Genomic DNA, 288,358 nt, shown 5'->3' with positions numbered 1-288,358 from the left:
TCCTCCATTGCCAGAGTGAGCAACACCGGAAACTGGAGGAGCAGCACCTCATATTCCGCCTGGGCAGTCTGTACCCTAGTGGCATAAACAGTGACTTCTCCAATTTCCGATAGCCCTTGCTGTCTCCTCCCCTTCTCAGCTCTCCCTCAGCCCTCTGGCTCCTCCTCTTCCTTTCTTCTTCCCCCCCCCACACCCTGCATCAGTCTGAAGAAGGGTTTTGGCCCGAAACGTTGCCTATTTCCTTCACTCCATAGATGCTGCCGCACCCGCTGAGTTTCTCCAGCATTTTTGTCTACTTTCGATTTTCCAGCATCTGCAGTTCCTTCTTGAACACTTCTTGAGATAAAAGGTCAGCATCCGAGTCAGACTACAGCTCCATAAGAGGCCAGTAACGTGAGCAGAACCCCACACCAACATGTCTTCAGAACTTGAAACAAATGATTCCAGCGCATGTTTCCATTTTGCAGTAGTCTCATGATCATCCTGTGGCACCGTTTAATGACGAAAAGTGTACATTCCTTTTCAATATTCACTCTATTTACCTTTGCCTCAAAGTGAGCCTCTTACCTGTCTGCTGTCCACTATATTGAGAAGGCCGGAGACGACCACACAGCAGATGGTGTTGGCCAGCATGAAGGTCATCACCTGCTGCCAGCGCCACACTGGGATCTTCACGTCACTGCGTGTCAAACCCAAAGTGTTAGTAACAAGGAACTGAGCAATGGAAAGACAGTTTCTCCAATCCGCCTTTGGTTCATTTGGCTAAATAAGCACGTGCGCAGGAGACTTCAATCAGACATCAGGGTGAGTGGACATCATGTTAAAATGTTCATCTGCTGTTGAGAAAAATCTGGTCAGGAATTCAACAAAACACTTTTCCCTGCCAGCCCATGGTCGAAACAAAGAACTGCAAGTGCTGGTTTACAAAAAAAGACACAAAGTGATGGAATAACTCGGCAGGTCAAGCAGCATCCCCAGAGAAGATAGATAGGCGATGTTTCTGAAGCAGGGTCCCGACCAGAATCGTCACCCTGTCTGTCCATAGTATTTGTTTATCCTTTTACAAAAGAAAATCACCCTCCACAGTTGTCCAGCACAGACCAAGCTGCTCCTCCTGCACCTGTAATCCAGTTTTATGCTGAACAACCACATAACTGCAAGTTGCACAGAAATCTAGTGCCCCAAACAGCATTTCCCACTGACCTGTGAGATGCATGGCATCATCAAATAAATATCGGCATTAGTTCATCGAGATCACATGATCGTCTGTTTAATTCTCTATCCTCCTCAATATTCTCCAGCCTTCACCTTTCCCCAACGCAATGTGTCCTTTTCTTGGCACATTAGTTTCCAATTACATAGATACATAGATACATAGAAAATAGGTGCAGGAGTAGGCCATTCGGGCCCTTCGAGCCTGCACCGCCATTCAATATGATCATGACTGATCATCCAACTCAGTATCCTGTACCTGCCTTCTCTCCATACCCCCTGATCCCTCTAGCCACAAAGGCCACATCTAACTCCCTCTTAAATATAGCAAATTAACTTGCCTCAACTACCCTCTGTGGCAGAGAGTTTCAGAGATTTACCACTCTCTGTGTGAAAAATGTTTTTCACATCCCCTATTACATGACCTATTACATGACCTATTTACATGACTTATTTTACTGCACTGATGCTGTCTGCCATACATTGGAAAAACCTAAAGCAGCTTGGGGGTGACCCTGAGCCAGTTGCCCGTCTGTTTAATTCTCTATCCTACTCCCACTGACCTATCTGTGGCCTCCTACACTATTGTAACAAAGCTCAACCTTATAGTTTCAGGAACTGGAAAACCACATTCATCATTTTCAGACGATTGAGCAGTTCTGCTGCAAAGTTATCCAATTGCAATATTATTTCAGTGGTGAAAACAGTTAATACGACAGAGCCGAGGATCCAAGAGTGGTGCAGCTGGTAGAGCCACTGCCTCACAGTGCCAGAGACTCAAGGGCCTGTCCCACTTGGGCGTCATTTGAGTGTCATTTACGCAACATCATTTACGCGTCACAATGCGCGATGCGTGCATGGTGACGTAGGCAGTGACGCGCCCCTTGGGATTTTGGGATGTACAAAATCTTTGCACGCCATCTGCGTGACGCGCAAATGACGCCCGTGGGACAGGCTCTTTAGGTTCGATCCTGACCTCGGGTGCTGTCTGTATGGAATCTGCAGGTTTCCCCTGTGACCACGTGGGTTTCCCTCGGGTGCCCCGATTTCCTCCCACATCCCAAAGATGTGCAAGTTTGTAGGTTAATTGACCTCTGTAAAAAACATGCACTTAGTGTGTAGGGAGTGAATGAGAAAGTGTGAGTGTGAACAATGATTGATGGACAGCACGGACTTTGTCTGCCAAAGGTCACATTACTATATTGAATCTTTCAATTCAATCTAACCCGAAGATGATTCAAACAAGGGAATGGTTTAAAAAAAAAACTTGCTAAGGACTCCCATTTCATCCGAAACATTAACTCAGTATTTTCTCCTCATCGGTGCATCATGACCTGCTAAGTATTTCCAGCATTTCTGTTTTTTATTTTAGACGTCCAGCATCAGCAGTATTTGGCCTAGAAATGTTTTTGAATAACAAAATATTTTAAAAATGTAAAGAAATTATTTTTGCAGCCTTCTTTGCTCTCTGCAAAAGTCCATCAATATTCTCTATCCTTCACCTTTCCCCAATGCAATGTGTCCTTTTCTTGCAACATTAGTTCCCTGACTCCCACATTAGATCCCTCCATTTTCACCCCCCCCCCCCCCCCTCCCCCCCCCTCCCCGCCCCCCCCCCCCCACATGGATATTCTGTCTTTCCACCCATAGCCTCCCAGACAGCCAATCCTGGGGTCTCACTCAGCAGAGACCTCTATTCAGTTGACAGTCTATAAATCCTGGAAAACCTTGATGGAGTTTGACCATGTAAAAGGGGTTGCACAGATTAGGCAATTACACTGCCACAATTTGCCAAATAGACCTAAAATGCTCTTCTCACACCTCCACAACTCAGTATAACGAAGGGTCCCGATCCAAATTAAACACCTAGATGGTCCTCAAGAGCTGCTGCCTGACCTGTTGAGTTACTCCAACACTTTGAGTCATTTTTTTTCAAAACTAGCACCTGCAGTTCCCTGGTTCTCCTCTACTGAACCAGATTGACACAGGGAGCACATCGAAAGGTTAGTAGCATGATCATAGATCTGCAGATCAAATGATCCAACCCTCGATTCTGCTTTAAAATAAAAGTGTTCTAATCCTGAGGAGCAATCCACAGGGAAGCATATTGATCAGGGAGAAATCAGTGCATTTTATTTCAGTGAACATCTTGGAGATGGCCATGCTGTTAAAAAAATATTTGCAAGGTGTATGTTGAGATGTCGGGGAAATATTCTGTCATCACCACAGGCTCTTGAAATATATGAAGTAAATGTTGCAGGAAAGTGGAAGATACTCAAATTAGTTTGTCAAAACATTGCTATAGCAATGAAGCCAAAGCAGGAAATAGAAGTAGACTGACTATTAATTCTTCTTACTGTAATAGGTGTGGAGGTTTGTGAACTTTATTCCAATTGGGCTAAAGAAGCGAGTGGATACAAGTGCCGTCAATGGTTCAAAAGCATTTCCTACAAAAGGCATACATTTGACAAGATAAGGCAGGAGACTGGGGACTCATAAGGTCATAAGTGATAGGAGCAGAATTAGACCATTAGGCTCATCAAATCTGCTCTGCCATTCAATCGTGGCTGATCTATCACTCCTTCCTAATCCCATTCTCCTGCCTTCTCCTCATAACCCCCGACACCCACACTAATCAAGAATCTATCTATCTCTGCCTTAAAAATATCGATTGACATGGCCTCCACAGCATTCTGTGGCAAAGAATTACACAGAATGTCATGTTATCAACAAAGAAATGGAGAATGAAAAGTTGCCCAAGTGTATGAATTTTTTATAAATATGCTAGAAGACAGACCTGTATGGAATAGAAGATACAAACATGCTATAAAGATGGCTTTAAAAATCTAATCTGACCTTGGAGACAACATGAGATTCCTCACATGACAGAGAGCATGCTGTTTAGACTTAGTTATTTTTTGGGGACGATGAGAGATGTCTTTCATTTAGAGTCGGACAATTGCCTGAGATGTGAAATCAACATAGGAGCCAAACATAAGGACATTTTCTTTACACTAAACACAACAAAACTTGCATGTTTTTAACGTTTTAAACTTGGAACTACTTAAACTTTTAAAGCTGATGGCGGAACTACTTCAGGTAATTTATTTCTTGCCAAAACACTACTAAAACGTTCCCGTAGGAGATTCCAAAACGAATTGGTGACTTAAATATTCGCAGGCCATATTCCATATGGTCATAATCTAATGGACTTTTCAAGTACATTCAAAGACTTCTTGTTTCAATTTTTAAAAGTATTCTCCACGTGCAAATTTTGGAGCATTAATGCTTAACAATAATGCTTGAACATTAATGCTAATGCTTAGCATTAATTCTTAACTAGTTAATGCTTAACTAGCGAGGCCAGCATTTATTGCCTATCCCTAACTGCCTTTGAGCAGGTCATTGCACGACAACATTGGGTGTTAACATTCCATGTTGTCATTTGAAATTGTCAACACAATTTTAAATCTAGTTTAACTGATGTTCATTGTGGACCATGTGATTTCAATCAATACACTTTTGTCTTTGTAAAGTTATGGTATATCATCATGGTTCATCATTCAATTGATTTTAAGTTATGCTTTGTGTCACATAAGTACATCAAGATGTATCAAGCAACCTGGACATGTCTTCAATGCACAGCATTTTTATTGTCACCAGGCCATATATAAACTGCTTTCACCAGATCAGGTTCTCAATCTGCAGTTGGTAGATCATACAAGACAAGACAACAGATATAATACAACTATCAAAATAAAATAAAATAAAAGCACTCAATTCACATTACAATACCTTTCTCTCCAGTGGCTACTACTAAGCAAAAAACCTCACCTGATTTTGCTTCCAAGGATCTGTCCAACTATCAGGTTGCAAACACCAACACCAATCATTTGCACTGAGGTTGCGACTCCTGAAGCGGTTCCAAGATTTGCCAGAGGAACGACCAAGATGATTGATGGCCACAAACTTGCCTGAGGAAATAAGCAGAATATACATATAAAGACAATGATAAAGTACCTAATTCAGAAAATGATTCCCAAGATTTGTCACAATATGCCCTTGCTGGGTTCAGCACAGGTTCACTACACAAAATGCCAGAATACTTTGAAAATGTTTTTTTTTTTTAATGGTTCTCAGCACATATACATTCATGCCAGTTCTACATATGTGGGTAATGAAAGAATTAAGTTACTTATCAGCTGAGAGAAAATAAAGCAAACACCTTACCGCAGCAAATGAGTAGGTGACTCCCAGCCATATCATAGAAACCAGTGGTGGTACAAAGGTAAACGCCAAGAGTGCAAAAACCGGGACTGTCAACACAGCACACGTTGTGACAAATACTCCTCTCAATCCTACATGATCCTGAAAAAAGATCAAAAGAACATTTCATGATTTCATTTGGATATGCGTATGTACATTATCAAAGCGGTTGAGGTCAGTGCTGGGTGTTGGGTGTGTCCTGGTTCAGGCACCCGGACAAACCACCCAACTCCTTCCTTTTAATTCTCCTTTCTATTTGGCTTTAGGCTGCGGAGTTGTTCTTTGAAAAGATGCTTCGGATCCTGAATGGATTTTTAGTATTTACCATCCTCCCATTTTATATTTTGTTAGCATTTTAGTTTAATTTAGAGGTACAGCATGGAAACCGGTCCTTCAGCCCACCGAGTCCACTCTGACCACCGATCACCCTTTTACACCAATTCTATAGCATCCCACTTTCTCATCCACTCCCTACAATTTACAGAGGCCAATTAACCTACAAATCAGCTGGTTTTTGGGATGCGAGAGGAAAAACCAGAGCAACCAGAGGAAACCTACGGGAGAAGAAGCAAGCTCCATACAAACGGCACCCAAGGTCAGAATCTAACCAGGGTCTCCGTCGCAGTGAGGCAGCAGCTCTAGCAGCTGTGTCACTGTGCAGTTTGTTTCTTCTTGCTTTTCTGTGAAGTGCATGAATCATTAGGTCATCCCTTGCTACACAGCCAGAACTGAATAATGTCACCAGCTGCAGGGCAGAATTATTTGTGGTGACGATGCAGGTTGGGGAAGGTCATACCAGACGGAACAATACAGAAGGGACAAAGACCTTGGTGGAAGAGTTGTTGAAGACCAGTTCATTAGCTGTAGAGGGACTGTGGAAAATGGAAGACCAAAGTAACTGTACACGGTTAAACGCGGGTCGTGCACAACCTGGGGGAGATGTTTTATCAATAGAATAAGAGACGACCGGAATGGAAAGGTAGTCTCAGATGTGGACAATAGTGGAGAAAAGCACATGATCGGAGATAGCTTTGTTGGTGATCAGGACCATGAGAGCAGTGATCATGAACTTGGTGGGGATGGCAGTAGGGAGTTGTGTACAATAGCATGCATGGAGGTTATACGGAGAAAAGAGAAATCAATAAACATGGGAAGTAGCTGAGATGGAATTATCCTGAGAAGGATAATGCCAAGAAAGGACATTTCCCAACAGAAACTTGGATTGAGAAGAATGCTTGAAAATGTGGATTAACATAATGAATGTGTCATTGACATCATGAACCAAAGTTCATCTGCTAAAAAGTAAACATGTCACCTGCTAAACAATCCCTCCCAAGCCTCAGAACTTTACTGATACAAAATATTCTTCTTTAAGGGGAGAAGAGACCTTTATTTATTTAAGAAGGAACTGCAGATGCTGGAAAATCGAAGGTAGTCAAAAATGCTGGAGAAACTCAGCGGGTGCAGCAGGATCTATGGAGCGAAGGAAATAGGCAAGGTTTCGGGCTGAAACCCTTCTTCAGACCTTTATTATTGTTGGAATGCAATTCAGATCATTCTGCTATCTGCTGGCTTATAGGGAGGATCAAACAAGGTTCACACTTCACTGCAGCCCACCTTTTAATGTTCAGTCTGAGCTCAATATAGTTAATATCCACAACAAGGATGTTCCCAGTCTTGCAGTTAGCACAAACCAAACTACTCACAATGAGGATTCCAGCTATGGGTAACAGAATCAACGAGGTATCGAACACAGCACCAGTGATGTACGAGGCTTCTTGCTGACTGTAGCCCGGATACTTATCCTGTATAAACTTGCTGAAAAATAAATGGCAAGATGTAAACGATACAATGTCAAAGATCACTGGTGTGTGGTTTTCTCATTTTGTAATTTTATTCATATTCCTGGAGATGGTGTCAAATACAGTAAACCCTCATTTTAACGGACCCTTTTAAAACAGATTTTGGTTATAGCGGATGCCACCCTGGCTCACACCACCTTCCTGGTCTCTTACAGCTCCGCCTGCCGGTGTCACCAAGGTGTACCAACCAGCAAGCCCTACTTCACCCACTGCACGGTCCAGTTGACACGGTTGCTTTTAGGGCCCACGTTGCAGTTCCTGGGGACAGCGCTATCTTCAGGGCGCCGCCACCAACAGGACGCGCTCTGTCATCATGGGGCTCTCCCCCCACTCACCAGCTTCTTCCTGTCGGCCGTCACTTTGTCTGCTCCCTCCTCCTGCTCCTGCTCCTTTTCCTCTCACTTTTTCCACTTGGCCTCCCTTCCCATCTCACACCTCTGCCCCTCCCATATAACCATATAACAATTACAGCACGGAAACAGGACATCTCGACCCTTCTAGTCCGTGCTGAACACATAATCTCCCCTCCTCCTTCTCCCCGGAGTCACTGACATATTCCACCTCGGAGTCGGCGACTCTAGGGGGGGGAGGAGGTGGCAATTGAGGAGGGAGCAGAGGAGTGGACAAAGTGGCGGGCGAAAGAAGCTACGGCGGTGGAGCGGACAAAACAATGGCCGACAGGAAGAAGCTGGTGAGGAGGGAGAGAGCCCCATGATGACCAAGCGTGTCCCATCGGTGGTAACAGCCTGAGAAATCGCTGTCGGGAGGGGCAACAATGCTAACCCCAACAACAGCCGTGGCTGTTGGGAGTGGGACAAGGTTTCCTTATCCCGCCACGCCAACCCCCAGACCTCCCATTTTGCTCTTAATCTCTGACTGTGAGAATCAGCAAGAGGGGCAGCAGTTATTGCCGTTCCCCAGCTCTTCTGGTCAAGGTGGTGCCGGGCAGCCTTCTTGTGCTGCAGCCCCCCGTGTGGTGAGGGAGGTCCAACTGCACCCTCAGTGATGGGGCTCCAGGATTCTGACACGGAGCCCAGGCCCCTGCCTCGTTCCATTATAACGAACAATCGGCACAATGGACACCATTCTCCCTCCCCCTATGATTCATGTTCATTAGTTCTAGGAACAGAATAAAGCCCATAAAGTCTACTCTGCCATTCAATCATGGATGATCTATCTTTTTTTCTCAACCCCTTTCTTCCTGTCTTTGCCTCATAACCCCCAACACCCTTACTATTCAACCGGTCTGTTACAGTGAGAGTTTATCGTATATTTATTGCATGCGACAGAGGACAAAAATTGGCAGAGAAATTGACTGTTGCCTCATTACAGAACGGTTATACATTAAAGATAAGGACAGCGGGAAGTGTAATAAAAAAATGGAGCGTTTCACAACGGTTGTAATAAACATAACCTGTAATGCAGAAACTTTAGGACTGTGGTAGAGGCACTTTAGATAATGACAAACTCTACTAACCTGGCATCTGCAATAAATGGGGACATTCCATTATAGAAGAACATGACGGTGAGAACCAGTAGCCAGTAGCGGAGAGACAAGTGGCGAATATCCTGTAGCTTCTATGAGAACAAAAACAATAAAGTCAGACAAGAGGTTGGGGGGGGGGGGGGGGGGGGGGGGGGGGGTCGGGAGTGGAAGACGGAGTAAGTCCCATTTAGCCAAAGTATTGTAAGCTGAACTTATGTATCCCAACTTCCAGAGATCTACATCAAAGACCAAGGATTACTCTCTACAATGACTGGCTATAACAGATAATCAATTCTGAATCCAGAAGCAATAGTTTATGGAAGATTAAATCCAATGTCCATGAATCTACCTACCACTTTCTTGGATTCCTGCTGAAGGACTTCATCTAGTCCCAACTGTTTTGCTCCATTCCCATCCAGGATGCCAACGATGATGGCCGACACAAAGCTAAGAACACACAGCAAAGTTCCTGAAGAAATGAACCACAGGAGAGCCTACATGACTGGCAAAGAATACGCTGCAACAAACAGGGATAATGAGATGGTCCCACCAGTGACAGTCAGAACTTCATCAGCCAAGTGCAGCCTCTTGCATTTATATCACAGATTCACCCTTGGAAAGAACATTAAATAAAATTGAAGATAGACACAAAAAGCTGGAGTAACTCAGCGACGCTGTTTCGGCTTCATACAGAGAGTAACGTGACAGGTCAGAGCTTTGCTGCACAGGAGAGGAGGGGAGGAATGAAGAAGGCAAGGCAAAACCAGATGCAGTAATGATCCGAGCACATTCTTCCACATATTGCAGTGGAACGCCAACGTAAAGATTAACAAATCAGGCTAAATATTTGACAATTTATTTATGAGATCTGGACATCACTGGCAAGATCAGTAATTTTTGCCTATTTCATACCACCCTTTATGATTCTAGTACACATGATATTTATTTGTGGTTTGGTACAATAAATTGTTTTGTTACTCCATTTCAGAGGGCATGGTAGGGTTCAACTACATTGCAGAATGGTCTGAGGTCACAGACAGACAGACCAGCGTTGCCTAAAAATCTTGAAGGATATTAGTGACCCTGGTGGATTCGCTAAACAATCTGACAGCTTCATTTTAATTCTGGTATTTAATTCCAAATATCTTTAATTAAATTAAGTTAAACCTGTTGTGATGAGATTTGAATACAATTCTATGCAGTAGGAGGCCAGAAGGTAAAGGCTTAAAGCACCACAAGTAACTGAGCCCCTTAAGATTCTGATGCACATTTCAATTTATTTGTTCTATGTCCAGTGATGCCAAAACAGAATTTGCATGAATATCTAAACCAGTTAATTTAATTATCTATCAGTGAAACGCAGCTCTACAAATGTCTGTTCGGGTTTGTCTTTTTGAGTTAATTGATGGAAGAATTTTCCTTAAAGTACAATCTGGTTAAAATTAATTACAAGACCAATATCTTAGACAAATTTAGCATCTTTAATCAGAGTATAATATTCCCATAGACTCCAATTATGATACAATAATCAGCACAGGACTGGTTTCACTTTCCTCACACAAATATTTTTCAAATACACGGCCTTCAACAAAAATTCTTCATATCCATGCTTACCTCCCCAAAGAGTCCACTGAATCCCAAAACGTGCCTCTAAAGACTGGGTTAATAAGAAATTGAGGACACTGCCAAAACGAGAGAAGGCCATTATCAGCCCAAAAGCCAAAGCCAGCTCCTTGCGTTTGAACCAGAAAGCAACGATTCGATCTTGTGCAACTGAGAGTTTGGAGAGAGAGAAGGAACAGAAAGTGAATGAATGGATTCACACACATCACAAAAGAACACACACACACACACAAACTGGGAAAAGGCACTATTTAACATACTTGATTGATAGATACTTCATTAACACGTGACATGTCACAGTGAAATTCTCTCTTTTGTGTATATACCATTCCATATACCATGCAAATAGTCGCAAAGTAGAGGGGCCAACAAAGTTACAAAGTATTCATCACGGTCCTCACAAGTCGCTCTTTGTTCTCAGTTGCTCCCCGCGCCGGGTCCCTCTTGCATACAACAGATAAATGCCAAATCTACAATACAATACAGCGACAGGTTTCATGGGTTTCAAGGTCAGTTTATTGTCATGTGACCTATTAAGAAGGTACAGTGAAATACGAATTACCATACAGACATACTTAAAAAAAAAGACACACAACAACATAAAAGTTAACATAAACATCCACCACAGCAGATTCCCCACATTCCTCACTGTGATGGAAGGCAATGGTCCAATCTTCTTCCTCTTTTATTCTCCCAGGTTCGGGGCAGTCGAACCATCTACAATCAGGCGATCGAAGATCCCGCAGCCGGCGGTCAAAGCCCCCCCCGTTACGGCGATCGAAGCTCCCACGTCTTGTCGTTCCCATAAGTCGGTCTCTAACAAGCTCCGCGATGTTAAAGGCAGCAGGCAACCGCTAACAGCTCTCGAAGTCGGTCTCCAGCAAAGGCCGCCTACTCCTTGATGTTGGGCCACAGTGTAGACAGAGATACGATAGGGAAAAAAATCGCATCTCTGTCGAGGTAAGAGATAAGAAAAAGATCCCCCAACTTCCCCCCACATAAAACAAGCTAAAAAAACACTAAAAAATACATTTAACACATCCAAAGAAACAATAAAGAAGGGACAAACAGACTGTTGGTTCGGGTGAAGTTGAGAAATTTGGTATTCACACTAACTAATAAGCTCTTGATTAGTTTAAGCTTGCACCTTACAGAATTAACAGAGAATCCAAGCTTAAGTGAGTCAAGAAACAGAATGACCTCCAGCCCCTATCTGCTGAATGACAGAGTGATGATGGACAGGTTTGCTGCTCATACACTGTCCTTTCCTCCCACATCACTCACATTGACAGACTGGGGAGATTTGTTTCATCTGTCACAATGCCAGATTGCCAGCCCTTTCTGTATTCACCAGAAAGAAACTGAGGAACTGTCCTGACCTGAAATGTCTCCTGTGCATTCCCTCCCCAGATGCTGCCTGACCAGTTGGAGTTTCTCCAGGACTTTGTACACTTGCACTTCAAGAAGATTCACCATCATCTTCTGGAGGACAGTGGTACATATAATTGCTGTCCTCACCAGCAATGCCAGTATCCTAAAGACCTCTATCAATTGTGAAAACAAAACTCCAACGTTTTCATTTCACAAAGATCGAAGACTGAAATGCATATTCATTCAATCCTTGAGGAAGAAAGGGAATAATTCAACATGGAATATTAACTAAAATGCACATTGTCCTGGATGGTGAACAACAAGGAAATTCATGAGGCAAATTTAAAGGTGATTTATGAGGAAAGTTTCCCCCCCCCCCCTCACATGCAAGGTGGTAGGTGTCTTGTATGTGCTACCAGGGGAAGTGGTGAAAAAGCAACAGTGGCTGTTAAATAATAGCAACATTTAAGAGGCATTCAGATATGCACATGATTAAATAGACAGGGAATGGAGAGAGATGGACTACGCGCAAGCAGATGGGATTGGTTTCAATTCACATCATAGTCGTACAGATATCATGGGCTGAAGGGCATGTTCCTGTGCTGTAATGAGCAACATTAAATGAATGAATGATTGAACAGTTCAGACAATGTTCTAAGCCCTGGCCTTTTCCTTTCAGTCTGGTGCCAAGAAATTGAACTAATACTTACTCATGAGTGACCCGTTGCTTGAGCCAAAAATAAGTCGGCCGATGAGCATCAGAGGCAATAGGTAATGGGTCCCCTTGAAATGAGATCCCAAAGCAAAGGTGGCCGAGCCCAGCACAATAAGAAAGGAGAACACGAGGACACCAACTGTAGGGGAAAATACATCAAACGGTTTTAACCAGAGAAGATTTACCTTATGATTAAAATTAGAACATTTAATATATCAACATATATACCCCAAGATGCCAATTTGTTTTTAAATGTTCCAAATATTTTTTTCCTGGGAGATTATCCCATTGATCAATTAACCTTTTCAATAACCCATTTTTAAAATGACTGTAGTTCCCTTCTTTCAACCTCTTTGGGTTTACTTGAAAAATTATTTCAGGTTTTTTTTATCTCAGACTAAACATGTACACAACTGTTTTGGTAGACACTGGAGTAGAACCTTTAGTCATCTTTTGTCCTAGTGTATCCCATCAATATTTTACTTTTTTCCCCCATCTTTCGTTAGCATACTGATGCTGTTGGTACACAAATTGAACACAAATGAATTAACTCCCAGTAATGGGAGAGTCTAGGACCAGAGGTCAAAGCCTCAGAATTAAAGGATGTTCCTTTAGGAAGGAGATGAGGAGGAATTTCTTTAGTCAGAGGATGGTGAATCTGTGGAATTCTTTGCCTCAGAAGGTTGTGTAGTAGTAAAGGCAGAGATGGATACAATATTCAACAATCAGGCGTCACATTGTGTGTATAGATAGCATTGATAAAGAACACACAAAAACAATACACAAATTTACACAAACATCAGTTTCACTGTGGTGGAAGGCACAAAATCACATCCTCCATTTCCCCCCGTGGTCGGGACCTGTGATTAGTACAGTGAAATACTGGTGAACCAGATTTGAATCAGTGGCATAGATATAGCGGTACAATGAGTTCCAGTTATAAAATGACGCTTTCCCAACACAGGCAGAAAACAAACATTTTGCCTTTGGACAGCATGCTCAACCTCAGGTTATTACTAGAAACATAGAAATTAGGTGCAGAGTAGGCCATTCGGCCCTTCGAGCCTGCAAATAATGGATGAACCAGATTTCTCTCCATACCCCCTGAATCAGCGGGCACATCTAGATTATAGAATGAACTTCCTGAAGAGAGTTCCAGAGATTCACCACTCTCTGCGTGAGAAAAGTTCTTCTCAGTTTATAGGAAAACATGGCAATCTTCTTCTAGCCCAAATGTAAGTTTCTTAGGCCCCTTCAATCTTCTAAATTCTAGAAGTGTCTATCCACCTAAAGACAACATCCCAGGAATCATGCAGCTGTCTTCGCAGACACACCCAAACTAACATCAGCATGCTCAACACTCAGGTTATTGTGACAACATGTGCCTGCTGAATTATTTCTGATTTATTATAAGCTGAAGAACCTGTTGTGCTGTGGATAAGAGGAACTCCCTATGGAATTCACGCACCACGCAGATGGCTTATTTATTGGCCTCCTTGCGAACGTTCATACAGTTCTTCAGACTCACCGCGGTTTTTTATTTTCCCAGCTTGTCTATGAGGAAACCTGCCAGTATCACCACCAGAGCATTTCTACAGGAGAGAAAATACAAATGCAATTAGAGATTACAATTAAAACGTCACACCCAAGAATTTGTGTCTATCAAAGGGTGGCACGGTAATGCAGTGATAGAGTTGATACCCGGGTTCGATCATGACTACAGGTGATGTCTGTACGGAGTTTGTACGTTCTCCCTGTGACCACGTAGGTTTTCTCCGGGTACTCCAGTTTCCTTCCATATGCCAAGGACATACAGGTTTTGTAGGTTAATTGACTTTGGTAGGAATTGGAAATTGTCCCTATTGTGTAGGATAGTGTTAGTGTGCAGGAATGGGTGGTCGGCACAGACTCGGTGGGCCGAAGGGCCTGTTTCCGCGCTGTATCTCTAAACTACACAAAGCCTTAATGTCAGAATAAACTCCTCTTCAGTCTCCTCTCTCTTCACCTTAACTCCCGGCTCAACTGCTCAAAACTATTCTCATTCCTGCCATCTTTGTAGAATCTCACAATTCACATTCAAAAGTTTATTGTCTTTATGCCAGTCGAACACTGGATGCTAATTGGTATGTAATTGTTGGTATGCAATTGGAATCACTCAAAACCAGAGCAACATTGAAAGCAGTGTTTAAGAGGGAACTGCAGATGCTGGAGAATCGAAGGTTACACAAAAAAGCTGGAGAAACTCAGCGGGTGCAGCAGCATCTATGGAGCGAAGGAAATAGGCAACGTTTCGGGCCGAAACCCTTGAGGGTTTCGGCCCGAAACGTTGCCTATTTCCTTCGCTCCATAGATGCTGCTGCACCCGCTGAGTTTCTCCAGCTTTTTTGTGTAACCATTGAAAGCAGTGCCTTGGGCAAAGTTGAACAAAGTAATGTTTTCACAAAACAGGTTCTTCATCAATCCAGAAAACTCGCTCAGTTGGTAAAGCAAACGGTAATGGAACCTTTGAGAGCAGAGAATCCCAGATTATCAACAAAGAAAGTGGCATTAAGGGAAACAGCACCAGTCAGGAAGTGGTCATGCAGCTTTATAGGACTTTGGTTAGGCTGTATGTGGAGAATTGTGCACAGCGCTGGTTGCCCCATTACCGGCAGGAAGTGGCGGCATTGGAGGATGCAGACGAGCAATCCAGCATCTGCAGTTCCTTCCTACACATTTTGTCTGTTCCACTGTGAAATCTTCTCAATCACCTACTTTGAAGAAGTTCTCCTCCTCTCTCCGTCGAGAGTTCTGCGAAATTCTCTCCCGCTGCTCCCCCTCTGTGATTCCTCCTGCTCTCCGACCACGTTTTAACCCAAACTCGATCAAACATCCCCTTTGAAGTCTCATTTTCACACCTTACCCTTCCTTAACTCTGTCTTCCTCTCACCTGGCTCTCTGCCTGAAGAAGGGTCTCGACCCGAAACGTCACCCATTCCTTCTAAGCAGAGATGCTGCATGGTTACTCCAGCATTGTGTGTCTATCCAGAACATTGCCTGGCCTATAGGGAATTAGCTGTAGGGTAGTACGAGCTATGTATGAAAGGCACAGATAGACAACCAGAACCTCTCCCCCCACACCCAAGGTGGAGATGGCAAAGACTAGAGGAGATAGCTTTAAGGTGAGAGGGACAAAGTTTAAAGGAGATATGAAGGGCAGTTTTTTTCCAGACACACACAGAGTGATGGATGTTTAGAATGTGCTGCCAGGGGTGGAGGTGGAGACAAATATGATCGGTATTTAAAAGGTCTTAGATAGGCATGTGGGGATGCAGGGAATGGAGGACACGCAAGCAGAGAGATTAGTTTAACAGCATCATGATCGGCAGGGACATTGTGCGCTGAAAGACCTGTACTGCTTCATGTTCTTTTACAGTGTGCTTAAGGAGGAAAAAGTAAAAACAAAACTGGGCTTGTTTCTGTTCTAAGTGCCAACAAATAACTATCTCTCTTATTACAAATGCATAGGAGATTGTGCAAGTTCAGCGAAAATGAACACACGGTGAGGCACATGTACTTGAAGAGCCTGTTTAAACTTGCTACCTCACCCTGCTCATCAGTAACAGACACGTGTCATGTGTTCACATGTGGTGATAAATGGTGAGATTTACTGATGTTCTGTAAAATGGTTGGATGGAAATGGACCACTGTACTGAAATTTATTACCTAGCTTGAGTGCTGGAAAAAATTTTAAAAAAAGCTCTTGAGGACAATGTGAAAGTATTTATTTCATTACGTAGGATACTTACGTCCACGCATAGATAACATAGAGAAGGTTGTACTGCTGTGGGGTCATTCCCAGTCCCTCCACACAATCTGTTGTCCCATTGGTGTCATTAGCATTAAGACAAGTGAGATTCTGGAATGGAACGGGCCACAACACTGTCAGAGAGAGGCAATAGAGGACAGACTTAAAACAAAATTCATCTGTTAATCCCAATTCTTTTTTTCACACTCATACTTGTAATCCAGTCCAGATCTGTGACCATCCTCAACAAAACATTAGTTTATAGACAATAGACAATAGGTGCAGGAGTAGGCCATTTGGCCCTTTGAGCCAGCACCGCCACTCAATGTGATCATGGCTGATCATCCCCAATCAGTACCCCCCGTTCCTGCCTTCTCCCTATATCCCCTATCTCCGCTATCCCCAGTGGGATCATCTTCATTAACATGACATTGTTGTAAATTTCCCAGCATCAAACAAAACAAATAACTAACATTTTGCAAAAGCTAATAAAGCTCCAGAAGATAAACTCTCCTTAAATGACAAGGGATGGGGGGAAGCAAAAGATATGTAGATATTTTCTTCACCTAACTTTTTGTGTTTATGCAGGCTTATTAAACTACCATGCAAGTCAGTGCATCTTCAGGCCTGACAAATAGATAAATGACTGAAGAGTGACACAAAAAGCTGGAGTAACTCAACGGGTCAGGCAGCATTGCTGGAGAAAAAGAGTAGGTGACGTTTGGGGTCAAAACCCTTCTTTAGACTGAGAGTCAGGGGAAAGGGAAATGAGAGATATAGACAGTGATATAGAACAAATGAATGGAAGATATGCAAAAAATGATCAAGGAAAGAGCCCACAATGGTCCATTGTTTGCTGTAGCTAGGTGATAATGAGTTCACTTTTCCTTGATCATCGTACTTATTTTGCATATATTCCATTCATTTCTTGTCTATCTCTCTATATCTCTGACTCAGTCCAAAGAAGGATCTCGACCCGAAACTTTAGCGATTCATTTTCTCCTGAGATGCTGCCTGACCCGCTGAGTTACTCTAGCATTTTGTGTCTACCTTCGCTGTAAACCAGCATCTGCCATTCCCTCCTGCACAATGACTGAAGATCCAGATACAGGACAATCCAGTACTCACCCCCTGGAACTGATCCTGAAGCACACTGGGAATGTCAAAGCAGAAATAGGAACCAAAAGTCATCAGGCAGTTGAAAAATAGTAGCAGGAACCTGTAATAGGCTAAAAGGAGAGAGGGGTAAGGTGTAAAAAGCATACAGAATGAATGGATGTAACATTAATTTTGTCAAACTGCAATATTGTCAATTATAGAAAAACTTAACACATTACTTGGAAATCAATAAAACAGCAGGTGCTGGAATCTGAATATAAACAGAAAATTCTGAAAAAAAAAACATAGAAACATAGAAAAAAATAGGTGCAGGAGTAGATCAGTGCACTACCATTCAATTTTGATTCCTTTATTGTCATTCAGACCTTTCGGAAATTACGTTGCCTGCAGTCATACACAGTAACAATAAATAACAAAACATACAATAAACACAAATTAACATCCCCCACAGTGAGTTCACCAAGCACATCCTCACTGTGATGGAGGCAAAAGTCTTAGTCTCTGTCTCTTCCCTCCTTGTTCTCCCTCTGCGCTGAGGCGATCGATCCAGGCCGAAGATGCCGCTCTCCAGTCCAGTGGACCTCCGTGGTGATGTCGCCGCTGCTGAAAGCCGGAACACCGTCTCCGCTCCGGTCCGAGTCGGCCCGCCACAGCCTCAGCTCCGAGTCCCGCTGCATCAGCTCCGAGTCCCGCTGCAACAGCTCCGAGTCCCACTGCATCAGCTCCGGGTCCCGCAGCCCCAGCCCCGGGCCGCTGCCGAAAGCTGGAACACCGCGTCAGTGAGTCGGGCCACCGCTGTCTTGGCCCCGAAGACGGCCAGCCTTGCGTTGGTAAGTCCTGGCTGGCTCTGCCTCCGGAGCCTCGAGGTCGGTCGCAGGTTGGAGACCGCCAGCTCCGCCATTAGGCCTCAGCGCAGACGGAGGCAGAGAAGGGGGATACGACTATAAAAAGTCGCATTCCCCCGAAGGAAGAGACAAAAAAACATGTTTCACCCCCCCCCCCACCCCATAACACAACCCAACAAACTAAAACTTAGCCAAAACAAGACAAAAAAAACAACAACAAAAAGTAAAGACAGACGGACTGCAGGCGAGCCGCAGCTGAGCCGCCACTTCCGGAACGGAATGATCATGGCTGATCATCCTAATTCAGTACTCCGTTCCTGCTTTCTCCGCATATCCCTTGATTCCGTTAGCCCTAAGATCTATACTCTCCCTTGAAACCATCCAGTGAATTGGCCTCCACTGCCTTCTGTGGCAGAGAATTCCACAGATTCACAACTCTGGGTGAAAAAGTTTGTCCTCTTCTCAGTCCTAAATGGCCTACCCCTTATTCTTAAACTATGACCCCTGGTCCTGGACTCCCCCAACATCGGGAACATTTTTCCTGCATCTAGCCTGTCCAATCCAAAGAGCCCAACCAGGTCTGATCTGCAGCCTGGGCACTTTGCTCCCTTCGAGACTTAACATTGAATGGTCCAACTTCAGGTGAAGTGCTCTCTCAATGTTTCCCATTATCATTCTTGTGTTCCTTTCCAAACTCGTTCGTATAAAAAGCCTTGTTAATGGTCAGTACCCATGCTCCTTAACACCTGAAGAAGGGTTTCGGCCCGAAACGTTGCCTATTTCCTTCGCTCCATAGATGCTGCTGCACCCGCTGAGTTTCTCCAGCATTTTTGTGTACCTCCTTAACACCTTATTTGCCTTAACCAATTTAATTTACAAACTAAAATTTTACAAACTAATTCCATTGTAAAATATCCTGCGAATCTTCCATTTAGTTACTGGAGATTTGAGAGAACTTTTAATTACGTTGCAAGTTCTTGCTTATCAATCTATATTAAAATAATTAATTTTATGACCATAAGACTATAATCTCCTTAATAGAAATTTAAGGAATTTAGAAGCGTTCATTAATGATGTAGCAATTTCTACTTTGAGATTAACGTCATGGTGCAATGTTAATTTAGTAATGTCTTCTCGTTCCATATCTGTGACTATCCATTGTTATGACTGCTGCTGAATGCCGGTGATGTGAAACTGGCCAGAAGGAGATGCCAATAAAGGGGAAGTTTTCACTGCAGTGAATGCAAAATATATACGTGGGGATTTTTATTTCTTAGGTTAGAAAGGAGTGCTGTTGCATTACCATTGATTGCAGATGCCAAACCATTGTGGCAGATTGAGGGGTAGACTCCCACGTAGGGTGGGGGGGGGGGGGGGGGGTTTGTTGCTCCACTGAGCTACGCTGAGATTGTTTGTTGTTCCAATGTAAATAGTGTTGATTTTACAAATGGAGACACCAGGAACTGCAGTTCAGTTCGGTTTAGTTTATTGTCACGTGTACCGAGGTACAGTGAAAAGCTTTTGTTGCGTGCTAAGCAGTTAGCGCAAGGACAATACATGATTACAATCGAGCCATTATAGATACATGAAAAGGGAATAACGTTTAGTGCAAAGTAAAGCCAATAAATTCCGATCAAAGATAGTCCAAAATGCTGGTTTATTTAAAAGGACCAGGTGCACAAGCAAACATGGTTAGGCGACGTTTCGGGTCGGGACTCTTCTTCACCCAAAGGAAGGTTCAGATCTGAAACATCACCTATCCATTTTCACCAGAGATGCTGCCTGTCCCGCTGAGTTACACCAACACAGGCCCCATAGCAGAAGCGTCCAGGTCACGGGGCTGGAAACTGGAAGTATCCTGAGCTCAATGTCTCACAGCAACAGAGCCGTAAAATAGTCTTTCCACATAAAGCCTTTGTGTTGGTGACATCAAGCTTCAACGCATCTCTTAGCATGTACTCCTGCAGCTTGGAAAATGCCACTCGTGGACATCTTGTGGTATTGGCAGACCAATAAATATTGGGCAGATCCAAGTGCGCCTTTCACTAAGTCTACGATCTTCCAGCAGCATTTGATGTCTGGCTTGCTGTGACCCCCGAGAACAGTCTGGCGGTTCCAGCAATGAAACATTCAGCCAAATAGTTTTGACTAAACTCAGTGGGACCCATTGGGTCCCAGTCACCACGGTGGGTGTGTGGTGGGTGGGGGGGGGGGGGGGGGGGGGGGGGGGGGGGTGGAAGGAGTTGTAATCCTACATCTAGTCATGCAAATTAAACTTTACATCTTTTCGCTGATTAGATAGCATGCAACTTAAAAGCTTTTCACTGTATCTTAGAACGTGTGATCATAATATACTAAACTGAACACTGCCCAGAGGCTCTGACCTCTCCACCATAGGAGGGATTTATCAAAATCGCTGCCTCAAAAAGGCAGCCAGCATCATCAGAGACCCACACCATCCTGGCCATAGCTTCTTCCCCACAGCCATCAGGTTATTAAACGCTGATAAGCTCTGAACTACAATAGACTATGATTATTATAATTATTGCATTACTCTTGTTTGTTTTTTGAGTATGTGTATATATGTGTGTGTACTTGTATGTGTATTTATACACACTGAACTTTTTTCTTTTTTTGCTCTCTTTTATCAGATTGTTTACAGTGTATACAATATATATTCTGTTGTGCTGCAGCAAGTAAGAATTTCATTGTTCTAACTGGGACACATGACAATAAAACACGTGACTCTTGGTGTTTAGGATGTCTTCTACAGAGTCTTCTTAAAATAAAAGTGCAAATTAATATACAAGAAGTAAAACAGCAGCATAAAGTCCACAGAGATGATGCTGCTTGCTAATTAGGTGACCAATGGTAAAGATAATTATTTCTGTGTTCCTTACTTTTGTTTACAAAAAAAACACAAATCTTGGGACGGCTGCCATTATCTACTGTTCTGTAAATGTTATCTGCTGTGTTATAAAGTTAGCTGCAATTCTAACTGAACGTTGGTTTTCCATTGGAAGTGCGGTTTGACTGGACTTTGTTCAGGACTGCGTGTTTGCAGATTAAATGAATCCATCCTTATTCTTAAATACTGTCACCCCATATATAGAGAATTAAAAAAAACGTAAAGTTGAAAGCAGGCGCTCGCACATCTGCAAGGAATTTAAATAATATTCATCGTGTCGCACATTAACACTTGAAGACGGGTCCCGAAGCAAAACGACACACATCCACCTTCTCCAGAGATGCTGCTGGCCCCGCTGAGTTACTCCAGCACTGTGTCTTTTTTTTTGTTGCAATACCAGCATCTGCAGTTCCTTGTGTCATTTCAGCAATACTCTTCAATCGCGCATGCATTCCTGATATACCTTTTTGTTAAGAGTTAACAGCACAGAAATTCATTCCGACCAACCAGACGTATATAGACATTCTAATTAATGCTGACCTCTTTCTGCTGGCTGGCTCATGTCGGAGAATTAGCGTCTTCCCTACAGATGGACTTGATTCAGCAGCAACTGGGTTTGGTGTCACCGTCTGATACACTGGAGCCTATAAGATCTTTGCTGGAGCCCGCGGCTGACAGACTTGCAACATGTGATTTCACCGCCTGTAACTTCACAACCCCGGAAGTAACAGCGGTTCGCAGCTCAGAACCAAACTTACCCAATGTTGTTAACAGGTCCTCGACTGAAACAAGAGACACGTGTTTCACCACACCTGGTAATGCCGGTGGAAGCTTTACATCTCAATGTTTAAAATGTATCCTGCATTGAGTCGGCTTAAAATAAAGAGCAAAGTCACGTACAAGTAAAACAGCAACATAAATAAGTACACAGGGATGCAAATTATAGTCATAACCCCCCCCCCACCGCTCCAGATTCCAGCATCTGCAGTATGTTTTGTTCTGTTTTTGGTTTATTATCATGTATGCTGAGTGACAGTGAAAAGCTTTTGTTTGCATGCTATCCAGTCAAAAAAAAAGACTACACATGATTACAGTCAAACAGGCCATCGTTTGCAGATAAAGGGAAAAGGGTACATTTAGTGCAAGATAAAGTCCAAATAAAGCAGTTCAAAGATCCTTCTGCAGTTGTACAGAGCCCTAGTGAGACAACACTTAGCGTATTGCGTGCAGTTTTGGTCCCCTAATTTGAGGAAGGACATTCTTGCTGTTGAGGGAGTGTAGCGTAGGTTTACAAGGTTAATTCCCGGGGTGGCGGGACTGTCATATGCTGAGAGAATGGAACAGCTGGGCTTGTACACTCTGGAGCTTAGAAGGATGAGAGGATATCTCATTGAAACATATAAGATTGTTAAGCGTTTGAACACGCTAGAGACAGGAAACATGTCCCCGATGTTGGGGGAGTCCAGAACCAGGGGCTACAGTTTAAGAATAAGGAGTAAGCCATTTAGAATGGAGACGAGGAAACACTTTATCTCACAGAGAATGATGAGTCTGTGGAATTCGCTGCCTCAGAGGGCGGTGGAGGCAGGTTCTCTGGATGCTTTCAAGAGAGAGCTAGATAGGGCTCTTAAAAATAGCGGAGTCAGGGGATATGGGGAGAAGGCAGGAACGGGGTACTGATTGGGGATGATCAGCCATGATCACATTGAATGGTGGTGCTGGCTCGAAGGGCCATCGGGGGAGAAGGGCCTTGGTCAGGGCGGTGAGCAAGAACTCAATGTTCACTCTGACAGAGCTCCAGAGTTCCTCTGTGAAGATGGGAGAACCTTCCAGAAGAACAACTATATCTGCAGCACTCCACCAATCAGGCCGGGAGCCACTCCTCGGTAAAAGGCAAATGACAGCCCGCTTGGAGTTTGCCATAAGGCACGAGAAACAAGATTCTCTGGTCTGATGAAACCAAGATTGAATTCTTTGGCCTGAATGCCAAGTGTCACGTTTGGAGAAAAACAGGCACCGCTCATCACCTGGCCAAAACCATACCGACGGTGAAGCATGGTGGTGGCAGCATCATGCTGTGGGATGTTTTTCAGTGGCAGGAACTGGGAGACTAGTCAGGATCAAGGGAAAGATGAACGGAGCAAAGTACAGAGAGATCCTTGATGAAAACCTGCTCCAGAGCGTTCTGGACCTCAGACTGGGCTGGAGGTTCACCTTCCAACAGGGCAATGACCCTATGCACACAGCCAAGACAATGCAGGAGTGGCTTTGTGACAAGTCTGTGAATGTCCTTGAGTGCCCAGCCAGAGCCCGGAGTTGAACCTGATCGAATATCTCTGGACCTAAAAATAGTTGTGCATCGACGCTCCCATCCAACCTGACAGAGCTTGAGAAGATCTACAGAGAAGAATGGGAGAAATTACCCAAATACAGCTGTGCCAAGCTTGTAGCGTCATACTCAAGAAGACTTGAGGCTGTAATCGCTGCCAAAGGTGCCCCAACAAAGTACGAAGTAAAGGGTCTGAATACTTGTGTAATGTGATATTTCAGTTATTTATCTTTAATTACTTTGCAAATATTTCTAAAAGCCTGTTTTTGCTTTTTTATTATGATGTATTGTGTGTAGATAGATGATTAAAAAAAATGAATTTAATCCATTTTAGAATAAGCTTGGGGCGTAACACAATGTGGAAAAAGTGAAGGGGTCTAAATACTTTCTGAATGCACTACATCAATGATTTAGATGAAGGGATTCAAAGTAACATTAGCAAATTTGCAGATGACACAAAGCTGGGTGGCAGTGTGAACTGTGAGGAGGATGCTATGAGAATGCAGGATGACTTGGACAGGTTGGGGGAGTGGGCAGATGTATGGCAAATTGTAATTGTAATTGTAATTGTAATTGTAAATCTTTATTATCATTTCCTGAGTATTCGCATACTCAGAGGAAACAAAAAAACGTTTCTCGACCAGTGTCCATTCAGTTTTCGTTACAAAATAAATAGCAATTAAAGTTAAAATACATGTCATGAACAATTTAACCCTCTAATAACATTCAATAACATTCAACAGCCGTTCCGACCGGCAGCGGGGTGTTTGTGCGCGATACTTGGCAGGGGGGAAAGTTCATTTAACAGTCTTATAGCCTGTGGGAAGAAGCTGAGGAGCATCCTGCTGGTTTTGCAGCTGATGCTCCTGTACCTCTTCCCAGATGGGAGGATGGTGAAAAAGTCATGCGATGGGTGGTAAGGGTCTTTGATGATGGAGATGGCTCTGTTGATGCATCTCTTCTTGTATATGTCCAGCAGGAAGGGGAGTGGAGCACCAATAATCCTGCTTGCGGTCTTCACTATCCTGTCCAGTTGGTGCCGTTCGTACGCCTTGCAGCTCCCGAACCAGGAAGTGATGCCGTATGTCAGTGTGCTCTCAACAGTCCCCCTGTAAAAAGTCCGTAGGTGTGTGGTGGGGAGGCCTGCTTTCCGTAGTCTTCGGAGGGGGTGAAGTCGCTGCTGGGCTCTCTTGACCAGAGCTGTGGTGTTGGCCGTGGACGTCAGGTCATCAGACAGGTGTAGTCCTAGGAACTTCATGCTGCTGACCCTTTCCACATCAGCTCCGTCGATGTGCAGAGGTGTATGGTGTTGTTTCCCCGCCCTCCTGAAGTCAACCACCATCTCCTTAGTTTTTCCCATGTTAAGAATGAGGTTGTGGGATTTGCACCAACCTGTGAGCAGCTCCACCTCCATCCTGTACGCCGATTCATCGTTGTCACTGATGAGACCCACTACTGTTGTGTCATCAGCGAACTTGCTGATGAAGTTGTTATTGAGTCTGGCAGTTCAATGTGGAAAAATGTGAGGTTATCCACTTTGGTAGCAAAAAAGGAAGGCAGATTGCTATCTAAATGGTGTCAAGTTGGGGAAAAGGGAAAGTACAATGAGATCTGTTCATCAATCAATGAAAGTAAGCCTGCGGGCACAGCAGGCAGTGAAGAAAGCGAATGGCATGTTGGCCTATATAACGAGAGGAGATGAATATAGGAGCAAAGAGGTCCTTGTGCAGTCGTATAGGGCCTAAGTGAAACCACACCTGGAGTATTGTGTGCAGTTTTGGTCCCCTATTTTGAGGAAGGACATTCTTGCTATTGAGGCAGTACAGCATAGGTTTACAAGGTAATTCCCGGGATGGCGGATCTGTCATATACTGAGAGACTGGGGCGGCTGGGCTTGTATACTATGGAGTTTAGAAGGATGAGAGAGGATCTTATTGAAACATATAAGATTATTAAGGGTTTGGACACGCTAGAGGTAGGAAACGTGTTCCTGATGTTGGGGGAGTCCTGAACCAGGGGCCAGTTTAAGAATACGGGGTAAGCCATTTAGAACGGAGACGAGGAAACATTTTTTCTCACAGAGAATTATGAGTCTGTGGAATTCTCTGCCTCAGAGGGTGGTGAAGGTTGGTTCTCTGGATACTTTCGAGAGAGAGCTAGATAGGGCTCTTAAAGATAGCGGAGTCGAGGGATATGTGGAGAAGGCAGGAACTGGCGTACTGATTGGGGATGATCAGCCATGATCACATTGAATGGCGGTGCTGGCTCGAAGGGCCGAATGGCCTACTCCTGCACCTATTGTCTATTGTTTGTCATCTTGTTTGCCTTGACATGAAATTGTGGACAGATAATAGTGCAATAAGCCACCAGCAAGTTTGCCTGTACATTTTGCCTACCTGTTGCATTTTGTATATTTTGGCGTTATTTTTGTTCTGTCTATTTTTTTTCATATGTGGTAACATGTACAGTCTGTTAAAATTTCAAGTTTTCAGCAGCAGCTCTTCCATTCCCTTGCAGGCAGGCAATTCACACTGGCCTTTTTAAATTAAAAAAAAAAAAAAACAATTGTTTTACAAATGACCAACTCTGTGGTACAAAAGCCAGAGAACAAGATATGGCAAGCTGTCTCAGAGTGGAAACAAGTCAGGGTCTGGTGGCAAAAACTTTACCCCGAGGCAGCAGTGGATCATCGACGAATGGGACTTTATCAAATCACATATAGTACGTGTGGAGCACCAAAAAGATAATTATTATAAAATAGTTATTGTGAAATTGATCATTTGATTGCCATCTTGCTTGCCATGTCCTGAAAGTTTGCAAAACACATTTATTTTCTTCCAAAGTAGACAAAAAGCTGGTGAAATTCAGTGGGTGAGGCAGCATCTATGGAGCGAAGGAATAGGCTACGTTTCGGGTTGAGATCCATTTTCCTCCGTTTGACAAGAAGCCATTGCACAGTATGTCCAGTGAAAAGGAGTTTGATCCACCCCCTCCACCAGTCAGCAGCACAGCAAGAGGAGTAGGAGCACTGCCAGCTCCACTGCAGGCTCCATCCCCACAGCAACAGAGGTAGAGGGGAGAGAGGCAAGGCAGCAAGTACTTTTGGGGAAATTTTCCTTCCATCCATCTTTTTTTCCATTGCAGCTCATGCAACAGAGGCCAGGGAGGCCATAACACAGCCCCATTTACCACATGAGAGGGCTGTTGAGACCTTCCTGGGATTCTTAAAGACTGAGCTGCCCAAGATACCAGTGAACGTGTGGTTCAACTACACCATGGCTGCCATGACGATGGCCCATAACTTCTCCCAGCCGGTAAATATTTTAAGTAATTACTGTGGAATTTTGGGAACATTTGACCTTAATATTACTGTTATTGTATGAAATATTCACAATGAATTCATGTGTGTTCTGCAGGTTCTGCAGCTGTAGGGACACATGGGACAGCAACAGATGGGACCACCACATCAGCAGGCTCACCAGGTATCTAATTTTATAATAATTTTTGTGAATTGGACTTGAAATTCTTTGTCACTCACAGCTTGCGAAAAGTTGTAATTTATTTGCCTTCCACTTAATATTGATATGTTTCTGTGTTGCAATTATTGGAAACCCTACCCTACAACCACTTTTATAGGAAAACTGGGGGATTCCATTGTTTTTGAGGCCAAAATGATGTGAATTGTCTTCAGTTGTCACCGACGGGGTCGTAACTTGTCGTAGGTGAACGTCCTAAGTCGCGACGATTGGGTCGCTGGTTGCCGGTAGCTTGCCGTCGACTAGGTGGTAGGTTGTTGTAGCTTGTCGTAGACATTGTCATGGGGGGTCCAGTTGCTGTTTTTTCCGCGACCTGCTACGACTATGACAGTCACCGGCAGTCGCCTAAAAAAAATCGTCAACTCCAGCGTCTATCTCAAGTCTATCTACTGTTCTTATTGTTGTTTTCACTCTTTTCATTTCTGACCAATGCCCAGTCCATCATCAGCTCTGACCTCCCCACCAGCGACGGGATCTATCGCAGTCGCTGCCTCAAAGACAGCCAACATCATCAAGGACCTACCTACATCATCTTGGCCACGCACATCTCTCATCTACCATCGGCCAGAAGGTACAGGAGCCTGAAATCTGTTACATCCAGGTTCAGGAACAACTTCTTCCCCACAGCCATCAGGCTATTAAACTCACCAACAAACAGACTGAACTGTAACAGCCTATTGCACTGTATCTGCTTATTTATGTGTATATTGAACTGAACTGTTCTGTATTTTTGTTTACAATATTCTGTTGTGCTGCAGCCAGCAAGAATGTCATTGTCCTATCTGGGACACATGACCATAAACTCTCTTCACGACTTGATTCTTTTTATCAGTATCTTTGCTTTCTATCATGAAAATGTGACTGCTCGCTCTCGCCCCCTGCAGATCTTCAGTCATCACGTAGCTTGGACGCCGGTGAACTGATCACCCCGTAACCCAGAAAACGTGGGGCTGGTGCTGGGGGTGGGCCCAACGCCAGCGGGGCGTCGGCCATGTGACCTCGGCAGCGGCATCCGTCTGTGCGTGTGCGTGCGCGGGCTGGGCTGGCGGACACGAGGAGGCGGGAGTGACGAGGCCTAGCGGCAGGGAGGTGACTCCTGCGACTCCTGAGGGAGGCCACCGTGCAGTCTGCAGTGCAGAGCGCCATCAGCAGCCGTGAGATGGCGGAGGATAAAGCCAAGGGGGTGAGGCCTGTTGTGGTGGAGAGGAGAGTAGTCGGTGACGATGGGTGAAGGGAGATGCGGGGAGGAGGAGGGTGCCATAGGCCCGGGTGCTGTGCAACGTAGCAATGTTACAACATTTTGAGATTTAAAAAAATCAAGTCTGCAATTTATCCCATCAGATGAAGCATAAAAAGAAGTTTAATTTGAAACATAATTCACTTTCATATCTTCAGTATTAAAAAAAGTTATGGCCATTTTCATACTTGGAAATTAGCATCTTGTTCCCTATTGCTTTTCCATTGCTTTAACTCAAAAGCTGTGATCGAGGACAGTCAAAAGCCCATAGCTTTCTTAAAAATCAAGAGAACTGAATACAATTTTCAGTTATTATAGATTGAAGCATTCTGTTGTGGCGATCAGTGAAACGTGGTTGCAGGAGGGCTGTGATTGGAAACTAAATATTCCAGGTTTTTGTTGCTTCAGGTGTGATAGAATTGGAGGGGCAAGAGGTGGAGGTGTTGCATTGCTAGTCAGGGAAGATATTACAGCAGTGCTTTGGCAGGATAGATTGGAGGGCTCATCTAGGGAGGCTATTTGGGTGGAATTGAGAAGTGGGAAAGGTGTAGCAACACTTATAGGGGTGTATTATAGATCGCCAAACGGGGAACGAGAACTGGAAGAGCAAATATGTAAGGAGATAGCAGAGATTAGTAGTAAGCACAAGGTAGTGATTGTGGGAGATTTCAACTTTCCACACATAGACTGGGAAACACATTCTGTAAATGGGCTGGATGGGTTGGAGTTTGTAAAATGTGTGCAGGATAGTTTTTTGCAGCAATACATAGAGGTACCTACTAGAGGAGGGGCAGTGCTGGACCTCCTGTTAGGAAATGAGACTGGACAGGTGGCGGAGGTATGCGTTGGGGAGCACTTCGGGTCCAGTGATCACAATACCATTAGTTTCAATATAACTATGGAGAGGGTCAGAACTGGACCTAGGGTTGAGATTTTTGATTGGAGAAAGGCTAACTTTGATGCGATGCGAGATGATTTAAAAGGAGTGAACTGGGACATTTTGTTTTATGGGAAAGATGTAGAAGAAAAATGGAGGACATTTAAAGGGGAAATTTTAAGAGTACAGAATCTTTATGTTCCTGTTCGGTTGAAAGGAAACAGTAAAAATTGGAAAGAGCCCTGGTTTTCAAGGGAAATTGGACATCTTGTTCGGGAAAAGAGGGAGATCTACAATAATTATAAGCAGCATGAAGTAAATGAGGTGCTTGAGGAGTATAAGGAATGTAAAAAGAATCTTAAGAAAGAAATTAGAAAAGCTAAAAGAAGATATGAGGTTGCTTTGGCAAGTAAGGTGAAAGTCAATCCAAAGGGTTTCTACAGCTATATTAATAGCAAAAGGATAAGGAGGGATAAAATTGGTCCATTGGAGAGACAGAGTGGACAGCTATCTGCAGAGCCAAAAGAGATGGGGGAGATATTGAACAATTTTTTTTCTTCGGTATTCACCAAGGAGAAGGATATTGAATTATGTGAGGTAAGGGAAACTAGTAGAGTAGCTATGGATACTATGAGGTTCAAAGTAAAAGAAGTACTGACACTTTTGAAAAAATATAAAAGTGGATAAGTCTCCAGGTCCTGACAGGATATTCCCTAGGACATTGAGGGAAGTTAGTGTAGAAATAGCCGGGGCTATGACAGAAATATTTCAAATGTCATTAGAAACGGGAATAGTCCCCGAGGATTGGCGTACTGCGCATGTTGTTCCATTGTTTAAAAAGGGTTCTAAGAGTAAACCTAGCAATTATAGACCTGTTAGTTTGACTTCAGTGGTGGGCAAATTAATGGAAAAGATACTTAGAGACAATATATATAAGCATCTAGATAAACAGGGTCTGATTAGGAACAGTCAACATGGATTTGTGCCTGGAAGGTCATGTTTGACTAATCTTCTTGAATTTTTTGAAGAGGTTACTAGGGAAATTGACGAGGGTAAAGCAGTGGATGTTGTCTATATGGACTTTAGTAAGGCCTTTGACAAGGTTCCTCATGGAAGGTTGGTTAAGAAGGTTCAACTGTTGGGTATAAATGCAGGAATAGCAAGATGGATTCAACAGTGGCTGAATGGGAGAAGCCAGAGGGTAATGGTGGATGGCTGTTTATCGGGTTGGAGGCAGGTGACTAGTGGGGTGCCTCAGGGATCTGTGTTGGGTCCTTTGTTGTTTGTCATGTACATCAATGATCTGGATGAAGGTGTGGTAAATTGGATTAGTAAGTATGCAGATGATACCAAGATAGGGGGTGTTGTGGATAATGAAGAGGATTTCCAAAGTCTACAGAGTGATTTAGGCCATTTGGAAAAATGGGCTGAAAGATGGCAGATGGAGTTTAATGCTGATAAATGTGAGGTGCTACACCTTGGCAGGACAAATCAAAATAGGACGTACATGGTAAATGGTAGGGAATTGAAGAATACAGTTGAACAGAGGGATCTGGGTATAACCGTGCATAGTTCCTTGAAGGTGGAATCTCATATAGATAGGGTGGTAAAGAAAGCTTTTGGTATGCTAGCCTTTATAAATCAGAGCATTGAGTATAGAAGCTGGGATGTAATGTTAAAATTGTACAAGGCATTGGTGAGGCCAAATCTGGAGTATGGTGTACAATTTTGGTCGCCAAATTATAGGAAGGATGTCATCAAAATAGAGAGAGTACAGAGGAGATTTACTAGAATGTTGCCTGGGTTTCAGCAACTAAGTTACAGAGAAAGGTTGAACAAGTTAGGGCTTTATTCTATGGAGCGCAGAAGGTTAAGGGGGGACCTGATAGAGGTCTTTAAAATGATGAGAGGGATAGACAGAGTTGATGTGGACAAGCTTTTCCCTTTGAGAATAGGGAAGATTCAAACAAGAGGACATAACTTCAGAATTAAGGGACAGAAGTTTAGGGGTAATATGAGGGGGAACTTCTTTACGCAGAGAGTGGTGGCGGTGTGGAATGAGCTCCCAGTGGAAGTGGTGGAGGCAGGTTCATTGGTATCATTTAAAAATAAATTGGATAGGCATATGGATGAGAAGGGAATGGAGGGTTATGGTACGAGTGCAGGCAGGTGGGACTAAGGGGAAAAAAATTTGTTCGGCATGGACTTGTAGGGCCGAGATGGCCTGTTTCCGTGCTGTAATTGTTATATGGTTATATGGTTATATGTTATATGGAAACAAATATGAAACATCTTACTTGGATGACCTGAAATTAAAGCATATAATAGTTAATTACCTAATTGTAACTAATTACAAAATTGACCGTTGTGACGGAAATAGAAAAAAACACCCAGACTGCCTTGAAAATTCAAAAATGTGATATTCTCAAGATCAGAACTTTAATATTATTGTATTATATGCTGTAAGTCTGTAACAGATAGGTAAAGAAATTACAATTTCTGGCAAAAGACCTAGTCTTTATGGAGATGATCAGCTGCTAGGTGCTACATTGGCATATCATAATCAATAGCATCATCATACTCCTCAGATTGCAACTCTGTACACCTTGTTTTTCCTCAACTTTTCAATTTTGGCACTGTAAACTACAAGTGTTTGCTCTTCAAACCATGCATGACATTCCATTCTGCCCACTACTTTCCCATTAAGAATGTCCTGTAGATCATCACATTTGGAGTAGTCCAAATTCGGATAATCTCTGCGAATGCTGTTTAAATCGGTCACTTTCAATTTTTTCCCCACTAGTTTTTAACCTCTCTTTCGTGTCCCGAGCATGCTCCTTGTTTTTCTGTCACTTGATGATTTCTGCGTTCAATTCCTTTTTCTTCCGTCTGTTCCTCTGTCCTCTCCCCCATGTCACTGCCTTACAGAGCACCTCCTCCCTACGTTGCTCCTCGAGATTATCAAAGTAATTGACTGTTCTATTCTTGCAAGCCCGCATCCTACATGACAAATAACACATGGTGGCATTGGGAGATTTCTGTTTCGATGAACTAAACAACCCCATTATCTCCTCCGCATCAATGTTGTGTGATCTTGCTGATGCAATCTCCTCCTTCAGTTTCTCAGTTACAATACATCAAGTTCAAAGTATGTACTATACTGCCTCTCCAACACCATGATGACAGCTTGAAGACAGCTCCTCATCTTTGAACTGAACTGTGGATGTAATGGTAGCTCCTGAAGTTTGTCAATGTGGAATCAAGATGCACCTCCTCACCGAAGAAATCTTCCCTTGCCAATATCAAGATGTCTGGATTTTCTGTGGTTTCCTTTAGAGCAGCAATCACCCCTTTAAAGTAAAGTGAAGTATCCTTTATTGTAATTCAGACAATTCAGTCTGAACAAAATTGTATACCTTGCAGTCATAACATAGAATAAAATAACAAAACACACACTTAACACAGTTTAACATCCACCACAGTGAGTCTACCAGACACCTCCTCATTGTGATGGAAGGCAATAGGCTTAAAGTCCTTGTATCCTCCTCGTCTCCCTCTGCGTTGAGGTGATTCAGCTTTCGATGTAGGGACCCCGCTGGGTGATGGTAAGTCCAGCGGCCACATCCGAGCTCCACAAACGGGCTGGTTCAAACTCCGTGGCCCGGGGCAGTCGAAGCTGCAGCCCTCCATTCCAGCGGACGAAGCTGTCGTTGTTGGAGCTCCAGAAAACCGGTCACAAACCTGGGACCCGCGAGCTCCTGACATTGTCGTCCACTGTGCCCAAGCCTCTGAAGTCGGGTCGCCGCCGCAACGCCACAGCCCCGAAATCGGCCATTTATCTCGGAGCCTCGAGGTCGGTCCCAGTTGGAGGCCGCCAGCTCCGCGATAGGCCTCAGCGCAGACGGAGACCCGGGGGATAATACACTTTCTTCCACCCCCCCACACATACACAACTAAAATAAACTAAACAACGGGACAAAAAGAAAACAAAATAAAGAAAAGACGGACAGACTGCAGGTGAGCCGCAGCTGTTTGGGCAGTGCCGCTACGTCCGGAAGTGGCTTTGATACCATCAACTTTGATGCCGTCAACATGGTTGATCTGATTCTGGCTTGAAGTGTAGAAGTGCTTCATCCAAGGCGCAGTCAGATATTTGCCAATTAAGCCCAATATCTGAAGTTCTACTTTTGCTTCAGCCTGGGTGATGTCATAGAGGATGGCGCTTCTTCTGCGGGCCTAACATCGTGGAGCCGGCGTCGGCCTCCAACCGGAACCAAACTGAGGGTTCCTGTCGTGGAGCCTGTAGACTCGCCATCGCGGAGCTGGCCGACTTCGGAGCGGGGAGACCTGTGGTGGCGCGCGGCTGCAACCCGACTGTGGAGCTTCGGAGGCTCCGGCCGCAGACCCGGTGGACAGGAACATCAGGAGCTAGCAAGTCCCTGGTGCGAGACCGCTTTTTGGAGCTCCCGCAACAGCAACTTCTCCCACCAGAATCGCGGGGTTTAAATGACTCGGAGTGAGGCCCAACATCGCCCGGCACGGCTTAAACGGCCGCGGGACTTACCATCGCCTGCCAGGGGCTTTAACAACGAGAGCCCCAGTCGCCTCGACGCTGCCGTTGGACTGCTGGACCGTGGGAGAAGAACAAAGAGAAGATATAAGACTTTTGCCTTACATCACAGTGAGGAGATGTTGGAGAGTCACTGTGATGGATGTTTGTGTAAATTGTGTTAAGTGTGTGTCTTGGTTTTTTTGTAATGTCATGACTGCAGGAATGAAATTTCGTTCAAATCTTGTCTGTTTGAATGACAATAAAAGGCATTCTATTCTATTCTAACTCAGCAATAGCTCCCAATTCTCGGGCCATAACTTCAACTGCACTGAGTCGAGGAACATGATCCAGATTAAGTCCACTCCGCTTGTAGAACTGGCTTATCAGGATTGGAATGTTTGCTGTGGGAGTTATGTTTATAATACAGTCAAACACATGCATCCTTGTTGTTGAGGAGTAAGTCTTCTGGTCCACATTTGACTTGACAATACTGGCAGCCTGCAGATTTTCGATTGTTTCTTTGAGGATAAGATTGTCAAATTCGAGGCATCTCACATCCTCTTCCCTGTCCTTTAATTTTTCATGAGCTTTTCTGTACTGGTGAATTAAAACAGCTTTCCTCTTTTTCTTACTGCCACGAAACTTCAGCAATTGTCTGTTTGCTTTTTTAAGTCTGAAAATCCCTGCCTTGGTTTCAGCAAGCTCTCGTGCAAAAGTTTCCCCACGTAATTTGGTTTTGAGTTCTTGAATCTTTCTGTCCGTTAAATCTATTTGGTTTTGCTTTCTCTTTAAGGCTTGATTAACTACACGTTTGGGAATTTTCAACTGTGCCCTAAGTTCACTGATCTTTGTGCGATACTTTAGTGTAAGCGCAGCCTTGGATGCGGACAGAAAGTTTAGTCTTTTCTTCAATTTCTGTTTCCTTGGTGAAAGACTTAGAAATTCTCTGCTACATTTTGTTGAAACACTAGATGTCGATGGCATTGGTTCAGGCGAGGCAGCAGCTGTCGTTGGCGTTGCTAGATTCAGTGGAGGTTGCAGACTATGACTGTCATTGCCCATGTCCTCAGTGTCTTGAAATATGGGCACTTGGCTTTTGGCTGATGTCAAGGATTCAGGATCTTGAGCACAAGGTGGTGGAATGTCATCTAAAGAAGGCAGTTTAAAAGTTTCATCACAAATTTTCATAAATGCTCCAAGTTCCTTGGGATTGGTGAGTTTTTTAAACTTAAGCCAAGTCCGGTTAACGAGAGTCCTCACTTTTGAGTTAACAGCAGCAAATGAATAGCCTTCTGCACCCAACAAGGAGAAATGTGAACTCAGCGATTTCTCTGTTTCAGGCAGACTTTTTCCAAACGAGGTATACAAGTACAAGATGTGCCCATTTTTAAGATCCCTCTTAGACTTGGGCATGACAGAGCAATTCACTTCAAGGTGAACTCTAGTTATGCCTGGCTGAGCTTTTCGATTGACAATTTTGCATTTCTTCTTCGGAGACATCTGTTTATAATGTAAATAAAAAAACACTGAACAGCATTAACAGAAACAAGTTATTATTTGCAGTTTTAGAAAAAAAACTTAAAATTATAACGTTAAACACTAAAACAAATAGTAAATACCAAACAAAAAATTCATATTTATCAGTTTCATCAAATCAATTTAAATCATCTAAATTCAATGACTAGATCTAAACATCTATCCGTTTCTTAAGAAAAGGTTAACATTTTAAAATAGCCTAAGTGTCCAAATAACATTCACACAAGAATTTACAATATGACATGATTTTTAAATCTCACTGTCATGAATGTATAGGCCAAATGGAAGGAATTTAATGTTTAATTCCCATGAATTAATCCAGAAACATCCACTCAAAATATAATCAAAATTATTAATTTTTGCACAACACATGTGACTCAATCTGTTGAGAGTATTTAATTAAAAAATAATGATCATGGAGAGAGAATAACACAAAATATAGATGATTTAGACGGCTAATGACATGATTGTCCAAAAAAATCGAGGATTTAAATCATCTTGCTAGTGGGTGTATCTGGAATTCGATCGATTGGAACGTTGCCGTTGCCTTTGCCGTGAATTTTAACCCCATATCAGCAGGAAAGACACTGCCGATCCGTATGGGGCCCAAATAACATTTTCGCAACGTAAAATTAGACTAAAACCACCCCAAGAAGCAAGATTATATGTAAAATAAACAACTCGCCCTTTGTTTTGTCCTGCTTTTGCGATCCGTCACGTTGTAGGCGGTGAGGGCGTTAGAAGTCGCGTTTTACTTTAATCCAGCGATTAAATTGTCCAGCAGTTTTTTATAAAAATGAACCGGGAACGGAAGTCCGATCGATTTTCTTTCATTAGTTAGCAGCAAGAGAAAATCCTTCTCCGACAAGCGATACAATCCTGCATTTTAATCCCGCTCCCCCTCAAAGGCACCAGAGTCGCACGCACACGGCCAGTGACAGTAATGGAGCAAAGATCCTATAGCAGAGCAAGATGGCCTACTCTCACGCAAACGCGTTGTACGGTCATGGGCAGATTCATGGGTGATTATATGACCCATTTTAGCAACCAGCCTCCGCCATCTTGTTCCGCCATCTTGCTCCGCCATCTTGACTGATTCCTGGGATGTCAGGACTTTCATATGAAGAAAGACTGGATAGACTCGGTTTGTACTCGCTAGAATTTAGAAGATTGAGGGGGGGATCTTATAGAAACTTTAAAAATTCTTAAGAGGTTGGACAGGCTAGATGCAGGAAGATTGTTCCCGATGTTGGGGAAGTCCAGAAGAAGGGGTCACAGTTTAAGGATAACAGAGAGTGGTGAATCTCTGGAATTCTCTGCCTCAGAAGGTAGTTGAGGCCAGTTCATTGGCTATATTTAAGAGGGAGTTAGATGTGGCCCTTGTGGCTAAAGGGATCAGGGGGAATGGAGAGAAGGCAGGTACAGGATACTGAGTTGGATGATCAGCCATGATCATATTGAATGGCGGTGCAGGCTCGAAGGGCCGAATGGCCTACTCCTGCACCTATTTTCTATGTTTCTATCTTGCTTCCGGCCAAAGATCGGATCTTTGCTCTGCCTCCGCTCCCGTATCTTCGCTTTGGTCTTTGACCTGGGCGGGGAGAGTGCGGGGGTGCGCAGCCCGGGGCAGCGGGGAGAGGGGGTGTGCGACCCTGGGCAGCGGGGTGAGGGAGGTGCGCGGCCCAGGGCAGCGGGGAGAGGGAGGTGTGCAGCTTGGGGCAGCTGGGAGAGGGGCATAGGAGGGGGGGAGACATTGTAGTGTGGGGGGAGGCGAGGAAGTGTCGGGGGGGGGGGTTGGGGGGGGAAGAGTGGAGGGGTGGGGATAGGGCCTTGTGTGTGTGAAGTTGCGGGGAGGTTTACAATGTTTATTATTTAATGTCCCTTGTCTAGTCTGAAATAAAGTTCATCATTGGATATAAAAATCAGAAGAAATATAATTGTGTGTGTTATATGATTATATACATCTATATCACATTCATGTATGTGTGTTCTTTCCAGCACAATCTAGTCAGTTGTATGCTCATGGAATAAAACCATGCTTAAGTTATACATAGTTCAACAAAGAAACTGACAAGTTACTAAAGAACCTTGTAAATCTTGCTCAAAACAAAGTTAATTTTGTGAAATTCTTCAATTAGGACAAATCAAAATAGGACGTACATGGTAAATGGTAGGGAATTGAAGAATACAGTTGAACAGAGGGATCTGGGAATAACCGTGCATAGTTCCTTGAAGGTGGAATCTCATATAGATAGGGTGGTAAAGAAAGCTTTTGGTATGCTAGCCTTTATAAATCAGAGCATTGAGTATAGAGTATTTTACTCAGATGCAAGCTAAGGAATGGGATAATTGTCAGCTGTCAGTTGGACAAAATTAAGACATTTTATTATTTTCCAAAATATATTTCTCAATGTTTCTTGTTTAAATCATCTAACAACAGACAAGCCTGCAGCATGGAATGTATTCGATGATAAAGAAATAAATAAATAAGTAGTTTGGGTGAATGTGCATGTGCAGGCTTTAAACAAGAAACATTGAGAAATATATTTTGGAAAATAATAAAATGTCCTAATTTTGTCCAACTGACTGCTGACAATTATCCCATTCCTTAGCTTGCATCTGAGTAAAATTTATTTCAAAATGCATTGATAGTTTACCATTATTTAAATGGTAAATGTAGCTTCAGAAGCGTTTTCATTTTGCATATTAAAACCCACCTGAGAACCATGGGTGATTTTGCAATTTTACTGAGGGATTTTTCACTTTTAAAACTTCTCATATAACAAATGAATAAAGATTAAAAAAGTCAATAATGCCCTACTTTTGATGAAATTCAGCGAGCAAACGCGATAATTCCCGATATTTTGGACCTTTAAATCTCCACGGCAAATGTCCGCTGTTCACTTCCGCTGGATTGGCACCTTCAGCTCCCTCTTGAATTTACCTTAGTTTCTATCTTTTTTTTGGGCTGTAAATTTAGGTAACTGTGCCTCACGGTCAGCCCGACTGGCACAATAAATTGCAGCTCAAAAACTGGCCGTTTTCAATGTTTTTACCGGGTGTGAAAGTGCGTGTTTTCCCATTCACTAACGTGCCGGAAGTGTAGCATGTCCTCCACTTCAAATTTTCGATCAAGTGGGTGCGGATCTACGCTCCAGTGACCTTTCGTGAAATCACCCTATACAAAATCAACTCAAATACAGCATATGAGCCATTTAAAAAGAAATGATTTTAAAAACATTAAAAAAGAAAATTACCAGAGGCAAAATTTATGAACATTTTATTCTTTAACAAGAATTAACAGAATTATGAACTAACAGAATTATGAATCTAACCCTATATCACACACAAAAACTGTTCCCCCGCAACGTTGATTACCCTGCGAGTCGGGTCGCGTCGGGTAGGTTCCGGTTAATACAAAATCAACTCAAACACAGTCTATGAACCATTTAAAAAGAAATGATTTAAAAAAAAATTAAAAAAGACAATTACCAGAGTCAAATTTTATTCTTGACAAGAATTAACAGAAATGTGAACTAACAGAATTACACCAAAGATCCTATAGCTCTGCTATAAGATTACACTTGCGAGTCGGGTCGGGTAGGTTCCGGTTACTAAAATGGGCGGGGAACAATGCCCAGGATCCCCTCCGTAGCGTACTACACGTCAGCCCATTGCATGTCGCAGGAGTAGCCCATCTTGCTCCGCTATAGGATCTTTGGTCTGGAGCGCCGTTGAAGGTGAGTTTTGTGACTGCTCGCTCTCGCCCCCTGCAGGTCTTCAGTCACCACGTCGCTCGGACGCCGGTGACCCGGAACACTCCGTAACCCAGAAAACTGGGGGCGGGGCTGGTGCTGGGGGGGGGGGGGCTGGTGCAGTGGGCGGGGCTTGTGCTGGGGGGGGCGGGCCCGACGCCAGGGGGTGTCGGCCACGTGACCCCGGCGGGCGTCCGTCCGTCTGTGCGTGCGCGGGCTGGGCTGGGCTGGGCGGGGCTGGGCTGGGGGGCGGGGCTGGTGCTGGGGGGCGGGGCTGGTGCTGGGGGCGGGGCTAGTGCTGGGGGGCGGGGCAGGTGCTGGGGGCGGGGGGCAGGTGGGGGGGGGCTGGTGCTGGGGGGGCGGGGGTGGGGTGCTGGGGGGGGGGTCGGGCCCGACGCCAGCGGGGTGTCGGCCACGTGACCCCGGCAGCGGCGTCGGTCTGTGCGTGCGCGGGCTGGGCGGGGCTGGGCTTGCGGTCACGAGGTGGCGGGAGCGACGGGGAGGTGACGCCTGCGACGCGAGGGAGGCCACCGTGCGGTCTGCAGACTTTGCTGCAGAGCGCCATCAGCAGCCGTGAGATGGCGGAGGATAAAGCCAAGGGGGTGAGACCTGTTATGTTGGAATGGCGAGGAGTCGGTGACGATGGGTGAAGGGAGATGCGGGGAGGAGGAGGGAGTGAGCGACCGGAGGAGGGTGCCGTAGGCCCGGGTGCTGTGTAATGTCGGTGTGTTGATGGCCCTCGGCCCTCGTCCACCGCTGTGGGCGGCAGGGCTGGGACTAGCCGGGTGGGTGGGGGGGGGGCTCCATTGATCCAGGCCTGCGGCATCAAGCCGAGGTGTGCAGTGGCGACAGTGCATTGTGAGTGGATCCTTATACAGGGGACGGGAGCCCATCCGCAGCCGTGTCAGGATAACCCGTGTGTTTAGTTTAGTTGAAATGCAGCTACGCGAAAACCAAGGCTGTGCGGTTGTCTCCGCGGCCTGGGCCTGCACTCGCTTCCGGCTGCCACAGTCGCTGCTGCAGACACTTATTCAGCCTCTAGTTTTCCTGAATCCATTGGATTTGGTGCAGGCTGAGGCCACATGAGGAAGGTATCCGCTGTTGTGTGGAATCGTCGGGTGGAGGGTTCCTGCGATCGCATTTCTATTTCCCCCAAGTTGATATCACTTAAATACATCAATTCATGAAACGAAAGTAGTCTGTTTGAAAGGTCCGCCTCGCCCATAATCATATCTCGGTTTTCGGATCAAACATGACTAGGTAATGTGTGTAATCTCTGGTCTTTCAGTATCCAACAGCTAACAACCTAGTTTTAGTAACTGACAACTTATTCGTGAACGTTCACAATTGATGACAATTTTGTGTGAAGTTACTTTCTAGATTCAATAGACAATAGGTGCAGGAGTAGGCCATTCGGCCCTTCGAGCCAGCACCGCCATTCAATGTGATCATGGCTGATCATCCTCAATCAGGACCCGTTCCTGCCTTCTCCCCATATCCCCTGACTCTGCTATCTTTAAGAGCCCTATCTAGCTCTCTCTTGAAAGTATCCAGAGAACCGGCCTCCACCACCCTCTGAGGCAGAGAATTCCACAGACTCGCAACTCTCGATCTCAATTATAATTATTTTGTGGTTGTCTATTGCATTTTGAAATACCTGTACGTGGGGTTTTGCTGTGTCAGTTAATTTATTTTTTGGTGGATATACTGTGTCGAGGAAGATATCGTCTTTTCAATTAGAACTCTACCTCCTGGACAAAATGACCTTCATAGAACTTGAAAGATATTCAAAATCTTTACATTTTTCAAAACAAATATTGAAAACGAGTGTACATTTTGCAAATGTATCCCAGTTACTTTAAATTAATAGATAATGTGAAATTAATATTAAATGTGAAGCAACATTACCTTTTGATTTGATCTTTATTAATTCTGTTTGATTTTGATATTTCCAACACTTTAAGTTAAGAAGAACAAGAAGGCAGATTATTCAGTCACTGAAAGTAAGCATACAGCAGGCAGTGAAGAAAGCGAATGGCATGTTGGCCTTCATAGCGAGAGGATTTAAGTATACATTTGCAAGGGGGTCCTACTGCAGTTGTCTAGGGGGGCTGTTGAGATCTCACCTGGAGTATTGTGAGCAGTTTTGGTCTCCTAAATTTGAGGAAGGACATTCTTGCTATTGAGGGAGTGCAGCATATGTTCACCAGGTTAATTTGCAGGATGGCGGGACTGACATACGATGAAAGAATGGGTTGACTGGGCTTATATTCATTCACTGGAATTTAGAAGGACGAGAGGGTATCTTATAGAAACATATAAAATTCTTAAGGGATTGGACAGGCTAGATGCAGGAAAAATGTTCCCCATGTTGGGGGAGTCCAGAAATTCATGTAGGAATAGGGAGTAGGCCATTTGGGCCTGAGATAAGGAAAAACTTTAACCCAGAGGTGTGAATTTGTGGAATTCTCTGCCACAAAAGGCAGTGGAGACCAATTCACTTGATGTTTTCAAGAGAGAGTTATAGTACATTCGGAAAGTATTCAGACCCCTTTACCTTTCCACACTTTGTTATGTTACAACCTTATTCTAAAATGGATTGAATTAATTTGTTTATCATCAATCTACACACAACACCCCATAATAAAAAAGCCAAAACACGTGTTTAGAAATGTTTCTAAAGTAAATAAAAAGAAATAACAGAAATATCACATTTACATAAGTATTCAGACCCTTTACTCAGTACTTTGTTGCGGCACCTTTGGCAGCTATTACAGCCTCAAGTCATCTTGCGTATGACCTACAAGCACACCTGTATTTGGGTAATTTCTCACATTCTTCTCTGCAGATCCTCTCAAGCTCTGTCAGATTGGATGGGGAGCGTCGATGCACAGCTATTTTCAGGTCCCTTCGGAGATGTTAGATCGGGTTCAAGTCAGGGCTCTGGCTGGGCCACTCAAGGACATTCACAGACTTGTCATGAAGCCACTCCTGCGTTGTCTTGGCTGTGTGCTTAGGGTCGTTGTCCTGTTGGAAGGTGAACCTCTGCCCCAGTCTGAGGTCCAGAATACTCTGGAGCAGGTTTTCATCAAGGATCTCTCCTGACTAGTCTCCCAGTTCCTGCCGCTGAAAAACATCTCCACAGCATGATGCTGCCACCACCATGCTTCACCGTAGGTACGGTATTGGCCAGGTGTGAGCGATGCCTGGTTTTCTCCAGGCATGACGCTTGGCATTCAGGCCAAAGAGTTCAATCTTGGTTTCATTAGACCAGAGCACCAGAAAAAAACAACCCTTTTGGCAGGCTCCAAGCGGGCTGTCGTGTGCCTTTTACTGAGGAGTGCCTTCCATTCAGCCTCTTGACCTTAAAGGCCTGATTAGTGGAGTGCTGCAGATATAGTTGTCCTTCCGGAAGGTTCTCTCATCTCCACAGAGGAACTATGGAGCTCTGTCAGAGTGACCATCGGGTTCTTGCTCACCTCCCTGACCAAGGCCCTTCTCCCCCGATTGCTCAGTTTGGCTGGGCGGCCAGGTCTATGAAAAGTCCTGGTGGTTCCAAAGTTCTTCCATTTAAGAATAACGGAGGCCACTGTGCACTTCGGGACCGGCATTGCTGCAAAAATTGTTTTATACCCTGCCCCAGATGTGTGTCTCGACACAATCCTGTCTGAGGTCTACGGACAATTCCTTCGTCTTCATGTCTTGGTTTTTGCTCTGACATGCACGGTCAACTGTGGGGCCTTATATAGATGGGTGTGTGCCTTTCATAGCAAAGGGTCTGAATACTTATGTAAATGTGATATTTCAATTATTTATTTTTAATTACTTTGCAAAAATTTCTAAACACCTGTTTTCGCTTCTTCATTCTGGGGTATTCTGTGGAGATTGATGATAAAAATAATTTAACCCATTTAAAAATAACGCTGTAATGTAACAAAATGTGGAAAAAGTGAAGGTGTCTGAATACTTTCTGAATAAACTGTTGATACAGCTCTTAGGGCTAACAGAATCCAGGGATATGGGGAGAAAGCGGGAACGGGGTACTGATTTTAGATGATCAGCCATGATCATATTGAATGGCGGCTCAAAGGGCCGAATGGCCTAGTCCTGCACCTATTTTCTATCTTTCTAAGATTGCCAGCATCTACTGTGTTTTGTGTTTATTTTAAGAAATCAACAGAAGGGTTCCAACCCAAAACATCGCCTGTCCATATTCTCCAGAGATGTTGCCTGAGCTACTGAGTTACCCCAGCACTTTGATTTAAAAAAATATAAATCAACATCTACAGTTCCATGTATCTCCTATCAGCAGAACTTTCCAGGTTCAATGCAGAATTAAGAATTTACTCATTGAGGAAATTAAGCAGTCTGAAGAAGGGTCTCGACTCAAAACTTCATCTATACCTTTCTCCAGAGATGCTGCCTGACCCACTGAGTTACTCCAGCAATTTGAGTCTATCCTAAGTGTTTTTAAAGTTGCTTTCAGAAATGTGATCAGGAAAGTTGATTGTATCAACAAGTAATGTCATTCTGAGAGGAAATTATGTATGTGCACGTCCTGACGTCCACGGCCAACACCACAGCTCTGGTCAAGAGAGCCCAGCAGCGACTTCACCCCCTCCGAAGACTACGGAAAGCAGGCCTCCCCACCACACACCTACGGACTTTTTACAGGGGGACTGTTGAGAGCACACTGACATACGGCATCACTTCCTGGTTCGGGAGCTGCAAGGCGTACGAACGTCACCAACTGGACAGGATAGTGAAGACCGCAAGCAGGATTATTGGTGCTCCACTCCCCTTCCTGCTGGACATATACAAGAAGAGATGCATCAACAGAGCCATCTCCATCATCAAAGACCCTTACCACCCATCGCATGACTTTTTCACCATCCTCCCATCTGGGAAGAGGTACAGGAGCATCAGCTGCAAAACCAGCAGGATGCTCCTCAGCTTCTTCCCACAGGCTATAAGACTGTTAAATGAACTTTCCCCCCTGCCAAGTATCGCGCACAAACACCCCGCTGCCAGTCGGAACGGCTGTTGAATGTTATTGAGTGTTATTAGAGGGTTAAATTGTTCATGACATGTATTTTAACTTTAATTGCTATTTATTTTGTAACGAAAACTGAATGGACACTGGTCGAGAAACGTTTTTTTTGTTTCCTCCGAGTATGCGAATACTCAGGAAATGACAATAAAGATTTACAATTACAATTACAATTATGTGGCAATCAAGGTTTCTTTTTGCAGAGCCTGTAGTTTCAGCAGCACTGTTGATCTTGCAGTCTCAAAAGTGGTTCCTCTTATACTTCACTAATATTGTCCAGTATGTGAGGACTCAGTGATGGAGAAACTCAGCGGGCCAGGCAGCATCCCTGAAGAACATGGCATAATAGCCATATGTGCGTTATTAATGGTATTCTTGTGTATAACCATAATTATACCCATAAAGAATCTGTATTTAAAACATCTTTTTGGTGATTGGATTATTCCACATTGCAGGCATTATATAAATTATATTGTTTTTTACACGATTTGGAATATTGGTTTCAAAAAATGATTCTCTGGTAGCAATTATGTCAAGTGCATACAAAAGTTAAATCGTAACTTTAAACTGCCAGCAAGCCTAAGTTTGGAATCAAGACAAAAATGAGTGCCTTTTCCCCCAGTTGCCTGAATAATAGTAACAGCTTGGTCTACCATGTTATGGACCTTTCTTGGCACCACCTATCATAACCAAACTCGCCATATCCATTTCCTCGTAATTGTTAATACTATTTGCACGATATCCAGACTGGATAAATAAACATTTCCTTCAACTAAATGTGTACAAAATGGCTTTGTCTTTGGACCCTGCCTCAAACTCTGCTCGAGGCACTGACTCCTTATCATTCTTGCAGAATGAGGCTAAGACAAATGATACACATCTTTTTAATTGAATGAAGGTGAGTTGGACTCATACACATTATGCCTGACTTCCTCCTAGCAGTGAAAATCCTAATTTATGGTGACATTCATTGTTGGAATTAACTTTTTTCAGCAGTCTAGAAGAGCCTCCCATCTTCCAACTTCTACATTTAAGTTTAGTTTGGAAATACTTTGTGGAAACAGGCCCTTTGGCCCACTGAGTCTATGCCAACCATTGATCACCAGTACACTAGTTCTATGTTATCCTACACATTAGGGGAAATTTACAGAAGCCAATTAACCTACAAACCTGCATGTCTGTGGAATGTGGGAAGAAACTGGAACACCCAGGGAAAACCCACATGTTCACAACACTGCACAGACAGCACCCATTGTTGGGATTGAAGCTGGGTCTCTTGTGCTGTGAGGCAGCATCTCTACCCCTGCACTGCCCTCGACCAAAAATCTGTTGTTTGTATCCTGGTGTATTGTTCTATTCACTCATGCCTCCTGAAATTTCTGAATCCCTTACTCGCAATTTCTCTGTATCCACCACATTCTGCTTACAAAATGAGGCTCTCCACTCTAGGACATCCAAAATGTCCTCTTTCTCCTGCAATTGTGTTTCACCCTTGCTGTAGTGGATGGATCCCTCACTCAATGTTTCATTTGTGTTCCGCAGTTTGGCTCTCGCAACCCCTCACCCCCCAGATGGAATAAGAATTGAGTTTCCTTGGTCCTCACCTTTCCACTCACTAACATTCGCATCCAACACATTCTCTAATATTTCCTCCACCTTCAAAGTGAGCATCTTCCTGTTTCCATGCCTTTCTGCTTTCTGGAGAGACCATTGTCTGCACAACTGCTTGGTTTGCTAATCTGGTACCACCCAACTCAACCCTTCTCCAGGTGCTTTCCCCTTGCAACTGCAGATGGTGTAGAACCTGTCCCTATATTTCTCTAACTTCCATCCAGGTCAGACAGAGTGCACCTCCTTTGACCTTGCCTATTGCGTTTAGTGCTCCCAATGTCAGCAAGATCAAGTGTAGGCTAGGCAACCATTTCATTGAACATTTGCGCTCTGTCTGCCAAAGTTTGCTGGAGCTTCTTGTTTCTAACCATTTTAACTCCCCTTCTCATTCCCATATCAACTTTTCTGGATTGGTTTCTCCAATTTCAAGCAATACATCCCCTACCTGCCCTATCTATCCATTTTCTCCAGAGATGCTGCTTGACCCACTGAGTTAGCATTGGGATATATCTTGGAATGTATCCAATCCAGTGCATTGATAGTCAATAGTCCAGTGATTTCTTTTATTGAAATCTAGTCTCCCCATGACCTAATGCAGTTGATACATTTGATCATTGTATTTATTTTTCTGGGGCATATATTAAATTAGATGTTTTTAATCATGGCTTTAGGAAAATGTGAAAAGCGAAGGAAATGACCAGAGGAATGATCATATTAACCTGAAAGTGGCTGGACAAGATGGGTCAGTTGTACAGTTCAAGATAAAGAAGCAAACACCATTGAGTAAGCTGATGAAAGCATACTGTGAGCGACAGGTTAGTCTTAATATGTTGGAGTGTTTTGATATATTTGCTTATTCTTTGAATTTCATATTAGCTGTTGTAAAATAGACTCGGGCCAATGTGTTTCTCCTTTTTTCTCTTAAATCCACCTGGGGCTGCATCTTTGGTTTTCAGTTTTTCTCTTTCAGAGCTAGCAGAGAGGACATTACAAAGCATGTTTACACTAAAAAGTGTAATAATTAACATACTCCCAGTACATGTTAAATTTGTCAGTGACCAGCTTACTGTTGGCAACATCGGCATTCATACATAATTAGGGAGGGGAACATCTCAGTTTGTTTCCTTTTTGGACTCCAGGGTGAATTATTTTTTCCATTTATAATATGGAAAGACGTAGCTTTAAAACACAGACATAGCTGTGTTAAAAGTTTGGTTCTAAAGCTTATTTTGGTTGCAACAGAAAGAACTTTACTTTTTTTCTGTGTTTCTTTATTCTGTGGATTGTTTGATTCGTCTAATCCCTCCAGAATATTTTCACTTACCTAAACATTTAAATACAGTTACATTTTGACAAAATAACACACTGCTCATCTGTGACTAAGGCTTTAATTGCCAAACCCAAATGGTAGAAAATGTAAATGCAGTAACAATTATACACTAGTTAAGCAACTTGGCTACTTCTCAGCACTTCAAAGATTGTTACTACCGTGATGAATAGTGAAAAGCCCTGCTTCCAACTAGAGCTTCACTCTGCTTTTGAGGCCACAGCATGTGATGGATTTGCCCGGTGAGATAACGAGAAGCTTCACCAAATGTCCTTGTTTTTTTGAGAGGCTCTTCTTTTTGTCAGTCTGATAAAGATCTTCCATGATATTGAGTCCTGGCTAGCAATGAAATCAGTAGTTTGTTGGCATGTAAACTGAATGGTCGTACAGATTGTGGTTAAATTATTACATTTAATGTTGAGTGGTTCAACACAAGACTTCTCCCAGAAAGTGATCCTTATGGCTTTGACTGGCTTTACCAATATCTACACCTTCCGAGTCATTTTTGCAGTTCGAAAATCATTGTGGGCTCTCTTAAACGAAATGAGATCTAAAAATGCAATTATTTTGCCTGCCAACGTAAATGAATCCTGATCTTACTTAAGGAATGCATTCTATAAATTATGGATGCTTGTCCTGAGAAAACAAAATTTAAACCATGTGCAAATGTTTAAACTGAATAAGTTAATTGAAGCAGTACCCTTTTGCACTAAGCAGAAATGTTAGTAATTTATATGTGATGATCATAGCATTTTAATGCTCAAAATTCCATAAAGATTAGTGTATATTCTCCTAAATGATGGGTTCAATGATGCCCATTGAACAAGCATACTGTTAATTCTAGCATGTGTAAATAAATGCAGTAGCATTTATACAGCTTGGTTCACTTTGGGGCTAATTTCAAATAACAGGGTCCAACTTACAAAAGCAATTTCCAAAATTGAACTTTTGAACTTACAAAAGCCAAATAAACTCTGAGGGGGCTAAAGGTGGACAGGTGCCCAGGACCCAATGGACTACACGCTAGGATTTTGAAGGAAGTGGCTGCACAGATTATGGACCCCATACATTGATGTTATTGATAATTCGCTGAACTCTGGGAAGAGACCAGAAGAATGGAAATTAGCCAATGTGACTCAGTTGTCCAAAAATAAAGCAAGAGGCAAGCCAGTTTAGCAGCATTGTCAAAATACTTGAGTCAATAATCAGGAAATACCATAGCTAATCAGTTAGGAAAGCAGAGTATAATTAAACCTAGTCAGCATCGTTTTAAGAGTCGTATGCACCGGATCTGAAATGAAACAATAAAATTGTTTCTTGCAAGGAACATTTGATGTAACATAACAAATATGAAAGGTAAATATATTTGACAGATTTGCTTGAATTCTTTGAAGATGTAACAAGAAGAGTTAATCGAGGGAACTTGCACTTCAGTGCATTTAGATTTCCAAAAGGAAAGTGACATGGTACCAGATAGGCGGCTGCTGCATAAATTAAAAGCATGTGGTATCAGGGAGTATGATGGAATGTAGAAAGCCATCTTGTGGAAAGGAGTTAGAATAAATGAGTGATTTTCAGACTAGAAGAAAGTAATAGAGTACCACAGGAATCAGTTCTTGATCAGACCACAGTTGCTCATTATTTGCATGGAGGAAGGAACAGTGTGTAAGGATTCTACATTTGCTTATGATGTGAAAATAGGTGGATGGGCATGTCGCAGTAAGGATACTGTGATTCTGTAAAGAGGCATTAATTGATTGAGTGAGTGGGCAAAAGACTGGCAAATTAAGTTTAACGTGTTAAATGGAAGTATGAGATCATGTACTTCAGTAAGATAAATCAAAAGAGATTATTATTGAAATAGTGAGACTGCACACATGTGATTTGGGGGATCTAGGTGTTCTAGACCACAAATCACAAAGCTAGCATGCAAGACCAATGTGCATTATGGCCTTCATTGCAATGGGTTAGAGTTTAAAAATAGAGGGGTTTTGTTTCAATTGGGTGGTGTTTGTGAGGGCCCCACCGCAAATATGTACAGCTTTGTTCCTGTTATCTAAAAATAATATAATAACATTGGTGGCAGGAACAGGAAATTCACCAGGCTAATTCCTGACATGAGAATGTTGTGCTACCAAGAGAGACTGAGCAGTTTGGGTCTGTGTTCCTTGGAGTTAAGAAGAATGAGTGGAGACCTTCAAATATATAAGATCTTAAGGGGTGGATAGGTAGATGTGGGGATGTTTTCAATGGTGGGATAGTCTCAAACAAGGAGACATTGATTCAATGTAATGAGACCTAAAATTAAGATAGATAAAAAAAATCGTATTCCATATTAATCATAAAACATAGCTCATTGCGCTTTTAAAATGTTTCATAGAAACAGAAAAATAGGTGGAGGAGTATGCCATTTGGCCCTTCGAGCCACTCAATATGATCATGGCTGATCATTTAAAATCAATACCCCGTTCCTGCTTTTTCCCCATATTCCTTGATTCCTTTCGACCCAAGAGGGGAAAAAATGGAACTGAGTATCTTCTAGCCCCACTGGTCTGTATTAATCTTTGCACACATTTCATAGCATGCCTGGTCATGGTGGAATTTGCTTTCTTTTTTTATGCACACATTCAGTACAAAAACATCAAATAAATTACTTTAAGAAAAGCAGCTGAAATCTCTATGTAAAAAAGCATGTTTGAAATTTTGAAATAGATGATGGTTTTGAAATTGTAAAATTGGGACGGTAGGTTGAAAGGATAAAGTTAAATGAAATATTAGAAACTTTTTCTTAAAATAGTCTACAGTGACAGATATGGACCTGGGAAAAATACAAAATGATATGAGAGGCTGTGTGGAAAACCATGTTTACTTTGTAACGTCAAATAGTCATGTTGAGAGCCACGACCACCAGAGCAAATATTTTAATGGCCAAGATCTTGAAAGCCATCAGCCGAGGTGTATTGAGACTGGCTGTTCAAACGAAAAGGTAGCGTGCAAAATTTAGAGCCCAATTAAAATATGGAATGGCGAGTGCCAAACTTCTGCAAGTTCTCATTTGTATGCCGACTATGTTCTGTTTGCAGGGCTTGCAGATCAGACAGATCAGGTTTCGATTTGATGGGCAGCCGATAAATGAAACTGATACACCGGCTATGGTAAGTAATCTATCTTAGATTGAAAGTAGCAGTGTACTGGGTTGAGCATCTATGAAACAATTATACTAAACTTAATGCTTGCTTTTTAAAGATCTCTACCATGTTATCAAAAGGAACATGATACAATAAAAGCACCACTAGGTCCTGCGGAATCAGAGGAAATCCCTCCCCCCCCCTCTATTCCAACCATACCATTTATCCTGCCCCCTCCCATTCCCCACCCCTCCTGATGTTGAACTCTTCTCTAGTCACCTCCACTTCCAGGCCATTTCTCTGGTAAGGAGTCCTCGCCTCCCAGTGACATCCCCTTCTGTCTCCAACATTCCTCCTCCTCCTCATGGACTATCCCTGCTGGCCTGCTACCCAGTCTGGACCCTTTCATTTACAACTGCTGGTGCAATATCAAGCATCTTAATTTCTCCTCTCCAATCTCACCCCCTCTAAACCCACAGCCCTCTGCTCACTCAGCAACAATCCCAACATCGTTATTAAACTCACTGATAAGGGAGGTGCCATTGCTACATCTCTGCTACATCGATGACTGCATTTGCAGAACTTGTTCATTTCATTAACTTTACCATTAACTTCCTCCCTGCCCTCTTCACTTGGATTATCTCTGAAGCTTTTCTCCCCTTTCTTGATTGCTCTGTCTCCATCACAGGGGACAGACTATTGACTGATGACTACTACAAATCTACTGACTCCCATAATTATCTGGACTACACCTTCTCCCACCCTATCTCTTGCAAAGACTCTATCCCCTACTCTCAATTTGTCTGTCTTTGCTGCATCTGCTCCCAAGATGAGACTTTCCAAGATGTTCCCATTCTTTAGTATATGTGATTTCCCCCACTGCCTTCCTAGATGGATTCCTAACCCATGCTCCTCAGTGTCTCGATATTCTGCTCTCACTCCCCCTCCCTCCCTGATGGAGCAAGGCTAGATGCACATCTTTCAGCCCACTAGCCTCTGCATCCAACACATCATCCTCTAACATTTCCGTCACCCCAAATGTGATCCCATTACCAGTCAAGACCTACCGGATCTCCCAGTTGCTTACTACTTTAACTCCTCTTCCCATTCCCATTCTGACCTTTCTGCCCTGAGCCGCCTCCATTGCCAGAGTGAGGTCGTATGCAAACTGAAGGACCAATATCTCCTATTCTGCTTGGGTAGCTTACAACACAATGGTATGAACATTGAATTCTCAATATTTTGATAACTACAAAACCCTCCCTCCCCTTCCCCCTAAATCCCTCTCCACTGTGCCCCACCTGAATCCGCAACCAATTCCCCCCCTCCTCCTCCACTTCCATCTACATTCCTTCCTCTAGCTTCACAATTCACAAATCTTCAACCCTTTTGTCTCACACCTTCTGTCTTTTCATCTCTGGCCTTTTCCACCATCTGCCTATCAAACCCCAACTCCTCCCCCCCGCCTCACTTGTATCATCCTATTACCTATCAGGCCTTGCCCTGTACTTCCTTTCTTCCAGCTTTATTTCCCTTCTTCACTCCCCTTCCATTCTGCCTACAATCCTTCTGAAGAAGTGTCCGGACCTGAAACTTCATTTATCGATACGCTCCAGAGATGCTGCCCGAGTCACTGAATTACTCTGTCACTTTTTTGTAAACGAGCATCTGCAGTTCCTTGTATCCACATGATTAATAGGCTGCATTTGCTGATGCGGAATTCCATTTTCTAGTTGCAGTGTGTAGGAGAGAACTGTAGGTGCTGCTTTAAATCGAAGGTAGACACAAAATGCTGGAGTAACTCGGCGGGACAGGCAGCATCTCTGGAGAGAAGGAATGTGTGACGTTTTGGGTCGAGACCCTTCTTCTGACTTGGTATTGGTCCTGGTCCAGAAAATGCTTATCTTCTATGTTGCTTACTACTTTCCTGCAATCTAATTAGAACACAGAACTGTGCAGCCAATAAAAAGGCCCTAAGGTCATATTGTCTGTGCCAAACATAATGCCATGTTAATGCCTGCACGTGCTTCAAATCTCTACCTGCATATCCATGTGCCTGTCTAAAAGCCTCTATAGCATATTCTTCCATTACTACCACTGCCAACATGTTCTAGACAACTACCACTTGATGCAGAAACAAAATCTTCATTAAACCCCTTTTCCCTCCCCTTACAACTATGCAGTAGTATTTGATATTTCTACCCTGATGAATGGGGTGGGGGTAAACAGATTCTGGATGTCTACCCAATCTGTGCCTCGCATAATTTTATAAACTTCTATCAGGTTTCTTCTCAGCCTCAGACTCTCCAGAGACAATTTGTTTATCCTATCTCGGAGCTAATACCCTTTAATCCAGGCAGCATCTTGGTAAACCTCTTCTGCACATTGTCCAAAGTCTCCACATCCACCTTGTAATGGAGTAACCAGTACTGTACACGATACTCCAAATGCTATTCACCGCTCCCCCCAATATCTGAAACTGGTCTATATCCTGCTGTATCTTTTGACAAACTTTCTTCATGCCTGCAATTCCACCATTTTTTGTAATCTGCAAACTTACAAAACTTGATCAAGTTTGCAGGTTGTGAAATACTCCATGCCCCAGAAAAAGGCTAATTAGCTTATTGCTTCTAAATGTGAGCAAATCCATTCCAATAATTGCTGCAATAATTATTACTGTAAAGTCCAGTACATCCGTCACAGATCAGGAACATTATTCTACAGAAAGGATAGAACTGTAATTGGCTCAGTTATAAAAATCATTGTTATGATTAACGGACAAATTAGAAATGAGAATTGCTGTCCTGGAAATCCAAATAATAGCTGTTTGGTGAATCTGTATTTGGAAGTAGGTAAGGCAAAATTTCAATTAATGATTTTCTTTGGAGCCTTTGGCTTAGTGATTTGTTGGAGCTTGCTGTGTACATTTCCATGCTTCCCTTCATTGACATATTCTGAGTTATGATAAATGAAAGAAATGGAGAAACACGTCTCTCATCCTCTATACTCTTGTTACTATGTTACTTTGAAAACACCAAAAAAAGGTTAAGGAGAGGTGAGGAAAGATCAACTCCAAAAGGGTTATTTTGTTTGTTCAGCTGGTTTCTGAGTTTTTCAGCTTTTTAGAGTTGTTTTCATGTTTAGTCACCTTATTTAAGTTTGCAACAAAATTATTAGCATAATCTACATTGACTGCTTTCTGCAGGTTTTTGGGGACACTGATTACAGGAATAGTGTTGTACTTAGAGGGAAATATATGGACACTGAATGTTGTAATTGAAACTTTTGTGTTAAGGTGAATGTTTTATCTTGGTATGATCAGCTGCACTTCAGACAGTTCATGAACCTGGAGTCTGCCCTCATTTTTAATGGCTGAGCATCTTTATGGACTATTGAAGAAATCCTAAACAGCTCTTTCATAGAAAAAATAAATGTGGATTTTTAATTAGATATCGTTCCACCGTTGATTTTTTTGGCACCAGTGGTTCCGGAGCCTTTCTGGATTTTCCATTTTGCTGGACCAACGGAGGTAATGGCCTCTGAGAGGAATCCAATGGTGTCGGAACGATCCGCCGAGAAACCGAGATATCAGCCTGCAAAATCGGCTAAGGGGGCGGATCTGCCGGTTCCAGCTGGGCCAGAGTTCTAGAAGGGGCAAATTTGACCCACTGATTGCCAAAAAAGTCCTGATGAGGTTGAGATTGGCTGCCTAACCTGGCCTAGGTGCCACATTTTCTGAGGGACTTCCAGGGGGGGGGGGGGGGGGGGGGGGGGGGGGGGGGGGGGGGGTTCAAACGCGCTCTCATAGTTTTGTTTGGGTTAAAGGAGGTGCCAGACCACCAGTTGCCGGTTAAATCAGTGGTCGACCTGTATGAGGAAGAAACAATAATGAGACTCAAAGAACTAATGGCGTTGCCTCAGCCTATTCGGGTAATTCACCTAATTGCTATAAATATGACGGAAGCACTTTAAATTGGGTTTGGGAGCATCCAGCATACATGATTGTCACCCATGAATGTTTTGATAGGAGTTGGGTGTTGAGGGGGTGAAATTGGTAGACGTTGATATGAAATATTGTTCTTTATTTTTCTAAATGGATGGCAATGTTTTTTCTTGGCAGTTGGAAATGGAAGATGAAGACACTATTGACGTATTCCAACAGCAGACGGGAGGAATCTGCTAACCTCAGTAATTTAATGTAAATAATGTTCCACACAATGTACATGTTCTTTCAATGGGCTGTATTTTACTCTATTCTGAACAATCTGCAATATTTGGGATGTTAAGGTGTTAGAGGAAGGGGTTGTTTAAAGAGCTGTGTGCCATCTTTGCAATATATTTGCTTTTTTTTTGCATTGTTTTACTTTCTGGAAACAGTTTTTGTTTTCTTTGTATTTTGGATTAATCCCAATAAAGTTGATCTTGTATGTACAATGTTTGTTTTGCATGGATGTTTGACCTCTCTTTACAAATACCTTTTTTTTCAGGGACTTGATGGTACTTAATATTGATCTCCCAGTATTATACCACAAATCTCTGTCGTGTTTGATACTGCGGGAACAACATTAATATACTAACCTGTTTCCCAGCATTACTAATACCAGTGGAGCTGAGAATTTCTGTGATCATAACCTCCAGAGGTATTAGCTGCTCAATTGTGAACAGAATGTCACTCTATGCTTCCATCATTGCAGTAATATAATGCCATCTGATTTTGGTTTGCTGGTCTGCAGTATGTGACCAGTGAGGTCATGTTGTTAAGAAATACTTTTCCAAGCTTCTGTGCCCGCACAATTCACCAAACTAATAGGAAATAAGAAATATACCAAGATGTTAGCTAGAGGGATGGGAAGCTTTGCTTTTCAGTGTGAAATAGAAAACATTATTCAAATGTTTCCTCCCTGCCTAAAACAAATACTCTTTTTATCCTTGCTGTATCCCCTGTTGGGAAAACTCTACAATAGTCTAACAGGGACGATAGTTGTAGAAATTGGATTTCTGTTGGAAATGGACTTAGTTGAAAGGAAAGGTGACGAATGCTTTGTGTAATATGGGTCTTTGATGTAGGGGACTTGAGAGGAAAGCAAGGCAGTTGCAGAAAATACATTGAGTTTGGAGTCTTCCCTGTGCCCCACTGGGCTGCGTGCCCATTTCTCCCCTTCCCCCTCACCCTCACCCTCACCGTCCTCTTCCCCCTATCTTTCTTCCCCTGGCTTCACAATTCACACCCCTCCATCCATGTCTCTGTATCTTTTCACCTCTGATGGTCCAGCCATCTGCCAATCAACCGCCTACCACTGCATACATCCACCTGTTACTTGCCAGGCTTTGTCCTGTCCCCAGTTCTCTACCAACTTTCTCCACCACCCCTTCCCTGAATCAAAACATCACCTATTCATGTTCTTTGGAGATGCTGCCAGACTCGCTGAGTTACTTGAGCATTGTGTATATTTTGTTGGTCAGGACAAAAGTATTTTAACTACCCAGAGGATCAATAAAATCCACCATAAAATTAATGGTAAGGTGTTGGCCTCAAGTCAACATTTATGGGCTATTCCTGGATGTAAGGTTAGTAAGAGTGTGATTATTGGGAAGATCAGCAAAAAGATGGGTCTATTTGGATTACTGCCATGATGGAGTCACTAAGGTGGTGATCAACATATGCAACAAAATAGCAATGTATTTTTAAGTTGTATCCAGGAATGAGATATTTCAACTTATCATTGACCTTGCAAATCATACTGCACATTTTTGGTTCGCTGTTTTACCATTTTAACCTCTGCCTCATTCAATCCATGGGATGGGTCTGACTGGCCTTTGAGCACCTGTCCCCATAAGTCTGAGGTCCATTTCTGACCATACCAGCTGCCCCAAATGTTGGCTTGTTACAAGTTCCTGGGACCCCCAACTCCCTAAAGGGAGTGAGTCATGTCATCTGGTAGAAACATAGTGGGAGAAATGTTATGGAGGCAGTGGTTACAGATGGATAACTATTCACCAACCTACCCATGGGGGAAGAAAAGTGCAAACAAGTAGCTTTTTCATAAGTGTATAAGCTACCTGTGATTGGGTTGATGCAGTGGCACAGCAGTAGAATTGCTGCCTTACATTGCTGGAGACCAGACTTCGATCCTGACTACAGTTGCTGATTGTTCAGAGTTTGCACGTTGTTCCTGTGACTGCATGGGTGCTCTGGTTTCCTCCCACATTCCAAAGATGTGCAGGTTTGTCGGTTAATTGGCTTCTGTAATTGTATTTAATGTGTAGGATCGAGCTAGTGTATGAGTGGTCGTTGGTCGGCGTGGACTCGATGGGCAGAAGGGCCTGTTTCTACAAAATCTCTAAAACCAAAATAACTTTTTTTTTTAATTGCTTGACTGCAATAAAATAAGTTGTAAGTGGTTTTGACAATAAACCTAACCTTCCCTGAAATAAAATTATGTGCCATTACATTTTAGTGAAGTATTTGTCTCTGGTTGCTATTGCTCTCCCAGCTCTCTAGGGAGAAGAGATATTACTCTCCTACCTGCTGCTCTCCGTGATATATCACTAAATATTCAGACATATTTCCTCTGGCAATGTCATCTGAGGTTATCTAAATGAATGTAGATATATCTAGGGAATAGATGGATTAAGTGAATAGGTGTTTTCCTGGAATGTTGTATCGATATTGCTAGATTTGTCTGCAATGACAAATCTACTCAGCCTGCCGGCACTTGTTCTTGCTCTAAACAATTTCCCTTGATTCCTCACACTTCTTACAAATTAAGTACAGCACAGGAACATGCACCATCCTCACCATACTTACTGCAGAGACCATTCTCTCTGCAACTCCTTGGCTAACTCATCCATCCAGCTTTCTCTACCTCCCCCCCCCCCCCCCCCAACTCAATCTTTCTGAAGAATGGTTCTGACCAGAAACATCATCTGTCCATTACCCTCCTCAGATGCTGCCTGACCTGCCAGCATTGTTTTTTTTGTACAGGAATAGACCCTTTGGTCAATTATGTATGTGTTGAACATGATGGCAAAGTAAACTAGTCTCTTCTGCCTGTATGTTGTCCATATATCTGTCCATTCCCTGTATAATTGCATGCCTATCGCAAGCCACTTAAAATGGTCTCTATTTCCAGTACCACCCCTTGCAGCATATTCCTGGCACCTACATTTCTCTCAATGGGGAAAAAATACCAAGGCTTGCACATCTCCTTTAAACGTTTCCCTCTGACTGTAAAATTATGCTTTCTCGTATTTCGACATACCCTGGGGAAAAGATTCTGACTGTCTACCCTGTCTATACCTCTCATTTTGTGAACTTCAATTAGTTCATCCTTCAATCTCCGTTGCTTCAGAGAAACGATCCAAGTTTGTCCAACCTCTCATAGCTAATACCATCTCCATAGCCTCCACATCCTTCCTGTAATGGGGCAACCAGAACTGCGCAATACTCCAACATGGCCTAACAAACGTTTTATGCAGCTGGAGCATGACTTCTTGACTCTTGAACTCAGTCGTCAAGGTGCAGCCATGGGCCTGTCTATGCCTGCCTCTTCATTGGCTACATGGACAGTCTTTGTCCCAAGCTGACTGAGGCAGTATTCACAAGTCCTTGGTTACTGCAAGGAGTGCATTCAGACTGAAGAAGGGTCTTGACCCGAAACGTCACCCATTCCTTCTCTCCAGAGATGCTGCCTGTCCCGCTGAGTTACTCCAGCATTATGTGTCTATGGTGTAAATTAACATCTGCAGTTCCTTCCTAAACAGCACCTCGTACTCTCTCCGTTTGTCGACAACCAACATAATGATTGGCATGGATGAGTTGGGCCAAAGAGTTTGTTTCCCAACTCTATGACTTTCCCATGGAAAGGTAGCTGATTGTGGGGCTCCAACAAGAGTCGGTCAGAATTTATGTCTTGATGATTGTAGCTGGGACTGATTTTAGGCATAATCTTGTGCAATGGTGCAGCAGCCCCCTGGGTCGAATGGCCTATTCGTACAATTTAATAAGTTGCAACAATATTTGTTATAATCTTCATTTTGTATCAAGCCTCAATTAGCTTTCAAGCTAAATTTATATTATCCCTACACTAAATGAGTTAAAGTTAATACGCGAGTTCAGTATTTCAACTGCGCATGCCCAGGTCGTAGGTCACTCGAGATAAACATTCTCGGCAGCTGAGCTGCTGCCTGTGTAACTATATAACAATTACAGCACGGAAACAGGCCATCTCGCCCCTTCAAGTCCGTGCCGAACACTTTTTCTCCCCTAGTCCCATCTACCTGCACTCAGACCATAACCCTCCATTCCTTTCCCGTCCATCTATATTACTAAAAGTATGTTCTTGACCGGATTTCCGAGAGAACGCCGCCACCTACGGCCGTCATTTCTGGCCACCTTGCTCAGAGCCCCCCTCCGCTGCATGTGTGCCGAGGATTTTTCCCGTCGATTAAAAATGACAGAGATATTAATGTTTTTACAAAATTCCCCATTCACTCTGCTGCCCCCGCTGGCAGTGGGGGGAGGGACTATAAAACCAGGAAGTGGTGTGCCACACAGTCTCTTCAAGATGGAGGAAGGTAGAGGGTCACGTTTCTCTGAGCTGTGAATAACACTGAACTCATGTTTACTCAAATGTAAGTGCCCTTAGTGGTTCTAAAATGTTTGCAGAATGTGTCTATTGGTTCTAAAGCTTTCAAAAAATGTCTATTGGTTCTAAAGCTTGCAAAAAGTGTCTATTGGTTCTAAAGCTTGCAAAAAGTGTCTATTGGTTCTAAATCTTGCAAAAAAAATGTCTATTGGTTCTAAAGCTTGCAAAAAAATGTCTATTGGTTCTAAAGCTTGCGAAAATATGTCTATTGGTTCTAAAGCTTGCAAAAATATGTCTATTGGTTCTAAAGCTTGCAAAAAATGTCTATATTGGTTCTAAAGCTTGCAAAAATATGTCTATTGGTTCTAAAGCTCGCAAAAATATGTCTATTGGTTCTAAAGCTGGCAAAAAAATGTCTATTGGTTCTAAAGCTTGCAAAAAAATGTCTATTGGTTCTAAAGCTTGCAAAAATATGTCTATTGGTTCTAAAGCTTGCAAAAAAAATGTCTATTGGTTCTAAAGCTTGCAAAAAAAAGTCTATTGGTTCTAAAGGTTGCAAAAAAAATGTCTATTGGTTCTAAAGCTTGCTAAAACAAAATGACTATTGGTTCTAAAGCTTGCAAAAAAAAGTCTATTGGTTCTAAAATGGTTCATACTAGCGCTTCAGAAAGCCCCCACCCCGCAAATGGTGGCATGAAGTTGAAAGGCACTGCTTACTACAAATGGTGGCTTGGGTGTGGCTTGAAGTTGAAAGGCACTACTTACTGCAAATGGGGGGGGGGGGCGTGGGTGCATTGGCTTGAAGTTGAAAGGCACTACTTACTGTAAATGGAGGCTTGGTTGCTTTGGCTTGAAGTTGAAAGGCACTACTTACTGCAAATAGTAGCTTGGGTGTGGCTTGAAGTTGAAAGACACCACTTACTGCAAATGATGGCTCGGGTGTGGCTTGAAATTGAAAGACACCACACTGCAAATGGTGGCATGAAGTTGAAAGGCACTACTTACTGCAAATGGTGGCTTGGGAGTTTTGACTTGAAGTTGAAAGGCACTACTTACTGCAAATGGAGGCTTTGGAGCTTTGGCTTGAAGTTGAAAGGCACTATTACTGCGAATGGTGGCTTGGTTGCTTTGATGAAGTTGAAAGGCACTACTTACTGCAAATGGTGGCTTGAAGTTGAAAGGCACTACTTACTGCAAATGGTGGCTTGGGAGCTTTGACTTGAAGTTGAAAGGCACCTCTTACTGCAAATGATGGCTTGGGTGTGGTTTGAAGTTGAAAGGCACTACTTACTGCAGATGGTGGCTTGGGTGCATTGGCTTGAAGTTGAAAGGCACCACTTACTGCAAATGGTGGCATGAAGTTGAAATGCACTACTTACTGCAAATGGTGGCGTGGGTGCATTGGCTTGAAGAGCACTACTGTAAATGCACTACCTGTTTCCACTGTATATTGATTTTAGATAAAACGCTACCACTTACAGGTGTGATTTTTGGCCATCTTACTCAGACCCCCCTTCGCTGAGCAGGTACAGAGAATTCTTCCCATCAATGAAAAATAAAAGTGTTATTAGTTTTTTTTTAAATGTTGAAAATATCCTGTCAATCACTCCATGAAAGCCACACCTTTTCCGGTGGGGGGAGGAGGAGGAGGGGTTATAAAAACCGGAAATGTGGGTGTGGCTCAGTCTCTGCAAGATGGAGGAGGGAGAGGTCACGACTCGCTGTCTTTAGTGGCCATTCACCTCTATTCCCTGCCTGTTTATGTTTCTGTGTAAGTGCTTCTTGCAAGTTGCTATCATATCTGCTTCCATTACTGCCTCTGACCAGGTTCCGGCCAGTTACTGCCCTGTGCATTAAAAATAAAACACTTCATAAATTTCCTCTTCTCGTCTTAAAACTACCATTTCACATTTCCGTTCTGGGAAATTGACTCCAATCGTGTCCCTCACCCTCCTATGCTCAATGGAAATAATTCAAGTTCATCCAATTTTTGTCTGCAGCAAATACTCTCCAATTCAGGTAGACCTTTTCTGTTCCTCCTCTGAAGTCTCCACATCCTTCCTGTTTTGCAGGGACCAGAACTGTGCACAAAGCTTGAAATGTGGCCCAATCAGTGTGCTATGCAGTTGCAACATGACGGGCCCCCTTTTATACTCAATGGCCCAACTGATGAAGGAAAGTACGCTGTACTCTGCTGTTATTATCCTGTCCACTTGAGGTGCCTCTTACAGGGAGTTATGGATGTGCACGCCTAGATCCCTCTGTACATCAGTGCTCCTCAGAGTCCTACACTGAAAGCAGATACAAAAACAAAACCTCGTTCAAGTGGCTCCTTAAAACCTTCAAATGCCACCAAGTTATATAATTAATGTTAATAATGCATTGAGAAGTCTACTGTACAACTCAGTTTGCACGTTGAAAAATAAAAAAACATTAAACAATAGTGAGCAGAGGAACATCATCTGAAAACAGTAACTTGCCAATACATCCTAAACAGCAAAACAGCAATGACTCCACTTGAGTTGCCACTTACAGGAAATTGTGGCATGCACCCCAAGGTCCCTCTGTACATCGGTGCTCCGCAGAGTCCTGCACTGAAAGTGACTTCAAAAACCAAACCATCTTTATCGTGCACTAATGCAGTTTATAACATTAGTTTGTGCTGGGCTGACTTGCTGGCCAGCATGTCCCATGACGATTGTCCCGTGCATCACCTGCTAAATGAAGAATGTAAGTAGATACTAGGGACTGTAAATGCTGATTTACAAAAAAAGCCATCAAGTGCTGGAGTAACTCAGCAGCATCTCTGGAGGACAATGATAGGCGACGTTTTGGGTAGAGACCTTTCTTCAGACTGACTGAAGAGGGGTGAGGGAGAAAGCTGGAAGTGTGTTGGTGGCAGGATAAAGCCTGGCAAGTAATAGGTGGATACAGGTAAGTGGTTTGATTGGCAGATGGACAAATTCCAGAGATAAAAAAGACCAGAGATAAATAAGCAGAAAAGGAGAAAAGAGACATGAAATGTGAAGCCGGAGGAAGGATACGTGGAATGAGAGGAGGAGACAGGAAAAAGGTTGTGCATCCAGGTGGCCACAGGGAAGAGATTGTGAAGTGGGGTGGGGGTGAGGGAATGTACAGTGCCCTCCATCATGTTTGGGACAAAGACCCATCATTTATTTATTTGCCTCTGTACTCCACAATTTTAGATTTGTAATAGAAAAAAAATCACAGGTGGTTAAAGTGCACATTGTCAAATTTTAATAAAAGCAATTTTTATACATTTTGGCTTCACCATGTAGAAATTACAGCAGTGTTTATACATAGTCCCCCCATTACAGGGAACCATAATGTTTGGGGACACGGCAATGTCATGAAAATGAAAGTAGTCATGTTTGGTATTTTATTGCATATCCTTTGCATGCAATGACTGCTTGAAGTCTGTGATTCATGGACATCACCAGTGTTTTATAATCATTCCATTACAAAGTATCAGGTGAATCACAAGGCTTTTATTAAAACGTATGCAGAGAGAATAAAACATACCACTGCACTGGTATCATCTTACAGACTGCCGAGCTAGGGACAAGCAGGGTTGTTATCAGTAACTGCACTCCTTACTCAAGTCCCGGACTGGATTGCATAGCATGGCGGAATGTGTATCATATAGAATATATGTGATGAAGGTTATATTGGCAGAGATTAATATGGTTAATCTACAGTACATCCTTCCTCTTAAAGAAGCAAACTAGCATTAAACAAGTGTATAGTGTAGTATATAGAAAAAACTCCAATATGAGGGGAGTGCACTTTACTTTATGTACTGTGCGCTGCGAGCAGGAAGTGAGAAGACAGTGCAGGTGGTGGAAGCAGGTAGGGAGACTGACAAAAACTTCCGGGAACCGCACGGAAACCTTGGGTGGGGCGCAAAGTCTCCAGAGGTTTCAGTTCAGGTTTCCTAAGTGGGACAGGGGCATAAGAGTGTCAAACGCCCTCTGCTGGTGGTCTTGCCAGGACCCGTCTGTGTTTTTGTGAGTCAGTTGCCCTAAGGGTCTGTCCCACTTTCCCGAGTCCTCTGCTGAGTTGAAAGGACCTTAAAAAAAAAAGCAAGATTTTTGTGATCAACGAACTCCTCCTCACGACTATCTTTTTACTCGTGGACTTTTTTGACATGCTGGAAAAAACGTCCTGACTTACCTGATGCCCTGAGTACCTACAGCTGGCATAACGAGCCGCTACGATATATCCACGGATTCCTACGGACTCGCTACGGACTAAAGGACATTCTCCGAGTTTGAATCAAGGGGAAAACTCGGGAGAATTTGTGAAAGTGGGACCGAGAATGAACTTTACCAAGTAGTTTACCATGCCAAGAAACCATTGTAATGTAATCACGTCCGCGGGCACTGGCAGCTCGTTGATAGCGATGGTTTTCGAGGGGTCTGGTTTTAGACCGGCGCTGGGAATACATGGGCCTCGTGGGAAAGTGTGGGTTGAAGGATATGGAGATATTGTTTTGTCCCAACTTTGTTCCCACGAGTGTGGCAGCAACGATTAAAGTGTTTTTTTCTTTTACAATAATAGCACATTTTCCTGAAAGCAGGGCACATTTCAGGGACCCCTGTATGTAAGCCATCGCATTTGGCGCAGTTGTTAAACATTTTGGTGATAGCTTTACTTGACGCAGCCGGTGGCTGGCACGGAAATCTGTAGAACGTGTTGACACTGCGGAGTGAGGTCCGGGTCCTAGAGACTGGGTATGGGTGTCGGTTACCTCAGCAACCTGACAGGCACGCTCTCGGCTTTAACTAGAGTGAGCTTCTCATCCCGGAGTAACTCGTCTCTCACCTTGTTAAGCAGGATGCCGTACACGGGTCCGTCACGGATGAGGTTGTCGTGCAGATCACCGAATTGGCGTCTGCCAGCGATGTTCTTCAGGGCACTGATATAGGATTCGACTGGTTCGTCTTCCGTCTGATTACGTGAAAAGAATCTGTGGTGCTCCATAACCAAGTTAGTTCGCAGCTGGCATAGCTGTCGGAACTTTCTAAGGAGGCACTCTGGGTCTCGGATAGATTCCGCAGGTGTCGCAATGTTACCCGCATCATTAGGCTCAGCTGGTGCGTAGTTGAAACACTGTGCCCGTAGTGTGGCTTCTGTGCCCGCCTCGTTGAGGAGAATGGAAGCTTGTACATCAGCGGGTGCATCACGGTGAGCCGTGTGGATGAACACTCCATATTCTACTTCAACGATGCGCGATGGTGATCTTGCTGATTCAACAAGGTCACCATCAATCACTAGCAGGTCAGGTTTATGAAAGGCTCCAGCCATGGCAAGAAGATGGTATATTAAAAAAAAACTGAAATAAATTCAGGCAAATGAAATGGAGAAGTGGTCCAAATCTTCTGTTTTGTAATCACTCAATTAGGTGAACCACAAGGCTTTTATTAAAACGTAAGCAGAGAGAATAATACATACCACTGCATTGGTCTCATCTGACAGACTGCCAAGCTAGGGACAAGCAGAGTTGTTATCAGTAACTGCATTCCTTACTCAAGTCCCAGGCTGGACTGCAGAGCACGGCGGAATGTGTATCATGTATAACATAGTGATGAAGGTTATATTGGCAGAGATTAATGGTTAATCACCAACCAGTGGCTGGGTGTCTTCTCTGGTGATGCTCTGCCAGGCCTGCATTGCAGCCATCTTTAGCTTATGCTTGTTTTGGGGGCTAGTCCCGTTCAGTTTTCCCTTCAGCATATAAAAGGCATGCTCAATTGGGTTCAGATCGGGTGATTGACTTGGCCACTAAAGAATTGACCATTTCTTAGCTTTGAAAAACTCCTTTGTTGCTTTAGCAATATGTTTGAGATCATTGTCTTGCTGCAGAATGAACCGCCGGCCAATGAGTTTTGAGGCATTTGTTTGAACTTGAGCAGATAGGATGTGTCTATACATTTCAGAATTAATTATGCTACTCCCATAAGCAGTTGTATCATCAATGAAGATAAGTGAGCCAGTACATTCAGCAGCCATACATGCCCAGGCCATAACACCCCCACCACCGTGTTTCACAGATGAGGTGGTATGCTTTAGATCTTGGGCAGTTCCTTTCTCTCCTCCATACTTTGCTCTTGCCATCATTCTGATATGTTAATCTTTGTCTCATCTGTGCACAAGACCTTTTTCCAGAACTGTGGTTGCTCTTTTAAGTACTTCTTGGCAAACTGTAACCTGGCCATCCTATTTTTGCGGCTAACCAGTGGTTTGCATCTTGCAGTGTAGCCTCTGTATTTCTGATCATGAAGTCTTCTGTGGACAGTGTTCATTGACAAATCCACACCTGAAGTGTGTTTCTGATCTGTCGGACAGGTGTTTGGGGATTTTTCTTTATTATAGAGAGAATTCTTCAGTCATCAGCTGTGGAGGACTTCCTTGGCCTGCCAGTCCCTTTGCGATTAGTAAGCTCACCAGTGCTCTCTTTCTTCTTAATGATGTTCCAAACAGTTGATTTTGGTAATCCTTTGGTTTAGCGCATGTATCTGACAATTTTATTCTTGTTTCTCAGTCTCATAATGACTTCTTTGACTTTCATTGGCACAACTTTGGTCCTTATGTTGATAAATAGCAATATAAGTTTCCAAAGGTGATGGAAAGACTGGAGGAAAGACTAGGTGCTGAGAGCTCTCTTATACCTGCATTAAGGAGGCAGTGTACTTGTACTTCCGGTGGCGCTGGTGCCAGCAGCCTCCACCTACAGCCCGGTATCTTTTTGTTTTTTTGTTTATTTAGTTATGTTAAAAGTGTATTTTTTTGTGTTTTTTTTGTGTTTTTATGTGGGGGAAGAGGGCACGGTGCGGGGGATACCGTCCTTCAGCCGCTTCCTGGTGAGGACGCGACTATTTTTCGAGTCGCGTCCTCGCCCCCCCCCCCCCCCCCCACAGCGGCCTACCTCCCTGGTTTGGCGCGGCCTTTCCTGCCGGGATCGACCAGCGCCCCCGCAGCGGTGGGACAGCGCTGGAACATCGCGGGGCTGGCGATGCCTTACCGGGGGTCGCCGTCTGGAGCCCGGAGTGCTGGACCTGCTTCACCACCATCCTGGAGCGGCGGTTTGCGGAGCTCCGAACGCGGGCGGCGCCGATGGACAGGCCGGGGTCCTGCGACTCTGCCCGGCTCGGCCTGTGGACTCAGGAGCTGCAGACTCCGGCAGCGGGAGGCGGCTGATCAGGATGTCCGGGCCGCTGAGGAGGAGGATGCTCACCGTCGGGGTTCGGCGTCGGCGTTCCACCAGCCCGGCGTGAGGGCCTGAACATCGGGCCACCCGGGGCGGCGACTGCGGGTGCTCGGAAGGCCCCGACCACGGATGGACACGGAGGGGAGGCTGGCTGGACTATGGTGCCTTCCTCACCTGGGTGCCAATCTGTGTATGTTGTGGACTTTTTGTGTTTGTGCTTTTTTAATTTTTTGGCAATTCAATTTGGCAATTTTATTTTTAATATGTTTTATTTGCATTAGCCTATTTATTATTTATTTTTGGTCATTATTTTTCTGATCTTGTGATTTTTTTTTATTATAACGATACTGCCTGTACGGGAAATTTATTTCGTTGTCTCAAAGTGAGGCAATGACAATAAAATTTGAATACAATACAAGAATACAAAAACACACCTGAGCAATTACAAACACCTATGAAGCCATGTGTCCCAAACATTATGGTGCTAAATGCTAGAAATGGGGGGTCTAGGTATAAACACAGCCGTAATTTCTACATGGTGAGACCAAAATGTATAAAAATGACCTTTAATAAAATCTGACATGTGCACTTTAACCACGTGTGATTTTTTTTCTATTACAAATCTCAAATTGTGGATCAGATAATGTTTGTGAATCCTAAACATTATGGAGGGCATTGTATGTTGGTTTATCACCTAAATTTGGAGAAGTCAATGTTCATTCCGTTGGGTTGTAATCTACCCAAGCACGATATGAGGTGCCATACCTCCGGTTTGCATGTGGCCTCACTTTGGCATTGTTTAGTTTAGTTTAGAGATACATCGTGGAAAGAGGTTCTTTGGCCCTCCGACTAACGGTCACCCCGTACACTAGTTCCATCCTGCACTCTGGGGACATTTTCCAGAAGCCATGGAATGTAGGAGGAAATTGGGGCACTTGGAGAAAACCCACACGGTCACAGGGAGAACGTGCAAATTCCACACAGACAGCGCCCGCAGTCAGGATCAAACCTGGGTCTCTGCCGTTGTCTGGCAGTCACTCTACTACTGTAGCACTGAGCCGCCCAATGGAGGAGGCCCAGGTTAAATGGAAGTTATTGAAGGCCAAGAAGTGTACCAATCACATTCCAACAAGTGAAAACATTATCTGCAAGAAAAAAATTATTCAACTAAAAGAAATATTGGTGATTTATTTGTTTTTAGGTAATGGACATTTATTTTGTTGTTAAGTTAATCCTCGAAAGGCTGGAGAGTTGTGTTCAGGTTTCCAGAACCTATTCAAGAACAGGTTGTACCCAACAATCTTAAACGTCACATAACACTAACCTCAGCAACTATGTTCTTATATGGACTGTGTCTTTGGTTGCACTACAGACTTCAGTTTTTGCACAATATAAAATATTAATTTATTTTATTTTCAATTGTTATATATTACCTGTGTGTTATTTTGTTTATGGGCCTGTTAAACATTCCATCCCAGGTATGATGGGAGATTGAAGGCAATGGGCCTGTATTTGCTGGAGTTTAGAAGGACGAAGGGTGGCCACGTTGAAACCTACCGAATAGTGATGGGCCTGGATAGAGTGGATGTGGAGAGGATGTTTCCACTAGTAGGAGAAGCTAAGACCAGAGGGCACAACCTCAGAATAAAAGGAAGTACCTTTAGAAAGAGATGAGAAGGAATTTATTTAGTCAGTGTGGTGAATCTGTTGGATTCATTGCTACAGACAGTTGTGGAGGCCAAATCAGTGGATTTGTTTAAGTCGGAGATTGACAGATTCTTCATTAGTAAGGCTGTCAGGGGTTACGGGGAGAAGGCAGGAGAATGGGGTTGAGAGGAAAAGATAGGTCATCCATGATTGAATGGCGAAGTAGACTTGATAGTCCCAATGGCCCTATACTGCTCCTAGAATATGAATTTATGAACTAAACTGCACATGTAAGGATTTAATTGTTCTGTGGTCAGTACATATGACGATTCGACACTTGATTATAATGCCCCTGGATTGACCTGTACAAATTGCCCATGTCGCCATCCCAGATTGGGCGACAAGAAGGTACTTATGAATCACCCCATCCCCCAGAGGATGTAAATTAGATAATGTGTGTAGATGGTGATGGTGAAAGTTGAATGATCTGCTCTCTGTCCATTGAAAATCAAATGGTTTGGCACCTGGTTCACCAGATGCATTTTGCGCTACTTTCTAACTTTTCCACGGTCTCATTCAACTCACCAGGATTCAGATTCCTGCATTCTCTTTCAACTGATCAGTGTCCTGTTTCTGGTTCATCGGGAAATCCATTATAACACGGGAAACATCTTAAAAAGGTGAATTGAAATGTGTCAACGGAGTAATGCAAATAGTTTCCAGTGGTTTGAAAAAACTGCTAATCTGGCACAAGCACGTTAGATTAGAGATGTTTTACTGTATTCCGTGAGTCATCATTATGATAAAGCTTGAGATAACTAAAGCAAGTGTTGGAGGAGCTAATATTAAAATATGATACAGAAGTGTCCACGTCGCAGGGCTGTAAACTTGAAGTATCCTGAGCTAATTCTGCTACCGCCGTCATCTATTGCGCTGTGAAGGCTTTCCTTGATTGTCGCCGGAAGCTTGCATCCTTTTCAGGACGGACGATGACAGCGAGGTCAGCATTTGAAACAAGATGGACACGAAAAGAAGATCATACGGACAAAAATGATAACTTTGTGTCGATCCCAATTCATTGAGTTGGATGATCAGCCATGATCATATTGAATGGCGGTGTGCAGGCTCGAAGGGCTGAATGGTCTACTCCTGCACCTAATTTCTATGTTTCTATGTTTCTTCAACCCAGTCTGAAGTTCGATGAGTACAGTTGTGATCAACACTTTTAGATCCCTGGATGTTTCCCTTTAACATTTTAAATCCCCAAAACATCTCACCAATTGGCTTCTTTGTCTTTCACTTTCATCGAGTATCGGGTCCTTATACGTCAAATAGCAGAATAATTTTATATTAGAAGTATAAGGGCAACAATAATTTACATTTAACTAGCACCTTTAATGAGGAAAAACTGATCAAGATACTTCACAGCATTTTTATTGTCTATTCCAGTTATTCTGGTTCCTAACATTGAAAAATTGACCTGTAATTAAAAACAAACTGTTTTCAATTCACATAAAATGAATAATGAATATCAACGTGGTTCTAAAATTCGAATTATTGATATTCATAAAATTGTAAAAGGCAGTCGGCACCTCGTGGGTTTATCATGGTTACGTTATTGTGCTAATTAATTGGCCAATGTTTGCAAATTAATTAATTCACTTCTCTTTGAATTGTGCACAAGGAACTTTGCAACTGTCACAGATTCCAAGGTTCTCCTTATTTAACGTTTAGGTTAACTGTGGTATAAATGGTAGCAGATAACCAAAGGGTATTACTCATACATAAAATGAAGAAGAAAAAAAACGATAGCTTTATGGTGCAGCTGTAGAGTTGCTGCCTTGCAGCGCCAGAGACTCGAGTTTGATCCTGACTACAGATGCTGTCTAGTCTAACGTCGGTAGTGGGGAAACTGCTAGAGACAGTTATTAAAGATGAGATAGCAACACATTTGGAAAGTGGTGAAATCATTGGACAAAGTCAGCATGGATTTATGAAAGGTAAATCATTTCTGATGAATCTTATTGAATTTTTCGAGGATGTAACTAGTAGAGTGGATAAGGGAGAACCAGTGGATGTGTTATATCTGGACTTTCAGAAGACTTTCGACAAGGTCCCACATAAGAGATTAGTATACAAACCTAAAGCACACGGTATTGGGGGTTCAGTATTGATGCGGATAGAGAACTGGATGGCAGACAGGAAGCAAAGAGTAGGAGTAAACGGGACCTTTTCAGAATGGTAGGCAGTGACTAGTGGGGTACCGCAAGGCTCAGTGCTGGGACCCCAGCTATTTACAATATATATTAATGATCTGGATGAGGGAATTGAATGTAACATCTCCAAGTTTGCGGATGACACGAAGTTTGGGGGCAATGTTAGCTGGGAGGAGGATGCTAGGAGGCTGCAAGGTGATTTGGATAGGTTGGGTGAGTGGGCAAATGTATGGCAGATGCAGTATAATGTGGATAAATGTGAGGTTATCCACTTTAGTGGCAAAAACAGGAAAGTAGACTATTATCTGAATGGTGGCCGATTAGGAAAAGGGGAGATGCAACGAGACCTGGGTGTCATGGTACACCAGTCATTGAAAGTAGGCATGCAGGTGCAGCAGGCAGTGAAGAAAGCGAATGGTATGTTAGCATTCATAGCAAAAGGATTTAAGTATAGGAGCAGGGAGGTTCTACTGCAATTGTACAGGGTCTTGGTGAGACCACACCTGGAGTATTGCGTACAGTTTTGGTTTCCTAATCTGAGGAAATACATTCTTGCCATAGAAGGAGTACAGAGAAGGTTCACCAGACTGATTCCTGGGATGGCAGGACTTTCATATGAAGAAAGACTGGATAGACTCGGCTTGTACTCGCTAGAATTTAGAAGATTGAGGGGGATCTTATAGAAACGTACAAAATTCTTAAGGTGTTGGACAGGCTAGATGCAGGAAGATTGTTCCCTGATGTTGGGGAAGTCCAGAACAAGGGGTCACAGTTTAAGGATAAGGGGGAAGTATTTTAGGACCGAGATGAGAAAAATATTTTTCACACAGAGAGCGGTGAATCTGTGGAATTCTCTGCCACAGAAGTTAGTTGAGGCCAGTTAGATGTGGCCCTTGTGGCTAAAGGGATCAGGGGGTATGGAGAGAAGGCAGGGATGGGATACTGAGTTGGATGATCAGCCATGATCATATTGAATGGCGGTGCAGGCTCGAATGGCCTACTCCTGCACCTATTTTCTATGTTTCTATGTCTGTATGGAGTTTGTATGTTCACCTCGTGACCACGTGGGTTTTTACCGAGATCTTCAGTTTCCTTCCACACTCCAAATACATCCAGGTTTGTAGGTTAATTGGCTTGCTATAAGTGTAAATTGTCCCTGGTGTGTGTAGTGTGTAGTGCTAATGTGCGGGGATTGTTGGTCGGTGCGGAATCGGTGGGCTGAAGGGCATGTTTCTGCTCTGTATCTCTAAACTAAACTAAACTAAACTAAACTAAATTAATTGGGCTCATTGAGAAGTAACTCTTTTATGTGTTGCATCCTTGATTGGAAACATTGAGCTGAATTGAATGTGGGTGCTTGCTCTTTTATTTGTAGTCGTTAATCCTATTTAAGATGGCAATTGAACTGTCTCATGTGGCCAGAGATAAAATAAAAGGACCTCAGCAAAAATCTAATTGAAAATCAGATTAAAAGAGAAATTTGTTTCAGTCCGCATCTACCAATTTAATTTTTACTCTACTTATTTCTCTCAGTATTGTTATAAAATAACATGTTTAGGTTCAGGCCTCAACAAAGTTTTGTAAAGTTGTGCCATAACCTCCCTGTTCTTAAATTCTATGTCATTGTTAATGAAGGCAAGTTAAAGAAGCCCATTCATGTCATTTTACCTTTGACGATCTGTTTTTATTTTGCTGCTCTGTGGTTAGAGTCGTAAGGAAAATCTAATTAGTGTTAATTAGGATATTGTCTGATTGTAGATATGGTGGATGCCCTTATATTGGAGACAGTGCTGGAAAGGAACAATTCTTCTTCCTGGGGTGAGCTATTTACATTATCAGGAAGAGTGTTGAGTACATTATTAATGGAATAATAAAGTTCCAATTGGTACAGTGTGATTTGTGTCACCATACAGCACTACAAATAAAAAAGAACACAACACACGATAGAATTTCACATGAACATCCCCACACTGCGGAATTAACGTTTCCCACTGTGGGGGAAGGCAATAAAGATTCAGTCATCTGCCTCTATGTTCACCCATGGTCGAGGCCTATTGAGGCCTCTGCAGTTGCCGCAACGGCGACCCGATGTTTCAGGCCCTCTCGCCGGGTGATGGAACTCCAGAGTCGGAAGAACACTCTCAGCGGCTTGGAATTCCGAATCGGCCGCTTCCTACCGAAGACCGCAGCTTCCAAAGTCCACAGGCCGAGCTGGGCGGAGTTCCACACGGCAATCCTTGGCGAAGGATCCCAGGGCCCCGCATTGTTAACGTCAGCGCCGCCCGCGGCTGGAAGCTCCGCAGACCACAGCTCCACGGTGTTGAAGTCTCCAGTCCCAGCACGCCGGAGCTCCAACACGGCGACCCCTGTAAGGCATCGCCCAGCTCCGCGATGGTACTTCAGTGCTGCGCCGCTGCTGAAGCTGAAGCTCTGGCCGGTCTCCGGCAGGAAAGGCCGCGCCAGTCCAGATGGTAGGCCGCGAGGAGGGAGCGAATATGCGGCTCGGAGAACAGACGCATTCCTCGACCAAGTAGTGACTAAGAAAACAGTATCCCCCCCCCCCCCCCCCCCACCCCACATAAAAATACTAAAAGACCTCCAAAACAAAACTTTAAAAATAAAAAATGATGAAAGGACAAACAGCTGCAGGCGGGGCAGCCATACTCAACGGCACCACCCACTGACCTAACTAAAATAGAAAACATAATCCAGAGAGGGGAATGACCATGGTTTTATGAAAGGGAAGTTCTTTGGGAATACAACTAGCAAGACAGATTAATGGATGTAGTGTTTTGAGAATTCCAAAAGACATTTAACAAGGTGCCAAATAAAAGGTAATCCACAAACCTGGAACAAAGGCCAATATGGTGAGAAGTTTATTTCTATCTCCTCTAGCTATGCCCTTCATAATTATTTATATTTCAATACCTGGCGGTATAATTTTGTTTACCCTCTGGTAGGCGGCGCGACTCTGGTCAGCAGCGGCCTCTGCAGCCTGTCCGCTTTTTTATTATTTTTTGTCTATGTTTATATGTAGTTTTTGTTATTTTATGTTGGGGTGTGTGTGTGGGGGGGGGGGGGGGGAGGGAGGGGGAAACTTTTAAATCTCTCCCTGCACTGGAGACCCGACCTTTTCTCGTCGGGTCTCAGTTGTCGTTGGGGCTGCAACGAGGAGCGGCCTCCAACAGAAGAAGCCGGGGACTCAGGTGCCGACTCACCTCACCGTCGCGGAGCTGGCCGAGACCGGAGCGGGTGGAGCGGTGGAGGAGCGCTGCCGCTGCTGCTGCTGCTGCTGCTGCTGCTGCCGCTGCTGCTGCTGATGCGGAGGCTGCTACTGCGGGTCTGTGGACGGCGGCACCGGGAGCCCGCGGGTCCCTGGAGGGATACCGCTTTTCAGGGCTCCTGCAACGGCGACTTCTCCCGCCCGAGTTGCGGGGTTGAAGAGCTCCTGGAGCGGGGCCTACATCACTGCCCCGCGCGGCTTGGAATGGCCGCGGGACTCTGCGAGCGCACGCCGGGGGCTCTAACACCAAGACCCGGTGTGCGACCTCGCACCACCCGGCGTAGCTTTAATGGCCGCGGGACAATCGCCATCGCCAGCCGGGGGCTTTGACTGTGACTCTGACATCGGGGGGGGGGAGAATGCAGTGGAGAGATAAGTTTTTTTTGGCCTTCCATCACAGCTATGTGATGGATGTTTATGTAAAATGTAAATTATGTTGTGTCTGGGGTCTATTTGTGTGTAATGTATGGCTGCAGAAACGGCATTTCATTTGGACCTCCAGGGGTCCAAATGACAATTAAATAGACTATTGATTGACTATTGACATCCGCTTCAAGTAATACAAACCTAGCCTATCGAGTCTATCCCCTCCATCGCATCCTAATGAAACTTACCTGTACCCCCTTCAATGCACTCGTGCCCTTGCGATAGTGTGGTCACCAGAACTGTACACTGTACACCAGCAAAGTTTTGTAAGTTTTTACCATAACTTCCCTGTTCTTAAATTCTATGCCTTTCTTAATGAAAGCAAGTACCCTTTCTTAATTACACGCAACATTATATGCTGAAACCTGATACTCACCAGAGGCATGTAAGTGTAATTGAGGTTTTGATCAACCATATCTCATTGCAACAAGCTCAAATGAGTAGAATGCACCACCTTTGTTCCCCACGAAGATTTTGTCAAAAGCAAGCTAGAAATTCTTCTGCTCTGAAGTCAGGGCGTCAATCAGAGCAGTGTTTAGTGCTAATGTTGATTTAAAAAATCATTATAGCATTGCAGCCTTTCTGGATTAGGGTCTCGACCCGAAACATCTCCCATTCCTTCTCTCCAGAGATGCTACTGTCCCGCTGAGTTACTCCACCTTTTTGTGTCTATTTCCTGGAATGGGGGTCTGATTATGAACTAGTTTGACTGTGATTCTGACCCTGAAAGGCAGTACAATCCATGCATGCATGTAAGCTTGGCATGTGACTGTCTCCGAGTACATTTTTATCTCTGTTTGCTTTGTTGTTACCTTCTCCCAGCTAACAATGATCTATTCTACATTTCCCTTGATCTCCATCCCCTTTGTCCTGGTTTCACGCCTTAGTTATGTATCTCCCTCTCCCCTGACATCAGTCTGAAGAAGGGAGTCGACCCGAAACGTCACCCATTCCTTCTCCCCAGAGATGCTGCCTGTCCTGCTGAGTTACTCCAGCATTTGGTTAAACCAGCATCTGCAGATCCTTCCTGCAAGTTCACTAGTTATAGGAGTAGAATTAGGCCATTCGGCCCATTGGTTCTACTCCGCCATTCAATCATGGCTGGTGACAGATGTAAGCTTGGAACTCAGGCTGCAGAAAATGACTGAACTCTGTGATCATTGCTTGCAAACTTTATCTCCCGAAGTCAGCACTCCTCCGACAGGTTGCAGCAGGAGCATGGACTTCAACAGCCTCCCCCCCCCTCCCCCCACCCAAACCTTTAGGGATAAGATATTTTGTGGAAAGCCATCATATGCTGCCGTCTTTGGGCTCCCATTCATGTCCAAGGCCTCAAAAGTCTGGGGCTGTCTCTTCAGCAGAGCTGTGGGTGCCATCATGCAATTTGCCCATTGTAAGAGGTTTGCAGACAGCAGTGAAGGTCAGTAGAAATCGTTGCGGTGAGCAGAGTTCAGAATAAGCAGCCATTCGCTGTTGTGTTGAGGAACAGGGAGCAAATGTTAGCGAACAATTTATTTTACATTGTGCATCCACCGAGTAAATATTTTATTGATAAACCTTGTCAGTTTAAGAATTACCAATGACAGGAGAGAGCTTTTGAAGAATATCACTGAAGTTTACCTGGTGACACAGACAGCTGTGTGTTTAACTTCAGAAATGTACACCTCATCATGTCAGAGGACATTACTGCGAGAAACGCCTTATCAACAGTCTCGTAAAATAACCTGGAAATGATCATTGCTTGCAAAAATCTGAATATCACAATCAAGTTTTGAGGACATTGATTTCACAATCCTGCATGTGGTACAGTTAAACCATTGGAAGATGTGGATTTGAGAATATTTGAGAATTTGTTACATTCTAAATGGTGTGCTCGCCCGTAATTATTTAATTTATTTAACATCGGACAGAGATTTTAAAGATACATATTGAACCTGGTCTTGAGGAGAATGCATAAAGCCCTTGTCCCACTTTCACGACCTAATTGGCAACCTCTGCCGAGTTTGCCCTTGACTCGTACTCGCAGCATGGTCGTCACGAGGTCGTAGGAGGTCTTCGTAACTCTTCCTCATGCTCGTGAGTGGTCTCCTCGCACTCGTGGCCTCAAGTAGGTCGCGGCATTTTTTTCTAGCCTGATAAAAAATGTCCACAAGTAAAAAAAAAAGGTCGGCATGGAAAAAATGGATACTTTTTACTCGTAGGTAGGTCGTAGGTTGGTCGTAGGTAGGTCGTGATGGTAGTCGTAGGTAGTCGTAGGTTGGTAACTGAGAGAAAATAATTGCAAACATGACATCATTTTATCATGTGATCATTTTCCACTCGTAGCTGGTCGTAGTTGGTCTTAGGTGAGGAAGACTGAGGTTGAGGGGGGTCGTAGGAGGTCGTAGACATAGTTGTAGGAGGTCGTAGACATAGTTGTAGGAGGTCTTTTACTTTGGCGAGTCAACACGACCTTGACATTTTTTTCAACTCGTCTAGGGTCTTCTAAATTCGTGGATTAGGTTGTCCAAGTGGGACAGCCCCTTTAGTCTTCAACATCTACATATCATAGAATGGGTACAGCAGCATCAACTCTCTACCTGAGCAATATTTTCACATTCTGGCCCTATCTCCATGTTATTCTGGACCATAATTGTATCCAATTCTCTCTTTAAGGCAACATGGAAACCTATCTTCAACACATCTGCTGCTAATTCATTTCAGATTAAATCCAGGTGCTACATTAAAAGATTGTTCCCAATGTTACTCTTCTCACTATCCTCTTCTCATTGTCACAGCCTCTCACTATCTATTCTGTTCAGTGACCTCATTACTCTATGTCTCCATCAAATCTTCCATCATCCTTCTCTTCTCGAAAGGAAACCGTCTCAACCTCTGAAGATAGACACAAAATGCTGGTGTAACTCAGCGGGATTGGCAGCATCTCTGGAGAAAAGGGGGGGTGATGTTTTGGGTCCAGACCCTTCTTTTTTCTCAGCCTCTGAGTACGACTTGTATCCCAGAGAGTTATCAGATTTTACGTTTACTTGGAAAAACTTGAGTATTTGTCTTTTTGCCACTATCTACACTGAAAATGTCATTTGCTTGGTTTAAGGACTGAAATAATCGAAAATTTTCCACCGTTCACTGGGAGGAAAATCTTTTTTGCTTTAAAACTGATTGGTGAGTCATATCAAGACCAGACTGAGGCCTGTCATGCCCTCGGCTAACTATTTCAAGTGAATGTGATGTACAAATTGATAAGATATTACAACATGTCATTCAGGTGGTAATTTTCAATACACTGTTCATGCCGGAGAGAATCAAGTGACCACTATGGCAACAACCGCTCAAAGGAAGGGAATTTGCTGTCTTTTTCGGTAGCAAGTGCTTGGTCCACAATCCCAGTTTTACACTCCAATTGAAATTGAATAAATTGAAACTTAACCTTCAATGTTATTGGGATAGATTGTAACTTGGTCAGCCTGTATAAATGTGGCGAGCAAAGCCCAAGAACAACTTATCACTTAGTGCAAAGGCCTGTTGGAAAATCTTCAGCCAGACACCATTATTAATACTTCTTTCATATGAAGAAAGACTGGAAAGACTCGGTTTGTACTCGCTAGAATTTAGAAGATTGAGGGGGGATCTTAAAGAAACTTACAAAATTCTTAAGGGGTTGGACAGGCTAGATGCAGGAAGATTGTTCCTGATGTTGGGGAAGTCCAGAACAAGGGGTCACAGTTTAAGGATAAGGGGGAAATCTTTTTAGGACTGAGATGGGGAAAACATTTTTCACACAGAGAGTGGTGAATCCCTGGAATTCTCTGCCACAGAAGGTAGTTGAGGCCAGTTCATTGGCTATATTTAAGAGGGAGTTAGATGTGGCCCTTGTGGCTAAAGGGATCAGGGGGTATGGAGAGAAAAGGCAGGTACAGGATACTGAGTTGGATGATCAGCCATGATCATATTGAATGGCGGTGCAGGCTCGAAGGGCCGAATGGCCTACTCCTGCACCTATTTTCTATATTTCTATGTTAAGGTAAGTACTTTGGCAAGTTACTGCCTCTGCCAATTCATGCACTTTTTGTTGATGTCACACTGCAGAGTCGAACAAATTACTGGACGATGATAGCGCATAGTAATATCCAGGCAACTGTAGAACTGAGTATTACAGTAAACCTTGCAATAAGTGACCACGGTGGTGGGAGGATAGTTGATGATCTGCTATAACTGAGCGAGGGAAGTAAAGATCAACCCAAGGCTTGGAGGGAAGAAACGCGGTGTTTGGAGGGGAGGGGGGGGATTAAACGTGCGGGAATTCACAGGTTGGGAAGCCACCGAGCCCCCGGCCCCACACGAGGTTTGTCAGGGACGGGCCCGGTACTCACGCCACCTTCATGCTGATCCCTCTCTCCGCTCCCGCAACCAGAAGCACATCACGTGGCGCCAGCTCACTGGGTAACGGGTGGAAGTAGAGGGGGGGGAGAGGTGCAACACGAGCCTCAGTCCGCTATAATTGAACTCCGCTATATAGAGGTCCGTTAGTGCGAGAATTTACGGTATATTATAATATATGAGGGCCAATGAAACATAACACTATTACAGTCATTCAACCTTGAGATTAATATATAGATTTAAAAGAGCTACGTGTTATATTTGCACTGAATCACTAACACATTGAAAAGGGAAATTTGATGACTGAATTATTATTAAAGCACAAAAGTACTTGTGCTGTAACACCAGGACAAGCGTTCAACCAGGAATACCAAGACCAAAGCCAAAGTACTATCTAAACTGTTTATACCAACTTATGCTAAGGACAATAACTAACTATGAATGCAATAATAAGGTACCTACATGTTAACAAGCACATAAAAAACGATTGTGTAGATACAAATATATCAGTGGGCACCTCCCTTCACTGGCATTTCGTTGAGTTAGGCCCACGACATCTCAGGAAGGCTCAACTGATTTAAATTGTAACTGTTCATTTATTTTCTAACCAATGTTAGTTTAGGTCTGTTCAGTGAAGAGCAGTACTTCTACCAAACATTAAGTAATCACAGGGGTTTATGAATGTGATGGTAAGTTCAATGAGGGCTTTTTGGCATTGTGTACCTGATTTTTCTTTGGACATTAAAATATTCAACTGATGACTGAATGGTTTTAAAGTTTTTCTTCTTATGCCCCTGTCCCACTTAGGAAACCTGAACGGACACCTCTGGAGACTTTGTGCCCCACCCAAGGTTCCCGGAGGTTCCCGGAGGTTTTTTGTCAGTCTCCCTACCTGCTTCCACTACCTGCAACCTCCGGCAACCGCCTGCAACCTCCGGGAACCGCACGGAAACCTTGGACGGGGCGCAAAGCCTCCAGAGGTTTCCGTTCAGGTTTCCTAAGTGGGACAAGGGCATTATTGTTCAGTCAGAAAACTAGTCACCAGTGTCAGCATGAGAGAGTTAACCTAACCTTGGATTTGTATTAATGTCAACGTTCCTTTTTTTTAACCGTTGGTCTAACTTGAAATAGTGCCCAGGTTAATCTTATCAAAACCACAAACTGTGTAGCCTCAGTTCCTCTTATCTCCCATTTATATCCTTTCACATATCTGCACTGTATCTTTTCTTTATAATGTTTAGAACCAGAGTGTTAATCCTTCTCCATAGCAACGATTTGGCCTTTCTCACTTGGTCATTAGAGACCACAACACTGTACGTGAGGCAAGACCAATGCACTGTCGAGCTTCAGCAAAATGGCATCAGCATTAGCATTCTTGCACACAAAGCGCTGGAGCAACTCAACATGATGAGTTACTCCATTGATAGACACAAAAAACTGGAATATCTCAGCGGGCCAGGCATCGTTATTGGAGAGAAGGAATCAGATCAAAATCAGAATCGGAATCAGAATAGTTTATTGTCATTTGAACATAAGTTCAAACTAAATTTCATTTCTGCAGTCATCATCAAACAAAAAAAAAACCACACAATTAACAATTCCACACAAAACATCCATCACAGTGAATCCCCAAATACCTCCTCACTATGATGGAAGGCAAAAGTTTTATCTCTTCCCTGTTCTCTGTGCCCATTCCTCTCCCGCAGTCAAGCAGCCAAACTGTGGCATCGAGCTGATCGAGGCTCCTGATGTTAGAGCCCCCCCCATCCCGGCGGGCGATGGTAAGTCCCGCGGCCATTTAAGCCGCGCCGGGCGATGTAAGACCCCGCTCCGGGTTGATTTAAATCCCTCGATTCGGGCAGGCGAAGTTTGCCGTTGCGGGAGCTCCAAAAAGCGATCTCCCACCAGGGACCCGCGAGCTCCCGATGTCACCATCCACAGGGCCTGCAGCCGAAACCTCCAAACTCCGAAGTCGGGCTGCAGCCATCCGCCACCACAGCGCTCCGCACTCTGAAGTCGGCCAGCTCCTCGATGGTGAGTCCACAGGCTCCGCGACTGGGTGATGTTTCAGTCTGAAGAAGGATCTCGGCCCGAAACAACACCCATTCCTTCTCTCTAGAGATGCTGCCCGTCCCGCTGAGTTACTCCAGCATTTTGTGTCTATCTTCGGTTTAAACCATCATCTGCAGTTCCTTCCTACGCATGTTCTCCAGAGATGCTACCTGACCCACTGAGTTACTCCAGCATTTAGTGTCCCTTTGTGTAAACCAGCATCGACAGTTCCTTGTTACTACATTTTGACTAGCATTTTTCTTGGTTTGTTCACTGGCAGGAGATGGTGACATTGGTCCTTTGCTTTAGTTCTAACAGAAGAGAAGATGCCACTGCTACTAATTACTATTTGCCTGCAGAATTATAATGAATTCCTCAGCACGATGGCGTAGAAGTAGAGTTGATGCCTTATAGCGCTAGAGACCTGGGTTCAATCCTGGCTATGGGTGCAGTCTGAACGGAATTTGTACATTCTCCCCGTGACCGCATGGGTTTTCTCCAAGAACTTTGGTTTCCTCCCACACGCCAAACGTTTGTAGGTTAATTGTCTTGCTATATATGTAACAATTGCCCTTAGTGTAGGATAGTGTTAATGTGCAGGGGTTTCCGCCCTGTATCTCTAAACTAAAAATAAAATAATCTTAATGTTGGCCTTCCAAACCCATCCTTTTGTGCGGCATTATTTCAAATGCATTTTGAAAATCTGACCCATAACATTGCCTGGGGTGTGTTTTTCACCCGTTGTAGGACCAGATTTACAATTCCTGGTGATTGAAGTGAACGTTACTCTGGGTGTATATATGCCCCAGCACTTACTTGATCTGTTTTCAACTGAGTACCATATCTACTCATGACAAGAGGAATATAGACTCAAGCAATGACCTGGGTGTCTGGCGCTACCTTCGTGCAATAATCACAAAATAAAAGTTGGCTATCATCTATCATAGATTGGTCTCTTTAGTGTTTGGACGTCAACGATGACATAGGCAGTGCACATATAGCAAAATTACACATGCGTGTCTGCAAGCAGATAGCATGGCTAATAATGAACGGGTAAATCTTCTAATTGACACTGGAACCAATAAGCCAAATAAGGCAACAGAACATGATATGCAGAGGAGAAAAAAACCAGCACTGAACTCTTCTTATGCATGTTCAAGACATCTTTAAGAAAATTGAAGCAATAAAGCACAGACATTCATTGGCAATTTCCTGAACATCAATCCTGATTATTTTCCATGAGAGTTTCTTCAAAATTGAACTGTTTATGAAGACATCCTCACAGGTTCAATGGGTGATTACCACTTTTTTTCTTTCCCTGCAGTGTTTGGTAATCTAGACATTTGGTAGAGGGTAGGACTCCCTTTTTTGTAGAAGATACATGCTATGTCTTGGTATTCCCTGCATTGAGAGCTCACAGTTTCTACTATGGTCCAGTTAGTAACACCCTCACCTTTGAGTTACAAGTTTGTCAGAAGAAACCTCGACTCCTGAGAATTGAGCATGCAATTAAATGTAATAGTAAGGGGTTCCTGCATTGTCAGAGGTATCATCTTCAAACCAAAGGCCCTGCTTAAAGATTCCATGTTACTATTTCTCCATGATATCCTGGGTAATATTTATTCCTATCAACTTTATTAAAACAAGAATGAATGAATTATTTTACAAGAATTTTACCCAGGAATGACTGGGTGAACATATGATGAGCGTTTGACAGCACTGGGCTTGTATGCGCTGGAATTTAGAAGAATGAGGGGGGGCTCATTGAAACATACCGAATAGTGAAATAGTGGATAGAGTGGAAGGCAAGGCAAGGCAACTTTATTTATATAGCACATTTCATACACGAGGCAGACTCAAAGTGCTTCACATAAAAACATGTCATACAATAAAATGAAATAATAAAATGAAATAAAATAGAAGAATTAAAAGAAAATAAAGCAAAATTAAAAATGCATTATAAAAAGTGCAAAAGTTAAAAGTGCAATGTAGTTAAGATTTAGCTGAAAGCTAAAGTAAACATAAAAGTTTTCAGTCTTGTTTTAAAAGTGGTCAAAGTTGAGGCAAGTCTTAAATCTTCAGGAAGTTTATTCCAGCTATTTGTTGCATAGTAACTAAATCCTGCTTTCCCATGTTTTGTATTTACTCTGGGAATCACTAACAGATTGGTCTCTTAGCGGTCTAGAAGGCTTATATAGTGGAAGCATGTCAGTGATATACTTTGGCCCTAAACCATGTACAGGTGCACAACCTTTTATCCGGTGTTCCAGAAACCGAAAAGCTCCGAAAACCGGCCATTTTTTCCAGATGTCGTCTGCGCACCAAAGCTCGCGTTTGGCGCCAAACTTGACCCAAAACGACCCACGGTCAACCCAGGTCTGTACTACTGTAGCGGCTGCCTCCTCCCTGGAGACCGGGAGACGCTTAAACATCTGTAAATCATTGCTTAAATGTTAGTCAGTTAGTTTGGAGGGCTTTTATGTGAAGGGGGGTGAAGGGGTAAACTTTAATTCTTAGTCCCCTACCTGGTCGGAGAGGCGGGGAGCGGTCAATGCCTTACCGGGTCGCCGTGCAGTAAGCTCCGCAGCGCTGTGGCCGTTGGGGCTGCGGGCGGCGCCAGTTGTAGCTCCGACCCCGGCAACTCTACCCCTGGCTGCGAGGCGCTCCAAATCCAGCGCGGCCCGCGGCCGGACGCCCCAGCTCCGCAAATGTCGGGAGTCGGCAGCGTCGCAGCGCTGGGAAACCAGCGGGGAGCGGGCAATGCCTTACCGGGTCGCCGTGCGGCAAGCTCCGGAGCGCTGTGGCCGCCGACACACAACATCGCGGAGCGTCGCTGGAATTGGAGCCGCGCAGCCAGGGGTAGAGTTGCCGGGGTTGGAGCTCCAACCGGCACCGCCCGCGGCCGGACGGAGCCCCCAACTCCGCGGCTCCAAATCCAGCGACGCTCCGCGATGTTGTGTGTCGGCGGCCACAGCGTTCCTGGAGCTTGCCGCACGGCGACCCGGTAAGGCATTGCCCGCTCCCCGCTGGTATCCCAGCGCTGCGACGCTGCCGACTCCCGACATTCCCGGAGCTGGGACGTCCGACCGCGGGCGGCGCTGGATTTGGAGCGCCTCGCAGCCAGGGGTAGAGTTGCCGGGGTCGGAGCTCCAACCGGCGCCGCCCGCGGCCGGACGGAGCCCCCAGCTCCGCGAGGTTGGGAGTCGCCGACCAGGTAGGGGACTAAGAATTAAAGTTTCCCCCTTCACCCCGACTCCACCACCACCACATAAAATCCCTCCAAACTAACTGACTAACATTTATGCAATGAGTCTCCCGGTCACCCGGGAGGAGGCAGCAGCTCCAGACTTTTCAAGCCGCCCGCGCTACCTACCTAATCTACGCTAAAAATCTTCCATTCTGAAATCCGAAAATGTCCGAAATCCGACAAGTGTCTGGTCCCAAGGCTTTCGGATAAAAGGTTGTGCACCTGTAGTGATTTATAGGTGAGCAGCAGGATTTTGAAATCAATTCTCTGACATACAGGGAGCCAATGTAAGGATTTAAGAATTGGTGTAATATGTTCACATTTTTTGGTCTTTGTTTGAACTCTAGCAACAGCGTTCTGAACAAGCTGTAGCTGCCTGACAGTTTTTTTCGGAAGACCTGCAAGGAGACCGTTACAATAATCTAGCCTACTATTAATAAAGGCAAGTACAAGTTTTTCTAAGTCTTGAGCTGATATGAGTCCTCTTAATCTTGCGACGTTTTTGAGGTGATAGTTGGCCGATTTTGTTACTGATTTGATGTGATTGTCGAAATGTAAATCTGAATCCATAATAACCCCAAGATTTCTGGCTTTGTTTGAAGTTTTCAGGGACAGAGAGTGTAGGTGTTGGGTTACTTTAAGCCTTTCTTTTTTAGCACCAAAAACAATGATCTCGTTTTGTCCTTATTTAGTTGGAGGAAATTTTGGCACATCCAGTCTTTGACTTGCTCAATGCACTGGCACATCAGATCTATGGGGCGATAGTCATTTGGTGATAGCGCTACATAGATTTCAGTGTCATTGGCATAGCAGTGGTGGTCAATATTATTATTTCGCATGATTTGCCCTAGTGGGAGCATGTAGATGTTGAATAAAGAGGGCCCTAAGATCGAACCTTGTGGGACTCCACACGTCACGTTGGTTGGTTCCGATACAAAGTCGCCAATGGAAACAAAATAGTTCCTATCTTGTAGATATGACCTGAACCAACTTAAGACTGTGCCTGAAAGCCCCACCCATTTTTCCAACCTGTCCAAAAGTATTGAGTGATCAACAGTGTCGAATGCAGCACTGAGGTCTAATAGCATTAATATTGAAACTTTGCCAGAGTCTGTGATAAGACGGATGTCGTTTACAACTTTAATAAGGGCGGTCTCGGTGCTATGAAGAGGTCGAAATCCTGACTGGAAGTTGTCGTAGCAGCCAGTTGAGGCCAGGAAGTGGAGAGGATGTTTCCCCAAGTGGGTGAATCTAGGACAAGAGGTCATAGCTTCAGAATTAAAGGACTTTCCTTTAGGAAGGAGATGAGGAGGAATTTCTTCAGTCAGAGGGTGGTGAAACTGTGGAATTATTTGCCACAGAAGGCTGTGGAGGCCAAGGGAATGGATATTTAAAAGGCAGAGATAGATAGATTCTTGATTAGTGCGGGTGTCAGGGTTTATGGGGAGAAGACATGAGAATGGGGTTAGGAAGGAGACAGATCGGCAATGATTGAATGGCGGAGTAGACTTGATGGGCCGAATGGCTTAATTATGTTCCTATCCCTTTTGACCTTATGACCTAAATTAAATACCTGGTCATTAACCTTTTGTTCTATAAGGTTACCCTGCACCAATTGGCCATTTAATTTCAAATATTACAACAGTAATGCCCCTGTCCCACTTAGGAAACCTGAATGGAAACCTCTGGAGAATTTGCGCCCCACCCAAGGTTTCCATGCGGTTCCCGGAGGTTACAGGTGGTTGCCAGAGGTTGCAGGTAGTGGAAGCAGGTATGGAGACTGACAAAAACCTCTGGGAACCTCCGGGAACCGCACGGAAACCTTGGGTGGGACGCAAAGTCTCCAGAGGTTTCCGTTCAGGTTTCCTAAGCAGGACAGGGGCTTAACTCATCTTCAAAAGTAGTTCTTGGCTATAAAACCATCTGGGATCTCGAGGTTTTGAAAATTTTCCATAAAAATATACGTTTTTTTCCTTCTTTTATTTATTTGATAAACAATATTTCCTTTATCATTCAAGCTCCATATTATTATTTTTTAAACTTCTATATTATGATGATGTGTGATTTTGCTGTGGTGCTCCAAAGAATCACTGCGGAGTATCGATCAAAGGGATAATTCACAAGCTTTGAAACTCAACCATGAGATCTTCACAGGAATTAACCCACACAAAATTGCGTTTTCAGGACTGGGCTATGACCTTGGAAAGAAAATGAGAAATCTATTATAAACTTATTTTGATATGATAATGGCAGAGGAGACTATGTCACAGCTGCTGCATAAATACTTTCCTTTCATCCTCACAGTAAGACATTAAAGGTTGAGGGAAGACTAACGATTAGTAAGGTAGCGGAATTATCAACGATTAGTATAATTAGGAAAGTTGCAGTGAATAAACGGTAGTGACTGATGGCAAGGTTTCAGATGGTTTCAAACGCGAGGGTATTAAAATAAATAAGTAAGGAAACCAGTGAAAGATTAATTATAATTTATAAAACCTCACTGGATCTGAGGACATTAATAGAGGGCTGGAAGAGAGCAAGTCTAAATGTGAAGAAGAGATGAGTCAGTTAATTACAGGTTAGTCAGTTTAACACCAGTAGTGGGAATGTCATAAAATCTTTTTTTAAGAATAATTAAAGAACTTAGAAAGTAAACAATCGTGTTCTGGCCCAGTGAGAACATCCTCCCTTGTCACCCTTTTCTAGCTAACAATGATCTATTCTACATATTCCTACATTTTCATCCCCTTTGATGTGTAATTTTTACACCTTACACTTCCTTATCTCTGAGTCTCCCTCTCCCCTGACTCTCAGTCTGAAGAAGGGGCTCGACCTGAAACATCACCCATTCCTTCTATCCAGGTGAGAGATGCTGCCTGCCCTGCTGAGTTACTCTGCCATTTTGTGTCTTGGGTGTGAACCAGCATCTGCTGTTCCTTCCGACACAAAACATTCTTACCTCTGAGTCTAAAGGTTGTGAATTCGAGCAAAACACAAAGTGCTGGAGTAACTCAGCAGGTCAGGCAGCATCTGTGGAGGGAATGGACAGGTGACATTTTGGGTCTGGACCCTTCTTCAGACTGATAAAGTAGGGGAAGAAAGCTGGAAATGATAGGTGCGGCCAGCACAAAGCTTGACAAGTGATAGGTGGACCCAGGTGAGGAGGTCTGTTAGGCAGATGGGTGAAGTAAGTAATGACAGCTAGAGGTCAAATGGAGACAAAAAGGATGGTAGATAAGGAGAAAGGAAAGTGAACTATAAGGCCAAATGTAAAGATATAGATGGAAGGAGCCGGGGAGAAGGGGGATAAAATAAAGGTTATTTGAGGGAAGACAAAAGTGCTGGAGAAACTCAGCGGGTGCAGCAGCATCTATGGAGCAAAGGAAATAATCAACGTTTCGGGCCAAAACCCTTCTTCAGACTTGGTCTTGGGGATGGGAGATCAGTGTGTGAAAGAGGAGAAAGAAGTAGGGAGACGAGGGGGTGGGGGGGCGCAAGTAAACAGAGGAGGATATTACTTGACATGTAGGAAGGAACTGTAGATACTAGTTTAAACAAAAGAAAGGCACAAAAGACTGAAAAGGGGTCTCGTCCCGAAACGTCACCTATTCCTTTTCTCCAGAGATACTGTCTGACCCCCCCAGCATTCTGTGCCTATCTTCAGGATATGACTTGAAATTGGAGAATTGTGGACTCCAGTTCTTCTCCACAGATTTGAGTTCATAATCCAGGACAACACTTTAGTGTAGTACCCAGGGGATGCTACACTGTTGGTAGTGTTCCCACAAACATCCACTCTCTTTGGTGTTTTTAAAAGATCCCCAGATAATATGATAAGAAGAGTGAAAGTTAGTTATCAATCAATCAATCAATCAATCAATTAATCAACCTTAGGTACACAAAATTGCTGGAGAAACTCAGCGGGTGCAGCAGCATCTATGGAGCGAAGGAAATAGGCAACGTTTCGGGCCGAAACCCTTCTTCGGCCCGAACGTTGCCTATTTCCTTCGCTCCATAGATGCTGCTGCACCCGCTGAGTTTCTGCAGCAATTTTGTGTACCTTCGATTTTCCAGCATCTGCAGTTCCTTCTTGAACAATTAATCAACCTTTATTGTCATCTTGCAAGCAACAGTTGTACAGTGCAAAATGAAAAGACGTTTCCCAGGGAATACCGGAGCATTGCACCTGAAATGTAAAACATTTCACACATAATAACACTAAAAACAATGCAGTCCCTGATGGAACAGTATAAATAGTTAAAAGCAGGTAAAACAACAACGTTAAAATACAGTAAAACCAATCATAAAAATGTCCGGGGCAGCTGATTTGAGTGGCCAGTGCCAATTATTAAAGTGGCCAGTGCCAGTTATTAAAGTGGCCGTGCCAAGCCGCAGAATCAGGTGACTGTGAGTACAGAGTGACTGTTTAGCAGCCTCACAGTCTGTGGCAGGAAGCTGTTTAGCAGTCTTGTAGTCCGGGCTTTGATGCTGCGATATCTCTTGCCTGATGGCAGGAGATCCAGGTGTATGTGGAGGGGGTGCAGTTTGTCCTTAGTAATTCTCTGAGCTTTTTTCAGACAGCGGCTCTGGAACGGTTCTTGTACCGAGGGTAGGGAGACGCCAATGATCCTCTCTGCTCCCCTCACTACCCTCTGCAGAGCCTTCCTGTCCGAGCAGTTGCAGGTGGAGTACCACGTATTTATGCAGTACCTGAGTACAGACTCCACCGTGCCCCTGTAGAAAGTATTAATTGATTGTTGTCATATTTAACCTTTCCTGTTGTAAAAGGCCAATTGTAATGCATGATGGGATATGTACAACTCCCATCGTGACAAGGGTTTTTTTTTAACTTAAGTTGAATAGTTCACAGCTCTCTTGCAAGGTTTTTTATGTAAGTAGAAGAGTTTAGTCAGATAAGAAGGGGCCCAGAGGATGCCATTGTGGTAACTGGCTTTTGGCAAAGAGTGAAAAACAACTCCATATTTGGAGGTGGCTGATGGTTTTTGTACATTACATCATGCAATTGGTTTTATATCTGTACGTATATAAACCCGCGTTTTCTGGTATGTCTGTGTGTGTGCTGCTGGAGATTCAGATGTGAAACTGTTGCCTCTGGGTCTCTAAGTCCCACACCCGTCAGATGTTAAATTAATGCTTTGTATGGTCTTAAGAATTTGTTTTTAAATAATTTGCCATTCTCTCTGCTGCCCCTGCTGGAGGGAGGGGGAGAGACTATAAAACCAGGAAGTGGTGTGCCTCACTCAGTCTCTGCAAGATGGAGGAAGCTGTCATGTCTCTCTGAGCTCTGAATAACACTGAACACATGCCTACTCAACTGTGAGTGCCCTTAATGTGGTTTGAAAATGAAAATATGGTTGGTTTGAAGTAAAAATGCACTGCTAATGAAGTAAAAATGTACCGCTAATTAAGTAAAAATGCATTGCTCATGAAGTAAAAATGCACTGCTAATGGTTGTTAGTGTTTAAAAAATGTTGAGAATCTCTCTCCTGTCAATCACACCATGAAGGCCACACCTTTTCCAGTGGAAGGGGGAGGAATTATAAAACCCGGAAGTGTTGGTGTGGCTCAGTCTCTGTATGATGGGGCAGGGAGAGGTCACAACTCTGAGCTGTGAATCAACTGAACACCCTGAATGTCTACTGAACTGTGTGTAGTGGTTTTATGGTGGTTTCACCTTGCTTGAAATGGTATGAAACTGCATTTGAATATGGTGGCCTTGCACCCTGCTTGAAATGGTATGAAACTGCACTTGAATTTGGTGGCCTTGCACTCTGCTTGAAATGGAATTTCAAGGAATAGCCGTGAGTCAACTGCCAGCCCACCAGCTGTGAGTGAGCTGCCAGCACATCAGGCTAGAGGGACTGAGTTGCCACCCCAAGAATCCATTTGGCCCACAATGTCCATACTAGCCCTCTGGAGACCAGTAGTCCCTGCAGCCAAAAACACCCATACCAGCTCTCCAGAACCCCCCCCCCTCCCCCACTGGCCACCATATTGGAATTGGTGGAGAGGTGGAATATTGCGTTGGGGACCAGCCCTCCCATGTGAACATGGGACGCACTTAGTCTAGTAACTAATAAAATTTGGATATCCCGAGAACATGGATTGTAAAAAGAACAGTAAAACAGTCAAAACAGTTCAACAGATTAAAGTGCAGATGTGTCTGTGCTACGTGACCATCCGAGGGAGACAGTCCATGGGGGTGGGGGGCACTCAGCAGGGCCGGTTCAGAGCCGCTATAGCTCTGGGAATGAAGCTGTTCCTGAGTCTGGAGGTTCGGGCGTAGAAGGCCTTGTAACGTCTGCCGGAGGGAAGTAGTTCGAACAGTCCATTACAAGGGTGTGAGGAGTCTTTATGGATGCTGACGGCCTTCCTGAGGCACCGTGTGTGGTAGATGCCCTCCAAGGCTGGTAGCTGTGTCCCAATAATCCTCTGCGCTCTGTGGACGACGCGCTGAAGAGCTCTCCTCTCCGCCTCTGTGCAGCTGAGATACCACACAGAGATGCCATACGTTAATATGCTCTCTGTGGTGCAGCGGTAGAAGGTTGTCAGCACCTGTTGGGGCAGACCAGTCTTTTTTAATGTCCTCAGGAAGAACAGTCGTTGCTGCGCCTTCTTGACCAGCGCAGCGGTGTTGGTGGACCATGTGAGGTCCTCTGAAATGTGAGTGCCCAGAAACTTAAAGCTGGACACTCTCTCCACACTTTCCCCGTAGATGGAGATTGGGGCGTATTCTCCATTATGGGACCTCCTGAAGTCAATAATCAGCTCCTTGGTCTTGGAGGTGTTTAGTGACAAGTTGTTACCAGGTTCTGCACCTCCGCCCTGTATTTTGTTTCATCACCGTTGGTGATCAGCCCAATCACTGTTGTGTCATCTGCAAACTTCACGATGGTGTTGGTGTCGAATGCAGGAACACAGTCGTGAGTGAAGAGGGAGTAGAGCATGGGGCTTAGTACACAGCCCTGTGGTGTGCCGGTGCTCAGGGTGATAGTGGAGGACAGGTGCGGGCCCAGTCTCACTGCCTGCGGTCGCTCCGTCAGAAAGTTCAGGATCCAATCGCATATCGGCGAGCTGAGGCCTAGCTGGTGGAGTTTGGTGGTGAGCTTGGTGGGGATGACCGTATTGAAGGCAGAGCTATAGTCAATGAAGAGCATCCTCACGTACGTGCCCTGTCTATCCAGGTGAGTCAGGACAGTGTGAAGAGCCAGAGAGATGGCATCCTCTGTTGATCTATTTGCCCTGTATGCAAATTGATGAGAGTCCAGTGAGGCAGGGATGCTGGATTTGATGTGGGAGAGGACCAGCCTTTCGAAGCACTTCATTGGTATTGGAGTTGGGGCAACCGGGCGGTAGTTATTCAGGTTGGTGACTTTAGACTTTTTCGGACAATGCAGTATGGGATACTGACATTGTGTTAACACTATTTCACAAGGGGGCTCCAGTTACATCCTTGTGTTTGGCCGGCCCTCATAAGGTAGTTATCCTACTGGCGCTGGTTTAGCGCAACAGGTTCAGTCGCTACATATTGCGAAGGTACAGGATAATTACATCTGTAAATAAAATATAATATTTTATCTTTATAATTACTTAAGCACAGCAGAAGGGGTGTCAGGTGTCAGAATAAGTTCAAGGCATACCCAGGGATCTTTGGCTGTGTGAGGGCACACATGTACAACTATATGTCAAGGTCAAGCTTTTTCAAGGCTCTGAACTTGCAATGCTTGTTAGTACACAAAAAGCGTTATAAAATGTATCCGGTCAGACGATTTCCATGGATAAAAAACGGGGTTGATCTATGCAGGAGTAGATACTGTTTCCAGATCTCACTGCACCAGGGCTGCTGCAACATCGGCAGCAGGGGTTGTTGACGTTCCGTTGGATCACATCCTAACAGCTGCAGCATGGTAAACAATGAATGGGTTTTCCAAACATTTTATAATAACCCAATGCCAGACCAAGGGTATTTGTCAACTCTATTTACGTTTTATTTATTTATAGTTCCACCCGGGAGGTGTTACTATTATTATTACTTCATTAACAGCATCAGCATGTTTTAAATCGATGTCATGACTGTATGCATTATGAATGTTTTTCCCTCATTTGTCAATGAAGCAGTTGTGGTTGTGTAGACTCGTTTCTCACGGCATGAAATCACAGAGCTTTGAAATCTTCACGTAGTCACTCACGTGACTCCGAAGTAAAATAGTAAGTGTAGATTGATGATACATGTGAACCAATCACACATAAGCCAGCATCACTAACTCCACCCCACTATAACACTTATACTAACACTCATTTCCCAGCACCGCAGTTCGAGCAGCTAGGCTGCACTGATAACCTGTCGTCCTCAGCGCTGCTAGTTTCAAGTGCTCATTGAAGATGTGTTTAAATCATACACTGTCTCTGGCTCTTGTTTACAGTAAGATTAAACGAGAACTTACCAGTTTGAAGTTTGATCTGTATTTTATGAGGAGTTACGATGAGGGACTACGTGCCCTCCGCTCCCATCCCTCATAAAGGTCATCTGGTAGTTCTAGTCTTCTATCATCTTACTATTATACTTCAGTCACTATTATCTGTGATTTCACAACGCTGCTTTGAAGATTGACGCACATGCGAGCGGGGTTCTTCACGTAGTCCCTCATCGTAACTCCTCAACTCCTCATAAAATAAAGATTAAACTTCAAACTGGTAAGTTCTCATTTAATCTTATTATTATAGACCAGTTAGCCTGACATCGGTGGTGGGGAAGATGCTGGAGTCAATTATAAAAGATGAAATAGCGGCACATTTGGATAGCAGTAGCAGGATCGGTCCGAGTCAGCATGGATTTACGAAGTGGACATCATGCTTGACTAATCTTCAGGAATTCTTGAGGATGTAACTGGGAAAATGGACAAGGGAGAGCCAGTGGATGTGGTGTACCTGGACTTTCAGAAAGCATTTGATAAGGTCCCACATAGGAGACTAGTGGGCAAAATTAGAGCACATGGTATTGGGGGTCCGGTACTGACATGGATAGAAAATTGGTTGGCAGACAGGAAACAAAGAGTAGGGATAAACGGGTCCCTTTCAGAATGGCAGGCAGTGACTAGTGGTGTACAGCAAGGCTTGGTGCTGGGACTGCCGCTATTTACAATATACATTAATGATTTAGATGAAGCGATTCAAATTTGCAGATGACACAAAGCTGGGAGGAGGATGCTATGAGGATGCAGGGTGACTTGGACAGGTTGGGTGAGTGGGTAGATGCATGGCAGATGCAGTTTAATGTGGATAAATGTGAGGTTATTCACTTTGGTGGCAAAAACAGGAAGGCAGATTATTATTTGAATGGTGTCAACTTGGAAAAAGGGGAAGTACAGCGAGACCTGGGGGTCCTTGTTCATCAGTCACTGAAAGTAAGCATGCAGGTACAGCAGTTAGTGAAGAAAGCGAATGGCATGTTGGCCTTCATAACAAGAGGAGTTGAGTATAGGAACAAAGAGGTCCTTCTGCAGTTGTACAGGACCCTAGTGAGACCACACCTGGTGTATTGTGTGCAGTTTTAGTTCCAAATTTGAGGAAGGACATTCTTGCGATTGAGGGAGTGCAGCGTAGGTTCACGAGGTTAATTCCTGGGATGGCGGGACTGTCATATATTTTTCTCATCTCGGTCCTAAAAGACTTCCCTCTTATCCTTAAACTGTGACCCCTTGTTCTGGACTTCTCCAACATCGGGAACAATCTTCCTGCATCTAGCCTGTCCAACCCCTTAAGAATTTTGTAAGTTACTAGAAGATCCCCCCTCAATCTTCTAAATTCTAGAAACATATAAGAGTATTAAGAGTTTGGACACGCTCGAGGCAGGAAACATGTTCCCGATCTTGGGAGAATCCAGAACCAGGGACCACAGTTTAAGAATAAGGGGTATGCCATTTAGAACGGAGATGAGGAAAAACTTTTTCACACAGTTGTGAATCTGTGGAATTCTCTGCCTCAGAAGGCAGTGGAGGTCAATTCTCTGGAGGCTTTCAAGAGAGAGTTAGATAGAGCTCTTAAAGATAGCAGAGTCAAGGGATATGGGGAGAAGGCAGGAGCGGGGTACTGATTGTGGATGATCAGCTATGATCACAGTGAATGGCGGTGCTGGCTTGAAGGGCCGAATGGCCTACTCCTGCACCTATTGTCTATCGTCTATTGTCTATTGTCTATAGGATGTACACACATCATAAAAACAGAAAAAAACCCAATCAAAACAGGATACAGAGTTTCATTGCATAGATAAAGAATATAAAAACAAAGACAAAATATGGATTTTGTGCACTACGCTAACAATTGTATTTTGCTTCCTCTCCTCAGGGGGAGAGAGTGGGCCAAAAACTCACCAGAATAATCACTAAATGACAACAGAGTACATTTTAAGAAATATGCAAAGAAGCTGTGTAAAGCATATACATTGGTTAAATGCTTGAGCAGGGAGATGTGGGATCAAACTCAATTTGGTGCATTGGAAAGTTGTCCACTTTAGGAAGCATTGAGAATCAGAATATTAATGATTAATAAATGTTGCCATCCACATCCGAGGTCTCCTGTGTATGAATCACAGAATGTTAATATAATTGCAGTAAATATCTTGGAAGGTAAATAGTGTGCTATGTTATTTATATACATTTGGAGTATGAGGATAAGCAAGCTTTGTGGCAGAGAGATTACATCTGTAGTAGTCCACAGTTTCAGTTTCCTAACTTGAGGAAAGATACACTTGCCCGAGAGTAAGTGCAATAAAGATTCACCGGATAGATTCCACGGATCAGAGTTCAGTTCTGTGAGAAGAGGCGTATGTTCCCTGTTTTTTTAGGCATTCATTGAAACATTTCAAATTATTAGTGAGCTTGATTGGGTTCCTGGTGAGAGGCTGTTTGCCTAGATGCTGAATGGAGAACTGGATATCATAATCAAAAGGGCCGATATCAAAAGGGCTGAATGGCCTACTCTTGCACCTATTGTCTATTGTCCATAGAGCACAAAGTGCTGGAATAACTCAACGGATTAGGCAGCATCTCTGGAGGACATGGATATGCAACGATTTGGGTCGGGCAAGGACATGAAATCAATTCAACATTTTTAGACAAGCAAACATATCAGTTTTTATGAAAATTGGCTAGATCTGATGAAAGATCATCATTATCAAGAGAGAGCTAGATGGGGCTCTTAAAGATAGCGGAGTCAGGGGATATGGGAAGAAGGCAGGAACAGGGTACTGATTAGGGATGATCAGCCATGATCCCATTGAATGGCGGTGCTGGCTCGAAGGACTGAATGGCCTACTCCTGCACCTATTGCCTATTGTCCATAATCTTCAGTTTAGTTTATTGCCATGTGTGCCGAGGTACCGTGAAGAGCTTTTGTTGTGTGCTATCCAGTCGGCAGAAAGACAAAACATGTTTACAGTCGAGGGTAAGGAGTCAACTAATTTAGAACAGGGGTGAAAAATATCTGTGATACATGAAATATTATGAGCATTTGGAATTCTACAGGCTCAGAGAGTTATGCATCTGTTCAAGTGTTATAGATTTTTTTTGGACTTTAATGGAATTGGGAATTTGAGTTATAAATTTAGCCACGACCTTATGGAGCAACTGAGCATTAGCAATAAGCTATGAACATTTAAATTTCTGCAATCTATTGACATTTACTTTATATAACTTTATATAAATGCATATATTTATATATTGATAGGCCCTTTTAAAAAAGACCTCCAGAAACCTAGCATTAAGCTGCCATGAATCGGTTTTCAAATCTTGTTATTGACTTTCTTTTTGGAGAGCATTTAAAATGTTTGCTTTGTTGGTGATGTAACTTGAGACATTGTATTCTGCTGCTGCTGCGATGTGGTAATGTTGAACACATTTTACATGGACCTTAGAGCGCAGAAACGGACCAATGCAATGTCTCTCCTCCTTTTTGATTCAGGACCCACTCTGGAAATTTGGGAACAAAATGCTTGGCTAAATACCTGAGATGCCAAACCTTCCAAGGAGACATTAAACTGAGGGCCCCCAACTACCCCACGTGGACTAATGCACATTTTACACTATTTTCCCTGAGTTGGACTTATTGTATTCATTTCAGCCACTCCATGTGGCAATGCCCTTCATATTCTGTATAACATCAATATCCAGTGATGAATAGTAATTGACAACTAAACAATTGTACATGGGGAGGAATTGGCATGAAGATCCCTTCTCGTTGATGGACACAAAAAGCTGGGGTAACTCAGCATCTCTGGAGAAAAGGAAAAGGTGACGTTTCGGATCGAGACCCTTCTTCAGTGACGGATGAACCCCAGGCTATGAGTGCAAAAGACTAAAGCATTTGCATAAATCTTTAGCACAAATTATTGGCCATAAATGGTCCATCTCAGACTCATCCTAGGGATGCATCATAGGGAGCTAATCTACAGCCAAATTAATTTACTTCACATGAAAATGAGGCAGAAAGCATCAAATAGTCAACAGGAGTCAAGAGTGTTTTATTGTCATATGTCCCAGATAGAACAATGAAATTCTTACTTGCTGCAGCACAACAGAATATGTAAACATAGTACACTGGAAACAATATGATAAATGAGAGAAAAAAGTAAAGAAAACAGTAAAGCCGACAGCTATTGGCAACATCGTGATTGTACAGATGAAGGATTGTGCTCCTGAATTAGTCATGAATTGGCCGAGCTGGTCTAGTGGGGCTGCAAAACTGGTTCCTACCCGAACAAAGCGTCAAATTGCCAGTATGTCTTCCAATGCAATCATCATGGCAGCTCACACTCAATTCTCAACAGTGATCGAAGGAATTGTGAATAATGTTGTTGAATAAATATCACTCAATGTGCACAATGGATTTCAGCAGGATTATCCAAGTCTGGACCTTGTCGTGACCTTGGTTCAAACATGAACAAAAAGCAGACATGCAGAGGTAGTACCATACAGCGCAGAAACAGGCCCTTCAGCCCAACTCGCCCATACAGCCCGAGATGCTCATCTAAGCTAGTCACGTTTGGCCCATATCCCTCTGAACCTTTCCTATCCATGTACCTTTCCAAATGTCTTTTAAATGTTGTTATGGCAACTTCCTCAACTACCTCTTTGAGCAGCTCATTCCATATACCCACCACACACTGTGTGAAACAATTGCCCCTCCAGTTCCTATTAAATCTATCCTCTTATGCCCTCTAGTTCTTGATTGCACTACCCTGGACCTGTGCATTCACCCTATCTATTCCCCTCAGCCGCAAGTACTCCAAGGAATAAAGTCTAATCTACCCAACCTCTCCCTACAACTCAGGCTCTCAAGTCCTGGCAACGTCCTCGTAAATCTTCTCTGAACTCTTTCCTGCTTAACGGCATCAAGCCTGTTGCAGGGTGACTAACACTGAGCACGATACTCCAACTGTGGCCTCACCAATGTCTTGCACACCTGTAACGTGATAGCTCAACAGTGACAGTTGTTGCCATTCAGACACCATTAACTAGAAACTGAAAGGACACAAAGTGCTGGAGCAACTCGGCAGGTCAGGCAGCATCTCTGGAGGACATGTAGAGTACCTTTACGAGCTGGGCATTCAAGGGTGGGTAATAAATGGTAGCCTTGCTAGAAACTGCATATTCCGTGAATGAACTCAACAATCTCCTAATTCCCTACTGTAATAATTATTATTCATAATTTCTTACTAAAGGTCCATATTTTTCTGCTTCCATATCAAATCTGTCCAGAATTTTAAAGGCCACTTCAGCGCCTTCCAAACAAAAAATTCCCATCCTCTTCAGTGCCCGTTGAAAGGTGGTAAACTCAGTTCCTATATGATGTTTATCAATCAATCATTTCATGCATCAGGGAGGGAGAGAGGGGTAGAACTGCTGCCACCTGAGATAATAATGGGCCAGCGGCGGGGAGCAAGGAGCTTGCAGGCGGGTTGCTGTGGCTGCAAGGGAGGGAGAGGGAGGAGGAGTGGGAGATGGGAGAAGGATGGAGGGAGGGAGATCGAGGAGGGAGAGAGACAACAGGAGAGAGAGATGGGAGAGAGATGAGGAGGGAGAGGGATGGAGGGAGAGAGAAAGAGGAGACATAGGGAAAAGGGAGAGTGGGAGGGGTAGAAGGAGGAGGGAGGGAGAGAGAGAGAGGAGGAGAGTGAGGATGGAGAGGGGGGGAGGAGGGGGGAGTGGGGGAGCGGTAGAAGGATGGAGGTAGGGAGATGAGGAGGGAGAGTGAGTAGAGGAGGAGGAGAGAGAGAGGGGGGGACAGAGGAGGGAGAGAGAGAGGAGAGGAGGAAATGGGGAAGAGAGGAGGAGGGTGGGAGGGGGGGGAAGGAGAGGAGGGAGGGAGGAGGAAGGAGGAATATGGAGGGGGAGGAGGGGGGGGGGGGGGGTTCGATCGCGTTTCCCATAAGGCAGAGGAGAGAGGCCCAGAGGGGAGGTCAGAGGGAGGTTCACAGCCAGCTGATAATGCGGAGACGGCTGAGGCTCCTGACGTCAGATGGGACTGGGGCTGACTGCGCGGTGACGGCACTGTGGCTGTGGCTGTGTGTGTGGCTGGGACTGGGACTGGGGCTGGCACTGTGACTGTGGCTGGGGCTGGACCTGTGGATGTGACCAAAGATTATAGAGGAGCTCCTCTATAATCTTTGGATGTGACTGTGTGAGAGCGGGGCACACTCACACACACACACACACACAGAGGCGCAGGGACTGAGCGCTATTGTCTGTAGCCCGGGAGGGCGGCTGGTGCTCGGCACAGCGAGGGGGCACACGGGGACTGGGCCGGCGGACAAGGACTGGGCGTTGCATTAAGATGCACTGAGACTGCAGAGGAGGACCTGTGACTGCTCCTTTCTCTCTCTCCCCTCCTCCCCCCCTCCCTCCCTCCCTCCCTCCCTCTCCCCGGCCGGGAGCGCAGATTTACCCCCCTGTCTGTTTCCCTCTCTCCACCACCGCCAGCACCGCCAGCAGCAGCCGGGAAGATGATGGAGCTGGATGACGGGGTGGTTTACCAGGATGACTGCTCGGTGTCGGTCATGTCCGAGCGGGTGTCGGGCCTGGCCAACAGCATCTACCGCGAGTTCGAGCACCTGATCCACAAGTACGATGAGGAGGTGGTGAAGGAGCTGATGCCGCTGGTCGTCAATGTGCTGGAGAACCTCGACTCTGTCTTCACCGAAAACCAGGAGCACGAAGTGGAACTGGAGCTGATCCGGGAGGACAACGAGCAGTTGCTCACCCAGTACGAGAGGGAGAAGTCGCTCAGGAAACAAGCCGAGGAGGTGAGGTCCTGATCAATGTATTCATCTGATGAAGGGTCGACTCGAAAAGTCACCCGTTCCTTCTCTTCAGAGATGCTGTCTGACCCGCTGAGTTACTCCAGCATTTTGTGTTTATTCTTCAACGTAAACCAGCACCTGCATTTCACATATTAATCATACATCTTTCAACTCCCCATCATCGAACTATCAACCCCTGTGTGTTAATTTATTTTTTTCTAGACTGCTGACAGCTTTGTTTACATGTTAACACTATAGTTGAAATCTTTCACCCCCCCCCCCCCCCCCCCTTGCTATCTTTTTCTCTGCCTAAACCTTGCTGGTGTAACGGGCTTCACTGCACCATCTCGGGCCTGTCTGAATTAAGTGTTTTGATCATTGATTGGTATCAGTAGAATGAGTGTTTGGATTTTGTTACAGCCATTATATAAGAATGTGTTCAGAAATCAATTGCCTGCGTTTATGTCACCCTGAAACCTCCTTTCTACGATTATTCGTTAAATCAAAAATAAATGTTGCCATTTTAGATTGGGATTAGGAATCTGTTCCTCTGTAGAATTCTCTGTAGGACTATGTTAGTTCCTCTGTAGGATTATGTTAGTTAAAATAACATGTGAGATTGTTGTACGTGTGTATGCAGCTTTACATGTGTATTATATGTGTGGGCAATTGCTTACATTTGTTTATGTATCTGACTGGAGATTTCTCTGCGATTTGAGCTCAATGCAGTGGTAGGATTGCGACCAAACGCACCGGGCAGCCTGCAGTAGCAGCAGGAATATTTCAATAATTTTCGCTTTGCAGGTTCCTGCATCGATGTTGGCACCTAATCAGCGATGCTTGATGTGGTATTAGTCTTTTGAGGGCGGGTTTACCAAAATGGGGGGAATGGGGAGAGATGTGGAGCCTGATGGTGCAATCTAAACCTTTCAGTGTCTAGACGGACATGGGCCTTCGCTGAGGGATCCCCGTTGAATAGACTCACCCTGTTGGGAAATGTAAGGAAGACTTAGGTAAAGTAGAAACAATTGCTGAGGCTGGGGGATGAGGGGACAGAGATAAAGGGAGGAGACAAAGGCATCATGGATGTATTTAATTAAAATACAGGGGTTTTAATATAGGGCCAAATAGTAATAGTTTAAATTATTAATAGTTTTAATATAAGCCTAAATATAGAGCTAATGGAATCAAGGGATATGGGGGAAAAGCAGGAACGGGGCACTGATTTTGGATGATCAGCCATGATCATATTCAATGGTAGTGCCAGCTCGAAGGGCCGAATGGCCTACTCCTACTCCTGCATCTATTTTCTATGTTTCTAAAAAGACAGCGTAGGGGAATGCTGACAGTTGTACTGTTAGTCACTTATGTTTTTTGGCCCTTTGGAGTCCCAAAATATCATCAAAATAGCAAAAGTCCAAATAATTATGTTATTGAATATATTCAGTCTGATGTTCAAGAAGGAACTGCAGATGCTGGTAAATCGAAGGTAGACAAAAGTGCTGGAGAAACTCAGCGGGTGCGGCATCATCTATGGAGCGAAGGAAATAGGCAACGTTTCGGCCGATACCCTTCTTCAGACTGATGTGGGGGGGGGGGGGGGGGGGGGGAAGGGAAAAGGACGAGGAGGGAGCCAGAGGGCTGAGGGAGAGCTGAGAAGGGGAGGAGACAGCTAGGGCTACCGGAAATTGGAGAAGTCAATGTTCAAGCCGCTGGGATGCAGACTGCCCAAGCGGAATATGAGGTGCTACTCCTCCAATTTCCGGTGGTGCTCACTCTGGGCATGGAGGAGGCCCAGGACAGAAAGGTCGGATTCGGAATGGGAGGGGAAGTTGATGTGCTGAGTCACAGGGAGCTCAGGTTGGTTGATGCGGACCGAGCGGAGGTGTTCGGCGAAACGATCACCAAGCCTACGCTTGGTCTCACTGATGTAGATCTGCTGACATCTAGAGCAGTGGATGCAATAGATGAGGTTGGAGGAGATGCGGGTGAACTTCTGTCGCTCCTGGAACGATTGCTTGGGTCCTTGAATGGAGTCGAGGGGGGAGGTTAAGCGACAAGTGTAGCATCTCCTGCAGTTTCAAGGGAAAGTGCCCGGGGAAGGGGTGGTGCGGGTGAGAAGAGAAGAATTGACCAGGGAGTTATGGAGGGAGCGGCTCAGCACTTCAACTCCCCCTCCCATTCCGAATCCGACCTTTCTGTCCTGGGCCTCCTCCATGGCCAGAGTGAGCACCACCGGAAATTGGAGGTGAGCACCTTGGGAGTCTGCACCCCAGCGGCTTGTACATTGACTTCTCCAATTTCCGGTAGCCCTTGCTGTCTCCTCTCGTTCTCAGCTCTCCCTCAGCCCTCCTCCTCTTCCTTTCTTCTTCCCGTCGCCCCCCCTCCCCACCCTACATCAGTGTGAAGAAGGGTTTTGGCCCGAAACATTGCCTATTTCCTTCGCTCCATAGATGCTGCCGCACCCGCTGAGTTTCTCCTGTACTTTTGTCTATATTCAATCTGATTCTGGATTCCAGAGTCGCGAATGATGTGATCAATTTCCTCCAGATGACTCGAAAACAGGAAGGAAATGAACACAAAACAGAAAGCACTATCATTTTCAGCTTTCCAATTATTGACTGGGTAAATGCGTTACATGGCCAGACATGGAATTTGACAAAACAGGCAAGTTCAGGTTTTGGGGCTTGCACCAACATAGCTGCTCTTGGTGCAATGGTGGGTAAATGTTTCTATTCTTGGCCTGGGGCTACAGCATTCCTTGGCTAATGGAGGGGAATATTTGCCAATTTCCATCTCAATGCACTTTCCAGCGGCCTCTGCTGAAGTTGGGAAACAACGTTCAGACCTGCTGTGTTGCTGTCCTCGTGGAAAATGCAACATTTGGATTTATCCTCTGACATCGTTCGTCACTTTGGGATGTCCCAAACCTCTGAATAAGGAAGTACAAGGTATTTTTGAAATATTAGAAACAACATTTTGCAAGTTTGCTCCCAGCCTGGTTCTAAAATGCCTTTTAAATATTTTTCTATGTTTCTTTGTTATTATCTGAATGGTGGCTGATTAGGAAAAGGGGAGATGCAACAAGACCTGGGTGTCATGGTACATCAGTCATTGAAAGTAGGCATGCAGGTGCAGCAGGCAGTGAAGAAAGCGAATGGTACCCAAAAATGATGGAGAAACTCAGCAGGTGCAGCAGCATCTATGGAGCGAAGGAGATAGGCAACGTTTCGGGCTGAAACTCTTCTTCAGACTGTAAGAAAGCGAATGGTATGTTAGCATTCATAGCAAAAGGATTTGAGTATAGGAGCAGGGAGGTTCTACTGCAGTTGTACAGGGTCTTGGTGAGACCACACCTGGAATATTGAGTACAGTTTTGGTCTCCTAATCTGCGGAATGACATTCTTGTCATAGAGGGAGTACAGAGAAGGTTCACCAGACTGATTCCTGGGATGTCAGGACTTTCATATGAAGACAGACTGGATAGACTCGGCTTGTACTCGCTAGAATTTAGAAGATTGAGGGGGGATCTTATAGAAACAAATAAATTCTTAAGGGGTTGAACAGGCTAGATGCAAGAAGATTGTTCCCAATGTTGGGGAAGTCCACAACAAGGGGTCACAGTTTAAGGATAAGGGGGAAATCTTTTAGGACCGAGATGAGAAAAACATTTTTCACACAGAGAGTGGTGAATCTCTCAAATTCTCTGCCACAGAATGGAGTTGAGGCCAGTTCATTGGCTATATTTAAGAGGGAGTTAGATGTGGCCCTTGTGGCTAAAGGGATCAGGGGGTATGGAGAGAAGGCAGGTACAGGATACTGAGTTGGATGATCAAACATGATCATATTGAATGGCGGTGCAGGCTCGAAGGGCCGAATGGCCTACTCCTGCATCTATTTTCTATGTTCCCATGTTTCTATGTAAGGTTAAATGGAAATTTGCATGTTGATTTGCGCCCATCTTTGAAATAATGCAATAGCATATTTGATGGCTTTTTCTAGGAGGGAATGTGAAGCCTTTATCCAATTCTCAGCCAAGTGGAGCATGTCAGCCAGCTCTGCATGACATTTTCAGGTTTTGTGCAAAAAACATTGGAATGAGACTTGAACCCAAAACCAATTGACTTGACAAATGACATTAGGTGCAGGTGTAGGCCACTGGGCCCTTCGAGCCAGCACCGCCATTCAATGTGATCATGGCTGATCATCCCCAATCGGTACCCCGTTCCTGCCTTCTCCCCATATCCCTTGACTCCGCTATCTTTAGGAGCCCTATCTAGCTCTCTCTTAAAAGAGAACCGGCCTCCACCGCCTTCTGAGGCAGAGAATACCACAAACTCACAACTTTCCGTGAGAAAAAAGTATCTCCTCGTCTCCGTTCTAAATGGCTTACCCCTTATTCTTAAAATGTGGCCCCTAGTTCTGGACTCCCCCAACATCGGGAACATGTTTCCTGCCTTTAGCGTGACCAAACCCTTAATAATCTTATATGTTTCAATAAGATCACCTCTCATCCTTCTAAACTCCAGATTATACAAGCCCAGCCGCTCCATTTTCTCAGCATATGACGGTCTCGCCATCCCGGGAGTTAACCTTGTAAAGCTAGGCTGCACGCCCTCAATAGCAAGAATGTCCTTCCTCAAATTAGGGGACCAAAACTGCACACAATATTCCAGGTGTGGTCTCACTAGGGCCCTGTACAACTGCAGAAGGACTTCTTTGGTCCGATACTCAACTCCTCTTGTTATAAAGGCCAACATGCCATTTGCTTTCTTCACTGCCTGCCGTACCTGCATGCTTACTTTCATTGACTGATGAACAAGGACCCCCAGATCCCATTGTACCTCCCCTTTTCCCAACTTGACACCATTTAGCTAGCAATCTGCCTTCCTGTTTTTGCTACCAAAGTGGATAACCTCACATTTATCCACATTAAACTACATCTGCCATGCATCTGCCCACTCCCCCAACTTGTCCAAGTCACCCTGCATTCTCATAGCATCCTCCTCACAGTTCACACTGCCACCCAGCTTTGTGTCATCTGCAAATTTGCTAATGTTAATTTGAATCCCTTCATCTAAATCATTGATGTATGAATTGAAGATAGACACAAAAAAATGAAGATAGACACCTGAAAGGACTGTCGGGGTCCCTGGACAGAGTCGAGGGAGGAGGTAGAGCGATAGGTGTTGCATCTTCCGCGGTTGCAGGGGAAGGTACCTGGGGAAGATTGCAATATTGAGCTGTGGCAGCTAAGTAACTTGATTGCAATTATAGTCTTGGCTTGCATTTGGATAATATACTGCAATATGGGGAGTTAATAAGAATATATTAGGAGGTATTTATAAAAAGCTGGGAGCAAAGGTTCTTGAGTAAAACGCAAGTTTTCTCAGTTTGTGGTCTCTAATTGCAGGGATGGAGGTAGATAGATTTGGTGAACTGCATGCAAGCTCTCCTGCTTTTCTTAGTCGATTTGTTCCATGCCAAATGTTTTTGCTTCCCATCAACTGGCAGGATTCACAAAGTCAATTATAAATCTAGAATAGATATAAGATCGTAGATTTGCAGCATCATTTTGATGACAGTCCTGCTCTTACAGATCAGGCTGTTTGCCAGAATTTCAACTTGTCTGCGTTTAAAATATAAATGTTGAATACTAAAAAAGTTAAGGGGATATTATACATTTGAAATGCTGCAATATACATTCTATATTTTCCTAAAATGTCATTTCTTATTTGACAATCATTTATTTAACATAGAAACAAGGTGCAGGAGTAGGCCATTCGGCCCTTCAGTCAGGCACCGCCATCTAATATGATCAAGGCTGATCATCCAAAATCAGTTCCCCTTTCTAGCTTTCTCCCCATTCCAGTAGCCCGAAGAGCTATATCTAACTCTCTCTCTAATACATCTTTGGATTGGTATTTACTTTGGATATGAAAAAATGTTGCTCTTTCCCTTGCATTGACATATATCAACTTGACGGGTACAAAGAATCCTAAGATAAAAAAATTACAGTTAATGAATTATTCCTAAAACATGTTGTTGCTCCAGCATGTCACTGGCTTATTATTGTGAAGAATTCTACCAGACCTTGAATAATTTTACTCTAATCTTGTCTCATAAACATTGTTAAAGATTAATTACGCATCTCCAATTCACATCCTTCGGGATACTGATGAGTCGTTGTGTATCTATACATAACTAAAATTTTGATCTTCTGCTCTTCCGGTTTGTGCGGTCTTTCTATTTGCGCAATAACGGTACGCGATAGCGCTATGATTTTTCGCCAGCTCACTCACCGTTCTCATGTGCTGCGAGTGCACCAAGTTTTGTTCCGATCGGTGGTCTATTATAAAAGTTAGCGAGGTTTGAAAATATTAAAAACCACACGTGCGCGGATCGGTCTCTTCTCTTGTCACTCCGCGGGATGGCCCGCCAAACGGAAAGCGGAGAATCTGATCCCAGCGGAGGAGAGCGTCCAGCGCCCACGGTGAGTCCCAAACGCACTGCCATCACAACGCCCCGCAGCTCCAGCTCCTTCCCCTCTGGTCCCCCTCACTGGCTCCTGCCCCCTACCCCGCGATACCCCCCCTCTCCCTCATGGCTCTTCCTCCGTCTTTTCTCCAAGCTCTCCACTGCCCCTCCCCCCGCCAACGCTGTAGTTGCTGGTGCTTCCGGGCCGAGCCGAGGATCTGCGCCGACGGCTGATGCTCCTCCGGGGCACATAAGAAGGGAGAGGAGCGGCAACCTCGAGATCCTGGGGAGGGAGAGTGCGAGGGGAGATGGGGATAGAGGGAGAGGAGGGGAGTAGGGAGGGGAGAGGAGAGGAGTTATGGAAGGACTGAGGGTAGGGGAAAGGAGAGGTGAAGGGGCGATTGGGGGGGGGTAGTGGGAGAGGGATAAGAAGAGGGAGGTGATGAGGGAGAGTGGGGAAGGAGGTGGAATAGAGGGGGGGGGGTAGGGAGTGGGGAGGGGGGGGGGGATAGAGGGTAGGAGGGGGGTAGGGAATCGAGAAGAGTTATAGAGGGAGGAGGGAGGGGGAGACGGGGTGAGTGAGGGAGGGATTGGGGAGGGGAGGGAGGAGAGGGAAAGGACAGGGAGGGTGAAGAGGAGGGGGAGAGAGTACTAGGGATGAGTGGAAATGAGCTGCGCCTGTGTAGTTGGGGGCTATGGGTGAATGTGGTGGGGGACCAAGCCTCCTGTGTGACAGGGACCTAATAGGTTCCACTTAGTCAAGTTATTAATAATTTTACAGATATTATAAAATTATAATATATTTAATATACATAATCTAATAAAAGTTGTACTATCTAAATAAAATATAATTTTGTAGCTATACTACAAATGGTTCCTGATGAAGGCAAAATATGGAAAGAGTTAAATTGAAAAATGTTGTGAATGTTATGGATGATATTAGTGCATGGAGTTTTTCAAACCTGATCACTCGGACATGCATTATTTACATCATTTCTTTCCTTTGGTATTTTACATTATAAGCTAAATGTTAATGCTTTATATTAGTTCATGCAGCTTGCATCTCTAGGCCAAGTCATATTAAGCCTCAATGCTGGTTATGTGATCAACATCAGGGCATGTGTCGAGGTTACAATTGCATTGTCATTCATTCAGTATCTGGCACTTGCATTAGTTCATCCATTCTGTATTGGAGCTCTGCAGGCTTCCATGTATTCAATAGTTGCAGCTGAATCTCCCTTATGTCTAGTACCATTTGCCTTTCATTTATGTATCCTGGCAGGTAAGGTCCAGCTTTAACATCATGTATCTTCCCACTTGCAATTGGTGTTACAACTCTGATACCCCTGATTCATTTCCTTTACTGCTCAATAGACAATGGGTGCAGGAGTAGGCCATTTGGCCCTTCGAGCCAGCACCGCCATTCAATGTGATCGTGGCTGATCATCCCCAATCAGTACGCCGTTCCTGCCTTCTCCCCATATCCCCTGACTCCACTATCTTTAAGAGCCCTATCTAGCTCTCTCTTGAAAGCATCCAGAGAACCGGTCTCCACCGCCCTCTAATGAGAGAATTCCACAGACTCACAACTCTCTGTGTGAAAAAGTTTCCTCGTCTCCGTTCTAAATGGCTTACTCCTTATTCTTAAACTGTGGAAAGAGTAAAATAAATTGAAAAATGTTGTGAATGTTACGGATGATATTGGTGCATGGAGTTTCTCCAACCTGATCACTCAGACATTTACTTACTTAATGCATAAACTTTACTTACTTAGCTTGTTGCATCCTGTTCTGGAGCTTGACTTCCCTGTATCTTGATTCCCATTCGTACTGTAGTGGCGTAGGTATGCAAATTGAATCGTTTCTAGCTTTTTTTGGTTTCCCTGGTGCTGTAAAATGTAAATAAATGGTATTGCTGTTAAAATGAATTCAATCCAATGATTTATGTTCATAAATATTGCTGTAACCTATTTTAGTCTGCAATTTATTGAGCTGAATAAATGGTTTAGTTGCTTAAACTAGCTTGCAGATTATATGTATTCCTATTTTTTTTATATGTTACAGGTTTATCAATTAGTTTCATGTGAACAAATGAGTCACGTGACAGAAACTATGTCTTTTAAAGGATGTAATATAATCCTAAAGCCATTCATACTGAGATATGATCTGGGTTGCCAATTCTTGTGTGCTGTATCTGAGAACCCCCAGATTGCCTTGGGAATGCTTAGTAAAAAAAACAGGTCAGATTAAAATCTTTCCATCATTGTTATTCTTATATAGTTGCCTTTCGGTAATTGTATCCATCCACCAACCCACATGAAGCTGGGATTGCTTGAATCCAGACTTTCCTGATGTGTATGCCTCCTGCCCATCAAATTGCAGTGACTTTACTTACCAATGGCTTTCAAGAATATTATAAATATTTTTGATCTTAAATCAAATTATATATTTATGCAGGTTATCACTTTCTACAATCACTTTCTACATAATTTGTATTGTTTGAATCATGAACCACTGATACATTTAAAAGGGATGTCTTCCATCGAACGTGCCCAAAAACAGGCAGCTCGATTTGTTACTAACACCTATGAGAGAGAAGCGAGTGTCACCAAACTTCTGAATTCTCTGGGGTGGAACCCTCTCCAAGACAGACGTGAAGTTCACCGTTTGACCTGTTTTTACTCAATGTTAAATGGTCAGCTCGACATAGATTACAAGACCTACACCAAACCCAAACCAATTAGGAGCAGACAAGGGCATTCGATCCAATTTGTGATCCCAGCTACAAAGACAGATGTATACAGCAATTCGTTCTTCCCCCGCACAATTAAAGCATGGAATAATCTCCACCCTACTATAGTTACCCAACCAGATGCAACTAAATTTAAAGTAGCTCTTTCTTCCCAATAACCCTTTCTGGATTAAGCCCTCCCTTCACTACCTCCAGTTTAAATTCCATTTGGAATATTTTGGAGGACCAAGAAACCAAGAACCAAGAACCAAGGGATAAGGTGAGGATTTGGAAATATTTGAAATCTTTCACTCGAGTTAAATGGATCCAGGGAATTTTTTTTTAAGGAATTCATTATCGTGTAATATTATTATTCTGAAAATAATGTTTGACAAATAGTCTCCTAACACCAAGTATGCTCCATCAGTTGTCTGGGTCCCCTCATCATTGGTTGATTGGTCTATTTACAGTGTGAAAAACCATTATTGCAATTCATTTTGAAAATAAAAAGCAAAGCTTGAAGGATTAATCCAATCCCCTTGCTCACTGAGCTAAAATTCTAGCATCAGCCTTTGATTGGGTATTATAAGAGAAGCAAGATTGTAATGATTGTATGAAATGTTGCTCACGTAAACAATAATAGGGTTGTTGGAATGAAATGTTGCATAGGAAGGAACTGCAGGTGCTGGTTTAAACTGAAGATAGACACAAAATGCTGGAGTAACTCAGCGGGACAGGCAGCATCGCTGGAGTGAAGGAATGGGTGATGTTTCCCGATAGACACTCCAGCATTTTGTGTCTATCTTTGGAATGAAATCTTATTTTGTGCAGAAAACCAAGAAGGTCAGAATGTATATTTATTTATTGCCAGGGTCATGCTGTCATAAACGTGTCTCAAGGTTGGTTGTTTTATTTATTACGGACTGTATTTTGCCCTCGTTAGCTGGGATGGTGGAGGGAAGACAGATTCCGTGCTGCTGTTCTGGAGAAGCCAGTGATGTAGCAGGAGAAGGCTAGGTACCAGGTGCAACGACTGCATTGTAAGAGTATGTTACGATTGCACCGCGGGCAGGGTGAGAGCATTTGTGCTGTGGGGCTGTTTCCACGATTCCTGAAGATAGACACAAAATGCTGGAGTAACTCAGCGGGACAGGCAGCATCGCTGGAGTGAAGGAATGGGTGACGTCTTGGGTCGAGACCTTTCTTCACACTTCTTCCATGATTGCTGCATGGAACCAGCCATCCCCACTCTGGACATTATCAAGAGCAAGTCCAATTTCATAAATGTCCAGTATCAAGCACGAAAACTCACCTGCTTTACCCAGAGCAATAAAATAAATGGAGATCCTGGAAATCTGAAATGTAAACAAAAGGTGCAAGAATCCTCAGCTGTCAGGTAATCTCTGTGGGGAGTTATTGCATCATCCACTTAAAGCTAATCTATACCTCCATATGATGGCGGTGGGTGCTAAGATCATTTCACATATAGGACACCAGAACATTCAGGACTTGTTGATCATGTACCAAGGCCTTGGGACACAGAGCTGGAGGTCTTGCAGGAATAAGAGACAATGAAGAGAGGAATCCTGATCTACAGGATGCCAGCAGAGGCTTCTGATGCAAGTGTGGAAACAATAGCAAGAGTTAGGGATATCAAGCAATGCGTTGAATGTAACAGTGAACGTTTACTGCTCGTGCATAATGTCAGAATTTGGATGCAGATTGATTTCACAATATTCAATTTAATTTGCAACTTCTTTAAAACTGGAGCAGCAGGTATGCACGCTGTAAGATCTAAGCAACATTCAAACATGGGATCAACATTCACCGAGTGGGAAATAACATTTGCCCATTACTGAAATGCAGTGACCATCTCCATTGGGAAAGTTTATGCACTGGCCCTTGAAATTTACTGAAATTACCAATGCCTGATCCACTAATCAATATCCTGTTGTCATTATTGGTTGTAAACTTAACTTGGACCGACAACAGGAATACTGCAACTGCAAAGCAGGTGAGATGTTGGGTTTCTGGTGCAGTATGATTCCTCTTCTGACTTCCCAAAGCCTTTCCATCATCTACAACAGGGGTCGGCAACCTACGGTCTCTGGGTCGAATGCGTCCCGTAACCCGAAATCATCCAGCCCGCAGGCGGATTTTCCCCCCTGTAATCATCCGGCCCGCCCCGAGCAGTGGCCAGGCGCCCCGAGCAGCAACGCCCCGAGCAGCGGCCGAGCTCTGGCTGTACCGCATCCTGCGCAAAGCCGCTGGCATGGCCGCGCACCTTCTGTGAACACGTTTAAGGAAGAACTGCAGATGCTGGAAAAATCGAAGGTAGACAAAAATGCTGGAGAAACTCAGCGGGTGAGACAAGCAAGGATTGCGTGAGGCTGCCTCACCCGCTGAGTTCCTCCAGCATTTTTGTCTACCTTCTGTGAACACGTGATTTGATGCCTGCCCTCTGGGGCGGGATCCATGTGTATAGATGTGGCCCGCCGTCCGCTCACAGACGTGCGTTCTGGCCCCTATGCATGAACATGTGATTGTGTGATTCCTCATTGCGGCACTGTTGACCCAAGTGAAGTTTTGCCCCACTGTTTTATATTAGAACACATACCCAATTGTTAAGTTGGCATTATGCCAAGGGAAATGTTATTTGATCATTGTATTGATTCCGCCTGTGATGAAGAATAAGGGAAGCCAATTTTATCCGAACAACTGTCCTTTGGGAAACTGATAAGGTCAGTAAAATGCTGACCAGTCATCTCGTCTGCATTTATACCCCATGGTTAATGCAAAATAATGATGGCCAATGTTCCACCAGAGTCCATGGGGATTCTTCCTGGAGCTTTCAGTTAAAACATCTTAGATAGAGAGTCGCATGCACTGCTTCGTACTTTTGCTGTGGAAAGTGGCCTTGCTTTGAGTTCAGTATGCTCAAAATCTCTAGTAGTTTACCATTTCCCTGCAGGTTAGGTATTTGGAACATTTTATCAAGTGAATATAATCTGCAATGCAGCTTGCTGAGCTAGAAATTGTGAAACTCATGGAAACCTGTGCTAAATCTTCATTGGTTTAAAGTAATATCTCATGGGGCAGTGGGGTGGGCCTGTTTCTTACTCACAAAATGCGCTTGTAAACAGCACGAATTCTGGGGCTTCAGTGTGGATCTAGAAATGCCACTGCTGAATTTAAGGAGTTATGTAAGGAGGACCAAGTTGGGTGCAAGGTGGGACCTGCCAAGAGCTCTTCATGGCAGTTCTCAATGGACAATAGACAATGGGGGCAGGAGCAGGCCATTTGGCCTTTCGAGCCAGCAACGCCATTCAATGTGATCACAGTTGATCATCCCCAATCAGTACCCCGTTCCTGCCTCCTCCCCATATCCCCTGACTGCTATCTTTAAGAGCCCTATCTAGCTCTCTCTTGAAAATATCCAGAGAACCGGCCTCCACCGCCCTCTGAGGCAGAGAATTCCACAGACTCACATCTCTCTGTGTGAAAAAGTGTTTCCTCATCTCCGTTCTAAATGGCTTACCCCTTATTCCTAAACTTAATCATCTGGAACATGCTTCCTGCCTCTAGCGCATCCAAATCCTTAATAATCTGATGTTTCAATAAGATCCCCTCTCACCCTTCTAAATTCCTGAGTATACAAGCCCAGCCGCTCCATTCTCTCAGCATATGACAGTCCCGCCATCCCAGAAATTAACCTTGTGAACTTACGCTGTACTCCCTTAATAGCAAGAATGTCCATCCTCAAATTTGGAGACCAAAACTGCACACAATACTCCAGGTGAGGTCTGACTAGGGCTCTGTACAACTGCAGAAGGACCTCTTTGCTCCTTTACTCAACTCCTCTTCTCAATGGGACCTTTAGCTCTCCTGTAGCTGTTAATCCTCCCATTATAGGTTCCGGCTCTAGTCCACTCTCTCACTGAGTATACATGCTTCAGCCTCCCAGCAGTGGCGTCAATTAGCATTGCGTGATATCTTTGCTGTACTTCCAAGGACTTGTGAGCGTAGGTCTGATATGTGAAATGAATCCAGTAATTCAATTTTATATTGCATACTATATGTTTCATTATCTTATTTTTGTTTCACTTACTTTAAAGCCGCATAGCATACGGGAAATGTAGCTTCTTGGATGATTTTCTCGTCTGCTGTTATTAAAAGCCTAAATTGCCTTTTGGAATTGTCGAGAAACGGGCGCATGTTTTTTTCAACTATGTGAGACTTAATGAAAGTTTTCTAGGAAAATAAATAGATTTTCATTTGTATAATGGCCTTCAAGGCCTCGGGTCATGCCAAAGCATTTTTCAGTCAATGCTGCAATCCTAGTGTAATAGAAGAAATGCAGCAGTCAATTTTTGCGCAGCCAGCCCCCATAAATAGCAATATGAGATTTATTTTAAAATAATGTTGATCGAGGATAAACATTGTGCAGAATGCCAAGGACAACTTATTTGTTCTCTCCTTTTGAAATACATCCAATTGAAGGGGGCCTCAGTTTTGTATCTTTTGTGAAAAATGATACCTGGTGCAATACTGAAGGCAACAATCCTTGCATAGTGCATTGGCGATGTCGAGGTAGGAACTCTGTAACTTAAATGCTTTGGCATAAATATTTAATAACGCTAGCTGATTGAGGATTATCTTATGGATTTAACTGATGGATCTAATTGCGAATGGTGGCAGAATGCAACCTGAAAATCAATTGTAAGTCAGGATGGTTGCTAAATTGAAGGATATATACAGAAATCTTCAAGAAATTATTTGTGTTATGATGCAGAATTCAGCTTTAATCTGGAGCCCCCTATCCTTGCATTTTTGGTATAACTATTCAGTCACAAACGTTGGTTCTGTGACCCTTTCACTGTGATCTTTACCTGTTTGAGAGTAAGATCCTCTTCAGTAGACCTGTGTAATTAGTAGTAGCCTGATTAAATCAGATCATTTGTGGTCTGCGCATCAAATTTAATTGGATAAAAAAATTGACACAAGCCACCTGGCAGTGAGGTTCTTTGTTGGTAGCATGTAGTTGGGATGTGACCCCACTGTAGCAGCTGAAGCACATTGTGCAATGTATCAGCCGGCCAAATGTTGATGTACATCGCATTCAGGGAAAATATCTAATTAATGCAAGGTTGATTGATGGTATGGAAAAGATAAACATGGTTGTGTCTATCAATGTTTCCTTGGGAATGTGTTGTTGGGGGCAAGTAAATGAAATGGTGAAACCATTGGAGCCAAGTCGAATATAATAAGAGCCTCGGTGATGTTGATCATGCCCAGGGGATGGCATTGGTTCACTATCCTGTCAAGGGATTTGGAGGATTTGGTGGACTTTAGTTATCCCTCCCAAGCTTGGTGGAGCCTGCCCTAGATAGTCATACCAGTTGGGACCACTTGCTCACTGAAGACTCTCCTCCACCTAATGCCCCTGTCCCAATAATGCCCCTGCCCCACTTAGAAAGCTGGAAGACTAGTGAGAGCAGGACAAAGTCAGCCGAAGGATAGAAGGATTTTTGATCAGCAGATGGTGGGGCAAAGGCGAGAGATGAAAAGACAAAACGCATGAGATAAGGATAGATGAGGCGTGGGATGCGGGGCCTGAGGAAGGTGTATAGGTGGAAGGGGACAGGGGCAAGAGAAAAAGGAGATATGGGTGCGTGTCCAGCTGGGGCATAGGGAAGAGAGGGGAATAAATGGGGGCTGAAGAGGCTTGTGTTGTTCTTTTGTCCTGTTTAGTTGATTTTTGGTTTATTATGTTGTGTATGTGGGGGGGGGAGGAACACGTTTTTGGTCTCTTCCTTCGGGAGATTTGACTTCTTTTGTCGTATCCCCCGTCTCTGCCTGCGCCGAGGCCTAATGGCGGAGCTGGCGGCCTCGGAGTTGGGGCAGCGGCCGCCCGGCATTGGAGCTGGGAAGGCGGCGGCAGCGGCTGGGATGGCGGCAGCGGCTGGGATGGCGACAGCGGCCACATGGCATCGGAGCTGGAGCAGCGGCAGCTGGGACAGCGGCAGCGGCCTCGGCGCAGAGGGAGAATAAGAAGGGATGAGACAAAGATTTAAGACTTTTGCCTTCCACCACAGTGAGGAGGTGCCTGGTGAACTCACTGTGGTGGATGTTAATTTGTGTTTAATGTGTTTTTTGTCATTTTTACTATATGTAGGACTGCAAGGCAACAAAATTTCATTCAGACCACAAGGTCTGAATGACAATAAAGGCTACTTGATACTTGATACTTGGATAGGGAAGGTTTAGGGGGATATGGTTCAGTCGTGGGCAAATTTGAACATTCCTGGCAACTAAAACCAATGATGTCATCAAGCAGACTGGGCAATCAATCACTTTGAAGAATTTTCAGACAAATTAAAAGCTCATTTTTAAACTAACTTTTAAAATACTTTAATGCATTCGTAATACATCTTTCTCAAATTTGACTGCTGAACTAATTCATCTTAAGTTGGCTACGTAATGGCACTCAAGGTGTGATCTAATCTGTGAATCCAAAAGCAGACAGTCTTCTCACTGCCGACTGGTTTCAAACAAGGTGAGCTACACCCCAACATCTTTCAAAATTTTTAACGCAACAATGCTGCACCTCATTGAAAACAATGCCCACTGGACTGCAGTTAATTTACATACAAATGGAAAACTGTTTAGCCTGCACCACTTCCACTCCAGAACCAATGTCACCAAATATCAGACATGGATCTACTATATACAGAGAATGCATGCGTATGTGCACATGCAGAAACTGACCACCAAGTCATCATCAACTCATTCACTGATCCATGGATGGGAATGGGTCTTACTCTTAACATCTACATCACAAAAGTTCCTCAAGGAACCTCCACCCCCGCTGTATATCACCGGTCTGTCAATAAAGGGCCATGACAGGATCCTGGAAAGCAAACCCCATGAAACACAATGTAGGTGGTCATGAGCTATTAAACCAGAGCCATTACTGTCATTAGGCCATCTTTAAAAAAATCACGTTTTGAAGACCAAGACCTCAAACCCATCGCAAAGTTTGCACTGGAGTTTAGAACAGAAAAGGGTGGCTTGATTGAAGCATTTAAAGATCCTTAAAAAAAACTTGACAGGGTTGATGTGGAGAAGTCATTTCCACTTGTGGGAGATGAGAGGTCACCATTTAAGAAAGCGTTGAGGTGAAATTCTTCTCTTACATGATCTTTGGAATTCTTCTTTAAAGAATGATGGAAGTAGACAGATACATATTTGTAGACGGGAAGATAGATTCTTAATAAGCAAGGTGGGGGAGGAGGGGATGATTACCACAGTTTTCGTGGGAACGTGGAGTGGAGGTTTGCCCTGTCAAATTTTATGCCCCTGTCCCACTTAGGAAACCTGGACGGAAACCTCTGGAGACTTTGCGCCCCACTCGAGGTTTCCGTGCGGTTCCTGGAGGTTGCAGGTGGTTGCCGGAGGTTGCAGGTAGTGGAAGCAGGTAGGGAGGCTGACAAAAACCTCCGGGAACTGCACGGAAACCTTGGGTGGGGCGCAAAGTCTCCAGAGGTTTCCGGGGAGGTTTCCTAAGTGGGGCAGGGGCATTATTGGGACAGGGGCATTAGGTGGAGGAGAGTCTTCAGTGAGCAAGTGGTCCCAACTGGTATGACTATCTAGGGCAGGCTCCACCAAGCTTGGGAGGGATAACTAAAGTCCACCAAATCCTCCAAATCCCTTGACAGGATAGTGAACCAATGCCATCCCCTGGGCATGATCAACATCACCGAGGCTCTTATTATATTCGACTTGGCTCCAATGGTTTCACCATTTCATTTACTTGCCCCCAACAACACATTCCCAAGGAAACATTGATAGACACAACCATGTTTATCTTTTCCATACTCTTTGGAGCTTGATGGCACCTTTCCCAAAATAAGTGGGAAAGCAGTAAAGGGAAATTCTGCCCCACCAAGATCACCAAATCTTTGTTGATGGTGAGCGGCACCAGATTGTAAAATCTATGCCAGTGGGAAAGAGAGATACTGCGGCAGTGAGAGAGAAGTAAGTTGGAAATCTGGGAAATTGTCTTTTGCGTTGTTTTTCTTGAAGAATGATATTTTATAATTCTTTGAAGATAATGTGGATAATTCCTTCTTCATCCTAAAGTGCATTTGTCACAGATTGCCAGTGTTTTCAGAATGTCTGAGAGTCATGGCTGGTTGACATGTCATTGGAGATCAAATGGTCACCCCAGCAACCAGCATTGCCAAGCCTGTGATGAGAAGCTGTGTACAGAATGTCATCTGAGCGAGGACACAGCCTTTTTATAATTGATAGTTAACAGCAGATTTTCCAAATATGCATTTTTCCTCCTTGTCTACTACAATACTGGATGTTGCAAGTTAAGCGTTTTCTGAATTTAAAATGTTATCGTGAGTTAAATGGTGATTTGTGTTAAGTTTGTATATCTGTGTTGGAACTGAATCTGGAACCAGAAATTGCTATTCCAGAGCGTTTGTGATTGTGGTTGAAATGTGGAGCCACTACCACACATTTTCCCACCAGTTAAAACACAAACTTAATTTGGAAATGTTATCGTTCCTTCATCCACAGATATGCTTCACACAGGTTTTCTGCCTATCATGGGATAGGAGCACAATTAGGCCACTCGGCCCATCAAGTCTACTCCGCCATTCAATCATGGCTGATCTATCTCTCCCTCCTAACCCCATTTTCCTGCCTTCTCTCCTGCTGACACCCCTGACACCCGTACTAATCAAGAATCTCTATCTCTGCATTAAAAATATCCACTGACTTGGCCTCCACAGCCTTCTGTGGGAAAGAATTCCACAGATTCACCACCCCCTGACGAAATAAATTCCTCCTCATCGCCTTCCTAAAGGAGGCCAAAGGAAGTGTGTGGCTTTGTGGCTAAATCAGGGGGTATGGAGAGAAGGCTACGCCCATTTGGAATGGCCTCGAAGGGCCGAACTCTCCTGCACCTAATAGTAGAATGTCCTTTAAATTTGAGGCTATGCCCTTTGGTCCTAGACTCTCCCACTAGTAGAAACATCCTCTCCACATCCACTCTTTTACTCTTCGGTAAGTTTCAATGATATAATATACCAATAAATAAATACACCAAAAATACAAAATAAATGTGGTCTGCATACATTAAAATATATAAAGCAATATGCTTGAGGAACAGAATGGGTCAGGCGGCATCTATGGAGTGAAATGGGCAACCCATTTCTCTCTGCAGATGCTGTCTGGTCTGCCGTGTTGTAATAATATATTGTGTCTCGGAAGAGATTGCGTTTGATGTATGGAACCACAAGAGGCTGCAGATGCGGGAATCTTGAGCACAAACTAACCTGGTGGAGGAACTCTGCCGGCCTGGCAGCAACTGTGGTGGGAAATGGACTTTCCATTTCACTCTCCAGATGCTGCCTGACTACTCTGTCTCTCCAGCGTATTGCGCTGTATATTTTTAATGTTTGCAGACCACAATTATTATGTATTTTTGGTATATTTATTCATTGGTATTGTAAGTCACCAAGTTTGTTTATTAATTTTCATTTGTTTCAGCTCCTGTGAACTATTGGTATTTGTCAGAGGAAAGTATCAATGATTAGCATATTCATTTGATTTTAATTACAGTAATGGATTCTAAATGCTTTCATAATATTGAGCCTTGCACAGAGTATCGGGTTCAATTTGCCCTGCTCCAGTTAAGCACAAGTTGAACGCAGTGCATCTTAACTAATTGATTGTAATTGCGGATTTGGGTCTTTTTAATAGGATTAAGACTGATCCATTATTTCAAACACTAACCGCCTGTATTTATATGGCTAAACACCTTAACTCCCACTCCCATTCCCTAACCCATAATGACCTTTCTGCTCTGGGCCTCCTCCACTGTCAGAGTGAGGTCCAACTCAAATTGGAGGATCAGCATCTCATATTTCGCTTGAGCTGTTTACAGCCCAGCAGTATGAATATTGACTTCTCTAACATCAAGTAACCCTTGCTTTCCTTCTCGTCATCCCTCCCCATCCATGTTCTCCTGATTAAGTTTTATCTTTATATGCCTCGTTGTCAACTTCCCCTAGCTAACAATGATCTATTCCACATTTTCTTTGATCTTTGTCCCCTTTGATCTCTTGTTGTCACACACCCTTCCATTAAATCTGTGTCTCCCTCTCCCCTGACTCTGTCTGAAGAAGGGTGTTGACCTGAAACGTCCGCCACCCATTCCTTCTACCCAGAGATGCTGCCTGTCCCGCTGAGTTACTCCACCAACTCATTGTCTTAACTATAGTTTTTATTAACTGTTCACATCATTACTATTCTAGCTGTACGTGGTCTGTCACCGGAGCTAGAGAGAGAGACACCAGGGTGGGAGCATGCAATTATACACCTAATAAGGGGAGTGGTTAAGGGTGGTGAGGTCACTATGTTAAAGGCACATGCACTAGCCATCTACATTACTCCACCATTTTCTGTCTATCTTGCATATATATACGGTATTTGTAATGCAGTAAAATATCTAGGGTGTTGGCAGGAATGTTATCAAATAAATATTGACCCATGAGGAGTTAAAAGATGGATGACCAGTAGCTCTATCTGGGTTGAAACTGAAGGAGGTCTAGATGCAGGGAGCAATGCAGAGGCAGGGTGATTTAGTAAAATAATTCCAGATTTTATGGCCCTATGGTTGAATGGTGGACTAGTGAAACCCAAGGATGTGCTAGATTTGGAATTTGCAGAATAAGGGAGCCTACATGATATAAAGGATGGAAAAGGTCAGTTTATAAAGACTTGGTGCCAGGGAAGGTTGGGCCAGAGGGAATATTAGACAAATAGAGGCTGAAGGCAAATAGCTGAGTATCTGGCATTTTTAGACCTGGATTAGATAATTTGTTTGACCTTTGTACAGTCCTTGTTTTAGAAACATTACATAATTTATGGTGTACACTGACCTTGCAGTTGTAGGTGAATTTTAATACTTACTAGACTAAATGGGACCTGTTGGGTCCCAGTCACACAGGAGGCCTGGTCCCCCAATGCAATATTCCACCACTCACCTGTTCCCCCAATGCAATGGCGGGAGCGTTCTGTAGCCGGGGGACAGAGAGGGCTTCAGACGAGTAGCATCCTGCAGCCAGGGGAGGGGGACGGCGAACACAGCCAGTTCCCGCCGGCGAACCCAGCCAGCCCCCGCCCACGATCACAGCCCACACTAGGCGCCAGTGATTGACAGCGGTTACCGGAAGAGGCGTTGCTGTGCCGTGAATAACAGACCAATAATTTTTGTAATATTTCACCGATCGGAACAAAACTTGGTGCGCTTGGAGCAGAGGAGAACGATGAGTAAGGTGGCGAAAAAATCCTAGCGATATAGGATACTGTTTTTGCGCAAATTTAAAAACAACGCAAACCGGAAGAGGACAAAATGAGAGTTTTAGTAATAGGATAGATAGGATAGGTAGATAGATAGATAGATAGATAGATAGATAGATAGATAGATAGATAGATAGATAGATAGATAGAAGATAGATATAGATTTTCTTCTTGCGTATGGCGTACACAGCCTAAAGTTGTAGGACAACTTGTTCTATTTGATCTTATTTGATTGTGCACGTCAGGTTGATTGCATTCGTTGGAACAGGGTGCACCACGTGAAGGTTGCTATCTCACACACCATAGATATAGACATAGATAGAAGGTAGAAGATAGATAGATATCCATTGTTGTTTTTAAATTGAAGACAAACATATTAGTGGAGACAAAAGTAGAAAGCGAATACTGAATATTTTCTAATCCTAAAACACCACTATGATATGTCTGTTGCCCTTCCACCTAATCTTGGTTTAAAAGGACCTATTTTTTTCGTCAGATCCTGGCAGTGATTTTAGAGTCTAATGCTGCATTTTGCCTGAATACTGGGAATGAGCTCAATCCTACATTAGTATCCTACTGAGCAAAGAAGTCTTTAAGGTTATTTTCATGCTCATTGTAGTGCGTGTTTACTTATTTACCGCCTAGCATTCGCACTTCAGAAATAAAAGCAAGAGGAAACTCCTGTGTTTTGAATAATACACGTCATTGTATAGAATGAATGCAAATATGGCAAAATCTTAAATATCTTGCATGGATTGTAAAGGAGAACCCTGCAATTCATCAGACTGACACACAGAAACACACGTATATCCTCGGAACAAAAGCGACTGCATTTCGATGCAACTACTGTAACTGCTGAACCGTTTTATCTTGCGTCACTTGTCTTTTCCGGGTGACAGTTAGTCAGCATTCCCAGCAGAGGGTGTCCTGGGAGTTTATTCAGTGTGAATGCAACAAGGATTAAGATTGAAAGCAAAGCAGACACGGCTCCCCTGATGTTGCTGAATGTTAAAGAAAATGGCAGCTGAGCGCACCTTCATTGTCTGTGCGTTCACACCCATGTTAGAAGTACTGCTCTGTGTAATGATGTAATGGCCTTCTGAGAGTTAAAGGGATTTATATTACAGTGCTGTGCAGAAAGATTGGTTTTAGAGCTGATGCATGACATTATACAACATTAAATATTAATTTCTTCCTGGAGAGAATGGTTTGCTAACTTTAACAAAACCAGTATAGTTGTCCTGTGCGGAGCCTCAAAACAAATGTTGAGTTGTATCAGTGCAGTGTCTTTGAAAATGTCCTCAAATAGATTGTTAATTTCATTTATGTTTAATAGTGGAATTTATTTATTTTTCTTCAGCATTACATATATTTAACTTCTCCTTGTGTGGAGCAGGAGAAATTGTTCTTGTATTGTTGAGGATCCACTCTTTCACATTCTCCAAGTTGCTTGGCATTGTTTCCGCAGCCACTGGTGTTTCAAAACTAACTACTGTAGCAAGATGTGCAAAAAATTCTCACAAGGAATTCACTCTTTGCTAATGTGTTATTTTTGGAATTCATTTTTTTTTTTTTAATCATATGGCACCAAAGTGCCTAATATATATTTTCATAATACATTTTATGTACAGCTTCTTATTTTTTTTGTTATATTAAAGAAAGATTAGAATAAGAAAAAGAAATGAGATAGTAAAGGATAGAACGGCGTGAGATATATAGTGTGTGAAGAAAAAGAAAAAAGACGAATGAGTGAAGAAAGTTGAGAAAAAGAAAATAGAAAAAAGAGAATAAGACATAAAAATAAAAAATAAATTAAAAAAAAGGTAAGGAGATCATTGTTTATAGTCTTGACCAACCGTCCTCCAGTCCTGAAACAGTTAGGTTTTACAATTGTGTTGCACCATAAGATTCTAAAAAGACCTCAAATGGAGACCAACTTGTTATGAATTGGTCTGATTTATCCATTAGGAGGAATCGATTTTTGGAATTCAACCAGATGTCAGATGGATGCTCAGAACTGGGTATCCCATGACTTGCTGTGATCCATCTATACAATGTTCTACTGTAGCCTGTGATTTGTGGTCTGGTGTGTGCTGTTACTGCCAGCCTTGGTCCAAATGTGAAAGAAAGGGCTATATTCTAGACGCGAGTTGAGAGTAACTATCCTCAACCTCTGGGTTTGACTATGAGGGATACTTGGTAAAATTGACTTCAACGAATGAGTAAGGGGAAACGTTTCTATGATCAGAGTCATACCTCAAACAAAAGTCATTAGGTCAAAAGTGATCGGAGCAGAATTAGGCCATTCAGCCCCCCATCAAGTCGACTCTGCCATTCAATCATGACTGATCTATCTCTCCCCCCTAACCCCATTCTCCTGCCCTTCTCCCCATAACCTCTGACACCCATACTAATCAACAGTCTATCTATCTCTGCCTTAAAATATCCATTGACTTGGCCTCCACAGCCTTCTGTGGCAAAGAATTCCACAAAGAATTCATTGGGGTCGGTCGTCCCAGCAACAGGACATAATTGCGCAAGTTTCCACATTCACTCTACCCCAGGCCCATCTATCTTTAGCCACTTTTCAAAGTTCTCTTTGTCATGTCTGAAAAGGACATCCATCGATGGCCATATCAGGCTCAATTCCATTTGCAGAGCCTCGGGGACTGAAGCCAGATTCAGGCACAGGCTTCCCAGTGACAAATCTCCACGGCACAAGCTGGATAGTGATCTTTCTCAAGTGTTTCTAACCTTTTGCAGTTTTGTTTTCTGCTGCTGATGTTCAGTAAGATTACCATTAAAGGTCCACCGCCGATCTTCTGGCAGCTGGTGGTCTGGCATCTCCTTTAATCCGGACAAAATTACGAGCATTCACTTGAACCCCCCCCCATTTGGAAGTCCCCTTGAAAATGTGGTGCCAAGACCGGGGAAGGCAGCCGATCTCAACTTCATCCGGACTTCCGATCCAATTGCCCTCTGTGGCCGGGGCCCTCTAACTCCGGCCCTGCCAGAGCCAGCAGATCTGTTCCCTTAGCCAACTACCGCGGCTGATTTTGCGAAAACCGGTATCTCGGCGGCCTTGGCTGTTGCTGTTGGACTCCTCTCGGAGGCCGTGACGTCTGTTGGTCCGACCAGACGGATAATCCAGAAAGGCTCTGGAACCAAGGGTGCTGGAAAATTGGTGGTGGACTTGTATTGGGTCTTCTGTCTCCTGGAGCATCAACGTATGACCAGACTGGACCAAACGCATAAATAACATGGCAACAAGATCAGGTCAGAGGCTGGATGTTCTGTGACAGGAGATGCGCGCCTCCTGAAACCCCAAAGCCTTTTCACCATCTACAAGGCACAGCTCAGAAGTGTGTTGTAATATGTATGCCTGGATGTAGAGCTCCTGCAATAATATGAAGATTAACACCATCTAGGATAACGGCCCTGTCCCACGGTACGAGTTAATTCCAAGAGCTCTCCCGAGTTAAAAAAAAAATCAAACTTGTGGTAAGCACGGAGAATGAACGTAGCGGGTATGTCGGAGCTCGGGGACGTCTCTTAGCGGCTCCTAACGCTAACGGCAGGTACTCGGGAAGACTCGCTAATGGCAGGTAAGCTCGGGAAGACATGTTGAAAAATGTCCCTGGGTACCGACGAGCGGCCATTACCGTAAATCTCCGAGTTCGACACAGGGCAAACTCGGGAGAACTCTTGGAATGAGCTGGTACCATGGGACAGAGCCATAAAGCAGCCTGCTGGCTGGGCACCCTCTCCAGCACCTAAACATTTGTTCCCTCTATTCGTGCATCATGGCTGCAATGTGCACCATCTATAACATGCATCTCAGCTGCTTTCCTGGGCTGCAATAAGATGGATAAAAGAACAGCATTATGGAACATTCACATTTGCAGCTTCTCTTCCACGTTGCACACCAAATGACCTCGATGTGCTGCTGTTTGTTCATCTTCTGAAGTCTAAATTCTGGCGACTGCAACCCAAAACCAATGTTGTTCGCCAGAATGAATGCAATGAGTCATGAGGCAACTCATCACTACCTTTCCAAAGCCAATTAGGGTTAGGCAATTAATGTTGGGCTTGTCAGTGACGATCTGTTGAAGTACTTAAGTCAGGTGTGAGACTTTCGACAGTCCATTTCAGATGCCTATATTACAACCATGAAGTTTTGAAAGGTGCTTTGTGAATACAAATTATTTATTTTCTTTGAGTGAATGTATATCAGTACATCACTGTCGGTGGCAGGGTGGCACAACGGTAGAGTTGCTGCCTCTCAGTGCCAGCGACCTGGGTTTGATCCTGACTACGGGACCTATCTGTTCACAGTTTGGACGTTCTTCTGATGACGTGCGTGGGTTTTCTCCGATATCTTCAGTTTCCCCCCACACTCCAAAGACGTACAAGTTTGTAGGTTAATTGGCTGGGTATAAATGTAAATTGTCCCTAGTATGTGTAGGATAGTGTTAGTGTGCAGGGATTGCTGGTCGGTGGTCTGTTTACACCACTGTATCCCTAAACTAAACAGGTAAAGGCCCACACTAGAAAGGTCCATCACAGGTGCAGGCCTACATTAGTACAGGCATTCCAGCGTGGGAAAAGACTGAACCATCTAACTTATCTACGCCTCGAGTCAATACCCCTGCGCCTCGAGGCAATACCCCTGCGAATCATCCATGCCCCTCTTCAAAGCCTCCCACATCTTTCCTGCAAGCAGAACTGAACACAATGCTCCAAATGTGACCGAACCAAAGTTTTACATAGTGTTACACATGGTTTCCTGACTTGTATACTCAACAACGCAACCAAAGTAAGCATATGTGGTGTATACCTTCACTGCCCTATAGACTGTGTTTCCACTTTCAGGGAGCTATAGGCTTGCACCCTAAAATCTTCTGTACATCAGTGTTCCATCTGGGGGGGGGGGGGGGGGGGGGGGGTACCCCCATTTACTGTTTCCTTTAACATGGAGGCCTCACATCTTTTTATGAAAGAGAGTATTACTTAGATGGTGAGGAATCTGTTCAAATATAGAATGAACAATTCCACAGAAGATTTAGTTTAGTTTAGAGATACAGCGCAGAAACAGGCCCTTCAGCCCGCCGAGTCTGTACCGACCTGCTGTACTAACACATTTAGAGAAAACCTACGCAAGTCACCGGGAGAACATACAAACTCCGGAAAGACAGCGCCTATAGTCGGGATCGAACCAGGGCCTCTGGCGCAGTAAGGTAGCAACTCTACCGCTGCGACACCATGTCACTCATGAAGAGATCGAGGTTAAATCAAGAGGTATTACAATTGTGACGTGTTTGGTTAATTAAACACATTGATGACTCTATTTGTAAACGTGGTTCAGGGAGGGAGGAAAGTGTTTGGGTAAAAGTGATTGGTATCAAAAATAAGAACTGGAGGAATCATAATGCCCTTGAACCTGATCTGATATTTATTACTGTTATGGCTGGTTTGAAAAATTTTTTGGGGGGGGGGCCTCCTTTCTGTTTTTTTATTTATTATTTTGATGGTCCACTAATTTTAAAGTATAGCTGATGCCTTTGTTTTGTATAAATTTAGGGATAGAGTGGAATACAGAGACAAGTGGGGGATATGGAGCTGCAGAGGAATTGTACAGAAGATGGTGGAATATTGTGCAAGGACATGGTTTAAATGAATAGATTGTAATATTTCAGTGCCAGTCCTTCACTTTCAATCCTTTATGTAAGCTATCAGCCTGGGGCAAGCTATGCACAAGCTCGGAATAGATAATGTCCTTCAGAAACCAGTGGAACTGCACTTTATTTCACCCGATTTTTTGGTCTGTCTGCATTATCTTGGGAATATTGAAATACTCCAATCATATTATTGTTCCCTGTCTTCATGTTCCTTTCCTGAATATATTTGGTGGGAATTTGCTAGAGTATCTTGCAGAGTGGGACATTTGCTACATAGAACATGGAATGGTACAGTACAAGCACAGGCCTTTCAGCCTACAATGTCCATGCCGAACATGATGCCAAGTTAAACTAATCACGTTTCCTGCACATGATCTATATTCCTCCATTCCTTGCATATCTATGTGCCTATCCATAAGCTTCACAAATTGTATCTGCCTTCTCCACCACACATGACAGCTTGTACAAGGCAACCACCATTCTCTGTATAGGAAAAAAACAACCTGCCCTGCTTATTTCCTTTAAACTTTGCCCCTCTTACCTTATTCATTTCCAAACGTGAGCAAATCCTATTCCGAAGAATCCTCGATTAGCATCTCTACCACGGACACGAGGCGTTATGGTTTAGAATTCCATGGACTATCTCTACTTCCCTTCTTAAACAAGTGAATAACACTGGCCACTCTCCATTCCTCCGGGACCTTTCCTGTGATTAGAGAGGGTACAATGATCTTCGTCAAGACCCCTACAATCTCCTCTCATGCTTCTCTCAATAGTATGAAGTGGATGGCCTGGGGATTTATCCATCTTACTTCCCTTCAAGAGTCCCAACACCACCCCCTTCTTGACCTTAACATGCCCGAGCATATTAGTATTCCCCACACTGATGTCACTGTCCTCCATGGCCTTCTCCTTGCAAAGTACTTATATAGTATCTCACCGACATCGTCTGACTAAAGGTACATTCTCTCCTTTATCTTTGAGCGGTTCTATATCCTTCAGCTTGTAAGTTCTTTGTCCAAATTGCTGTAACTGTGAGCCGGTGATGGCGATGTGGATGGCAGGACGGCACGGAGATTCTTGATTAGTACTGGTGTCGAGGGCCATGGGGAGAAAGCAGGAGAATTAGGGTGAGGGGGAAAGATAGATCAGCCATGATTGAATGACGGAGTAGACTTGATGGGCCGAATGACCATATTCTGCTCTTGGAACATGAATTTATGAACATATATTATAGCTACTTGCTTAACCATAGATTTTTAAAAAACCCGAAGGAAGGTAAATTGGAATAAGATTGTTTTTTTTTAAAAGGAGGAACAATGAATTGATTTAAGATAGAAAGGGAAAAACACAATAATAATGCACAAACTCAAATTCACTTTTTGAAAACAATAAAACTCCATCGTTTAAATTTCTTTTTTGTTATAGACAGTTGGACAGGCAGCCACTCGTGAGTTCAATGTGTAATTAATGCACAGATTCAACAATTTGTTCAAAGTATGTTGAATCTGCACATGATAGTGCTGGTTGGTGAGGAGAGACTGCCCAAGTCAAATGATGGAGGGGCATAGATGCACCAGTTGTGAGATTCACTGGATCTAGTTTAGTTTAGTTTATTTCCACGTGTACCGAGATACAGTGAAAAACTTTGGTTGCGTGCTAACCAGTCAGCGGAACGATCGCTCCACTATATCCTCCTACCAATTTGCAAGTTATTAAAGTTGTGCACCATTTATGTACTTTTTCCCCGCATTAAGAACTAGCCTCCAATGTATTGAAAATATCAAAGATGGATCGATTATGTTTACATTATTTGGAACTTCAGTCTACCGCTTCTGCCAAAGTGTCATGGCTGCAAAGATCATGGCCAAAGTGTAAGGTTTTGTGGGGGTGTAATCAATGTTTAATGGTAACAGTAACTGCACTCAATCTTTTATAGTTAGATTTTTGGTCATTGGGCCAAATTATTTGAAAGCAGATATTTCACAGCTGCCCCACACAGAGAAAAATTTGCATAGTGCACTTAACAGTTAGAATAGTCATTGCTATTAATGCTTAACCAAACCCAGCATAATATAAACGACTGTGTATGCAAAGATGAAGTTTTTTGCAGAATTATCAGGTCACAAAATTACTTGTACAATGAGCAGATTCTATTGTGTAAGAAGGAACGGCAGATGCTGGTTTACACTGAGGATAGACACAAAATGCTGGAGTAACTCAGCGGAACAGGCAGCATCTCTGGATAGAAGGAATGGGTGACGTAGAAACATAGAAAAATAGGTGCAGAAGTAGGCCCTTCGAGCCAGCACCGTCATTCAGTATGATCATAGCTGATCATCTAAAATCAGTAGGCCCGTTCCTGCTTTTTCCCATATCCTTTGATTCCTTTAGCCCTAAGAGCTAAATTTAACTCTCTCTTGAAAATATCTAGTGAATTGGCCTCCGCTGCCTTCTGTGTCAGAGAATTCCACAGATTCACAACTCTCTGGGTGAAGAGGTGTTTCCTCATCTCAGTCCTAAATGGTCTACCCTTTATTCTTAAACTGTATCCCCTGGTTCTGGACTCTCCTAACATCGGGAACATTTTTTCTGCATCTAGTCTGTCCAATGTTATGTGTTTTTATAAGATTCCCTTTCATCCTACTAAATTCCAGTGAATACAAGCCCAGTCGACCCATTCTTTCATCATATGTTAGTCCCGACATCCCGGGAATTAACCTGGTGAACCTACGCTGCACACTCCCTCACTAGCAAGAATGTCCTTTCTCAAATTAGGAAACAAAAATTGCACGCAATACTCCACGTGCGGTCTCACCAGGGTCCTGTACAACTGCAGGAGGACCTCCTTGCTCTTAAACTCAAATCTGCTCGCCATGAAGGCCAACATGCCATTGGCTTTCTTCACTGCCTGCTGTACCTGCATGCTTACTTTCAGTGATTGATGTACAAGCACACCCAGGTCTCGTTGCACCTCCCCTTTTTCAAAACCAAAGAACTGATTGTAGACTTTGGAAGAGGAAGGTTGGGGACCCACAATCCTGTTTACATCAATGGGACGATGGTGGAGAGAGTCAAAAACTTCAATTTCCTGGGCGTGCATATTTCCAAAGATCTTTCCTGGACCCAGCACACTGATGCAATCATAAAGAAAGCACATCAGTGCCTCTACTTCCTCAGAAGATTACGAAGATTTGGTATGTCAAAGATGATTCTCTTCAACTCCTACAGGTGCACAGTAGAGAGCATACTGACTGGTTACATTGTGGCCTGGTTCGGCAACTTGAAATCCAGGAGTGGAAAAGACTGCAAAAAGTTGTAAACATTGCCCAATCCATCACCGGCTCTGACCTACCCACCATCGAAGGGATCTATCGTAGTCGCTGTCCCAAAAAGGCAGCCAACATCATCAAATACCCACACCATCCTGGCCACACACTCATCTCACCACTGCCATCGGGAAGAAGGTACAGGAGCCTGAAAACTGTAACGCCCAGATTCAGGAACAGCTTGTTCAAGAAGGAACTGCAGATGCTGGAAGATCGAAGGTACACAAAAATGCTGAAGAAGGGTTTCGGCCCGAAACGTCGCCTATTTCCTTCGCTCCATAGATGCTGCTGCACCCGCTGAGTTTCTCCAGCATTTTTGTGTACCTTCAGGAACAGCTTCTTCCCTAGAGCCATCGGGCTAACAAACACTACAACCTCATAAGCTATGAGCTACAATAGACTATTATTATTATTATTATTATTATTATTATTATTATTATTATTATTATTATTATTACTGTTATTGTTTGGGGTTTTTTTTCCTGAGTTTTTGTTTTTGTTATATTATTTATTATTACATATTCTGTTGTGCTGCAGCGTGCAAGAATTTCATTGTTCTATCTGGGACATATGACAATAAAACACTTTTGACTCTTCAGATAATAATCTGCCTTCCTGTTCTTGCCACCAAAGTGGATAACCTCACATTTTTCCACATTACACTGCATCTGCCAGGCATCTGCCCACTCACCCAACCTATCCGAATCACTCTGTAGCCTCATAGCATCCTCATCGCAGCTCACACTGCCACCCAGCTTTGTGTCGTCTGCAAACTTGGAGAGGTCACATTTAATTCCCTCATCTATCGTTAATATATATTGTAAATAACTGGAGTCCCAGCACCATGCCTTGCGGCACCCCACTAGTCACTGCCTGCCATTCTGAAAAGGACCCGTTAATTCCTACTCTTTGCTTCCTGTCTGCCAACCAGGTCTCTATCCATGTCAATACCATACGCTCGATACCATGTGCTCTAATTTTGCATACTAATCTCTTGTGTGGGACCTTGTCAAAGGCTTTTTGAAAGTCCAGATACACCACATCCACTGGCTCTCCCTTATCCATTCTACTTGTTACATCCTCAAAAAAATCCAGACGATTAGTCAAGCATGATTTTCCCTTCATGAATCCATGGTGACTTTGACCGATCCTGTCACTGTTTTCCAAATGCGCTGCTATAACATCTTTAATAATCGACCCAAGCATCTTCCCCACTACCGATGTAAGGCTAACTGTTCTATAATTCCCCGTTTTCTCTCTCCCTCCTTTCTTAAAAAGTGGAGTTACATTGGCTACCCTCGAGTCCACAGGAACTGATCCAGAGTCAAACATTGGAAAACCAAGGCGTCCATGATTTCTAGGGCCACCTCCTTAAGTACTCTGGGATGCAGACCATCAGGCCCTGGGGATTTATCTGCCTTCAGTCCCAACACTTTACCTAACACCATTTCCTGAGTAATATGGATTCCCTTCAGCTCCTCCCTCCCACTAGATCCTCGGACCCCTGGTATTTCTGGGAGATTGTTTGTGTCTTCTTTAGTGAAGACAGCACCAAAGTACTTGTTTAACTGTTCTGCCATTTCCTTGTTTCCCATTATAAATTCACCTGTCTGACTGTAAGGGACCTACATTTGTCGATTTCGGGTGACGTTTCGGGCGAAGACTCTTCTTCAGACTCAGGGGAGGGGGAAACGCAGAGATATGGAAGGGTAAATTGTGAAAACGAGACATCAAAGGGGATGAAGATCAGGGAGAATAGAATAGATGATTGTTAGCTAGGTGACAACAAAGCGTACAAAGATAAAATGTAATCAGGGTCAGTCAGACTGGTCGGAGAACTAGATTGGGGGAGGGATGGAGAGAGAGGGAAAGCAAGGGTTACTTGAAGTTAGAGAAGTCGATATTCATAGCCCAAGCGAAATATGAGGTGCTGTTCCTCCTGTTTTTATTGATATCCATGCACATACAGTGTGATGCTGTGGAACATTTCTCTGCTTTAGAGTGGCATATCTGTCCGTCCAGGATCAATGCAAAGATTATTTTTATGCTTAAAACCTTGTTTCCACAGAACTGTGTAATCTTACAAGCTTTTGCAACAAATCTGTTATTTTAAAATTGTAGCAGTATTTCAACGACTTTTCCCAAAACTGCAGGAATTTGTGAGATCAAATAGGGCTGGTATTCTGAAATACAAGTTGGAAGCTACTGTTCGTCGAGTAGGGGGTCCTTTGACTTTTAAAGTATTTGCTGTGATGCCTACAAAGTAGGCTGCCTCTACCTACGCTCTGTAGTAATGCATGAAGAGTACCTGGCAAAATAGACGTCTGTTTGTGTACCCTCTCAGGAATCAATGCCTTGAGGAGGGAGCTCAGAGTTTGAAATCCATGGAAGTGTGTGGTTCTTCATTAACTTTCTCAATGAACTTCTACAGATGAGTGTGCTAATCTTCTGCAAAAAGATTTCTATATTTGGAACATTTGATCTTTTAGGCATTTGATAATAAAGATTTTTTTCACTGAGTAGGTACAAATGTGCCAATCTTGGGTAGTAAAAATTCTATGCACTGAATAAGGGAAAAACGATACAGTGGGTCATGGATACAATCGATTATTAGACCACTTCACTTTATTGAGTGTATGGCAAGTTACTGGAGAGTATTCTGTGGGATAAGTTGTATGTGCATTTAGATTTAGACTGGCTGATTCGGGATAGCCAGCATGGCTTTGTACGCTGTGCATGGAGATTGTGTCTTATGAAGCTGAGCTTATTGGACAAGTAACCAAAAGGGTTGGTGGGGTCTAGGCCGTTGATGTTATCCATATGAACTTCAGCATATGATCCTGCATGGTAGGCTGCTCTGGAAGGTTAGGAGGCATGGGAACCATGGAGAGCTGGCTGACTGGATAGAGAATTAGCTTCATGGAAGAAAGCAGAGGGTGATGGTGGAAGATTGTATTTTGGACTGGAGGTTTGTGACTTGTTGTGTGCCTCCGGGATTGGTGCTGGGCCCATTGCTGCCTATAGCTTAAATCAATAATATGGATCATAATGTAGAAGGCATGATGAGTAAGTTTGCAGATGACACCAAGATACTGAAGATGGTTATCAAAAATGACAGCAGGATCTTGGTCAGTTGGGCACGTGGGCCTAGGAATCGTTAATGGAATTTAATGCAGATAAGTGCGAGGTGTTGCATTTTGGGGAGTCAAATGAAGGGAGCATATTTGCAGTGAATGGCTGGGGCCTGTGAACTGTTGTTGAGCAGAGGGATCTAGGAGTACAGGTACATAGCTCCTTAACAGTAACGTCACAGGTTGATGGGGTGGTCAAGAAGGATTTTTCTATAGGGTGATTTCACGAAAGGTCACTGGAGCGTAGATCCGCACCCACGTGACCGAAAATCTCAAGTGGAGGACATGCTATACATCCGGTACATGTTAGTGAATGGGAAAACACGCACTTTCACACCCGTTAAAAACATCGAAAACGGCCAGTTTTTGAGCTGCAATTTACTGTGTCAGTCGGGGTGACCGTGAGGCACAGCTACCTAAATTTACAGTCCAAAAAAAAGATAGAAACTAAGGTAAATTCAAGAAGGAGCTGAAGGTGCCAATCCAGCGGAAATGCTTATCGGACATTTGCCGTGGAGATTTAAAGATCCAAAATATCGGGAATTATCGCGTTTGCTCGCTGCATTTCATCAAAAGTAAGGCATTATTGACTTTTTTATCTTTATTGATGAAATGCAGCGAGCAAACGCGATAATTCCCGATATTTTGGACCTTTAAATCTCCACGGCAAATGTCCGCTGTTCACTTCCGCTGGATTGGCACCTTCAGCTCCCTCTTTAATTTACCTTAGTTTCTATCTTTTTTTTGGACTGAAAATCTAGGTAGCTGTGCCTCACGGTCACCCCGACTGGCACAGTAAATTGCAGCTCAAAAACTGTCCGTTTTCGATGTTTTTAACGGGTGGGAAAGTGCGTGTTTTCCCATTCACTAACATGTACCGGATGTATAGCATGTCCTCCACTTGAGATTTTCGGTCACGTGGGTGCGGATCTACGCTCCAGTGACCTTTCGTGAAATCACCCTATATTGGCCATCATCAGTCCGGGTATTGAGTATAGAAGTTGGGATGTATGTTACAGTTGTATAAGGCATCGTTGAGGCCACATTTGGTGTTCAGTTTTGCTCAGTTTTGCTCACCCTGCTGTAGGAAGGATGTTGTTAAGTTAAGGTTTAGGTGAATATGTAGGTCTCGTGTAGGTGGTCGGCATGGGCAAGTTGGGTCAAAGGGCCTGTTTCTGTGTTGCATGACTCTATACTGGGATATAAAAACATTACTGAAAGGAACTGCGGATGCTGGAATCTTGTGTAGAACTCAGCTCAGCAGGCCGGGCAACATGTATGGAGGACATTGTTGGGTGACATTTCAGGTCTGAGGTAGGGTCATTGCCAGAGATGTTGCTTGACCTGCTGGGTTACTCCAGCTCCGTGTAATATAGAAAAGGGAAGCCTGACTCCAATAGTACTTCATTGCTAGACACAAAAAGCTGGAGTAACTCAGTGGGTCAGACAGCATCTCTGGAGAATAGGAATAGATGACATTTCGGGTTGAGACCCTTCTTCAGACTAAAAGCCCTGTCCCACTGTACGAGTTCATTCAAAGAGTTCTCCCGAGTTTGCCCTGATTCGAACTCGGAGATTTACGGTAATGGCCGCTCGTCGGTACTCGGGGCTCTCGTGGACATTTTTCAACATGTTGAAAAATCTTCATGAGTCTTCCCGAGCTTACAGCGTTTCCCGAGTACCTGCCATTAGCGTTACGAGCCGCTAAGAGACGTCCCTGAGCACCGACGTACCCGCTACGTTCATTCTTTGTGCTTACCATGAGTTTAATTTTTTTTTAAACTCTGGAGAGCATTTGTATGAACTCGAACAGTGGGACAGGGCCATTAGTGTCAGGGGAAAGAGAAACAAGAGATATAGACGGTGATATAGAGAGACAGAGAACAAATGAATTAAAGATATGCAAAATAGTAACAATGATAAAGGAAACATTGTTAGCTGGGGGCTAGGTGAAAATGAGTTACGGACAATGAAATTCTAGCTTTGTGTCTATGGTTTAAACTAGTATCTGCAGTTCCTTCCTACACATTTCTACTCTTCATTGCTAATGTTCCAACTCTTCTGAGATTGCATTTCATTACATCATAGACGGCTGCATTACAGGGAATTACCGTGTTTGAAATTTGTTGCAAGAAGCTGAAATACTAGAATAGCAGGTTTCAAATTGATTTTGTTAACGTGTGGCAGAATAATATAGGGCCATGCGTGTAGTCCTCTGCTCAACTGATATCTTGCTGGAAATTAAAAAAAAATTGTGGAAAAATGAAAAATGATACCCACAAACTTAAAAGTAATGATCTTAATTTTTAGAACTAGAAAGCTTGCAAAAAAGGTGTAACGATCAAGTTAAGTTTTTACTTTGTATAAACTAAAGCTAAACAAATTTACTCCAGTGGACTTTGATCTTTTTTTCTCTCTTCCAAGCACTGATTCTTTTTTGTCAAAGTAACCAGCAACTGGGTGCTTGCAGGCTCTTTTAGGAGCATCACAAATGTCAGCTTAATGTCTTTACCTTGTGAAATAAAATCACCAACCTATAGAATAACATATCAGCCAAGCAATTGTAAACAGTGCCTTTAAGTACATTAAACGGGAGGAAACATTTAGGGAGAAGATTTAGAACCTGTAGTCAAGGCAGCTGACGTCAGGGGTGCACAGAAGGTCAGGTTGGATCATAAATCAATTTTATCTTTAGCTACAAGATTTTTCAGACCGGAAGAGTGGCAGGATGTAAATTAAGGAAGTAGCAATCAGGTAACTGGGTTTTGTTGGTTTTGCTGTGGACAGTGAGATTTTATTTGAAGTGCTTCTGATTTTATATCAAATTTTCCATGTTTGCAGTGGCTTGTTTGTGTCATTTTGAAAGTCTGACTGACACTGAGCCAATTGTGAATATTGAGTTAAGATTCCATCTGTGCGACGTAGCAACTACCAAATCTGGATTTCTCTCTTAAGATCACAGCTGCATATTCTCTATTTACATGGGTTTAGTTTACCAAAATATAGATCATATCTCCAACGTTGATCGCATTAATGTCAATGATATTGACGCGCAAGAAGTTACAAGAATATAAAGTAGGTTCAGCACATGACTGGTAATTAATTATTTTAATCATTTGGCATATGTACAATTCATTATATAAAACACTTTATAGTATGTATTTATATTTCCATTCTTTAAAGCACTGTATCATATTTGCTAATGTACTCTTGGCAACTAAATCACATTAAGTAAGAAGAGTACATTTGTTCTGTGAACAATTCTGCCAAATATTGTACAATCAAAAGCCCCTTTTCCAACTTGTTTTCTGTCATTTCAGAATGTTAAAAGAAATGCTTCAATTTTTTTCTTAATAGTTTAAGTTTAAGTTTAGTTCAGACAGAGAAACAGCGCGGAAACAGGCCCTTCGGCCCACTGAGTCCGCGCTGACCTGTGGTCCCCGCACACCAACACTATCCTACACACACACACACTAGGGACAATTTACAGTCTTTACCAAAGCCAATTAACCTAACAACCCTGTACGTCTTTGGAGTGTGGGAGGAAACCGGAGCACCCGGGGAAAACCCACGCAGTCACGGGGAGAACGTACAAACTCCGTACAGACAGCACCTGTAGTCAGGATTGAATCAGGGTATCTGGCTCTGTAAGGCAGCAACACTACCGCTGTACCACTGTGTCGTTCTTCAATTCTTCTTAATAGTTCTTCTTAATAGTTTCTTAATAGTTCCGTTGTCATGTTATGGAGGCAGTGTGGGCATTCCATAATAGCTGTTTGTTTAAAAAAAAGATGGAGCTAATGCTGTCCCAGTTGTGCATGTGGGAAATATTTCAATTGGTTCCGGCCTTTTCGTCATGAATGGCAGTGTGGTTACCATGGGAGCACGTGTTATTCAGTAGATACTTCTCTCTGGTGGGGAAAGAGTTTTTAATTTCATTTTAAATATTTGATGCGTGATTTCAAGAAATCAATGTGTTGTTTTTGGATGAAGCAAAGCAACCTGAATATATTATTATTATTATTATTATTATTATTATTATTATTATTATTAAAAAAGCTTTATTTCAGACACAGGTCCATATACACATCAAACAGTACAAAGAATTACAAAGATACATTAAGAAATTGCATATTAGCCTAAAATATATATAAGCTATTGCACCAATGCCATCTTAGCCTAAAAGTGAATCTATAGCAGCTTTTCAGAGGGCTGACTAAGGCTTCAATTATGTGGTTCTCTGACTTGTCCAGGAGACACATAAAACTAAGCATCAGCTGTCTTAAAGAGTGCCTCACAGGTTGGCACTCTAGTGGACACAAACAATTGACTGGCACTATGCCACCTAGGGACACGAAGTAGCAACCTCATTGCATCATTCCTTTTGCTCAATAAAAGCTTTAATCATTTGTATGGAGCTTCTCGTATACTCAACATTGTTTCACCGTACTTTTTTTGTGTGTGTGTATATAGAAATTTATCGAGTTTGAAGATGCGCTGGAACAGGAGAAGAAGGACCTTCAGACACACGTGGAATCTCTGGAGCTGCAGAGCAGACAGCTGGAGCTCAAGTCCAAGAACTACGCCGACCAGCGTAAGTTTAAATGTAGAAGCAAGAAACTGGAGGAGCAGGTTCACAGAAAAAGACCGCAAGTGCTGGAGTAACTCAGCGGGTCAGGCAGCAGCTCTGGAGAACATTTTGGGTCGGGACCCTGAAGACTGATTGTGGTGGGGGGAAGAGAAAGATGGAAGAGAGGAGGGGCAGGACAAAGCATGGCGAGTGATGGGTGAATACAGATGAAGGTTGTTTTATAAGGTAGGCAAAAATGCTGGAGAAACTCAGCGGGTGCGGCAGCATCTATGGAGCGAAGGAAATAGGCAACTTTTGCTCCATAGATGCTGCTGCACCCGCTAAGTTTCTCCAGCATTTTTGTCTACCTTCGATTCTCCAGCATCTGCAGTTCCTTCTAATTGCTGCCTATTTCGCAACTTTTCTATCCTTATCTCAAGCCTTTGTCTCTTCATCTCTGGCCTTTGTCCAACATCTGCATATCAAAAATCCCTCTCGCCTGTATCCATCTATCACTCGCCACGCTTTGTCCTGCCCCTCCTCTCATCTAGCTTTCTTCACCCCCCCGCCATTCTTTCCATGAGCTCAATCAGTCTGGAGAACAGCCCTAACCCGAAACATTAGCAATTCATGTTCTTCAGAGATGCTGCTTTATTATTATTATTATTATTATTATTAAGTTTAAATGTGTTTTTCAATAGAAGGCTGTAAAGAGAACCCTAACTTGGCAACTCCAACTTGTAATAATGTATAACCTTGATCTTAGTTCATGATTCCAAGGTGCCACACAGGAGCTATTATCATACAATGTTTGTCAACAAACCCTTTAACACTGAACATCGAACAGTCTAGCACAGGAACAGGCCCTTTGTCCCACACTGAACATGATGGCAAGTTAAACTAATCGCATCCACCTGGACATGATCCATAACCCTCCATTTCTGCACTGCCTTTCAGTGCCCTGGTTCGATCCAGACTACTGGTCCTACCTGTACGGAGTTTGTTCGCTTTCCCAGTGACCTGCTTGGGTTTTGTCCGGGATCTCCGGTTTCCCCCCACACTCCAAAGACGTACATTGTCTTGGTAAAATAGTTAACTGTCCCGTGCATAGGATAGTGCTAGTGTATGCGGATCGCTTGTCGACGTGAACTCAGTGGGCCGAGAGGCCTGTTTCCATGCTGTATCTCTAAACCAAAACTACATTTTGAAAAGATATTTGTGCAAAGTGGCCAAATTTTAATTTTTGGTTAGAGAGGAAGAAAGGTTGAGGGAGGTAATTCTAGTGTTTGTGGTCCTGACAGTAGCAACCAGCCAAAATTTTGAGAAATAAAAAATCAGTGCCAGTCTGTAATTTATATGGACCATCAGATAAAGCATAAAACGGAAGTTTGAAGGTTGACACCTAATGGACACTTTCATATCTCGGAGTATATTAAAAAATTATGGAAGATTTTCATACTCGGAAATGAAGCATCTTAATATCCCATTGCAGGAATGATGGACATAACAGGAAAAGCTGTGATCGCGAATTCTGTCAAAAGGCCATAACCTTCTTAAAAATTAAGAGAACTGAATGGAATTTTCAGTTATCGTAGATTGAAGCATTCTGAAACAAATATAAAATAATCTTACTTGGATGACCTGAAATTAAAGCATATAATTAGTTAGTTACCCAAGTGTAGCAAATTTCAAACTTCAATTATTAGAACTAAACATCTATCCATTTCTTAATAAATGATTAACATTTTATTCAGCCCTAAGCTGTCCAAATAATATTCACCACTAATTCACAATAAAAACATGATTTTTCCAATCTCATTTGGCATCAATTTATAGGCCAAATGGAAGGAATTTAGTGTTCAATTGCTGTAAATTAACTCCCATTTTAAACTCAGCTTTCCATTGGGTTCCTGTGAACACGTCTGGTTTAGAACGTTTCACATTGCGCTGGAAAGGTATTTCAAATGCCTTGTAAAGTACCTGTGGGTCTATAAAGAGACCCTGCTGAGCTACTCGCTATAGAAAACTCTATAGACAGGGTTCTTGCCACTGGTTTCTGCTGTAAAAATAAGGTACATACCTTTAATTGTTTGCTTTATAAACCCTGGGGCTGCGAGAGGTCGCGGGTTTAGAGAGTGATTTTTAAACTATTATAACTATTATACAAGGCCATAAAAACTAATAATACCTTTTGCGACGGGGTCTTGCAGCGATTTTTCGTTAATGATTTACTAGGCTGAACATCTTCGATTGGAACAGCCTAGTAAAAATCGCGTTTTAAACCCGCCCCCTCTAAACAGCGCCAAAATCGCGCACACGGCCTGGGGCAGATTCTCAACGACGATTCAGGTAGGTTTTGCAACATTTGATACTGAGAGACAAGCCACCACTGATGAAAATCCATCCAGTGACAGAATCACAATTAGATATGGACAATGGGAGTACTGGTATCACGGAGGATTATGAAGGTTGGAAGACATTATGGACAGGATAGAATGAGATGCGGAGGATATTTAAAAATAGGGAAGAGATTTAAAAATGAAGCAATTAATATCAGCAGTGCAGGAATGATGGGTGAACAGGACTTGGTGTAAATTAGAATTCTGATAACAGAGGTGAGGTTGTTAGTAAGAAAATAAATTGTTTGCCAATTGGTTATCCATTCCATGCCAAATCTGACATAATATGTAATGGGACCTTGTTTCATCTGCTGCTGCTTTGGTTATTGTTCTCAACTCCATTTTATGACTACTAGTCAATACTAAATTTGCCTATGTCAATTTCCATAATACAACCTGATTCCTTTCTATTCAGCTCCTCTGCTATGCACTATAATACTGCTACTAATAATAATAAATAATAATAATATAATAATAATAATTTTTTTATTTATAGAGCACTTTAAAAACAAACATAGCTGCAACAAAGTGCTGTACGTCACTAATCATTGACAAAAAAGTTAATACACACCAAAAATAACAATCAAAAGAAATAGTAGGAAAAGACATGTAAAATATAGAAACATAGAAAAAAGGCACCAAAAACAGAAGCCAAGTCTCAGGCTGGTCAAAAGCCAGGGAGTACAAATGTGTTTTAACACTGGATTTGAAGATGGACAGTGAGGGGGCCTGTCTGATGTGCAACGGCAGGGTGTTCCAGAGTGCCGGAGCAGCAACAGAGAAGGCTCGATCCCCTCTGAGCCTCCGACTAGACCTCTGTACAATCCATGTCAGACTTGTGTTCTGTCTTCACTCTTCCAATTGTATTTGGCACATGTACTGTAGTTTCTGTAAAGTTGAGGTCATCCGAACTTGTCCCAAGATGCTGTCGCCATTTATTCCTACGGTCACTGACCTATCCATTGCTCCAGTGGAAATGTCATGATTTTAAATTTTCCTCCTTGTTTCAAAGGTATTTATTACCTTGTAGCCTCCACCTTTGTGTCTTGTTTCCGAGACACCTGCTTCCAACTCCCTACAGGAATCTAATTGCTCTGCCACTGGTTTCTGCTGCCGACATTAAGCTTTGGAAACCTGATTCTAATTCCTCTCCACTGCGCCATCTCTCTTTCCACTCGTTAACACTTGCCATCCTTTTCTAATATCCTGTCTAGTTCAGTCCTGCTCTCATGAAGCAACTTGTGCCATTTTGCTTTGTCAAAGATGCTCACCAAACATACTGTAGTTTTTTTTGCTGTCATTGCATTGGTTTTGAGCTCAGCACCCTTCCCAGCTCTGTTTGGTCGTGATCTGGATAGACAGTATTTTTTAAATTTAGATTTTTGCTCATTTGATACTAATTGACAGCTAACAGATGGAAATCCATCCAACATCCACTATCACCTTTTATTAAAATTGGATTTGGTTGTATACTTTCCATTCGGATGCATTTTGTTGCAAATGCCACTGTCTCAGTCTTTTTCCATTACGTCTATGCTGTTTCACCATCACGTTAATGTCACCCAGTTCAATCTGCCTACTCTTGTTGATGTTACCATCCCATAGCTTCCCCTGAGTCTTTGGTTGTAGCAGCGAGAGACCTCATGTGGTGGAGTTAGGAGATGGTGGAGATTTACTAGAATTTTCTTGGGTTTAAGGCAACTAAGTTAAAGAGAAATGCAGATTTTTTTTCAAAACAATCGTTAGGGGTTTATTCTGTGGAGCGCAGAAGGTTAAGGGGGGGACTTGATAGAGGTTTTTAAAATGATGAGAGGGATAGACAGAGTTGACGTGGAAAAGCTTTTCCCACTGAGAGTAGGGAAGATTCAAACAAGGGGACATGACTTGAGAATTAAGGGACAGAAGTTTAGGGGTAACATGAGGGGGAACTTCTTTACTCAGAAAGTGGTTAGCTGTGTGGAAAGAGCTTCCATTGAAAGTGTGGAGGCACGGTTCGGTTTAAAATTTAGTCCTTCGTAAATTGGATAGTTATATGGATGGGAAGGGAATGGAGGCTCCTATGGTCTGAGCGCTTGCATATGGGACTAGGGGCCATTATGTTTCGTCACGGACTAGAAGGGTCGAGCATGCTTACTTTCAGTGACTGTAATTGTTATATGGTTATTGCACCTCCCCTTTTCCTAATCTGACACCATTCAGATAATAATCTGCCTTGTTCTTGCTACCAAAGTGGACAAACTCATATTTATCCACATTATACGGCATCTGCCCACACACCCGACCCATCTAAGTCACCCTGCAGCCTCATAACATCCTCCTCGCAACTCACGCTGCCACTCAGCTTTGTTTCATCTGTGAACTTGGAGATGTTACATTTAATTCCTTCGTCTAAATCGTTAATATATATTATAAATAACTGGGGTCCCAGTACTGGGCCTTGCGGCACCCAATTAGTCAATAGACAATAGGTGCAGGAGTAGGCCATTCGGCCCTTCCAGCCAGCACTGCCATTCAATGTGATAATGGCTAATCATCCCCAATCAGTACCCAGTTCCTGCCTTCTCCCCATATCCCCCGACTCCGTTATCTTTAAGAGCCCTATCTAGCTCTCTCTTGAAAGTGACCAGCACTGCTCTCTGAGGCAGAGAATTCCACAGACTCACAACTCTCTGTGTGCAAAAGTGTTTCATCTCATCTCCATTCTAAATGGCTTACCCCTTATTCTTAAACTGTGGCCCCTCGTTCTGGAGTTCCCCAACATTGGGAACATGCTTCCTGCCTCTTAGCGTGTCCAAACCCTTAATAATGTTATATGTTTCAATAAGATATCCTCTCATCCTTCTAAATTCCAGAGTGTACAAGCCCAGCCGCTCCATTCTCTCAGCATATGACTGTCCCGCCATCCCGGGAATTAACCTTGTAAACCTACGCTGCACTCCCTCAATAGCAGGAATAGTCACTGCCTGCCATTCTGAAAAGAACCCGTTAATTCCTACTCTTTGCAAAGTGTTTTTGAAAGTCCAGATACACCACATCCATTGGCTCTTCCTTATCTATTCTACTTGTTACATCCTCAAAAAATTCTAGAAGTTTAGTCAAGCATGATTTCCCCTTCATAAATCCATGCTGACTTTGACCGATCCTGTCACTATTTTCCAAATGTGCTACTATTACATCTTTCATAATCGACTCAAGCATCTTCCCCACCACCGATGTCAGGCTAACTGGTCTATAATTCACTCTCTCTCCTTCGTTTCTTAAAAAGCAGAGTTACATTAGCTACCCTCCAGTCCACAGGAACTGATCCAGAGTCTAAAGAACATTGGAAAATGATCACCAATGCAACCATGATTTCTAGAGCCACCTTCTTGAGTACTCTGGAAGGCAGACCATCAGGTCAGGAGGATTTATCTGCCTTCAGTCCCAATAGTTTACCCAATACCATTTTCTGACTAATGTGGATTTCCTTCAGTTCCTCCCTCCCTACAGATCCTCGGTCTCCTAGTATTTCTGGGAGATTGTATGTTTGTGTCTTCCTTAGTGTAAACAGAACCAGAGTACTTGTTTAACTAGTCTGCCATTTCCTTGTTTCCCATTACAAATTCACTTGTTTCAGACTTGTAATGGACCTACATTTGTCTTCACTAATCTTTTCCTCTTCACATATCTAGAGAAGCTTTTACAGTCAGTTTTTATATTCCCCGCAAGCTTTCTCTCATGCTCTATTTTCCCCCTCTTAATTAACCCCTTTGTCCTCCTCTGTTGAATTCTAAATTTCTCCCAGTCCTCCTGTTGGCAGCTTCCTCTGGCCAATTTATATGGCTCTTTACTTGGATTTAACACTAATTTCCCATGTTAGGCACGGTTGAGCCGCCATCCCTGTTTTACTTTTACGCCTGACAGGGATGAACAATTTTGTAAATCATCCATGCGATCTTTACATTTTTGCCATTGCAAGACAGTGCTGTTTCCCCACAGGGACAGCAAGAGGGTGTCAATGTGATCTCTGGGCCTTTCAGGTTGTGCTGGTCCTTGTGATCGCTTGTTTTTCCATCCGGTGCCCCAGTTCCCTCCCACATTTGAAAGAAGTGCTGGTAGGTTAATTGGTTAGCGTGAATTTCCTTAGTGTAGGTTAATTGCTAAAGAATCAATGGGAGTAGATGGACATGTGAGAGGTAGTAAGTTCCAGGGATACAGGAAAATGACAAAGGATTGGGCCTGATGGGGTTACTTTGCTGGGAGATGTCACGGAACTGAAGGGGTGAACGGCAGCCTTCTGTGTCATGAGGAATAGGTTCAGTTTCTGTTCATCTGTTTCCCACCCATCGTGAATTTAATTCTTAAAATCCGTCTGATTTCTAGATGCAGTGTGATTTTGTTAGATGGGGTTCTTTATATCGAATCCAATTAATACGAGTCTCATTCAGCTTTGTGCTGTCGTTGCAGTTACCAGACTGGAAGAGCGGGAGGCAGAGATGAAAAAGGAATACAATGCCTTACATCTGAGACACACTGAGGTAAGAGACCGACAGTCAATAGTCGCATGAAAGCAGCTGACTTGTGACAGTGCATAAGCCTGAGGCAGCAACAAAGTGTCATTGTGGGGATGACCTGAGAGGTGGACTTTGGTGTTTTGTAGCAAGGTGCAACTCCACTAACCCTAAGTTGAAACACATGGGACTAAAGTTGCATGTTCAATGTTAAGTATAATTTTATAGGGCAGGCACCAATTGTCCTTCATAGAAACCATCGATATTTTTTGTTGTCGTTCCATTCTTTTCTACAAATGTAAATTGGGTATTTTCAATAACAGGCCGCTAGTCTTTTTGACCAGATTACCTTAATGGTTAAAATTGAAAATGCATCCTCTTGATGTACCGATTTTGTATTTAATTATGCTAATCAAGGTGATCTACATCCATGAATATTAAATAATATTCGGCACTGCAGCTAATCACATGATAAGTAAAAATGTAATTAATTTTGCTTCAGATTGTAGAGATCTTGCTTTATACTCTTGAAAAGTAATATTGCCCCAAGATAGTTTGAAACCATTCACAATATTTCTGGTATTTTGTTGGAGCAACGTGTTGTAAGTTGGATCAGCAGTTAGGCGGCTTCGAACAGGTGGAAGGAGCAGGAATCTTCAATCTCTTGTTGGGGTTGATGAGGCAGATTTACATATAATCTGCTCCCTGCATCCTGTTGTGATCATAACCTCACCAGAAATAGGAAGTATATAGGTCTCTGTAGTCAATGCATGTAAATATTTCCTACTTTCAGGCCATTTCTTTACCTGAGCTTGAATGTTTTTTACTATGGTCCAGGTTTGTGTGTACTAGTTGGGTTTACATGGATAGATCGACGTGCAAAGTCACAAGATTCTAGGGCCAGTCTAACCTCGGAATTGTCCATTTTTCCCAATTTCCTTCCTGTTCATTTATTATTATTTTGATTCAGAAAGATAAGGTCCATATTCTTTTATATTTTGAAACATGTGAAGCAATTAAATCCCAAAAGGACTCAACAGGATTGGTGCTCGCAACTCCGGTAATCTTTATGAAGTTCTGAAATGTAACACACTTGGTGGGGGCTCTGGAACCAAGAGGCATAGCCTCGAGATAGGAATTTTTGTTCCTCTCAGAGCTGTGGAATATTCTACTCCAGGCAACTGTAAGTCATTAAATATTTACAAAGTTGAGGTGGATTTTTGTGCAATAGCAGAATAAAGATTTATGGGGATCATGAAAGAAAGTGGAGATGAAACCAAAAATCAGTTCGGCCATGGACTTACAGAGGGGAGGGGGGGGGGGGGGTCTTTCTGAACAGCAGATCAGACTCGTGGAGCTAAATATTCCTTCCTTATTCCTTCTCTGGACTTCTGTTATGATTCCTTTCCTCCTTGGTCCCTTGCTTGTTTGTTAAAATACTTCATAGTTTTGTGCTGGATCACTCGCCCAAACCTTTGCTCAGCAAAGCAGGAAGCATGGGTGAGAAACCTAAACACTAAAAGAGCTTCAGGTGCTGGCAATCTGAAATAGAAATTGGAATGCTATAAACAAGTCATCTGGGGGGGAGAAACAGTTAATGTTTCAAGCCGATGACATTTCTTCAGAATCAAGAAAGCATATTTTATAATGCAAAGAAAGACAAGGGGTGGAGAGAACAAGGGTAATTTAACATGGCCCTCTCTTGATCATCATGTTCTCCTGGCCTCAAACTTATGATGGACAATTACCGTTCATCAAACCTTCCCTTTCTCCTAGACCTCATTCCATCAAAAGGACCAGAAAATGCAGTAGGCTGTTCCTTGGACTTGGGATCCAAAATCGATCTTTAACGTGCCTTGGAAGTATTTGTAGATGTAGCTTTACTCTGTATCTATTCATGCTGAGTTTACTTTCCAGATTTATATTCCCAGTACTGGGAGAATGATGACATTCATTTGAACTGGGTTTAGAAGGGTCTTGACCTGAAAAGTCATCTATCCATTTTCTCCAAAGATATTGCTTGATCCGCTGAGTTGCTCCAGCATTTTGTGTCTATCTTTAGAAATAAACGTCACAATTGAAAGGAAGTAAAACAAAGACCCCGGGGACTACAGCTGCTGAGGTCTGGAACAAAAAATAAACAGCTGGAGGATCAGCGGGCCAGGCAGTATCTGTGGAGGGAAATGGATGGTCAATGTTTCTGGTCAAGACCCTCCAACTGGACAAAGAGTAGAGAGGAAGTACCTGTATAAAGAGGTGGGGTAAGAGGTGGCACGCTGGATCCAGGTGAGGAGGTCTGCCTTGACCTCTCACCACCGCTAGGGTGAGACCATTTAAGGTGAAACCAAATGCAAACTTGGGGATAGCACCTCGTATCCCCCCTGGGTAGTCTACAGCCTGACGGAATGATTATTGAGTACTCTAGTTCAGGTAATGTGCTTCCCCTCTGTCTCTGCCTCCCTCCTTATCTACCGAGATCCTCCCTCACATACCCTTCAAACACCCTACCGCCTCTCACCCAGTTCCTTCCCATCCACTCCATCGGCCCATCACCCACCCACTCTTCTCATTGGGGTCCCTTCCACCCCATTGTTCCCATCTTCACACCCTACCTCCTTTACTTGTCCCACGTCCCCATCTGCATTCCCTGGTTACCTCAACTGATCATGTTCCAGTCTCTATTGCTATCTCCACCACCACCTGAGTCTATCCACCAATCCATCCCTTCTCACTTCGATCCACCAACTGCTTTCCAGCTTTTGCCCCACCTTTTTATACTGGTTATCTCCCCTCCACCCTCAGTCCAGATGTCGGGGGGCCTTGACAAGGAACGTTAACTGTCCATTTTCTTTTCATACTGCACCAGAGAGGTGGAAGCACATTCTAGACTGCCACGTCCATGTGATGGTGTTGTGCTGCTTACGTGACCTGTATGTCCATCAAATGGATGGAGAAAAATGATGTGGCATTATTTTGGAGGAGGTCGGCTAATTGGTTTAACAGGTAGTGCCGCTAGCAAAGCTTGCACATTCTCTCTGTGACCACATGGATTTCCCCGACTTCTCCGATTCCACTCAAAAATATGATGAGAGTTACACCCAGTGTCACTGGATGACTGGAACTGAGGGGAGTTGATGAGTATGTGAAGGAGAGTAGGCTCAGTGGTGGCATGAGGGTGAGGAAAACTCTCTGAGACTTGGCATAGTCGCAATGCACCAAATGACCTGATTCATGAGAAAATATGAGAACTTAAAACAAGTTTGGTGTCTAACTTTCCTTTGTCCTGATTAACAGGTGATCTCTCTGAAATATTAACCCTGTTTCTCTCTCTAAGGGTGCTGCCTGACCTGTTGAATGTTTATCGCATGTTCAGTATATATCTGGCGTAGATTAACAATTTTGCAGGTTGCTTCCTGCTGCCAATTGACCTTGAACATCAAAGCAAACATTATCCATTATCACAAAAAATGTCGCATTGAATTTCTGGATACAGACTTTTAATTTTCCTTTCTAGTGTATTTTACATTCTAAACTTTTCAATGTCAACAATTGATTGAGTGACATGAGCACAATATTAATTCCAGTTATTCTCTATTTTAACATGTTATTCCTTTGATTTGATTTTCGAAACTGCATGTCCAACCACATTTACAAGAGCCCGAATCACATCCTCCAATGAACTGATAATGCTGAGGGGTGAGATCTGTTGTACAAGATCTAAAATATAAAGATGAATGGAACTTGATGCAATGCTATTTAATGTAATGGGTAGTGGAATGTCAAGAAATGGTATCCTCTAATATTTTTATAAAGTAGTGTACAGAATATACCAATAATGTCATTTTGCGATTGTCTTTTCTGTGTCTCTTCGTTTTGTCTGTATATGTATTTTGTTATGTCAATAAATGTTGAGTTAAAAAAAAAAGAATATACCAATAAAAAGGCAAGAGAAAGTTTTGTTTTCAGGAAGTGGCCCAATTTCTTGATGTCTCACATAATGTCCTGGACAAGTTAGTCCATTCTGTGAATGGAGTGCTGACATGATTTGTAGGTTTACAAGGTTAATTCCCAGGATGGCACAACTGTCATGTGCTGAGAGAATGGAGAGGCTGGGCTTGTACACTCTGGAATTTAGAAGGATGAGAGGAGATCTTATTGAAACATATAAGATTGTTATGGGTTTGGACACGCTCGAGACAGGAAGCATGTTCCTGATGTTGGGGGAGTCCAGAATCGGTGCCACCGTTTAAGAATAAGGAGTTGTGAGTCTGTGGAATTCTCTGCCTCAGAGGGCGGTGGAGGCGGGTTCTCTGGATACTTTCAAGAGGGAGCTAGATAGGGCTCTTAAAGATAGCAGAGTCAGGGGATATGGGGAGAAGGCAGGAACGGGGTACTGATTGAGCCTTGATCACATTGAATGGCTCAAAGGGCTGAATGGCCTACTCCTGAAACTATTGTCTATTGTTTATTAGAATGAGGCTTCCTCTTTTTGGTGCGACTAAATAATTATTTTGTGTTGCAGATGATCCAAACTTATGTGGAACATATAGAACGGTCCAAACTGCACCAAGTAGGGGGGAATGCGCAATCAGACGGAACAATGACTGGCAGGAACAAGTAAGCATTGTGTAATGCCAGCTGTTTTTGTGGTGATAGGTTGTAGGTGGTAGACTGCATGCACAGGGTGGCTTAGAAAAACATCGATATGTCATATTTTTAACTGCACTGACAGATCCATGAAGAGTCCCCATGCCTACCTGATTGAGCCTCAATTTTCAGTTTGGAAAATGGAATCGGAAACATTTGTTTGTAATGTGATGTTATCACGTTACTATTTTCAGTGCATTTACTTCAGTGAATATAGGAATTTGTACTGTCATTACATATGGTACTGTCATTGTAGAGTTTAACACCGGCGTCATCATGAATGTCACATCAATTTCTGTCAGGATCAATTAATTGTCTCGTCTTTAGTGTCATTTTTCTGTCGGGAATTTCTCAGAAATTTGCTATTATACTGCAAAAATCAAAGTGGAACTTTAGACGGACATTTTTGGTGTGATAGAGGAATGAACTTTCATCTTGGCACTTGGGCATTAGCATGAATGACATTGAGAGACGACAGCCCTTTGTCGAAACAGGCCAGTATTCATTTAAACACTTTGTAGTCACACCCAAGTTGCAAGTTGAAATGTATTTCCTGAATGGTAGGTTAATGGCAGGATTCTGATATGGATATCAGCTCCAAAAGAGTTAGGGCCAATATTGTACATAGTACAGAGATGCCTGGGAAGATTATTTGAGAAACTTGGAGAAACTTGCATCGTGTAGCTGGAGATTGTAAGTGCCAAATTATCAAGCGCAAATCAAAATTTGGAAGGCAGGAGGCTTCCATCAGCTGTAATTAATGCTACTTTTATTGATTTCTTTAATAAGGAGCTGAGGTATTGGCACAAAGGAAGAAGAGTAATGCCAGTTTCAGCATCCTGGGGCTATGATTGTAGCCCTGATGTAATGAAGTCATGAACACCTGGGTTTCACTGGGGTGGTGTTTAGCAGTGACAAAATTACTTAGATGGGGGACCGAGTACTCCCTTAAATGGTATTGGTGTAGTGAGAGCAGATGTACACTTTACTTGAAGAGTATTAGACAAATGTTCCTGTTTATTGCTTATGTTAAAATTTGGGGAGTGGTTTGTCCATATAAATAAATACATGTTAATAACATTGGAAAGCAGTTGGAGGAATAAGATGTGTGGTCTCTTGAGTGGATATGAACATAGAAATGTTCTGTACAGGAACAGGTCCTCTGGCACGCCATGTCTGTGCTGCCAATGATGCCAATCTGACTAATCCCATTTGCCTGCACATGGTCAGTGTTTATTCCCTGTATGTTCATGTGTCTGTCTATATGCTGCTTAAACATAGCTTTTATGTCTGCTTTCGGACACCTACCATTGTGCGTGTGCCCGTGTGCGTGTGTGTGTGTGTGTGTGTGTGTGTGTATGTATGCGGGTGTGTGTAATGCTCAGCCTTTTTACTCAACCTGCACAGACTTGTATTTCTTTGTATGATTTTGGCCTCTACTGCTGGCCTGAGCTGCAACCCAAGTTCAACTTCCAACTTCATCATCAGTGATCTGTTCTTCCCACTTCCATGCAGATGACTAATTTTAAATGGTGTCTTTGTTCTTCATTTGTTGTGTCGTTTGATTGTCCCTGATGTTTTAGTCAGTGAAGCCCTTATGCCTATTTGAAAGGTCAGATTCTTCAATGTTTTCTCTACTGACCATTTCCATCAGTCTTTTTGAAAGCTGAAAAATTAAATACTCTAACTAGTTTCCCACAGGACTGAATATGTTTCAGAACAGTTTGCAAATATACACACACAAATAAATAGCAGGACACAGTGAGGCAAATGAAATAATTGGTTGGCATTATTTATTGTATTTACTAATATTGAGTATGATTTAAAAGTAAGGGAGGGGGGGTGGAATTTAAATTTGTATTTTCTACTCGACTGCCTGAAGCAACCAATTAAATTCCACTCTTGAGATATTCAATCACATTAACCAGGCTTTCTAACATTCTAAATGATCAGTTTCAGGCATCTTAGGTAAGCACATTTTAAACAACTATGAAAATATTCCAAGAGTAATTATAAAATTGTTATCATGCCATTTTAGCAGTATTGTAATTCCTAAAAAAAAGTGTCAGAATTGACCGTGGTTGTTTTTGTAGCCTTTACCGAACATTAAAATACTGGACATAACCTCAAGCATTGATAATCCTAACATCTATACCACATTGTCCCTTGAGTATAAGTATAATTTAATTGGAAGAATATGCTGCTTCCCCTGCAGGAAAAACTTTTTTTATCATGGACCTAACGTGACTTTAAAATTGATCCCCCTGTAGCGATATATTCTGATTTTAAAATATAATTAATCTAATTGAAAGGAAAATGGGTGTCAGTCTGACTTATCTGCATGAGCGAACCTCATTACAATGCAGGTGGTGATGCTGACTGGATCAATGACTGGTGTGTTGTGGTGAATTTAACATCTGGAGCAAGGTGCAGTTGAACAAGTCCACAGCCGGAGAGGTAGAAAGGTTTGCTGTCTGTTGACCTTGTTCTAAAAACATTCACGTTAAAACAACTCTAAATAGTTTTACGGGAAACAATTGTATTGGGAAATTGATAGCCTGCTGTTGTGAAGGCAAACATCAACTAATGTTTATCAAGAGAGGTCAAGATTTTGAATGGAGTTTGTCTGGAAGGCTTGTGAATTCCCACAACCCAATTATATCTGGCTATGCCATGAGCTTTGGGGGCTTTTGCTTTTCTTCCACTGGAATCACAGTTTGAAAATCGACATTGAATGACACAGGGGACGGCACGGTGGCACAGCGGTAGAGTTCCTGCCTTACAGTGCCAGAGACCCGGGTTTGATCCCGACTATGGGTGCTGTCTGCACGGAGTTTGTGCGTTCTCCCCGTGACCTTGTGGGTTTTCTCCGAGATCTTCAGCTTCCTCCCACATTCCACAGGCGCACAGGTTTGTAGGTTAATTGGCCTGGTATAAATGTAAAATTGTCCCTAGTGTGAGTAGTGTTGATGTGTGGGGATTGCTGGTCGGTGCGGACTTGGTGGGCTGAAGGGCCTGTTTCTGCGCTGTATCTCTAAACTAAACAAAGCTAGATTGCCACCGTCAGGACTGTGCAACTACTTATACACAGCAAGGTCAGACTCTTAACTAATCCAAGTACCTTTCTTTAATTAAGGGATTCACAAACACCCTACACACCTACTTTAATTAATATTAGTGGTTGGCATAAGATCCCAGCAATGGGAATTGCATTTGAAATGTAACTTCCCATCTGGTTACAACTAAGTACTTAACCCAGAATGTAGGCATCAAATTCAAGAGTCAAGAGTCAATTTAATTGTCATTTGGACCCCTGGAGGTCCAAACGAAATGCCGTTTCTGCAGCCATACAATACACACAAATAGACCCCAGACACAACATAATTACATTTAACATAAACATCCATCACATAACTGTGATGGAGGCCAAAAAAAACTTCTCTCTCCACTGCACTCTCCTCCCCCCGATGTCAGAGTCAAAGTCAAAGCCCCCGGCTGGCGATGGCGATTGTCCCGCGGCCATTGAAGCCACGCCGGGTGGTGCGAGGTCGCACACCGGGTCTTGGTGTTGGAGCCCCCGGTGTGCGCTCGCAAAGTCCCGCGGCCGTTCCAGCCGCGCGGGGCAATGGTGTTAGGCCCCGCTCCAGGAGCTCTTCGACCCCGCAACTCGGGCGGGGGAAGTCGCCGTTGCAGGAGCCCCGAAAAGCGGTCTCTCTCCAGGGATCCGCGGGCTCCCGGTTCCCGCCGTCCGCAGACCCGCAGCAGCAGCCTTCGCATCAGCAGCAGCAGCGGCGGCAGCAGCAGCGCTCCTCCACCGCTCCACCCGCTCCGGACTCGGCCAGCTCCGCGACGGCGACGGTGAGTAGCACCAGAGTCCCCGGCTTCTTCCCGTTGGAGGCCGCTCCTCGTTGCGGCCTCAACGACACCTGAGACCCGACGAGAAAAGGTCGGGTCTCCAGTGCAGGGAGAGATTCAAAAGTTTCCCCCCCCCCCACACACCCCCCAACATAAAATAACAAAAACTACATAAAAACACTGACAAAAAATAATAAAAACGCGGACAGGCTGCAGAGGCCGCTGCTGGCCAGAGCCGCGCCGCCTACCGGAATTCATAAAAGTATCCAATTAGCCTCGGATTATGTCGACAAATTGCCTTAAGAGTTCCCAAACTTGCGAACTGCAATTTGTTTCAGTTAATAATACGATATGTGGTTCCACCATTGAAGCACAGCATCTGATCGTGTGATGAGTTGCAGTGGCTCCATTTGCTCTTATAAACTTCTGGATAGGTCAATATAATCTTAAAAATAATTGGGGCCCACATCAGTACAGCATCAGTGCTGAGTTTGTGTCAACGTTTCTGATAATGCATTGCCGATCCTCCAGGTGATCTGCGGTTATTTTACTAATCTTTTCCTAACCCTATCTTTAGCTTCTGTAGGAAGGAACTGCAGATGCTGGTTTCATATCTCTCTACATCACTGTCTATGTCTCTCGTTTCCCTTTCCCCAGGCTCTCAGTCTGAAGAAGGGTCAACTATGCTTTTTTCCAGAGATGCTGCCTGACCTGCTGAGTTACTTCAGCTTTTTACGCCTATCATGAGCTTGCTGTATTCATTCAAGTGTGTGATTAGCACGCAAGATGAACCTCTCCTGGGAGAATTTTAATGGCCTTATCCCTTGCCATGGTATGAAGTGGCTACTGCATCAGATTATAGAAACATAGAAACATAGAAAACAGGTGCAGGAGTAGGCCATTCAGCCCTTCAAGCCAGCACCGCCATTTATATGATCATGGTTGATCATCCAAAATCAGTTACTCGTTCTTGCTTTTTCCCATATCCCTTGATTTTGCTAGCCCAAAGAGCTAAATGTAACTCTCTTGAAAACACACAGTGAATTGGTCTCCACTGCCTTCTGTGGCGGGGAATTCCACAGATTCACAACTCTTTGGGTGAAAAAGTTTTTCCTCATCTCAGTCCTAATTATCCATGAAAAGTTTGGAAGTTCTTCCTGAGTGATATCTCATGGGCCAAGTAGGTGCAGGCAGGAGAGCAGCATTCATGGTGTTGATTCATGCTGACTTCCAGTGGATGTGCCATGTAATTAAGAAAATCCTTGTCAGTTTATGATTTTGTCACTGATATCACTACTGTTTATTAGAGATTCAAAACGCTTACGTATATTTCTACTCTGCCCTGTGAAAGTGACCCACACTGAAGCCATGTCGGTGAATTACCCTACACTGCATTATGTAACATTAACATTCTACTAACTTAAAGTGGCTGCAGAAGTCCTGCATTCATGAATATGAAAGAAGAGTATACCTTTAGTATAGATAGTATACCTAATACATAGAAACATAGAAACATAGAAATTAGGTGCAGGAGTAGGCCATTCGGCCCTTTGAGCCTGCACCGCCATTCAATATGATCATGGCTGATCATCCAACTCAGTATCCCGTACCTGCCTTCTCTCCATACCCCCTGATCCCCTTAGCCACAAGGGCCACATCTAACTCCTTCTTAAATATAGCCAATGCACTGGCCTCAACTACCCTCTGTGGCAGAGAGTTCCAGAGATTCACCACTCTCTGTGTGAAAAGAAATACCTTCATGCTGCATTTTATGATTAACTTTTAAAATGATGACTAGGAAGAGTTAGAAAGTTTTAGCATTTGACCTGCGATGTTGCAGCAGCTATCTGTGACCTGACATATCTACACTCATGCTCTCATTGCTCAGTGGAATTTGTTTATGCAATGCTTGCTTTTTCTTTGTGTGTGATGTTGGGGCTTGTCCTACTGGGAGCCAGCTGGCTGTGTGTTTTGCTGGGTCTGTGACCCCTGAACTGTGTGAATTAATTGTGTTCTTCTTGTCCTGCTCTCTGTGCTGTGCTGTTGCTGCTGTTGTGGCTGTTTTCTGTGTTACCACAGTCATCGCCAACCATGGAGAAAAAGGTAAATGCTGTTCTGTCATATCAACTCTTCCGTTTGTTTTGTTTCATTCTTCTTCTGACCCGAGCTGGGAACAATGAGATCTCTTCCAGCTTGGTGGTTTTGTAAAGTTGACAGACATTAACTATTTAGCATGAGTTCTCGCACGCCTAAGTTTGATCTTGCCAAATTGCATATGAATTGAGTGTAGAATCGGGGTTTTTATTTGTTAAAAGTCTTATTGGATTGAAGATGAACTTCCAGATGCACAGTCACATGAAAGACGCATTTTATCATCTCCTGGCCTTAATGAGGTAAATGAAAATGATGTTGCTGTTGCATCAAGCAGTTAGCAATAAATAGTGTAGAAGTGCCAGAATGTGTGGTGTTTGTTTAATTGGATACATTGCAAGGATGATCAGGCACTGCAAAGGGAGGTTTGTAGACACAGGTTTCACATCGGATCTACAACTGAGTTACTGTGTGGGTTAAGTGAAGACAAAGTCATACTATTATCATGCCAATAATATCATCCCACAGACCTTCAAATAAAATGAATAAATTATGGAACTGGCTGAGTCTTTGACCTGTAGACTTCCATGTAATATGTACTCAACCAGAACGAATGCACTGTGAGAGATAAATGAGCACTTATGTCTAATGCTGATTGAGCAAGGAATATTGGCTTTGAGAATTCCCAGCACTTTGTTTAATTTAATTTAGAGATATAGAATGGAAACAAGCCCTTCAGCCCATCGAGTCCATGCCGTCCATCACCCATTCAGACTAGTTCTATGTTTAGCATCCACTGCCGACACGCTTGGGCAGTTTTACAGAGGCCAATAAACATGCAAACCCGCATGTCTTTGGGCTGTGGGAGGAAACTGGTCACCTGGAGGAAACCCATGCAGCCACTGGGAGGACATGCAAACTCCACACAGACAGCAACCGAGGTCAGGATTGAACTCAGTCTGTAGCACTGTGGGGCAACAGCTTTACCAGCTGTACCACTGTGGTGCCCAGTGAATGTGTGGCAGGTGCAATGGGAGGTGTCAAGTATTCTCTTGAACTAGAGCCCTTGCGCTCTCTGATACATGAGTTATGTGTTGTGATCTGATGTGCACTGCTGAAAATAGTGCAAGGCACAACCAGCCATATCTCTTGCACTATTGTGTGTTTCTCTGTATCTCCTTTGTGAACCTGTAACTCTTCTCTAGGTGAATTAAAGATGCCACATATTAATTTAAGGGAAAACAATGACAGCTTTAGTTCCAACATTTATGTCCCATCTAGTCTGCTCCCATTCCTACTTCATTCAGTTCCAGCAACTTATCTGCCTATTTCTTTCTCACCAAATCACTGGCCCATCTTTCCCTCGATGCAGCAATAAGCTCTGATGATGTTGATGTTCCCATAATGTTAAGAATAAACTGTTGGACAAAATTAGCATGGTCTCACATGCTGGTGCTCCTATGGATGAGGCTTGTTGCTCTTTAAAGAGATGATGTATCTAAGAATCCATTGCAGTTTGGAGGTGCCGATGATCCATGTTGTTCAATATGGGCCAACGTTTAGGAAACAACTAGACAGATAGATGGATAGGACATTTTAGAGGGGCATAAGTCAAATGCAGGCAAGTGGGCTCGTGTAGGTGGGACATGTTGGTCGGTGTGCGCAAGTTGGGCCAAAGGGCCTGTTTCCACACTGACTATGTTCCTTAACCAGTGATCCCAGAAGCAACTGTTGAGGTGTAAAGTTTTACCAAATCACTTATTTTTACGAAGCAGGAAGGATAGCTATTCCCTGCGCCCATGGAAGATCTAAGGATTAATTATGGTCTGCAAGAGACCTCCTGTCCAGAGAAAATCTTTACCGATTCACATGCACTGATTTTGTTGCAAATGAGCTTTGATTTCTCAGCAGTGAAACCCTAGTGTGGCAGAAATGCCTCAAATTAAAACTGGCACAGCCATGAGCAAGGTCAATACTTGGTATTGGAATGTCAAATGATGATATAATTAGGCTGAACGGTCGAAAATAAATAATTTGTTTTATTTGATGATATTTTGTGCTATCTTCAAATATCTTTGGAAAGTAGAAAATATCTGTTCCTTTTCTTACTGTTAGTAAAAATGCAAGTATGTTAAGGGAGGGAAACAAATCGTGGATGAAGATGAAATTAAAATACATGTACTTGAGGTGGGAAATTTGTCAGAAATTGAAAATCGCTTTTCATCCGCATGCAAGTCAGAAAGTTCTGTGTCACTGACAATAAATTTCTTTGAAGAAGAATTCGATTTTACAAGTAATTAACCAAGTAATTATCCAGAATGCTCCAGAAAGCGAGATTCATAAATATTTGATAGGAAATCCACTGAGTGAATAACATAATGTGAAATTGATTTTGGAAAACTTGCAGAAGTTTAAATCAATAAGAATGTAAGGGCAGCACTGTGGCATAATGATTAGTGCTGCTTCTTTATAGCTTTGGAGACTTGTTTTAATACGGACCTTGGGTGTAGGGGCTGTGGTGCTCTGGTTTTCTGCCATCTACAGTGCATTCAGAAAGTATTCAGACCCCTTCACTTTTTCCACATTTTGTTACATTACAGCCTTATTCCAAAATGGATTAAATGTTTTCCTTTTTATCATCAGTCTACACACAATGCCCCATCATAAAAAAGTGAAAACAGGTGTTTCGAAATTTTTGCAAGGTAATTTAAAAGAAATAAATGAAATATCACATTTACATAAGTATTCAGACCCTTTACTCAGTACTTTGTTGAGGCACCTTTGGCAGCGATTACAGCCTCAAGTCTTCTTGGGTATGACGCTACAAGCTTGGCACACCTGTATTTGGGTAATTTCTCCCATTCTTCTCTGCAAATCCTCTCAAGTTCTGTCAGGTTGGATGAGGAGCATAGATGCACAGCTATTTTCAGGCCTCCAGAGATGTTCAATCAGGTTCAAGTCCGGGCTCTGGCTGGGCCACTCAAGGACATTCACAGACTTGTCACAAAGCCACTCCTGCGTTGTCTTGGCTGTGTGCTTAGGGTCATTGTCCTGTTGGAAGGTGAACCTCCGCCCCAGTCTGAGGTCCAGAACGCTCTGGAGCAGGTTTTCATCAAGGATCTCTCTGTACTTTGCTCCATTCATCTTTCCCTTGATCCCGACTAGTCTCCCAGTTCCTGCCGCTGAAAAACATCCCACAGCATGATGCTGCCACCACCATGCTTCACCGTAGGTATGGTATTGGCCAGGTGATGAGCAGTGACTGTTTTTCTCCAGACGTGACACTTGGCATTCAGGCCAAAGAGTTCAATCTTGGTTTCATCAGACCAGAGAATCTTGTTTCTCATGCCTTATGGCAAACTCCAAGCGGGCTGTCATGTGCCTTTTACCGAGGAGTGGCTTCCGTCTGGCCACTCTACCATAAAGGCCTGATTGGTGGAGTGCTGCAGGTATAGTTGTCCTTCTGGAAGCTTCTCCCATCGCCACAGAGGAACTCTGGAGCTCTGTCAGAGTGACCATCGGGTTCTTGGTCACCTCCCTGACCAAGGCTCTTCACCCCCGATTGCTCAGTTTGACTGGGCAGCCAGCTCTATGAAGAGTCCTGGTGGTTCCAAAGTTCTTCCATTTAAGAATGACAGAGGCCACTGTGCTCTTCAGGACCTGCAATGCTGCAGAAATTGTTTTATACCCTTCCCCAGTTCTGTGTCTAGATACAATCCTGTCTTGGAGGTCTACGGCCAATTTCTTTGTCTTCATGGCTTGGTTTTTGCTCTGACATGCACTATCAACTGTGGGACCTTGTATAGGCAGGTGTGTGCCTTTCCAAATCATGTCCAATCAATTTAATTTACCACTGGTGGACTCCAATCAAGTTGTAGAAACATCTCAAGGATAATCAATGGACACAGGATCGCTCAGTTTTGAGTGTCAAAGCAAAGGGTCTGAATACTAATGTAAATGTGATATTTCAATTATTTCTTTTTAATTACTTTACTAATGTTTATTTTTTTTAATTTTTAAAAATGTTTTATTTTATTAGAAGTAAGTACAGTCATATGGCACCAAAGTGCCTAATATATATTTTCATAATACATTTTATGTACAACTTCTTTTTTTTTGTTACATTGAAAAAAGATTAGAATAAGAAAAAGAAGTTAGATAGTAAAGAATAGAAAAATGTGAAATATATAGTGTGTGAAGAAAGAAAACGAGTAAATGAAGAAAGTTGAGAGAGAAAATAGAGAAAATAAAATAAAATAAAAAAGAGAAGGAGATCATTAATCTTGACCAATCCTCGTCCAGTCCTGAAACAGTTCTTTTACAATTGTGTTGCACCATATGATTCCAAAAAAACGACGAATGGAGACCAACTCGTTATGAATTGGTCTGATTTATCCATTAGGAGGAATCGCATTTCCTCAAGATGAGCTGTGTCCAACATACTTGCAATCCACATTTTAAGCGTTGGTATTGATGTACCCTTGATCAACAAATGTTTCTAATCACCTGTTTTCCCTTCTTCATTCTGGGGTAGTCTGTGTAGATAGATGATAAAATAAATAATTTAATCCATTTAGAAATAAGGCTGTAATGTAACAAAATGTGGAAAAAGTGATGGGATCTGAATACTTTCTGAATGCACTGTATGAAAAATATTTGTGTCAATATTTGGTACATTAGTTTTCTAATATATTTTAGAATATAATGTAATATAGTGAGTGGAAGTAGAATTGGGGAGGGGGGCAGATTAGTTGTTGGAGATGCAAGAGGAAAAATGATTAGTGTAGGTTTCGAGCAGACGATTGCCTGATGGTCAGTACAGGAGTGGTGTATATATGGGTCTGTTTCAATGCTGTTACTCACTGGATCTATTTATTCAGTACATATAAAACTGATGTTCAGCATTTAACTCCCCCTCTTCTCATTTTTCCGAGTTGCTGGGACATCTCTGCTCCATAAACCTGCCCTCACTGTAATTACCACCCCCTTGAGCCTGCTTGCTTCTGTCATCTTTCCCATCCTACAGCATCATTGCAGGATTATAGAGCTGGCTAATTCGCTTCTCTCAGAGAATGAACGTAAAAGCTTTTGGAATGTATTTTCATTTTTGGATTAAATTAGTAATCCGTTGGGAGGTTCCATTTAAAAACGTCGACATTTGGCAATGTGCTCCATACTGCGCATATTGTGTGTCATGTCTTCCAGATTGTAGTTACAAACAATCACAGTGGTGCAAGCTGGTAGAGCTGCTGCCTCACAACGCCAGAGACCCAGGCTAAATCCAGACCTCAGATGCTGTCTGTGTGGAGTTTGCACATTTTCCTTGTGACCGCCTGGGTTTCCTACAGATGCTTCGGCTTTCTCCCACATCCCAAAGACGTGCGGGTTTGCAGGTTAATTGGCCTCTTTAAAAAAGAAGGTTGCTCCCAATATTTTGGGAGCGGATGAGAAAGTGGGATAACAGACCTAATATAAACGGGGTCATCGATGGTAGGCATGGAATTGGTGGGCTGAAGGGCCTGTTTCCATGCTATATCTCTAAAGGTTAAACTGCAAAGGCTAAGAGGCCTTGAAATTGATGTGCACCGTGGAACACATATTAAAGAGTTGTTACAGTGAGGCTGCCTGCTTCTGTCATCTTTCCCATCCTACAGCACAGTTAGGCTGTGTTCCTGCTACCACAACATTTGAGAGGTTACGTGATTGCTGGGGTCACACTTCCCATCTAATCCTGCAGTGCTGAGAGGTCCTGGGGAGATGGAATCAGGACACTAACGTGGTGGAGATAATTGATGTTCCTTTGCAAAAGTGCCTGGATTAGTATCGCCGGATGGGATGTGGAAATACAAGATGGCACCAATTAATGCAGCGAAACTTTTTAATCCAGGGTGATTGGAATAAGGAACATGAAGCATAAATGTCAGCATGGAGCCATTGGACTGATAACTCATTTTATGTTATGTAAATATGATGTAATTCTGTGTATTGGGGTTCCTGGTATGGAAGACTTGTGTCTAATAGCAGAGTTATCTTACGATGCTTGAGTTCAACTCGGTGTCTGAGTACCTTGGGCTGGATGGGTGGTAGCCGTCAGCAGGAAAAAGACTGGAATCCCTCGTTGAATCGTTAGCTCTGTTTATCAAGAGGCTGTGGTGACTGTGAGAGCTAGTGAGTACGTCGGCAATTAGATGTAGAGTAACCTCTTAACTATTGCCATGGGATCTGTTCCACTGATGAAATAGTCACCAGGGTACAGGAGCCAAAGTCTAGAGGGCATAGATTTAAGAGGGAAAAATTTTAAAAGAGACCGGAGGGGTAATCTCCAGAGAGAATGGAGAGAGGAACGAGCTGCCAGACAAAGTGGTCGAGGCGGGTACAATTACAACTACATAATGTTATTATTCATGGTTATTTTTTGAGCCTCTGCAGTACCACTACATTTTTTCTTGAATTATTATCTAATCCAATTTATTTTTAATATACGTAAAGTATGTTTTTAACGAATGGCACTATACCATTCATGGCCTTTTAAGCAACATCCTTTAAGAGCTGTAACACTGAATTTCAGGCTGCTTGTGAAATGAAATATGTTTTTGTGGTCGGCAGCTTCTTCAAGCAGCTGACCTCTTCTTTGTGACAGATCATAAAATCATGTCTTAAGGGATAGGATCAGAATTAGGCCATTCAGTCCATCAAGCCTACTCCGCCATTCAATCATGGTTGATCTATCTCTCCCTTCTAACCCCATTCTCCTGCCTTCTCCCCATAACCCTGACACACGTACTAATCAAGAATCTATCAATCTCTGCCGTAAATATATCAATCGACTAGTCGTCCACACCCTTCTGTGGCAAAGAATTCCACACTTTCACGACCATGTGACTAAATAAATTACTCCTCATCTCCTTTCTAAAGGAATGTCCTTTAATTTTGAGGCTATGACCTCTGGTCCTAGACTCTCCCACTTGTCGAAACATCCTCTCCCCATCCACTCTATTCAAGCCTTTCACTATTTTGTATGTTTCAATGTGGTCCCAATCAGGTCAGGAATGCTGTGGAAGAGGAGATATGTACATAATGCTTATACAAGTCATTCTAGGTCTCAATTGACTCAAATGAGACGGGAGATAAGGGAAGATGTAAAAATACACTTGAGTCACAACTGCAGATGTTTCGATCCATTTATATTTTATGGTTGTTCCCAAACATTCCCACATTCGTACGGGGCTGAAAACGTGACATCAAGTTTAGAAGATACTGAAGAAGGTGCAAAAGAGATTTACTCAAATGTTAACAAAGCTCTGAGATTATAGCTAGCTTAATGGGTTGAACATGCTGGGGATACTTTCACTATAACTACAAAATCATGTATTTGTTTCATTAGGGGGGTAGAAATATCCAGTATTCACTGGAAATTTAATGGGCAATTTACCAGAATCCACACAGGCGGTAGTTAGAATGTGGTGTTGAGATAAAGAGCATGGATGTCGATATGAGAAGTTAGAGTACCTGCCGTTAGCATTACGAGCCGCTACGAAACATCCACGAGCTCCGACGTACCCACTACGTACATTCTACGTACTTACTACGAGTTTGATTTTTTTTATAACTCGGGAGAGCTCTTGGTTAAACTCGCATCGTGGGATAGGGCCTTTAGGGAATAATACATAGGGTTTGAAGGAATTGGGGTGAATGACTCGATTCCGGGCTGTAGTTCATCTGATTTCATGTAACATGGCAGGTAAAATTGTAGCACGATGGCACATCTTGTAGGCGAATTAACATACTGTGTCATGATCAAGAAGGCATGGTCTTTGTAACACCATTTGTTGTGTTGCCAACTTGGGGAACTATCTGGAAAGGACTATCTGGTCATTATCACGTTGTTTGTGGGAGGAAATAGCTGCATTAGTTTATTGTAGCAGAGCCTATATTTAACAAGAAGTTCATGAACTGAGCTTGTAAAAGCCCCAAAGGAATGAAAGTTTTTTTGAACACTAAAGGCAACTGCAGATGAGTATTGATGTCTGTAAGCAAGCTACAGGCATTGACAATAGCTATTGCTGTAGATTCAGATTCAGACTTTATTGTCATTGTGCAGTGTACAAGTACAGAGACAACAAAATGCAGTTAGCATCTTAACCAGAAGTACGAACACAGAATAGTAGAACAGTAAAATATATATATGTATATACAGTAGCCGTAGTGCAATTTTCGGGGGGGGAGGGGAGGTCAGTCACTGGGGGAAGGAGTGTCCGAGGGGAGGGGGAAAATGACTGGCAATCACCAAGGCGTAGTGTTAAGTAGGGTAACAACTGCAGGGAAGAAGCTGTTCCTGAACCTGCTGGTCCAGGAACGGAGAGACCTGTAGCGCCTCCCAGATGGGAGGAGGGTAAACATTGTGTGGTTTGGGTGAGAGCAGTCCTTGACGATGCTGCAGACATCGCTTGCTCTGGACAGACTCAATGGAGGGGAGTGAGGAACCGGTGATGCGTGGGCAGTTTTCACCACCCTCTGCAGTGCTTTCCGGTCGGAGACAGAGCAGTTGCCATACCATACTGTGATACAGTTGGTAAGGATGCTCTCGATGGTGCAGCGGTAGAAGTTCACCAGAATCTGAGGAGACAGATGGACCTTCTTTAGTCTCCTCAGGAAGAAGAGACATTGGTGAGCCTTGACCTGTGTTGAGGTATTGTGGGACCAAGAGAGATCATCAGAGAAGTTGACCCCCAGAAACCTGAAGCTGGAAACACGCTTCACCTCCGTACCGTTAATATGGATGGGGGTGTGCGTGTCACCCCTAGACCTTCTGTAGTCCACAATGAGCTCCTTGGTCTTCTTGGTGTTAAGGGCCAGGTTGTTGTCAGCGCACCATGCTGCTAGGAGCTGGACCTCCTCCCTATTGTTCCTCCCTCCGCCTTTATTTGGGGATATTGTGATTTGTGGGAGTCTTTCATGAAAGGAAGAGCAGAAACTATCTTAAAAAGTTGAAGCTTGTGTTTATTTATTTTAACTCCAAAAAGATAGAGAGAGCCCATCACCTTCCAGATGTAACAGGTTCAAAAATGTGAAGGCATTGTTCTTGGACCTGGATGTGGTTAGTCTAGAGAGGGAGCTCAAATAGTCTTGAGAGGGCACAGAAAACATTCACGAGGAAGTTGCTGGGACTGAAGAACTTAAGTTATAAGGAGGGTTTGATAGACTGCGACTGTATCCCTAGAACAAAAGGGACTAAAGAGGCTGTCCCACTTGGGCGATCTAATCCGCGAGTTCTGGCGAGTTTGCCCTCGACTCATACTCGCAGCATGGTCGGCACGAGGTTGTAGTAGCAATGTTACAAAATTTTGAGATTTAAAAAATCAAGTCTGCAATTTATCCCATCAGATAAAGCATAACAATAAGTTTAATTTGACACCAAATTCACTTTCATATCTCAAGTATTAAAAAAGTTATGACCATTTTCATACTCGGAAATTAGCATCTTGTTCCCTATTGATTTTCAATGGACATTACAAAAAGCTGTGATCTTGGATAATCAAACGCCCATTTCTTAAGGAAAGATTAACATTTTTAAATAGCCTAAGTGTCCAAAGATTATTCACAAATAATTCACAATATAACATGATTTTTATATCTAATTTACATTAATTTATAGGCCAAATGGAAGGAATTTAGTGTTCAATTGTTGTAAATAAATGCCCATTTAAATCGGCTTTCTAGTGGGTTCATGTGGAACGCGCCGGTTTAGAACGTTGACATAGCGCTGGATTAGTGCCCTCAAATGCCGAGAAAAATACTGCGGGATATAAAAAGCCCAAAATGAGCTATTCGTTATAGATAATTTGATATATAGGGTTATATATATGCCCCATTTAATGTAAAAATAAGGTACATACCTTTAATTGTTTGCTCTATAAAACCCTGGGGCTGCGAGAGGTTGCGAGATGAAACAGTAATTTTAAAACTATTAGAACTATATTATCGAGGCCTATAAAACTAATAATACCTTTTGCGACCGGGTCTTGCAGCGATTTTTCGTTAATGATTTACTAGGCTGAACATGTGCGATTAGTACAGCCTAGTAAAAATCGCGTTTTAAACCCGCCCCCTCCAAACAGCGCCAAAATCGCGGGCCTGGCTGAGGGCAGATTCCTAATGACGATTCAGGTAGGTTTTGTAACATACCTAGTTGTAGGAGGTCTTCGTAACTCTCCTTCATGCTCGGGAGTGGTCTCCATGTACTCAAGGCCTCAGCTTGGTCACGGCATTTTTTCAATATGTTAAAAAATGCCCGCGAGTAATAAAACGGTGGCCATGGAAAAAATCCAATTTTCCCGAAGTTAGTCGTAGCTTGTCGTAGCTGAACATAGTTGAAGGAGGTGGAAGGAAATCTGCTACATAGTCAAAGGAGGTCTTCAACATGTCATTTTTCCAAACTCTTCTAAACTCGCCAATTAGGTCGCCCAAGTGCGACAGCCCCTTAAGGAGTGAACTGGAGGTTTGTAAAATTATGAAAGGAATAGATAAATTGAAAGGTTACAGTCTTTCTCTGAGGGTAGGAAAGCCTAAAATTAGTGGGCATAGGTTTAAGGTGAGAAGGGAAAAATTTAATTGAGACCCAGATGGCATGTTTTCCCAGACAGTGTTATATATATGGAACAAGCTGTCAGAGGAAGTGATAGAGGCAGGTACAATTGCAGTGTTTAAAATACATTTGAGTAGGTCTTGGATAGGAAAGGTTTCAAGAGGTATAGGTCAAATGAAGACAAATGGGACCAGCTAAGGAAGACATTTTTGTTGGCATGGGACAAATTAGAGTCAGAATAATACAGCCAGGGCTATGACAGAAATATTTCAAATGTCATTAGAAAAGGGAATAGTCCCCGAAGATTGGCGTACTGCGCATGTTGTTCCATTGTTTAAAAAAGGTTCTAAGAGTAAACCTAGCAATTATAGACCTGTTAGTTTGACTTCAGTGGTGGGCAAATTAATGGAAAAGATACTTAGAGAAAATATATATAAGCATTTGGATAAACAGGGTCTGATTAGGAACAGTCAACATGGATTTGTGCCTGGAAGGCCATGTTTGACTAATCTTCTTGAATTTTTTGAAGAGGTTACTAGGGAAATTGACGAGGGTAAAGCAGTGGATGTTGTCTATATGGACTTTAGTAAGGCCTTTGACAAGGTTCCTCATGGAAGGTTGGTTAAGAAGGTTAAACTGTTGGGTATAAATGCAGGAATAGCAAGATGGATTCAACAGTGGCTGAATGGGAGAAGCCAGAGGGTAATGGTGGATGGCTGTTTGTCGGGTTGGAGGCAGGTGACTAGTGGGGTGCCTCAGGGATCTGTGTTGGGTCCTTTGTTGTTTGTCATGTACATCAATGATCTGGATGAAGGGGTGGTAAATTGGATTAGTAAGTATGCAGATGATACCAAGATAGGGGGTGTTGTGGATAATGAAGAGGATTTCCAAAGTCTACAGAGTGATTTTGGCCATTTGGAAAAATGGGCTGAAAGATGGCAGATGGAGTTTAATGCTGATAAATGTGAGGTGCTACACCTTGGCAGGACAAATCAAAATAGGACGTACATGGTAAATGGTGGGGAATTGAAGAATACAGTTGAACAGAGGGATTTGGGAATAACCGTGCATAGTTCCTTGAAGGTGGAATCTCATATAGATAGGGTGGTAAAGAAAGCTTTTGGTATGCTAGCCTTTATAAATCAGAGCATTGAGTATAGAAGTTGGGATGTAATGTTAAAATTGTACAAGGCATTGGTGAGACCAAATCTGGAGTATGGTGTACAATTTTGGTCGCCCAATGATAGGAAAGATGTCAACAAAATAGAGTACAGAGGAGATTTACTAGAATGTTGCCTGGGTTTCAACAACTAAGTTACAGAGAAAGGTTGAATAAGTTAGGTCTTTATTCTCTGGAGCGCAGAAGGTTAAGGGGGGACTTGATAGAGGTCTTTAAAATGATGAGAGGGATAGACAGAGTTGATGTGGACAAGCCTTTCCCTTTGAGAATAGGGAAGATTCAAACAAGAGGACATGACTTGAGAATTAAGGGACAGAAGTTTAGGGGTAACATGAGGGGGAACTTCTTTACTCAGAGAGTGGTAGCGGTGTGGAATGAGCTTCCAGTGGAAGTGGTGGTGGCAGGTTCGTTGGTATCATTTAAAAATAAATTGGATAGGCATATGGATGAGAAGGGAATGGAGGGTTATGGTATGAGTGCAGGCAGGTGGGACTAAGGGGAAAAAGTTGTTCGGCACGGACTTGTAGGGCCGAGATGGCCTGTTTCCGTGCTGTAATTGTTATATGGTTATATGGTTATAGCATAGAAACAGACCCTTCAGACCTATTATTTTCCAAAGAAATATTTTATGTGTGGTCACTTCTAATGTTGGAGAAGTGTCAGCCAATTTGCAAATGGCAACTTCCCACAAGCAGCAGTTCTATAGTGATCTGGCGATCTCTTGAATGAGGGATAAATATCCCTCCTTTACCAGAATGATGTCATGTATTTTTCTAGATCTGCCTATGAGAGCTGACAAAGTATCTGTTTAATCTGAAGATGGCACTCCCACACAGTAGCACTCCTTCAGCGCACGTTTAGAGCTGGTCAGAAGAAGGATCCTGATCCGAAACGTTACCTATGCATGTTCTCCAACGATGCTGCCCGACAAGCTGAGTTACTCCAGCACTTTGTGTCTTTTTTTGCAAACCAACGTCTGCAGTTCCTTGTATCTGCTTTCAACACCCCTTCAGTGCTGCAGAGGAATATCAATCTAAATTTTTGTGTGTGATCTCTGAAGTAGGACTTGGCCCAAGCTGAAAGTGTTACCAGCTGAACCATAGTTGTCACTCCAATTTTCTTGTATATACTTTATGATGGTGTATTAATCCAACATTTGAAAATATAACTTTGTTTGATATGGGTATGTTGGATGAGTTTTACGTCCTTCTGATAATGACTGTTGTGCAACATTCAAAAAACATGTAAGAGTCTGCATTTTGAATTAAAGATTCATAGCAGCAAATCTGCACAATTGAAGTAGTTAAAAGAAGCAGCCTTAATATTTGTCAAAACCTTAATATTTGTCAAAATGAGAGAATTTTTTGAGAGGATTCTTCAATTGCACATTGTTTCACTTTTTCAGTAGGAAGGAACGGCCAAACACCTTGGGCCTCTTCCCAGTGTTGGATGGGAACCTCCGCGGGCAGCAAGGTGGCCGTATTACTCCTGGTTCTGACAACTGGCATCTGAGTGACCTGAGTCAGCCTCCATCGAATTGTAGCCTGAAGGTGAGTGAGACTTGCAAGCAGGCAAAAAAAACCCCATCAGGACCTTCATTCCTAGTTGAAACAATCTCTGAAGTTAGAACAGTGGCATTGTTTTCTTGTTTGAGAAAGATTGCTCCTTGGCTTTTAGCATCCTTTAGTTGAGTGGGATTTCCCGAGATACCTATTATATTCTTGGGAGAGAGTATGTTATGGAGTCATTGTAAGGAATCAATCATCTGTGCCCAGATACCTTTGTGCCTACATTGTATCTTTTTGACATCAGTTTGACAGAGTATTTACTCATGTCCTTGTTGACAAGCATCTCTCAATGGTGCCACTTCATTGGTGATAACACAGTAGGAAAAAAACAAACTGTTTCTTAATCTCAACCCTTTTGAACCTTGGGTTTTCATTTTCAGTATTTTGCAACTCGTTGATCTTTTCCCGTCATTGCCATTAGTCAGATTTAGTTCCAGCTTTGGAGAATCTGTGTGCCTGTGGTATCTGAATCTCAATTGAACTATCTGCAACAATATTTGACACTAATTGTGAGATAACATTACGAGGAAGTGGCAGCCAAATGAAGCGACAAGAGTCAACGTTAACATCAATTCTTGCTGTAGCTTCCGGGCATCTTTTCTGTGACATTAATATTCTTTTGCATATCTTAGTCAATGTAAGAAGAGGGTCTTTCTTATTTGGGCTTTGTGCTTCTCGTGGCGAAAGCTGACAAAAGCTGGAGTAACTCAGCGGGACAGGCAGCATCTCTGGAGAGAAGGAAAGGGTGACGTTTCGGGTCCAGACCCTTCTTCAGACCCGAAAAGTCACCCGTTCCTTCTCTCCTGAGATGCTGCCAGTCCCGCTGAGTTACTCCAGCTTTTTGTGTCTGTCGCCGGTTATGATTTATTTTATAAACACAAGGAAAGGATTTAATCAAATTATATATCACACTTGTGATACAGCAATTAGTATTAAACAAAAAACAAAATTATGCTTGAGTCTTGCTCATTTCATGCGTTATGTGCCAGAATGTAATACAACAGATCCTATGGGGATTTATGTGGGTTTGTTAGTTTTTGCCCCATTTCCAGGGTAAGAGCACTGTGAAGGTTGAGGTTTAGAAAAGGATATCTGTCAGTGGAGTATCTGTAGCCTTTCTGTGCCCTGCGGGTATGTTAGTGAGTACTTGGAATGAGGAACCTACTGGCCTCATTAAGGCAGGAGGAGGTCTTCTTCATTGAGGAATGTTGAGGTATGCAACAGCGTGCAGGCTGTACCTCCACAGATTGAAACGTTAGATAGTTTTAGTGAATTAGTGGCCCCTTGATTTATTCTCACTGTTCCTTAATAGGGTCTTAATGGGACAAACATTCACAACTAAACTTGGCAGCAGACATGTTGCTTCAGTGGATCAACATTAGGACAAGTACAAGGCAGGAGTCAGTGAATTAGTGTTGATTATGTCTCGTGACTAGAATCTTTGATGAATGCAAACTTCTTATCATGTTGATATTTCATCGGTGATCCCAATTATTTTTGATTAATTGCAATTTTTACCTGATTGCTATTCTTAATATATCAATAATACACTCAGTATCCTGTGTCCATTGGCACTTCTAAACAAATTCAGTTTTTATGATGTTAGGAGTGATTTGGGCCAACCAGCATGGTTTCCTTGTCTTGTGTTAGGATGATACATCGGAATCTGGGCAGTCGTCAGCTGCTGCCACGCCGAGTACCGCAGGAACTAAATCTAACACTCCAACGTCATCCGTGCCATCTGCAGCCGTCACTCCACTCAATGAAGTAGTTAATCCAATCTACAACGGGGACACCAAGGTCAAGAACCAGCGAAAGCGGGCGAAAGGTAATAGCAGAAACATGGAGGTCCAGGTCACCCAGGAGATGAGGAACGTCAGCATAGGTGAGAGGTTGCTCCTGTTCCCTGATCTTTCCGTGCTCATTGAGTTGAGGATTGCCACTGCTGAGCACAGGAATGTTTGCCAGTGTGCAACATTGTTGTAGTGCCCATGTCTGCGAGTTCATAATGGGCTGTGTTGGTGACAGGATCACCTAGCCTCACCCAGATCACACTTAGATTACCCCATGCTGTTATTATTCCCTACAATCCATTGGAACTCTGCTGTTGTTTGTTGCCTGTGCTTACACAAACCTCACATTATTCTACATCTAAGTGCACTGATTACACATTGCTTTTCTGGCATGTTTATAAATTACTTCACACACAGGGTGATTACAGCTTTGCTGCTAAATAAGTGATCAGGAGTGCCACCATCCTGCTTGTGCTAATATCCTTTTGCTGGTGGATATCATGTGTGCATCATGATATGGCCACACCACTACATTTTATGTATAACATTGTCACTCTTTTGTCCTTGCCTATAATACACTGGTAAAAAGTACTGCTGTTGGAAAAATTGATGTTATTAGCAAATTAATATTTAATTGGGTGAAGTTCGTATTTGTAGAGTGCAAAATAAACCGTTGTGGATTGACACCTATTTAATGTGTTAGTAGAGAAATATCTCAACAGGGTAAATAACCCCTGTTAAAGTACCTGGCAAAAATGCCAGGGATGTGAATGCAATATTATTAAGTGCCATTTATCTATGATTTTCAGCTTTTAACTCTCTGCAATATAACTCACTGTATGCTATGCCACTCCTTTCATTATTACCATCCTGATGCACTGTTCCTGCCATATCAGTAAGTAATTCTTCAATCTAATACTCTCTGATATTCCATGTCCATACTTAGTTCAGGATTTTTTTTTTTTTACGCACAGAATGGTTAATGGTTTAGCACCACATCTCGGTTGTGAAACTAATTATATGTTTGAAACCATTTGCAGGGATGGGAAGTAGTGACGAGTGGTCTGATGTTCAGGAGATTATCGATTCAACCCCAGAGCTTGATATGTGTCAAGATCCACGCTTTGAAGGACGGGGAGGCAACAGGTAGTTTTTCAGATCCAGCATATTAGTGAAAAGTGCAGAGAGGAAGGCTCCGCTCCTCAGGGTCACCCTGAGGAAACTGTTGGTTTCTTCCAAGGTGCGATAGTCAGGAAAAAAGGCAAACCTTTGTCACAATTATCTTGCTCCAGAACAATTGTGGCTCGGATAGAATAAGTACAGTGTACTTATGGAAGGATAGAATAAGTACAGTGTAATACTGTATATTTTAAGTAGCTTTAACTTTAGAGGTAACTTAATCGAGGCCGAGGACTCTTTTGTCAGGCAATTGAACTCCCGGCCGGTTTCCAAGGGGAACTGTCTTCCAGCACATTTAAAGAACTGATTGTTATTCATCCAAACACTACGTTCCTTTCCTCAAAGTCATTAGTTCCAAAAGATGCCAGGAACAAAGTTGGAGTTGTGCCTTTGGCCATTAAGGAAGCTGCTCATGAATGAATGAATAACGCTATCATTACACAGTGATACGCAGACTCCATCAAATAATTGGACAACATTGCCAATGGTTCTCAATCAGCAAACTTCTTAACTTTTACGCCACTGTCTCCGTTAAAATTGTAATCAGACATCCGAAGCAGCAGGCAGTATGCTTTCAGATCCTGTACATAATACGTTACCAGTAATTAAATGGTTCAAAATGAATGGCGGCAAAAATGATGGTTATATTCAACATATTCAAATAATCCATTAATGAAAGCAATTGATTATTGAAAATGCTTCCCGTCAATGCATTGGTAGGAATGTCACCAGAGCATGAGTGTTTGACCATTTCTGGATCATAGTATCATGTGCACTCTGTCATCTTGCTGCTTCCCCTTATGTTCATAAGAATTAGGCCATCAAGTCTACTCCAACCATTCAATTCTATCCTTCCCTCTTGACCCCGTTCTCCTGCCTTCTCTCCATAACCTCTGACACCCATACTAATCAATAATCTTACCTATCACTGCCTTAAAAATATCCATTGACTTGGCTTCCGCAAACATCTGTAGCAATGAATTCCATAGATTCACTACCCTCTGATTAAAGAAATTCCTTCTCATCTCCTTCCTAAAGGAACGTCCTTTAATTCTGACGCTATGACCTCTGGTCCCAGACCATCCCACTTGTGGAAACATCCTCTCCTCATCCACTCTATCCAGGCCTTTCACTATTCAGTAAGTTTTAATGAGGTTCCCCCTTATCCTTCTAAACTCTAGCGACTACGAGCCCAGCGGCATCAAACGGCGTTTGTTTGGAGTATGTTGTACTTATTATTCTGTCCATTTTACTTGACTCCCAAGACATGCCATAAAGCTACAGCATAGTGCTGATTAATGGGTTAGCAAGTTACAAGTTCCCTGTCATCTCTGGCTAGAAAATAATATCCTTGGAAGGACGGACTATTTAGGTTGATGCTTCACTCCAGCCTGGTCTCACCTTATCCAGTGCAGAGGTTCTCCAGTTATCTTTCAGTAAGAGTTATGTTACAATGGTTAAGAACAAGGAACATGGAACCGTACAGAAAAAAAACAGTCCTTTGGTCCACAATGCGTTGGCCTAACATGATGCCAAGACCATCTCTTATCTGCTTGCACATAATCCATATCCCTCCATTCCCTGCATATCCATATGCCTATCCATAAGTCTCTTAAATGCCACTACTGTATCTGCCTCACCCACCAACTCCAGCAGCACGTTCCAGGCGCCCATCACTCTTTGTGTAAAACAAGAAGAAAAAAGCTGACCCTCACGTCTCCTTTAAACATTTACTAAAATTCATGTAGACAACATCAACTGGCCTACCGTCATCAATCACCTTCATCACCTCCTACGAAAAGTCGATCAAGTCATTAAGACGCGACCTGCCGCATACAAAGCCATGCTGACTGCCCCTAATTATCCCATTCTCTTCGAAAGGGAAATAAATTTTATCCTGAAGAATCCTCTCCAATAGCTCCTTTACCATTTGATGTGTGGCTCACTGGCCTATTATTCCTTGGATTGTCTTCACTTCCTTTCTTAAATAAAGAAACTTGCTAATTTCCATGTCCTTCCCCTTGGTGAAAACAGACGGTTATTTATCATGAACTTGTATCCATCTTACAATTCGGATCTGCTTTCTATTTATGACCATCGTGTGTTTTGTTCTGCACATAGATTCCATTTAAATGCAATACTTTGGAGAAAAAACCCCCCTGCTACCTAACATCAAATTATCCAGAGAGTTTTCCAGAGTGGGATGGGGGTGGGGGAATGTGGGAGGTGGGAGGTGTTAGTGACCATTCTTGTGAAATAGAGATGCCAATAGTAATGTATAACCATAGACGGGTACAGAGTGTCTGAGAACTTGTAGTGTGGTTAATGATTAGGAGGTCCAGGTAAAAAGAGCAGTGGGTTGCCGTGAGTTGCTCTGCTCTGGACACTTGGATGGTTATCTGTCGGCTGTGGGTCGTTCACTCATGTTCTAATCTGATTATTGTAAATTGAATGATTCAGCCCCACACAAGGAATTGTAAATAAGGCATTTGGGATAAACACGGATTCGCTGTACCATGAGCTTTCCACTGCGGGGTCGGAGGTGATCGGAGATGTTGACGAGGGGGCAGATCTGCTTGGTAAGTCAAGTCTATGGCTTGGATTTGTAAGCTGTGATGACAAACACAACATTGATTCCGCTGTACATTTCCTGTGACTTCCTATCAATATCCTGAAACCCAAATTAAATGTGAACACATTTTTCATAAAATACCTATTCTTAGTAGAAATGTTGCATTTTCCTCCTTATTATACACAAGTATCGTTCACATTTTTTAATTGAATAATTTCAAGTTAGAGGAATTGCTTTTCCACATGGTTTCTTTTTTTTTGTTCGAGGTTCCAGTTTGTAAGGAGGCAAAGGTTCTAGACTTTGTTGCTCTGGAACAAAGTCACAGGATAACTCAATCTATCACTCCCCTCAGTCTAAATGTGTAGGAAGGAACTGCGGATGCTGGTTTAAACCGAAGCTAGCCACAAAATGCTGGAGTAACTCAGCAGGACAGGCAGCATCTCTGGAGAGAAGGCATGGGTGACGTTTTGGGTTGAGACCCTTCTTCAGAATGTCACCCATTCCTCTCTCCAGAGATGCTGCCTGTCCTGCTGAGTTTCTCCAGCATTTTGTGTCTGTCTTCTCTCAGTCTACTTCCCTTTAGAGATGCTGCCTGTCCTCTGAGGAATTGCCTTAACTCTAGACAAGGCTTGCCATCAGACAGACTATGTTCAGAGTATTGTCACGTAGGAGCCACATATCTATCATACATATATCGACAACAATTGTTCTCTTCAACGAATTTTGTTCAGTCACTGAATCTTATTTTTGCCATCATTTAATCGGGGCAAGAATAATTATTTAAAAGGCACTGAAACATGTTATGCCGATTGACATGTATGTTGAAGAATGTTTATATTTTTGAAATGCATTTATAAATTTGGAGAGTTAATGTCTGAAATTTACAGGTTTCAATTAAGATCTTGCATCTATCGGGTTTTTAATGATTGTCGTAAACTATTTGACTCGAACAAGTTTTATTGTGCATGATTTCATGTAAAAATAGAATCCTGTAAATTGTTCATCTCTAGGTTAATGGATTTTTCTTTATTTTGCCTGTTCCTTACACCTGCAACATTCACTGCACATATTACATAAAGAAGGAGCATGCACATTTATTTAATGCCTATACTAATGACATCCAACAATTGACCAATACAAAACCAGCATAATATATTTTATGTGTAGGGCGGAACTTCAGATGCTGGTTTACACCAAAGTTAGACACAAAATGCTGAAGTAACTCAGCGGAAGATGCTGCCTGTCCTGCTGAGTTACTCCAGCATTTAACATATTTTATATATGGATTCACATGCTAATAGGGTAAGATCTCTCGCTCTGGAGAAACAGATTTATCCACTGGGACATTCCAGTGTTTCATTCAACAGATTACTCTGATATCAAAGAATGCTCCTTAATTCATTGTAGTCTTCAAATGACTTGGAAAATTATGAGTGCATTCCTTTTGGTGCAGTTCTTCTGTGTTTAGTAGCTGGATAATGAATTCTAGGGATTTTGTTTACTTAATACAAGGAAACTGTGAGTTCTCTCTCAAAATATTTCCATCATATTTGCACGGATGAATTCCCATTATATGGAAGGCCTTCCAAAATTACATTTTTGGCTGTGGATTGGACAGAAAATAAAATGAAAGAGAATGGTTTCTTTATTTCCACTACCACATCACCACTTTCCCTAATTCCCCACCCCCCACCCCCCACCCCAGTCCCCTGAAATCCAGTGAAATGCTTCAATTGAGAAATCTGAATAGTTTGACGAACGTTAATCGTTTTGGGCTACAGGGAGGAATTTAGTGCCATTACTTGCAGCCATTCTAAGCGTTCTATTTCCCATATTCACCATACCCTGTGAGACTGTTAAATAATTACCCAGTATAGGAAAGAACTGCAGATGCTGGTTTAAATAGAAGGTAGTCACAAAATGCTGGAATACATCAGCGGGATAGGCAGCATCTCTGGAGGGAAGGAATGGGTGATGTTTCGGGTCGAGACCCATCTAAACAAAATTGCGAAACTTATTTGTGATGTAAATTAAATACGGAGAGAATCCTAAATACTAATAAATACTACTCCATATGCCACGAGGATGGAAGTTAAATTGTAAGGTACATTATACAGAGTTCTGTTTAGATTCTGAAGTATTAGATGCAGTCTTTGTATCTTCATTCAGTCTTTGTACCTTCATGCGATCCTATGAAGGCTTTGGGACAGAGTGGAGGACAAATTGACCAAAGTGATACTGAGGTTAGAGGGATAATGTCTATACTGAGACTCAGAGTAGTGTAGATTAGTACTGCATTTCCCTGACACACAGTTAAGGAGTGATCCACTTGAGATGTCCAAGGAGGTCAATAGTATAGATGGAGGGAAATAATTTCTTCCTGAGCAGTAGAGGGAAACGTAGTCTCTTTTCATAGGGAAGCAACAATATAACTAGATTTTCACTTTGTTGCAAGGAAGCACAGTGACATTTAGGGCAACTCACAAGATTCGCATCTGGTGCCCTGGGCCAAGAATGTCACTATGGCAGCTGGCCGATTTAAATTCACATCATAATTAAATCTGGAATTAAGGAGATTTTGTCAGTATTGGTAACAATGAAGTTATTGGATTGTAAAAGCCCATCTGGTTCATTAATGTCCAGAAGGGAAGGAATTCTACCTTTGCCCAATCTGGCTTCCATGCAACTTCCTATGTGTTAACATGGTTGACTTGTAACTGCAGACAGCAATGCCAATATCTCACGATTGAATAAATAGACATAATTAAACAGGTGGTGGAAGGTGCGAAGGCCAAACCAATGGAGACATTTCAAAGCTGGGATTCATAGATGTTTTTGACAATGGTGGGGTGGGGGGGGGGGCGAGGTGGATTTTAGGTGCAGATCAGTCATGATTTAGTGACAGAATAGGCTCAAGGGGCTAAATGGCCTCCTTTATTTCCCTAAATTTTTAATTCCATTGATGATTTTAATCAAACATGAACTTTTGCATAACCTACTTGGTAAAATGGATGTTTGTTTCGAATCCCGAGACAATTATTGGAATCCTGTCTTCCTATGTCAGGGGTGGGGGGGGGGGGGGCCTTGGAGAACTCTTAAATTAAAAAAAATCACATTGGTGCATTCTTCCAATTGTAAAAATAATTAATAACGTTATGCTGCACACCAGCTGTGGATGATACGGCTGAGTTTTAACATTAAATATATTTGCACATCCAATCAAAGCTTATCAATGGTAATGTATCAATGATGGAGATCATTGTCATTGGTGCAGTCTTTATTATTTTACAACACAAAGACACAGAAAATGCTCAAAATACATAGGTGGTCAGTTGGAGTCAAGACTGTTTGACATTTTGGGAATGTATCCTTCAAAAATTGTCCTGGGCATCAAATGCATGGCTTTTTTAGTGGTTGATGTGATATTTATTTCCCATTTGGAGTTATTCTTTCTCATGATTTAAAATGGCCATCTGTGTGCAGGTTACTGTCTAGAAGGTAGATCGCACACATTTACAATAGACTCAATCTGTGCTAAGGTTAACATGAACCCACAAATCGGAAGTCACCACAAACGTTGTGAAATTGGGATGTCCTTGCTTTATGAATGTATCAACATGAAATATTTGCTTTGAGAGATGCTAAAACGCAACCTGTATACTTGGCACAGACTGTTGAGCAAAACATAACGTGCTGGAGGAACTCAGTGGGCCGTGTAGCATGTTGATGGGAATGGATAAATTACATTCAGATTCTGAAATGTCTGAAGAAGAGTCTTGACCCGAAATATCACCTATTCCTTTTCTCCAGAGATGCAGTCTGACCTGCTGAGTTACTTCAGCTTTTTGGGTCTACCTTTGACATTTCAGATTGGGACACTTCCTCAGACTGAGGTCCATTCCCTCCACAGAGGCTATCTGACCCACTGAGTCTGTCCAGCATTTTGTGTTTTGCTCAAGATTCCTGCATCTGCGGTTCCTTGTTTGGATGCGCCCAGCCATTCAGTATGATTAAGGCTGCCCTCAACTCTCGTTAATATTCCAGTATTCTAGGACCAGAGGCCATTGCCACAGAATAAAAAGACGTAACTTTGGAAAGGAGATGAGAAGGAATTTATTTAGTCATTCAGATGGGGAATAAGTGGAGTTAATTGTCACAGACAGTTGTTGAGGCCAAGTCATAGTCATACAGGGTGGAAACAGGCCCTTCGGCCTAACTTGCCCACACTGGCCAACATGTCCCATCTACACTAGTCCCACCTGCCCTGGAATATCAATGTATATTTTTAAGGTGGAGATTGACAGATTCTTGATTCGTAAGGGTGTCGGGGGTTATGGAGAGAAGGCAGGAGAATGAGGTTGAGCGGCAATGATAGATCAGTCATGATTGAATGGTGGATTAGACGATGGGCCGAATGGCCTAATTCTGCGACTAAAACGTTTAAATTTAGGAATATTAACTTTGACTGTAATTTCCTCCATAGTTGAGGCTCAATAAAAGATAGTACTAATCAGCAAAAGCAAAGTATTTAAGACTGGTCCTTAGGTTTGTCATTCTCATTTGCTGAATGGTAATCTATTTAATACAAAGACTAAATAAAGCAACACAAAGATTAATGCATGTTAATTGGAAAGTGCTTCTAAGTTGCCACGACTGAGGTTACAGAGGACAAAGGTATTTTTAGTGCAGATGTGGATGCAACAATGTTTTAGGAACTTGATCCCAGTGTAATCTGAAATCCCGTTTGCCATTTGGGCTCCTCGAAGGAAGGTCACCATGAGCACCAAGCAAGATGTTTGTTATGATTGCGATCACTAGTCCTTGCTCTTAAAAACCCAAATCCTGCCACATGACTTGCAAAACATAAAGCTGACACTGAGTAACACTCATTACACTCGTTTTGAAGGCCATTTCCTGTTGAAGTCACGTCCATCAGGATATCAACAAAACTGCAGATTCTGGATTTCTGAAATAATAACAAAATGCTAGAAGCACGCAGCAGATCAGGTAGCATTTATGCAGAGTAACAGAATTATGTGTTAGGTTGGTGACCTCTTCGGTCACGTCAACTCTATTTCTCTTTCCATAAATGCCACCTAACCTGCTGGGTATTTCCAATGTTTTCTGTTTTTTATGTCCATTGGCAATTTAGTTTGGGCATCTCCAGGTATGATTCACCCGAACACTGGTTTGCTTTCTCCATCATGTTTTGTACATGTCATGTCATCAATACATGTAGCTGATTTTGATCATATGGCAAAATGTGCATTAGAAGATCATGGCAAACAATCTGTGTAAATAATTTGCAGGAAAACAAGGATTTTTATAGTTTTGAGCAGCGTTTCCATTAGAGCCAGCTACTTGGGACATTGTTTTCACGTTAAGGAAAGCATCCTCTAAAATAGTTATTTGAAGTAACCATTGCTGGCATACCTCTGTTATGGTTGATGCTTGTGTGAACTCGTAATTGCAGTTGGCTGATCCTTTGGTCAACGGACTAATGCGACCACATTTGCAGGGGCATGTGTTTGCATGCGATCAAGGGCCACCATTGAGGAGGCTCCACAGTTGGAGGGTGGGTGGTTCCACCAGGAGATCCATGCAGCACTAGTCCCCCTTTCCCACCCAATCCCCAATATTGGAAAGTCTCCTTCAAAGGTGCTAATCCACAAACCACTTGCTGTGGTATAGTGGGTGGTAATGAGGCAGCTGCCCCAGCCGCAGCCAGCTATAAATCAGCAGGTCATTTAAAAAAAAAACGTTTTAAAGCAGAGCAAACTATAATAACCACTTCTTAAAGCAAAGATCTCCCAATTGTGCATTGTAATGTTTTTCCATTGTGACTGGATTCAACATCCGTGTCATACACTGCATGCATTTGCTGCACCAGAAATAGTCATAACCCAATTTCCAAGTATTTATGTCTTGTTTGTATTTTGAATCATTTATGCATTGATTACTGCACAACCATTGCCACCGACTTTCCTGCTATCCACACAGATGCACAAGGAAGCTGGAGTGTTTGTTTGCTAGTGCTGCTCTATGGAGGAGCGGGGCCTCATTGCATTTAATCTTGTTTTATCTGCAAGAGGTTGTTGTGCTGAATTGGAAGGCCTGCAGTTTATTTGCGGGGAATCTGCTAGTCAGCACAAACAGTGAAGCACACTGCCCTGCCTCGTAAGAATTACGCCAACGCATCAATGGCATCTTTTAACTGTCCATTTGGATTTTTAACAAGTGCTTAGGAGGGCTCGAGTAGCTCATTACCGTCAACACTAACTGTTCCTTTGGGAAGCTCATCAATATGGTGAACTAGCATCCAAAACTGGGCAAATTGCAATGAAGCTATCTTAAAAGAAAATAATGGGTGATGCCGTGCAGAACATTTCTTGGCAAAGTGGTGCAGCATAGCACATTAAAAATCATTATCCGTCTGAGCCAGAATTCCCCTTGTGCTTGCAGTCACAATTATCCTCTGTAAGACTGGGAGACATTTTATCACTTGGGGGTTTTACATTCTCCAAGATAAATGTTGGAGTAATCAAGTAGATGCAATATCAAAAGTAAAATATTCATGAATCATACCATTCCCCTGCTCTAATGGAAATCTTTTGGCTTTCCCCCTGCGTCATAGCATTGTCTCCAGGTGAGTTTCAATGAGGCTCAGCTGTAGTCTGTATATCCTAGCTGCACATATTGTCATTGTTGATGGCGAAATGTGAACTGATTTCTTTTGCAGCAGGTTGAGGCCAGGCCTGGCAGGAAAGGCCTTGCAGAACTCATGCTTACTACTGGTCTAGCCTTTAGTATTCCTTGTTCACTGTCGCTAAAATGCCTGCAGGGTCATAGTTTTCTTTGTGATTTTATTTTCCCGAACATGAATTATTGATCTTTTCTTTTGCTTTCTTTTTCCTTCCCGCCTGTGTTCTGCTTGCGCTGGACATCTCCATAGGAGAGTTCTCAGGTGTGTATATTGGTGTTTGTGTTGGTGCTGTACACATTGTGACACTCCCTCCCCACTACGGGATCACTCGGCTTTTGGCCTCTGCTTCTGTAAGATTTGCTCAGCCTGGCCGTGAACTGCCTTTTCTCCAGAGAGCTGGCAATGCAGCAAAACTGCTTTCTCATCTAAGATTGTTCAATGATGTATAATGTTACGCAAAATAAGAGTTTTTGATTTTAAAATTGAACTGTGTTTAGAATTGTGGTCAGTATAAAAGTATTACCTCTCTGCCTGTTTTTTTTTCCTGTTTGGGCTCCCTCCAACTGCGTTCAAAGCCCAATCTCAACCAGTAGTCAATCTTGGCCATTTTCCTCATCTAGGTAACACCAAATTTTCAATTAGGTGCTCATTTTATCAGAGAAAACCCTGAAGCCTTTAAGACAGTTTCATCTGTTAAAACAATGGTTGTCCATCTATAACTAAATCCAATGGAACACAGCTTAATCCAGGCATGCTGAATGAATGATGATAATGGAACTGATTGGGTTGTGGGAATTTGTGGATTAACAGTTTAAAGGAAAATTGGGGATATAATACTAAAGATTTGCATTATATATAATAACAATAATAATAAAGGCAACAAATAAAGATAGGTGAGTGATTTAATGATGTAAGGAATAGATTTCAATTTTGGTTTGTTGATTATTGAGGTATTATTTGAGTGTGGATTAGTCAACGTGTCTTATCGAAAATCGATTAAATCTTAAAATAATCTTTTCAAGTACAATTGTACCTTTTTTCAGAAAACTCTTCTGCCACAACACACTTCCCTCTGTGTGATTCAGTATTTATAGGTAATTTTAACGAGCTGGAAGGAAACTTACTTTGTTGTGGCTTGGTTTGCAGTTGTGGGAATTACCTGCTTGTCCAACCAATATCACTCCCTCGTACCCACCCACCAGTTTGGTACTTGCATTGAAACAAAGCATGAACCTATAACACAAAGATTTATTTTAGTTTAAGGAACAGTAGTTGGGAGGAATAAAGAGCTGCATTAACTTTGCATTGATTTTGAATGTCCAAAGATTAAGACAATTTTAATTTATTGTGCCTCATCAAACCCAGATTAACTTGTACATGACAGACATAAAGAAATACAAGGTCATCCTTTCCGCTGAGTAATCCAGTGCAATCCAGGAGGCTGCTGCTTCTATTCCAGATCTGCTGTCCCGGCACAAAGCCTGCTCTAGATTGCCTCAAATTTCTTCAAAGCTCGCTCCACCAGTGAATCAAGCAAAGATTGGACCAAGTGGAATCAAGGGATATGGGGAGAAGGCAGGCACGGGTTATTGATTGGGGACGATCAGCCATTATCACAATGAATGGCGGTGCTGGCTCGAAGGGCCGAATGGCCTCGTCCTGCACCTATTTTCTCTGTCTATGTTTCTATCGGTTTCTGCTGCACTTCTGGCAGAGTTAAGGCAGTGGGGTGGAGAAGCTCTGAGCAAATTCTGATCCAATAATCGGCTGTTGCATGCCTAGCACAAGACAATGAATTGCCTGCAACCATGGTGCTGATTCCAGCTGTTCTACTTGGATGGACTACACATTGCCCCCTTTCCTGTGTATTGCCACTTTTATGGTTGTGAAATTGGACTTGACCAATAGCATGAAACAGCTATGCATCTTGCCCCTTGCTTGAGTGTTGAAAAAGAAAACTGGGTGTTGTGTGGCACAGTGACCAATTTCTTTTTCTTTGCATTCAGACAATGTAAAGAAGGCTGCCCATTCGCAAAACAAGCTCATTTCGCACAACCAAAACAGACCAGTTAAACCCCATCCTTTACCCAAGGTAATCCACTTTATCTTGGGCAAAGTTGCATTTCTCCTACTGTGCATCTTGCGACTTTGGTAATTGAGACATCTGTGACATTGGAGGAGTCGAGCATTCTTTTGCCTCACTAAATGAATCGCTGTGCAGTACAGCAGTTAAGTTTATCAGCAGTCGGCCCAGTGTGAAGGCTGAGAAACAATCAACTGGTGCATAACTGCTTCTTTCTCTCTTTTTGCTCCCTCCCCCCCTCGCCTTATCGGACTGCCCTCTTAGTGCGCGATGATTTCTTCGGTAAGGTTCCTGCCGCCGGTTTTCCTTCTTCCTTCATACACGTTCATACCCTTTTTTTTTTTTTTTTTTTTGCAGTAAAACGCAATCTTTTCCTTTTGCTTTGTAGCATAGCGTGAGGCTGGGGAAATGGTGCTGCTTGTTTTTTGACCCTGTGGCCGCCTGGTTTGGTTGTGTCTTTGTGTTCTGGCTTGTGACGTGGCACTGCTCTTGGCTGATTGGCTCCTTTATTTACATTACATTGTTTCCAACATTTTGAGTTGAATTTTTGACAAAGACCGAGGGCCATCAAATCGCCGACTGGTGCCGATGTTTCAAAGCTGAACCCATTGAACTGTCATTAAAGTGGAAACTGAGGAAGGGGGGTGAGGGGTGGGGGGGAACACAAGAGTGTCATGGATCATTCAATAGATATCTGAATTGTTAGATCCAATTCAGCAATCCAATGCTGCTTCCTAAAACCCTAGACTGGTTGTTTAGGATAATAGTTTTGATAGTAATAAGCAGTAGAATATTTTCTAGGGATTGATCAATGGTATTTTACTATAGCCCAGTCAACATGATTGAAGACCATTTTAGTATTGTCAGCCTGAACATCGGCCAAACTTGTACGCTAAACCATTTTCAGTGAGATCTTATAAGATACATTTTTCAGTGAAAATCAGCAAATGTAGTTTAGTTTATTGTCACGTGTACGGAGGTACAGTGAAAAGCTGTTGTTTCGTGCTAATTGGTCATCAGAAAGGCGACACGTGATTGTAATCGAGCCATTCACAGTGCGCAGATAAATGATAAAGGGAATAATATAAATACATTTTAGTGCAAGATTACGCCAGTAAAGTGTGAACAAAGATAGTCCAAGGGTCACCAATGAGGTAGTTATAGGATGGTTCAGTTGCCCGATAACAGCTGGGAAGAAACTGTCCCTATATCTGGAGGTGCACATTTTCATACTTCCACACCTTTTGCCCGATGTGAGAGGGGAGAAGAGGGAGTGGTCAGGGTGCGACTTGTCCTTGATTATGCTGCTGGCCTTGCTGTGGCAGCGTGAGGTATAAATGGAGTCAATGGGAAGGTGAGGTTGGTTTGTGTGATGGTCTGGGCTGCGTCCACAATTCTTTGCATTCCTTACAGTCTTGGATGGAGTTATTCCCAAACCATGTAGTGATGCTGAAGGAAATAGCATGAAAACTTTAAAACTTCTGTCTAATTTTTTTACTGATATTAGCAGAAGAAATTATATTCCAAGTTGTTTGATTTTTCTCAACGGTCAGTACTGGTGAAAGACTTCCAATAATGCCAGTAAAAGTGATGGTATTTCAGGGGGCTTTCCTCTTTAGAAGACCAATTTAAAAGATGATTTAAATCGTTGTTGATGGTTTTGATTATTGGAGATGATACTTATCCAGGACAACATTCCCTGACTTGGAATATTGTACCACAAGAATTATAGAAAAATACTGTTAAAAGTTTAAAAAAAACAAATAATTCAAATATTTCAAATATAATACTAAATTCAATTTTGAATAATACCAACCTTTTAAAAATGTCACCATTTTATGATGTTTGGTGTACAAGCAATAAATATCTTGAATAATTTAGTACGGGGTTGTTGTGACATGAAGTGAAACTATATGGTACATGTGTAGGAAGCAACTGCAGATGCTGGTTTAAATCAATTTCATGTTTCAAATATATGCCCTATTTGACTTTAATGAAATGACTATCTGAGGCAGGCTACAATCTACCAATGCTAACATATAACTATTCACTACAACTGACTGGGAACAAACTCTTGGCAATTGCAGCTCCCCTAATGACACAGCAAGTAGCTGCAATATATATATATATATATATCAGAAATGTCCTGATTTCATTCTGGAGCCTGTTCTGAGTTACTTCACCTTAGAGGGTCATCGAGGCTATTGGGTTTCAACATTATTGAGGGGCCATTTCATATGTGTATTCCATCAATTTGGATGTTTAGTGTCCATTACAAAGTACCACTCACTTGCTTCATAATGATGCTCACGTTTACATATTCTTTTGTTGATTTAATTCTTTCACACACAGTCATTCTTATGTTGCACTTTTAATTTGAGTTTTAATGAATTTTGTTTGCAGGCAGGGAGTTGAGGAAAGATAGTACATGTTAATAGAACATTGGGCCATTTTATATTCATTATCAACGTTCACATTGTTAGGTCCACCACTGTGGCCAGATGCAAAATAAAGCTATTATGCGTACTTTACGTCCATCCTTGGAAAACTCCTTGCAGCTGTGTGATACCCTCGTTTTCCAATTCTAGACTTTTTTTTCCAATGTCAATGAATGAGATTTTTAATTTATTGGATTGATACTGTCCAAATTAATTTCAGATAGAACTGAAAAAAGGATAAAGGACAGATCAAACACAAATCGCAGAGCTGAGGTGCTTGGTTAGTTTAGTTTACTCTCCCGAGTACTGATGTACAGTGATAATCGTTTTTGCTGCGTACCAACCAGTCAGCGGATAGACTTTACATGATTACAATTGAGCCGTTCACAGTGTAGAATATCCCTCAAAGATCAGGAGTATATATTGTCTCGAGCCAGTGATTGTGTAGCAATTCTAAATTGAGTTCCTGCAAAGTCCCCAATATGAAAAGGTTTTGAAGTTAGTTGCACAGGAGTGATGATTATTTGTTGGCAATTCTTTTCACTGCTATTAACATATTTAACTTAAGTGTATTCAGGCCTCCATTACCTTCTCAAGATTACAATTGAAGTTAAGACTATCTCTTGTGATTGGCACACTGTTACAATGCATGCCTAAGCCCCAGTCATCAGGCCCAGTGTTCTTTCCCCCCCATTGTGCAAGAGGATCCTGGTTAAGGTGGGAATTTTCAGAACTTCTTTGGTGTCACCATGCATTGCTCCCTTGAAATAGACACATTGAAGGGATGCAAGGCTGCAGGAGCATCAGTAGCCACGACTGAAGTTGCTGTTTTCTTGGTCAGGCCCATTCTTCAAGTATTTTATTTAAAGTAACTTAAAGTCATTTGGCTGATGTTTCAGCAGAGAATATTGTATTTAGTAACATGGCTTTCTCAGTAAGGCTTGACTAGAATTCCAACGGGATCCCACTACTGGCCACATCTTCCCATCCCCTCCCCTTCCTGGTTTCCGCAGAGACCGTTCCCTCCACAACTCCCTGGTCAATTCTTCCCTTCCCACCCGTACCACCCCCTCCCCAGGTACTTTCCCTTGCAACCGCAGGACCTGTCCCTTTACCTCCCCCCTCGAATCCATCCAATCCATCCAGAAACCCTGAACATACTGACACTTATGCAGAGAAATTTCCCCACAAAATCCAACCCATGGTTTTAAATCCTATGTGAGCCTCGGCTTATTACCCAAAATGTCACCTATTCCTTTTCTCCAGAGATGCTGCCTGGCTCGCTGAGTTACTCCAGCCTTTTGAGTTTTTCTTACTTATTATTAATGGGAGATCTCTCTGCTAGCTGTATCAGATCTTTGGCAAGCTGGAAATGTGGGAATTACAGAGTATAGGGCAACATATTTTGCACTCTGAAGGAATGCCAACTATTTTAACGTTGATAGAAGATATAATAAGCAGACAGTAATGTGAGGTGAAGAGGTCAGGGGGAAAGATTAGGAATTATTTGTACATCTATTAAAGGAAATATATTTAGTTGTATCTAGCCCAGAATTAAAGGAGATCAAACACCTTAATGGTGATAATTGAGCATTAAAGGACCATTGAAAATTACTTTGTACGGTGTTATTTTTCTTTTTTTTCTCCCTCAAATGGAGATTTTTTTACTTGAGCGTTGGTGTTAGTGCAGTCTGAGCAAGAGATACAGCAAGTCATCAGTTGAGATTTTCTACAAGTCAGTGGTTGGATATTCCCTCTGATCCTTTCACTAAAACAGGCAGAGTTTCTGTGGCCAGTGGTAAACATAGGATACAAATAATATCTCGTCATTATCTCAAACATTGAGGACTGTTACACAAAATGACAATTGTTGTTATAGAATAAATAACGACCCAGGTTTAGATTGTGCGCCATGATCACAATGAATGACGGTGCTGGCTCGAAGGGCCGAATGGCCTCCTCCTGCACCTATTTTCTGTGTTTCTATGACCATGTTTGCCTTTACTCTCACAAGATCATCTGAAGTTGCTCCCCAACCACTAAACTCGTAGTGAGTTCCAAAGTTATCTCCAGACCCCATGTTCCACTTGCCGTGCATCTTGGGGTTACTAGAATGAATGTTAGATGAGTTTTGAATAAAGGGTTTAAGAAAGATTTGCGGGTGGTTTTAAAATCTCTTCATTCTCACTCAGTCCTATCTCTGGAATCTTTGCTCTAAAATTCTGTACTTTTAATCTCAGATGGAGTAACTCAGCAGATCAGGCAGCATCTGTGGAGAAAGGAAATTAGTGACATTTTGGTTCGGGACCTTTCTTCAGACTGGAAATAGGAGGCAGGAGTTAAGAGCTGGAGGCGAGAAAAGACCAGGACCAATCAGGGCCAGCCACAAATAAGCTCCGGCAGGAAGGTGAACTTCAGGCTAGACTTTCATTGAAGATGAGGGCAGAGGCAAGGTAATGCTTTGGGACACGATAAACCAAAATGTCCCCTCAGCTGATCACTCTCCATCTGTTAAAATGTTTGATGGCTCCTGTTGGGGTCCACAAGCTCTGTCGACCCTCCCTCCCATCCTTTCAATGAGTCAGTGAAGAGACAGTTGGGTGTCTTCCCAGATGGACTGGGTTAATAAATAAAGGGTGATGCTGCTTCCTGTCGTTTTAGATTGTCTGAAGGTGCATTGGATTTATAGTTACTCCAGTTTTTCAATGTTGCCCTCTGAATTTTAACATTGGAAACAAGGGCTTCAGCTAAAAAAAAATCCTCCCTAAATCTCTCTACTTTTGTCTTCTTTATCGAACTTCAAACCCAACTCCTCAACCCAACTTTTGATTGCCATTCGTTATTTGTTACTTCCTCATTCAGCAGCTTTTCTTGTTAATATTTAAAAGCTGTGTATAAGCATAAGTTCTCATTGCTGGTCAGTAAGCCTCTGTTTCGTATGTTATTAATGTCTGGGTTTGCAGGTTTGGAGCAACCATATAACAGACTAGAATAATAGCAAAAGTCTCATCTAGTGATAGAAAGTTTTAAAAATAATAGTCTACCAGGGCAGGCACCTCCGAATCACTGATTGTGAGGTCTGTTATTGGCCGCTGAACCATGAAACACAGTTGGTTGGATGGAGTGTAGATTTTAGAAAACTGAATGTAGATCACAATTGAATCAGGCTTTTGTTACTGAATCGGATTCAAACCCTGTCAAGTTGAGGAACGTGAGGTTCGAGCAGCTGGTTAAAAGACTGCTAGGATCTCATGGAATAATTGACCGAGAGGTTGGTGGAATCACTGGGGTGCATGTGCTTTCTGAGGTTCATCGGCGATCAGGTCTACATGTTCCACTCACGCGCTTCACAGTAGCACCTGGTGTATGGCTGTGCTTATTTGTGTGAAGTGTGAGGGATTTCACACGTCATCTATTCTGCTTCAATGCAAGTTGTGTGAAAACCCGCAAGATAAAGATGGCTGAAATGGCCATCTTTGTGTGTGTGTGTGTGCGTGTGTGCGTGTGTGCGTGTGTGCGTGTGTGTGCGCGCGCGTGCATATAGATGTGTTTGTACATGTTCATGCTGTGTCTTAATAATGTGAGGAACCTACATTGATATTGAATGGAAACAACTTGTGCCTCTTCCAGGAATGGGAAAGGAAGTTGAAAATCTCATCATGGAGAACACTCAGCTCTTGGAAACCAAGTAAGGGCTGTAATTTACTGTTGGGGTTACGCATGTGTAGACAAAGTCCGGCAAGCTGAAAAATATAAATGGTTGTGTTGCTACTTGCTGGAATAGACTATGGACTCTGGTAACTCAGGCAACTTCTAATGCAAAGTTGTTTACTTCACATTGAAATTAAATTAACACTTGCTATACTGTATTAGAATGATTTAGTTTGAGGAACTGGATAATTTAAATTAGATTTTGTTGAATTGAGATTGGGAAGTGATTCACTCTTGTTTGTCATTTGCACAAAGAATCTGCCGGATGCAATGCACAAACAAAATGAGAGTGTATAATGGAGCCTAATACTTTCTACTTGGAGGGTGGCACATGGAGCAGTGTTAGAGTTGCTGCCTCACAGCACCAGAGACCTGGGTTCAATCCTGACCACCGGTTCGATCCTGAACAAGGGTGCTGTCTGTATGGAGTTTGCACTTTCTTTCTGTTTTCACCTGGGTTTTCACATGTGCTCCAGTTTCCACCCTCACTCTAAAGGCTAGCAGGTTTGTAGGTTAATTGGCTTCTGTCAATTGTCCCTAGTGTGTAGGATAGTGCGGGTGTACCGGTGATCACTGTTTAGCGTGGAGTCGGTGGGCCGAAGGGCCTGTTTCCACGTTGTATCACTAAACTAAACTTTTAAAACTTTTGCCTTGCCTCTGAGTGTGAACTACCCTCCCACCCCGGTATAATAGCAAAACAAACCTGCTCTGCTTTCATTGGAATGTGTGAATCAGTTCCAGTTCACTTTGGACTGATTTAAGAACATTCTGAATGTTCTGTGTAGATAGAACACAATGCTCTGATTTAAGTTAATTTGCGAAATTATTACCAACTCAAATGTGCATCATTTGTGTGCAGTTAGCAATCCTCATAGGGGAGAGGAGAGGCGTTGAAAGGGTTAAGAATCAATTTGAAAGCGAATGCAACAAAAAGTGATGTGACATTTCAGAAGGGTAGCTCAGCTTATTATAAACCTATGTGGAACGTGAAATACTAAGGAAGTAGGAAATGGCAGGACAAGGTGAAAGGAAAGGGCTCATGAATTCAGTCATGAGATTGCACTCAAAAAGCTGCACCTGACTTGCTCTTTAATGGTTGTTGAATTTTCAGAACTGCAGCATAGATAGTAACAAAGAACTATGCTGCTCCTTGGGTCAACTATGCAGGAGTGTGGAGCTGAATCTTATGCCAGAACTGACCATTGTTGTCTGTGTAATGTTGTGACTATGAGATACGATAATGTGCACTCGTACATGCTCCTCACTGTATGATTATTGGCAATTAATCTTCTTCACCTGAATGAAGATGAGAAGTTTTGGAATTCCGGTCACTTCAACTGAATGTGATCTCACTGTGACCTTGACTGCTTTCAAGGAATGCCCTGAATATTGTGAAGGATGATCTGATTGCAAAGGTGGACGAGTTATCAAGTGAACAGGAGGTGCTGAAAGGGGAACTCGAGACCGTCAAACAAGCCAAGGCCAAGGTTGAGAACCGGATGAAGGAACTGGAGGAAGAGCTGAAACGGTAAGATGGCGCAGTAGGATCTATTATTGATCCTGTCCATTGCGGCAGGAAGATCAGTTGTGCATCATCTGTGTGTGTTATGGGCGCACAGTTTAATAATGAAGCTTCCCCTGGCAGCTGGCTCATTCAAGAGGGCCCAGTGAGGCACACAGCTGATGATGTTGCAGGAATGTTAATGTTATTAGTCCCAATTAACCTCTACTGTTTTCATAAGTATCCTGCACTTGCAGCATGTTCCAAGTGACTGAATTAAACGTCATCTCCCAGTTCTCAGCAACCTAAGGTTCCAGATTTAAATATTATCTGAGTTTATGTTTTCTTTTTGTTATGTAAGAAACATTACTTAAAAAATTATGCTGAAATTGTGTCGTAGCATTGACCGAGAGTGTTGAGAACCCACCCTACAGACGTGAATATGTGATTTTAAATGGCACTTCAGTGCAAAGCTGCTGGAAATTATGACATTTAATCTCCAGATGTCCTCTTTGCATTGTTTGCACTGGCACCCAGGACTCTGATATTTTGGGTCAGGAGATGGGAACAATGCTGGCACTGGCAACATAGCAGAGGTTTTGGGGGCTTGTTATTGTGGAATCAACAGGCATGTTGTTCATCGGCTGAAATGCAAATACCTGACACTTTCTCCATGTGGTGCCGAGTCGAAACAGCAGTCAGATTCCATTTAAGAAAGAACTTGAAAATGGCAGCATTTCGGGCACACCAAACAATCCAGAATGGCACTCGTTACTTTGTTATAAGACGACAGAACCATTGTGAACCTATTAATGCCAGGGGCCACATGTTAAAATCACCCTTATGAATTAATGTAATTCAGTAGTTGAACTGCGTTTACCTCTAACTGTTCCTGCTCAATTGTTCCTCAAAGTTTCTGAGGGGACAAATGTTTTAACTCATTTTCAGATGTAATTTATATGGAATTTTGGGGGTTTAGGGGATAATTTCAGCATCAACCCAGGCTTCACATCACAGGCATCTTGCCTGTCCCAGGGTTATTTTAAAAGTTCACTTTAATTCCGATGTTAACTCTTTTTGAGCTGGACGAATATATTGTATGATGTGTCAATAATAAAATGTGTATTTTGTAACTGGCATAGTCTTGGACACTGATGACGAGTCATGACTTTTCCTTCACTGTCCAGGCCAAACACTTGTAAGTCAAGTTTGTAGGAAGGAACTGCAGATGCTGGTTTACACTGAAGATAGACACAAAATGCTGGAGTAATGCTGAGTTACTTCAGCATTTTGTGTTAATTATGTCAATAATGTTTCTTGCAATTGGTCAAGCCCTTCCCACCTGCTAAGTAAGGTACGTTTTGTCCCCCCCGCAATTCTAGGGTGAAATCGGAAGCTATTGTTGCCATGAATAATAAGGAGGGCAAAGAAGAGCTGGAGGAAGTGAGCGTAAGTATTCAAAATTATGTATCTTTGTTGTTCGGTCAATGAGTGTGATTTGAGGCTACAATGGCAAAAAGAAGAACCTTAATTTTCCTAAAGCTTCCACTCCAGTTCTATGGATTATTAGTGTATGATCATGGCAACATGCAAACCACAGACTGGCATGAGGGGCTTGGTAGACGGGTCGGTGGGTAGTTTGGGAAGTGGTGCGCACTTACTGCTCTCACGCTCGGCTCATTCTCAATACGTCCGTCTTGAGCTGTCATCGCCAGGGGCCCCCAGGAATTGACATTTCATCGAGGAGATTTGAGAATGGAAAGCTGCCGCCTGGTCTCTGCAAGATAGAGTTAGTCCGCTAGAGCACCACTTTAATGAGAAGATCAGGATTGGTGCGGAAGGACTGAGGATCTGTGCATTCGGAGCGGGAAGGCGGGAAAGAGTGGGTGAAGGGAGTGGAGAAGTCGCATCGACTGTTATAAATGGAAGAAGTCGAGAGAAGGTAAAAGGTCAAGGGGAGGTATCTGAGAGGAAGAGGAGTGTTGGAGGCAGGAGAAAGAGTTGTCAGTGGTGGTGTGGGAGTGTGGATTCCATGCCAAGGAAATGGGCACAGAGGCAGAGATGATGGAAGGAGAGAACATCTTGGTGGGCTCAGAACTCGTTGAGATGCAAGTGAGGCCTCTGTTGAAGACAGACTGCTCAGCATCAGAGGCGGGGAGCTCAGGGGAATGGTGAAGAAATGGCACGGATTGGAGCTGGGGCCAGGCACATGAGCAGAAGATAGTGATGTTTCCTTTTCCCCTAACGAGTCTTTCGTCAGCCAAGAGTTAATAAGCGTTTAATTGTCATAAAATGGAGCAATGAAATTCTTACTTACAGCAGCTCAACAGTACTCGATAGATAAGATAATAAACTAACTAAAACATTTAATAAATAAAATCACCCATTAGAGCACAAAACAGAATAACAGCCCAAATTCTCCAGTGCAACCCAAACAGTTCAGTTTGAAGTTTAATTGATGTTTGTAGTTAACAATAGTCTGATGGTTGTTGGAAAAAGCTGTTCCTGAACCAGGTCACAGATTTCAAACTCCTCTACCTTCTTCCCAATGGTAGGAGTGAAATGAGAGAGTGGCCAGGGTGGTGTGGGCCCGTGATGATGTGGGTTGCCTCCTTCGTCCGTTACCATCTCCAGATAAAGTTGCCCTGACCTCTATTCTACCTTTGTTTTAAAAGTCCCACTTGTCAGTTGTTGTTTTATCAGTACGCATCTGCCCCCAATCTACTTTCACCAGGTCCTCTCTTATGCTGCGGAAATCACTCCTTTCCCAATTCAAGACTTTAACTTGAGAGGGAACATTTTCTGTTTTTACGACTGCTTTGATACCCACGGAATCAGAGGGAGAGAGAGATTGTGTGGGAGATTCAAGAGAGAGTTTCATATGGAACGATGGAACAATGAAATTCTTACTTGCTGCAGCTTAACAGGGTTACTATTATGTTTCTGTTCCCCAAATATTCCCCATTGACACTTCCACAATCTCACCTGCTTCATTTCCAAAATTGAGCTTAAACGGAATTCGTTGGAATTCCTACGTATTAATTTAAGTTCTTTGAACGCTCTTAACTAATTCTGCCTCATCGAAGCCACCGAGGCAATTCCAATCAATATTGGCAGGTAAAATCCCCCACTACATTAACTCTGTTACACTTAAACCTTTAGGCACTTTATTCACATGTCTGCTCCTCCCGCTGTCTGTAGTATTCTGTGTTGATGCATTGATGGAAAAAACATCTATAGATGCTCCTGAACACATCATCAGTGATGTAACCTGGGGTCATTGGGTGTTTCGGGTCTTTCAACATCAGACACCCTCACCCAGGCGACCCAGCCGTGCTTGATGCATATAACCATTGGTATCAAAAGTATAATGCTGTCAAGCAAATCATATTTATCCTCTGTTTACATTATTCTCTTTGAAAATCAAGCTTGTACATTTGTTCATCAACATCTTATTCAGGAATCTTTAAAATAAATGTGTTACAGGTCAGTGTGACCACTTGCCTGTGTGCTAATCACTACCTTTAATCTAATCAGTTGCACTGTGGTATTTCTCCTATAAATCACTGGGGTTGCAGCGACCGATTTTCCCCAGTGTTGCTTCTGAAGGAAGACAATATAAAGGTGAGACGGCGATGATGTACAGGATTAAAAACAACAGGACTCCCTGGGGTTCTGCTGCCAAATGAAGGCACCCAGGGACAAGGAGAATATCAGAAAGTGAATTGGACATGGTTGCTAACACTTGCCTTCTGGCCATTTTACTGCACTTTAGTCTAGACGGCTTGTCAAGGGCGTGGGAGGAGAACACCTATTGTTTCTTCCAGTGGCAGAAGGAGACTTGGGGGCAATGATAACAAAGAGATTAATTCAAGCAAGCATGTTGTGTCGTGACGTTGTATCCTGTTAGAGTTACAGACTGATTATAAAATGCCTCTGTGATCCGTGTTGGTGGCTGTGTGCTGCTGCTTTGCTGCTGCGCTGAAGTACATCAGGCTGCTGTTTTTTATCTGTTGTGGTGAAGCAGTGCTGTCGTTACCCACAGGACGATGTACAGGTGGCACAGAGGCGTCGCTTCACCCGCGTGGAGATGGCACGGGTGCTCATGGAACGCAACCAATACAAGGAGAGGCTGATGGAGCTGCAGGAGGCTGTCAGGTGGATTGAAATGATCAGGTGGGAAAGCACATCAGCATTCAGTACTGTCTAGAGAAACATATTTTACCAAGTCTCAGTGGTGGGTTACATGATATGTGCCCCGGCATTCTCTATGATCTCTTTATTTTGACTATTGAAGATAAAATGGAACAATGCATGCCCGAGCCCAGCTGATATATGACAAATCTCATTCATAATTTGCCAACAAAGTTATTAATATTCCTGTCTAGGCATGTTTTTAATCACACCATTTTTTTTTTTGGCATTGATTTTTGCCATTGACGTTTTATTGATGGGTTGTGGGTGTTGCAGTCACAATCAAGATTTATTGGCCTAATTTCCCCTGAGAAGCTGATCTGAGTTCAGGGCCGGCATGTTTCCAGAAAGGAGGCAAGGTAAGGCAACAAGGGTGATGACAATTTGGTCTGAAAGGAAAAGTGAAGCGCATGTTGGGCTTTGAAAGATGAAAACAGGCAAGTCCTTTAATGAAAATAAAGCAAGTGAGAAAGAGCTCAAACAGGCGATTAGTGGCCATGCAATGTCATGATGACTGTGATTAAGGAAGTTCCCAAGGTTATTTATTGCCTTAAGACAAGAGGGTAAAAGCAAAAGGGTAACCAGGTAAGGCTACTCAAGGATAAAGGAGGGAAATTGTGCTTGGAGTCGGGGGATTTAGGCGAGATACTCAATGAGTACTAAACATTTGTATTCATCAAGGACCTGGAGGACTGTGAGACCAGTGTGGGGAATACTGATATGCAAAGGCAGATTGAGATCAAGAAAGAAGTGCTGTTGGGCCTCTTGAAATTCTCTGCCTCAGAGGGCGATGGAGGCCGGTTCTCTGGATACTTTCAAGAGAGAGCTAGATAGGGCTCTTAATAGCAGAGTCAGGGGATATGGGGAGAAGGCAGGAACGGGGTACTGATTGCGGATGATCAGCCATGATCACATTGAATGGCGGTGCTGGCTCGAAGGGCCAAATGGCCTACTTCTGTACCTATTGTCTAAAGTGGTTGAATCCCCAAGATCTGATAAGATTTATGTCAGGTTGTTGAGAGAGGCAAGATATGAGATTGCGGGACCCTTGATGAAGATGTTTGTATCTTCTCTAGCCAAAGGTGAGATTTCGGAGGGCTGCAGAGAAGCCAATTTTTTTCCCACTTTCAGAAGGGAAGTAGAGATAATCCAGGAAATTGTAGGCCTCATGCCATTGTTTGGGAAACTATTGGAGAGGATACATTGGGATAGGAATTACTCTCATTTGGAAGATAACTGGCAAATAAGACACAGAGGAAGGTGACGAAGGTGATCGATAAGGGCAGGATGGTGGATATTGTCTACATGGTATTTAATGAGGCATTTGGTAAGGTGAAAGGCTAATGAAGAAGATTAAGGTGCATGGTGATGATTAGGATCCACGACGACCCGGTTATTTGGATTCTTAACTGGCTTACTCATAGAAGACAGGGTTGTGCTGGGAGGGTGTTATTCTGGCTGGAGATCTGTGACCAGTGGAGTTCCACATGGATCTGTTGTTTGTGATTAATATAAATGACGTGGACATGGGTGTGGGAAGGCTGTTAGTGGGATATAGATCAACTACAGAAATGGGCTAATAAATGGCAGATAAATTTTAACCCGAGCAAGTGTGAAGTGTTGACATTTAGGATATTAACTGTATACTTTCAGCATATTTTCAGCACACCATTGATGTCTTGTAAATTCCTTTGAGAATGATGCAGGGAAGACTGATTTTGAATGATTCTAACACCTACAATATAAAAATTGTGGAACTGCTGCTTCTCTGACCAACTTGGAGCCATGGTTGACTTTGAAAGGGAAACATTTAAATGAATGAAACCTAATTCAGGAGAAATTATCTGGGAGAGATTATCTCAGTTTGGATAAAAATGAATATAAAAAAAAAATATATATATATATATATAATGTGTGTGTGTGTGTGTGTGTGTGTGTATGTATATGTGTGTGTGTATATATATATATATATGTGTATGTATGTGTGTATATGTGTGTATATATATATATATATGTGTGTGTCTATATATATATATATATATCTATGAAATGTTCAACCTCAATTTTTTTTAATATCCATTTTTATCCAAACTAAGATAATTTCTCCCAGATAAATTTACATTGGAATAAATTTACGTTGAGTAAATCAGGTGGATAGCGGTAAAAACAGAAAGGGGAATTGTTTGATGGCTGATTAAAATCTTTAGAATGATGCAAATACAGTAAACCACTAGTTTACCAGCTACATAGAGAAGGCTTTTGACAATATATTATGTGAAAAATTACTTATTAGACCAAAAAACAATTCAATTTAGGATATATAATTGGAAGCCAATTTGGTTAATGGAAAAAGAAGGATATATCTGAGATGAGATTAATAATCCTAGTATGGGAAAGAATTGAGTTAGACCCTACAGGTTGGTTCTTGAATCTTGCTGTGTCTAATACATCAATGAACTGGTTGTCAAAGTAAAATGTAAATGCTGACAAAGAAAGGGAGGGCAATGGAACAGCAGGAATTATAGATTAATGGTCATTGCAATTGCCAAGACAAAGTATCAACCACTGATTTAAGGATAGACATAAGTTTATTGAATTGCCAGAAAAAGCCAAAGCATAATGAACGGATCATCGTTTTCAATGTCCAAACAGTGTGACAAGCAATGAAGAAAGCCAATGTGTTTAGATATTTTTCGTAAGACCATGCAGTCCAAATCCCTGGCAGTTACAGAGCACAGATTGTACTTCATTAGTAGGAAATTATTGACATTCGGTTGCCACAGCACTGAAATCTCCATTCAAAATGATTTAAAAAAAGATCTTTTGGATTGATTCTAATTGCAAATGCCATGAGCTATAAAGAAAAGTTGGAAAACTTTGATCTCCAAGGTCAAAAAGATGGACAAAGCAAAATTGTTAAAAATATTGTAGGGACTAGGAACTGCAGATACTGGTTTACAAAAAAAAGACACAAAGTGCAGGAGTGACCCAGCTGGCCAGGCAGCATCTCTGGAGAACATGGATAAGTGACATTTTGTATCAAGACCCTTTTATTGGATCTCGGTGGTTAAATTGTGAATATATATCCAAAGCTATCTGGAAAAGCAGAAAAGCAGAAAAGATACCCACATTTTAGATGGGGTTTTAGGAAGAATTTCTCCACCAGAGTATAAACTAATATTTTGAGGTATCTTAATAGAACCATTCAAAATAAAACTTGAAAATGCAGGAAGAGTTTAAATTGCAGGAAGAGTTAATCTTCCTGAAGGATAGGTTTAGTAATCTGAAGAGACCTTGACTTCTCTTAGATCTGCTCTGCTGAACATGGTTTATTCACATCAATGGCAGGCAGGCCTCTCATGCATTGGTGTGGCTATTCCATAGAAGCCATGCATGGAATGAGTCTCTTGGCTTTCTCCATATGGTGTACATCTTTCAATTAGATATTTCACAGAGTCCATGGAAGGTGTGGAGAGCGAAGAGCTCATGTTAACGAAGAGAATTGTGCAAAAACCTTACGGTACTGCTGCCACATGTTCAGTGCTGTGTTTCTAACTCGACTGGAAGTTTAGTAGTACTAGCACTTAGAAAGATTTAATACTGCTGTCAGTTCAGTTAATATAAATGTTCACTTTTGCTGATGTTGCAAATAAAACTTGCTGAGTAATTTGTGTGCGGAATAGCCAGCAGCAGCATTACTGGATGTGATACTGGAGTTTGGCATCGCTCCAGGCTGCAATGGGATTTCCAGTAGATTTGACAAAATGGATCGAAATGGTAGTTCAGTAGTTTGCGTTGCTTTGAAGTAAGCCTCGTGCTCTCCTTGGTCCAAGTTCAACCACTGTTTTAAACATATTACCTGCAATCGAAGAGCCAAATTCCACTTAATCAGGAGCACACCACCAATTTGACACCAATTTGTTTGGAATCAAGTAGACATTGGACATTGAGATTAAGTGTGTGTACAATGTGATATTTACTTGTTCAGTTTAGTTTAGTTTATTGTCATGTGTATGGTACAGTGGAAAGCTTTTGTTGCGTGCTAACCAGTCAGCGAAAAGACAATACATGATTACTATTCTATATTTTAATATATTTGTTAATATTCAATAGAGCATCTCGAGAGTATCCGACAATCCAGGAGAAGAAAAAGTCAGGAATCTGGCAATTGTAAGTACTTTTGTATTGGAGATTAACACTGTTAGAATAAATGAAAAAATCTATTCGACGTGCCTATTTATTTTGCTGAATAATTAACAGGTTTTTTTTTCATCAATCGTTTCAAGATAATCAAAATATCACGATAGGCATATGGGTAGCTCAAGAGTCTGCAATGGTCTTGTTTGTCAGACTGCTTGAAGATGTGAGCAGACCTTAAAGATAGATGGTAGTTTATGAGCCTCCCTTCCACAGTGGGGAGATGCTCGAAGGTCTTTCCATATATCCGTCTCCTACGGATAATCTAAGCAGTGTTGGGATCCAGGAATCGAGATTGAGAGCATTCTTTGTTTGTCCATTCATGTTTCCTCAAGGATCTTTACCGAGGACTAAGCTTTTCATCATAAATGTTAATAGCTTGGACAAAGGAAGTGGTTACAGATTTGTCGATGTTCACTATTGATTTTCAAATGCAGTTGTAATTAGCTTTTGAAGATGACAGTTTAGTTTAGTTTAGAGATACAGCGTAGAAATAAGCCCTTTGGCCCACCGAGTTCGTACCGACTAGCGATCCTCACACTTAAACATTATCCTACACACACTAAGGACAATTTTTTAAAGCATTTACACCAAACCAATTAACCTACAAACCGGTATGTCTTTGGAGTGTGGGAGGAAAGCAAAGTTCTCGGAGAAAACCCACACAGATCACGGGGAAAACGTACAGGCAGGCACCCGTAGTCAGGATCGAACCTGGGTCTCTGGTGCTGTGAGCACTGTCAGGCAGCAACTCTACTGCTGCGCCACTGTGCTGCCCCTTTTTAAAAAACAGGCCCATGATGTCCACACTAAACATCGATTACATGCTCACACTAGTTGTGTAATCCCACTTTCGCAAACTTCTACCAAGCCAATTTACCTACATACCTGTATGTCTTTGAAGTGTGGGAGGAATGCAAAGATCTCAGGGAAAACCCATGCTGGTCACTGAGAGAACGTACAAACTCCGTACAGACAGCACCCGTAGATGGGCTAGAACCCGGGTCTCCGGTGCTGCAAGCACTGTAAGGCAGCAACTCTACCGCTGCGCCACCGTGCTGCACTGAATGGTGATATGGATTTGAAAGGACGAATAAGGATTGTTTCCCCATTACTCTGAATATGGGATTCAAATTGAGTTTGTGGGGGAGAGTTTTGAAAGTTAACTTGTGCTTTTTGTTAGTGCCCAGTGTGATGATAAATGATAAATATACATGGGGAATAAAAGGGAAAACTCCTTTACACAGCTGCCGTTTGTGATAGAGATCTGGTAGGCATTTTGTCTTTGGATCCTCACCCTCGTTGTTTTCTTATCCTCCAGCTTCAGCCGACTCTTCAGCTCCTCCTCTACTGCTCAGCCAGCTAAGAGACCACCCGTCCTTCACTACGCTGCTCCTAACACCTATGGTTCCTCTGGTTTCACCAAGGGCCGACGCCACACCATGTCCCAACTATCGACCACAGACAGATCTCATGCCATGGATTTCCTGCCTGAGGTGTAAGTGACAGCAAAGAGGTGCCGCCTGTCCCACATGCACAACACTGACATGCAGCCCGCGCCCATGCCACAGGGTTAATACTCTTGGTCATTTTCATTATCTTTGCTGTTTATTTTCATTATTCATTTGCTTTGCTGGTTATTTGTTTTGCTCTTTCATTTGTAATAATTGGTTACTCCCAAAGAAAGATTGTTTGCAAAATTCACGCTGTCATGTATTTTACATGAAGAGTTGGAATTCTGACAGTTTAAAGAAGTCATCTCATCTTCAAGACGCTCAGAAGAGGGGGTTAAAAATATTTCTGGGATTGCATACATTTCTTTGCAAAGACTTTCATCTAATTTGTGATGTTGATTGTAGTATCCGGGTCATACAGTGTGAAGAAAATGCATTAATATCCATCTTAGACCAGTCATTAAATTGGCATGTTCCTTCAAACCCTCCTTATACTGTCTAACTCGGGAGAGCTTCACAGCTAAATTGCCTGATATGGTCAATTCTCTATTTCTACAGTAAGCAAGCATAAAAAAAAATCAACTCCCAAAGAGTTTTTACAGACTTTTCTATCGCACAAGTTCCAAAAAAAAGAGGCCTGATTGGGATTTTTCTTTAAACAAAACCAGAAACAATGTTTTTAATTTAAGGGTTCACGTTGATCAAGGAAAATTTTGCAAACTCCATTGACAATCGAATTCTTTAAATTGCACGTGGGAATATTTAAGTGTTGATTTGGGCGAGTTGAACATACTGCAGGAGTGCAGGTACATAGTTCCATGAAAGTGGCAACACAGGGAGAAAGGGTGTTAAAGGCCATGTTTGGCGTGCAAGCCTTCATCTGTGTGTTGAGTACAGAAGTTGGGACGTTGTATTACAGCTGTAAGGCCACATTTGGAGTACTGAGTACAGTTCTGGTCACTCTGCTGTACGAAAGATGTCATTAAACTTGAAATGCTGCAAAAAGAAACTCATGATGCTGTTAGACAAAGATGCTGGAGAAACTCAGCGGGTGAGGCAGCAGCTATGGAGCGAAGGAAATAGGCAACGTTTCGGGCGGCCTGAAACGTTGCCTATTTGCTTCGCTCCATAGATGTTGCCGCACCCGCTGAGTTTCTCCAGCATTTTTGTCTACCTTTGATTTTCCAGCATCTGCAGTTCCTTGGCTGATGGGTGACTTTGTAAAGATATATACATTCATGAGAAGCATAAATATGGTGAAGCATGATACCTTATAGTCTTTCCCCCAGGATAGAGGTGTCTACAATTAGAGTTCACCTTAAACTAAGGTCAGAGGGGAACGATTTAAAAGGGACCTGAGGTACAGGTTTTTCCACACAGGGAGCAGTGGGTATAGGGAATGAGCTGCCAGAGAAAGCAGGAGAGGTGGGAACAATAATAATCGTTAAAAGATGTGGGCAGATAGGACATGTTTGGAGGGATATGGGCAGGTGGAACAAACTTGGTCGGCATTGATCAGATGGGCCAAAGGCCTGTTTGTGAGCATTATGGCTCTGATTATGTTCAAATGAAGTTAGGTTGATGCTGCTGTGAGATTATTATTTGAATTGGTAGTTTGAGTTGGAAGTTCAGTTAATATTGAAATTTCAGTTTCAATGTTTATGCAGTTGTTTGTATTTAATTAATTTAACTTTGTAGATCAATATCAACAATTGATTGATGTACCACCACAGCAGTTAGAACCCCCTAATTCTTCATTCTAATTTTGTGTTATCAAAAATGTAACTTGGGGATTAACATAGTTTTTGAGATGGATTAGATTAATTGCAATGCAAAGAAAATATCGTTAGTATACAAAGTGTGAAATGGCAATTTATATATTTAATGTCACAACTGTACTGCACGGCACACAAATATTGACGAGGCTATTGAAATAAATTTTTTTTAAGGAGAGATTGGTCACACTTGACGTGTTTGGGGAAACCTGGAACCAAAATGGATGCAGAAGATTTTTCCATATATAATTTCAGCTGTCAATGGTCAAAGCTCTGGAATTCCCTCCCCAGACTTTGCCTTTCTACCCATCACCACCGGTGGATGTACCTTCATCTGCTCAGGAATTCTACTTGCCTTCCCTGGACCTCTGGTTCTCCATTCCGCTTTAAAAGGCTACTTGAAGTCAACCTCTTTGACAAAGCTTGTGGTCATCTGTCCTGATATCACCTTGTGTGGCATGGTGCCAAATTCTTTTCAATTAAGCTCTTGTGAAGTGTGTTGGGTAATTTAGCCACATTGAGATGATGTCACCACGCAAATTGTTACTACTGTAGGGCCATTCCTTCAGTTTCCCTTCTGCAGTTGAGCTTTCTAACCCCTCGTGCAATCAGTGATCTTCAGTCAAAGTCTGAAGCTCGGGCATCAGTGGTGCTTGTGGAAATATAGGGACTTCCATTTTGGGCCATAAGAGGCAGGCAGTGTGTGCATACGCCAAACACCTTCAAATTCAATACAATAATAACCTGGTAAGATGTTTACGTAATGCCGAGAGAGGCACAAATAATGGACAAGAGACTGGGGAAAAGTCTCCTGCTGTTTGAAATCGTGAGTTGAGGTTTTTGACATCCACCTGAGGACCTGTGGTTTAACATCTCATTGTAAAGGCAGCTGCTCCAGCATTGCTAGCGTCTCTCAGAAGTAAAAGCTAGATGCACGTTCCAGAATTCTGGGGTCAATGTACAATTGTTTCATTCAGAGACCGAACTGCTTCTAATTGACATTCTCAAACATTTGGAAAATAAGCTTTTGTCTTTTGTAATGATTAAAACAAAAGCACAAAAACCCATTAAGGCCGAGCCTACATGAGATGAAGTAAATTTTCTACTGTTCGGCACCTTTCTCCCTCTACTGCTTGAAAGTGGAAGGATGGCTCAGGTAGTTAGTTGGTGCCCAGTTCGCACTTGATTGGAATCTACCATTGCACCCTTGCATTCGTGAGCAACTCGCTCGTTTGACCCCAAATGTCCATGTTTACCTGCGTTTGCAAAATCTAAATAACTCTGCTGTCAAAATGGCAATAAAGGTGGAATGCTAGTCTTGTTGACTGTACCTGTAATGGGCATTATTTTAAAACTGTTACCCATTATTTGTTTGATCTTGACGGTAGTCATTTTCAGAGCAATGGGCAATGCTAAATGGCTTAATAAAGAAGGGCTCAGAAGTCACGTTATGTGCTTCAAAAGTTGCCATAAGCAAGTGCTATGAAGTAGATGTCCTCCTACTGTAATAGTCCACTCAATACTATGGTGGGGTGTGGGGGATGGTGGGTGTGTGGGCTGGCATGCTGCAGCAAAGGCAACGTTTCAGCTGGAGAAAGCTTGTGACGTTGCGTCCCTGTTTCATTGCTCCCAGGTTGGGGAGTATCAGTTAAGTGTCAGTTGCAATGGATCGAGGGGGAGGGGGGGAGGGGGGGAGGGATGAGGCTGAGGATGTGAGTCTGGAGGTGCAGAGCCTGAGTGAGTGTGGCTGGTTCTGTGTGTTAGGATTCATCGTAAATCCTTCAGGATGATCTATCTGCGAGGTTCAAAGCATTGAAGACCAGGATCAATGTAAGACAGCTCCCCTGTTAATTGACACTAAAGCAGGCCTTGAATGCTTTAGTTGGTTTGACACGCGAATAAATTTTAACCGAGCGTTATGATAATGTGACTTCAACTGCATTTGGATGCTCCAGTATCTGTTAAGAATGGAGATTGACCTCATGATTCCCATTTGACATCAATGTATACACTGCCCACTCCCATCTGCAGTATTAGAGTGAGACATGAGGAAATGAGGAATTCTTCCGTTTAGATAAAGTCGCCGTGCTTTCTGGGAGCTCTTGCAAAAACACACGTCATATTTTTGGACACCAGGGAGGAAATTTTGCCAAATATGTGAACTAAGTAATAATTATATGATCGCTGAATGTGATTTTGCTAAAATTCTATTGTGCCGCATATATGAACTTGATGAAGCCGAATTTTAGTTAAAAATATTAAATTGGTTTCTGGGCTAGCTTACAGCTTATATTTAGTGTCAAATTAGGCTTTCCTCAGGTTGGGGGGTGTGAGAGATAACATTGTCTCCCAAGTGAAGGAGCTGGAGAGAAACCTTTGAAGTAGAGATCAAATGACCAATGTTTATGGGGGAGGAGGTGATAGAGGAAGAGAGACATAGGTGGTCACATCTTTGTAAACAGATGGTCTATGTTTATGAGGGACCAAGTGACAAAGAAGATATACGATGTTTTTAGTATATCTTGTACCATGTAAAAAAAAGGTTTGATGTGATGCATTCTGTGGAAACCTTTTCCAGTACTTCTGACCATGACTAATGTCTGTGGAATGTGATAAGGGGACAAAAAACCTATTTAAAGCAATGTAATTCTGTTGTTCAGAGAAGAGGACTGGGGACAGTTGAGTGTCTACATTGGTCACTTAGCTGGAATCCTCGCTCCCTTCCATCGGCCGATGTTAAGTAAAGTTTTGAACTGGTCTACCAAAACAGTTTGTGTGGTGTCTGTTTATTAAGAAGCGAACCTGGTTTAGTAGTTAAGATAAGTAGCTTTTTCAAACTTTGGGCCTTGCAATAGGTTGTAGCCTGTTACATTTTTTCGCCCCTGGGCAAAGTGCTTATTTAAGAGTGATCAGTTGGCTCACTTATCATTCTGAAATTGGCAGGAACTGTGTAAATCCCTTCTAAATAACCCCAATTGTACTAATTTTAACGTTTACCTATAAAAGGAATAATTTCTCACTTTCACACGGCTTATTCTGAACTTTGCAGGCGGATGTAGTCCGTAAATAACTTTTATGTTAAAGGGAACCATGTGGGCAATTTCTGCACTCACTTGGTTATCAACCTGCTCTGTGTGGCGGAACAGAAAATGTCTTTATTTACTGATTTCCATCTTTAGTAGAGTGCACTCTTGCAGACAATCTTTCTTTTGGAGAAGTATGTGTTTTTGTTTTCCATTTTATATGTTTTGTTAATTTGAAATTTATGTTTTTTTGTAGACAGAAAGTGCCTATGGAGGAGAAGAAGCCAGACACAGATAATGAACAAGTGTACGGTCTATCAGCTCCTTGGGGCTTTGTATCAGGTTAGGGGTTAAAGTTAATGGTGAACTTGCTGATCTTGGGTGCTTAGAGTCCAGCAATTCTTGAGCTTTGTGCATTTAGAAGTGGGGTTAATGTGGCATTAGAAGCGGTGAGAATCAGAGATTTCACACGGGCACCGGGATATTGCGGAGACATTGATTCGGTACAAACTTCTTGGATTGTGAAGAAACGTTTCTTCATCACAAGGTTTACAGGATTGGTTTTGTGAAGTCTTCACCTCAAGCTGACTCTAGTTTGGAGGGAGGTGTAATCAAGACAACTGTGGGATTCAATTGTTAGACTTGGATAGGCTCATGTAATATTTCAGTAATGAGAAGGAAAGCAATTGTTTTTAAAGTCTTCAAAGCACTCATAGTTATTTAATGTGATGACTTGTGGCAAACAAGAAGGGAAAACAAAGTAACATGCTGGCTGAGATTGCAATTTAAAGAAGTGTGTGCCTGATAAAGGGCCTGTCCCACTTTCACGACCTAATTCACAACCTCTGCCGAGTTTGCCCTTAAATCATACTCGCAGCATGGTCATAGGAGGTCGTAGGTAGGTCGTGATGCTAGTCGTAGGTACTCGTGGCATCAAGTAGGTCGGGGCGTTTTTTCAAGATGATGAAAAATGTCCACGAGTGAAAAAGGTCGTGAATTAGGTCGTGCAAGTGGGACAGGCCCTTTAGTCTATAAATTCCCCAAAAATGTTTGTTAAAGATACCTGGGGTATTGACCAGTTGTGAGGTGATCTGAGCGAATGAATTGCTCATCAATGGGGGAACCTGTCAGAAGTAGAAACGGGAGAGTTAGCTGAGTTGGTTAATGCGTTGTATATTCTTCAGGGTAAAATTACTCTTAACATTTTCAAAACCGTAAAAGTACGGCTGAAAAGACAACTTCATTTATGTTGGGGTTGTCCTGCAATGGCCTGGGAATTGTAGCGTAAGTGTGCTCAATGGTCAGTGTGTGGAGCGCACAAGGGGAAGGAAATCTCTGGGGTCAGGGAGCTGGAGGTTGGAGAGCAGGTCAGACCTTCATGCGAGGGTGGGGTGCGAGGGGGGGGTCAGGGGGGGGGGGGGGGGGGAGCAATTGTGGGGCACGAATTGTTGCCCCATAGTTGGCGTGTTGCAGGGGAGGGCGGAGCTTGTTGTGGGGAAAAAAAAAATGGGAGTTATGTTGTCTGCTCAAAGTGGTTTATCAGCTGTGGCATTGTGCCCTATGACTGCAGTTGAGGGTGGACGTAAATGTTTTGGGGGCAGGATACAAATGGAGCTGGGGGGGGGGGAGGGGCAGGTCTGGGGGCGAGGGGGGGGGGGGGGGGGGGGGGGGGGCGGGGGGGGGGGGGGGGGGGGGAGGGGGGGGGGGGAGTTGGGGGGGAGAGATTGATTGCAAAATCTGCTCCTTGTGGGGCACGAAGGGAGTGATGGTGAAGATTGTTGCCCCATAGTTGGCGTGTTGCAGGGGAGGGCGGAGCTTGTTGAGTTGAGGGTTGGTTGATCACAATATCAAGGGGCTGGGGAAACATAATTGGATCAGATTTTGCCTGGGGAATAGCAGTGAGACCATAGCACTCTGGAATGTACATCGAAACGGGAGTTATGTTGTCTGCTCATTGGAAGTTGCTGTTTATCATGCTACATTTTTCTAAATACGTACAAAAATGGCATTGTGCCCTATGACTCGGCCTAGTTACATTAGTGGACGTAACCAACAGGCACAGACTAAACTTGTTAGAACGTTTTGAGGGTTAACAAGGATACAAATAACAAATTGCTGCCGAGTATCCTCTCCTGTCGTGAATATTATGTTTACAAACATAGTCTTATTTCTCAAGATTTCATTTATTTAAGATGTTAAAAAAAAACTACTTCCTATCAGTTTTATCCAATCTATCTTTCCCTTTTATTTTTCAATCTCTGTACCCAATTTGACATTGAATTCATTATTCTGTCAGATTCCGGGTCAGGTTCTGTATTGTTCACTAACATTCTCATCAATCAGGTTCGATTTGAAGATGCAGTAATTGTCTCTGTGCCAAATCCTCCCAGGTGTTTGTGAAAAGTGCTGTGCTTTGTGGATTATTGTTGATGAAAACTGAAAGGAAAAGACTAGAGGTGTGGAGGAGTTTTTTTTTGGGGGGGGGGGGGGGGGGGTCTAGCCTTTTTGAGTGTATTAATTAGCTTGCATTAGTTCAACAGTACTTAGACAAAAATGCCCTCTGGCATAATCTAGGTAGGCACTGCAAGCCCAGCTGGATGGTTGCTTCAGATTGCTTGTTTTAGTTTGGAGCAGTCAGACGAATTTTAAGATGAACTACCATGGAGATGGAAACAACATCAGATCATGATAATCTATACAAAACCTGGAAATGTTGGAAAGAAATCATCATTTGTGGAGATTAGATCAATTACCTCTCATTATAAACATTTTGTCATAACGCTTTGTGGAAAAGGTCTAGCACTGTGCAGCGCAGGTGAAGACTGATGTGACTTTTGGCCAGTAGAATTATGGGAGGATGTGGGACTTGTGTGTCAAGGTAGTCTTGAGGATCAACCATGACCTTAATGGATGGCAGAGCAGGCTGGAGAGGGCATGTCACCTCATCCCACTTCCATTTCTTATCTTTTTTGGGACTTTCAGGTACAAAGGAAACACTGTCGGTCAGAGTATGTTTAAATCTGCAACCACGTGGATCACCATTCTTTCACAAGCATTTAGAAAGCGTTTTTTCAAACTTTTGTGAACCAGTGAAGTGACGGTTGTCTTTCCTCGTAGCGACTGCACGTCAAGTGCTCGGCGGGAGTTGAAACGCGAGCAGTACCGACAGGTGAGGGACCACGTCAGGAATGATGACGGCCGACTCCAGGCTTGTGGCTGGAGCCTCCCAGCAAAATACAAACAGGTAGGAGTTCAGCTTCTCACAACATATCTCCAACTCCCACTCTCCCTGAGTTACTCCAGCACTTTGTCTTTTTATCACTGCCTTAATATGCTTCTGCATGATGTTGGCTCAGAAGCATAAACTGGTCAGGAAGAGGGTTCCTCGGGTCAAGAGTGTTTAATTGTCATTTGTACTGATAACGAAAATTCTTTCTAGGTGCACGTAACAGGTTAAAAAATATCAAGAAATTAATAGCCCGGATAATAATAATAATAATAATAATAATAATAATAATGTTTATTTATATAGCACTTTTCAACAAAACCAATATTTGAACCAAAGTGCTTTACAGAGATTGATTAAATTAATTGAACAGATCAAATGTCAATAAATCCATACAAAACAAAAAAGAGAAAAAGAAAAAAGACACAGAACAGTACACTATAGAAATCAACATGAAACGTCCCCCCACAGCAGAATTCACTGTGAGGGAAGGCACTAAAAATATCCAGTTCTCCTCCTCATAGTCCACCCGAGGTCGGGGCCTATATCTGGCCTCCTCAGCCAACCTGGTAGTGCAAAATACTGTAAATATTCCATAGTGCAACCAAAGACACAGCCATGGACGTTCATTGTTGATGAGGTTAGCGTTGTACAGTGTTTAAGAGCTACATGGATGCCGGAAAGAAGCTGCTCATTGAACTGGTGCCCATTGATGTCAGTCTCATCCTGTCTCATCTTCCTGATAGTTGAAATGAAAAGAGAACATGGCAGGTGTTGTGGGCCATTGGTGACATGGGCTGATGAAATGTGATATTAGAATACAAATACTTAAAGCATTCATCTCACATATTCTTATGACATACTTTAATAGAAGAGCAATAACAAAATGGTGCCCACAAGAAACATCCACTTGAACGTCTATATCTGGTGCAATATTGTAGGAGTGGTTCCTTTAGTAAGTTATGTTTCATTTGCAACTCGGCTCCAGTTCCCTGCCTTTGCTCCATTTTCATTTCTGTCTAATCATGGATGCTACAGTTTCACTTTCAGTTCTATTCATGATTAAAAAACTTACCGTGATGTGAATAATCAGGTGTTCTGCATCCATGGGAACAGAAATGTGCAAACTAACTATAGGCTTCCCTGGAAGATCCCTTGACTATCAATGGGAGGATCTATTGATTGGAAAGAAAAGTGTTTTGGGTCCAAGAATGCAGGCAATCATAGTGTTACGAGGGAAGGCGTTGGGGTGCTTGCACTCAAGGATGGCAATCGTGTCGTAGATTTCCGTAACTCAAAGCTGCACCATTCCACCTGTGTTAAGAAACGAGAGTTGGAAGGAAACTGTGCTGATATTTTGTTTTCTTACACATATTTCACGAGGGCAAATTGTGTTCAGTATCTCAGATTTTTGGGTGGGGATATGTGAATTGTCTGAGGGGCAACTTTCTGTAACCTAAATGACCGTAAAGTGGGGGTCACCTGTTTCATGAAATGAGTGTGTTATCTGAAGCTAATGTAGTTTAGTCACACTGCCGACAATGGGCTAATGGAACATACATTCTGAGGTTTTTTTGCTCAGATACATCCAGGCGTGCAGCACACCGCAGTCTCTCTCTCTCTCTCAAGTAACTACTGTTTGCCCCATGGTGCATAAATGTAGTCTGCAAAAAGACTGCAAAAACCAAGCATGGGCTGACAATGAATTTGACCACGCCAAATGTTCATTCAAAGGGGTAATAAATCTGAGAAATTCTCATGGTCTAAAGTCAGATTAACCCTTATTAATCCATGCCATTTATAATCTCCACTACACATATGTGCAGCCACCCATTACAAGGTATTACGGTACTACACAGCTTTACACTATCAAGGTCGGCCCGCTCTCTCTCTCTCACGTCACGCCAAGCTAGATGAGAATGGCTGGCAGTTTAAATGTCCCTGTTTGCTTATGGAATAAAGACTGATCTTTCACTATGTGTGTGTTGTTGTGGATCAATGATAACATGGTGTCAGAAATGGGATTCAAACGCACGCCTCCAAATCAATGTTGATAACTTCCCTGTGGTCATATTGATTTCAACCACAGGACCACATGAGCAGAGTTTACGGTCCGCTCCAGTAGACACAAAGAAAGTTGACTAAGGGGACCCAGCAATCTCTACTGCATAAAATCCCTCTTTGCAATATCACTTTTTTATTCATGTTCATAAGTTATAGGTGCAGAATTAGGTCACTCAGCCAATCAAGCCTACTCTGCCATTCAATCATGGCTGCTCTAACTCTCACCCTCAATCCCATTCTTTTGCCTTCTCCTCATAACCTCTGACACCCGCACTAATCAAGAATCTATCTATCTCTGCCTAAAACATATCCATTGACTTGGCCTCCACCGCCTTCCGTGGCAATGAATTCCACAGATTCACCACCTCTAACTAAAGAAATTCCTCCTCATCTCCTTCCTAAAGGAACATCCTTTTATTCTGAGGTGATGACCTCTAGTCCTAGGCTCTCTTCCACGTCAGCTTTAGAAGATGTCTGCCTTTCAGGGACAGTTTTGTCATAGTCGCTGAACCAAAAACCAAAAACTAACGATCTCTATTTTCTTAATTTTTAACCACTTTCAGAAAATTTGAAAAGACCAGGGTAAATATTCTGACACCCACTTCAATGATCAATATTAAAATATATCCGTATTATATCAAATATTTTGCAATAACTTTCTGATGAAATCTGAGCTCAACATGTATAAAGCGCTGGAAGGTCCCATGGGATGGCGAAGCCTTACGGGGGCCGCCCATTGTCAGTGGAATAACCATGCCATAGTGCTTGAGTTTGGACCTGCTGCACTGACAATGTGGTTTGCGGAGCTCCCAACGCGGGGCGGCGCTGATCAGCGCGGGGTCCTGTGACTGCCCGGATCGGCCTGTGGACAAGGAGCTGCAGACTCCGGCAGTCGGGAGGCGTCACAGGGAGGTCCAGGCCGCTGTGGAGGAGGATGAGTTCACTGTACAGGGGTACTAAGTCGGCGTTCCACACAGCCACATGAGGGCTATCATAAAGATCGGGCCACAGGGGATTCCACATTCCTGCAGGTGATGGAAGGCCCCGACCAGTTCAATGAACATCTTTGGGGAGGCCGCAGTCGGGGCCTATGGTGATCGAAACTCCCGCCTTGGTCGGTTGAATTTCATGTTATTCACTTATGTCTATTAATTTCTGTGGGAGGTTTGCTGCTTTTTAGATTCCTACATTCCTGCTGCTGGCTTTCCACTTTTTTATATGCAGGGATTATTCCCGAATTTTTGCGAAATATTTTTGCAGAAAACCTGTTTTTTCATTGCAAATGATACTGCCTGTAAAGGGAAGTTCATTTCGTTGTCTCAAATTGAGACAATGACAATAAATTTGAATACAATACAATACAATACTCTAACTAAAGAAATTTCTCCTCATCTCCTTCCTAAAGGAACATCCTTTTATTCTGAGGTGATGACCTCTAGTCCTAGGCTCTCTTCCACGTCAGCTTTAGAAGATGTCTGCCTTTCAGGGACAGTTTTGTCATAGTCGCTGAACCAAAAACCAAAAACCAAAAACTAACAATCTCTATTTTCATAATTTTTAACCACTTTCAGAAAATTTGAAAACACCAGAGTAAATATTCAGACACCCACTTCAGTGATCAATATTAAAATATATCGGTATTATATCAATACCTCAAATATTTTGCAATAACTTTCTGATAAAATCTGTCTCAACATGTATAAAATTATTTTTCTAAGGTCCCATGGGATTGTTAAGCAATACGTATAGCTTAAAACACCATTGAAACATCAGTAGGAAATCAATAACCATACCATAACATATTAAAAAAAAGTTCTTGAATGTTTTTAAATGGCAAAAATGCTGAAAATGTGATGCCTGGTTAAATATTTCTGTTCTCATCAATCTGAGGTCAAGCTTTCAAGGTCAGTTTATTGTCACATGTACCAGTTAAGGTGCAGTGAAATTTGAGTTACCGTACAGCCATACTAAGTGAAAAGCAGCAAGACACACAACCACATAAAAGTTAACATAAAGATCTGTCACAGTGGATTCCACATTCCTCACTGTGATGGAAGGCAAGAAAGTTCAATCTTCTTCCTCTTTGCTCTCCCGCAGTCGGGGCCGTCAAAGGGGTGATCGAAACTCCCGCCTTGGGTCGGTTGAAACTCATTCTATTCACTTATTTCTATTAATTTTCTGTGGGAGGTTTCAGCTGCTCAGGAGATTCCTGCATTCCTGCTGCTGGCTTTCCACTTTCAACAGTGCAGGGACATACTCCCGAAGTTGTTGCGAAATATCCCTCATTATCACAGTCAATGCAGAAAACCTAGTTACTATTCTCATTGCAAATTCTGAGACCCCCACTAACACTGATTATGCATCACTGCAAAGGAATGTTAAATATCAAGCACCTTATAATATTGTTAGAATGCAATTGTGATGACCTTGTTCTTTGTCTAGTTGAGTCCTAATGGCAGCCAGGAGGACAATCGCATGAAGAATGTCCCTATCCCCGTCTACTGTCGTCCACTGGTTGCAAAAGACCCAACCATGAAGGTAACCAGAAATTATAATGATTGGAGTTTATTTTATACTGGTTTTGATGCTAACTATGATATTTAACATGTACTTCAAATTTCTGGGATGCAATATGATTGGCACTGCGTCTTTCATAGAATTTTTTGGGGCCCTTAGAATTATTAAATAGTTGTGAAACAGAAGCAGAACATTCAGTTCATTGAATCTGAGCAGCTTTAGACTTCAGAGATACAGCATGGAAACAGGCCCTTCAGCCCACCGAGTCCATGCTGACCAGCGATCACCCCGTGCATTAACACACTAAGGAAAATGTACAATTTACAGAAGCCAATTAACCTACAAACTTGTACGTCTTTGGAGTGTGGGAGGAAACCAGAGCACCCGGAGAAACCCCACGCGATGTCAGGGAGAATGTACAAACCCTGTACAGACAGCTCCCGTAGTCAGGATCGAACCCGGCTCTCTGGCAGCAACATTACCACCACTCCATTGTGCCGCTCCTTCCCATTGACCTGACCCCGTCCTGTAGTCATGTAATTCCCTTGTCTCACTCAGGAAACCTGAACGGAAACCTCTGGAGACTTTGCGCCCCACCCAAGGTTTCCATGTGGTTCCCGGAAGTTCCCAGAGGTTTTTGTCAGTCTCCCTACCTGCTTCCACTACCTGCAACCTCCGGCAACCACCTGCAACCTCTGGGAACCGCACGGAAACCTTGGGCGGGGCGCAAAGTCTCCAGAGGTTTCCGTTCAGGTTTCCTAAGTGGGACAGGGGCATAAGTGATTTTCTTTCGAGTACCTTTTCTAAGTGAGTTCCAAACCATTACCACTTTCCGAATAAAGTTTAAAATTTATTCCTAACAATCCGCATCTGTCTTTTCCCCATATTTTAAATCTGTCTTAAGAGTCTCCTCATCTTTCTCGTTCTGAATGCTGGTTTTGAGACGGCTACTCCAGTGTTGTGCAAAGACATGTTGTGTTTCTATTGTCGCAGCTTTGGTGTGCAGCTGGTGTGGACCTGAAACTGGTTGGAAGCTACAACGCATGGATAACGGCAACGCACTGGGCCGCTCGCGCAGCTGCGATCCCCTGACCTCCGACGCTGAGAAAGATGTGAAGAACAGCAGCAGCCATAGCTCCCCCGACAAAAACAAGAAGGTAAACCCAGTAGCACGCCGGTTTGGCCATTGGCAATTTAAAGAGGTATGTGGCTGGTAACACTGATCGGCTCAAGGTGCTGGAGCAAAGTAACTCAGCGGGTCAGGCAACGTCCTTGGAGGGAATGGATAGGCAACAGTTTGGGTTGTGGCCCTTCTACAGACTGATCCATTCCCACTGCTAATGCTGCCTGATCCACTGAGTTACTCCAGCACTTTGTGCTTTGCTGAAGGTTCCAGCATCTGCAGTTCCTTGCGACTGCATTAGTAGTACTAGGAATGTCAACCACTGTGGTGTTACACAAAGTGGGCATCACTGATTGGATACTACACCAATTCTCAAGAGATGCATGATGCAGCAATATCAGGAGGAAACCTAAAAATAATATGTTCCTTCTGTTAACCTGGAAAACCCATGAATTTATTCTGTAAATGCACAGTGTTGGTCATTTTAATCTTTTGATTACAGTTTAGTTTATTGTCACATGTACCGGGGGTCACCAAAGTGGTAGATAGGAGTTCAGCACTGCACTCTGGTTGTGGTCCTCTTTTTCAAGATCAAGAGTGTTTTGGCCTTGATTCGATTGTTTACAAGAATATCAGATGTATATTCAACCAAGTTAGTGCAATGTTATTGAAGTTTTAATTGTGGATCACTTGATAACTCTTCCTCTTGTTCCTGTATCCAAATGGATGGAGAACATACATATCACAATACATAATCCTCCAAAATTTCCACCACCTCCAGCGGGATCCCACCACCAGCCACATTTTCCCATCTTCACCCCTTTCCGTTCCACAGAGAATGTTCCCTCCACAACTCTCTAGTTAACTCATCCCTTCCCACACAAACCACCCCCTCCCCAGGTACAGTCCCCTGCAATCGTAGAAGATGCAACACTTGTCGCTATACCTCCTCCCTCGACTCTGTCCAGGGACCCTGACAGTCCTTTCAGGTTAGGCAGAGGTTCACTTGCACCTCCTCCAACCTCATCTACTGGTCCAGAACGCAGCCGCCCGACTCATCACCCACACCAAATCCTGGCATCACATCACTCCAGTCCTCAAACAACTTCACTGGCTTCCCATCTCCCACCGGATCACCTACAAAATCCTGATCCTCACCTACAAAGCCCTCCACCATCTGGCCCCCCCATATCTCACTGACCTCCTCTCCCCCTACCAACCCTCATGGCCCCACAGATCCACATCAGCCGGTCTCCGCTCCATCCACAAGTCCAACCTCCGCAGTTTTGGGGACAGAGCCTTCTCCAGGGCAGCTCCCAGGCTCTGGAACTCCCTCCCCCAACTGATCCGCAATTCCGTGTCCCTCACCATCTTCCAGTCCCGCCTCAAGACCCGTCTCTTCACCTCTGCCTATCCTTAGCCCCACGTCCCCCTCCCTTTTCATCTGTGCATTAATTGCCTCATATTGTGTTTTGAATTGAATTCTGTCTTTACTTTGTGTACTAGTCATGTCTCTACTATTTATTTAATTCCCCTTACATATTTTTCCTCTACCTGCTAAATTTTTGTAAGGTGTCCTTGAGACTCTTGAAAGGCGCCCATAAATAAAATGTATTATTATTATTATAACTGTATCCGTTGTTCAAGATGTGGACACTTATACACCGGCGAGTCCAAACGCAGACTGGGCGATCGTTCCGCGGAACAGCTTCGCTCAGCCCGCGTGATCAGTGTGTACCATCAACCAAGGCTGTAACCAGATAGTGTCGTCACTAATTCAATTGTGGTTTGTGGGAACTTCCAGTGTTCAAATAGGCTGCAGCATTTCATTAGTTTAGTTTAGTTTATTGTCTCGTGTACCGAGGTACTGTGAAAAGCTTTTGTTGCACGCTAACTAGTCAGTACATGATTACAATCGAGCTATTCACAGTGTTTTGATACATGATTAAGGGAATAATGTGAATAACGTTTAGAGCAAGATTTATCCCGCACATTTGGTTGGTAAGTGCTGAGGTTATTAAAGGTAAGGTATCAATAAAAGCACCTTACTGAGTGAGAGTAATGATGCCTGAAGCAGACCGTGCAGGGAAGCAATGCATAAACCATTAGTTCTCCTGCTGGCGTAATTATCACTCATCTGAACGTAAACATGTGTTGTTGATCATGCTGGTAGTTATCACCCGGCTGGGATAGTTTAACCCAACCACAGGCTGGTGTTGTGCTGTGGTATACCCACAGAGGCAGACCTTTGCTGACTTTGTGTTTCTCCCTCAGGTCCACAGTGCAGAGGATGTCTCCAGCCGTGTGTGGATCTGCACTAGCACCCACTCCACCAGTAAAATTGTGATCATTGATGCCAATCAACCTGGCACCATTATGGACCAGTTTATAGTGTGCAACGCCCATGTTCTGTGCATCACCAGCATCCCAGGTGAGTGAACCTGCATCTTCAGGCAATAACATTTATATCTAGGAACAACTGGACCAACAGCATGTATTCGATGTTTGATGACAAAAAATAATGTAGCATGGTTATAAGCCAAACATCTTCTGGGTAGTTTTCTGCATTTGTTTTTTTTATCAAATCTCAAAGCATCGCAGTACAGCAGCACACAAGTGGGTTTTTTTTCTGGGGAGAACCATTCATGAGAACAAGAATGTCCCAAACAAGAAAATCCTTGAAGCTCTCAACCCATCTCTCTTCCAATATTATGCTTCTCATGGAACCCAATGCTGGAGTTTCTGGCAATACTGGCACCAAATTAGGTGTGGAGCATGTTTAGTTCACAGGAGAGGAATGGCTCCGGGGGGAAGAGGCAAGTTTCAGGTTATTTCTATATTTTGAATTGAATTGAATATTGAATATTTATTACATGTCATTTGAACCTCAGTGAGGCTCAAACGAAACTCCGTTTCCACAGCCATACAAACAAAGACAATTCCTACAAGACATACAAAGAATTGAATTTACACAAACATCCATCACAGTGAATCTCCTCCTCACTGTGATGGAAGGCAAAGTATTTTCTCTCCCCTGCACCATTTTACTCCAGATGTTGAAGCCCCGGGCGGGCGATGGTAAGTCCCACGGCCATTTTAGGCCGCGCCGGGCGATGTACGGCCCCGCTCCAGGTCTAAAAGTCACAAAGTTGGAGCCCCCGGTCGGTGTTGTAATGTCCCGCGGCATTTGAAGCCGCGCCGGGCGATGTACAGCCCAGCTCCGGGTAGTTCCAACCACGCGACACGGGCCGGAGAAGTCGCGTTGCGGGAGCCCCGGAAAGCGGTCTCTCACCCGGACCCGCGAGCTCCCGATATCACAGTCCAGCGGACCTATGGCTGCAGCTGGAGCCTCCGAGCTCCGGGGTCGGGCCGTAGCAGCGAGCCACCACTGCTCCCCATGCTCCAAGGCCGGCCAGCCCCACGATAGTGAGTAGTCCACAGCTCCGCGACTGGAGCCTCCAGGTCGTTCCGGCTGGAGGCCGCTCCACGGTGCTAGGCCCCAAAGACAACGGAGACCCGACAGGAAAAAGGTCAGGTCTCCCGTGCAGGGAAGAAAAGTTTAAATTTTCCCCCATCCCCCTCCCCCGCCCCTCACATATACACAGTTAAAAACACTATTAAAAAACACAAACAACTATATTTAACTAGACAAAAAAAGACAGACAGGCTGAAGGGGCCGCTGCAACACAGTCACGCCGCCACCAATTTTAATTAAATCATGTCTATTTAATGGCATTATATATATATAATATACACACACGCATATATACACACATGCTCATATACACGTCTCTCACACACACATACTGTATATTTATATATGAATTTAATAATTTTGGTATTTTCCAGTGCTTTACATATGTCTTACATATCTTTAAAAGGATTTTAATTTTTAAATGATTTAATGATTCGAATCTTAATAGTAAGGTTACTTGAAGAATGTTTTTTGAATATTTGTGTGAACATTAGGGGCAGACTTTTGAATGTTTTGACAGCTGGTATCATGGGACCATGAAGCATAGGACCATATCTTAATCAGGTCTCAAAACATATTTGGGGCCTGGCTGGCTTTTTAAAAATAAGACATTTCTTGTGGGCAATGAAAGCTTTTTCTGCACGCCTGTTAATGCGGGCCAGTAGTGTGGGTTTCGGAGTTTGCTGTCCTGACATTGTGGTGAATGGGACTGTGGGGAGGTGACACTTCCCTTCCCTCAGATATTGTCATCCCTGAGTTCAATCTGAGCCCATCCCAGTGAGGTAAATCTGGTCAAGGATCACATCACAATCCAATTCAATGTTCATTTATCAGTTTACTTAGAAACATTGCACCAACAATAGAATAATTTTCATTTTATCATTAACTTTTGCTCTCTGTTCTCTTTAACTTGACGATTTTAAACACTACTCACTTTGGTGATCATTTGAACTAACTCTGTTCCAATGTGTATAGGTGACTCATCCTGCCTGTGGTTCCCTTGCAAGTGCTTGCCCAGAATCCTCCTCCTTTATTATATTATAAAAGTTAAGCCCATGTCAATTTGATTACTGCAATTCAAACTTTGATATCATTTTATCTTAATCTTGCCTCTTTGTGATGAGTCTGTGATATGATTCAATTTTTACATAGAACATAGAGCACAGAACATTACAGCAGAGGAACGGGCCCTTAGTCCCACTATGATTGTGCCGAACATGATGCCGAGTTGAACTGATCTCATCTGCCTGCACACGATCCATATCCCTCTATTCCCTGCCCTTCCATGTGGCTGTATAAAAGCATTTTAAATGCCATTATCGTCTTTGCCTCCACCATCACCACCACTGCTGGCAATCCATTCCAGGCACCGACCACTCTCTGTGATAAAAAAAAATCTCGCCCTGCACATATCCACGTTTCGGGTCGAGACCCTTCTTCAGATTGAGACTTACCTCCTCTCGCCTTCTAACTGTGCCCACTGATGTTGGACATTTCCACCCTGGGGAAAAGGTTCTCACTGTCAATGCGTACATCCGTGTCAATGATTTAGTCCATTGTTAACCCAAAGGAACGCCTGGTCTTTTTACCATTATCAGGCAAAGATGTTTTGATGGAAAAGTTCTACGTTTATTAGCGTTTTGAAAAGCTGAGGAATGGATTGTATTTGCAAAACATGTAAACTGATTTTGCAGATGAAACAAAACTAAGAGAGTGTTTTTCATTCACTTGATCAGCTGGATCACGAGGATACAGATAGTTATATTTAAACAAGTGCATGTTATTAGTGGGGTTTGATAATCCTGTTTATTCTTGGGTTAATTGATGCACAGCCTGTTTGTGCGTCTCTATATATAGTTCCAATGTTAACTTGCAGCTGTTTTAAGATTTCTTTAAAAGCCTTGGATAATAATAATAATAATAATAAATTTTATTTATGGGCGCCTTTCAAGAGTCTCAAGGACACCTTACAAAAATTTAGCAGGTAGAGGAAAAACATGTAAGGGGAATGAAATAAATAGTAGAGACATGACTAGTACACAAAGTAAAGACAGAATACAATTCAAAACACAATATGAGGCAATTAATGCACAGATGAAAAGGGAGGGGGACGTGGGGCTAAGGATAAGCAGAGGTGAAGAGATGGGTCTTGAGGCGGGATTGGAAGATGGTGAGGGACACGGAATTGCGGATCAGTTGGGGGAGGGAGTTCCAGAGCCTGGGAGCTGCCCTGGAGAAGGCTCTGTCCCCAAAACTGCGGAGGTTGACTAGTGGATGGAGAGGAGACCGGCTGATGTGGATCTGAGGGACCGTGAGGGTTGGTAGGGGGAGAGGAGGTCAGTGAGATATGGAGGGGCCAGATGGTGGAGGGCTTTGTAGGTGAGGATCAAGATTTTGTAGGTGATCCGGTGGGAGATGGGAAGCTATGCAGCTATGGATATGCAGCTATGTCAATTCTTAGTCTGAGGACACAAATGATCTTTATAGTGCTTATTCCTGACTTCTTAAATTTTGATTCCTCTTGAGTTAACTACAGTTTACTGATGTCTGGAAGCAGGAATGAAAGGATTGGAGCAAAAATGAAGCGCAGAAAGTTTAATGAAATCTAAATTAGTTTAAACTATGTTTTGGAATATTCTTTCTTTTCTTAGCTGTGTTAAATGATTAATCGTGCTAAGATTTGTCAAATATTTTGAGCCTGGATTCATTCTCCTTTGCTGCCCTCCTGGCCTATTTTGGGAATTTCTGCAATTCCAATTATGCATTTCTCTGACGGAGAACATTGAAATACAGAACTGAACTACAGGGCCTCATTTAAATATGATATCAGTGAAACAAGATACAATAACAAAAGTGAAAACAGAAACCGTTGTTGAATTAGAGGATCAGAATTTACCGATGTGCATACACTGGAGATGCTTTGTTTAGTTTAGTTTCGAGATACAGCACGGAAACAGGCCCTTCGGCCCACCGAGTCCGCGACGACCAGCGATCCCCGCACACTTTCACTATCCTACTCACATTGGGGATAATTTACAATTATACTGATTAACCTCAAAACCTGTACATCTTTGCAGAGTGGGAGGAAACCAAGAAACCCTAACTGGAGAAAACCCACGCAGATTACGGGGAGAACGTACAAACTCTGTACAGACAGTAGTCGGGATCAAACCCGGGTCTCTGGCGCTGTAAGGCAGCGACTCTACCGCTGCGCCACCGTGTGAAGTACATTATGATCACAATTGAGATTTGGGATAATAATACCTATCTACACATTGTACAAATTTAAACATTTAAAATTTCTGCTGGGAAATCTTAGGAATGTGTTTTGCATTTTGCCATCTACAATTGTAGGAGTTACAATAATTATTCCCCATAATGTAATGGCCTGTCTGATCCAACGCAAGACCGCCATAAGAAAATAGCCATTATAATTGCCTTTTTTGGTGGCGGATATCGGGAACACACAGTTGTGTCACAAGGCTTCTTTTGAGCATGCAGCACCCCCCCCCCCCCCCACACTGCCACCCCCCCCCCCCCCCCCCCCCCCCCCCCCCCCCCCCCCCCCCCCCCCCCCCCCCCCCCCCCCCCCCCCCCCCCCCCCCCCCCCCCCCCACCCCCACCCCCCCCCCCCCCCCCCCAAAATACTGCTTTGATTCTGGAATCAGTGATAACATAATTGAGACAAGAGTATCATGACCATTTTCTAAAAAAAACTGTCATGCACAATTTCCACATCTGTCAGCCACAGATTGTCTGTACTGGATATTTTGCACTAGTTTTATGGTTATTAGTTTATTGAATTAAAAATTATATTTATGGGCCTACTAAGCTGCGGCAAGTAAGAATTTCATTGTTCTGTTCTTGGTACATTTGACATTTAAGCACTCTTGACTCTTGAGATTAGGAATATGATGTAATTCTTTCCATGGTCTCAATGAGTGCAGATCTAACTCAAGAAGCTCAGTGCCATCCAAGATCAGGTAGTCTGGTTGAATAGCGTACAGTTTACTTCCCTAAACATTCAAAGACACAAAGTGTTGGAGTAACCCAGTGGGATAGACAGCATCTCTGGAGAACATGGATAGGTGATGTTTGTGTTAGCCGTGTGACAATCCTGCAATTCCCCCTCCTATTGTGTTGTGGATGGACTGTCGCCCGAGTAACACACTTCTTGAGGAGGAAGGAACTGCAGATGCTGGTTTACACTGAAGATTGACACAAAATCTTGGAGTAACTCAATCAGACAGGCAGCATCTGTGGAGAGAAGGAATGGGTGACGTTTCGAGTCAAGACCCTCCTTCTCTGAAGAAAGTTCTCAGCCCATAACGTCACCCATTCCTTCTATCCAGAGATGCTGCCTGTCAACCTAATGGGCCTGTCCCACTTAGGCGACTCTTTAGACCAGGGACTAATTTTAATGGAATTCACCGACGACACCTAGCGACAACCTATGACAGCACGTACGGCAACCTACAACAACCTACGACAGCAAAAATTGTTGTCATTGTCGCCAACAAATGTTCAACATGTTAGTGCCCAAAAAAATCGCCTAAGTGGGACAGACCCATTAATTACTCCAAAACATGTTGGACTTCGTGAATAGCTAGATTTGGGCACTAGATGGCAATGTTGCCCACATCTCAAGAATGAATAAAAGAAAAGGTTTACCATAGAGTTGCACATAGTTATTTTATCGAGAATTCGCTCATTGGAGGCATTTTGCCTATTCTTCTAAGTCATGAAATTGGTGAGGTTGAGATTTTGACTGAAAGATTTCCTGAACCTTATGAAGTAGATGCAATGGAACAGGTTCCCCAAAGTTTAATGATATCTACACCATGATGAGACAAATCTATTCTCTTTCTGTCTTTGTGGCAGCTGCCAGTGAGAGTGACTATCCTGCAGGGGAGATATTTTTGGAAGGGGACTTGAATCCAGATGACTCCAGCGGAGCAGAAGGAGTATTGGCAGGAATTACCTTGGTCGGATGCGCAACCAGGTGCAACGTTCCCCGGAGCACCAGCACATCTAGAGGTGACACCCCAACATCTGACAAAGGACACAGTGAGTAACAACTAAAGTTTTAAAAAAAAAGGTTCTGCTTATTTGCTTTGGTCCTTGACTTGAGAAACAGTTCACGTTCATCTAGAGTATCAGAAAGTATATCAAGATCATTTATGTATTTACTGTTGAGCTAAGTGAGATTACTATTCTTAACATTCACACTCTGGAGCGTGCTATTAATACTTCAGGAAGTAGACTTGACATCATCTCATTTTTACCAGAAAAATGGCTAACAGAGTATGAACATTTCTTAATTTCATCATAGACCCTGGAAGTAGATAGATACCTCATACCAATAACAAATACCGGTAAATGCACTGAGTGATATGCCATTCTGAGTTAGACTGCTTGCCCAAATAGTTGATTTATTCCTAAACTAACAAATTTAAACTGATAAATTTAAAAAGTTAGGCTAAACTGGACTTGAATCACACATGGAATCATAGGTCATCCATGGGTTTTCTCCGGGATATTCGGTTTCCTCCCACACTCCAACGACGTATAGGTACAGTGCCCTCCTTAATGTTTGGGACAAAGACTCATCATTTATTTTATTTGCCTCTGTACTCCACAATTTGAGATGTATAATAGAAAAAAATCACATGTGGTTAAAGTGCACATTGTCAGATTTTAATAAAGGCCATTTTTATACATTTTGGTTTCACCATGTAGAAATACAGCTGTGTTTATTTCAGGGCACTATAATGTCACCATAATTTCAGGGCACCATAATGTTTGCGACACATAGCTTTGCAGCCATTTGTAATTGCTCAGGTGTGTTAATTGCCTCCTTAATGCAGGTATAAGAGAGCTCTCAGCACCAGTCTTTCCATTACCATTGGAAACTTTTATTGCTGTTTATCAACATGAAGACCAAAGTTGTGGCAATGAAAGTCAAAGAAGCCATTATGAGACTTAGAAACACGAATAAAACTGTTAGAGACATCAGCCAAACCTTACGCTTACCAAAATCAACAGTTTGGAACATCATTAAGAAGAAAGAAAGCACTGGTGAGCTTACTTATTGCAAAGGGACTGGCAGGCCAAGGAGGACCTCCACATCTGATGACAGAAGAATTCTCTCTATAATAAAGAAAAATCCCCAACACCTGTCTGACAGATCAGAAACATTCTTCAGGAGTCAGGTGTGGATTTGTCAATGACCACTGTCCACTTCACAAACAGAAATACAGAGGCTACACTGCAAGATGCAAACCACTGGTTAGCTGCAAAAATAGGATGTCCAGGTTACAGTTTACCAAGAAATGCTTAAAAGAGCAACCACAGTTCTAGAAAAAGGGCTTGGGGACAGATGAGATGAAGATTATCATTTCAGAGTGATGGCAAGAGTAAAGTATGGAGGAGAGAAGGAACTGCCAAAGTTCCAAAGCATACCACCTCACCTGTGAAACACGGTGGTGGGGGTGTTATGGCCTGGGCATGTATGGCTGCTGAAGGTACTGGCTTGCATATCTTCATTGATGATACAACTGCTGATGGTAGTAGCATGATGAAATTTGAAATTGTATAGACGCATCTATCTGCTCAAGTTCAAACAAATGCCTCAAAACTCATTGGCCGGCGGTTCATTCAACAGCAAGACACTGATCCCAAACATACTGCTAAAGCAGCAAGGAGTTTTTCAAAGCTAAAACAATGGTCAATTCTAAGTCTTGAGTGGCCAAGTCAATCACCCGATCTGAACCCAATTGAACATACCTTTTATATGCTGAAGAGAAAACAGAAGGGGACAAGCTCCCAAAACAAGCATAAGCTAAAGATGGCTGCAATACAGGCCTGGCAGCGCATCACCAGAGAAGACACCCAGCAACTGGTGATGTCCATGAATCACAGACTTCAAGCAGTCATTGCAGGCAAAGGATATCCAACAAAATATTAATCATGACTACTTTCATTTACATGACATTGCCATGTCCCAAACATTATGGTGCCCTGAAATGGGGGGACTATGTATAAACACTGCTGTAATTTACATTGCCACCGTGCCAACCATGTTCCATGATGTTTTTACTGTGAATATGATGGGTCGAGTGTCGTCAATCTGCATCTGAAAATCCATTAATTCTATAACAGAGCTCGCTAACATTCTGCCAGCGAGGTGAGAGTCCAAAACAGGCATAAAGAGGCACCTGGCCAGGGGCTGTTGAACGTGCGGCACAGTTTGGTACTTGGTTAATTTGCAAGCAAGGATGGTGGCCAGGGATGTTTGAAAGAATAGGAAATTAGAGGTGTAAAAGGCCGCCGCTGACACTGAATTCGAATGTCTGCATTGCATGTAATTGAAAGATGATTAAATACTTTCTGCATTGAAGAAAAGGCAGGAGAATGGGATTGAAAGGGAAAAATAGATCAGCTATGATTGAATGGCGGAGAAGATTCATATGGCCGAATGGATTAATTTTGCTCCTCTGTCTTGTGGTTTCTGTGCTTTTTCATCATAAAGACAAATTGCCAATCATGTCTATCCTACCTCACAGGCGAAATGGCTCCTCTTAAAGGTGGGAAGGTTAACCAACCGCAGTCGGCTGAAGAAGCAACTGAAGCAACAGAGGCAACAGGGAACGGAGTCACTGATGCAGAACCAGCATTAGCGCGGCCCAGTGCCTACACAGAACACGTGTTCACAGACTCCGCACGGACAGACGACCGAACTCAACTCAGGTAACGATGATGGACGTGGACAGGTCTGGCCCATCACTCAGTGGGAAATGGTAACGTTGCAGTTGTATGAAGTTAGGAGAGCAATGCGCACCTTCAGTATCCATGACATAGTAAAGGGCATTGATTATGTGCAAAGATCATGCAATGTGAAATAAAATGTTTAACAAAGAACTGCAGATGCTGGAAAAATCGAAGGAAGGCAAAAATCTGGAGAAACTCAGCGGGTGAGGCAGCATCTATGTAAATTACATGTGCTGATCTTTGTTACGAACCTTCCAACGGTCTACACTACAGAATGATAAGCTTCTGTGCCTGCTGGTGAGGGGGAAATATATGAAACCTAGAATCAGATGTAGTCCATGCATGCTGGTGGATAAGTTGGGGCAGATGAATAGCAACACTTGCCTTTTCCCCCACCAGGAAATGTTTCAAGGCCCTCTATTTCTTCCTCCAACAGAGACCCCATTAATTTATCTCCACTAACACTCTCCTCCACTGACGGAACTTGTCCTCGTCCTCAATAAGTTCTCTTTTGACTCCTCTCACTTCCTCCAAGTTAGCCATGGGCACTGTCAACTGTCTGACTGCTTCTCTGTTGGTTACATGGAACAGTCCTTATTCCAGGCATCACTCTATCCCTATATCCCCCTACTCTTTCTCCTCTACATTGAACACTGCATTAGGGCTGCTGCCTTCACTCCAGCATAACTCGAGGATCTCCCCCCCCCTCTCATCCACCCCACAATAAGGCTGAAGAAGGGTCCTGACCTAAAACATCACCTGTCCTTGTTTTCAGGGATGCTGCCTGACCTGCTGTGTTACACCGGCACTTTGTGTCATTTTGCCTTTTCCAGTCTCAGTTTGGAGTTCTGGAATACCAATAAGAAAGGAAATGCCGTGGAGAAAAAAAATCACTGCTAGATTAAAAGACTCTGCATAGTGATGGGGGGTTAACTGTAATGGTGCAGGTAAAATGTATTGATAAGGTTTTGACTGTGAGGGTCATAGTCAATATATGTTCAAGACGGAACTGCAGATGTTGGAAAATCTAAGGTAGACAAAAATGCTGGAGAAAATCAGCGGGTGCGGCAGCATCTATAGAGCGAAGGAATGCCGAAACGTTGCCTATTTCCTTCGCTCCATAGATGCTGCCGCACCCGCTGAGTTTCTCCAGCATTTTTGTCTAGTCAATATATGTATTCACCGTAATGGTTCATTATACAGGTGCACAACCTTTTATCCGAAAGCCTTGGGACCAGACACTTTTCGTAATTCGGAATTTTTCGGCTTTCGGAATGGAAGATTTTTAGCGTAGATTTTAACGGCTGGCTCAGTGGTAGAGTGCTCGGCTCATATCCGCAAGGTCGCGAGTTTGCGCCTCGATCCCGGCAGTTACTCGATCGCGAGTTTGAGTCTTCAATGTAGTTTTTTCTTGCAGAATAAGAGAGAATAGGGAGGGTTAGGCTGGGATCATTCTCTGCGAGATGATCTTAGTGCGGGAGACAAGTGTAGGAGAGGTGTACTGACTGTGTGGGCAGAACTTTGGAAGTGATTGCCCACCATTCTCAAAAGCCGCTGTGTCTCCCTGTCCCTAAAACTCCAGAGGAATCCTCTCCCCGATGGGCGACAAGTGGCAGTTCGCCCACAGCCCGAGCTGCGCCACCCCAAGAACAAGACGTACCTTGCACACCATCAGCTTCTGCCCCTACGGGGAGCGTGTTTCTCTGGAGTTGGAGCAGAGCTGGGCTGGAGTTGCTGATCTGGGATCTCCGTGCTTGCAGTGGGCCTGGGGGTCGGTGTCCCGATGAGGGGGAGCAGCTCGGGCCGTGGGCGAACTGCCACTTGTCGCCGTAGCGGCGCATCGGGGAGCGGCTTCTGGTGGTCCTGACGTCTCTCAGCTCTTGTCCAGGGGGGTGGCCAGAGACATCAGGACCAACAGGAACCCGCTCCCCGATGGGCCGCTACAGCGACAAGTGGCAGTTCGCCCACAGCCCGAGCTGCGCCCCCTCATCCGCAACCTGGGTTCCTCTGGAGTTGGAGCGGGGCTCGGCTAGAGTTGCTACTGGCTGTGAGTCTCTGGGATCTCCGTGCTTGCAGTCGGTGTCCCATTGGTCCTGACGTCTCCGGCCACCCCCCTGGACAGGAGCTGAGACTGGGAACTGTACCATCCTTGCCCCCTCCCTTTGCAACTGCAAACAACCCCACTCTCCTGCTCACCTGCAAGGGCGGTACATTTCCCAGTCTCAGCTCCTGTACAGGGGGGTGGCCGGAGACGTCACAGCCCGAGCTGCGCCCCCTCATCCGCAACCCCAAGAACAAGACGTACCTTGCACACCATCAGCTTCTGTCCCTACGGGGAGCGTGTTCCTCTGGAGTTGGAACGGGGCTGGGCTGCTGCTGGCTGTGGGTCTCTGGGATCTCCGTGCTTGCAGTGGGCCTGGGGGTCGGTGTCCCGTTGGTCCTGACGTCTCCGGTGACTGGCACTGACCTGCTAGCATCGCCGATGTGAAGACAGTGCAAAGCCCCCGCGCCGGTGCAATGGGCGGGGAGCTGGAGAGGGGAGGGAAGGGATCACACACATGGCCGGGAAGCAGAGGGGTGTAGGTGGGGTGAAACGGAAGGGAGCAACAATCTGCTGCTGCCTGCCCGCTGAGTTAAAAAGTTCCCACGCAAGCCTCACGATACACTGTGTACCGTGAGTCTACCGTGGGAACTTTTTAACTCAGCGGGCAGGCAGCAGCAGATTGTCAATTATTAACCCTCCCGCGCAATATACCCTCACCTTCTCTATTATGAATGGGGATTTAGTTCCCCTTTCTTCGAGGACGGACCGGAGGTTCCGGAGGGCCGCCCTCGGTGAACGTCTTCAAGGACCTTTCTTCAACGACTGAAAAAATGTCCGCTATTCAGAGCTTTTTGTTATTTGGAATTTCAGATAAAAGGTTGTGCACCTGTAATTGAAAGCATTCATGAGTTATTACACTTGACAGTTTATTTGCAACAACTGAAATCGTTTGTTATCTGAGGACATTAAATTAGGTGTAGGAAAGTTGACTCAGGGCCTCACAGGATGGTTTTTGTCATTTAATAAGGTCACTGCTGAACGAATTGTAACTGCAACCTCATATTCCTATCTACCTTTTTCCACTCATTGATACCAAGAAAGCAGCTCCCTTCGAAAATATTCAAAGACCCTGCTTCGTGCTTTTTGAGGGAGAGACTTCCAAAGATTCAAAATCCATTTGAGAGAAACTATTTTGCTTCTTCACTGCCTTCCACTGGTTCTATATTCTCCCTCGGCTAGCAAAATGTTCTCCATACACAAGAACCTCAGGGTCTTGTATTTTGATCAAATCCCTTTCATTAAGCAGATATAGACTAAGAGTATAGTTGGAAGGGCCTGCTGCAGTTATATAAGACGTTGGTGAGGCCGCATTTAGAGTATTTTGTTCGGTTCTGTGCACCATGTTATAGGAAAGATGTTGTCAAGTCGGAAAGGGTGCAGAGAAGATATACAAGGATGTTGGCCCGACATGAGGGCCTGAGCTATAGGGAGAGGTTGAGCAGGCTAGGACTCTATACATTGGAGCACCGGAGAATTACTTATACAGAACGTTCTCCCCGTGACCTGGTTGGGTTTTCTCAGAGATCTTCGGTTTCCTCCCACATTCCATAGACGTACAGGTTTGTGGGTTAATTGGCTCGGTAGATGTAAAAATTGTTCCTAGTGGGTGTAGGATAGTGTTACGATGCGGGGATCGCTGGTCGGCACGGACCCCATCGGCCGAAGGGCCTGTTTCCGTGCTTTATCTAAACCAAATTAAACTAAAGATGTACAAAATCATGAGAGGAATCGATTAGGTAGACGCACGGAATAGGGGAATTGAGAACCAAACAACATAGGTTTAAGGTAAGGGGTAATTTTTCCACACAGTGGGTGATGGGTATATGGAACGAGCTGCCGGTGGAGGCAGGTACCATTGCAACGTTTAAGAAACATACAGATAGATAGGAATAGGAATACTTTATTGTCACTTGGGACTAGGCACAGTGAGATTCTCCATTGTCGGGTCCCCATTGTCCATTGTTCTCCCCCCTCACGACGGTCCCCTCCCCATGCCGCCCGCTCCATTGTTCTTCCCTTCCCCCCTCATGGCGGTTCCTCCATGCTCTCATCGGCGGTGGGTCGACCCGCGAGGCATCGCCGGCGAGGCCCCATCGGCGCAAGGGTTCACCACTGCCACCGCCGAGGCCTCACCGCTGTTGACGCTCCACTTCACGCCTTCGTGATGTCGACCCAGGCCCCAGCTGCGGGTTACATCGGCCGCTTCGCCCGACCCAGGCTTCTACCCATGAGATCCTGGCTGGGCTCCGACCCGGGCTTCTACGTGGCAATCCGGGAGGGAGCGAGACCGTGGCACCTCGATAAAGTCCTCCGGCCGTGTTCCACATTCACACCTGTGGCCCCACCATCGGGAAGCCTTCTGGCTGCGCAGCTCATTGGGATAGATGGATGGGACAGATATGGGCCAATTGCAGGCAGGTGGAACTAGTGTAGATGGGACATGTTGGTCAGTGTGTGCAAGTTAGGCCGAAGAGCCTGTTTCCACAATATATGATATAAGACTTCACAGCCATTCCAGGATTTAGTCGGATAAACACTTGAATTCTATCACAATGCATTAACATTCTTCTATAAATAAGGAGATGAATACAGTTCGCAGGGAGTCAGTAAGATGGTCAGAAAGATCCAGAGAAGGTAGATGCATGGCCTATTGAGGTCTCAGAATGAACTCGGCTATCTTCACAATTATGAAGCATTTTAGTATAATGGCAGAAAGGCTCTGATTTGTAGGACTGTGTGCTGGCAGACTCTGTGGCCCTTTCATATCCCCTTGTGAACCTTTTTTATGTCATCATTCCAGATGAATAGACCAGATGGATGTTACTTACACTCTATTGCAGCAATAGGTGTGTAATTGATCGTGCATGACAGTACGAAGCAGGCAACACTGATTCAGCTAGTTCTTCCACATGGAGATCAGTTAGGTTTGTTTTATAGGCATTTGCATTTGTTTTACGTTATAATCAAAAATTAAAATGAGTCCTGGCCTGTTTACAATTTCTTTTGAAATTAATTCAAATTGTTGCTTGATCATTGAACAACAATATCACCAGATGAATTTCATTAGCAGTAAATTCAGCTGAATAACTGATAAGTTAAGGAAAGCAGAAACCTACAGTATCTGACTCTGATTGTTTAGTTTTATTGATTCAATGTGTAGTGTAGGGATTATCAGTGCCTTTTAGGTTACCGGACTGACTTGAAAAACGCTAGAACACGGCTTGTACTCGCTAGAATTCAGAAGATTGAGAGGGGATCTTATAGAAACTTACAAAATTCTTAAAGGGTTGGACAGGCAAGATGCAGGAAGATTATTCCCGATGTTGGGGAAGTCCAGAACTAGGGGTCACAGTTTAAGGATAAGAGGGAAGTCTTTTCGGACCGAGATGAAAAAATCATTTTTTACACAGAGAGTGGTGAATCTGTGGAATTCTCTGCCACAGAAGGTAGTTGAGGCCAGTTCATTGGCTATATTTAAGAGGGAGTTAGATGTGACCCTTGTGGCTAAAGGGATCAGGGGGTATGGAGAGAAGGCAGGGATGGGATACCGAGTTGGATGATCAGCCATGATCATATCGAATGGCGGTGCAGGCTCGAAGGGCCGAATGGCCTACTCCTGCACCTATTTTCTATGTTTTTATGTTCTATGAAACTAATTGTGAGATGCATTATGAAATACAATTTAATTACTCATTTCCATAGTTGAGATTGAGGAAATATTTTGTACGATCGATTTGAGCATTAAATTGTGACCAAGGTCTCCATAAGTCAAAGTTTTGGGAATAGTTATACTGATCATTGAAGGCCAGCAAGATAAGGAGCATCATCCTTAAACATTGGAATTCTTCCCTCAGCTTCTCGTCTTCAAGACTGAATACAATAGACAATAGGTGCAGGAGTAGGCCATTCGGACCTTCAATCCAGCACCGCCATTCAATGTGATCATGGCTGATCATCCACAATCCGTACCCCGTTCCTGCCTTCTCTCCATATCCCCTGACTCCACTATCTTTAAAAGCCCTATCTAGCTCTCTCTTGAAAGTATCCAGAGAACCGGCCTTTGAGGCAGAGAATTCCACAGACTCACAACTCGCTGTGAGAAAAAGTGTTTCCTGCCTCTAGCTTGTCCAAACCCTTAATAATCTTATTTGTTTCAATAAGGAGTAGGCCATTTGGCCCATCAAGTCTGCTCAGCCATTCAATCATAGCTGATCTATCTTTCCCTCTCAACCCCATTCTCCTGCCTTCTCCCCATATCCCCTGACAAGGCACTAATCGAGAATCAATCAATTTCCGCCTTAAAAATATCCACTGACTTGGCCTCCACAGCCTTCTGTGGCAATGAATTCCACAGATTCACCCCACTTTCACCACTCCTCACAGAAGTTAGGATCAAACCTGGGTCTCTGGCGCTGTGAGGTACCAGCTGTGTCACAGTGCCACCTCATCATCTTGTCATCTTGTTCTCTACAACGTCATCGGACGCCTTTTGGCCCATTGATCTCATTCAGCAGATTGCTCTCCTTATATACCTGTACCCCTCCATCTTATTGCCAGTTAATCTACCAGCACATATTGAGCTGTGATAGGAATGTGGAACACAACATGCTATCATTGCAGAGCCAACACCTCACAGCCAGGACCGATCCCGAGTCCCAGGAGCTGTGAGGCAGCAGCACGAACTGCTGTGTCGTTGCAGCACCCAATAATTGCTGTGAGAGCAATAATCTATAGGAACGGGCCTCACTGATTTTTTACTTTGTATTAGATTAACCATTAACCTGCACGAGCTACATGTACTCACGGGCACCATCTAATCTAAAGTCTTCATGGTCCAAAAAAAGGTGGAAACTTAAAAATTGTAAGCACATTGAAATTTTATTTTGATACATGGCTGTACTCTAACGGTTCTTGAATATATTATTTATGTGAAGCCTAAAAGCGCCGTGTGGAAAATGTTTTTTTTTCATTTCAGGGAAAACGGCCAACCCAAGGAGGAACAGAACACAGGTCAGCCAGAAGTGGAAGCCAATGTTCGCACCAATGGATCGATCACAAGTGCAGCCCCTACCATGTGGCTGGGGGCACAGAATGGCTGGTAGGTCAACAATGCACGTGTGTGTCAGGTGATGCTTCACACGATTCCCATTGATGACGAGTCTCATGGTGAGGCAATCACAATCCGACAGGCGAATCTCATTCACTCTTCCCAGGATCTTGAAGTACAGACGGACTGAGTCACAATACAGTTATAGTTTAGGGGGTTCTTTATTGTCATGTGTTACTGAGATACTGTAAAATGCATGTTATCCATCAATCATATCACACATTAGTACAATAGATCCTCTTCTGAAACAGCATGCACACAGTCATCACGTTCAGGCACAACTTGCTACTTTCAAGTCTCTGAAACGTCCAATCTTGCAGTTACGTTGAATATCTCACCCATGCTCTATACTATTAGTTTCCTACTGTGTACATGTGTTTATATTTGGAAGGTTTAGGCCCTTTCACTGCATTGTGGTGTTTGAGGTTGTAGTGGATATTATACTGAAGATAGACACAAAATGCTGGAGTAACTCAGTGGGACAGGCAGTATCTCTGGAGAAAAGGTATGGGTGATGTTTCGATCGAGACCCTTCTTCTTGAATGTTATACTTATGTTTTCTGCGGAGAGTGGTGCTTAAATATGTAAACTGCAGTGGTCTGAGATGGCCTCTTAATGGCCACCTGTCCCCATCTTTAAGGAAGATCAGTACGAGGATCTTCGAAAAGTTTATAATGGAATATGAATTTGCTTGTTCATCGGAGACAGCCTGCAGTTAGTAGGAATGCCTGTTGCTCAGAGCATTATCTGTTTTATGCTGGATACATTTTTTTTTTACATTTAAATTCACCCATTTGGCTTCCTGGTATGTCTTGTTTAGGAGTTTTGTGTATTTCGAAAATAATTGGATTAAAACTTGCCAGCTTATTTAAGGTCAGGTCTGAAGGTGTTACTATTGCACAACTCTGTACTTTCATCATTTTTTAACCAGGCGCACATCAGAAAAACTACCCAGAAAGTTCCCTTTAAAACAAAAATGAGGATCAAATTATTCAAAAAGAAATAAAAAGTTGGTGCTTTAAGTCTGAAATAAAAGCAGAAAATTGTGGAAGTCATCTGCAAGACACACGGCAGATGAAGAGAGGGAAATAGAGTTAATGTTTCATTACTACTTGGACAATTTGGAATTCAAACCTGTTATGTTGAAGTTAGAGCAGTGGTTCCCAACCTTTTTTTGACCATGCCCCACCTAATCACCTCTAAAATCCTGATGCCCCCCCCATGTGGTGATATATAATTCCTATAATTTAAAAAGTGAACTCCGTTTCAGCTGAAGAAGCTTAAAACGCCAATACCTTGGTTTAAACAAGCTTCAAAAGAACATGGCCTCGCGCGCTTCGTGCAACGTGCATGAAGAGCGATGGCGCGGTGATTATGTAATAACTACACAATAAAGACCTTTTTTACCCCCAAAAAAATTATTCACTCAAAATAACATCTGAAACATAAACTACATACGTTTACCTGATGGAAAATCCAAAAAAATAAAAATCGAAAATTTGGACCCAGACCTCCTCAGTCGCGCTCAATTGCCCCCCTTAAAAATCAAATTGCCCCCCTGTGGGGCGTACGCCCCACGTTGGGAACCACTGAGTTAGAGGGAAGGGTGAGAGGAAAGGGAAATATTTGATAGGATGGAGACCAAAGGTGACTGAGTAACTCATGAGGCAGTGAGTGCCAGCTGAGAATGGGCGGTAGAAGATCCCAGAGTTGCATCATGATAAGTAGATAGCATCATTTATTAATGTTATTGTAAGGTTATTTGTTAGATAAATAAATAGGCAGGTTAACCTCCATTCTTCCAATGGTGTGAGGGTTGTTTTGCACCTGAAGACAGAGAGGTCAGGTGGAGCGTTGATCATCTATCATATTTAAATGACCAGATGGCTCGATCAAGAATGCTAAAGTGTGAGAGTAGCATATGTGCTCAAGTCTCGAGTAGCTCACAATCTTGTGACTCATCCTCACTGGAGAATAGAGACCTTTCCCTCTTCTGAGCTGATGTCAATGGTGCCAGGTACAAATCCACATGCTATCCAGTTGTACACAAAGAATATTCAAATGTATGCATTATCCTTTATATACAGGCCATTGGCTTAACATTCTTAATATGTTTTTGCGCAAAAGATGAAACTTGTTTGTGTACTATTGGTTTAATGCTTTTCAGGCAGTTGCAAGGTTGTGTTGTGTAAATATATTGCCAGCTCCATGTATTCTCAGTGTGTGCTGTGATTGTAACAATGTGTGATATCTAACCTTTCTGTATTGCTCCTTATGTCATTAGTCTTTATGTGCATTCTGCGGTATCCAATTGGAAGAAGTGTCTTCACACCATCAAACTGAAAGATGCAGTCCTCAGCATTGTGTAAGTTGCTGCAGAGAGCAAATCGTTTTAGGGATGATCTTGATTAGTAAAGGGGCTGTCCCACTTGGGCGACCTAATCCGCGAGTTCTGGCAAGTTTGCCCTCGACTCATACTCGCAGCATGGTCGACATGAGGTGGTAGGAGGTCTTCGTAACTCTCCTTCATGCTTGAGAGTGGTCTCCACGTACTCGAGGCCTCAGCTAAGTCGCGGCGTTTTTTTTCAATATGTTAAAAAATGCCTGCGAGTAAAAAAAGGTCGCCATGGAAAAAATCGATACTTTTTTTACTCGTAGGTTTAGTCATAGCAGGTCGGCATGTTAGTCGTAGGTAATCGAGGGTAGTCGAAGGTAATTGAAGGTAGCCATAGATAGACTTCATCATAGTCGAAGGGAGGTCGAAGGAGATCGAAGGAGGTCGTCTTCACTCTCCACTATTCGGTGTCCAATTTTCCCGAAGTTAGTCGTAGTTAGTCGTAGCTAGTCGAAGCTGGTCTTCAACATAGTCGAAGGAGGTCTTCAACATGTCATTTTTTTAAACTCTTCTAAACTCACCAATTAGGTCGCCCAAGTGGGACAGCCCCTTTATTCCCTCTTCTCCTGCCAGTGCCAATGTTAGCCCCGTCTAGAAAAGTTCCTCGGTTTGACCAGGAACATTTGCAGCAAAAAATATCTTGCTTGGAATTCTGACTATGAACTTTGTGTGACGGAGAACAGATTCAATGGGAAGCATATGGACAAATATGGAGTGCAGGAAGATGAGGGGTGATCTTATAGAGATACAATATATAAGATCTTGAGGGTAATAAATAGGGTGAATGCAGAGTTTTTTACCCAGAGTTGGGGAATCAAGAACCAAAGGACATAGGTTTATGTTGGGAGGAACCTGCGTGGCGACTTTTTCCACAGAGGGTGATGAATAAATGGAATGAGCTGCCAGTGTAAGTAGTTGAGCCAGGTACTATAGCAACATTTAAATGACATTTGGAAAGATATCTGAAAAAGAAAAGTTTACAGGTGTACTGGCCAGATGTGGGCAGGTGGAACATGTAAATGGGGTATCTTGGTCAACATGGCCAAGTTGGGCTAAAGGCCCTATTTCCGTGCAGTATGACTCTACTTCTGAATTTGAACCTGGGAAGTCCAAAACCTTTGCAGCCACTGGTGAGGAGGCCTCCATCAAGATGCCACTAGCCAGTGCTGTCCAGAAACTGTCTGGAGAACACTAACACTAGGAAGCTATTTATGACCTAATCCAGGAACTGGCGGCTGGTCTGGGGATACAATATTTGATATTTTAAGTGTGTTCCTAGTTTAATTGTTATAGACCTTTTTGAAGCTTCCTCTACAGACTATGTATTGACTGCTTTCCCAATTTTGCTTGTAGACATGTGAAAGGGCGTGCTCTGGTGGCTCTGAATGACGGAACATTAGCTATATTTCACAGAGCTGAAGGTGAGTACATTTTCTAAAAAAAAATTGAATACAGTTGTATAATTCTTTGTAAAAATCAGGAACGGCAGGTGCCGGTTTACAAAAAAAGACACAAAATGCTGGAGTAACACAGTGGTTCAGGCAGCATCTCTGGAGAACATGGATAGGCAGCGTTTTGGGTTAGGACCCTCCTTTATATTGATGTTCTCCAGAGATGCCGTCTGAGCCGTTGAGTTATTCCAGCACTTTGTGTGTAATTCTTCACCCATCTGTGCCTGTCTAATATTATATGCGAGTTATTAAACAATTTGGAACTTTCTCTATTGATACTTTGATTTTAGATCAGTAATGGCTGCACAAATGGTGAATTAATAGATGGATACATTTCTATAAATTCTGCCAACAATGTTTTATTTGCCAAAATGATAAAGCATAGATTTTATCATTGACACAACTTCAAAAGTTAAATGAGCTTGTATCTTTCTTAAGCATGACTGAGCTGGAAGTAGTGTCCCTGGCTTGGAATTCTGTCTCGGAATGCAAGGGATTTAAACAAAATACAAGCATGTAGATAATTTAAACTTTTGCAGCAATTAAATGGTTTGGCTGAAACTGCTTTTCGATGGAGGAGCCGAACCACCCACCCAACTTCCCAAATTCATTAAAATCTTTTTTGGTAATTTTTTTAAGGAAATAATATATATTTTTTAAACATTTTTTGTTCTTTGTGCAATAGCTTAGGACATGTTTATCTTTTAATCATTTTGCAAATCTTTGAAGGTAAATGGGTCGGTGGAGTAAGGGAAATAAATTGCTAGAAAATATTATTCAATATAATAAAGGCAATACGATCGGCATCACACTTAGCATAGATGAGTTGGGCCCAAAGAAGTTTGTGGAGGCCGTCAATTGATATTTTTAGGGCAGTCATAGACAGATTATTGATTAGTACAGGTGTCAGGGGTTATGGGGAGAAGGCAGGAGAATCGGGTTGAGAGGGAAAGATAGATCAGCTATGATTGAATGGTGGAGTAGACTTGTTGGGCCGAATGGCCTAATTATGTTATAACTTATGAAAAGGGCCAGTTTCTCTGCTGTATTTATCAATGATTCAATGAAACATTAGCAAATCCATTGCGTTCTTTATGATTATGTGCGTTGTACATCCTAACTGCAATGTTATCGGTATCATTTGTGGTGCAATAACACTCTGATAATCCTTGAAAAAACTGATAATCTGCCATTCAATTGTTGAGAAATCCTGATGATATAATATCTGGCACGTTATGTTGGTATCTGCGCTGCGTTTCAGACCACCGGCCCCTGCCTCTCGCGTTGCTGTCATTCTTGCACCAGAATTTGTGGAATTCCCTGCTTTAGAGGGCAGTGGAGACCAAATCACTGGATGGATTTAAGAGAGAGTTAGATAGAGCTCTAGGGGCTGGTGGAATCAAGGGATATGGGGAGAAGGCAGGCACGGGTTATGGATTGGGGATGATCAGCCATGATCACAATGAATGGCAGTGCTGGCTCGAAGGGCCGAATGACCTCCTCCTGCACGTATTTTCCATGTTTTCTAATTGTGTCAGAGGTTTACCTTTTCAGTCTTTCCTCATCTGTAAAGATTAGTCAATAAATCAACATTACGATTTAAAAGATCTAGACTGTGTTACATGGCAGTCTCCTGATTGCATGCAAAGTGCTTTACAGAATTCATTATAATTTTCATTGAGACAATTTCAAACATCAGATGGTTCTGCATCATTGTACATTATCAAATAAGTTGAGCGCAGCATTGAGATCAGTTACTCCAGAAGGGAAATTGTGGAGAAGTGATCGCCACACTAATAATCATCGGTTATAGAAACAAGATGCTTTTTGTTTCCGGACAGATGGGCAGTGGGATCTGAGCAATTACCACCTTATGGACCTGCGACGTCCAAACCATTCCATTCGTTGCATGGCCGTGGTGCATGATAAAGTCTGGTGCGGCTACAAGAACAAGATCCATGTCATTCAGCCTAAAACAATGCAGATTGAGGTAGGTGTGTGGTAAATAAAGTTGTGATGGTCACAGGTTGCGAGGGGTACATGTTGTTTACATGGTGTTGAAGGTGTCTAAATGCTTCTCCTTGTGTCCCTCTACACCCATCTGTCTAACTATTTCTGTGCCCTCTCTATTCCTGACAGGTCTCTATATGCCATAGAGTTATGCAGCACAGAAAAAGGCTGATTCGGCCCAACTTGTCTGTACTGATCAGGTTACCTACTTGAGCTAGTCAATGCTCAAGTCATCCATTTAACCCTTTCCTATCCATGAACCTGACCAGATTCAGATGAGAAATATTATTTTAAGACTTCTACAATCTACAAATCATAAACCCTTGCTCCCTCTCACCTGTATCCACTTCTCACTAGTCATTGTCCTGCCCCATCCTCTCTAGCAGCTTTCTCCCACCAACTGCAGTCAATCTGAAGAAGGTCAAGACCTGAAATGTCACCTATCCATGTTCTCCAGAGATGCTGCCTGACCTTCTAAGTTACTCCATCACCTCATGTATTTTTCTGTAAACCATTCTAATATCACCACTTTTTTTCTGCAGTGTGGTGACCAGAAAATGTACATAATACTCCAAGTGCAGATGTGCCAATGTATTGTATAGGTGCACATGATATCCCAACACCTATTCTCGATGCCTCACGTATGCATTCTTCAGGCTCTGATGAAGGTTTCTGACCCAAAACGTCATTTATCCATGTTTTATCGAGATGCTGCCTGATCCGCTGAGTCACTCCACCACTTGTGTCTTTTTTTTTGTAAGCCAGCATGTACAGATCCCTGTTTCTCTATTTTCACACAGGTCAGATTTAATTTCCATCTGCTATCACGTAACCCAACTTTCCAACTGACCCATGTCCATCTGTATTCTTTTACAACCACCTTAGCTACCAACAGCTCCCCAAATGTTTGTGTTTACCGCCCTTACCGATCAGTCCACCTAGATCCTCATCCAAGGTAGACACAGAATGCTGGAGTTACTCAGCGGGACAGGCAGCATCTCTGGAGACAAGGAATGGGCGACGTTTTGGGTCGAGACCCTTCTTCAGACTGATGTCAGGGGAGGGGGCGGGACAAAGATAGAATGTAGGAGGAGACAGTAAGACTAGTGGGAGAACTGGGAAGGGGAAGGGGATAGAGGGATAAAGCAAGGGCTATCTGAAGTTAGATTTGACTCCAAGACTGAGTGGCACAGAGCCTGGAAAGATGCCAACACCAACAACGGAGAGGTCATCACAGGCCCCACAGTGAAACCACCGGGTTTTGATCTCCATCGCAAGCAATGGCTAACCCTGAACAGAATCCGCACCCTTCATGTAACAACAGCCCATCACCTGCATAAGTGGGGGATGGCAGACAGCCCTGCTTGCGACTGTGGCCATCCAGACCAAACCATCCCACACATCGTGAATGACTGCCCACTGAGGCTTTTGCCTGGTGGCATCAAAGCCATTCACCCAGTAACTGATGCTGTCCTGGCTTGGATGTGTACCCTTGATCTACAACTTTAGGCTGTGCACGCCATACGCAAGATGAAGATCTGAAGTTAGAGAAGTCAATGTTCATACTGCTGGGATGTAAACTACCCAAGCGAAATATGAGGTGCTGTTCCTCCAATTTGCGCTGGGCCTCACTCTGACAATGGAGGAGGCCCAGGACAGAAAGGTCGGATTGGGAATGGGAGGGCTGAGCCACCGGGAGATCAGGTAGGTTAAGACGGACTGAGCGGAGGTGTTCAGCGAAACGATCGGCGAGCCTCTGCTTGGTCTAGCCAATGTAGAGAAGATGAACATCCTCTTCCAAATGATTTATGGGCATGATGGGTGGATAAATTTGAGGTTATCCACTTTGGTGGCAAAAACAGGAAAGTAGACTATTATCTGAATGGTAGCCGATTAGGAAAAGGGGAGATGCAACAAGACCTGGGTGTCATGGTACACCAGTCATTGAAAGTAGGCGTGCAGGTGCAGCAGGCAGTGAAGAAAGCGAATGGTATATTAGCATTCATAGCAAAAGGATTTGAGTATAGGAGCAGGGAGGTTCTACTGCAGTTGTACAGGGTCTTAGTGAGACTACACCTGGAGTATTGCGTACAGTTTTGGTCTCCTAATCTGAGGAAAGACCTTCTTGCCATAGAGAGAGTACAGAGAAGGTTCACCAGACTGATTCCTGGGGTGTCAGGACTTTCATATGAAGAAAGGCTGGATAGACTCGGCTTGTACTCGCTAGAATTTAGAAGATTGAGGGGGGATCTTATAGAAACTTACAAAGTTCTTAAGGGGTTGGACATGCTAGATGCAGGAAGATTGTTCCCGATGTTGGGGAAGTCCAGAACAAGGGGTCACAGTTTAAGGATAAGGGGGAAATCTTTTAGAACCGAGATTAGAAAAAAAAAATTCACACAGAGAGTGGTGAATCTGTGGAATTCTCTGCCACAGAAGGTAGTTGAGGCCAGTTCATTGGCTATATTTAAGAGGGAGTTAGATGTGGCCCTTGTGGCTAAAGGTATCAGGGGGTATGGAGAGAAGGCAGGAACGGGATACTGAGTTGGATGATCAGCCATGATCATATTGAATGGCGGTGCAGGCTCGAAGGGCCGAATGGCCTATTTCTGCACCTATTTTCTATGTTTCTATGACAGACAACATGGGGCAGCACAACCCCTGCATTACACTTGTTACAAACCTCCAGCCAGAAAAGCACCTCGACTGCTGTCTGTGCCTCCTATCACAAAGCCAAGTTAGGACCCAGTTTGCCAACACAACTTTGGATCCCATGTGTCCTGACATTGTGGACCAGCCAACCCCGTGGGACTGTTGAAAGTTTTTTTAAAGTCCACGTGAACCATGTTCGCCACCCCCCTTTCACCATGTTTCTTTGTTACGTCCTCAGGAAACGGAATCAGATTTATATTGCAGGATCTCTGCCGCACAAAACCACGCTGACTCTTCCTAATCTGCCCCTCCCTTACCATGTGAACAACAATCCTGCCCCATAGAATGTTTTTCAATAATTTGACATCATGACATCTTGCACATAGACTTGTAATTTTCAGGCCTTCTCCTCGGTACCGGGACGTGGCGGCGAAGGACGAGACGCCGAAGCCGTGGCGTTTCGGCTTCGTTTCCGTTCGGTAATTTGGCTTCCACTTCTTTGCTTCGGCTTCTCGTCCTTCGACGCCACGCCCGCACACGATTTCCTCCGTCCTTTTGGAATAAGGAAATGACTTTAGCTCTACTCTAATCCTCTGGGACCCCACCTTTGGCTAACAAAGATGCAGAAATCTCCGGTAGGGTTCCAGCCACATTCTTCCTTGCTTCCCACAGCATCTAGGATAGATCCCATCAGGCCACATGAATCGGTATCTTGACACTTCCTCCTTCCTGACACAGACATGTACCACAATATCAGTGCACCTCTCCCAGTGGCATCTTCCTCACTGTTAGCAACACTGTCAGTTTTCACACCACATATGGACCTTCTAATTACGGTTACCCCTCGCTATAAAGTGCCACTGGGGGGGCGGGGGGGAGGGTGTCCGTTGTTGCTGTTTGTCCGCTATAATTGAGTGAGTGGGGTAAAGGTTGACCCAAGGCCGGGAGGGACGTAACGCAGCAGTGGAGGGGAGCGGTGGGGGTTAAATAAGCAGGAATTCGCAGGACGGGACGCCACAGAGCGTGCTGCCCCACACGCGGGTGTTTTCAGGGATGGGCCCGGTACTCACGCCGCCTTCATGCTGCTCGCTCTCTCTGCTTCCACAGCCGGAAGCTCCCGCCACGTGGCGCCAGCTCATCGGCTAATTGGCGATAGAGGGGGGGGGGCAGTGCAAGGGGAGCCTCGGGCCGTTATATAGAGGTCTGTTTGTATGACGGTTTACTGTATGTTATTCATAGCCAATTGGTCAATGTATGGAGCACACAGTAAGATTTCCAGCACTGATTCTCGTGAAACACTGCTGGTCACAAAAACAACTCGTCACCATCACCCTCTACCAATCTGCACAGAAATCCCTTGTTTCCCACATGGAACCTTGTCAAAAGCCTTACTGTAAACTATATCTATCCAACTGCCCTCATAAATACATGTTCTTACTTCTTTGAAAAAGAATCAATCATAGTCAGAGAGGATGTCCTCCTTCACAAAGCCATGCTTTCTTTGATTAATGCCTGCATTTCCAAGTGTAGATTAATCCCACCTCCAAGAATTTTTTTCCAAATAACCTCCACCCCACTGACTCTAGACTTGCAGGCCTGTAATTACCAGACTTCTCCCTTCTCCACTTCATGATTGTCCAGCAATCATTTGTCATCTCACCTGAGGTGCGAAGATTTAAATTCTCTGTCTGTGCCCCCAGAATATTTCTCCCACAACAGCCAGAGATGCAACTCTTCAGGCCGTTGGGCACCTATGCTGGTGGAACTTAGATCAATAACACAGAACGGGATTGGAAATATATTGCCAACAAATTAAAATTACGCCTTATGTGTTTGATGGAAATAATTCCTTTTTTACGCCAGTTAGTTTCAATAATGAATTGACTCAACAGTAGAAAACAGTAGAAAATAAAATAATTTCATTTTATTCATAGATTTTTTTATCGTTTTTCTTCCTCGCATTTCTGAATAAAAATAATGGATTAGTTAGAGCCATTACAGTCCTTTATCCCTGGTTCCTCCTTCCTGCTGTGCTTTATGCAAATAACTGATTTCATGTCAGCTGGTTCAATTCCAGGATTTAACTTGGAAAGAGTACCGTTTAAATAGTAGCTGCCTTTTACGGGCAAATTTCAGAAACGCACTAACTAGCAGGGCTGAGTGCAGGTTGAGTGATGTGGAGTTTGTTTAAGAGGCTTTATTGCTGGAGCTACACAAGTTGTACATTTTCAAAATATTAGTAATGACCACGTTAGCTTTACATACTTTCTGCGATTCAATGCTATGCGGGTGGATTCATGTTTCCCTGAATCAATTTGTATAATCTGGAATGTTAAGAGTGGCAGGCAAGCAGCATCTGGAGAAAAGTAATTGAGACCCTTCTTACTCGAAACGTCACCTATTCTTTTTCTCCAGAGATGCTGCCTGACCCACTGGGTTACTCCAGTGTTTTCTGTCTATCTTTGGTGTCTGTGTGAACAAAGTTCTTTCTTTTTGGCTGATGCTCAGAAGTTTTATTGTGGTCGTTTACAGCTTAATCCCACAGTAAGATGGGAGGTTAGAATAATAGTTATGGTGGGGTTTACTTAATAGTACTTTTCTCCATGTAATGACTTAATAATGATGGATTTTCTATTGTATCCCACTGGACTTTCCCTTAACTAGTCCTGAACATTCTGGGCTGTGGTACAAGACAGAGGCCATCTTTTTGCAACCCTTCCCCATCTCTGCAACCACCTTGCAGCATTTTACTGCCTCACAGCTTCCTGATTTTATGCATCCTACTGTTTCTTTATAAAACCCTATCCCCAGAAGAAGCTTCTAATGAAACCGACTGTGTTCCAATCTCGCAAGCAGCCTATTTTGACAGTGACCCTGCTGAGATGAAAGAAAAGTGTTTCGGCAGCAGAAGTGATAAATCTGCATTGTGCACTGTCTCTGGAATATCAAATTATCTTTTGTTGTTTATACGTGGATGTTTCAGACATCCTGCTATAAACCAAAGGAAAACCTGTTAGTCATGGAGTTCCGTGAATTTAACCCTTGAGAGCTAATAATGCCTTAAACATAGCATTTTAACCTTAATAATAATAATAATAATACAATATTTTATTTGTTGGGCGCCTTTCAGACATCTCAAGGACACCTTACATAGATTAACAGGAATATAAACATATAATCAGAGTAAAATTATATTTCTATGTTATGAAGTTTTGTGCAGCAGCGGGAAATGCAGATTTGGGCAGTGGGGGTCAGGGGCGAATGTGGAGGGGTCTGGGTGGGTGTGGAGGGGTGGGTGGGTGTGGGAAGTCTCCTCAGTGCGTTATGTACACTTTCTCTCACAAATGCCTACATTTGACTCGTGTTGTGAGTGAATCAATGCCAATGCAAGGCACAGACTCGTTATTCAGTCAGAAAGTGCAGCATATCTGAACTCTGCATGATTTGGAAAGTCTGTAGTGAGCATTGTGCGACCAGTAATAATGGAACAAATACACACAGCACTGAAAACTCGGACGGGTTCTGTGATGCCCCAGTCATGGCTCATTAATTCACGTCTTGTGGATCGGCCTCAGTGTTTCTTCCTTTACGGGGAGTTATAACTCAATGCTATAGGATGCAGATTATGTTTCAGTCTGTGTCAGTAATGTAGAGAGGAGCATTGCACACATTGATGGTGTAATCGTGTGCACAGGTAATAACAGGTGCACCAGGTGAGTCAGGCCCAGGATGTGGCTGGGTGACTTTGTGGGGAGATTTCCACTACCAGATTCTTACTGTCTTGTTAATTGTACCGAAACTACCACTGTAGAAACACTCCATATTGCCCTGGGAATCAGATTGGTATTGCCAAAAATGGCCTTGTATTGAGTTCATAATAGCTGGCAGAAGGGAAAATTATTATCCTGTGTTTATGATTTTGATTCAGTTCCCAGAGGTGAAAGGCCAAGTCGGCTAACCCTCTCTATCACCTAATCCATTTTGTTTCCAGTAATAGCCCTGTCCCACGGTATGAGTTCATTCCAAGAGCACTCCCGAGTTTTAAAAAAATCAAACTCGTGGTAAGCACGGAGAATGAATATAGCGGGTACGTCGGAGCTCGGGACACGTCTCTTAGTGGCTCGTAACGCTAACGGCAGGTACTCGGGAAGACTCGCTAACGGCAGGTAAGCACGGGAAGACTCGTGAAGATTTTTCAACGTTGAAAAATGCCCACGAGAGCCCCGAGTACCGACGAGTGGCCATTCCCGTAAATCTCCGAGTTCTAATCAGGGCAAACTCAGGAGAGCTCTTGGAATGAACTCGTACCGTGGGACAGGGCGTTTAAGTGTGTAGTTCTTTGATGCTGGTGCAGCAAGATGTTTGAGAGAAAGTTGTCAAGGTTTTAGTCACAATACAAGATCTCAATATCATTCTTGAAGGAGCTGCAATTGTGGAATGATCTACTGATTGCAAACTCTCACTTTCCTACAGAAGTCTTTTGATGCCCATCCACGAAGGGAAAGCCAGGTGCGCCAGTTGGCATGGATCGGAGATGGGGTCTGGATATCAATTCGCCTGGATTCCACTTTGCGCCTCTATCATGCACACACACATCAGCATTTACAGGATGTTGACATTGAACCTTATGTCAGTAAGATGTTAGGTATGGTTTTGCCCTGATACTTTGAATATGTTACTGATTTAAACATTGACTTTATTCCTGTGCCATAGCTTACACAAATATTAACCAAATGATTAAACTAATGTGTTTAGTTTCCTGGAGTTAGACTGGTTTATAGATACAAATGAGTGAAAGTATATAAAGAGTACCCCTGAATTTCAGTGAACGGTCATCTCGGGTTCAGGAGAACAGTTCTACACAATTTCTCTGGATGGTGGGGCATTGGCTGGGTTTCAGCAAATACCTGCAGCATATTTAGGCAAGGATCACCCGTCAGTCTTTTTTCAATAGATTATATTTAAATTGATGCCGCAGAAATGGTGCCAGACATGTGGTGACTCTTGTGAGCTGCCGAGGTGAGGTCTGCAGTGTGATTTTACCGGGTGGTGTGCGAAACAAAGCATTTCACTCACTGTACGTGATTTGGAAAGTCTGTAGTGAGCATTGTGTGACATTGTGTGACAATGAAGTATCATTGATTTAAGGTGCCATTGAATCACTGCTACTTATTACATTTCTCGTGTGCTATTATGAGCTGAACGATGACTAATTCTTCTGTACTGTAATTGTCAGGAACCGGGAAATTGGGATTCTCCTTTGTGCGGATCACAGCTTTGCTTATTGGTGGAAACCGGCTTTGGGTAGGAACTGGAAATGGAGTCGTCATCTCTATCCCATTGACTGAAAGTAAGTTGTTACGGTCTGACTTGGAAAGTAGCGGGGATTTTCAGCGTTACTTGAATGCAGAAGGGTTTTTTTCCCCCTCCAATAAAATCATGAGCATAAAAGTGTAGATGGACACAAAAAGCTGGAGTAATTCTGCGGGTCAGACAGGATCTATGGAGAAAAGGAATAGGTGACGTTTCAGGTCGAGATCCTTCTTCAGCATTTATGGCCTGTTATTATATACTTCCAGATGTGTCCCTTGAATATTTAAATGTTCTAATAATAAATAATAATAATAACTTTATTTATAGAGCACTTTAAAAACAACCACTGTTGCAACAAAGTGCTGTACATGACTAATCATGGACAAAAAATTATTACACGACAATAAAAACATTAAAAGAGAGAGTAAAAACAATAAAATTAAAAACATTGAAAGCACTAAAACAGGAGCAAAGTCTCAAGCAGGGTCAAAAGCCAAGGAATATAAATGTGTTTTAATACTGGTTTTGAAGATGGACAGTGAGGGGGCCTGTCTGATGTGCAACGGCAGAGTGTTCCATAGCGCCGGAGCAGCAACAGAGAAGGCTCTATCCTCTCTGGGGATTGTGAATATATTTGGCACTATATATGTATTTCAATATCATCCTTTCACATTTCTGAGAATGTGCTGCCAATACATTTCTAGTTCCAAGTCGAAAGGTTATTGATAACATTGGAGTTCTTCTGCGAGGACCCTTTCCAAATCAAAAGGCATCATCTGCTGCAGTGTTTTGAAATCATGTAAATCAGTAGTTTGCAGGTTTACATGCGGGAATATGCTGGGATGAGCAGAAGGTGTTGATTCAACTCGGCAGCCAAGACCACACAGCGGTGTGCTGATCCCAGCATCTGCATGTCCCGTGCATCCCAGAGTTACCCAGCAAGAGTTGATCTCATCTCATTTACAAACCAATTATTCAATATAAAATGTTGTCTACAAATAAATGCTTTAAAATAATATATGCCAATTAAAAAAAAAAAAAAAATAGACTATTAACTAGGGCTGCCTAAAATAAATTAGGATTCACTGTGAGATTAAAAATAACATGTAAGCTGTAACAAGTTCAGTGTTAGTGAAGTCAAGTTATCAGTTTTGAGCTGGCCATGGATCAACTTCTGATCTAGGTGGGTTTCATCAAAATCAGCAGTATTTAGTTTTGGGTTAAAGTTGTCCGTGACGATCAGGGAAATGCTGCGTGCATCACATGCTGGGATTAGATTTTGGATTGGAGATTGACAAGGAAGATAGCTATCATTCTCCTCACATCAGGGTGACAATTGAGGTTTTATATGTGTGTGGGCAGTCGGGGGACTCGAGGGGTCCTGAAAGTGGGTCTCATCCCTGCGGGGTGATGGCAGATGGATGACTGACTCCACATCACGCAGTCTGAAGAAGGGTCTCGACCCGAAGCGTCACCCATTCATTCTCGCCAGAGATGCTGCCTGTCCCGCTGAGTCACTCCAGCATTTTGTGTCTATAGATATTCGATTTAAACCAACACCTGCAGTTCCTTCCATCACATCCCCATCACGCAAGACTGACCTGTGATGAGTGGGGGGCCTGGGCTGAGGTGGCATTCAGTACAGGCGTACACAGTCAATTCAAATGGCACTTGAGCAGCAAGGGTGCGTCTCTGCACCCTTGCCAATGTAATCACACCTTCCCTGCAGTGTGACCAGAATTGTACATGTTCTCGCTCTGTGGATGTCAACAACTATGGAATACATTTCTAGGATCACTTCCAAGCTCTTATTCTCTCTGACAAAGCTGATAAAGCAAAACATTGCTTTATTAAACACCTTCTCTCCTTGTCATGCTATCTGTGGATGTACAGCTGTGGATGTACAAAGTGTAGATTTTCCCCACATTCATCATTATTCTGCCACATTGCTTTTACGCGCCTCCCTAAATGAGTTGCATCTCTCTGGATTATTTTGTTTTCTGACCAGATAATTTTTGGCCTCCTTCAGCTGAAAGGTGTCCTCTTCTTACTCACATGGCCAATCTTGGGACGACCTCCCGGGGTTTAAATATTCAATCAGAGCTGAGCCAACTCTGATCTGAACAGTCAGTTCAAGTTGTTAAAATACATCACCGCTTCACCATAATAAATACAACACAAGTAGCCAATATGCAATAGCACAAAATGAATAAAATGTAGTTATCTTTGGCTAAAAGCCTCTGGAAGCAGGACATTTATTTGTGTTTGGTGAGTTTGCTGGAATATCAGCTGACAGTGAGGGGCATCTTGGATCTTGCTGAACGTAGCGAGCCAAGAATGTGTCTGCTTAACTAATGCAACTGAAAAATAGAGAGAGCAACAGATAAAATAAAAATGCGGGTAAATGAATGGATTAATTCAATGTTAATACACAGATGCTGCGACACTGCAGAGCTGCTGGGCAGGTTATGGATATGGTGAAGCGGTGATGTTGGCAAGGCTGCACATGATTCACAGTTCACAGGGTAGCTCACTTGGGTCACAGATTGCTGCTCACTTTTATATTAATAACACTGGATGATTCAAATGTGTTTTTTTAAAGCAAATTCCAGACCATTAGTGTAAGGTTTGGTGTAAACTTCAGTTCGCAGTGACCAAAGATACCTAATCTCAGAACCCAACCTGTTTGAGTAAAATATGCCAGTTCAGTTGCATTTTGTACTCTGGTGTACTCCACAAATGCAGGAGCACAATTCACAACAACACATTTAACTATTAGTATAATATTGGTAAGTTATTAATATTCTAAAGCACCTATTAAATAAAAAGTATGAGTTTGACGATTAGAAAGTAATTGATTATTTGAATGCCATTCGATTAAAGTCTGCTAATCCAACTTTCTTGTGTGTGAGCATGTGCATGGGTGCATGCATCTGCCTGGATGAATAATTGTGTGCTTGCGGTCTTTATGTATTTTTCTTGTTACTAATGATGGTCCTTCTTTATAACGTACAGTTATTTTAACTTTCTCCTGGTTGCTTAAACACTGCCCGCACTAACCAATACTGACTGGTTGTGACTGACAAATGGATTGCTTTTGAGAATTTTGATGGGAAATCCTTCTGTCGTCATTCTGTGGTTGCCGGAACAACACCAAGCACTTTCCGATTCACAGGTCTAGATTTATTCATAGTGCAGTTTTAGGATGGAGGATTCTTCATTTGCAGAGAATTCTTCTCTCTGTGTCTTTTGTATCCCATCACTGCAAAAATAAACAACAACTGTGCAGGACTTGCTCAATCATATTATCGAACATTTATGGCACAGAAGCTGGTGTTTTTGGCCCGTTGTGTTCATGTCAATTGCAAAATGGATTCCCAACCTAATCGCACCTACCATCACTGCAAATGTGAGTCAAATATGCCAGTTCAGTTGCATGTTGGACTCTGGTAAATTTATACAGAGCTTTACAAATGCAGGAACACAATTCACAACCCATTTAACTATTACTGCAATTTTGATAAATTATTAATATTCTAGAGCACCTTTTAAATTTGCTCTGCAAATTGTGTTTCTTCTAAAGCGCTAAAATATGTTTTAACTATGAGATGGACTTCTTCCCCGATCATTCTCTCGTTGAAAACATCTTTCTTTATTCTCTTAATGTTCATTCTCCAGTTATGGTGCCATATGGACGGTTGCTTTTTGACCCAATGGCAGAAGGGAATAGGTCCTTTCTAATTACCCTATTTAGGCCCTTCATGGTTTAATCTCTGTTTCAAAGAAAAAGTCTTCAGCCAACCTAGTTTTTCCCCTTAGCTAAAATGTTCCATTCCTGATGTCTGCGATTCTCTCCAGCATCCTTTACAGTATAATACACCTTTACAATAATGTAATGTTCAGAACTGTACACAGTGCTCCAGCTATGCCTCAACAGTATCGTAGGCAGTTTAATCACAACATTCATTGTTTTATATTCTGTGTCACCGCTAATAAAACAAAATCTTCTGTCAGCCAGATTAGCCACTGTTAGACAGGATCTCTACCATTAAAGATCTGTGGACCCACGTACCAACGTTTTTCTATTCTTACCCCTGCACCTAACTTTCCATTTATTGTGCATCCCCATTGCACCTTCCCAAATACATATTTCCAGATGCTAACAATGTCCTTCACACATTTGCCTTGTGTACTTTGTTCATTCAGGTTCAAATATCTACGTTCATTCATAGCCAGCCTGATTTTCTCTTCCACCCTTTGTTTGCTCCACCTCTTTAAGTAAGTTGCTGCCTTCTGTTTCCATCTCAACTCTTATACCCTCTTAATCTATGTTCAGCTTACTATCCTGCAGACAGGCTGGTCTTAAACACACCACACCCGGCAAAACAAGACATCAAATCCGTCTACGATGATATTAGCCCTAGCCCTATGTCTTGTGCAGATCCAATCCCAAAGCATCTAAAGTCCTCCCTCCTGAACCTTCCCTCCTGCACCTTCTGCCAACCATATAAATAGTTAATATACTGTCAACTAATTTGAATCACTACAGTATACTTCCATACAAAGCATGGCATGCTTGTTACCATTTGTGAAAAGTGATTGAAATTATGACTTTGGAGCTGAGGGGATCAGCAATGAACAAAGACTGGGCAATACCTTGGCACCAAGAATCAATAGTTATTGGATATTAGGCGTATCTGCGTCACGTAATACATCGATGTAAAGTTTAGAAGGTTGCAGTTTCAGAACTGTAGACTTGACAATGCTTTAAGTGTAGACCAAATGCAGTAGAAACACGAGTCTGCATCTTTCAACCAATTTAACTGACATTTAAACTGACTGAGGATTGAGAGATTCATCCTATTTGAAGCTTCAGCGGAATCACGGACGGCACCGTGGCGCAGCGGTAGAGCTGCTGCATTGTCGCACCGAGACCCGGGTTTGATCCTGATAATAGGTGCTGTTGGTACGGAGTTTGCACGTTCTCCCTATGACCGTGTGGATTTTGCCCGGATGCCCTGGTTTCCTCCCACACTCCAAAGACGTACAGATTGGCTTCGGTAAAATTGTAAATTGTCCCTAGTGTGTAGGTTCGTGCTAGCATACGGGTTGATCTCTGGTTGGCATGGGCAGAAGGGCCTGTTTCTGCGCTGTATCTCTGGTCTAAATCACGAGTATCTCTAATAAATATATGCGATGAATTAATTCCGTTTACTGTGATATCTCCTAGGTTTCTCATCCTTCATAGAGATCAAGCACTGGAGACCAGAATTGCCAAATGGTTACAAGTTAAATATATTCTTGGAACTAATTTGGGAGAGGCTGGGCAGGCTAGGACCCTATTCCTTGGAGTGCAGGAGGGTGAGGGGTGAACTTATAAAGGTATATAAGATCATGAGAGGAATAAAAAGGGTTAATGCACAGTCTTTTAACCAGAGTAGGGAAATCAAGAATCAGAGAACATAGGCTGAAGGTGAGAAGGGAAAGATTTAATAGGAGGGACAACTTTTTCACAGAGGGTGGTGGGTATGTGCAACGAGCTGCCTGAAGAGGTAGTTGAGGCTGCGACTATAACAACATTTAAAAGACATTTGGACATGTTCGGGAAAGATTTAGAGGGATATGGACCAAATGCAGGCTGGTGGGACTAGTGTAGATGAGGCATCCTGGTTGGCATGGGCAAGTTGAGCTGAAGGGCCTGTTTTTGTGCTGTATCTAAGACTCTGTGACACTAATTAAACCATAGAAAGTTATGTTAAATCAAAGGTGCAAGACGTCAGGTCAGGCAACTGGCTTTGATACCCCAATTCCAAATAAGATTCAGATAAGAAGAAGACTCTTAAAATTTGGCAGTCTCCAACTACATCTTCTGTGCATTGGAAATGTCGATTTAAATTATTGTGTTAGTAATTGAAATGGTGTATGTGAGTTATTTTTTGGATAAGTTTTGGGAATAGTGTACTGTAACTTCATGTCTGGATCCTTATTTGAAGTGAATAACAGTGAAAGTATTATGATGGAATTATTTGAATGTTCACAGGCTTGACTGCGTTCAGTAATACCCCTTTGTTCCTAATTTCTGCAAGTTTTCTGCCTTCCCATTCACTTTTCCTCTTCCAAAACAATTGCTTTCTCCTTGGTTAGTGGCTCCCTGGGGACTTTGTGGTTCGTGACCAACATGGATTGTTGAGGCCAAAAGGCTTAGACTGCAGGCTGTGTTCCTGGCTTTCCATGAGCATCAGCGTGAGCAAATGCACCAGGTGTAATTGCACATGACTAGAAAGCCAGGCTCATTGCTCTTCCTTACCCAAGATCAGACCCATTATAGCACCTTCACCACTGCCAGAGCCACAGCCAGCGAAGTCAGAACAGACGAGAGCGATGATACCTTGTAGAACAACTACATCATTGAAATTCCTTCATTATATTGGATAATTTGATATTCTTTGGAAAAAAAAAATCTTATTGAATAGTTTGAACCAAAAATGCATTTTGGAGGTTTATTATCTAAGAAATGTTTTTACTTTCTCAGAGAGAATACTTTTAATCAGTGAGCATAGTGCACATGCCCTTCTTCGATTCTATGTTTCTAACCCCAAGGTTCTCCCGTTGATGGCTGTGTGTGATCTGCTTTTCTGACCTTCCCTCCACTCTTCCCTCTCTGAATCTCTTCTTCTGCCTTCCCTCCTCCAGCTGTAGTTTTACACCGAGGCCAACTGTTGGGGTTCAGGGGTAAGTTCAACATCTGACTGTTTTAGATGTGTAATATATATTTTTTTTATTTCAGTTTTTCCATCATGCCTCATCTCTTGCCTGCCTCTCATTTGTCAAGTTGTGAATTTTACATTCATACTTTTGTGATAAGTTCTTTGTTCAAATCAAACTAGCAAATTCAGGATTTTTTTTTTTAATGACTTGGTTCTGATATTTCTTTCTTGGAATTTAAAAGTGAAAAATACATTCTTGTTCTGCTAGCTAAAATGGAAAATATAATCAAATTATTTTCATGAAAGACTGACTTGGCTACAAGGTGCCAATTTATCCAAAATGGACTAAAAGTTTCATTTGACATGGGTCAGTCTAGATCAGGAAGCAGTTTGTTTTTGAAGGTTATTCTAATGTTTATCACTATAAAGTTTAAAACAAAAGTAATTATGGTAATGCTACCATGTTTAGAATAGTTAAATAGTTAAAACCAAACTCAATTTGATTTATAGTAACATGGAGTAATAGTTTTTCATAAAAGGCAAAATCTAGGTAGGATTATGCTGTCCAGATGGTTCTAACTGCATGTGAGCAAAGCAAACATGTCGGAGGGTAAATATATAATTGTTAGGTAGTGAAGGACTGGAGCTATTGACAGTACTTAGAGCATGTATCTCACAACTAGTTCTCTCTTTGCTTGTGTGGGTGATTCATAAATGTATCGAATGGCAACTCTGCTTGGAGAGGGAATAAATGCCATGGCCGTGTGGCCAGGTGCTGTTAATGGCAGCCATGGAACACTCTACTTCTTGCTGTAGCTCTTGATTAAGAGAAATGAGCCATTCAATTGAAATATCCATTGGTGTGGTTGAATTGAGTACCAAATAGTCCACTGTTCCTGCCCATGTATTTTTTTCCCCTGGAACTATTTATCCACAGCATTGACAACCAATCGCCACTACATGAAATGTGTAGAGAGGAGCTGCAGATGCTGGTTTAAACCAAACACGGACACAAAAGGCTGGAGTAACTCAGCGGGTCAGGCAGCATCTGAGGAGAAAATAAATAGGTGACGTTTCGGGTCGAGTACCTTCTACAGACTAAGAGTCAGGGGAAATGGGAGCAAGAGATATAGACAGTACTTAGGAGAAATGAATGGAAGATATACAATAATTAAGGCAATGCATGGCACACAATAGGCCATTTTGTAATGTGGGATAGGTGACCACGTGTATACAGACAAAGGAATTCAACACGATGACAGTAAAACTAGTACCACAACTAGGGTGGAGGAGGGACTCACCATCACTAGCCCATCTCCAATGGGATCCCACCACTAGCCACACCTTCCCATCCCCACAAGTGAACTTAGGCCTATTGGGTACATTATTATCTGGTCGTTACTCAACGTTTTTTGTTTAACATTGAACAAAGTGAAGCCTGTTGTCAGATTCACAATAGTTTTGAGGGCATCTTAATGATCAGAATAAAATGGCGCGGCAGTGGGGTTTGTGGGGAGAATTCCAGAGTTTATGACCAAGGCAGCTGAAGGCAAGTCAATCTGTAACCAGAAGGGACGAGAGCATGATTGTATTTAATCAAGAAGGAAAGTTGTAAAATCAAGCTATTGATAGTCAATACCTTGCTGAGTCAATATATGTCAGCAAGAATATAGGTTGATGGCTGAAAGGAGTAAATTGTATTAAAGGTAACACAGTTGAGCTCAAATAATAGAGGAAGTGGGAATTTAGACGTAAACAAGACATAGATAAAAATTGACACTGCAGACGTGTTGAGGCAGAGTGGAGACAGAGACCTTGATGTGAATTTGTGCTCACAAGCTTTTTGCTTCAAAATACAACATCAGACTTATGAAGCGTTTAGCTCAGAATTGAACACTTGGTAATGAGAGAGATGGAGATGAGAGGAGACTTTTAGTTGGAGAAAACATCTTCCAATACCAGATGTCAAACAAAGTGTGATACTGTCAGAGGCAGTGGGGAGGAGATGGGAGGGAGGCCTAAGCTATGAATATGTAGAGTGGGATATTATTAGTGTACATTTGAAATCTTGTGTTTTTGACAATGTTGCTAAGGATGTAATTGTGATACAAGGGGGTTCAAACTCAATGAAATATTCCTCTGCTCTCCTTATTAGTTGAATAATGGTGTTGAGAGTCTTATTTTCATGCCACAGAACAGCTTACTGACTTAAAATGGTGGCCAAATATGGTGGTTTATATTAGATGGTAGTTCCGTTGAAACACATTGGGGTGTTACAGAGCAGGAATTTATTTAAACAATGCTCCTGCACCCAATTGTCGATGTTACGGTCCAGGATTTAGGAGATACCAAACAAAGGAGCAATCAATCACTGATGGATAACCCGAGGTGGCTGGTTCTATACTAAGCGATGATAGAGACAGATGCTTATGAACAAGTTGCTTCAGCATAGAAGGATGTGTAAAGTGCGGAAGAATACCTGAGGGGAAATGTACAAGCAGTGAATGTTTTAACAAGTGGATTGCTTGAGGCAAGTAGATTAGTTGTTAAATCATTGAAGCAGAATGCCATGTAAGCCATTTAGCGTAATAATATTACACTACTCATCCTGAAGCTCAAGAATACTATCTAATCTTCATTGGTAATGCATCTTGTCTGGCGCATTTTCCAGCTTTCTGTAATAGTGCTAATATATATAAAAGTTATTACTAATCTATTTTGGTGCATACAGAATGTTTTTAAAAAGGAAATCTAAGAATTGTAATTTATGGTCATTCCATGTTATGCTGCTTTTAAGAGCAAGTGTAGTCAATACTTCAGTGTGGCCTTAAGCAGACTTTCCCTGCAATACCTCAGCCATAGAATCATCCCTGTTCCTAGCTCTTGATCCATAACCCCTTGGTTTATTACCCTCAGTGGAGCCACACACTGGTACAGCTGGAATAGCCACTGCTTCGGCATCAGCGTCGTGGGTTCAATTCCGGCTTTGTGTACTTGTCTGAAGAGTTTGCATGTTCTCCTTGTGACGGTGAGGGTTTCCTCCCACATCCCACACCTGGGTTGGTGGGTCAACAGCGCCAATGTAAATTACAACACACTGTGAGTGAGCGAATTAGAGGAAATTGATGAGAATATATGGAGAATGGTTTTAAAAAGCATAATTGTCGGATTATTGTAAAAGAGTGGTTGATGGTGAGTGTGGATTAGCTGGGCCACACGTTCTGTTGCTGTGCTGAATCTCTCTACAACTATAACTCAAGCAGGTATTTTTAATTGTCTTGAGTCTTTAGGTTGCTTTTTCCCTATCCACTAATACAATCCTGCTGAAGCGTGTTTAATCAACCACCATTGCTGTTCATTGCTCTACTCGCTTAGAGGACAACATTGTTATTTTTGTTTTGAGTCCTTACTTCATGATAGGCCGAGCATAAGGCTGATTTGGTGGTCCATATATTTGCATCTGGGTTTGAGGATTGTACTGTTGTGTTGGTTCTCATGGTTAATGAAACAGAGCTCCTACCTGGTGATCTACATTGTAGCACAAAAGGAGTATTGTATTGAATTGACGTTCATCTCATCCTTTGATAAAAGTGCTAGGGTGAGATGTTATCCATATTTGAAGAGAATGTTTGAGCATTTCCATTTAACTAGTATCAAAAATTAAACCAAATGGCTGGGTCATTTATTCAATCAGAATAGTTCAGATATAATCATTTGTTTTGCTTCATTGCATTAAGATGTTGTATAAATGCAAAACAGTACACATATTTAGTAGCAATTGATATCCTTGAACCTAAAGGTAGTTTAGTGGTATTAATAACATTACTGAACTCAGTGCTTAGATAGTTAAACATGTAAAACCATGCTGGAGGCTGAGAGTTCATGAGTGAATTCAACCTGGAAGCGGCTGTACGGGGTAATAACAATTTTTTTATAGCTAGTTTTATGGGATGCATGTTGTCTGGATTTACAACTCTCCACAGTTTTATGGAATAAGATCTTATGGCATGCCCACAAAAGAGGGACTGAAATTGGACAATCTCAAGGACAACAGAAGGGACACCTGTGAGGGAGGTTGATAAAAGGCTGCGGAATCAGACTGTGGTGTTCTTCTAAAGTGTGGAGTGAAATGCAGGGGAAGTGTAGCTTGAGAATAGACTAACCCGACAAATCAGGATGGTGACGTATTTTACTTGGATTTGATTCAGTCAATGGCAGATTTACCTGGCTGAGATTGTATTTATGTTTGACCACTAGATGTAGAGATCAACCTGTGTGGTTTGGGTTAACTGACTTGACATACTGCTACACTGCAGCAATTAATGGGAACTGTGGTGAGATTGTTTGCTGGTGAGCTAGGGTTTCCTTAAAGGTCAGAAAAAAAAATTAAATCAATGTTGTAAGAAGAAGACCCCATATGATGTTTGAAAAGTTAATAATTAATCAAATGGTGACAGAGTTATATTGTCACACGGGAGAGATGTTTCCACCCCTGCCATCTCCAGTGCCAATTATACATTCCATTGTAGGCTGGATTGTATGCTGTGGATTTTCTCATTTTGTTCCTTGGTGCTTCAATCCCAATATGAGACGTGTAAGTGGTTAGGAGGCACTTGCCTTCCATTATTCTCCAAACATGAACCAGTCTCCATATACATTCTGTACATGTCAGAAATATACAGCAGTGATTAGGCATGCCTCCACTTGAACTGTAACTGGGATTAATCCTGAACCCCCTCAGTGCTTTTTGTATTGGTTTCTTTTGGATGACTCCTAAATGCAAGGCGAGCTTTCTTTTCTCCAGACTATTAGGACAATTTCATCAAAGCACATTCCTGCCAGACTATCCTACTCTTGGATCAGTTTTTATGGGCAAACGGCCAGGATTTAGCCACATAGACTAGCTGGCCACAGCACTGAGTGAAGATTGAGGACAAATTCACGGCTGTAGTGTCAATTGTGTTTGTGTTCCTTCCAGGTCTAAATAATGCTAACTAAGGGAGCATCTCCAAACTTCAGAAACCTAATAGAATTGATTAGAAGTTTAGATCATTTACTAAAGAGCATGTTTGCAGAGTGTAACAAATTGGGCTTTTTGTACTTTTCGAGGCTCAGCCACTGACTTCTAGGACGTCAGAGGATTTTTTATTTCAGACTTCATTTTACCTATTGCATTCATCTCCCTAAACAATGGTTCCGTCTAAAAACTCTAAAAGCTCACAGTAATGTTATTTATTTAATACCTGCTAGTTTTAAAATCATTCTATAAAATAATACTGTACAAAAAGTAAATGAGATTTGTCTGCATGAGGTTTAGAGATGCTCCCTGACTGACTGCATGTACTGCTCTCTAACTAGTGATATCTATAGTAAATTCTCTTTACATCATACAGGGTTCTCTGAAGTTTCTCTGTCATCTCTTTGCATGTGGCATGTTAGTGTGAACTGTACTGTTTTAGATAACAGTATCTATTATGTTTTTAACATTACAATGGAACCTGAATATTTCATAGCACTAAGAGTATTGGTTGTCTTTCATAAAATGACTGGTAACCCAAGATTGTATAGACAACAGTTATCCTGTAAACATTAGTTTCCTCATTTTGTTTACAAAACCTTTACCCATGTAAAGCAAGAAATGAACAAATTAAGTTGTGGTGAAATGTCTATTCCAATCAGATATGACCTTTTACATAATTGATCACCAATTCTTCAAACTTCACTCAATTATCCAATTTCCGAACCATTCATCAAAGTTCATTCCACATTGATACATTTCCTTTAATAAAAGTTTATTTTCTAACAATCATCTTGTCGCATACCACAATATAACTCCTTTAATTTCATTACATCTACATTTCCTGATGGTATCGCTTAAAGTTGTTCAAGTCAACTTGCCTTTAATAATTCCCTGTGGCCTGTTCTTTATCAATCTCTACTTTGCTGCGTTCTTACTATTTCAACTTCATGGATTTTTAATCTATAATTGGCTTTAGGCTGACAATCTATATTTGTAGAGTTTATTTTACTTTGCTTTCTTAATCAAACCCACTATGTTGCTTTCTCTTTCTGGTAATTTTCTTCTTTTTTTTTTTAAGTTAAACAATTCAGATTATTTACATTGTGACTATCAGCTTTCTTGAATATTTGCATGAGAGTTGGTGAACTCTTGAAATTCCAAAGATGAAATTCAATATTTGTTAAATCTAATACCCAGGGATATTTAATATGAATAATTTATATTTCTGTAGTTGATTTACCCAAACAGGTTTCAGTGTAATGTAAATCACTATCCTTTCAACTTGTTGAATCATTCTCTTAATTCTAAAACGCTACAATTGATGTATTTGTTGCAGCCAATAAGACATCACCGACCGCCAGTGAAGGAGCCCGCCCTGGTGGAGTGATTCGGGTTTACGCGGATGAAAGCAGTGACAAGGCCTCCAATGGTAGCTTCATCCCATATTGTTCCATGGCTCAAGCCCAGCTCTGTTTCCATGGCCACAGAGATGCTGTCAAATTCTTTGCATCTGTGCCAGGTAAATTCCTGGACCAACCTCCCTTTTCCACTGTTCACTATTGAAAAGTAGTTTTGAAATATCAATTACTATGATTCGTCCAAAGATAGACACAAAATGCTGGAGTAACAGCGGGACAGGCAGCATCTCGTAACCTGTCCCGTAACCTATCCCACTGAGTTACTCCAGCATTTTGCGTCTATCTTTGGTTTAAACCAACATCTGCAGTTCCTTCATACATACTATGATTTTTTTCTTTTGACCCATTGTGGGAAAGTTGAGTGATGCAGAACTACATGAATTTCTGGTTCCACTCCCTCCTTTGGTGATGTGGACACAACTTTGTTTCTGATAATTATGCTGCCCGGAAGATTTGGAATAAGAACAGCCTGCAGAAGGCACAGGGCACTCGAGGGAGAACTCACTTAAGGCCCTGTCCCACTTTCCCGAATTACTCACAAACTCCCGAGTTTTCCCCTTGATTCAAACTCGGAAATACCAGCAGTAGGTACTCGGGGCTATTTTTTTATTCATAGAAACATAGAAACATAGAAATTAGGTGCAGGAGTAGGCCATTCGGCCCTTCGAGCCTGCACCGCCATTCAATATGATCATGGCTGATCATCCAACTCAGTATCCCGTACCTGCCTTCTCTCCATACCCCCTGATCCCCTTAGCCACAAGGGCCACATCTAACTCCCTCTTAAATATAGCCAATGAACTGGCCTCAACTACCCTCTGTGGCAGAGAGTTCCAGAGATTCACCACTCTCTGTGTGAAAAAAGTTCTTCTCATCTCGGTTTTAAAGGATTTCCCCTTTATCCTTAAACTGTGACCCCTTGTCCTGGACTTCCCTAACATCGGGAACAATCTTCCTGCATCTAGCCTGTCCAACCCCTTAAGAATTTTGTAAGTTTCTATAAGATCCCCTCTCAATCTTCTAAATTCTAGAGAGTATAAACCAAGTCTATCCAGTCTTTCTTCATAAGACAGTCCTGACATCCCAGGAATCAGTCTGGTGAACCGTCTCTGCACTCCCTCTATGGCAATAATGTCCTTCCTCAGATTTGGAGACCAAAACTGTACGCAATACTCCAGGTGTGGTCTCACCAAGACCCTGTACAACTGCAGTAGAACCTCTCTGCTCCTATACTCAAATCCTTTTGCAATGAAAGCTAACATACCATTCGCTTTCTTTACTGCCTGCTGCACCTGCATGCCTACCTTCAATGACTGGTGTACCATGACACCCAGGTCTCGCTGCATCTCCCCCTTTCCCAATCGGCCACCATTTAGATAATAGTCTGCTTTCCCGTTTTTGCCACCAAAATGGATAACCTCACATTTATCCACATTATACTGCATCTGCCAAACATTTGCCCACTCACCCAGCCTATCCAAGTCACCCTGCAGTCTCCTAGCATCCTCCTCACAGCTAACACTGCCCCCCAGCTTAGTGTCATCCGCAAACTTGGAGATATTGCCTTCAATTCCCTCATCCAGATCATTAATATATATTGTAAATAGCTGGGGTCCCAGTACTGAGCCTTGGGGTACCCCACTAGTCACTGCCTGCCATTGTGGACATTTTCCAACATGCTGAAAAAACGTCCTGACTTACCTGATGCCCCGAGTACCTACGGCTGGCAGTACGAGCCGCTACGAAATATCTACGGAATCCTACGGACTCGCTATGGACATTCCCCGAGTTTCAATCAAGGGGAAAACTCGTGAGAATTCGTGAGTAACTCGGGAAAGTGGGACAGGGCCTTTAAAATCCAACATTGCTCAGAACTCAGCTTCTTCAAACTACCAGAGAAAAAAAAAACTTCCTTTGTGTCTTATATTGAACTGAAATGGAGATTGCTGACTTGGAAGCTGTTTTCTTTCATTTTTTTTTTCCAATGTATCTGTGGCTTGTTCTGCTAGGTAATGTCCTTGCAACGTTGAATGGCAGCGTGTTGGACAGCCCTACAGAGAATCCAGGACCCACTGCACCTGAGCAGGAAGAGAGGAAGCTGCAGCCTGTTTTGGTTCTCAGCGGAGGAGAAGGCTACATTGACTTTAGGATTGGTAAGGCAGACTTGGATTGCATAAGATAGCACTGAAAAAATATTTAGCTTTCAAGTTATCACTTTTGCTATCTCATTATATTTTCAAATTCCTGATTGGCCTAATTTATTCTGCTCTGCTAATTGGGCCAGTTCTTGCTATTCTTTGAAGATAGACACAAAATGTTGGAGTGCATTTACTCCACAGTGAGTTACTCCAGCATTCTGTGTTTATTTTCAATATAAACCAGCATCTGCAGTTCCCACCTACACATTTTGTCTTGCTATCCTTTACTCTCTATCCTCCACATTATGCAGTAACACCTCTCACTTATTGCTAAACTTTACCAATTTTTATTCAGCTGTAATGTTTCATTCTATTTTCAGTAAAATATCCGTAGGCTGGAAAAGAATGCACACCTTGCATTAAGGAGCCATGATATAAATCCAATTTGCTGATGTTATATATGGATGGATGTTTGTATCTAATGTCTTTCTGCACTAATTTGACTAAGGAGGAAACATATAATTTCCAGGTCATCATTTGTTGTACTCTTACATGGTAGGGTTTTTTTCCAATTTCCTAAGTCTAGGACTAGGGGGTCATAGCCTCAGAATAAAAGGACGTGAGACGAGGAGGAATTTCTTTAGTCAGAGGGAGGTGAATTCATTGCCACAGAAGGCTGTGGAGGCCAAGTCTATGGATATTTTTAAGTCAGATAGATAGATAGATTCCTGAATGGTTTGGGTGTCAGGGGTTATGAGGAGAAGACAGGAGAATGGGGTTAAGGGGAAGATAGATCAGCTGTGATTGAATGGCAAAGTAGGTTTGATGGTCCGAATGGCCTAAATCTGCTCCTATCATTTATGAACATATAATTGTAACTATAGATCCAAGTCAAGCTTGAGATGGCAGTAACTTGTGTTTGCCCACTGCAAAATCTTCACTGCTGCACCAAACCTTTCCAGTCCATGGGTCTAAATGAGTTTGATAACTTGCCACTATGTCCATCAATTCTGCAAGCAGTGACTAATCTCGAGGTGGTGCAATCCGATGTTTCATCATCTGGCTGCTCTAATTAATTTTTAATAGTTCATTCTGTTAAAGGCCTTTTTCAATTGTCACTGATGTTGCAACAACTGAAATAGATTAATATAATTTTAAAAAATGTCAACACCCATATAACTTGCGCAAGTTTGTTAAAATGATTAAATATAGAAAAAAAGCCCATTTAGGTCAGCCACACTATTCAAATGAATGGGGCAATGTTGAATAATTCAGGTGTGGGAGTTGTGAAAATAAGGAACTGGTTACTCTTTGTATCCAGTCACGCGGTTCAGCAATCGAGCGGGAGGAAAGATGCGCCAATTCTGACTTCCAGACTGTACTTTCCTGTTCCAATGTGTAGCTGCCAAAGTTTGGAATAGAATTGAAATTAACTAATGTGCAGGGTTTAGGTTTTAGGATAGTTTTGTTTCAATTTTATGTCAATGCGACATTGAACAAAATCTATTCAAATGTAAGTATGGTAATAGGAAGAACATATGCATTTCCATTCCACTTATACCCTTGTGAATTGGAATTAGAATCAATTACTTTCGGCATAGCTGTCTTTTTCTGCTAACATTTTATACTCACGGAACAACTCTCTATGTGCAGGTGATGGTGAAGATGATGAGACCGATGAAAATCTGTCAGATGGAATCAGACCAGCCCTCACTAAAGCAGAACGAAGTCACATCATTGTCTGGCAGGTGTCCTATGTTCCTGAATAGTATGCCACTACCACAAAACTACTCCCAGATACCCGCAGATCATCTGTATGTATATATAAGATTCCCTGCATTGTACTTGTCCATAAAGAAAGTCGCTGAAAATCTAGAATTTCTGTAGCATTTCCATATCTCCACTTTGGAACTGTTCATTTGTTGAAATTTGCAACAATCCAACACATTTTGGATTCAATTTAAAAATGGAATGTTAAAACAATTAAAAATAGTTAACGCTGGCTTTTCGGAGACTGAAATCTTATTCACTTTAACAAAATTTGTCGCTGTTTAAAGCACTTACCTCTGTAATTAGCCTGTCCTTAAAATATGAAACTAAGAATGCTAGCTTAATGCATGTCAGATATTGAAATAATGTCAACTTTCCTGTCTGTTCATTTATGCATCCCTTAAAGGTTGATTTGTGTATATAAATAGCATTTACTTTTATTTTGTACTGCTTTGTCACCCAAAATGTTTAATGAAAAATCATTGATAGTAATGTTCCCATTTAAAACAAATCTTTAACATTATTCTTTCTCATGAAGTCCTGCTTCTGTGACAGATCCCAAATAACAGGTAGTGCAACAGGGCTAGAAAGGAGGATAAGAGATTTCAGAAACCAATATTACGGATACATTCAATAAAGTGCCAATATAGACACTGAGAATAGATGTTCCGTTTGTTGAAGGATGCCACATGTTTAGTGACACAGGAAAGTTTAACTATTTTTATTCGGAAACCTTCAACCACCAATTTTTACCTATCCATTCATTCATTCATTCATTATTATAAGCAGCTCTGGAAAGATTAGTATTTCTTTAGGGAGAAAAGTGCATTCACTTTTAAAAAGGGTTTCTGTATATGCTCAGTGGAGTAAATTCTCACCGGACTTCATTGCAGCTGTCAGCGTTCTAGTTGGCAAAGGAAGGATTTGGTAAAACCTGCTAGTTCTCAGTTTAAGGTGTAACAATATCTGAAAATGGATAGAAAAATATGGAATTTCAACTGGATGCATTCTTATTCATTTCTGGATGCCTTTGATTTGTGCAAAAAAAATCTGGAGATGTCATTAATTTTATAAATGCTTATCTCCTTCAAGTAACTTTTGATCAGTGAATTTCCTTTCCTTTCTCTAAGTGACTATATTTCTGACGGGATAAATAGGAGGGTTTACAGGAATGAAATAAAATCAAGATCATTGATAGTATCGTTTTCTGGAAGGGTTCCTATTCTGAACTGCTTGAAGATAGTTGGAATCTTGTGTTCCAAGATTATAGCAAATGAATTGAGTTGACCAGGACCTGAGCCCTCTGGAAGTACATTCATTGACTTAGGAACATAGGAAGATATTTCAGTATTCATCATCCATTTTCACCATTTACCAAACTACACAGTGAATCTTCATGAATGTCCAGTATTAAACCATTAAGATACTATTTGCTTTGAAGCTATTTGATGTGCTCTCAAGACAAAGCAGAGCACATCCAAAAGTGCTTTTGGTCAGGGATTTCTACCAATGCCAAAAGTTGCATCCTGTAGCTTATGCTAATTTAATTAAAATGTCCTGGAATATATACAGTGCAGTCCTTATTAAGATTTTGTGGTGTTTGTCTACTCCAGTATAATGTAAAACTAATTTTGATTTAGAAAGGCTGGTAACTTCATTATAGGGTTTGGTCACCTTCCTCAGATTCAAATTTAAGATTTAAAAAGAGCATGTGAAAGTGCGAATTGTGAGTAATTTGTCAAAAAGGAGCACTTGGAAGCAAGTGTCATTTCGTAGCCCCTTTTATTTTACAATCTTAAATACTGTTAGATTGTGTGCAATTTTTTGGAAATGTGGAAAGGGAGAGAATGTCAAAGAGCCAACCAGACCACTGCTAACCAAAGCACTGATTGCAGTTGCAGTGTAGAATGTGCGTTTACCTCTAGGGTGAAGGACTGCAGGAGCAGTTAAAATGCAGGGGACAACATGGATTAAGAATGAAAGACAGAACAGTTAATGTGAAGAATAATAAGTTTTCAGTTTCCATCTGAGCCAAATGGGAATATTAAGAATTATACACAAGAACTGAGTGCCTACAATAACCTCCACACATTACTGTAGGCATGTTGGATACAGTTGAATGTTTGAGTGTCAAGTTAAAGAGATTCTGTTTTAATATCCTGGAGTATGTTATAAATGTTAGTGAAATCTAAGCCTTTTCATATTGTAATTCATTATTTGTATGTCCATATAACATACCACTTTCAGAGTATTCCAAACCGACGTATCGGTGTAATGTGTAATAATTAAGGTTATTTTGACCAGTAACCTGTCATTTTCATTGTTTGGACAAAAGGTGTAAGCAGGAATGAATACATTTTGAATGAGCTGACAAAGTACAGCAATGGGAACTGATAGGGGAAACAAAATCACTGACAGATGGGCGAAAATCTGTCTGCTTTTCTTCAGAAGAACTTGTATTTACTGACACATGGCAGGGTGAGATGAATAATGCTGGTTTGGAAATCAGCAAATATGACTTTTTTTCTGGCCACATGAGTGCATTATATTTGAAACGTATCTGGTTGTCACCTTGATTAGGTGGTCATTTTACTAAGTCTATAGATCTCAGGACTTCCAGACCATGTCCTCTGCCAGTAGCAATTTGAGGTTCTTCTCATCATGTAAAGTAGCTCCTGTGTATTACAGTCTTGAGAAAATGATACTACTGTCTGAACACTGCTGCTTCACAGCAGAGTCCTGTACAAAATGCTGCTTGGTGTATAATGAAAAGGTCAGATTGGATGTACAGAGAGGGTTGGCTGATGTAAGGATACGATCTGAGCTGATTTCCCTGTGCAATGTAATTTAACTTAACAAGTAACTGTTCCATATGTAATAAACATTCACATCATAAATCACTTGTTGCAGTCTTTATTTATAAATTGAAAAATGTGCCAAGTTTAAAACTTGTTACAACAAGCCTGTGCAGAGAAAAAAAGCTTCATGTGCTTAATTCTACCTCATATTATTGACACCCACTAACTTCGCATGATGGTCTATATATTACTAACACAGGATGTTGAATACTTCAGGTCAACTATAGAAAAGATCAGCAATTGTGGATTACTTACTGAGCAGACCAGTGAACATAGAAACATAGAAATTAGGTGCAGGAGTAGGCCATTCGGCCCTTCGAGCCTGCATCGCCATTCAATATGATCATGGCTGCTCATCCAACTCAGTATCCCGTACCTGCCTTCTCTCCATACCCCCTGATCCCCTTAGCCACAAGGGCCACATCTAACTCCCTCTTAAATATAGCCAATGAACTGGCCTCAACTACCCTCTGTGGCAGAGAGTTCCAGAGATTCACCACTCTCTGTGTGATCTTCTCATCTCGGTTTTAAAGGATTTCCCCCTTATCCTTAAGCTGTGACCCCTTATCCTGGACTTCCCCAACATCGGGAACAATCTTCCTGCATCTAGCCTGTCCAACCCCTTAAGAATTTTGTAAGTTTCTATAAGATCCCCTCTCAATCTCCTAAATTCTAGAGTATAAACCAAGTCTATCCAGTCTTTCTTCATAAGACAGTCCTGACATCCCAGGAATCAGTCTGGTGAACCTTCTCTGCACTCCCTCTATGGCAATAATGTCCTTCCTCAGATTTGGAGACCAAAACTGTACGCAATACTCCAGGTGTGGTCTCACCAAGACCCTGTACAACTGCAGTAGAACCTCCCTGCTCCTATACTCAAATCCTTTTGCTATGAAAGCTAACATACCATTCGCTTTCTTCACTACCTGCTGCACCTGCATGCCTAATTTCAATAACTGGTGTACCATGACACCCAGGTCTCGCTGCATCTCCCCTTTTCCTAACCGGCCACCGTTTAGATAATAGTCTGCTTTCCTGTTTTTGCCTCCAAAATGGATAACCTCACATTTATCCACATTATACTGCATCTGCCAAACATTTGCCCACTCACCCAGCCTATCCAAGTCACCTTGCAGTCTCCTAGCATCCTCCTCACAGCTAATACTGCCCCCCAGCTTAGTGTCATCCGCAAACTTCAATTCCCTCATCCAGATCATTAATATATATTGTAAATAGCTGGGGTCCCAGCACTGAGCCTTGCGGTACCCCACTAGTCACTGCCCGCCATTGTGAAAAGGACCCGTTTACTCCTACTCTTTGCTTCCTGTTTGCCAGCCAGTTCTCTATCCACATCAATACTGAACCCCCAATGCCGTATGCTTTAAGTTTGTACACTAATCTCTTATGTGGGACCTTGTCGAAAGCCTTCTGGAAGTCCAGATACACCACATCCACTGGTTCTCCCCTATCCACGCTACTAGTTACATCCTCGAAAAATTCTATAAGATTCGTCAGACATGATTTACCTTTCGTAAATCCATGCTGACTTTGTCCAATGATTTCACCACTTTCCAAATGTGCTGCTATCCCATCTTTAATAACTGACTCTAGCAGTTTCCCCACTACCGATGTTAGACTAACTGGTCTGTAATTCCCCGTTTTCTCTCTCCCTCCCTTCTTAAAAAGTGGGGTTACGTTTGCTACCCGCCAATCCTCAGGAACTACTCCAGAATCTAAAGAGTTCTGAAAGATTATTACTAATGCATCCACTATTTCTGGAGCTACTTCCTTAAGTACTCTGGGATGCAGCCTATCTGGCCCTGGGGATTTATCGGCCTTTAATCCATTCAATTTACCCAACACCACTTCCCGACTAACCTGGATTTCACTCAATTCCTCCAACTCCTTTGGCCCGCGGTCCCCTGCTATTTCCGGCAGATTATTTATGTCGACGGAACCAAAGTAGTTATTCAATTAGTCCGCCATATCCTTGTTCCCCATGATCAGCTCACCTGTTTCTGACTGCAAGGGACCTACATTTGTTTTTAACTAATCTCTTTTCACATATCTATAAAAACTTTTGCAGTCAGTTTTTATGTTCCCTGCCAGTTTTCTTTCATAATCTATTCTTCCTTTCCTAATTAAGCCCTTGGTCCTCCTCTGCTGGACTCTGAATTTCTCCCAGTCCTCTGGTATGCTGCTTTTTCTGGCTAATTTGTACGCATCATCCTTCGCTTTGATACTATCCCTGATTTCCCTTGTTATCCACGGATGCACTACCTTCCCCGATTTATTCTTTTGCCAAACTGGGATGAACAATTTTTGTAGTTCATCCATGCAGTCTTTAAATGTCTTCCATTGCATATCCACCGTCAACCCTTTTAGAATTAATTGCGAGCCAATCTTGGCCAATTCACATCTCATACCCTCAAGGTTACCTTTCTTTAAGTTCAGAACCATTTTTCTGAATTAACAATGTCACTCTCCATCCTAATGAAGAACTCAACCATATTATGGTCACTCAAGAGTACAACAAGACTGCTAACTAACCCTTCCTCATTACTCAATACCCAGTCTAAAATAGCCTGCTCTCTCGTTGGTTCCTCTACATGTTGATTTAGATAACTATCCCGCATACATTGTCAAATATTAACACCCTTCTTATTACAATCAGTCAGTTGAGGTTGCTCCACACAGATTAAAGTAAAAAAAAGGTGCATTTTCAGTTGTCTTGTTCAATAGGCTAAAACTTGATTATTTGAAGATTATATATTACTAGAACAAGTGGGACCCGTTGGGTCTCATCCCCCAATGCGGGCAAGGGCAGGCGCGCGGTGTCACAGGGGAGAGCTGATCCCCAAATGCAGTATTGCACCACTCACCCATAGGTCCCAATACTCACCACTCCCTAGATAGGGAGGGGGCTAGAGAGATGGAGGGGGGTAGAGAGATAGAGTGGGAGGTGGTAGAGAGGTAGAGGGAAGGGAGTAGAGAGGGGGGGGGGGATGGGGTAGAGAGGGAGAGGGAAGGGGGTAGAGACCCCAGCCCATCTCCCTTATCCTCCTCCTCTAACTCCCATTCCCTGCCCCAGCACCTACCCAGGTCGTAGAGCAGTGACAGGGCCTGGAACTCGGTCTGGTTCTTGTACTTGTGCCGGCCCTGGCTGTAAACTGCAGCCATCAACTTAGCCGCCGCTTGGGCTGCAGGCCAGGCCCTGACTTAATCTCCGGGCTCGTCCCTGACCCCAGACCCAGGCTGGTCCTTGGTTCCACCTGCGGCTTCTTTCTCAGCTCCGGTCACCGCCCCATCCCAAGCCCTGGGCTCGGCCCTCACTCCAGCACCAGCACCAGGCCCGACTGCGACTGGGACAGGCAAAGGTGGGGGAGGTGGGTTTCCAGAACATTCCAGCGTGGTGCCCATTGTGACATCACTCGGTTTTTTTGCCTAGTCGGTGAGTTTGGGCTGTTTTCTAACTTCGGGAATATAGGTGGAAATGCGACGGGAAGATGTTTATCGCCTCCACTGGAAAAAAAGTGAGTAGAATGTGTGAAAATGGGAAGGCTGTGGCCTAGCATTTGGAAGAAAATTGGAATTAACCAGATTATGCCCAGATCTCTCTCTCACACACACACACACACAAGTTTTTATAATATAGATTCCAGGAACATATTTTAATTGTCCATATTTCACTGCTCTTTTACAAAGAAAATGATCTTACCTGCTTGTAATATTGAGTTATTTACTTACATGTTGCCAACAATATACAAGGAAATGCCCATAGAATAAAGTGCCTAGATTAATAAGGCTATATTTTATTCAGACCCCATGAACAACATTATAAACTACTTTCCTCGTTGCATGATACATTAAAAGATGCTTGGTCAGCTCACTGGAATTTAACATTACAAGCAAATTCTGACCATCAGGTAGGGTCATTTGTACCTCTTCTTGATGTGTGTATTGCAGCTCTTGGAACTGGACTTTAAATTTACCAATTTTTGGTTAACTGGACTTTTATCTGGATTTGTTTCGGGTGTGTTAAGTACAGGCAAGGGATTAAACAAGGGATCCATTCTTGAGAGACTGCAGACTGGAATCTTGTCTGAAATGTCTGATTCCCACAGTAACCCATATAGTATCACTTGACATATACCTGGTATACTTTCATTGAATAATCACCATAATCCTACCAGCAATTGAATACACTGTGTTGAGTTATTAGTAAATATCAAAACACTTTTAGTGTTACTAGTTTGAAAAATACTTCAAAATTGTTCAGAAGAATTTCCAAAAAAATTGATTTCCACAGGATATTTGTAACCTGGGAAGCCCAAGTAAATGGCACCTTAAACACACACCATCATAGTAATTCCCTGTGTTTTTTACCCCTCCCTCTTTAAACAAAAAAAATTGCATCAACAAAGGTCTTTAACAACAGAGAACTGTGGCACCAAGAGGATTCATGGTTTTGGTGCATGCATATCCCATCTTTAGCACTGAAAGAGTACACACCTGTGATTCCTCACAGTAAAGTCTGGACTCGTGATCTGAAGCAAATGTACTGCGCTATTCTGCATTCTCCTTCAGTGAAAGACCCTGTGGCAAGTTTTCTAACAGCTCACCTAGTTTCACCTCTTCACACTATTCCTTTCCCACATACATAAAAATGTTTATCACAAAAATTAAAAAATGTTCCTGTGGGAAACTTCAACCTGCACTTTGTACATTTTCCATTTTGATCAGCAGAAAAAGTATCAAACTGACATTCTCTAATAATCAATTGTAGAAAAACTCTTGATTTACAGTTACCGGTAGTTCCAATTTTAATCTTATAGTTTAAGTATTCATTTCTCCCTTACCTGGAACTGGCCAATGGAATTTACAACCCATGCTACAACATTTAATGTTCCAACAATAAGCTTGTACAAAATGAATTGAGTTTGAGTTCCCAAAGAGTGCCTACGTTTTAGTGTCCAGCAATACTTTTCAGGGTCAATAAACAATAGGTGCAGGAGCAGGCCATTTGGCCCTTCGAGCCAGCACAGGTCCAGTCCTCTGTGTTGATCTTTTAATCTTCTGGCATTTTCCCCTTTACAAAACTTAGTTTATATTCATAATCAACATTGCATGAATCACTGTTTATATTTGCATTAAACAAAAAAGCAGTTTAATGCATATCCAGGCACCGAACAAATTCCTAAAAACCATATTTTGCTTTTTTTTAAAAATTATATCAATGAATAAAGAATTTCTATAAATAAAATGGCACAGGTAACATAGAAATAAATATGCTCAGACTCAGATGGTCCAAATGATACATCAACAAGGCTGTTTGCAAAAAACCTTTGGGGGAAAAAAAACATGGAGAGGAACAATTTCCCCGATTCATTTAAAGGTTTTCATTTCATGCAACACTTTTATATTGCATAATATTTTAGTTTCATCTTTTAACAAATATTACCAAATTACAGTATAAATTTAAACACATTTATTAACAAAGAACTGGCCATGAATCTCCTGTGAAAATTCAGCATAATACATTTAAGACATAGGTCTAGTCTATCCTCTCAGGATAATGCTGCCTTGTTAACGGCTTCATAGATTGTTAACAATTTCCTTTTCTACAGCCGGTTGCATAATATTAACATTGCAGATTGATCAAGGACAATGATTGGAAGTTTTATAGAATCCTTTTCACTGAATTTCACCTGCACTCAATCAAAACTCAGTCACACCCAGTGCAAGCACCCTTTAGATGCATAGTCAAAGACAGACTACATGAAAAACATACTGAAGTATCATCACCAAGAAGCAGCAAAATTGTTTAATTCAGTCATGTAATTTACTAGGAAGAGAATGGGCCAAGTTCAACTCCCAGCCACTTCTCTAGAACTACTATGCCTCAAGGTTTTGACATAATGGAGTCCAGAATTTTTAAACATTGATTGCAATTAAATAGCATTTTGCATCTGACCTGCCTACATCTGGACTCATTTCTGCAGCCCAGTTGCAGATTATTGATCCATCCTATACTATGAAATAGCATGCAATTTTGGTCAATTGGTCACCAATGAATTGAAGCATGCTTTGATATTTTTTGTGTCATGTAAGAAAAGTTCTTACCAGAAATAAACCACCTCACACTTATAGTGTCCATATTACAGCAGTAACACTTTAAAGGTTATTTCAATATTAAAACAAAAACAGAAATACTTGGGACCAAGAAAAACAGAAAATGCACCAAGGATAAATAGCAAATGTGAATGTTTCAATTCTAGGATCAAATAAAAACTTTGTTTTCCTCTAAAATTCAATTTGATCAACCAGAGGGAACAGAATTTGAAAGTAATTAATTTCAAAAGAATTTACATAGAAAGAATGAAAATCTCAATGGTGCATAGGTTTACTGCAGTCAGTCACAGTGTGTGTTCTGTAGCAATGATATTTCCGTACTGATGGGCTTCTTCCTGAGCAAAGGCTTTGTTTTAAAAAGCCTGGTTTATTCATACATCCAGTCAACAGCACAATCATTCCAACAAACTAGCTCCTCAGGGCTGAACCAGAGCGAGATTTCACGGATGGCACTCTCCACTGAATCACTGCCATGGATTACATTCCTGCAGCACGACAAAATAAACAAACTGGGTTAAATGCTCAAGAGGTTCGAGACACAACACTGCATTCAAATGAAGATTGCAAAAGCATCGTTACCACTCTAAACCAATATTCAATTATTTCCCGCAAAAGCATTTCAAACTTACATTTCCAGTTAAAATTCATTACAAAATTAGATCCCACTTTCTCAGCCACACATTTAGAAATGTGGGGATTAATCAAATGGAGTTTTTTGAGTAAGTACACCATCAGTTCTGTACCTTACCCCTGACCTTAGAGAAACTGATCTTTTGCAGTGTGGTTCAAAGAAGTCTGAAGCTTCATGAAAATAATGAAGCCATCTTTTTCAAAGCAGCATCTTTCATTATGATAAAATGCCTACCAGATTACATACTAAAATGTTTTTTTTGTTCTTAAAAGGAATCTTCTGCATAGGCTAGAGGTATATCTTCAGTTACTGCCACATGACAAGCATCATAAAAGCAGACATAAAAACATTAGCCTGAACCAGGCAGTAACACTTCTCTCCCTCCATAGCTGTGTGGAGGTTACAGATTCCACTTCCACTCAATCTATAGTGTAGTTTCCAAATGCGCAGAATTTATGCTGCAGTTTGTCTCTGACTTGCACAAGGTTAAACTAATATGTTCTGCAATTTTTTCAGCTGAATGGAGAATAGCTGGTTCAATTTACACAGAAATCAGTTTAATTTAATATTTAATTATCAATACTTTTAGTATAAAACTAGGCCAATTAAAAAAAAAATTATAATTAAAATTTAACATGGATAATTAAATATTGTCAATGTAATTTGTGCATAATTTCTGAATGTTTTGTGAATGGCAGACTTTCATAAACCCAAGAGAATGTTCAAACTCAATATTCAAGACAAATATGGGGCAGTTTGCCAGAAAGGCCCTTTGCTAGCTCTTGTCGATCAGCTGATGGTGAACTTAGCAATAGAAGTCTATGCTCATATTCTTGCTAAGAGTAAATTCAGTGAACGAAATGAGTAAAGAGAGCAGATAGCACACTCCTTGGATGCTATAGGCCATTAATGATTGATTGCAGAAACCACTCCATATGATTTCATACAAAATGTCTTACACTAATTAATTAATTGCAAGCTAACTTAAAAAAAGTCATGAAGATTTCCTAACAGAATTCTATGTAACAAAGAATTACCTGTTTTCGATAAATGCCTATTTTTAAACCAAACATGTGACTACCCACCTGCTCACTTCAATACAGAAGTCCCCTCTGATGGTACCTGGTGCTGAGTCTGCAGGGTTGGTTTCTCCCAACATAGCACGAGTGGTTTTAACAACACTTAATCCTTGCCATACCTGAAATGTCAAAGCAACATTCAGCAACAATACCGCGTGGCATAATCTTGAAGAGTAAAACACAGCATTTTATAAAAACTAGTTGTACCCATGAGGAGTTATTTCTCAGTGGTGATTTAGAGAATAAAAACATTGAAACGCTGGAACTATTCTACAGCGAAACAGGATTTGACCAGAGAGAAACACCAACTCTCTTTCCCTCCACTGCTCGACGCTGAATATTTCCAAATTATTTCCACTTCCATTTTAAATTATAATTCCCTACATTTGCAGAATTCTGGTTCAGCTTTAGCAATCTGCTATCCCTGATGATATTGCTGTACACACATTTTTAATGTGAATTCCAAAGAGGATGTCCATAACCATAACCCAAAGTATTACACACTGAGTTTATTTGGGTCCAATAAATAGAACCAGTGATAAGATGAAAAATAACTAGTTTAATGTCACCTTATACAAATGTAAATCAAACTATATTGAGTGCTCATTTTTTAAATACTTTTCCAGATGCTGTTCGCTGGGATACAGCCTATAGTAGCCCGTTATTTAATGCCCATTGTTTAATCTCAGAGAATATTATTAAATTGTTGAATCGTGTAAATTATCATACATGGCTAATCCTCTCTTCACACACTCTCGTCATTATATTTTCCAGCATGGATCATTGGGTTAGATAAAGAATTTTTACTGATTATTTTCTTTCCAGTTCCAAGATGTTTGTCATTTGCATCAATGATTTGGATGATAACATACAGGGCAAGATTAGCAAGTTTGCTGATGATGCAAAAATGAGTCGTTATGCAGATAGTGAAGAAGGTTGTGAACGATTGCAGCAGGATCTGGATCGATTGGCCAGGTGGGCGGAGGAATGGTTGATGAAATAAAATACAGAGATGTGCGAGGTGTTGCATTTTGGGACGTCGAACAAGGGCAGGACCTACACAGTAAATGGTAGGCCTCTTCGTAGTGTTGTAGAGCAGAGGGATCTAGGAATACAGGTGCATGATTCCTTAAATGTCGAATTGCAGGTGGATAAGATGGTCAAAAAGGCCTATTGCATTTTGGTCTTCATCAATCAGAGTATTGAATATAAAAGTTGGGAGGTCATGTTGCCGTTGTATAAGACTTTGGTGAGACCGCATTTAGAATATTCTGAAGAAGGATTTTGGCCCGAAACGTTGCCTATTTCCTTTGCTCCATAGATGCTGCTGCATCCGCTGAGTTTCTCCAGCACTTTTGTCTACTTTAGAATATTCTGTTCAGTTCTGGGCACTGTGTTATAAGAAAGATATTATCAAGCTTGAAAGAGTTCAGAAAAGATTTACGAGGATGTTGCCAGGACTAGAGTGTGTGAGCTATAGGGAGAGGTTGAGTAGGCTGGGACTCTATTTCATGGTGCACAGGAGGATGAGGGGTGATCTTATAGAGGTGTACAAAATCATGAGAGGAAAAGATCGGGTAAGTGCCCAAAGTCTCCTGCCCAAAGTTGGGGAATAGAGGTCCAGAGGACATAGTTTCAAGATGAAGGGGAAAAGATTTAATAGGAATCCAAGGGGTAACTTTTTCCACACAGTACGCATGGGTGTATGGAACAAGCCGCCAGAGGAGGTCATTGAGGCTGGGATTCTCCCATCAATTACGAAACAGTTAGGCAGATACATGGATAGGACAGTGTGGAGGGATATGGACCAAGCACAGGCAAGTGGGACCAGTGTAGCTGGGACATTGTTGGCCGGTGCGTGCATGTTGGGTCGAAGGGTCTGTTTCCACACTTTATCACTCTATGACTGTAGTCTATTAATTTTTCACTTGTGAAGATCAATGTTTATTATGTTTCCATGCTGTATCTTTCAATCAATTAGTCACATGTTTATCACCTGTGCTGATTAGGTAACCCAACACCAATCTTCAATCATTTATTATACTTCCAAAATTTGGATTTAAAACCTTTATTCACGTGACAAGAACAAATCAGAGGATGTTCTTTGTTTTAAAGTTTCCAATAAATGGACATTGAAGAAATCACAAATATTTCCATGGTACATGAGGCTATCATTATTACCCAAAAATTGCAATATTATTCAGTAGTACTACCCGATTCCTACAATTTGCTAGCAACTTCTCAATCACAGCCAGATTATCAATGAGGGGCAATAAAAAAGTCTTCCATTTTATCCTCAGCGAATTTAAACCCGTCCTAACAAATAAGATTATTTTTTGCAGTTCATAAGAATTGACTATCATGTCATTGACAGAAGGTGCAGCTACAGAAAAGACAGCCAACTGCTTGTGTTATCTTAATATGTGTAATATACAGAGGAGAAAGACACCGTTCAGGGTGGCACGGTGGTGTAGTAGTGGAGTTGCTGCCTTACAGCGCTGGAGACTCGGGGTCAATCGTGACTACGGGTGCTGTCTGTACGGAGTTTGTACGTTCTCCCCGTGACTGTGTGGGTTTTCTCTGAGTTCTTTGGTTTCCTCCCACATTTCAAAGACATACAGGTTTGTAGGTTAATTGGCTAGGTATAAGTGTAAATTGGCCCGAGTGTGTGTAGGATAGTGTTATTGTGTGGGGATCGCCGGTCCGTGCAGACTCGGTAGGCCAAAGGGCTAGATACCGTGCTGTATCTCTAATCTAAACCGTATAATATTGTATGAATGGATCATACTATACACTTGTGGCAGCTTTAACATACCATTGTGACCAAAGGGCCAGAAGACATGTATTTCACCAAACTATTATAGAAAGGCTTCTCCTTAAGTTCAATGTAGTGCTCTTTCAGCAAGTCTTCTGAAGCCTAAATTGAAAAAGGAATAAATATACAGTTACTTAAATTATAAGATATATATATATATAGATAGGGTATCAAAAACAAGATACAGATTTATGGCGAAAGGAAAGAATTTTATAGGGAATTGGAGGATATTTGGATATAACTGGAACATACTACCAGAGGTACAATCATTACACTTAAGAGACATTTAGAAAGGATATTGACAGTGTAAGCAATTTGGATTAGTTCAGCTGAGTAAAAAAGTTGACATGGACGAGGTGAGGAGCTGAAAAACAGCCCATTTCAATGCTACATGATTTTTATGATTATGACACCAAAAGTGCATCAACTGGACTTGTTTCATTAATGTACAAGTTGTCAAGTCTTTCCTGGTCTTAGCAAAGGCTGCTACACATCATTACATGCCCTAAGTAATTGGATATGTCTCATGAATGCACTTGGTTTTCAAGAGAATTTATGGGAATTAAATTCAGAGCTCAAAAATAAGAAAGGTTTTATGTCAATCCAGTTGAAGGATGTGTTGGCTCTGGAGAGGGTCCAGAGGAAGATTACAAGAATTATCCCAGGAATGAGTAGTTAACCTATGATGAACATTGTTGGCACTGGGCCTGTACTCGCTGGAGTTTAAAAGAATGAGGGGGGACCTCATTGAAACATACAGAATAGCAAAAGGCTTGGATAGAGTGGATGTGGAGAGGATGTTTCCACTTGTGGGAAAGTCAAGGACTAGAGGTCATAGCCTCAGAATTAAAGGGTGTTCTTTTAGGAAGGAGATGAGGGGAAATCTCTTAAATCAGAGGGTGGTGAATCTGTGGAATTATTTGCCACAGAAGGCTGCTGAGGCCAAGTCAGTGGATATTTTTAAGTCAGAGATGGATAGATTTGTACAGGTGCAGAAACATAGAAAATAGGTGCAGGAGGAGGCCATTTAGCCCTTCGAGCCAGCACCCCCATTCATTGGGATCATAGCTGATTGTCCCCAATCAATAACCCGTGCTTGCCTTCCCACCATATCCCTTGATTCCACTAGCCCCTAGAGCTCTATCTAACTCTCTCTTAAATCCTCTAACTCTCTTAAATCCTCTAACTCTCTCTTAAATGTCATAGGTTATGGGGAGAAGGCAGGAGGATGGGGTTAGGAGGGAGAGATAGATCAGATATGATTGAATGGCGGAGTAGACTTGATGGGCCGAATGGCCTAATTCTACTGATCACGACTTTATGACATACAAAAATGTTTCAATCCATCACTCCTTCACAACATGGGCAAACTCTCTTGTTGCAGCATGCTAATTAGCTTTTTCTCATGTGACTACAAAAGGATCCATTTTTTTGTCTCTTAAGGAAAGTTTACGAAAAAGTATTAAATATGTTGAAACTTAGGCCTCACATTACCATATTTGCAGAAATAACCAAACTACTTTTCATCTTGTTTAAGGAATCAGATTTGACATTCTTTGGAGGTGATCTCTACCACTTTGAATGAGCACTTTATTGATAATAATGATAAAGTATCAATAATTTACAATAGCTATATATGCAAAAAGGTTCCCAGTGCGTGGGTAATATACTGAGTGTGTGGGTAAGGGGGAAACAAAGGAGGACTGTGTGGGGGAACCACCATGAGGAGGGTGAGAACAAAGGAGGACCTGGCGTGGGTTATTTTGTAATTTTGTCACCACCCTTTTTGTGGCGACTCTTTACATACCTTGGGTGTGCAAAACAAAGAATATCACTGTGACTTGTCACACGTGACAATAAAGTATTATTTGTTCATTTATTCATTCACTTGTTCTGCATAATTATACTTCATAGGAAAAGAAACACACATCTGAAGCATACCTTCATAATTTTCATCCCAACCAGTTTAAATCCTTTCTTCTCAAACCTCCGTATGATTTCTCCAACCAAACGGCGCTGAACTCCATCTGGTTTGATAGCTACAAAGGTACGCTCATATATTCCAGTCATTACTAAAAAATAAACAAAGATTTGAAAGTGAATTCTTGCCTTTCTATAATCACGTTTCACAACTTACAGTTTCCTTTTAGGTTCCTACCTATTAGAAGACGTAAAAAATAGGCAATTCAGCCCTTCGAGCCAAAAATTATTCAATTTCTATTTCAGCCTGTTTGACTAGACTGCAATTTGGCAATCATTAAGGTATACAGGAATAGGACTGCACCATTCAGTCCACAACTTTGCCCCACCATTGAATTAGGTCATTCACTTCAATTCCATTTATTTATCCTTTGTGCGTAATTATTTTCTGATTTATTGATTAATGGACTAGGGTCAACTCTGGATTTGTAATCACCAACGCCCCTTGAACTGATTGATTTAGTTGATAATTTCAGAGGTCAATTAAGAATTAACCACGTTGGTTGAACTGATGTCCTTTATAGACCAGAGCAAGCAAACACATAAAAGAACATGAGGGAATCAAGTCATTTTTTATGCCAATTCAGTCACCATTACTGACGCCAGGATTGTTTTCCCGGTTACTTAATTTATATCATGCAGAGATCATGGTGTGTTTCAAATTCGTGGCCAGGGATTAATAATCTTTCGGATACAAATACAATAATTTATTTACTATACTATCAATTTCTGGTTTTAAATTTTAAATTAATCCAGCCCATAACTTCTGTGGGAGACAATGCCTGATTTCCACAGTCCTTTGTGTAATCGAGTGCTTTCTGAGATTATCCTTTTGAACGCGAGCACTTTCACATTTAACTTTGATTTTCAGGTTACACCCATCATTTTGTGAAGTAAATGCATAACACTGCCCCGGTGTGCTGAACAGCAACGCCTGCCTGTGCAGGTGCAGATGCAGAGGGAGTCCCAGTCATTCACTGCCTCCACAAGCACTGCAGAGATGCAGGGAAGGAGGGAGACATAACACTGTTCCGGTCCCGGCTCCAGCCCAGCATGGGGCTGCCAAGCGCCCTTCATTCACCCTCATTGCCCCCTCTCACCCATCTGGAACATGTAGGCAAAGAAGCCCAACGCTACACAGAGCATCCTGTCCACGCACTGTCCGCCAACACCTGGGTTTACAGTCGAGGCCGGGCAGCGGTCACACGCTGACGGGGACGCGCACGCACCAACAGACCGACCGACGTGAGGACGCGCTGCGGCCGGACAGAACCACGTGACCTCCAGCCGCAGGCAAGAGCGGAGCCACGTGACCGCCATCATTCCTGGCGACGAAGAGGCACGTGACCACCGACCCCGGGCGGGGGCAGAACCACGTGACCGCGAGGCCGCAGCCGGCTGTAGATCAATCACCATATTACCGATCTGATCCATGATCCATGATCCATGCCGGGTATTCACAATGTCATCTTGTGATATGCGGCTAGCTGGGCAAGAGAGTAGGTTTTCATAAGGATTTAAAACTACGCGGAGGCTTTCGTGAACTCTCTGACTTCTATATGGATACTAGACCGTGCAGACCCCTTGGGTCTGATTCCCCCAACGCAAGATTCCACCACGCAATATTGCGCCACTCACGCATAGCCCCCAACCAAATATCCTATAGCCCCCAACTGCACAGGCGTGGATCATTTCACCTCATCCCCAGCACCCTCCTCCTCTTCACCCTCCCTCTTCAATCCCTAGAGAGGGAGGGGTGTTAGAGGGTGAGGGGCAGAGTGGGGGAGGGCAGAGAGGGAGGGGGCAGAGAGGGAGGGAGGCAGGGGGGGGGGGAGAGACTGAGGGGGATGGGGGAGAAGGAGGGGAGAGGGGGGATAGAGGGGATGGGAAGGGTAGAGGGAGGGGTTAGAGTAGATGGGAGGGAGGGTAGAGAGGGTGAGGGATGGAGGCGGTAGAGAGGGAAGGGGGTAGAGAGGGTGGGAGTGAGGGTAGATAGGGACGGGGCATCTCCCTCCTCCACCCCTCCCCATCTCCCTCCACCACACCCCATCTCCCTCTACTGCTCCACTCCCATCCCATTCCTCACCCCATCTCCCTCCTCATTTCCTTCATCCTCCTCCCCTCACTCCCATTCCCTGCACCATGCACTACCCAGGTCGTAGAGCAGCCCCGGGGCCTGGAACTGGGCCTGGTTCTCGTACTCAACCCAGCCCTGGCTGTCAACCCAGGCTCGTCTTTGGTTCCAGCTGCCGCCTCCAGCCATCAGCTCGGCCGCTGCCTGGGCTCCAGTGCAGGTTCCGACTTCACCGTCCCTGACACTGGACCCACGATCGTCCTCGATTCCTCGAGCGGCTTCTTTATCTGCCCCGGTCGCGCTCCCATCCCGAGACCCGGGCTCAGCCCTCACTCCAGCTCCAGGCTTGGCTCCAGCCCAGGCCCAATCGCCGGGCTCGGCATGCGGCAGCAGGCCCCGTGCAGGCGCCGCCACTCCGTTCACCGCGAACGCTGGAGTGCTCCTTCCTTCAGGAGTGTCCCGTCCTGCCTTGCGAGTGAATTGTGACGTCACTCACACACACACACGTACACACGTACACACAAACAAGAGACGAGTTTTAGTATTTTAGATAGAAGAACTTTATATGAAGCTAAACGACTTGTTAGAAACATAGAAATTAGGTGCAGGAGTAGGCCATTCGGCCCTTCGAGCCTGCACCGCCATTCAATATGATCATGGCTGATCATCCAACTCAGTATCCCGTACCTGCCTTCTCTCCATGCCCCCTGATCCCCTTAGCCACAAGGGCCACATCTAACTCCCTCTTAAATATAGCCAATGAACTGGCCTCAACTACCCTCTGTGGCAGAGAGTTCCAGTGATTCACCACTCTCTGTGTGAAAAAAGTTCTTCTCATCTCGGTTTTAAAGGATTTCCCCCTTCTCCTTAAGCTGTGACCCCTTGTCCTGGACTTCCCTAACATCGGAAACAATCTTCCTGCATCTAGCCTGTCCAACCCCTTAAGAATTTTGTAAGTTTCTATAAGATCCCCCTTCAATCTTCTAAACTCTAGCGAGTACAAGCCGAGTCTATCCAGTCTTTCTTCATATGAAAGTCCTGCCATCCCAGGAATCAGTCTGGTGAACCTTCTCTGTACTCCCTCTATGGCAAGAATATATTTTCTCAGATTAAGAGACCAAAACTGTACGCAATACTCCAGGTGTGGTCTCACCAAGACCCTGTACAACTGCAGTAGAACCTCCCTGCTCCTATACTCAAATCCTCTTGCTATGAAAGCCAACATACCATTCGCTTTCTTTACTGCCTGTTGCACCTGCATGCCTACCTTCAATGACTGGTGTACCATGACACCCAGGTCTCGCTGCATCTCCCCCTTTCCCAATTGGCCACCATTTAGATAATAGTCTGCTTTCCCGTTTTTGCCACCAAAATGGATAACCTCACATTTATCCACATTATACTGCATCTGCCAAACATTTGCCCACTCACCCAGCCTATCCAAGTCACCTTGCAGTCTCCTAGCATCCTCCTCACAGCCTTCAATTCCCTCATCCAGATCATTAATATATATTGTAAATAGCTGGGGTCCCAGCACTGAGCCTTGCGGTACCCCACTAGTCACTGCCTGCCATTCTGAAAAGGACCCGTTTACTCCTACTCTTTGCTTCCTGTTTGCCAGCCAGTTCTCTATCCACATCAATACTGAACCCCCAATGCCATGTGCTTTGTCGTTTCACTGCTTCCTACATAGTGTCAGAATTATTCTTTCGGAAAGACTTTATTTTATGAGTTTTCACAGAGTTTATTTGCGACTCAGATATGGCCGAAGCATTTTGAAAACTGGACCCGCTTGTTTTCGACAGCAACATCGGAAAGCGGTGGCGCAACTTCGAAGAACACTATGATGTTTTAATCGCAGCTGGTCAGTATGATAAACCACCTCGGGCTTGGGCTAACATGCTCCTCAATCTCGCAGGACAAGAAGCTTATGAACGAGCAAAACAATTTGTATTTGTGGAGACAAAATCATATCCTCCCATTGATGGAGCACTTCCAGTCATCACCCCTGTTGAATCGGTGGACGACCCTCAATGTCTCAAGAGAAAATTTCAACAGTTGCGCAGCCCCCAGACTAATCCTATCATCGAACGAATAAAGTTTAACTCACAGAATCAGAAGGATGGTGAGACGATTGAGTCATTTATCTGTGCTATTAAAAAGGCAGGAAGGAGCTGCAGATTTGGCAAGCTCTGTAACAAGCTTATTGGAGACAGACTAGTTTGCGGTCTTGCTTGTGATAAACTAAGAAAAATACCTATCCTCGACCCTGACTTAACTTTGTATAAGTGTCTCCAATTGCAAGAATTATGAACTAACTATTCATAACACCAGAACGCTAACTGATGCACAGCGATCAACCTTGTGTATCGATGCTGTTCAGGCTGGGTTCCAGAGACAACATAAGCCTGAGATAGCGATGAGAGTCCAGCTTGATAAGCCTGTGATTCGATTTATTACCGATTGCTTCTCACTCATGCTGCTAAGAGGGAGAAATGTCCCACTTTTGGTCAAATCTGTCATGGCTGCAAAAGACGTAATAATTTCTGGAGATGCTGCAGATCCACGCAACAAGTTCACATCTTGTGAATTGCGTGCACAGCCTAAAGTTGTCGATTAAGGGTAGACATCCAGGCCAGGACAGCATCAGTTATTGGGTGGATGGCTTTGATGCCACCAGGGAAAAGCCTCAGTGGGCAGTCATTCATGATGTGTGGGATGGTCTGGTCTGGATGTCCACAGTCGCAAGCAGGGCTGTCTGTCATCCCCCACTAATGCAGGTGATGGGCTGTTCTTGCATGTAGGGTGCGGATTCTGTTCAGGGTTAGCCATTGCTTGCGATGGAGGTCAAAACCCGGTGGTTTCACTGTGTGGTCTGTGATGACCTCTCTGTTGTTGGTGTTGGCATCTTTCCAAGCTCTCAGACTTGGAGTCAAAGTCTTCCAGTGATTTAACGGAAGACCAGAAGGTTTTGCGGGATTTCAGGCGCATGTTGGACAGATTGTTCAAGTCAGCATGGATGGGAAGGTCAAATAGAACGAGTTCACAACAAAGAGTAGACAAACTAACACCATCATCAAGTATGCAGATGATACAACGGTGATTGGTCTCATCAGCAACAGCGATGAGTTGGCTACAGGGAGGAGGTCCATCACTTAGCAGCATGGTGCGCTGACAACAACCTGGCCCTTAACTCCAAGAAGACCAAGGAGCTCATTGTAGACTTCAGGAAGTCCAGAGGCAGCACGCACACCCCCATCCACATTAACGGGACGGAGGTGGAACGTGTTTCTAGCTTCAGGTTCCTGGGAGTCAACATCTCCGATGACCTCTCTTGGACCCACAATACCTCAACTCTGATCAAGAAGGCTCACCAGCGTCTCTTCTTCCTGAGGAGACTGAAGAAGGTCCATCTGTCTCCTCAGATCCTGGTGAACTTCTACCGCTGCACCATCGAGAGCATCCTTACCAACTGCATCACAGTATGGTATGGCAACTGCTCTGTCTCCGACCGGAAGGCATTGCAGAGGGTGGTGAAAATTGTCCAACGCATCACCGGTTCCTCGCTCCCCTCCATTGACTCTGTCCAAAGCCAGCGCTGTCTGCGGAGGACGCTCAGCATCGCCAAGGACTGCTCTCACCCCAACCATGGACTGTTTACCCTCCTACCATCCGGGAGGCGCTACAGGTCTCTCCGTTGCCGAACCAGCAGGTCGAGGAACAGCTTCTTCCCGGCGGCTGTCACTCTACTCAACAACGTACCTCGGTGACTGCCAATCACCACCCCCCCCGGACACTTATTATTATTTATTCAAATCATTTGCTATGTCGCTCTTCCAGGGAGATGCTAAATGCATTTCGTTGTCTCTGTACTGTACACTGACAATGACAATTAAAATTGAATCTGAATCTGAATCTGAAAACAACCCATACATCAGCTACATTCCGAACCACGGGTCAAAAGTAACACCAAAACACTACATCTATTTGTTTGTGCATATCGGGTTGATTGCGTTAGAAACAGGGTGGACCATGTGAAGGTTGCAGGGGCAGAGACATGAAAGAGGACATATTTTTATAAGTGACGGCATCAAAGCTGATCCTTCAAAGACAGCGGCCATCACCGAGATGATGGAGCCAACAGATGTCACCAGCCTGCAGAGATTTCTGTGCATGGTCAACTACCTTGAGAAATTCAATCCTAATTTCAGCGAGCTCTCGGCTCCCCTGCGGCAACTTAAGGGGCTGTCCCACTTGGGCGATCTAATCCGTGAGTTAAGAAGAGTGTTTTCGCAAAGGCGGGGACCAGGGAAAGCGGGGAAGCGTTGGCTGAAATTCCCACCCGCGATGAAGAAGAAGGTAAACGGCTGCCACAGTGTAAAGTAAGTCCTTTGGAGAGCGTGGGGGGGTGGGGTGGGGGGAGGAGAGAAGGGGAGAGAAGGAGGTGAGAAGGAGAGAGAAGGGGGGAGAAGGCAAGAGAAGGGGGGAGAAGGCAAGAGAAGGGGGGGAGAAGGAGTGGAGACACTTTTAAGAAGCCAGCCAACATAATAAATTTAGCGGCCATTTAACCTATTTTACCATTTTCCTTGGTCCTGAAACATCCAATGAGCCGATCAAAATGCCCGGTCAGCGAAGGAGATTGCCTCCGGCTGCCCTCGACTCCCTGTAACAAAATAGCGACCCCACTCCACTGTATTACGAGTTCAAAAGAACCACGCCGACCAAATTTTACAACCGGAAAATCTTTCAACATGCTGAAAAAATTTCCGCAACCTAGCTGAGGCCACAAGTATTCAGGAACTTCCCTCGAGCATGAAGGAGAGTTCCAGCGACCTCATAAGACCTCCTAGGACCACGAGTCGACCATGCTGCGAGTTTGAAGGTCGAAGATACTCTTCTAAACTCGCAGATTAGGTCGCCCAAGTGGGACAGCCCCTTTGCTCACAAAGACACTGCCTGGACATGGCACGACCAGCAGCAACGTGCTTTTGACACACTCGGCCAACAGATCTGTCCCTCTACTCTGTCCTATTTTGATGTCAATCAGCTTTTCACGCCTACCTGTAACACTTCTCTGTACGGCCTCGGTGCTGCGTGCCTGCAGGAACAAAAGCCAGTCGCTTATGCCGGCAGGACAATGACGGACACTGAGACTAGTTATGCACAGTTTGAAAAGGAATTGCTGGCAGTGGTCTTTGCATGTGCGAAGTTCAACAACTACATCTTTGGCAAACTGGTAACCATAGAAACTGATCACCAGCCTCTGGTAACCATCCTAAACAAGCCCACACACACGGCTCTGGCTTGACTGCAAAGGATGATGCTAAGGCTCCAGAAGTATGACATTACTCTTGTTTGCAAACACAGAAAACACATGTACCAGGCTGACACTCTGTCTCGGGCTCCATTGAAAACCACTGCCCAACACACAACTGAGGAGAACACTTTTGACGTTGACCGCATTCATCCATCTCGTCTGGAAGACCTGGTGACACACATGGTAGAAGACGCCACTCTGCAGACGCTCACCTCGATCATTAAACATAGATGGCCCAGCAAGCAGCACATGCTTCTGCCCACTATTTGGCCCTACTTTCCCATTAAGAAGGGGTCATTAAGAAGGGCCACAAGGCAGTGATCCCAGCCTCGTTCCAACAGGAGTACTTTGACACCGTACCCAGGGGACATCCAGGCTCATAAGCCACTGTGCAAAGACCAAAGGGCATGTTTTTCTGGCCTTCAATGATGGATAATATACACTAGATGGTGCAGTCTTATGCTGTATGCAACAGCATGAAGCCACAGCAGCAGAGAGAACCGCTTCTGCTCACCCTGTCCCCGACCTGCCTTGGTCCCTAGTGGCAACCGACATCTTTGATTGGCACTGCCATCAATACCTGGTCCTGGTGGACTCATACACCGGCTGGTATGAGATTGATTTGCTTCGCACTACCTCTGCAGCAGCAGTTATTCTGAAGCTAAGAAGCCACTTCTCGGTCCATGGGGCACCACGCACCCTCATGTCCGACAATGCTGGGCAATTCACAAGCCAACGTTTTAAAGATTTTGAATAACAGTGGGACTTTAAGCAAATCACCAGTGGTCCAGAATATCCCCAATCGAATGGACTGGCAGAACGGGCTGTCCACAGTGCAAAACAGGTCCTAGAAAAATCCAACCAAGCTGGGTTGGACGTATTCTTGGATCTCCTCAATCTCTGTAATGTTCCACATGACACAACACTCGGCCCTCCAGCAAATGCCTGATGTCCAGACAGACACGCACCACTCTTCCCGTCTCAAACCAACTGCTACAGCCACGCATATACGAGCCACAGGTAGTTCAGGCTCAACTGCACCATAAAAGGCTGACACAAAAGGCATGCTACGATCGATCAAACCGACCACTCAAACCATTGATGGGAGGACAGACCGTCAAGCTACAAACCCAGAAGGGATATGATCGCATGGGCACGGTCAAGGAGACAAGCCTGGAGCCAAGATCCTATCTGGTTCAGTCAGAAGGAAGTTTCTACAGAAGGAACCAGAGACGCATCCTTTCAGTAAATGAGCCGGTGCCATCGCATCAAATCCCATACGATCCTACGGATGACCCGGACAACATGATGTGGACAGAAGATGGAAATGCTTTTCTAAATGAAAGACATGTGGCAGCAAACCGTGAGCAGTTTTGGGATCAGGAGCCGTCTCTACACCAGTGGAGGAACCACCAGTGAAGAAATCACCCGTAAAGCCACCCGTCGAGAAATCGTCCGAGAAACCTGTGCCAGTTGAGAAATCGCCTATGAAGTAATCACCTGTGAAGTTTGTGCTGGTGGCGGCATACCTGTGAAGAGTGCCACAGAGGGGCTATGCCGGACACGTGCAAGTCGTATCCCAGATACAAAGACGATGACTAATGTGTTTTTTCAGACTCTAACTGATATCACTTTATCGTACTTTGCGTTACTTTATTCTCCTCCGCTTTGCTGTAGTTTTTAACTAAATTTTCATATCTGTACACATTACATATATGCATGCTTAGTGATTAGTTTATGGGGCAGAAGCTAAAACATAGAAACATAGAAACATAGAAATTAGGTGCAGGAGTAGGCCATTCGGCCCTTCGAGCCTGCACCGCCATTCAATATGATCATGGCTGATCATCCAACTCAGTATCCCGTACCTGCCTTCTCTCCATACCCCCTGATCCCCTTAGCCACAAGGGCCACATCTAACTCCCTCTTAAATATAGCCAATGAACTGGCCTCAACTACCCTCTGTGGCAGAGAGTTCCAGAGATTCACCACTCTCTGCGTGAAAAAAAGTTCTTCTCATCTCGGTTTTAAAGGATTTCCCCCTTATCCTTAAGCTGTGACCCCTTGTCCTGGACTTCCCTAACATCGGGAACAATCTTCCTGCATCTAGCCTGTCCAACACCTTAAGAATTTTGTAAGTTTCTATAAGATCCTCTCTCAATCTTCTAAATTCTAGAGAGTATAAACCAAGTCTATCCAGTCTTTCTTCATAAGACAGTCCTGACATCCCAGGAATCAGTCTGGTGAACCGTCTCTGCACTCCCTCTATGGCAATAATGTCCTTCCTCAGATTTGGAGACCAAAACTGTACGCAATACTCCAGGTGTGGTCTCACCAAGACCCTGTACAACTGCAGTAGAACCTCTCTGCTCCTATACTCAAATCCTTTTGCAATGAAAGCTAACATACCATTCGCTTTCTTTACTGCCTGCTGCACCTGCATGCCTACGTTCAATGACTGGTGTACCATGACACCCAGGTCTCGCTGCATCTCCCCCTTTCCCAATCGGCCACCAGGCCGATTGGGAAAGAAGGAGGATGTAGATCAATCACTATATTACTGATCTGATCCATGACTGGTTTTACTATATTGCTGATCCGATCCATGCCAGGATTTTCAAAATGCCACTTTGTGGTATGCCGTTAGCTGGGCAAGGCATTCAAGAAGGAACTGAAGATGCTGGAAAATCGAAGGTACACACAAATGCTGGAGAAACTCAGCGGGTGCAGCAGCATCTATGGAGCGAAGGAAATAGGTGACGTTTCGGGCCGAAACCCTTCTTCAGACTGATAGGGGGTGGGGAGAGAAGGAAGGAAAAAGGGAGGAGGAGGAGCCCGAGGGCGGGGGGATGGGAGGAGACAGCTCGAGGGTTAAGGAAGGGGAGGAGACAGCAAGGGCTAGCAAAATTGGGAGAATTCAATGTTCATGCCCGCCGGACGCAGGCTACCCAGGCGGAATATGAGGTGCTGTTCCTCCAATTTCCGGTGTTGCTCACTCTGGCAATGGAGGAGACCCAGGACAGAGAGGTCGGATTGGGAATGGGAGGGGGAGTTGAAGTGCTGAGCCACCGGGAGTTCAGGTAGGTTCTTGCGGACTGAGCGGAGGTGTTCGGCGAAACGATCGCCCAACCTCCGCTTAGTCTCCCCGATGTAAATCAGCTGACATCTAGAGCAGCGGATGCAGTAGATGAGGTTGGAGGAGATACAGGTGAACCTTTGTTGCACCTGGAACGACTGCTTGGGTCCTTGAATGGAGTTGAGGGGGGAGGTAAAGGGACAGGTGTTGCATTTCTTACGGTTGCAACGGAAAGTACCCGGGGAGGGGGTGGTACGGGAGGGAAGGGAAGAATTGACAAGGGAGTTGCGGAGGGAGCGGTCTTTGCGGAAGGCAGACATGGGGGGAGATAGGAAGATGTGGCGAGTGGTGGGGTCACGTTGGAGGTGGCGAAAATGGTGGAGGATGATTTGTTATATTTGCCGGCTGGTGGGATGAAAGGTGAGGACTAGGGGGACTCTGCCCTTGTTGCGAGTGCGGGGATGGGGAGAGAGAGAGCAGTGTTGCGGGGTATGGAAGAGACCCTGGTGCGAGCCTCATCTATGGTGGAGGAGGGGAATCCCCGTTCCCTGAAGAGCGAGGACATTTCCGATGCCCTGGTGTGGAAGGCTGGGCAAGGTAGTCAGATTTGATAAGGATATAAAACTACGCGGAGGCGTTCATGTAGTCTCTGACTTTTATATGGATATTAAAGGACTTTATATGAAATTATTTATTTAAGAAAGAACTGCAGATGCTGGAAAGATCGAAGGTAGACAAAAATGCCGAAGAAACTCAGCGGGTGAGGCTGAAGCGAAGGAATAGGTGATTTAGGTCGAGACCCTTCAGTGTGAAGAAGGATCTCACCCCGAAACATCACCTATTCCTTCGCTCCATAGATGCTGCCTCACCCGCTGAGTTTTTCCAGCAT

General features: G+C 43.0%; 4 protein-coding genes across 7 annotated transcripts in view; 2 read left to right on the top strand and 2 right to left on the bottom strand.

The window, feature by feature from the left end:
- Window positions 1-21,898, bottom strand: part of LOC129707060 (major facilitator superfamily domain-containing protein 1-like) — a 23,136-nt gene extending 1,238 nt beyond the window's left edge. Inside the window, exons 1-12 of the mRNA XM_055651820.1 lie at window positions 21,735-21,898; window positions 17,451-17,551; window positions 16,324-16,433; window positions 14,077-14,127; window positions 12,531-12,679; window positions 10,441-10,599; window positions 9,180-9,295; window positions 8,818-8,918; window positions 7,185-7,296; window positions 5,443-5,580; window positions 5,047-5,186; window positions 568-679 (exon numbers count right to left, since the gene is read on the bottom strand). Coding sequence (XP_055507795.1) covers window positions 568-679; window positions 5,047-5,186; window positions 5,443-5,580; window positions 7,185-7,296; window positions 8,818-8,918; window positions 9,180-9,295; window positions 10,441-10,599; window positions 12,531-12,679; window positions 14,077-14,127; window positions 16,324-16,433; window positions 17,451-17,551; window positions 21,735-21,756 — 1,311 coding nt within the window. The 5' untranslated portion in view covers window positions 21,757-21,898. The remainder of the gene's footprint in view (window positions 1-567; window positions 680-5,046; window positions 5,187-5,442; window positions 5,581-7,184; window positions 7,297-8,817; window positions 8,919-9,179; window positions 9,296-10,440; window positions 10,600-12,530; window positions 12,680-14,076; window positions 14,128-16,323; window positions 16,434-17,450; window positions 17,552-21,734) is intronic.
- The window catches only part of LOC129707058 (small ubiquitin-related modifier 3-like), a 261,239-nt gene extending 206,673 nt beyond the window's left edge, over window positions 1-54,566 (top strand). Inside the window, exons 2-5 of one of the 3 annotated variants that reach the window (XM_055651818.1) lie at window positions 28,196-28,242; window positions 46,349-46,492; window positions 50,088-50,159; window positions 54,253-54,566. In XM_055651818.1, the coding sequence (XP_055507793.1) occupies window positions 28,219-28,242; window positions 46,349-46,492; window positions 50,088-50,159; window positions 54,253-54,315 (303 nt within the window). In that variant the 5' untranslated portion in view covers window positions 28,196-28,218 and the 3' untranslated portion in view covers window positions 54,316-54,566. Of the gene's footprint in view, window positions 1-28,186; window positions 28,243-39,464; window positions 39,619-46,348; window positions 46,493-50,087; window positions 50,160-54,252 lie in introns of those variants that run through there. The other 2 variants (XM_055651817.1, XM_055651816.1) reach the window with 2 other exon arrangements.
- Window positions 54,567-97,785: 43,219 nt separating this feature from the next.
- mapk8ip3 (mitogen-activated protein kinase 8 interacting protein 3) lies at window positions 97,786-264,404 on the top strand. Its single transcript, XM_055651804.1, is given in 32 exon segments — window positions 97,786-98,518; window positions 135,713-135,833; window positions 142,655-142,725; window positions 147,221-147,315; window positions 153,280-153,303; window positions 166,462-166,606; window positions 168,275-168,509; window positions 169,458-169,563; window positions 172,057-172,175; window positions 187,023-187,080; window positions 188,479-188,631; window positions 189,987-190,053; window positions 192,650-192,780; window positions 196,912-196,968; window positions 198,317-198,493; window positions 206,365-206,491; window positions 210,980-211,075; window positions 212,048-212,074; window positions 212,077-212,211; window positions 214,452-214,608; window positions 220,534-220,719; window positions 223,218-223,401; window positions 230,502-230,624; window positions 232,918-232,998; window positions 234,382-234,449; window positions 236,321-236,469; window positions 243,615-243,786; window positions 244,378-244,491; window positions 251,148-251,186; window positions 257,518-257,700; window positions 259,609-259,752; window positions 261,391-264,404. Coding segments are annotated over 32 exon segments (3,960 nt in total). The 5' UTR covers window positions 97,786-98,218; the 3' UTR covers window positions 261,507-264,404.
- Window positions 264,405-269,838: 5,434 nt separating this feature from the next.
- On the bottom strand, window positions 269,839-279,280 carry LOC129707050 (nucleoside diphosphate kinase A-like). Of its 2 annotated transcripts, none has more exons than XM_055651803.1 (5): window positions 279,154-279,280; window positions 276,964-277,094; window positions 275,023-275,124; window positions 272,214-272,326; window positions 269,839-270,982 (listed from the first exon to the last, which is right to left on the bottom strand). In XM_055651803.1, exons 1-5 carry the CDS (start codon window positions 279,263-279,265, stop codon window positions 270,865-270,867), a joined length of 576 nt encoding a protein of 191 aa, XP_055507778.1. In that variant the 5' UTR covers window positions 279,266-279,280; the 3' UTR covers window positions 269,839-270,864. The 2 variants fall into 2 exon arrangements, with proteins under 2 accessions (XP_055507778.1, XP_055507777.1); XM_055651802.1 differs by lacking the exon at window positions 279,154-279,280 and adding an exon at window positions 278,103-278,451.
- Between the last annotated feature and the right edge of the window lie 9,078 nt (window positions 279,281-288,358).

This window comes from Leucoraja erinacea, chromosome 20 (assembly GCF_028641065.1).
Source record: "Leucoraja erinacea ecotype New England chromosome 20, Leri_hhj_1, whole genome shotgun sequence".
Lineage (NCBI taxonomy): Eukaryota > Metazoa > Chordata > Chondrichthyes > Rajiformes > Rajidae > Leucoraja > Leucoraja erinaceus.
This window is presented reverse-complemented; position numbering and strand designations above follow the sequence as displayed.

Excerpts from the sequence above, each read along its gene's own strand:
- LOC129707050 (XM_055651802.1), bottom strand. The coding sequence starts at position 278,436 with ATGGATCAGATCGGTAATATGGTGATTGATCTACAGCCGGCTGCGGCC. Across the intron at positions 277,095-278,102 it reads TGCCTACATGTTCCAGATGG|TAATGACTGGAATATATGAG; the intron begins GTGAGAGGGGGC and ends TTTATTTTTTAG. Across the intron at positions 275,125-276,963 it reads TTGGGATGAAAATTATGAAG|GCTTCAGAAGACTTGCTGAA; the intron begins GTATGCTTCAGA and ends TTTTCAATTTAG.